Source organism: Strix uralensis, chromosome 5 (genome assembly GCF_047716275.1).
Source record: "Strix uralensis isolate ZFMK-TIS-50842 chromosome 5, bStrUra1, whole genome shotgun sequence".
NCBI lineage: Eukaryota > Metazoa > Chordata > Aves > Strigiformes > Strigidae > Strix > Strix uralensis.
In genome coordinates, this window is record NC_133976.1 from 47,572,139 (window position 1) to 47,860,496 (window position 288,358).

Here is a 288,358-nt window from a genome sequence, read left to right on the forward strand (position 1 = left end):
AAAAATCTTAGTCATAGAATTATTTAACCATTCTGTTTATGCAGTTGAACTAGCTTGTGATCACTCAACTCTTCTTTTAACTGATATTTTACCCTTATGACTTATCTGTTCCCTAAAAAGTTAATATTAAGCTATTTTTGCTTCATTAATTACTTGTAAAAAAAAAGAAAACTATCATATGTCTTGCTCAGGTATAGTTTCTGGTGATAGTAATATTTCCTCTCCAAACTGTCTGTAGTTTCTATCTGTATGACACAGGCTTCAGTAGTATTTATCTTGCCAGTAGCATTATTTCCTTCATATTAGTATCCTGTTCTGAGGGTTTATAGTAGATCTATGCTATTATTACAAAACAAAAATAAAACCTTCCACCACCACCCCAAAAAATCATTTTAAACAAAATGTATTTTATTCATGCTCAATTCTGATTTAATTAAAGCTTTCAGCAGCAGCTTCCAGAATACTACACATCATCTTTAACTTTGCCTTTTTTCCATATCTTATATCAGCATTTCTGTCTTTCATTTTACTTTCAGAGGTCTTTGCATTAATGTAAAGAGACATTAGTTATTTTCTCTTGAGTTCATCCAATTTCCTAGCTGAATTAGGCAATCTTCCTCTGTCTTATATCCTTGACTTCTGCTCTTGTTGCTCTCATCACTGTTCGTATTTTCTTTCTCCTAGAATACTAGTCTTCATTTTCTGTATCTTTTACCACTTCATTTATCAGTTTTTCTCTTCTTCTTTACTAAATGTAAGTAGACGGATTATCTGAGCCTCTCAGAATTAAGAAAAAAAAAGAAAAAACTGAGGGGCCAGCTTTGAACTTGGATACCTGAGCTCACTTGCGTTCTTAGAATCAACTCCATCTGTTGAAAAGAGTCCTTTTCCTGCAAATACCTCCCAGAAGTCAGACATCTCCCTTAAATCTTCTGTTCAACCTCATTATCTAGATCTGGATTTCCAAAAACTGCTGCCTACAGGCTCCACTTTGGAAGGGTTTATAACCCCAAATACCAATTTCAATAATCAAAGCGAATCTTTGCTGTCTCGCTCAGAAGTCCTAAAACATTGGCAGTCAGATTCCTGCTATGAGAACTGCCGGACTAGCAGTACTCTTGTGTTCACTGAATTCCCACTTTTATGAATTTTGCCCATGTCTGTTATTTATTCATGGTTTCCAGTGGAACTCAGGAAGTTGTTTGGCCGGACATGAAGAGCAGTCACTGTTTTTTCTGTGTTTGAGTCCTTTTCAGTCCACAGTCAGTATCTTAAATCTTTATTGTGTCTGAATCTGCTGAATGGGCAGACCTCTTTATTCTTAATTCCTAACCACAAAGACCTGACTCTTTTGATGTTGTAGTGAATATCAGACTCTCTTCCATCTGTTCTATTCCTGTCTAAGGATCATTCTGCCTTGTAGACATTCTCATGTTTCCTATGTATCATCCTTTCTTTGCTTTTCATCTGGTTCCTGATTGTCTCTCCTCTTCTTGAAATTTTACTACTGAGACAAGCTTCCCTCCTCCTATCTATGCCACCCTCTCTTATTTTGGTAGAAATGAGGATACATTGCTGCTACTGATCTGCAAAGCTACTTTGCAGATTCCAGCAAATTCCCAATCCTTCTCACCTTCTAAATGGTGCTATTAAAAAAAAAAAAAAATCTTTTACCCCTTCTGTATTACTATTGGCTTAATCACTTTTCTGTGTATCTTTTGAACAAGCATTTTAACCTTTTTGTCTTTCAGTTTCCGTGTTTCACATATGTTAATCACAGTGGCTGTTGTAGGACCACAACTAATAAAGTACTGATTTAAATTATACTAATTAATCAAAGGTTTTGGCGTAAATAATGTCAAAATCAGTTTATTTATCAAAAAGTTGGTTTTGATCATTTTATTTTAGTATTCCCAATGGCCTACAAGAACAATACTGAAAATAAAGTTTTTAATTAAGACAACACTTTTTCTCTCTAAACTGCTGGAGAGTTAAGTGGACATATAAAGGATCTGGATTTTGTATTTTATCTATTTGTTTTAACTGCTTTGTTAGCAAGAAGTTACTCTCTAAAGACTATTAAACAGTAACAGTGATTAATTTAGAAGTGTTTTTTAGTGGGGAAAACCGTAAAACTACTCAATCACTCATTTTTCTGTGAAGAAAGCCAGTTACCACAGCTATACATACAAGTTAAGGCTGTTTGCATGCAGTTTTAAAAGCCTATTTTATGCTTTAGTACTTTATTCCTTTATGAGATAGTACTTTATTTCTTTAATAAAAAGGTTAACATCATGCTATCACAAGGGAGAACAGAATCGGTAACATATTGGAAAATTATTTTTCATAGTAAGAGATGCATTTGTTTTAACTAATAACGTGAGTACAAGTTATAACATTGGAAAATAGGTTGTGTTTTAAAAAACTGCTGATTTTAGTAGCTATTTTTTTCAGTTTTGTGAATTAGAATTAATAATATCCAGTATTTTTTTCTTAAATTATATATTTCGCTAAGTGTTCATTATAATTTGTGAAATTTAAAACAAATTCTAGTTTGCAATGGTGCCTTTAAGATCTAGTTTGGACTAGAAAAATCAATAATTCCTTCAAACATCAAACACTAGCTCACTTTTGAAAATCAGATGCTTTCTTCAGTTGTTTGGGGTTTTTTTGTTATAGGAAATGCATCATATGCAGGTATATCATGATTACTTCAAAGGAAGGATTTTTCTAACACAGTGTCAGCCATCCCAACATTATTGTTACATTCCTCTGGTGGGATGGGGTAAACTGCCCTGTGGATACCTGTTCTGTCCAGCAGCTGAAAGGAAGACAAAAGTTTAGCTTAATCCAGACACCTAACTTTGAAGCAGCTGAAAAAATTCCATCCCTCACCCATGCACCTTACATAGTTACAGCTTTGAGATCCCAAGTCCTTAAATTAGTCTCACTATGACAAATATTTTGGCATAAGCTTGAGATTCAAACTAACTAGTTGTACACTTTGACTAAATCCATATTATAAGAATTTATGAAGAGGAAGGATTAAAAAAATGGTGAGGTTAGAATGACATCATTTACTATTGACTATGTAAAAATGATGGTTTAAAAATAACAGGCTGTAGAAAAATTGGCTGCGTAGACTACTTTGGATTCTACATAATATTTTGCATTCTATGTATTAATATGAATATTATATAAACACTACTATGATTCATAAAACTTCCTCAAATTACATATTTCTGAATATATATTTACAAATGCTAGAAATCATTAACTAGAGTTTGCTTGAAAATACAATAAACACTATTTTCTGTATACAGAAATTAAAATATGCAATATTTACACTAATATTCTTGTAGGATGAGTTCTTTATAGAGCACTCTGATTTGGTTCCCCTTTGCTGCTAGATAAATTACATATCAAGGACTTTATATTTGGTGACACTTTTCTATGAAATTATACCTAGACTTCGAAGAGTCAGGCTAACAATTCAGTTTAAAGTTTCAAAATTAGAGATATTTGGCTATACAGGGCTTGTGACTCAAAAGCAAACCTTAAAAGCAATTTGCAAAGGTGCTAGTGCAATTTGTAGGTGCTGGTATGCAAGATCAGGGTTTGAAATTTGTGGAGGTCTTGTTGGGTTGGTTCTTTTTCCTAGAGCAGTCGGTTTAGCCTGGATGCTACTATATATCTGAGAGCAGTATGGGGTGTCATACTGTTGAACTGAAATCACTGACCTGTGAGTTTAATTCTCTGTAAATGTGCTTTTCTTATGATATTGCCTGTCTTACATGGTTCAGGGCTATGGGAGCAGGGATTGATCCAGTACTTAGTGAAGTCAATGGCAAGTTTCCATCATAAGTAACAATTAAAGTCTCCCTATCCTTGACAATGTGTAAGTACATGTGAACAAAAGCTTTACTTTTCTGCAGGTATGAACTAGCAAGAAATAACTCCCCAGAGTAAGAGAAGTAGGCAGGAATGTGCACCCCAGCGATGTGTGCCTCGGGGCATACAGTCATGATGCCAGTGAGCACATCAGACTTCCTTTAAGCTAAAATCTCTAAGGAAGTCAGTACACAGAACCAACGTTTCAAGGTGCAGTTACAAGTTGAGAAAGTTTGGCAAACTTGATATCTTTGTTCAGGTGAAGTATATGATTATATGTAGACAGAGAACATCTTTATAAATACGTGTTTTGTTCACAAAAATAGTATGTCCGAAGTAATGAATCTATTGTGAATATGTACAAAGAGACAATTAATGCTGGATTCACATGAAAGCACCAGTTAGAAAACTGGTTTTCCTGGTCTCTTATCTTTAAAATGCAATGGTCTTTCGTGGACATGACAAATGGGGGCCATGACACCCTGCAAAACAAGCCTTGTCTACTTCGTAGTGTTGATGCCGTTGTTTAATCAATAAAAAGGATGGATTCTGTTATAAAAAAAGAAAATATATTACTGATTTCCTAAGGGATCCCAGTGAAAAAGCATGCAAATAATATTCCTTTTACCTGTAAAAGTAAACAGATTACATACAACCAAGCTTTATTCTTTAATTGTGGGAACTTATTCAGACTGGGGGCAGAGAGTTACAGCCATGTTTATCCAATAGAACTGATAAATACTACTAAATTAAACTGAATATTTTTCCAGCTGTTTTACAGAGTATTATGTATTTCCAAAAGATTTTCATAAATTTGTCAAAAGCTGGAAAAAAATGAATAGTGATCACAGCTTCTTGCTAAACAAATAAGCTCACTAATATGCCAGAGGGTATGAGGATGAGGTTTGCTACATACTTCATGATGGCAGCTTGAGTGTTGTGTCATTTTGGCAACCAGATTCATCTATGCATAATGAGTATAGCACTCACTGGAGAATCAGCACAGATGATGGCTATGGAGAAGCAGCAGCACCCAGGGCTCGGTTCAGCATTTAGTGGAAGAGCCAAGAGTGGACTATGCTGAAGAGGTGACGTAGTTGAGCATGTCTGGTTCTTCAAATATACATGTACACATATTCTCACTCTTGTGTAAGTGTAATGTGCCATGTTTCAATTTTTATTCATCAGTAGAAATTATGTGCTCATTTTGGGGATTTTCACACACAATCTTCCAGTCATTGGAATTTCGCTAATTATTTTCATTATCTCTGTTACTTACTTTAAGAAACAAGATTACTGACATTTAATATATAAAAAAAGACAATTGTTGAAAACAAAAATTTAAAACCAAAAATTTAAAAATCTGAGATAATTTGAATCTCTCATTATTTTAGTCTAATTACTTTCTGTACCAGTAGAATATTTGTGTATTTGAGAATTTAACCTTGTATTTAAAAGAGAAAATTATCTGTTGTATAAATTCACTAGGCCAGCTCATTAGTTTATGCAATTTGATTTTGGCTAGAGTTACAGTACATACTTGAGGGCTTGACATTTTCAGTTGAAAACTAAAATAGGGTTAGAGGAGGGAAAGGTGATTTCAGCCATTTTAGATTTGCTTGTTTAGAAAGTTTATGGAAAAAAAAAGAAACCCAGATGTTCTTATTTTCTCTTTACAGTGGTTTAGCAGATTTTATGTTTGGTTTTTTCTTCAGAATTTTCTCTCTTATATCTGAGCTAAAACACTGTAATTATTTCTATGTCATCTCCTTTGATGTGAGAAATAGAAGGTTTATAAATCACCGAATTCCTGTAAACATAATCTATTAAGTCCCTTGGAAAAATTGTGTAAATGAGTTTGGATGCATCACTGTGAAACTGAAACTCAGACAGCTTGTGTTCTAGGAAGAAAAAAGAGAGAGCTTTTACTACCTCATACCAGCCAAAGGATGATAACTATTACATGCAGAATGCCTGATGTGAAATATTTAGCTATATTTTTTGCACAGATTATCAGGTAAAAGGAAAAATAAAAGGAAACTTAATAGATCTGAATTCATAATGTGATAGGCTGGTAAAAAAATCCTGAGAGTACATACAAAAGAAAGGTTATCATTCTGCAAATTCATTTTAAAATGTAATATCCTTGAAAATTATTAACTGTATGTGATGAAATTAAGTCTTTGAATAAATAAATATTGTTGTGAAATGCTTCTGTATAAAGTAAAACGCTTGTGGCTCAAATTCAAGTTCATTGAAAACAAATGAGTAATGTAGCATGTAGTGTTTTAATTTAGCAAACAGACTTTGGTTTGTGATGAGTAAAAGAAAAAGTATGACTACATTTGGGCTACTTAAATGGATAGTGATTATATTACTCATCATCATACCACTTGCTTCTTAACTGCAAGTCTGACAGTGATCAGGTCGGTCATCCTACAAATGATGGACTAACATGAAAACAGCTTCAAAAGTTACCTCTTGTTGTCTGGCAGGTGTTCTTATCAGATTATACTTTAAAAATTGTATATATATTATTACTGGATCTGACATATATTCTCTATACATAAAAATACATACATAAACTGTTCACATGTGTACACCTGTATATATGCGTTTGCATATATATGTGTTTGTGTATACATACGTACACTCACCTATAGATAAATCATATATCACAGAGGGAGAGAGGGAGACACAGATGCATATCCATCTGTCCAGTCCACCAACACTCAACTCTCTAAGTTGCTTGTGTGTGAAGACTAGGACTGACAAGGTGCTGTCGCTAAGCACAATATGGATTTGCTGCAGGAATCACGTGGTGACATTCGATGGTCAGGAGATCAGTCGGGGCTAATAGCGTGATCAATGGAGAGAGTTAGTCCAAGGTTGGCATCGAATTCGTAACTCTGTGTCTTCCTCTGGACGAGCATCTTTCTACCCATAACTAGAGGGATCCTGGAGAGACTGTGACTCCTAAAATGGGCATCAGAAGAAAGTAGTGCCTCACTTATTCTACATGGTAGAAACACTTCCAGTTAGTGTGAGTGCACTCTTGTATGACCTAAAAACAGGTCAAAGTAGAGTGATGGCAAAACAGCGTGAGGAAAATCTACTTAATTGATATATTTGCTTCTTTTATTTGCCTGGCTTAATTGAGCAGCTAATGTCAGTTTCTAGGGCATATATTGGACAACATTATGTCTGTTGTATATAATCAGGAGAATGGTATCCTGCCAGCTTCCCAGTTGTGAGTCAAAAATGTTGTCCTCTGGCTACACAAAACTCAGATTTAAAGTGCTGTCATAACTTGCAAATATGCAGAAATTATTTACTTTCTGCATCTTGTTAGATTAAGTATAAACTTTACCATTTATTGTTTTATTATTCACTTATTTCTTTTCCTGTGGAGTAGAAGAAAGTCTTCCTGAAAGCTACTGGGGGTGAGGATCAGTGCCAAATGAAATCTGAAATAAAGTTGTCTGAAACAAGCAGCAAAGTTGTATATTCCCCTGGCATGTTTTGCCATATAGATTATAATCATTTCCCTTAGGATATAATCCTGTTCTCCTGACAACAGGTTCTGGCTATGATTTTCAAAAGCATGTAAGTTACTTCAAAGTATGATTTTTATCAATTTGAAATGGAGCCATGCCTTTGAATTATGGAGATACTTTAAAATCGCTTTCCTTTCACTTTAGTAAAGTACACTTAGATTCTCTAATATATGAACACAGATTACTTTTTATCTTTGAACCATTTCTGTGTATGAGAAAATATATCCTTTTTTTGATACTGCACATTCCTTGCTGTATTATCTGAGAAACAATTTTTTTGTCTGATATATCATTTTAGAATGATAGCATAGAGACTACTTCCACTCTTATCCCATAAGGAATTTGTGACATCTCAGATAAAACAGTGATGAGAGTAAAATGAAAATATTACTCAACCACTTGTTTAAATGACTGAATTGACCAATAAGCTAAAAGTAGATGCATATATTTTTTATAACGGGCACAGGTTTCTGACCACTTCTGAACTTGGTTTTATTATGAAAATTAATTTCAATGAGAAATTCAGCATTCAGGGTGTGGGGAGCAGGACACATTTTATATGTCAACATAAATATCCTATATTTTCCTAATATGTAATTCAGTCATTTTTTTTTTCTTCTCTCTTATTTGTCAGTAAGTTGACCATTGTGTTATGAAATGGAAAAACCTACTACCACTTCTGTGTGTGCTGAAAAAATGGACCCTGAGGGATTGTCTCATGGCTACAACTCTGTAGGATATAGGAAGGCAGTCCACAACAAGACAGGCAGACCTTAGAATCACGGACACTGGGCAAAAGATGTTGTCTCCCTGATGATTCCACATTTACTCTGCAATGAACCAGTTACTACTTAGATCCCAGTCTTATTCTCTTTTTTGAGTGACAACATTGGAGGAGTAGAAAAGCGCCAACAAATTGGATACATCATCCTTCAGACATAAGATAACTGGAAGGGAGGTCCCGAATTTCATTTTCAGCTGTCAGGTTCAAGATCCTGGACAAGAGCTCTGGCGGGGTACACCCATTCTGCAGTGTCATGATAACAAGTACAAGGTCCCCCTCCTGGTACCAAGGAAGGTAGTCACCTTCCTCACCTAAATCTGCTCACCACAGGCTCACCAAACAGTGATCAGTTTAGGGTGGGAAAATTCATAAGTGTTTTGGTCATAGCCTAGATAATTAAGCAATTCCTGTGTTTCTGTAAAGTTCACATCTTTGGCACCCCAGAGTGATTACCAGACTGACAGCTATTCAGGATCTTCCTTTCCTTTGCCTCCTTTTCCCATAGTCTGGTACTTATAGCCATATCCAGAGCAGCAGTACCAATTAGTAAACCCACTTAAAAGAAAAAGAGGTAACTGGTATCTAAAAAAACCTTTAAACATTAGTCTTTAGTGAAAATCAACTTTCCATTTAACAAACTTTTGAATTCTACAATTCTTTTTATTGCTGTAAATTGTAAGCCAATATATATTTGTGAAAGTTGTAATATAGTCACGTAATGAGCCTAAAACTCAACCACTCATCTCTCAGTTTTTCAGACTGCAAATCACTGGGACAAGGGCACCTATTTGCTTATGCCATGTGGAACACAATGGAACTTCTATAATTCTGCTCCCAACCCATCTAAACATGACACAATGACTTTTAAAACATAACCTAGCTTTAGATTTATGCTCTTGCATTGTAAAATATGGGAAATAAATTTGAATGCTCTCATATTAAAAGTTCGGAAGATTTGGGTCGTGCTAATACAGAGCAAAACCCAAGCTTGAAACCTTGAAAATTACTGTGAAAAATAATTTCTTTCCTGTGCACTCCAGAAAGGAACCGATTCTTGGTTTAGATGATTTCAAACACACAGCTGTAGTTTCCTCATGACAAGGACACCTGCAGTCAAAAGATATGCACTAAAAAATTGGTTTGAGAATTCTAGATACTCAGAAATTTTCACAAAACAATGTTTCTTTAAATATCAATCCACAAGCAGACAAGTGCATTGCACAATCAGGGAAGCTTACACTTCATTAACAGCTACAAATTATTTTGTATCAGGCCTAATTAAGCCTGAAAACAGAATAAAAAATATTAATTGGAAAGTGTTTGTTGGCCAAAAGGCAGTAAAAATTTAAGTCCGATTATGTATATTCTTCCCCTCCAAAACCCACTGATATTCAAACACATGCAGAGGCATAGAAAAACCCCTATGTCATGGCTGTGCATGCAGATAACAACAAGAAGTGAAGATAATTGAATTCATTACCAGACGATCACTGCTATAATGGAGGTGGCAAAATACAATACATTTTCAGATATTTATGAGCATGGAGAGAAAGAGTGTCTTCTAAAGAGAAAGGAGAAGAACCATCAGCAAAATATAAAAGCAATAATGTGGACTCAATACTTACTGAAATTTGTCAGCTAAAACATATATTTCATTAAAGCTATAATTTAATTAAATACTTCACATCAAGTCTAGTAATTTTAAACTTTCATGAAAAATCTCAGAGTGCATCTAAATTAATATTTCATTTAGCTTTGGACTGTTTCTTTCGTTTCTGCTTTAACATCTCATTTGGAATATTTCATTATGTTCAAAGTTCAGGGCAACATCACATGTTGCTCTGCATGTCTTAGCATGGCTGAAAGAGCTTTTTGTCTTCTTTTTTTTTTCCCTCCCAGCTGATTAATTCAGTTTAGCCATTTGCTCCTCCTTTCCATAACTAAAAGTTTGTTTATGTTTGGCTGATGCTGTGCATTTTGGTAGCAAGAGTAAACTGGTTTCTGATACAGCTCCATTAGTGCCAGCAGAAAACCAGATGGATGCTTGTTCCTCCTATCTCATCCTCCTGTTTTTCAGTCTCTTTTCTCTGCTTATTACACAATTTGTTTTTCAAAGACCTATCCTGATATTCAACCTCTTCTCTAACTTGGACTGAAATTTAGTAAAAGTTCAAATCAAAATGCTTACTTACAGTATTTTCTGCTAACTACAGGATACTAAATGTGTGTTGAGAAACAATGCCCAAAATGTTACTAGAATTAAATTTGCAGGTTTAAAGGGGTTAAAGAGAGGGAGAGATCTGGGGTCTAGAAAAAAATACCATGTCATCCTGAAGTTTTAGCACTGGTTTAACAGTACAGAAATTCTGCTTTTTAACTTTCCCTTTTAAGAAACGTGTTAAGACACTAAAGATACTAACCAGCTATACAGTTACTACATACACACAGGGACAGGGTACTACAAAGTTTTCCATTAGTAACAGAATTTCAAGAAATATATTCTTTAGACATCTACTTCAAAGTATTTCAAGAACTGAAGAGCAATCTAAAGGAAATTATGAATATGCTATCCTCCTTGTTATTATTGCTGCTACTTAGCAGAATTCCATTAATTAGTCTTCATTGGAGGGAGAAGGATATAACATGTAAAAATAATGAATAAAGTAAATAAATAAAGTAAAACTTGCAGTAGAGAACTTTTACACGCACAAAACATGCATCCTTGGATTGGAGAAGCAGCACACTTTTCTTCCTCATGACTTTACGCTGATTTGCATATTGCACCATGATTCAGAGCAGCACAATGGTCTGTGTGAACATCAGCATGTCCACAGTTACCCACGGCATGATACCTGCAGGCAATCATACCAAGAATGAGCGGAGCAATTGTGACTCACCTACCTGCAGTGGTGAGTCTGCTGTTGTGGTCTGTTCCTCTCTTTGTGCACGTGTTCATACACACACAGATGCATGCACCCCTTTTATTACTCGGAGAGATTTCCCCACCAAGATGATGATAGTAAATATGAAAAACAAACATCAATAAACAACCTAACATGTGCCACTTCTAGCTCATTTACAACTTGCCAGTACTCACTCTGAGTAGTTTTGCTTAGAAGTGAAGGAAAACAATTGAAGAGAAACCTCAAAGGATAATTAAGAAATAACATAGGTTTTTTTCTTTAGTTTTGTTTGACATATTTTCTTTATAAGTCTTCATTCAACTTTAATTAAGTTTTGCTTTGAGCTCGTGAACCTGGAACAGTGGATTTTTTTTCCTCGTAATATAAACTTTGCCTTGAAGATAAACTAAAGTAAAGAAGTCACAGAGCTATAATCAGCAGATCATAAAATGAAAGGATTATGAGTTTTATACTGGCTAAAAAAATAATTAATTATATTTTTATGAGTTTCATGTACATGTGAAATATCAAATTAATAGGGCCTTATTCCGTTCATATTTGGTGTTAGAGGGTCTTAAGTGAGCAAATGTAACTCATGCTCAGTTTAAGAGCTCTTCAAACTAGCAAGATGTTGCAAGGTGATTAAGGACTAGGCCCAGAAAGCCATAGGTTTGGGGGCTTTAACATATACCTGAATAAGATGAGTAAGATTCCACATCAAATAAAACACCCTTTTACACTGAAATATATTGCCTTCAAATTCATTTATATATCTCTGGCATGGGCACTATTATTTCCAATCTTTCCTTTCAATGTAGGATTACAAAACCTATACTATTGCTTATTATACACTTCTGTGTGAGAGATGCAGTAGAAACAAGTGAAGTAATCAGTCAAAAGTAGAAGCAGTTATGGCTCTGAAAGATCAAAGAGCAGGTAAAATAAGTAACAAGGTACACACTTTCTTGCATATTAAACAGGCAAATCATTCTCATTTATGCTAGATATATGGCTGTCAAGCATTTTAAAGAAAATTTAGATAATCATGAAATGTGTTGTTAAGCGTTTCTACAGAGTTTTATGGTTTTTGAGTCACAGCAATTTTCAGAACATCTTAATTTCACTGTTCCCACAAAGCAAGTGTGAGTTGTCAACAATCACATAGCAATTCAGTCTAGGTATGAGAATTGGAGCCAAAGGTTTTATTGTCCAAAGCATAATCTATTCTACATACCTCTGCTGAAAATGTAAATAAGGGAATATTTCACTGTACATTGTCAGATCAAACTGATTTTATAGTTTCTGTATTCCAGGTATTACAGATGGCTTAGCTATGTAATTTCTAGAACATTTAATGTCCCAGTAGCATCTTATTACTAAAACAAAGAAACATGAATTGATACTGACCATGCCAAAAAATACAAAGCCAAACTACTAAATAGTTACTTGAAGAGGTGCAGAAATGCGTAAGCCAACACTGATTTCAGAGAATAGCCTGACACATTCCAAAGAATCTATTTCTCATTGCCGCAGCTGAGATTTATACCATATACCCTAATAACTACAGTAAGAAAGGCAGAGGGAAATACTAATTTGAGGTCAACTGGTTTTGGAACTGTGTTCTGAAAGTAAAAATTGATAACAGAAAGGAATGAACACAACCCAAATTTATCTTTATAGACAGTATTATCATTTCAGTATCATTTTGATTTAATGTTGAAAAACCTAGGTGTGAGACAGCAATTTTGTCAGAAACAATGATACTAACAACTTCATGCCCTTGCAGTCCGTTGGTCATGAACTTAGGTTCATCCCCTACCACTCATATTTCTCTTTCAGTGCAGTGACTTGCTACAGCTTCCTGTTTAAGAGGAAGGTAATGCCACACTATTTTAAAATAACTTTTTAATTTAGACCAGAGCTTGTGGAACAACACAAGTGGTTGAAAAAAAAATGGCAAGTTCACAGGAACTGAGGAATCCCTCAGTAAAGCAGTGTTTTATCTGATCAGCTAGCTAGAGATTTCAGAATCTTGCTGACAGGTTAAAGAGGCCTATTTTAATATGTGTATATGACTACAGGCTATTTTTTGAACTGTTAAAACTACTTTATAGTTGAATTCATCTGAATATTCAGCTATCACTATTTAATATTTTTTCCTCTGTGAGGTTCAATAATTATGCTGGTGTTATCTCTGTTTAACAGTTAAAGTCATCCTTCTCTTCGTTCACTACTCCCACCTTGTTCAGCTTCCTTATGTGACTGTCAGAACTTGCACTGACCTGAACATTAGAATAAGCCTAGAGGAAGCCACATTTTGAGTCAAGGAAGAGTATTGTTTTGATCAGTACAAGACAATGACACTTTTATTTACTTTTCTTCAGTTTGTATTTTGTTATTTGTGTATTTCCCTTTTTAAAGAAAATTTAGAATCCACAGTTTTCAGATTTTGTTTGAAGATATTTTCCTTCTAATTACAATCTGCAGACACATAAGACTGAGAGAAAAATAATCCACTCTCCCTTGGTATAACTAAAACCCTGGTTAGAACATCTCTTTTTACAAGGTAATTTCCATTACAAATAACAAAAGACAGCAACATCTCTCTCCACATTATGTCAACATGTAAATCCCAAGCAAACATCAGGATGTGATAAATCAGCACTTTTTAATACAGATTTCTTCATTATAGCCTATACCCCTTGACTTTCCTCTTTACTAAATCATGAGACACTATCCACTCTGCTATAAGCTGTTTCACTTGGTGAAGGGACCCTGTGCAGCTGGAAAGCCACCAGCATAGCTCCAAACACCTCCTTGCCCTCCTTCAAGATGCTACTGATCAGGTGCATCTGGCTAGTGGATCACAGGACTGCAAAAACCATTTGTGTTTGGAGCAGGAGAAAGGCTGCACATAAGGAGGGAATAAATTTGTTTGGCTCTGGAGCTTGACCTGAGGTCCGGGCCAGAAAATCTTCTCTTACATGGGAGTAGCTGAATCCTTTATTAGAACCTGACTCTAAGCTCAGCTGTAGCTACAGGAAACATTCCTATTTGAAGGTTTGGGGAATTCTGGTGGGAAACAGACCGATAAGGGTCATCACCCAGGAGGTCTTTTTTCAGGTTGGATTTAGCATCATTCTTTGAAGTGCTGTTGCTAGTATTCCATCAAGTTTTTTCATTCAGGCATATTTACTAATATTTCCCATGATTCACTTGCTATAGTGGCCATTTCTGGAAGATGTGAAGTAAAGAAATGCTAAGCTATTTCTGAGCCACAGGAACATAAAAGAAACCACAAATAATGTAATTATAATGTAATTTTTATTACATGCCATCTTGTAGAAAATTCTGTGAGATTCTATTGAATAGAAATAATGGAAATTTTAAAACTGATGGAGTCTATGGAATAAGTAGCAACACAGCCCTATATTTGAAAATTGCCTGATATACAACAGATTCCTTTTCTTTTTGGCTGCTTTGTAAGTGCAAATGCTACAAGAAAATACATGTACCTAAGAACAGAACTTCATTTCTCTACTGCTCAAAGCAGTTTATGTAAGTAATCTGTAAGTAATCTTACACATACCTAATTTTTCAAAGGCCCCAGAAAAGTTGCCACTTTGTCTATTATTGCAAATCAATTTTCCAGCTAGGTGTTGATTGGCAATGAGGGGAAAAAAAAAGATGAGGAAGAGTGGCAAGTAAAACAACAGAGCTCATGGTGCTCATATGCTTGATAAATAGCAGGGTGTAAGACCCTAGACTTGGATAAAAAGAATTTTCTTTTAAATCATTCACAATATACTGAGAGGAAGTCTGATTTCCTGTAAGAGAGCACTAGGTTTAAAGCGATCTGGTTCTGCTCTTGGCTTACACACTGTCCTACCGTATGGGCTTCAGCAAAATACCCATTTTTCAGAGTCCCTTCCCATAATTTGCAAGCTCTGATTATTTAAAGACCTCAGGAAAAAACAAACAGTTTCTTGTTATTTTATTCACTATATTTCAACCCAAATTTATAGTAGCTAAAATAATCCAGATAATAATAGTAACGCTATATTTAAATTTCTGTTGATCATGTGACTGAAGCATGGAGTATAATACATGTGTACAGAGGAACTGAGCTATGACTGTCTGAGAAACAAAACCTTTATTTAGAGGAAGCTAGAGCAAAAAGAGATATGCGAGAGGTATAATGACTCTGGAAGCTTCTGTGTTGATCTTTTTTTTCATGTTTTCCATTTAGCAGGCATATCAGAACTGCAGGGGCCAGTTTTGTTTCAGTGCTACACTTCCACAGAGGTTTTCCAGGTTGCACAGACATAGCTGGTCTTGGCTTCTCACTAAGAGAAAAAAGAAGTAGATTTGTGCTGCACTTCTTATGCAAGATTGTCCCTCCTGACCTTCCAAAATTAGATTTTAGTTCACAGAAATCCAGTAGGAGTTTACTAGCTACATAATCTTCAATTCTCAGTTCTGGGTCTCCTGATATATAGAATGTCCCTCTGTTTTTAACAGTGATTTGCAAATACTATTCACAGTATCACACAGGCAGCCTGGGGAAGTACTTCTTCAGTCCACTTAGTTTTTCTCTTTCCAATCTACAGGAGAACCATGCCTCGTGCCTGTATCAGACAACTATATCAAGTTCATTCTGAAATTCTGAGAACACCTTGATTTCTTACTTTTTATATGTGAGAAAGAAAAGGCATAAACTAAAACTTGTATTGCTAAAGTTGCATTGTAAGGAAAGAGGAGACAATGGCTATATTTATTTCATGTGTATAATCTATTTACCATCCTTACCACTTAGCTCAGTGTGTTTTTCCAGCTCCTCCCTCTCTGTCTGGCTCTGTTTTCAGCTCATGAGCTCCTGGGTCAAAAGCACTGAATCTTGCAAATTCCAGGCCAATATCCATATTGGCATCTGAGGAAGGCCAAGCTCTATTTCCCCTTCTTCATTCATAGCCATCGCTCCAAAGGGCAAATGACACAATCCATACATTTGCTCAGTAACCCTGCTATCATTTTATTAAAGTGCTTTTCAGTTCTCAGCTTCCTCTCAAACATGCAACAAAGGTGGTGTGTGCGTAAAGTGTGAATGGAAATTCAGAGACACATGGTGATGAAAGGACTGTGGTAAAGCAGTGTGCTCTTCCACAAAACAGCATGAGCACAAACTGTAGGACATTTTATAAAATGGCAGGAGATATTTATCTTGACTACACAGACATAAGATTTTTTTTCCCCCTAGCCATATAAAATTAATATCAATCATAAGAATATGACATCAAACAGTACAAATAGGACTTTCTACAGAGAGATGAAGAAAAATCACTGTCCTTTAAAATGTGTGTTCAAGCAAGGAAAAGATGGGTTATTTTACTAACAGTCTCATGCAGGTTCTTGCCCTTTTAAAATATTTATATTATTACTAATTACTTATGTTCTAAGTCAAGGGGAAAACAATAGTTTCTCTGTTCATTCTTAGACCATTTCACACTGCCAGAGTGCACATGAGCAAGCTTGTATTTCTTCAGCCAAGCAAGTGCAAACCACAGTCCTGATAATATTTAAGGTGCAAAACAGAGTGCAGATTTGACCAGTTCTATGTGTTTTTGAAGGTTCTGGTCTTCTCTGTAGGAAATCTGTCCTACAACATTTGACGTCTTGTTATTTATATATTTCAAATAGTTCTAGTAATTCTTTTATATATTTTCTAGTAGGCTAATAAAGCTTGATTTAGAGGTGCTCAAATTTCTCCACAAGGACCTAAAAACTTTTAAAATCAAAGTTTTATTTGGCTAAAATGGGAATGGGAAATCCATTCTGAAACTAGACATGCATCTTTGAAATAGAGAAAATTGAAATTAGGGAAGAAAGCAAAAGCTACAAGGTTTGTACACCCCTCCCCTTCTGCCAGCTGTGATCTCGAAGGTCGGTCCTTGCTCTCGGTCCCTCAGTGACTTTCTAAGGAACATAACTTCTGCTCTGGTCCCTAGGAAGCACTTTCTGTCAAGTCTGAGGTCTGTCTTGCTGCTCACTGCAGTCTCCTTAGACTCTATGTGAGACTAAGCAGCACTCACTGTTGCCTTTTCCCGTCTGTAGTTCCAGTAGGAAAGATGCAACCTCCCTTCAGACAGCGTGCCTGATCTTATCAAGTACAAGCAAGCCCTCTCAAAACCAAGAAAGGGCAGTGACTACTTTGCCTCAAAGAAGGTCAAGAGTTTCCCTCTACTTCTTTTGGAGGCAGCTGACATGATGTCTGTCCAAACAGGTAGGTTGTGGGCCAGATCCCCATCTATGTGTCTTCCATGTCAGTGCATGCTTGCACCTGACTCACTCGGAGTCAGGCAATGCTTGTTTGTGTTGGTTTGCAAAAGATCATGGAGATATACTCAAAAATAAACACTGGGCATGTCAGCAGACATATCAGAAAGTGAACATGGGGCTAATTTAGAGCTCACTCAAGTTTCACTTGTATACATGCATGCATGTTAGGACAGCCTTTGATCACTACTGATAAATTATTATCTGTATTTACCATTCATTTGTATTTTGTTACCACTTAAAAACAAGTCTGGGTCTCAGTGTGCTAGACACTGCATGAATTTAATTGATGAGAAAGTCTGTGTCCTTAAAAGCTTTTAGTCTGAAGGATAAGACATAAATACTAGATGAAACAATCAAATCAGCTGGATAAACTTGGGGGAAAACATGCTCAAAGTAATAAATCCACAGTTTAATATGTTCTGCATCACAGTCACAATTTTTCCATCTGTTTCTGACTGAAAACAGCCTGAGAGGTACCACTTTCCCTGTTGCCTCTCTGCAGGGCATTAGCTGCCTCTCTGCAGGGCATTAGTAGAATGAGTATGAGTGAATACAACTCTTTAGAGGTTTTGGCCTTCAAATAACTTCCAAAGGAAGATAAATGCAGTAAGCATCAAAGTGATTGTTCACTGTTCTATATTGTCAGTAAAACTGATAGTTCTAGTAACAGGCAAGTCAAAGAAACTAAGTACATCTCAGTCCTTCAATCTTTCTGTGTGTAAACCCGCCAAAGTCAAGAGCTGTACAGTATTGGATTCAGCCATAAGATGTTGCAAATTCAAGTTTCATCTCAGGAAATGAATGTAAATAAACCAAACCAAAGTATAGAGAGAAGAGAGGTTTCACTTTCATTTAACTTTTCAGAGGGAGGAAAAAATCTCCTATTAAAAGGTACTACCCAGCAAAAGTAAATCTAAGTAATTTTGCTTAAAATAGCTAAATACACATTATATTCACAACCCTTTTATCAATCTTTTAATGTACTCCCATAATATTTTCATTGGTGGAAGCCAGTGACTTATGTTCATTGTAATTATGATACACGATAATTGTGTTGTCTTAAAGAATTTTGTCAAAGTTTTCAAAGGATACCAAGCTAATAGGAAAATTATAGGCATCATTTATGTATTCATTCACCCTAGAAAAAAATTGAATTTTAATATGGTCATTTATAAATTGTTATTAACATACATTAAAACATCCTTTAATGTACAGAAAAGTATTGTTTTTTTGTTTTGTTTTTTTTTTCTGGACACGGTTCACTGGTTTAAAGTGTAGACAAAGCATATTATGTCTAATAATTTTCAAGATTCATTTTGCATTAAAATCTGTCCATCTAGCATCATTTTAGTTAATTCATTTTAAGTAAGGATAAAATTTGGTAGTCTAGACAATTTTCTATTTAAGATAAATCTTAAATTTCAGGTTTATATGCCGGTATAAAGGATGGGATGTGGAGACTTTATCTGTGCTTTGTTTAGCTTCACAAGCAATATTTAAAGGGTTAGCTGTATTTATCAAATGGGTTCTTCATTGATTTTTGCTTGTCATGTAGTTTATTGATTTATTTGTTCTACGTAAAACTGCCTGTCAGCTGTTCAATCTGACCAGCTGACTTTTTGAAAAGACAATTAGGGAACAAGCACTTCACCCTGGATTATAGATGTGAGAACTTCTGGCAGAGGCAGTCACACACATCTGGGGCAACTGCTGTTTGCTAGGTGGGCCTGTGTCCATGGTCACTTGCCCTGTGCCCCAGGTTGCTGCAGCTGAGCTTCTTCCCTTCCCTCAACCAGGTCATGTAAAGGTAATTTGAGCTCCTCTGCCTTACACTGTGATCCATAACTTAATAGTTATAGTGTGTTGCACTATATTTAGGTACACTAATTTATCTACATCTCAGAGGTTACTTTTTTGTCCTTCCATAGGTAACAGGAAAAATGTAATCCCCTCTGGTAGTTAATTTAAAAGTGAACATAAATTTCTGGCTGCATTTTGAAGTGTCTTTACTTTTTCTTTTCTTTCTTTTCTTTGATATGATCAATAGTATTCTATTTGCCAGTCAGGCCATCTCCTACTTGGCTGTTAATTTAGAAACTTCCTGAAATAGAATTTTTCACCTTCAGTTTTCTATTTAACACATTCCAAGCATGACTTCTCAGGTAACATGAAAGTTAGTTTCTTTCTCATCACAAGAAAATTTATAGCTATTTTCAAAATTATTTTCAAATTATGGAAATGGGCTGCAGTATTATTTTGACTGGCCTTCTTTATTCCTTTTTGTTGGTTGGTTTAGGGTTTTTTTGCCTTTTTTTTTTTTTTTTTCTGGAAGCCCCAAAACTGATTAAGACTTAAGTTGCTCAGATAAAGTAATTTAAAAAGACTAATTTGAAGTCTTATATTTGGTTAGTATTCTTTAACCTAGAGACTTATTATGCAATGACAATACTGGATACCATAAGCTACACTGACAAGAGACATATGAAGAAATTATGCTCTTCATCTTGTTTATTTTTTCTTCTGAATATAGGCATAGAGAAGACACAAAGATTTGTGATATTACAGAATCACAGAATCACAGAATCATCTAGGTTGGAAAGGACCTTGAAGATCATCTAGTCCAACCATTAATGTAGCATTGGCAGTTTCCAACTACACCAGATCCCTCAGCGCCATGTCAACGCGACTCTTAAACACCTCCAGGGATGGGGACTCCACCACTTCCCTGGGCAGCCCATTCCAACTCCTAACAACCCATTCTGGAAAGAAATGCTTCCTAATACCCAGTCTAAACCTTCCCTGGCACAACTTGAGGCCATTCCCTCTTGTCTTATCACTCATTACTTGGTTAAAGAGGCTCATCCCCAGCTCTCTGCAACCTCCTTTGAGGTAGTTGTAGAGGGTGATGAGGTCTCCCCTCAGCCTCCTCTTCTCCAGACTAAACAACCCCAGTTCCCTCAGCCGCTCCTCATACGACATGTGCTCCAGACCCTTCACCAGCTTCGTTGCCCTTCTTTGGACACGCTCGAGTAATTCAATGTCCTTTTTTGTAGTGAGGGGCCCAAAACTGAACACAGTCATCGAGGTGCGGCCTCACCAGTGCCGAGTACAGGGGCAAGATCACTTCCCTGTCCCTGCTGGCCATGCTATTTCTGATAGAAGCCAGGATGCCATTGGCCTTCTTGGCCACCTGGGCACACTGCTGGCTCATGTTCAGCCGGCTGTCAATCAACACCCCCAGGTCCCTCTCTGACTGGCAGCTCTCCAGCCACTCCTCCCCAAGCCTGTAGCGCTGCTGGGGGTTGTTGTGGTCGAAGTACAGCACCCAGCATTTGGCCTCATTGAAACTCATGCTGCTGGCCTGAGCCCATCGCTCCAGCCTGTCCAGATCTCTCTGCAGAGCCTCCCTACCCTCGAGCAGATCAACACTCCCACCCAACTTGGTGTCATCTGCAAACTTACTGAGGGTGCACTCGATCCCCTCGTCTAGATCATCCATAAAGATGTTAAACAGGAGTGGCCCCAAAACCAAGCCCTGGGGAACACCACTCAAATAATCACAGTCTTCGGGACTAATTTTTTTCAAGATTTTGCTCCTGCTACCAGAAAAACTGGACACAAAGTATAAGGTAAATAAATATCAGAAAATCTGATGTCTGTATTATCACGGTATAACATTATACCTCATAAGTATATTTTTTCAATATTTATACTATATTTCATATTTTAAGCTAGTACTTCCTTTCTTTTTCAGTTGTACTCAAGGGTCACAAGACCATTCTTAGACTCAAAATCTATAGAAATTCGAAGACAAAAACTTTCTGGTTTTCTACTAAAGTACAGCTAAAATAAGAAATGTTTATTAATATTTTATGAGGAAAGACATAATAATAGGTGTAAAAGGAATAGAAGGAAAGAAAAAATAGCAACTATAAAAGTGAGCTAAAACACTAAGAGAAGAAAATAATAGTACAAGAATAAACTTGCCTGAAGTTCTTCTCACTCTTGGCTTACATTTTTGAGGCAGAGACTGATTTTATGTACTGTTCAAAATATAATCATTTATACATCTCAGACAATGCCCTCAACAGAAAACAACATTATCATGTACCATTTCACACATCAAATACTCATTTCTAATTCAATATAGACCTTAAAGTTCTGAAAGGTTCACTAATCTTAAAAGATCATAAGTAGAGGTTCACATTTAAGCATACAAATAAATTCCATTTCCTGTTTTGTTTTACGTATGCTATTACTCTGTCCTTATTTTTTAGTAGATTTCATTGTGTTACTAAATATAATTTATTTTGTTGGTAAAATGTGTAAGTACCCCTATATTAGTTTTCCATATGTATATTTCAATGACAAATAAAGGAAACTGAATTTTAGTGGACAATTCATTGAGGAATGGTCAACATTTGCATTTATACTTCTGCTGTATCTTTTTGTGCTATATGCTGATATGGAACCTGTTTACTGTTATAGTTCAGAAGTCCTTTATGTCTATAAAACACATCGTGTCTTAAAGATAACAAAAGGAGAAAAGGAAGTTATATGGTTTATCCAAACTGTAAGTAAAGGGAATTCTGATGGGTTGTTTTAAATATTTTACCTTTTCTTTCAAGGCAAAGGAATGTGGAATTTTATTTAATATTAAATTGTTTTATAAAACTTTAATAAACTCTTTATTTCTGCTAGTAATCATAATCCTTTTTAAATTATATGGCACCATTGCATATAGTAGATAATGTCCCTTTCACTGCAATGTATACTAAAGCCAATAACAATACCTTATTGTGAAGCAAAGTTAATAGCTGTAACTGGCAGTAATATTTCAGCCTTTTGCCAGCTTATAGCTGATAAAATATTAATTCTTATGTCTGTCACAGTGTATTGCAATTGCTGAGCTACCACACTTACCAGGCATTATCAACTACTAAATATTTAATCAAAAATGATGTAGCAAATCAGTGTATTATGTGTTGTTGTGGGTTTTTTTTTTTAGTCATCACATATCTACATGTCAATACTGCCCTTAGCTAGCAGCATACTTGCTTCTCCTAAAGAAGCCAAGAATTTCCATACTAGGACATGTGCAACCCACAGCACACTGCCCGTTAACCTTAAACCATTGGTATGGGCACATTGCAGGGGTCAGTGAGGTAGAGTCCATTAAGCTGCTCAGGCAGCTGCTTTTGAATTGTCACAAAAGACAATCTAATGTATTATAGAAAACTGAAATTGATGGTTTGCCTTAATATGCCAGGCTGTAAGCTGCTGTGGTTCATTATTTCAGAAGCAGCTGAGCAGCCCCAGCAGCTGGCTGGGAACTGACAAAAGCAGGGAGAGGCAGGTCAAACCCAAAGCCTTTGATGCAGGAGACAAAGATCAGAAGCTGGGAGGATGGCTGGCACTCTTCTGGGGAAGTATATGTTTCCTGGGTGCTGTCACCCTTCATTAGATACCCACTTTTGGCTACTGTTGGAGGCAGGGTACTGAAATAGATGGCCTTTTGGTCCATATGGCTTTTCTTAATCTTCTGTTACCTACTCTTTCAAATATGACTAGTGATCACAGTTCAGGAATGTCCAAAGTATTTTGAAAAGATGAGGAGCACAGTGTAATTACCCATACTGAAAATCCAGGTTTGTTAGCAGCATCAGGCTGACACAACAGAACAACCTGCAGATTCTTAGAAGCTATCCTAGACTGCTTTGCACCCCAGCTTACTGTGTGGTATAGAAATACCTTATTTTGCAGAACACTCTTCCACCTAGTTATAGTTTGTGTGTGATTATTCTGCTTCTTTTTCTTTACTTGTTTGTTTTATTATCATTATTTTAAGAGTGTCTTTGCATTTGAGATTTTGGGATTGTCTTTCCCTGGGACTGAATTCAAATGCAGCTGCAAGGCTTGGGCACTGCAACAGTACATCTATTCCTGCTAGTACTGCAGACATAGGGTTAACATTAAGTTTGATTCTTACAAACTGAAAAATGTAGGAAGTGAGTGTTTCTGTGACCTGAAGACCTTGATGATTTAATTACAGTCCTTCTAATTATTGCTGTCATTCTGACTAGAACATGAGTCACGTGCCTCCCTGATCAGTCACTGTTTCTTTAAGATTTTATATTCAGTCTCTGCTAACTCCATCCTGCTTGTCTGCATGCTGTCATTTCTGCATGCTAACTTATGTGGTGCCAGTGATTTTCACACACTGATTAACTGAATTAGTTATTGAAGGGAGACAACATTTTATCCTGTTATCTTTCACTTTACTCAAGCCTGCAACCTGCCCAAGACAAAGAAAGGCTGCTGTGTTCAGTGAACCACGCAGGTGGTGCACGTGGTGGTCTCTGAAAATATATTTGAGTACAACGGAATCTTTGAAGAATCTTTAACCTCCTTCACAATCACGAAATATCTTTCAGATTAAGGTAGTATATTGCTGGGTTTTTTGAATGATTATTGTGACAGCCTCATTTTGTAAAAGTGACTAGGCTTCTGCAATCCCAGTATTTTTAGTAGTTTATTTTAAAGGATTCTGATTATTAAAAAGTGATGAGCAATTATCCTGTGAAAATCAGGTCCCTTTGAAAATTTAAATCCATCTGTATTATTTTCTTTTAATAGCTTTGCATCTTGAGAAGTCATGGGAAGAATAAGCATTCCCTGGCAAGCACTGTGTGAAGTAACCATCCTTTTGGCAAAGAGAAGCTTAGGCATGCATAACTTATCTACTTCCTATCTGTTACAGGTGCCTTTTTTCCACATTTAGTCCTACAATAATTTTAGAGATCACTATGTTGCAGATAGTTGGCTACTATGTTGCAGATAGCTGGATAGATCCTTTTAAAGGCTCTACTTGCTTATTTTATAATAAACAGTCTGACCCTATAGGGTTTTTTGTAGAGATATACCTCATACATTATTATTGTAAAAGCATGAATTCTGGAACAGCTACCTTTCTTTTCATTTCGCTGATTAATCATTAAGTATTCAGAAGAGGATATGTCCCTTGATAACCTACATATGATGCCAAGTGAATGTGACTTTGCTCTTAACCTGAGCTAACTAAAAAGAAAATTGTCCATGCCTATAGATTTATATCAGTTGGTACTGATATATCTCTCCTCCACAGGAAGCCAACCTTTCAGCCATACTGAATGACTGGTACACATATGGAATACATCACTCACTTTATAATGAAAAATGAAGCTAAGGTATTTTAAAGCCATCCTCTTCTTTTTATAAAATAAAACAAAGCAAAACCCTTTTAGTGAATCAAAAATGGTCCCCACCTGGAGAAAAAATAGCAATGCGCAAATTCAAATTTTGATTTACTACATCTATACTGACATGCTGACATTTTCTGAAGAAATGTTCGAAGCATTTTATTTCTCTTTTCTGTCAGTTCATGATCTATCAGTCCTTTAAAAAGCAAGACCTTTCTTTGTGAAATCCAGAATAATCACATGCATATTAAATATGGCTTCACAATGTTTTCTATTCATGGTCATTCATGATATTAAAAAATTGAAGTGGATGATAAGTTTTCTGTGTTACATAGAAGACATCATTTGAAATTATAAACAGAAAAGGATTTGAGGCCCAGATTCTCACAATGCTCCAACTACTTATTACTACAGGAAATATGGGAAGGAGATGGTGTGTGGTAGTCAGTGTGGTCTTTGACCTCCCTTTCATGCTCTTCTTGTAGTTACTAGATGAAGGTAAATCATATAAAGCATTTCAGTTATGAACTACTTTTATATAATACAGATTTTTTGGGGAAATAAATGTCAGAAAAAATATTTAAATATTTTTTTTGTTCAAGAGCTGTAATGTGTGCACACACATGTAATTAATTCAGTAATCCAGAAAACATTTTCTTCGCATATTTTTCAAGAATTTAGATTATATTTTAAATTTTCAAAATAATCTAATCTTGTGTTTGTATTTTAAACATCCTTAAAAATTGCAGCTGAAATTCAAGCTCTCTTTAATCAGGCTGTCAATACATATGCCATAGGAAGAGACAGTCCCAGGCATAAGCAGCATATATTATAACCAGATAAATGATAAACAAATAACAACTTTTATCCCAGTTTTGCATATGAAAGGCTAGGTTTTACAGAAAATTTAAGTCTTGCCCAAAGTCTCATATAACTTTTCCAGCTTTTCTGCTACAGAAAAGCTTGAAAAGATGATCTGTGTGCACTGGAAGGACCAAAAAAACTGAAACACAGATATTAAAGTACAAAATGGAGGAAGACATACTTTAAAATGACTTGCAATTTCTTGGCTGGGTATTTGTTCATGATTTTCAAACATTTATTCATTTGTTGTTTTTATCATTTTTGTAATGAAAATAATTCTGTATACGGGAGTATAAACAGTCCTGGTTCATAACTGTTTGGATTGATATGCAGAAAAATTACAAATATATACAATGTATATTATGCTTGCATATGTTTTTAACATATTTAACTTAACATTAACATAAATAGTGTTGTATTTAATTTCAAATTTGTGTTTAGTTTTCCCACAAGCACATTTCAAGACATGACTTGTTTCTACCACCTTCCTGTCATAAAAAAATTAACCCTAACAGAGCTTTCAGGAGCATGTTCCTCCATTGTAAAACTAAGCAGCTCTTTTTGTGCATCCTTCTGCTAAAATAATATATGAGCTCAAAATAGAGATGCCTGAAAATGGGTAATGTTGGAGCTTGGTGGCAGCTATGAACCCAAAAAGTAACCACCGCTGATGAGATGCTTCACAGCTGAATTTAGTTGGCTGCAGCATAGACACTGACAGCTTATTTGTTCCTTTGTAACCAAATGAGAGAAATAGTCAACTTTGCAGTGCAAGTTCCTTGACCTCAGGACAAGTCGAACTGTTCCTGAAATGCCCCAGTTTCTCTCCATTGATTACAAGGGGGGTATGGATGACTAGAGGAGATGTATTATGTACATCGGGTGAGATGATTCCCACCCTTGCTGTCTATTCATTTAGGTATTTGTTGATGAGAGCTATTGTAATACACTATTTTTCAGTCACTGCTCAATGAGCAATGGTCACTGCATGGGTCACTTGAAAAAACACCAGCACAAGTGGTGTACATTAGCAGGTGTCTTTAATTCATCCTGATTCCTCAAAGAACACAGGGTTGACTTAGGATTGCTGTACTACAGCTCTACTACAGCACTGGTAATAGCCCACAAGGATCAGTGTATTAACTGGGGACTTCTTCAGACATTTCATCTGGGCACCATCACTCTATGCTACACTGACATGTAAGTGAGGGAAAATTACATATATCAGTTATACTTCAACTCCTATTTCCTTAATTTTGCTTCCAACATCCAAACTTCAACTTCCTGTACAAGATGGCTTTAGGGCACCTTTTATCACCAAAAAAGAACTAAGAAATGTTAGGATTTGCATAAGATTTTTTTGTATGTCTGCCATGCCAAAAAAAAAGCCAAGAATGACAGTCACTGAACCACATATAAACATAAAATATGGAATACTTAAAACAATTATATTGAAAATATTGAGAAAAAAAACCACACACAAAAAGCAGCTGACGATATAAAATTGGTATCTTCAGGGAAAAAAACCCACTGTAATTTCATCTTTAAAAACTTGTACAAGAGTGTTCATTTTCAAGGAATGAAATAAGCTTAATGATCACTGTGCAGAGGCTGAACAGGGACATGATCAGGATCTTTTACTGATTGTTTTAGCTGTCTCAGCACGATCCTTTAGACTTGTAACATCTCCTCTGTCTGTCACAAAAATTACTTCTCTACTCCTCACCCTACACCAGTTCTCACAGACTTTACCAGTATATAAGTTCACAGAAGTGGTTTGCTTGCGGTCTGCGTGTCACACACTTGCTGCAGTTCTTCTGAGACAGAGGTGTTTATGTACCAAGACAACATTTGTTTCTAATTTAAGAGTGCCTTAGCCTGACTAGGACACATGAAATCATAATCCCGAACAGTTTTACCCATAAGATTTTAATTACCTTACACTCTTACATATATGCTAACTATTGTCAATATTCATATGTAGATGCCATTTTAATTTCATTTTGCATAAAATAAAAGTACATATGAGTATTCTGAATGAGAACAGAATAAACATTGTCATCATTCATCCATGAAATGTTTATTCCTTTGTTACGTCGCCATGACTCATGCTGAATAGTGTATTACCCCTCAATGAGTTCTATGGCAGCCCTTTGGCAACTTGCAGAAAGAAGCAGTTTAAAGATACATAAAATGTTTTGAAATATCTGCAGTTTTGATTTTCTTAAACTTTGTACCAAAATGGATGTCATTTAGAAGCTATGAAATGGAGTGGCCTGGCAAGGAATAGGTCAGAATTCGCTCTTAGCTCTGTTAATAGGTCTTCTAGTGTTTCCAGGGCTTTGTTCCTGCATGTATGCATAATTTCAAAAACTGCCAAGCTGTTCTGTTTTCCCTCTCATGTTTAAGGATCACCTGGGTTTTTCTCTACTCAGCAAGTTGGAATTAATTCACGTGCACTTCAGTTTGGTTTGCGTTGAAGAATCGAGAAAATCTAATTAGTTTTTCAAGAGATCCTTTGAATAGAGATTCATGAGACCTCATCCAGATATTTCTTGCAGAAGTTCTTAGAACCACGAGGAATCTTTTCTCATAGGTGGACCAAGATTTGTAATGAATGCTTGACACAGACGAGCCTACTCAGTAAACCTGTCATTACAGAGAAACCAGGCTACACGCATTTTATTCAGTTTTAGTTAGTCTGGAAAAGGTATGCTGGTGACTGTTGGTTTAGTGTTTTGGGGTTTGTTTTAATTTTCCATTGCTGGTTTGTAGTCCTTTCCAATATTGCTGATGGGGCAGTATTTATATTGTGAAGCAGTTCTGAGAGAAAACTATTTTCATATCTACAAGAAAATTGCATATGCAGGCAGAGTTGGCTAAGTTGTACAGCAGAGGTATCTGTTTTGCTTCAAGATAAATATCAACTGTATTTAACTTTGCCATTTTTTTCCTCAGCAGCAATTTTTCAAGGGTTTTTGGTTCTTACTCTTTTGTCTTTTGGTGCAAGAGTATGAACAAAGATAACAGGTTTTTCTAGCCCACTTAGGTATGGAAACTAAAAAGTCCAGAACAGGGCAATGCTGTCCTGGCATGGTGCAGTACTCCACAAAGTCCACTTTCCAGATTAGTGGGGAACAGCAACACGCAGTATGTCATGCTAGAGGCAGGTTGCAACAGGCAGTTCAGTGATTTCAGAATTTGGTTTAACTTAACCTGTTTGAATTCTTCCTCATAATCCTGGACTTGCTGAATTGTTTAATTACTGACTCTACAGTGAGAACTGTTGTTCAGTGCCAGGATTTGTCACTGTAACTGCATTTTTTCTGACTTTGTTACTCTTTCCTTTCAGGAAATGCCCTAAATAGAATGTAATATTCATGTGTCACTCACTTTGTATAGCAAATGTCTACTAAGTGACTTCTACAAAACATTTACACAGATCTGTGGCCTAACATGTGGATTAAAGGTACAAAAGATAATTGGGATTAATTACAATACATTATTGGTGCATGAAGCTACATGTTCAGGAAAATTTGCCTGCCAAAATAATTAAATACTTCTACTGTTATGCATTTCTAATTGAATATAATTTTCACCATCTTAACATGTCTACAGCTCTTGACAAGTTGCAGCTGTATTTGTACTTAGAAAAATATACTACTTTAAAACAAGCTCAGCATTATGGCAGAAATTTTATTCCATTGTTTGATTCCTTGAGGTCATAATGGCAAGAAGTTGAGCTTTTTGCTTTCCTAAATACTCTGAGCACCTTAAAAAAATATCTTAATCTCTCTCATCACGCTTCCTCCTAAAAAAAATTAAATCTACCCAAACACTAAAACAATTAAATGTGGGAGATGATAACGTAATCCTCTCATTGTGAACTTAAAAAAATCTTAATTTTGTTGAGCTTGCTACAAAAAATACCCAACTTTCAAGGACAGAAAACTTCTCTATTACACTGACAATCCATCAGCAATGCCCATTCTATCACACTCGTTCTTTCTTCCTCTGCTCAGAAACATGATACAAATGGCTTGTATTGTCTCAAGGTACGTTTATGACACAAGCTGTGGCAGGAAAGAAAGTTAGTTGTTATAACTTGGGGGGGGGAGGGGATGTCTTTTATAAAAATCTTAGAATAGACCCATAAGCAGTCATGGTTTAAGCAGGTTTTCAATCATACAGCTTATTTCATTTAGGGAACTGTTATAACAATAGCAGAAAAAGCATGGGTTTTTTTGCTGTAGTGTATGCAGATCCTTGCTGTTACAATACGGCTCTCATGTCCATTCCATACATCACTGTATTCTAATGTATTATGCAGGTATAGAATGATAAATTTAAGAATATAACTAGAGTGGTCTCCCAGTTAGGTTGCTTCAGTGAAGCACTATTTCCCTCACAGTTTCAGTGGCTGGCCTACTATTGAGCTAGTAGCCTAAGCATCTCATATACACTAAATGAAATACAAACCCTATGAAGTTCATTGGAGGCACGAGTCTTGCTAAGATGGACACTCCCTTTTTGCCCTGAAGAAACCAGTATTGGTGGTAGGAACTTTTAGCCACTTGGGATCTCATTTGCCAGGAGAGAAGCATGATGGAAGGCATTTGGTAACTGTATCTACCTTGTAGCTCAGCAGTCAAGAAGTTAGACCGCTTTCTTGGGAAGTGAGAGACCTGGCTTATAGACCCCACACAACCTAAAAGTGAGTCAAACTACATCTTCCATCTGGCAGATAATTATTCTAATCAGTAGACCATGAAGTATCTTCAGTATGGATGCTCTGGGGCACTCATCCTGAACTTGATGCACTGCGCAGCTGGGGGGAGTCAAGGGTGATGCTCCCCAACTATGCAACAACAAGAGCAAGTTTCTCAGTACTGAATTGCCATACTATTTCCCAGCTCTTTCAGTCATCATCTGTACAATAAAAAGAAATGGCAAGATACCTCTAATTATTCTCTCTTGTCATTCCATGTCGTTCAGCCACTACTGAATGGCTAGCTAACTAACTGGGGAAATAAAAACCTATCACATACTGAAAATCTCCTGAGAAGCAGAATGAATATCCCACCCACTCTGCACTCAGTTGCAGCATGGGTACACTGCCAGCAGTGCCTCACACAGCTAGTTTCAACCCTAGACAAGCCACACTTAGAGTGGTCCTCTATGCTCTTTTATTCAAGACTAGATTGAAATACCTCAGCTGATGTTGCAGTCATGTAAAACCAGGCCATTCTAGCAGTTTGCAGTAGAAATATAGAGCTTTTTGTTTTAGAGATGGCTTCCCCAAGTTTCGTGGTTCTGTCTGTGGTTTTGATTCAGTAAATACATTAATGTCATTTAGAAGACTTCTATTTTAAGTATTAATAATGTAATTTAATGCCAAAAGTGTGTACATCTTTAAATAATATGATGAACTGAGCATATATTTACAGCATATGCTGTGAATTATGCTACCAAATATGTTTACTCTCTTTTTCTGGGACATCTGCAATTCAAAGGTGCTTATTACTTCTTTCCATCATTTGGGGTCATAAGATGAACTTAAAATGTTTATTTCTTTCCGAGTATTTTGAGCTGAGTATTTCTGTCATTTGTCTCTCCTCATATTTTTTTCTTCATTTGTCTCTCCTCATATTTTTTTCTTCATTTCCTCTGGAATACAATGAGTTAATCATTCTCAGACAGTGTGTCCACAGAAAGATATCATTCTTTAGCAGATTTTTTAAAGTGTTCTCCTAAGGTCATCTTAATAATTATTCATCTGCAGTGTGGACATTCACATGATGTTCAACATTCCTCTGAGAGACCACAATTTAAGCTCTTTCATTTGTTCGTCTGTGCCCTTTTGAAGTATTTATCTTGTACAGTCATACAAAAAGGTTGAACATATGTGATACTTTAGTAATCTCAGGAGAATGAATAACATAAAGTTCGTATTCTGCAGAACTGTATTTGGAAGATACAGAATGGAAACTTTTCAGTCAGTATCTTACTGTTTCATCTATGGCCATGCAACTATTTGTATTTAAATGAAATGTGGAAATGTTTTTATATTCTTGCTAATCTTCATAGATGAACACCATTCTTCTAAGTTCTGCTGATGCACTAATCATGCAGTGACACAGCCGAGGGAGGGGGACCCAACAGCAGGACACAATTGCTCAGCCTCAAGTTGTATTCTGGACAAAGGAGAGACTTCATACCATACATGGGAGATAGCCTGCTTCTGCAACTGGTGAACAGTTGCCATATGAAAAAACATAACAAAGACATACCCTAAACAGTAAAATAAAACTCATGATAAACATATGCAGACAGTCTTTTTTTTTTTTTGTAATCAAAATTCACACCTTCTAGGATATTTTAAACTGCTTCTTTTAAGAAAAGATTTTCAGTTAGTGAAAATGAAATCCAATTGTATCACAAGATTTATTCTTAATACTTAGCTAATATAAACTAATTCTGTCAGGTCACTTTGTACAGCCTGAGCGGCTCAGACATAACCACAAAAAATCCATTTTGGAGACTAATTTATAATCTGGTCTGGTGTGTGCATATGCATCTGTCAAAGGATATTTGTCACCTGATTATCAGGTTTCAGCTACAGACTAAAAGTCAGGTTTTCAGTTCTGTCATGAAAGCTCCAGACATATTTATATGTCAACATTATTTTGCTACAAACTTTGTAAATTAAGAAGTGAAAAAAACCAATGAAGGCATAAATGTTGTTTTCACATTTAAAGAGAAGGTGATCAAAAACCAAGTGATTGCTACTTTGGCAGCAGTAACAGATCCTCTAACTAAACAATCCCATAGCAATTTATGTTGTCTCAAGGTTTTGAAGCAGTGTGGGCAAAATAGAATTTCACCATTTCAGAAATGAGTGAACAGGTTGAGGATGCTTATGCCATGATAAGGAGAGGTAAAGGAAATGTAGATAGGCAGGAACAGGAACAGGCATGGATATACTGCCCTTGGAAGCATGGGAAAGTTGGACTGGATGACTTCACGGAATCCCCCTTCTCAGCTTCAGTGGGTTTCCTCAGAAATTTCCCATCCCACCTCCTCCTTTTGTAGCTGAGAGAACTAGTAAAGTAAAAGTAAAGATGGTTTTATGCCAACTACAGTAAATGTTGTCCATGTGAACAAAAAAAAAAAAAAGTCAAATCCCAAAGGTCATATTAGAAAATAAGTTAGGAAATCTACATTCTGAAGTATTCCCAGGGAAAGAGAATATCTTTTGGTCCTGTCCCACTTCCACTAAACTCAAATGACAAAATTCCCACTGGCTTCATGGGAAACAGAACCAGTGTCTATTTTATGAGACAAGTAAGTGTGTTGTATTGAAATGTCATGATTCATTTTCAAATGTAACTTCAAAAATTAGCGCTGCTATTTCAGGTTTTAAGGCTATATAAACATGCAGAAAGTTGATATTAAGGGATTATTGAAAAGAGTTAGATATGGAGAGTAAGGTAATTTAATGACCATGTAATTTTACTCATATGCCTAGGAGAAAACAAATGCATCAGTGTTGTAATTACTAAAAGACACAGGAAGTATCAGAAACATCTTGTTAGTATAGCCAGCATGCAATAAAATGTTACTCTTTCTTCTTTCAGTAACAGGATTAGTTAATATCAAACAAAGAATGCCTTCAGAGAACTTGGTAGCAATAGTGAAAGGTCATTTGGACATTATGCAATATTGAGAGACCAGTCTCACTGATTTTTATTTTTTTTTTTTTCAGAACCTGGCAAAAAAAATCACCTTCACATATGCAGGCTCTTTATGAAACAATTTTCTGACAAAGTAGCTGCCTTTGCCTAGCCTTAGCCAAGCTACTGACTTTGAATGCCAAAGGTTTCATACAACAAATGAGAACACCAATGCTGAAGCTTATTTTATCTTATACTTCACTACCAAAAACTGTGTTTGAGTAATTACATTTCTAAATATGAGTGTGGTTTAGTTTTCAGAACTTATTTTGAATTTTGGAAAATTCAATTCTTTTTAAAAGCAGACTGAGAGGCCCAAAAACCTGTGTTTATGTCAGCCAAACAAAGAAGAAAATTCTCGAATTCAGAGGAAAGGAAGAGTAGATTATGTACATGTATTCATCTTCTTCTTCTGAAGGCTTTTTTGACCAAGAGAGGAATGTAGGGGGTAAGTACATGTGTATCCCTCCTTGTTTTTTATGGGGAGGGGAGAGGTGGGGAGAGGAGGAGAGGAAATGGCTCTTTTTCTCCCCCTTCTCTTGAAGAAAGCAGTTCTGTCTTCCCTGTCCCTAAAGAAATGCATGCCTTCTAATAAAGTTCACGGATTTATGCAAAAATAGCTCAGCAGACTGATACCTATAGGATGCTGCTAGTTTACGCTGAAAGCAACAATTGAAGGAAATGCCTATTTTTCTACCCAAAAACTCAACTATCAAGTGAATCCACTTGAGTCAACAAGGAATTTTTTCATTGGGGCTGTCAGGAGTTATAGCAAGCAAGCAAAATCTGATGGAATGTTATGTTCTCAAGGGACTTAAAATTTACTCCAAATTTTAAACTCTCAGTGTTCAAATGAGTTATAATTTAGGGAAAATATGTTCTTTCATCCTCTGACTGTAGGATTTTCTTGAGAATCTCTTTGTCTTTCCTGTTAAAACATTCATAGACAAGTCTCATTTTTCTTCTATAAGTAGAAATAGCAAAAGTAATAATGAATAATAATCTGATTGGGGTCTGCCAGCAAGCTGGGACTGCATGAGACTTTCATACAGAGATTAGGAGTTTTGAGCTTTTTCCTTTGATCTCTAGTCTTGCCCTTGGCAGTTGAAACATTGCCAAACGGACCTTGACAACACTTCATGTCCACTCTGTGCTCATATTCTCAGGCTTCTGTGAAACTGTACCATAATTAAATCTGCTTCTATCAACAATCATAAGAGATTTTCTTAGGCTGTGGGGCAAGATGAAACATTTCTGGCTTCTGGTCCTTTTATATAATGACCACAGGTTGAAATTAGAAGCCTCAAGGATTTACCTTTCTCTTGCTTATATAGAATCTTAGATTCACTGTAAAATGAAACAGAACATAGGAGATACAAATCAAAATTAATACAACAGCAACAACTAAAAAGGATATACAGAAATTTAGGGTCAAATCTTAGTTCTGCTAGAGTTACAAGCAAAGCATCTAGATAATTCACAATTGAACTAATTTTGATTAAAATAGTATGAGTGAAAATACAGTTTGTAAATCTCTACCTTTCTAAATTATTTTTTTATTTTATTGCAGATGTTTGAGATAATTTTTCTCGGAATGAACAGCTGAACAAAAGAAAAGATTCAATTAATTCCAATAGGTGACTATAACCTGAGCAATCAATTGCTATTTTCTGCTATAACTTTTGCTCCATGAAGTGACCATCTCAAGTAGTAGGGTATGTCATACATACCCATTTTCATCTTTATCAAAGATCATAGTTTTCTCAGTCCCTTTTTCTCTTTTTTTTTCTTATACACAATTTTCTACAAGCTTCCAAAACCAGAATTTTTTGTTTGAAAGAAACAATAAATATTTGTAGGACTGATAGGGTAGAGTATTAGTTTTAATATAATTATGATTAATGATTTGTCTGGGTTCAGTCTCCCTGAATTAGTGGAAAATTCTTAATTGGCTTTTCCCATGCACTTTTATTAAGGAGATAACACATTCATTTGAAAATCTTCATCACTTCCACATGCTCGTCATGTCCATGCTGCATTACTATAAGTCATTATATCTCTGGCTCTAGCTGAGAGCAGGGCAGAGCTCCAGCTGGGTGGAATGGGATGGCCAGCTCCTCAGTTAGGTGAGTCACTGCCTTTTCCTTGTAGCTCTAATTCATCCATCGGCTCCTATTCACTTCCCATTCCCTGTTCAAGAAGTTGCGTTGCTCAGCTACCTAAAAAATTCAAGAATGTATCAACACTTCACCTCCAGCAATAATATTTCCAGATCTGTAGCACACTTCAGGATTCCAGAATGGAACGAGACCTACTTTTTGGGGGGATGTTTTTGGAGAGGATGGAGGGTAGGGAGGAGGTGTGTGTGCTATAATAAGACAATACTTTCCTCTCCATTTAATAAGCAACAATTTTACAATTAATACACTTGTCTTGCCTATGGGGGACAGGGTTTAAAATTCTGTTCTTTCTGATTCAGATTATATAGTTCCCCAGTTTCTCAGGGTACATACATAATTTATTTTGAGAGGGATACTGATCATAGGATTCTTAGATGTAAGAAATACAGGTTCATGTCCTGTTTGGAATCATTACACCAAGACTTAAACTTGGGCCTCTTATTTCATAGTTAAATGCCTTTACTACAAGGCTATGAGCTGTAGGTTACGAGCATTTAATCAGTATTTCTCAGTCAGATCTAAACAGAACCTAGGCACATCAATGGATGTAGCTAGGGAAGAGGCAAGAGGGAAGTACAGTTAACTACAGTAAACACAAAATACTTGTAACTTGGACAAATTCTTCTTCTATAACTGCTCATAAAATGTGGAACTTCCACAGCATATTCAAATAATTAAATTCCTTAATAAGTCTTTTCTACTGTGGTTTTCCACTGAGCTTGAAAGGATTCTACCTTAAAATGCTAACTGCGTCTTCCAGCTTTTTGCAAACTCAGGGAGCCAAAATTAAAAAAAAAAAAAAAAGCCACCTCCTAATATTTACTGTGCTAACTGGATTTATCTATGACTGCTTACACGCCATCGTGATAGGATCTACAAAAACCCCTACAAGGAAAAGGTAAGTAAATTCCCTAAGCAAAAATCCTAGGGATTTGATTCTGTGAGGGATGTTCAACAGTCTCAGCTCCTATAGTATTTTAGGTTTTTTACCATACATCTTACTCTCCCATGAATTTTACTGCTCATTTCCCTGCAATTGATATTGGCAATATAAGTAAAATGATGTAGAATGAGAAGTGGATATCCTAGTGAAATAAATACAGTTCAGAACCTGCCATCTCTCCTGCCTCACCTGGAGCCTAAGTAATTTCTTAGCTATAAAAGTTGCATTCCAAGGGCTTTGGAAAATATTAAACTCACTTCTTCATCAACAGAGCATCTTGATAAGGAAATGGCATAACTTCTATAAAATCAAACATGAAAGATTTTTTTAAAAAAACTGGACTTCTGATAATGTGAAGTTCATTGTGGGTGGTTAATTATGGACAGTGGATTTTCTTTCTCCATTGTGTTGTTTTTTATTGGAAGCTTACTGAGTGAATTGTAAATATAATAGAGAGAAATGGCTTTCCTGTGGCCCGGCATGCATCAGGAATGATCAAAAAAACACAAATTTAACCCACAGAGTTTCTGTGTTTTGGAGAGAGCAATGATTTTAATCAATGCTTTTTGTCTGTTTGTTTTCCAGATGTGGGGTTACGGCTTAATTCAGAGACTGCAACTATTTAACATTTTCCCATGTTTGTCTTGAAGTGAAAGAAAGTCCTCTTTTACATTTCTTCCCCCTGGATAAGTATGCATATCCTATGGGGTTCAACTAGAGAAAGAATAGAGAATACGTGTTTTTAAAATGTGTGAAATTAGATGACTGTAATATTTCAGTGTGGATAATGAGTCCTCTAGTCTTCCTGCCGTGGTCATACTCATTCTTACCTGTAGCCATGTCAATTCCATACTGACATTTCAACCCAGGCATTTTGAAAAGACAGGGGTTAATAATCTAGAGTATAAGGGGCTATTTTATGATGAGTACTAGGTGTGATAAATTGTAACGAGCAGCTCAGCTGATTTGATAAACACCATTTCTTGAAAAACAGGATTTCACATTCAGGAGATGCTTAATTTTCTTGAAATTAGAGTAGAACTTTAAAAATATTCAGTATTCAGCCCCCTCCAAAAGATTAAATACTTCTGGTTCCTGCATTGTTCTACAGGTTTCCAGCATTCTGGAATCTATGTTTAGTCTCCTAATTGAAACCCAGCCACTAGCATCCCCTACCACCCCCAGACTGGGGTAGACCCAGGGTTTTTTGCCCCAGTAAGGTGAGCCAGATCTTCTGGGACCTCCATGCCAGAAGTCACCTGCTGGGAACTCTTTGAATGGCACTAGATTTGCTGAAAGTTGGTGAACCTGAAGATATTTTGAATAAAACATAGCCAGTACTAACAAATGAAACATGATTTTTTTAGAAAACCTTTAACCAACTCAAACAGTAAAATGTATTTATTTTTTTATCAGGTTGGTTTTTTACATATGTACTTATGCCTTGGTGTGGAAAGTAAGAAGGTAAATCTGAAAAATAAATCTTTTCCAATGATACTCACTGTAATTTTCAGGTAGTGAGAGAAGTTCATTTTAGAACTGGCTCTTGTATTTCTGCCAATGCACAGCATGCTTGACCTGCAATGCCCTTGCTATTCCAGTCCTAAGCCTCCCCTGAGCAAACTCTGACAGTCATGCAAACTTTGGCAATGTGGATCTGTAGCCAGTTAACAGGAAAGTAACATCAATAAATTAATTTCCACATGTGACCTGAAGCGATTCTCCAGATAAGATAGCTTAGAGATGCAACCCAGTGTTCCCCAACCTATAACACCATTGCCTAATAACTGGTGTTCAGCTGGCTGTAATTTTGAAGTGAATACTCCAGAAATATAATTTGCTGATAAAGCCAAATCTGAGATACCTTCACAGCATGAATAAATAGAGTCAAAGTAGGACAATAAATTTTGATTAGCTGGTTACCCCTTCCTTTTAGTGGAAAAAGTCAGGCATGTGCTTGGATGCAGTTGCTACACAAGTTTATTACAGTAACAAAGAAAACATAATTTTATTTTTGACTGGCACTAGTACAGTTCTTGGAAGGTCACACGATCTTAACATCAGCTTAAGCAGTTCAGGGGGAGGCTGTCTAAAACCATGGTATGTCGGAGCTTGCCATGTGATGTAGAGGGACCAGCTCTTGCCCGATGTACTGTTGCCCGTAGCAACAGGGAGGCATGTGATGGCTCTGGTGCTTACAGCCACCCAGCAACAGTGAGAGCTCGGATTTAAATGAGAGGGGTGGAAATATCGATTCAGACAGCTGAAGTTTCCCAGTGCATTGCAGTGATAATGAGGATTGATAATTCTGGTGGAAAAGGGGACAGGTATCAGAAAAAACCTGGTGGGCAGAAATGCCAGTTAAGTGCCAATTTCTAAGATGTATTTTCAATAATTATTTAAACTCCCCCCCAAAAAGAAGCAGGTGCACTTATCTTAGCATTAAAAACACTAGCTTGTTTTTTTTTCATCTTTGTCTATCATAATGTAAGATAAAAGAATGGCCAAAACATTAACAGACAAATTATCATTCAGTAAGAAAAATAAAGAATGAAGTAGAATCTATAAAATTTTAAGAGAAAAAGGTTCATTTTTCAGAGTCCTTTAATACCCAAGAATTGAAATAATGATAAAACAAAGAACAAAGCTGAGAAATAGTGCTCACAGGCTTCAAGTCAATAAATCCAGATATTAAATTTGCATTAGCATCCTATGTACATGCCATACTTCGGCAGCTTGACAGAATGGCATGCTCCTGGCATATCCCAGAAACTCAAAACGATTACTTTCATTTTTCATTCATCTTAATTCCACTAGATATCTAGAAGCATTTGTGTGTATACAGCAAGTTAAAAATCTCCAAGTGGAATATTGTTATATCAGAAAATGCTACACAATATATTTTGATAAGATATCATTTGCAATATAACAACTCAGGGTATTCCCACAAGCTAGAAATTTATTCCATGTTGCATGTTTCAGTATTTCAATTTTTTGCTTATAATTGATTTTTTTGTTGTTATATTTTCGATAATATATTACCTTCAGTGCTGGCTCAAAACACTTTTCTGGTGTTTGAGCAACTCAAAAAGAATTTTGAAATTTTATTTCATAAAAATTCATTTTTATTTTTATTTTTCTATACAGAAAAAAATTAAAATTGCCAGAAGTCTGTAGAGGTTCAAATCCTTTTCCACTCATAATCTTATATTTGCAGCATAAATTTACGTGTTAAGTTATAAGAATAATACGTTGTCTTTTTGCCTTATTCTTCCTGAAAATATATATATTTGACAGAAATACCTAAACCCTACACCTTTGTTGTTATGAGTATATGCTAGTGAGCACGTATTACAATAATTAATTATAGGCTGTGTTCAAGCAGCAACAGCAGAAAAAATCACTCAGATGTCTGATAGATAAGGTGTTTTAAGCAAAATTCTCCAAAGCACTGGTTTGGAGCAATTTTAGGTTTTTACATTAATCTGAGCCATATTTCTAACAGTAATGGCTTATTTGCTATTTTATACTACTTTAGTTATTTTATTTAAAAATATAAATATTTTCTGAAGAAATGCTTTTTTTTTCAGATATTTCTTTTTGCAAAAACATAGTTACATGCCAATCATAGAAACCTATGCTGTCTGACCTTCATTGTACATTCTACAAGCATTCAACAGCCTCATTCAGTCCGCAACAGGATCTTTCCATCAGATGTAGTAGAGGACCTAAGCAGATTTAGGCAGATCTGAGATGCCTAAAACAAAAAAATCCCCTCATACTCCCACTCAATGGTGTCTAAACCTGAAGGCTGTTAAGATCAACTGGTTCCTCCCTGTTTGATTTTAAAGTTCTGTACACTCTTAAAATTTTGTTTCACTGCATGCCCAGGGCTTCCCCAGCCCCAGGAGATGCTTATCTCCTGCCTAAGCCTGATGAAGATCCAGAAATGAAGCATTTCTCTGCCAGGCTCCTCCAGGATCTGACACAGGCTGACAGGACCTCACAAAAATGTTGTGGCTTCTTTCTTTCTAATCGAAGCTGAGGGGGGAGATAGTAGCCACAGAGATTCAAGCATTCAACCAGGAAACAGGAAATCTGGATTGAGTTCTCTCCTTTGCCTGAGGGATTCAAACCCACATCACCTGCCTCCCAGGAGAGTCATGTAAAAACGAAGCTGTAGGTTATTTGAGGGAACAGAAACAAAGCAAGTATGTGAAGGGGTGCTCTTTGCATATTCTGCCTGCATTTTACCTGTGTGGGTTAAAAACAGAAGTCTGATGAGTTTATGGGTTCTTGGGCATCCATCTGAACACGGAGAGCCTGCGTGTCATGTTTAGTTTAAAGTACAGAAACAGCCTTTGGAGAAGGGACCCCGAAAATCCTCTATGCAAGTCCTGGCCATCAGCTTATGGCATCGAGTCCCTCTTGCCTCACGAATTTCAGACCTGATACAGGAGAGGGACAGTGAAATGGGATCTAACCATACATAATCATTGTTCGGTGAATGTGTGGCCTTGCTGTTGTATAATGAAGCTTTATGGCTTTGAACCTCTCTTACTAAGCATAATTTTGAACCCAAGTGGGGCACACTTTCTAACAGAGCTGTAAAAGACAAGTGGTACTCCACCTCTCTTCTTTCTCCCAACCTCTCTCTTTTTTTTTTTTTTTTTTTTTTTTGAGTAAGTCCCAGAGCCATTTAGAAGACAGGGTGGAAGTGTCTGCAGAGTTTGCATGTACTCACCTGGATCTTTTGAAAACAAAGTGTCCTTCTGCAGCCCTTGCTTTTCATTTGCAAACCACTATTCCTCAATATGCTGTGCAGAATGACCCTTTCCCAGTGTTTTCTCCTTTCTGGATCCCATTCTGAAACAGCTAATTCTCCTCTTCCTCTTCCTTGGTAGCCTAAGTGCCTCACTCAAAACTTAGTTTCCACTAGGAAAAGAATGCCTAAAACATAATTAAACATACATATTTTTATGTATTAAACAATTCTTCACTAAATGCAGAGATTCAAGAAATGGAAAGAACCTGGCTAAATGCTCAAAGCGTGTAAAGTCAGTAATTAGAAAAAAACCCAAAATATTATTTTATATCTAAGCTAAATATTTGTGATGTGAAAAGCCTTGCATTGCTTTCTAAATTAGATAACTTCCTCATTAGGTTCACTTTCTTGGTGTCATTATTACTGGAAATCACTTGTAAGAGAAATTTGGATGCTGCACATCCAGCCAGTTACACTCAAATGGCTGCTTAGAGTGAGGTGCTAGTTTGAAATAGAATTATTATAGCTTTTTTCTCCACATCCACTCAATCACAGTAACATTATGCAGTTTAATTCTGTGAATCTTTGTATATCTCATAGCAGGATTACTCTCTTGATTGTTTGTAGATCAGAGATTTCAGAGCAGCAAAGAAGGAGTCTGAAGGAGTGCTTTGATTTAAATATACAATCACTGCTTTTGTTAACGTTTTCCTGCTTCATGTTATCACGTAATTGGGAAGGTCATCAAAGGAGGAAAAAAGCATATGATTGTAATAAGTCTAATAGTTATAAAAGTTCTATATAGTTTAGCACTGGGAGGCTGAAGTAATTTCAGCAGTACAGTACTACAATGGTCAACAAAATGTGCATACATGTATATAGGTATATAAATGAACATACAGGTATATGAACATATAAATACCCGTTCCATACAGAGAAATATAACAAAAGGATGGTGACAAATACACTAGCATTTATATGACAGACAGTTTCCTTTTTTTCCTTCACACATTTCTTGTTTCTGTATCTTCATATCCTTAAATAAAGTCTAAACAGTTAGTTTCATATAGACAACATTCTGGTCAACCCCCAAACTTATATTGAATCTTGACTTTTGGCTTACCTTGTGTAAGTGCCATCTTGTACCTTTGGATAGCTGTTTCTCTGAAAAATAACATTTAAAATGAATGAACAATAACCAAAGGTATTTGAAGAGTCTACTGCTAGGCAGAATGATATCATTAAATCATCTATTGTTTAGCCTATTTTATTGGAAAACCTACAGATGAAATAATTTACAAGGAAAGAACCCGAACATTCCCTGACATGCATTCTGAATTTATTTCTCATAGCTTAGGAATTTTAAACTGTAGGGGATCCTGTCCAAACAATATAACATAATTGTCATTTGTATTTATATAGGCAAAGTGCAAGCTAGTAGATTTGAAGACTATAATCATAATAGTTGCTATTTAGGAGCAACCCACGCCAAATGTTTGGAGGGACTTAAGGACTAGATTTACAGTAAAGTATGGGTTAGTAAAAAAAAATTAGAAAAGGCATGACACGCAGAATCCTGATTTCAGTTCAGTGTTTCTACACCTTCTCTAGCTACACAAGATTAGGTATCATAATTCTTTATTTTGTTCCCAGTTCTGCAAGTTATTCCTAAATGGGAGTAATGTTAGAAATTGCCAAAATGGAAAGAAGTTATTGTTTTCCTTTACTTATTCTGTTAAAATTTCAGTGACTTCTAAAATTCTCTAAGGTTTCTTGGAGATGCAGCAGAGTTTACAGGCTGAGACGAGACAGAGATCTGGACAGGCTGGAGTGATGGGCTAAGGCCAACTGCATGAGTTTCAATAAGGCCAAATGCACTGTGGCCACAACAACCCCCAGCAGCGCTACAGGCTTGGGGAGGAGTGGCTGGAGAGCTGCCAGTCAGAGAGGGACCTGGGGGTGTTGATTGACAGCCGGCTGAACATGAGCCAGCAGTGTGCCCAGGTGGCCAAGAAGGCCAATGGCATCCTGGCTTGTATCAGAAATAGCATGGCCAGCAGGGACAGGGAAGTGATCTTACCCCTGTACTCGGCACTGGTGAGGCTGCACCTCGATGACTGTGTTCAGTTTTGGGCCCCTCACTACAAAAAGGACATTGAATTACTCAAGCGTGTCCAAAGAAGGGCAACGAAGCTGGTGAAGGGTCTGGAGCACATGTCATACAAGGAGCGGCTGAGGGAACTGGGGTTGTTTAGTCTGGAGAAGAGGAGGCTGAGGGGAGACCTCATCGCCCTCTACAACTACCTGAAAGGAGGTTGCAGAGAGCTGGGGATGAGTCTCTTTAACCAAGTAACAAGCGATAGGACAAGAGGTAATGGCCTCAAGTTGCACCAGAGAAGGTTTAGACTAGATATTAGGAAGCATTTCTTTACAGAACGGGTTGTTAGGCGTTGGAATGGGCTGCCCAGGGAGGTGGTGGTGTCCCCATCCCTGGAGGTGTTTAAGAGTCGGGTCGACATAGCGCTTAGGGCTATGGTGTAGTTGGGAACTGTCAATGTTAGGTTAATGGTTGGACTGGATCATCTTTAAGGTCTTTTCCAACCTAGATGATTCTGTGAGTTAAAGCAATTTCAAACACTGGACTTTAGCATTTGACACTCTTTCCCTCTGCCTCCTCCTAGACAAACTGGCAAGATACAGACTGGATGGGTGGTCAGCGAGATAGGTAGGAAATTGGCTCATAGGCTGTACTCAGAGGGTGGTGACCAATGGTTTTTACTCAGGCTGGCAGCTTGTCACATGTGGGGTCCCCCAGGGATCAATAGTAGCCCCCATGCTGTTCAACATCATAAATGTTCTGGACGATGGGATTGAAAGCACCCTCACCAAATTTGCTGATGACACTAACATGGATGGTATCTTATTGATTAAGGAAGTTCAATTTCTTATTGTAAGTGTTCTATAGAGTACTTTTTATGCTGTCTTCTGTCCAGCCACTTCTTTTGATACCATTAGTCCACCATTCCTAAGTAATAAGGATGCTACCCACATTTAGTCTGCATTAACTTTCTGATTTTGATATTATGTGCACTCTGCTCAGCAGTGGTGGAGAAAGGGAGGAACAAAGACAGCAGCCCTGTTGGATTTTTTCACAAGTATTTTCTGATGGCCTTGCACTAGGGCTTAATATTTTAACTGAATTAGAAATTATGCAGCCAGCTTTCTTATGTATTTGTGTATGAAGATTGGATTCTTTGGTGTCTTCTTAGGAGTGAGAGCAGAGTTTGGGGGAACTTTCCTCTGTTCAAGTTGTTTATTTTTAGAAAACTTGGATTTCTTTGAACATAACAGTTTTGAGGCTTATGTCTCCCTTTCATATTTGATATCTACGAATGGATTCAAAAGAAGGGAATGTGCTTCCACAAGTACTTACACATTAAGTATGACTGTATAGAAATTTTTTTCTTGTGGAAGTTGAAATCCCATTCTCTCAGTGCTTGGAGCAACAATAGAAGAAAGAAACACTTTTTTTTTTTTTTTTTTTTGCCACTGTTAAATAGATATTCTATTATAAAGTAGATAATTTTTTAAGAAGTAGTTTATCCCTAAATGTTGCCAGAAGTCAAACTCAAGTCTTCAGAAAGGTATTATGTCTGATTACAAATGTGTACTACACAAGAAGCTGATTTATTTAACTTTAAGGATAACCTGGAGAGTCCACCTAGTGAGAATCACTTCTCACCATATAAGAGCTGCAAATTGTATTTGAAATTAATATCTCTGATTAAAATTGGCACTTCTGAGCCTCCTGTTGACTAAACCCAGTTTGCTTAAGCAGTAACCTTATTTCATCTGAGAATGTCTTCAGCACATGTGCTTTCAGTTCTGTGCGCCACTCTGCTCTATTTTTGCAGGACGAATCTCAAACACTTATCCCAGACATAGCCACCAGGCTATGGAGGTGCTTTGAGTATTTTCCCTGCCATTTTTGCAACTGCTGTGCTGAAATAGTAGGCAGTGTAGTAGCTGAAAATTTCTCCTTTCCTCTCAGTTGGTGTTTCTCATAATTCTTCTGACCACCTTCTGTTCTACTACTGCCTTGTGATCACTGGCCATCTGGACTTCCCAGTGCCAGCCCTACTATTTTATTTGGTGACATCATTCTGATATATTTCTACATTTTCCCAGATGTGTTTTAAGATACAAAAGCAGCCAGGCAGAGAGCTCAGTGCCATACTTCTCAGTCTGTGAATATAAACACATTTCTATCCCAAACCCAGATGAATACTCAAAAAAACCCAAAACAAACAAAACCACTTTTTAATCAGTTTTTTAAGCTGTTTTAAATTTTTTAAAGTTTGTACTACATCTGTCTTCAGCTTCTAAATTGTGATTTTTTTGAATGGAAAAATTCTCATTTTTACTTTTGAAAATGTTGAAATATTACTTTGAGAAGCTCTTTGTATACCTCCAGAAAATAAAACAAGTCAACATTTCTTCCTTTTCTAAGCAGAAGTAATCACTACTCCAAAGTGAAGAATGTAAATTTGGCAGAAAATGTGTTTTTGATTATTCTCTGTTCCAGTTTTTATTTATTTTTAACCTTTAATATGTTTTGTTACACCTTGAGAACTGTAGCTGACCTTATGCCACTGCATCTTCATAATATCCTCTCAGAAATGCTTCTAGAATTGTAATTTTCTGACCTGACACAGCACCAGAATTTTCATTGTGATTCTAAAGCAACATCATCCTTTAATCAATATACTTGAATCGTCCGGAAAAGGAGAGAAATAATACTGCTAAAAGCTTACTAAGTGATTTAGCAGTGTATAACATTATTTATTCTCTAAGAGAACAGAGCCTGGCTACAAAATGGTTCTTCAATAGGACAAAAAGATATAAGCTATACAGAAGCTGCTTCTACTACTTTAGTACAGAGGTGCAAGTAAGTGACTTCATGAAACTCATTTCCATAACCGCTTTCCAAAAACCCAATAGTAGGAAGCTACAGCAAACAGATGATAATTAACTGGCTTAAACAACAGAACTATGCCACGCTCTGGTGGTGTGAACTAGAGATTTATTCAGGTAGCTTCCTCTCAAGAGTGACCTCAGAACATTTGGATTGCTTGGCACACAAACAATAAATAGTAAGTAAGTAGAATAAGTGATGCCTTCTATCCTTCTATGTGTTGCAGCCAGACAACAGTGCAAAGCTGCACGCCAAAAAGCACCTACTCCTTTACAACAGAAGTCATATTTTATTGGGCCAGTGCTCTAATTGCTCTGATATCATGCAAAGGTGGTCATCTCCCCTGGCAACCACTTTTCAAACGAACAAGCATAACATCAAATTAATAATTGTACCACAAACTGCAACTAACTGTTCAGGTTTCCGACAGAAGAAAGCTGGATACTAGTGGCTGTGTACTTAAACATGTATCAGAGGTTATTAGCTGGGAGATAGGTGCCCTTACCCCTACAACAGGATATTTTTGTTCACTGTGTAGTTGTCTAGACACCTAAAGAACTAGCAACTAAACTTAAAGATTTTAAATGCTCAGAGTGATAAATTTTCTTGGAAAGCTATGGACTGTTGCAGTCAAGATCAGGCCCTTTGCCTTATACTGTGTCCTGGGCAGCACGGTAGCACCAAATGCTGGCGTAGAAACAACTACTGAGATTGTTCTCAGTGGCTGCAACAGGGATACACCCATTGCTCTCAGGCAGGCACTGGGAAGGCGCTGGCATGAACTGTATCTCTGACAAAGCACAGTCACCTTCTGCTCCTGGCTGGCTCCCTTAGACCAAGTCCACACTAAAGAATTTGGTGGGCACACGAGAATCTGATGGACAGAGATGAGGGAGAAAAAGCCCCTAGGGAAGGTACAATTATAAGAGCAAATCTGGTCATTTATTGTTTGGTTGTTTTGTTCAAAGGGACAATTTTAAAATACTGGTTCATTACAGAGAGGAAGGCACAGCATACTACTCATGTTGAACTGGTCTACCACATTTAATACTACTGATTTCCAAGGGTGTGAATAGTGCTATGCAAATAGAAAAAAATAGAAAGCACTTCTGATTGTTGCTGAAAAATGGATTTAAGTTGTGTATGAAGCTTCTGTTGTTCTTGAGAAGTAGAGTCTCAAAATTTTATAAATAAAAAATACTACATAAAATGCCTTTCATGCTCACCTGTATCTTTGAGAGAACAGTAAGGAGACAGAAAGGGAAAACATAGTCTGCACTGATTGAGATAGAGCCTTAGAAACATATTGCAAGGCTAAGAAGTATAAATGAACTGTAAAATGATCCTTATTGCTTGAAATTTTGTCACCCCTAAGAAAAAAAAATCCATTGTAATTTCATTACCAACTACCTTATGTTGTAGTGAGATAACTGAATTTTCAAAAATTAAGAAACATGAGCAACTGTCAGACTGTTCTTAATTCAAGAATCACCTTTGACACAGCTCTTCAACAAACAGTCACAGCTGGGTTCTGCTTGGTTTTATGGAATACTGATAGCTATTTTTCTAAAATCAGTTATTTCCAGTCAGTGCCTATTTGGCACTTATCTGTCAAAGGTTAAATCAGTATGGAAGAAATATGTGTTTTTCATAGTACTCGGTTATTCCATAAGTCACAGTATTACTCTACATTAGTAAGAGGTTCAGAGGTTAACTTTACTACCTTGACTTTAGTTCAGAAGATAGAAATAGCTAAAAATAATTTTTCAGATATAAAGTAGTTTCATGTTGTCTCAGTCTTGGAGAGCTTGATACTGGGAGATTCACAGTATACATGGCTGTCAGGAGGACCAAGATTTGTTTTTTTTCCAGAAAGTCACCCAAGGAGAGCAGGAGTGGGGGCCTTACTGTAGGTATGAATTCCCTCACCAAGGTGATGTCTCCAAAAGAGGCACAGCTGGTTACTAACATCCTCTATTTGGTCTCTAGGGTGCAAGGGAAATGTAGACATAAAATGCTGTAAAAGTGAAATGCACAGGTGCTGGACTCTGCTGGTTGGCTGGCCTTCACAGCTGTTTTACCCTGGGATTGTATCTCTAGCATGGCTGAGGCTGGACAGGGAATCACAATACTGATATTTTGTAGCTGACTGGCAAGCTGAGTTCCTGAAGAATATTTATTTAATGATAAATTGACTGTTTATTGGATTTGCACCTTGCACAAATTTTTCTCCTTCTAAGACTATGTACAGTGAAATCTTAAACTATAAACGTGCTTCTTTTGGTACAATGGTGAGCAGAAAAGACTGAAAGAATTACTCTGACCATTTGTGCAAGGAATTGAACCATGAGTCTCCAAAAGGAGTAGTTATGTTTTTATTTATGAAATGGATCTCATTTGAAATATCAACCTTTATTTAGGCAGTTAAAAATATGCAGAGTTCTCAGAATAAACGCCTGGGTTATTACTAGGGGCTTCTTCTAGTGGTGGATGTTGGGAGTTCATCCATTCTGTTTCCATCCACATGGGTATTTGGATTTAACATAGAAGTTGGTTCTTAGGAATAATTTTCCAACAAGCTTCAAATGAAATATCTATGTTTAAAAAGGTCAATCATATTAGAAAATTCCCTGATCACTCTTCTAATTTAGAGAAATAAATTGACTTTTTATTTATATTTTCAAGTTTAGTCTGCATATGAAACATCCTTCATTGCACTAACGATAACCATGAAAGAGAATAATGAGTAAGATATAAGATATACAATTAGCATTTTCCCATGTAAAACGCTGAAGTCCTCAGATTTCATTAAAAATTATGCATGCAAGAAATGTCTGGTTGTTTGTTTACTTGGTCATACAGATTTATGCACTCAATTAAATGGATCTTTAAAAATATGTCATAGCTGTTATGTCCTTTAAAAACATTGGAAATTGAGAGATCTCTGCACAGTAATGATGCTTATCCTCTTTTAAACTGCTTCATAGATTTCATAGTGTCAAAGGACAGCTTTGTCTGGAAGGGACCATAGGAGATTCACAGTGCCTCCCAAAGCAAGGCTAACGTCAGTGTTAGTGCAGGTTGTTCAAGATCTAGTCCAGCTGAGTTCTCAAAATCTCCAAGGCTGAAGATCTCACAACTTCTTGGACAGCATGTTCCAATGTTTGACCAAAGTGACTTTGTTTCGCCATAGACGGCTTTGATTTTCTAACCTATTTTAGTAAATCAGTTTAAGTACCTCTGATCAGTAAACATAATTAAAACACCAATTCAACCTAGTTCTGCAGTGTTTAATGTTAAAGACATAAGTAGTTGTTCTGAATTGTCAAACTTCAAAGACAAAAGTAATTTCACTGGCATTTCAGGACCAGAATCCTATTTTAGTTGGTTTAATTGAAAAATCCTAGGTCTGCACTAGGTGAAAAGGAAAAAGATGTATGGGAAAGTTTGTCTCTTCATACAACACCTGGCATCCCTTAGTTGACTTGTCTCTTCAGGAATACTTTTTTTTTATTTTTAGGCAAATAAGAAGCAGTTCAGGGGGAAAAAAAAAAAAAAAAAGGAGGGGGAAATAATTCTGGGTCCATTATACCTGACTGTTTAATTTTTTCCAGTACAGTGAGAGCCTAGTGGTCTTTTGGGTTATTTAAAGCACATTGGCATAAGGCCAACAGCCAGGAATAAATTTTGGATGTAGATTAGACAGAAGTTTCTGCATCAATTTTCCAAATACTGCAGTAGAAGCAAAGAATATATCTAGTTTTAATATGGACCAAAAGAAGACCTATGGATTCCTTCAATAGCAGTAGATATGCTGACACAGAATGTATCTTTAATATTAGTGTTTGTTTGCTCTTAGAAATATGCTATAGCTGATTCATGAGTGACCGAATAGACATAAGATGGCTAGTCCAGGAAATAAAAGCTCTTTATGTGTATAAATGTGTTATACACATGTGTATGTGTATTTATTACCTTAAGGACGTATAGGTCAAGATTCTATAGAAAAGGTATCCAATGAATAACGCTTTTAATCCTCTTACCTGACCACGAAGAATTTTCTTTGATATAACACATTGTAAAAATCCTTATTTTAATAAAAGACCTCCTAAATATATTTTTCAGCTTTTTAAAATTCTTCTTTAGAATTCTTTAAAAATCTTCTTTTGTTTTCTGTTACCAATGAACAGAAGAGGTATTGAAATTTGTCCTCATTTAAAATATTTTAAATTTATAAACTTCCACTAAACTTAAATATTGGAGAAAGACTATTGTGCCAATACAATGAATGACAACATGAAATCAAATGGTGCAGCTGAGGTGACTAACTAGTGCCTACACAGTTAACGCTTCTTTTATAATGCTTTTGTAGGTAAGGTATATACAGTTGCAGCTTTATTTGTTATCCATGTGAAGAGTCTTACATGTAAGAATGATTTATCCATGTGAATAAGGAGATGAAGTTTTAACAAATTCTGTGAAGATCCTTGTAAAGATCAAGCTAACAGTCACTGTGTGAACCTAAGAAATCAGTAATTTAGAAACCAAAATGTCTGAGCCTGAAATATAGCAAGCTACTTCTACAAGACTCCTCTGCACTCTCAAAACTCACTAAGTACAGCAATGACTAAAGATACTCAGTAGCCTTAAGAATCCAGTTCGAAAAACATATTGTATTCTTGTAATCCAGACACCCACACTTACACCGTGCTTGAATGTTTATATTAGTGATGACACAACTAAATAGTCAAGCCCCCTCATCCTACTCAGCAACTGGTACTAAGTAGATCTGACAGCGTTGATGAACCCAGACATTTTCAAGGGTCATAGTAGTTAAAAATTCAGATAATGTGTTGTAAATTATAATCCTATTAGAGAAATAAGAACAATTCTTGGGAAAAAAAGAAAACCACAACAGAGGACTGGCAAAGAGATTGCTTTGTAGAAAGTGACTATTACTTTTCATGTAGGTCTAAGACTTGAGAAGTCTTAACTGATTCATAATCTGAGCTATAGTGGTTCACAACATAAATGCAAACTATGTAAAGTTTTAAAGGACCTTCTCGGTGAAAGTATTAAGGGGTGAAGTCCTCACACAATGCCCAGGATTAACAAAAATATAATTCTCTACTGAGGGTCAATAGCTAAAATTGACTGTAATTCCATTAATTGCACTGAAAATTAAATACTTCTGTAGAAAAACCACTGCAGATACACAGAACACAATGAGATCTCAGTGTATTGACACAAACATGGGGACACCCTGCTCAGTCCATTTAGTGATTTGTGTATTTGATGAAGATACCTGGCGAGTAATATCCAAGAAACTACTGCTACATTTTATCTCCTTGACCCACTGCTCCACTCCAGTACTCTAGTTCTCCAGAGGCACTTCCTGTCTTGGTGATACTGAGCTAAGAGAAGTCAATGGAAGAGCATATCATGGGACAAAAGATGATGGCTCATGAAGTGCTCTAAAGAAAACACATGAAGAGAGATCGTGATCTATGCCAAGAAAATTCTTGGGACAGCATGAGAAAAATTCAGGCTTGGAGAGTTTTTCATCCACAACATTAGCACAAATTAGTGGTGGCTGGGAAGGTGTAAAAATGATAAAAACTCTTTGGAGCTATAGGAAGGGTGAAGCAGTCTGGGAACGTATGTGAAGGTACTCACCCAGTCCAAAGCAGTACCTAACTCATCAGCCTGCATTACAAATACAACAAAAAAGGTAATGGCCCCACTACCACTTACATTTTGGGAAGCTTTTGTCTGCTGAATCTTTAAGAAGCTACACGTTTCAGATTTTATTCTTTCTTCCTCAGTGAGATAGTGTGGTTTTATAACACAATTCTTTTGTGATGCATGTTATTATCACACAAAATCAAGAAGATATCTATTAGGTCTGATCTTTTGCCTTTTAATTTTAAGCTTCTCTTTAAGACAATAGACTATTTTTTCCATCATTATTACAGCCATTATTACATGAAATTAAGAAGATAATTGTAATATAGATATTGTTTTAGAACAGTCTACTGGGCTTCTCCAAAACCTGAAGTGTTTGTAGAACCATGGTTTTGGATTCATAACAAAAATTCAATCAATCTCTAATTCAGATGCAAATCGTGAGTCTAAACCCTTCCTAAACCAGAATTCTTTTCAAGTTAAGGATGAATTTGATATAATCTTCAGTTTGAGATAAATATTTCCTATTTGCTTTTAATAGAAGGGTTTCAGAAACACCTTGGGCAAAGCCATATTAGTGGCTTGTTGAAGAAGCCTAGCATGAACTTTTTTTGTGAACAGTACTTCTAGCTTTGAATGTTGCTGCTTTTCCCCATTTCTTTTGATTTCTCATATAAGCTGTGCTTTCCATCTTTGTAGTGTTCAATTGCAAATACATAGGATATAGTCCTGGAATTGACTTTTTGGGCCATTGATGTCATAACTACCTTTTTTTTTTTTTTTTCATGGAACAAAATCCTTCATTTTATTTTTCAGCCCTAATGAGTCTTTCCCATGTTATGACCACATGAAGATTAGCCACCATCTCACAAGAAGACATCAACTTCCATTTGCAGGTAAAGGCAGGATGTAAGAGAAATTTGATTCTTCTCCAATCTCATGCACCAGCCACTACAGCTCAGTCAAGAACTAAAAGGGGTTAATAAGCATCACCAAACACATATACTTGGCAATACATTTCCTCCTGAAAGGAGGAAAGAGAGACAAGAATATGAATTATTAAACGTTAATATTATATGAATAATTAAACATTAATATTTCAGAGCCAATAATTATATGTTCTCTGTCATTAAGGGCTAGAGCTAAATATGTAACCTACCATGACATTATGTCTCTTTGGACTAAGGACCATGTCTTCCTGTGTTTTCATAACACAAACTCATAGCACAGTCAGATCCAAAATTCTTCTAGGGATAGCAAGGCACTTGATAATATATGTTGCTGGATATACTTCCAGTCCTTGCAGGAGAACATCTACATTTATATAAGATTTTTCTGTATTTGTGTATGCAAAGAGGTAATTTTGAAAATATACATTTTATTTTATTTTGAACACACTCAAAGAAATCTTGGCCTCATTCAGTAAAAAGATTTTTATGAGAGAAATTAAGATATAATGGGTTAATTTAAAATAAACCTCTAGCAATTCTGATAGTGCTGGTTTAAGAAAGCTTTTATTAGGAAAAGGAAATCTTGCCACTACATTTTTTTTCTAGTAATAGATTAAAGAAGAGTTTTCAAATTAGGATAATGAATAATGCTTTCTCATACTTTTTCCCTGTAAATATGGGGAAGAATACAACACAAAAAGAACATGCAAATTCTACCCCAAATTGAATTCACTGATATAAAATGTAATCCGTTCCATTGTGTTGCTGAAAGTAATTACTCCAGTAATTAGGGTAGCAGAGAATGAGGCATACATCTTCATCTTCTCTGCTCTGTGTTAGAGATGCAGCTGTGATTCTCTGCTCACTGCTCCAGCTGAAGTATATGGGACAGCCTCTGAAGGGGAGCAGGAAGTGTGCTGGTCCCAGATTCCATATCCCACTCTCTGCACAGTCTGCTGCAAGTCCAGGCAGGTGCAGCAGACCATGGGACAGCTGCCAACTCTTCAGTAACTCCAACATGGAGGCAATGATGTCTGACCTGTTTTCTGCTGCTGCAGCCACAGGAGAAAGAGTTCATGGCAGAGGACAGGGGTGAGCATCTGGGAGCTAACTTGTAAGAGCAAACTGTTATGAAAGTCAAGATTTTTCATCTGATCTTGCAGAATTTCTCCAAGAGTGACAAGCATAGCTATTCACTTTTCCCTTTTTCTGAGATAGTAATGTACTGTAGTGGTGACAAAATGCTCCCTTTTCTTGACATTTTAGCTTGGCTGGCAGCCTGTTTCTCCATCTTCTCCACATTGCTGGTTCCCATTGCCTTATTGCAAACTTCATGATATTTGCTATTCTTTAAGTTGATTAGGTGAGAATTTAAGCTTTGCTTTATAACAGTATACTGCTCTAATCCTTCCATACATGGAAAAAAAGCTTAAACATGAAACCTTTGTGTAGTCTGGAGACTCAGAAATCAAAAATCAAAAAGAAATTAAAACTGTTTCTTTCTTTTTCCTTTTGTTTTTTTTTTTTGTTTTAATCCTGTGAGCATCAAGTCAGACAAATGGTATTTTCAGGCCTTACTCATGATTCTCACATGCTTGAAGACAGTAAAATTAACCTCTTTTGCCACCCACCCACTTCCTGACCAGCTGCATCAGCAGAACAAGGGAGACACAGGTATACTACTACTGTTACCTTCAGGACCCAGCATTATATATGTTGCCTTGCAGGGCCACCATGAAGTTGAACTTTTTTTCCTGATCCCAAGTGGGTACAGATTTCCTAAATGGAAAATACCTTTAGAACACTAGCACAGACATGGACAACAATGTAGTAGGAGATTCTGCTTCAAACTATTGAACATTACCGCCTTCTTATCTTTACAGGAACAGCTCCTGCCTCAGAAACTATACAAGTCTATGCTATACTTTCTTAGTGTATAATAGCTCTTCCTCAGACACACTCGACAGATAAAAATCTGGGACAAAGATAAAATTTGATCCTGTAACTCAAAAGTGATACATGAGGTTGAAATACGGAAATCCAATCAATGTCAGGAGGGATTGAACAGTTAAATCATTGCATTTATTCCTGAAAAACAGAGAGAGCTCCTTGAAAAACACTGCATGAAGAGATCTGAATACCTCTGGCTTAGTGTTATTTGTCAGAAAAATAAACTGCATGCATACATATAAGAGCTTACTAATAAGGTCTACATGGTTGTCATTTTATTGCTTACTCCATTGTCAGGCACTGCAGTCCAGGGCAAATAACTTCCTCGTTAATTCTGCTGTATGGTTTTCCTTAGGAGTGGAAGTCATTATAAGCTTTAGATCATCCTCACAGGAAATTTATAGCATGGCAACAGCATCAATTCTGTAAAGAGAACCAGTATCTTGTGAACATTAACTGGCCGGAGAGAAAAAAAATCCAAAAGGTTACCCTTAATAGAAGGATTTAATATCACACATTTGTGAATACAGAAAAAATTAAAAACTTCTAGTGTTAACTAGTTTTTTACTTTAATAACCTTGTACATGTTAAATCTTTTACATATATTTAAAAAAAATTATAAATCAAGGTCTTGGGCATAAAAACATGCTTCATTCTCACACAAACTGGGAGGGATGATGTGATTAAGGCAAAGTATTGGGCATTAAAAGATGTGTGGTGAAAGTTGAAGTATGCAGAAGTCAAATAAAGCTTTACTACCGGTTTTTAGGGCTCAAGTTTTCATGCCAGAATGTATGTTCTCTGCCAGAATCTCATGTTATCATGCATGGGCAGATTGAATATTTTCTTACTCAGAAATCATTCAACTATTTGCTTAACATTAAACGTATGAGAACTCCACTTGGGCTTTCTGAATTTTTCCTTATCTCTGTGATAAGTGTGAAAAAGATTTTGTTGTCAAGCACATGAAGATGACTTGAAGCAAAATTAAAACTGCAGTCTGCATGTGAAAAGCAGTTTGAAGCATTAATTATCACCACAGTGTCTATAAGGAATCTATTTTGCTATCTTACAATACTGATCTTTCACAGAATCACAGAATCATAGAATCATCAAGGTTGGAAAAGACCTTGAAGATCATCTAGTCCAACCATTAACCAACATTGACAGTTCCCAACTACACCATAGCCCTAAGCGCTGTGTCAACGCGACTCTTAAACGCTTCCAGGGATGGGGACACCACCACCTCCCTGGGCAGCCCATTCCAACACCTAACAACCCGTTCTGTAAAGAAATGCTTCCTAATTTCTAGTCTAAACCTTCCCTGGTGCAACTTGAGGCCATTCCCTCTTGTCCTATTGCTTGTTACTTGGTTAAAGAGACTCATCCCCAGCTCTCTGCAACCTCCTTTCAGGTAGTTGTAGAGGGCGATGAGGTCTCCCCTCAGCCTCCTCTTCTCCAGACTAAACAACACCAGTTCCCTCAGCCGTTCCTCATAAGACCTGTGCTCCAGACCCTTCACCAGCTTCATTGTCCTTTTTTGGACATGCTTGAGTAATTCAATGTCCTTTTTGTAGTGAGGGGCCCAAAACTGAACACAGTCATCGAGGTGCGGCCTCACCAGTGCCGAGTACAGGGCTAAGATCACTTCCCTGCCCCTGCTGGCCACGCTATTTCTGATGCAAGCCAGGATACCATTGGCCTTCTTGGCCACCTGGGCACACTGCTGGCTCATGTCCAGCCGGCTGTCAGTCAACACCCCCAGGTCCCTCTCTGACTGGCAGCTCTCCAGCCACTCCTCCCCAAGCCTGTAGCGCTGCTGGGGGTTGTTGTGGCTGAAGTGCAGCACCCGGCATTTGGCCTTATTGAAACTCCTACAGTTGGCCTGAGCCCATCGCTCCAGCCTGTCCAGATCTCTCTGCAGAGCCTCCCTACCCTCGAGCAGATCAACACTCCCACCCAACTTGGTGTCATCTGCAAACTTACTGAGGGTGCACTCGATCCCCTCGTCTAGATCATCAATAAAGATGTTAAACAGGAGTGGCCCCAAAACCGAGCCCTGTGGGACACCACTCATGACCGGCCACCAACTGGATTTAACTCTGTTCACCACAACTCTTTGGGCCCGGCCATCCAGCCAGTTTTTTACCCAGCAAAGCATGTGCCCATCCAAGCCACGAGCAGACAGTTTTGCCAGGAGAATGCTGTGGGAAATGGTGTCAAAGTCCTTACTAAAGTCAAGGTAAACAACATCATTGCTACCTACCTGAAAAATCAAGAGAGGGTAGTAGTTCTTGGGTCTCACTAGAGTGGGGAGCTTTACCGTGAGGTCCTTTACCCAGGCCCCAGGGAGGCAGCAGTCTTCTCTATGAAGCGGGTCCGGTCTGCATATTGGGCCTTCGACACCCCTCAGAATGGAGTCACACACTACAATGACCCTTCTGGGGTTCTTTTTAGAATTGGTTTTAATACCTGATCTAGAGTGACCTGGCCTTGGTGGACCTTGATCTTCTTCCTTGTTTGACTCATTTTCTTCGTCCTTCTCTGCTTCATTCAAAAGTTCCAGGGCCCCATATCTATTGCGAAGGGACACCATGGAGGGTGAGGGAGGTCGGGAGAGGATTTTCCTGCCTCCCTGAGCAGGGACCTGTTTCCAGCCTCCCCCATCACTTAGGTAGAGACACCATGGTAGAGACACCATGGTTGAAGCTAGTTTTTATAATATGTGTTATTATCAAGCTTATCTGACATGAGTGAAGAATGAGTCAGCCCAGATCCAGACACATGGGCAGGTTCTCTGCCCATTGTCAGAATACATTTCAGAGCCCCTCACAGTTAAGTCTAGAAAACACCATGTGGGAAAGTGAAATGGCAGAAGGCTGAGTGGCTAAATTTTCACCTCATTTAATACTGCCTGAATGAACTTTCTTCCTTTTGGGAGACAGAGCTCCTGTACCCTTTCTTAAAGGTACTTCCCTCTGTCCTTCTTTCAAAGATGAAATAGAGGTTGTTCCTTCCTTCTAAAACCCAGCTGTAGATGGTGATAATTCAGTGGTTAGAGCACTTACACTCACTTGCCTGAGGGCTGTCTTATACCCTACCAATCCTTCAGTTGCATCTAGGGCCCTGCCCACTACTCATTAAATTTCCAAGAGAGTGTGTGAGAGGGCATACTGCACCTCTGCCTTTGGAATAGCAATTCTCTGAAAGAAAATAATGCCAGATTCAATGGAGCACAAACAGGCAACGAGTGAAAGTTCGACTGTCTCATCCTGTGACTGGGACACTCTCTCAAGAATGAGCTAGTTCTTAAATGGGCTGTTAAACCTACTTATTTATTTCTACCTACTGCTGCGTCTTATTCTAGAAGTGCGTACCACCTCTGTGTACTCAGTTGCATAGGAAACTTCTGCTGCTCTTCTCCTCCTCTCTCTCATAGTAAGGAAATACAAAAGTAGCCATTGAAATTGTTCAGACTTCTTCAGCTGAAAATGAGATTGATTATCCTTTTTAGCCTTCCCTTCCCCTATTTGAACTCTGTCGCTCTTGGCCTGCATGTCTCTACCTCTGAGTTCAGTCTGGGATTATTCTTTTCCTTCCCTTTTGGATGCCACTCTGTCATGGTAAGAGCAGAGGCAAAGCGGAGAAAGGACAAAGTTGCTTATTTGGCACAAAAGAAACCCATGACCCCACTACATTTCTCTGCCCCATTCTGCAGAGCTCCACTCCCTGATCCTGTCTCCACCATATCCAGTTTGCAAGCACCCACAAGTCCTCCATATGCTGGGTGAGCATGCAGCTGCACCCACAAATTTGCTTGACTGGAGCCCCACATGATCAGTGAGACCTGAGGAGACTGGCTGGGTTGAGCCCCTCAATGGACAAGACCTAGCTGAATTCTGATCAGGCTTAGAGACAAGAAACAATCTGAGCTTTTGTTGTGGATATGGATGCACCTCATAAACAAAAGAAAGCAAGAAAAATCTAGTGATTTTTCAGACCCATGGCTTTGGTTTTCTATAGTGTCTGCTTGCTTCTTTTTTCTGGTTTTAACTTTAGTTAAAGATAGATTTTTTTATTTGTTTAAAGTTTGGATTATCATGTTATTTGTTAACATAAGGGCATTCAGCTGATTCTGTAAGTCTGGTTACCGCTTGATCGATTCAAAAAACAAGACTTTTCCTGTACTTACAAGTGTTTTGATTGTCAAATATTAAATGATATACTGAAACATTGTGAAACAATGTGTGTCATGACACATCTGTGTGTAGGCATATTTAACTGGTTTGGGGTTTGTATTTTTTACAAATAAATTACATTTCCTAGATCTTTGAAACAGTTTGAATGATAATTAAGCCTCCTCAAGCTACTACAAGTACAGATATAAAGAGGCTCACACAACACCATTTATAAAAGGACAGAAAATACACTAAGAATACAAGATATATGCTGTCATTCATTCTAGTGAACAATATGAATAAAATCAGCTACTAAAGCCATGAGCTCCCTCCCTGACATTCCAAAATCAATCTGATATTTGTTTTGAACTCCTAAGTCAATTGGAAATAAATTTGTGGAGTAATTTAGAAAAGTAGTTTAGGGAGGACAAGTTGATGGTAGATGTTTTCATGACTTTGTTTTTAGTTTTACTTCTCAGGATTTTTCTCCATGAGACTGCATAATTTCTGGATTTTGACTTGTTTCAACTCCATTTAAAATATGTAGCTTTACTGAAATCAAAAGCAGAACTCTCCCCCAACTAAATAAGCGCTGGGATTCCCCCTCTCAGGTATTTATGGCCTTACTTTTTATGTTTCTAGGTAAGCATAATTTTTCAGCTTCAACTGCTAAAAGACAAGGAAGTTTGTTGTTGACTCCTGATGGTGAACAGAGTCCAGCACTGTGGCAGAAGGATCCAGAGAGTAATGTCCATGCATACCTGATTTTAAATGTGTTTTACAAACACCAGGGGGCTTATTAGAACTTCTTGGACTCAGTGGGAGAAATGCATCTTATTATTCTACATTTCAGGGATCCTGAGGATTTTAAAATTTTCAGTAGATATCCAGAGATAACTGAAACTTGCTAGTTTAATAGCTAAGCAGTTTGTAGGAGAAAAATCTTGTTTACTGTCAAGAGATCTTTCCATCAGTCATTCAAAAATGTCAGGATCCAAGGGCCTCACTGCACTACAGGACGGGTAAGTCATATACTCAGGTTCAACAAAATGTAGCAGAGACCCAATTTCGTGTTAATGCACAGTACAGGTATAGCGCAAATTCATTTCAAAGTAAATTATAGCAAACTTTAAAATTATTAGTGGTGCCTTTAATGGCAAAGAATCCAACAGCACTGTGGCAAGTCTGCCATGTGAATAGAAATCGTGTGGGAATTCTATACCTTGACATTGCTGAGAGTGGAAGACTGTGTCCCTTTTAGGAAAATGACTTGAAGCTAAAACGGAAACGTATAGATGCTTCTCTGTTAAGCATGAAGCCTGGGCTGAATGAGCCCTCATCTATTTTAGTGGAGTTGACCTTCTCATCCTAGGGTTTGAATTTGTTTCTGTAGCTGCTGATGCAAGAAAACTGTTGGGAGCTGCTGTTAGTCAGGTGCCCTTAAGGCTAGTTTATAATTATTGAAGACAATTACGAGATATGTTAAACTATTATGTGATGTTATTTGAACAGGTTAAAACTCATTAGAAACCACATAAAAACTTTTTTCATTAATGCCATGTAACAGTCCAGTACCTCATTTTTGTGTCATAGGCAAATTTTTCTGCTTTTACAAACACACCCTCTCATGTACAGTAATGGCCTACAATCATGGCCAAGTGGATTAACTATAAATTAAAAATCATTAGATTAAGGTTATAATTCCTTTCACTGCCATTAAGTGTAGGTTAGGAAACAACCTCTTAGTAGGGATGGCCTGAATCTCTTTTGCTTCTTCAATCCCTGTTCAAACCTGCTTGCTCTTGCTGCCATGTTGCTTGCTGTGCTCTGCCAGCTGCACAGACTCTTGCATTATGTATACCCATGACCTGAGTCTCTGCATGTGATCTTACAGACATCATTTACACTCTCTACAACAGTTCATAGTCGTTAAGGAATGCAGGGAAACTTTTGTATTATGTGTATTTACAATTTGTCTGCAAGGTTGGTCTTCATAGATGACTACTGAGTGTTTATTTGGGCTGACCTTCCACCACAACTCAGTAAACTATCCTGTTGAGTTAGTTACTGACTGATGACTTTTCTCACATTTAGAAGTTCTGTTTCATATAGGTTTCACAGAAGTTTTCTTCCATTTTGTATGAAGTAAAACTTTTGGGATTAAATATATTTATTTATTCTATGAAACAGCATGCTTAAGTGCATTTAAATGTCAAAAGACAAAAATAAAGTTTTTAGGTGTAAAAATTACAAATCAATGTCTCCATTTCTTAAGTACTGGAATTAAAAAAAAAAAATAAAAAAACCCAGTCATGCCATGAATTACAGTAAAGAATTTGAAACTACAGAGCTAGGAAATAGAATACTAACACACCTTTGATTTGGGCAATATTTGTCCACTTGGCACACTCAAGTAAGGGAGGCAAAAAGTATGTAAGTTTATAATACTCTATTAGCTATACAAGTCTTTGACCTGAGATTATAGCAATAAGCAGGTTCTAACAGTAAAATTTCAACAGGATTACAGTTCCTATGTCTCTTAGTTACATCTTGAGTGCTTGCTTTACCTTCACCTTGGATCAGATATGTAGGAAGCAAAAAAGAAGTATTGGTGATTTCTTCCTCCAAAGTGGCAGAGCTGAGCTGCAGGTTTCCATTTCCTTCATGAAACAGAAGGACAACAGGACAAAAACTGAAAAGTAACTGTTGGTATGAGGGTCCTTCTGAGATCACATATTTCTCTGGCTGTGGAGAAAAAAATCTGTTTAAGAACTCAGAAAAAAAGTCCAGCAAACTTTAAAGCTTTTCTGATTTGAACCAAGCCTGGAATGGAATCATCCTAACAGGGTGAGTCAATATATAAAAGAAAGTATTTCTCAGTTAGTCAGTGTTCACACTTCCAGAGGAGTTCTCATGACTCAGGAGTTGTCTAGAAAAATGCTGTAAAACTAATTAGTTATGATGTTCTTAAAAATTTGTATTTTGGACAGCTTAGCTGACCCAGTTCTCCAGCCTTTGAGGTGAACGTGTCAAGAACATTCATAATTTCTACTAAACATAAGGTTAGAAGTCCGACTTAAATATGAAAAGGCAAATATTCAGATTTAACCTTGAAAGTCCTCTCTCTTGTCATTATTGGATGTCAGAATTCATAAGAAGACCAAGTGATTATGTATCATTTGATATCTTGCAGAGTAACTCTTTTTTTGAATCACAGACTGTAAAAATGTGTCTCATTGTGTCGGGCTTTCCTCCTGGTCACTGTTTGAGGGCTAAATACAATAAGAAGCCAATCTGGATTTTACCCACCATGAGTAAGTAAGTTTAACATTCAGATGATCACAACCAGAATCCACTGTCAGCATGGGGATATTGAAATCAATAATCTCTTTATTGCAAAATTTCTTTAAAGTCATTTTTGCATAACAAAACAAAAGCAAACAGCTAAAGAAACTAGAGATTCCAACCAGAAAACATAAAATAATCTCAAAATTTACTCCACTGTACTATCATCTGACCGTACATACTTTAGAAGAATTTTATTTTCTGTACTTTCATAAACTCCTTGCTTTTCTCTGCCAGATACTAATGAAAATGTCTACAGACATTTCCCCTAACAATACAGTATTAAAATGCATTTGGTAAAAATACCTTGGTAATATAAACAGAAATGTTATCAAAATTTGTGTCTTTTTAGACTGGATTTACTATTGATGGTATAAGCTTTGTGCAGAGCTATGGATGAAGCTGTCTGGCCCTTGTCTGGATTTAACTGGCTTCAACAAAAGAGCTGGGGTCGACCCCTGGGGTTTTGGAGTCGGGGAGGATCAGAAGACTGCTATACTCTAACCAAAAAGGAGATACTGGCAGCATATGAAGGGGTCCGAGCTGCTTCAGAGGTGATTGGGACTGAAGCACAGCTCCTCCTGACACCCCGACTGCCAGTGCTGGGCTGGATGTTCAAAGGGAGTGTCCCCTCTACACACCATGCAGCTTATGCAACGTGGAGTAAATGGGTTTCATTAATCACACAACAGGATTGAATAGGGAGTCCCAGCCATCCAGGAATACTGGAAGTGATTACAAATTGGCCAGAAGGCAAAGATTTTGGAATGGCACCAGAGGAAGAGGTAACACATGCTCAGGAGTCCCCACCATATAATAAACTACTGGCTAATGAGAAACGATATGCCCTGTTTACCGACGGGTCCTGTCGCATTGTGGGAAAACATCGAAGGTGGAAGGCAGCTGTGTGGAGCCCCACACGATGGGCTGCTGAAGCTGCTGAAGGAGAAGGTGAATCGAGACAGTTTGCAGAGGTGAAAGCCATCCAACTGGCCTTGAATATCGCTAAGCGAGAAAAGTGGCCGGTGCTCTACCTTTATACTGACTCATGGATGGTGTCAAACGTGCTGTGGGGGTGGTTACAGCAGTGGAAATGGAGCAACTGGCAATGCAGAGGCAAACCCATCTGGGCTGCTGAACTATGGCAAGATATTGCTGCTCAGGTAGAGAATCTGGTTGTGAAAGTACACCATGTAGACGCTCATGTACCCAAGAGCTGGGCCACTGAAGAACATCAGAACAACTAACAGGCGGATCAATCAAGATTAAGGTGGATCAAGTAGATCTGGACTGGCAACATAAGGGTGAACAATTTATGGCTCGCTGGGCCCATGACTCGTCAGGCCATCAGGGAAGAGAAGCAACATATAGATGGGCTTGTGACCAAGGGGTGGACTTAACCATGGATGTTATAGCACAGGTAATCCATGAATGTGAGACATGTGCTGTGATCAAGCAAGCCAAACAGTTAAAGCCCATTTGGTATGGAGGACGATGGTCAAAATATAAATATGGGGAGGCCTGGAAGATTGATTATATCACGCTCCCACAAACTCGGCATGGCAAACCCTATGTGCTTACGATGGTGGAAGCAGCCACTGGTTGGTTGGAAACTTATGCTGTGTCCCATGCCACTGCCTGGAACACCATTTTAGGCCTTGAGAAGAAAGTCTTATGGCGGCATGGCACACCAGAAAGAATTGAGTCAGATAATGGGACACATTTCCGAAACAACCTCATAGACTCTGGGGCCAAAGAACATGGTATTGAGTGGATATATCACATCCCCTACCATGCACCAACCTCTGGGAAAATTGAGCGATACAATGGGTTACTGAAAACTACACTGAGAGCAATGGGTGGTGGAACTTTCAAACACTGGGACATGCATTTAGCAAAATCCACCTGGTTAGTCAATACCAGAGGATCTGCCAAGCAAGCTGGCCCTGCTCAGTCAAACCTCCTACATAGCGTGGATGGGGATAAAGCCCCCATAGTGCACATTAGGAATATGTTGGGGAAGACCGTTTGGGTTACTCCTGCATAGGGTAAAGGTAAACCCATGCGTGGGATTACTTTTGCCCAAGGACCTGGGTGCACTTGATGGGTAATGCAGAAGGATGGAGAAGTTCGATGTGTGCCTCAGGGAGATTTGGTTTTAGGTGAGAATAGCCAATGAACCGGACTGTCAAATAACCCTGTCATTGCAATTGGTGCCTTGCAACACTCCCATGCCACATCCAAAGCCTCCTGCTCCACCGACTGAGACAACTCCACCTCATTCCTCCAGCCTTATAGACTGTCATGACAGACGGAACCCGAAGTTATGGACTAAATGAACTCAGCAGATTGTGGAGGGATGGCCCATAGGTTGAGGGAATGATATCTGTGAGACCTGGGAAAAAGGGGGTGGTGATTCCTTAAGACGTATTTGGAAACATGAGCATTATGTCAATGGTATGGAATAAGGGGTGGAGACTGTCCTGGTTTCAACCAGGATGGAGTTAACTTTTATTGGAGTATTTCATACCATGTGATGTCATGCCCAGGGATATAGGGGGCCGGGGTCTCTCGGGCGGGCGTGAGATTTTCGGGTCCGGCTCGGGTGTGTGTTGCTGTGGGGGCGATCACCGTGCTTGGTAAGCCACTGCTGCATTTCACCCGTTTCTTTTTGGACTCACTATTGTTACTGTTGTTTTCTTGTTATATTTAGTAAATTCTTCCTTTTTTTAATTCAACCTACAAATTCTCTTCTTTTTTTGTCCCTCCCCTATTTCACCAAAGAGGGGGGGAGGGGGGGAGGTGAACGGCCACGTGGCATCTGGCTGCTGGCTGAGTTCAAACCTCAATAGAGCTGAACACCTTTCTCACTGATAGAGAGCAGAAGTACTGATTGTCGCTAATAGGAGCAGACATAGCCTGCTGATGGCTGAGATTTTAAGCAGCTTCACTTGAATTTTATAAATGAGTTTATTGTGATCTTAGCATGTGAATTTTGACTTTTACCATTGGAGAACCTGACTCAAGTAACCTTACTAGTAACAATGGAACTATTATTTAGTACAGTAGAGCTCAGTGATTCCCAAGAAAGATCACTAAACAAATACACAGAGTTAAAAAGCAAGCCCTATATCCAAAAGGCATAAAATTTAAAACAAATCAGTCAGTCAGACAAATGAAGACAAGAAGGTAATGTTCCTATTCCATTTAATCCAGAGGGGGATTTAGAACAATAAGAGATGAAGAGATTTGCCTACAATGACCCAATATGTCAATGGCAGAGAAGAAAAATGAATCAAGAATTTGTCTCTATTGTCCTAAGTACAGCACTTCAAAGCTGATTTCAACAGCTGATTTACCCCATCTATACATAACCCATCCAGTATATTACATGATATGTTTTATAGAAAATACAGTCTAAAGGAGTTCTCATTCTATTTTGACACATGAACAAACATCTATTGTTATGGAGGCAGCAAAGGGAATACATACCTTCAGTTCTTCAGACATTCCTCTCTTCTCCAAAAAAGCTGGAGAAAGTATTTTGATTCAGGCTCTGTTCTTGCTCACACTGTTATTCATCTTGAGGGACACCACTAAACATGGTGGAGGCAAGGCTCATGTGAATTCATGTGAGGTAAGAAAGAACCTGGTCTTTTTCTTCCTGAAGAATTCTTCTTTGGTTTTTACAGCTATATAGGACACATTGAAATGTTTGCAATGCAAAGAAGCCAATTACAGCATCTTTTGAAAGAGAGAGATATATATATTCATGATGCACTTAAAGTAGTTATGTCTTTGAGGGGGAGGAAATTGAAAAGGCTATAAATAAATATGGAGACATATTCCCATGGCCTTTTTCCCCTTTGTGTTTGCAGAGCTGTGCCAACATTCTAAATGTGTTTGCTCTTAGATTTTTCATTTGTATTTATTATTTCTGCAAAACATAATATGTCTGTGTAGGAAAAAAATAATCACCACCTGGAGGTTTTGAGCTAGTGCATAGAAGCAAAATCACTAAGAAATCTATGATCTTTAGCAGTGATATGATGCAGCACTTTGGAAAGCATACCAGTGACTTTGCTATTTGCTTTTAAAATAATATCAGGCTACCTCTGTTACTTTTAGTTTAGTTTCTCTAAAATGTAACTACTTTCTAGCATATCGATCAGACCTTTAGCTACTGTAAATTCCCACAGATGATTGAATTTACTGGGATTATGTTGAGGATTTGAAAATTATTAGTGCACACAGCTATCTGTCAGAAGTAATGAAAAAGAATACTTTCCGTTCTAGCAAAGGAATATATTATTAGCATTTCAATCTATTTACATACAGTCATAACCCAGTGTAATGACTGTGGAGATCAGGTCATGCAGAGCTATAGGGCAGCAGATTTAGGAAGTGTGCTAACAGTCTACCTCTTCAGTTGCATTTCTTAGGAAAATAAGACCTGATTGTATAGCCATGCTGTAACGCATGTGTGCCTGTGTGAGTGCACATGGGTACAAGTATGCATGCAGGGATATGCAGAGATATCCTTGCCTAAGTGTCCATCTGTCATTCCTTCCCCATTTCTTTTGCAACTGCTGCCACTCTCAACCAGATTTGCCAGAGAAAGGTTTGAAAGGTTTGAAAATCTTAAGGTTCCTACTATAGTAATGAAAACATATGACTGAGGATAGGAGAAAGCCTCTTAGAAGAAAGGCTGCTACATAAACATACCCTTGATTAGTAGCATAAGCCATTATACAGAAAATAAATGGTCAGAATGCCTAAGCACAAGAAAAGCTCCAACTAGGGCTTGTTTAGGAGTAGCAAAATGCATTCAAGATTGAGGTGAGGGACATTTAAATTGTACTTGTTGCCTTTACTTTCTGTGGTGAATGTAAGGATGTTACCAAAAGTTTTTATTCCATTCCTTTGAGCTGCTCAATGAATGGTATGTATCTGTGTATGAACTAGCAAAGGAAGCAAAATGGTTTCACAGAAACATTAAAAGTGTATCTAATCCACCTAAGCATCATTACTTATGGAGTTACTTATAAATAAGTGGTGATGATGGATGTGATATGAGAACAGGTACCAGCTCAGGAATACTGGAGGTAAAGGTAATGAAGGTTGTAGCAGTCAAGTTCATCAAATAATTCGGTACTGAATCCTGGTTCAGATTCAAGAGCCATTGGGAAGTGCTTCATTTACATTCTGCAACAGTATTTTGTTTCCTGAAACTATAGCTATTAAATGAAACAGTGCTTTGCCAATCTGTGCAAGAACCACAATCAGTTTCAACGTAGCCATTCAAAAATATGGTGGTTGCATCCATAGTCAAAGTAGACTGATGTTGTTCAAGATCATGAACTCACTAACAATTCATGGTGTTTACAAATAAACTAGTATCTAAGAATCATGTGCTGTACTAGACCTTAGTACTTTAGGCTGACATATTAAAATAGGACAGATGATAGCCAGATAGTAAACCTGTGGCTTCCCTAGCACTGGGAAAGTGTGGCACTACAGGCAGAGATCTAGGTAGGACTAAATCTCAAGAAACAGTAAACCACCTGCATTTATTTCATACAGTGGAGAGGATAGGGGTTGCACCACCCAGCCATTTCGGACATCATTATATTCTTTATCCTACATTCAACAAAAGGGGAGAGGTGGGAATTGTCTCATGTTCCCTGTACTTCCCATAGACATCATAAATGTCTAACATTAGCTGTCTGTTCCTCTAAAGCTGTCATGCCCTACGCTGAAAGGCCCTTTAAGATCCACCTGCACTTCATGATCTCTGGGCACACTGGAATGGAATTGACTTTGGGTGAAATGATACATTCTGTATAATAATCCCAATATAGTGTTTACAGACAAAGGGGCATGTATTACCATTGATTTCTCTCACAGCTTTAATTTTCATTTGCTGGATTTGAACTTACAGTTCATAGACAATAGGTGCCCTCTTGAGTGTTGCAATAATGAATTGGGTTGTGCCTGCAAAACATTCAGATGCAGTTGGGAACCTAAACAGTAATATGAGTTTAAACCAGCTGTAGCTAGACTAACACCCTAAGACAAGTATTGCCATCTCCAACCAAGCCAAGTGCCCACAAAATACAAGATCTGATCAATTTTTACAAGCTTTTTAAAAAATTCAGTCTGTGGCTCCCCTCCCCCCAGGTTTTTTTATAAGCCTGTATGTTTTATTGTAAGCTTTTCTTTTCAGCCAGGAGGACTACACATGAACATTTAATGCAAGCCACTGCTCTCACATGAGAATCTAGAACTTTAAAAAATACATCAAGTATTATCTCACATTTAACAAACCCTAAGAATTAGCACACTCTAAGACTATTAAAAGCCTTAATTAAAGCCAAAGTATAAAATGTGTTTACATAAAAGACAACATTTACTGTAAGCTAAATTTGTAGTTATTTTCCAATAGTTCAAGATTTTGAAACTGCCAATGCATGAGAACACTGATTTTTATTTGCATACAAGAGTATTTTAAAAGATCATTTAAGAAGCCCCAAATTCCAGTAATTTGCAGGGGAAAAAAAATCATGTCTTTTCAGGGTATTGAAATGCTTTATCCAGTTGATCTGGAATTAAACATTGATCTTTTTGCTTTGGAAACACTTTATTTAAGTTAATATTAAACAAATTTGACTTACTTAAAAATAGTTCAGACTGGGAAAAATTGAAATATAAACATGTATTATTTGCAAGGGAAAATACATGATGGGAATCTAGCTGACAAGCTTTGTTTTACAAAATGTGAAATATATGGATCATTCTAATCACCTTATTGTCATAAGGCATAAATTCCGTAAGTTTTGTGATCAAAGCATTGTGCAGGACTGCCTGCATGTGCATTTAGCATAATTGAGCTTAGGAATATTCTTTAAAGAAAGAAAGATCACCTTTAATTTTGAAATATCATTAGATCACTGTGATCATATGTTAGTGTCACTATATCTGTTAAAGCAAAAAGGATATTATTTACTGTATTCTTTTTGGAATTCTAAATATTTTTATAAGAATGGAGAACAGGAGCTTGGCTAGTGATTATTCAAACAGCTAGCAACTCTGACTCATTCTAAAAAAAAAAACTGTTCACACTTTACTCTTTTTTTTTACATTTTCACTCTAGGTGTTCCTTTTTTTGTTTGTTGGTGAATGTTTGTTGATAGTGTCTTAACTGCTAGCATCCTTCTATTAAAAAGTGGTTATTTATTTTTTCATTATTTTTCATTACAAAGAGGTTTCCATCCCAGACAAATTAGCTTTTTGTTCTGTCCTGTTCTTTTGACTTTGGATCCTCAAATTCTTGGAGGTCATACCTGAAATTATCCCATCTGTTCTAGGCCAAACTAACATTTAAAATATCTGAACCTGTTCCCCATGACTTCTATACTGGAGTAGCTTTATCTACAGTGTTACAGGAGCTTCCTATTCAGAACATACACATGACATTCAGAGAAGAACTGACATGGATTAAATTAGCTTTGGATAAGTACCAAACACAAATTACAAATGTCCTGTGGGAACTGCAGATACTGTTCCCTCAGGAGCTGATCAGTATGGTGATACAAGAGCAAATCAAATAACTAAATTCTTATTTCTTTCAGAATATGAAAACAAAATAACCAGGTGGCATCCACACCACTGTTTTTCTAGGACTGCCTAGCCATATAGGCAGGCATATAGTTCATTTGTGCCTCCCTACCTTGCCCAAAAATATTCTGGGAGTTTCAGTCACTATGCACTTTTAAAGTGCCTGCTTCATTTGTACATGGCATAGCTTATATCTGTAGCTCTATAAAAATTCAAGTCTAAACTGAGCAGTGTAGGATTTATTCAGAGCCACCAGAACTCTCCTTAAGCCCCCTGGAGAATTCCCCAAACGTTAGTCACAGTGAACAGCATGACTATTTGTTTGATGTAATATTGACAGTGATGCCATCCCCTTATATTGTCTCATGTTATAATAATTGGAGAACCAGTTACAGAGATGGGAAGCATGAGTTTTCAGCCTCAATCTCCTCAAAGGGTTGAACTCACCTTGAAATTTCAAGTCATGAGACATTGTGAGTGAAAGCACTCAGTGTACTTTTACTGAAGCTTAACCATTGTGCATCCAGGCACATAACATGGTGGGACAGATACTAAGAAAGCAAGAGGGAGCCTTATTTTAACACCAAGATTAGAACACTCTATGTACAGAGAGGCAGAACAAAAATTCCAACCCCTGAAATGTATATGTATTTTACACTGGACACATATGGGCCAAAAAACCCCAACAAACCAAAAGAAACCAAATACCAAAATCAAAACAAACAAAACCCAAGAAAAACAATAAAAAAATCCTAAACACATAACTTTTTTTTGTAGGATTATTTTTTAGACCAGTCAGGGCCTTGGAACAGTTCCCCACAAAGCTGCATGGGTACCAGTGCCAGTGCCCAGCCAGGGATGGGAGCAAGGCTAAGAACATGAAGACAGTGGGACCATCTCTTTAGCAGCAGAGTGCTTTTAAGCCACTTGAAAGCATCTGTAACCACAGTCCCTCCTCTCTGTACTGATTTGTATAGGGAGTTTATGCAGTTATGATTTCCCCTGCACACTCAAACCACTAATCCTTTTAGGTACATCTCTTAATTTTGGTGATACAACTTCTAAATTAGCTGAACTGGATCCACTTATTACCTTATGGAGCTTTAACACAGCTACCATGAGTTGCTTCCCATGCCATTCCTTTGAAGCACGCTGTCTCTGAACATCATTTCTCTTACAGTGCCGTGCCACATGGCTATCACCTTCAGACTTATTCAATATGTTTTAAAGTGTGGACTATGTATAAGGTGTGTGTGTTATGGCATTCTGTTAATCTTATATTTATTTTTCTACGTCCTGTATTATTCTTAAGCTCCCTATGTCCTCTAGTGTCTACCTATGAGAATTGCACAAACTAGAAACTACTTCTTTCCATTTTCTTATCTCAAAACATTTAAAAAACCCCCAAGTTCCATCCTACAGATTTTCTCCCCTATTCTTTCTTATTCCTTTTTTCCTAAATATTATATTAATAGTGATATTTTTATAGTTATTCTTGTTACACACCAGCAGCATGTATGGCAGTATTGCAAATTTTATATATAATCTTCTTGCACACACACACATATCTATTATCTAATCTACAGATGTGTGCTTGCTGGAGATCTTAGCAGTCTGTATGTACATTTTATTGTGAATGTTGATAACAGATCTTGGTAGGTGTTCTGTAGTATTTTCTTACATTCTGAAGCACATTCTCCTCCCACTTGGGCATGCCAAATTGTCACAGGACAATAGGAGCTGCTTCTGTTCATCCTCAAATAATATTTGGGTACAGACCACAGTACATTTTTACAGAATTTGGATTTTAGCCTACTGTGGAAAGCCAGTATGTGAGCACATAATTGACAATCATTTTATAATACAGATACATTAGGAACAAATTCAGATTCCACATGTGACTTTATTTGGGACCTTCTGAACTCCTGACTATATACTATTAAAGTGGGATCCAATTAATCTAGTGTTAACCATTTGAAGTTGTAGAAACGATAAACTAGTGCAACTAGGCTCCCACTCAAACCAGAAAAATAAAGGTACTTCTAGAGGATATGATTCTATAATACCTACCTAGGAAAAGTGGGATGAAATACTCTACAGGAGTACCTTACTCTCCACATGTGCTAGAATACTTGTCCAGATTTTACATGGCTGCATTTACCCAGATAATCCCATCCTTAATATCCTTTTAAAACAGGGGGAATGCATAAGTAATTATTTTAAGTATAACAAACCAGTGAAACATGAAAAGGTGTTTATTAGATTTGGATAAAATTTACTGCACTAGACTAATAAAGAACCATCCCACATGGACTGAGTAGAAGTATTTGTGTATCTGCAGAAGCTACTTCACACTGACTGAAGTATTCTGTATTTGTGAAAATGTAGCTCTTGGAGGGAAAGTGGCACTCCCCTGCAAACTTGATATCTCAGGAGGAATGCAGAAAGCTTTGCCTTTGCAGGGCTGATGAGCCAGTTGATAGTTTATGGGCAAGGATCAGAGGACAAACCAATGTAGATGATGTCATAGTAGGTCTCTACCAGAGACTGCCGAATCAAGAAGGCAAAGCCCACAGTCTTCTTTAGGGAGGAGGAAGAAGTCTCATGATTGCCAGCCCCTGCACTCAGGGAAACAACCTGACATCTGCTAGAATGGTAATATGGCTTGGCGCAAGCAACCCAGATTTCTGGAGTGTGTTGAGAATACTGGGTCGATGTGGTGATCAACAATCCAGCTAGAGAAGATGATCTGCTGGTTCTGTTTCTCACAAACAAGGAGGAACTGGTTGGAAATGCAAAGATCAAGGCTCTCATCTGCAATTACCATGAGACTGGGGACTTTAAAATCCTAAAATAAGTGAGCAAGTGATTGCTCAGGTATCTGCTTGGCAGAATCATATGTGAGATCACCATGGAGAGCAAAGGGGCCCCAAAGAGCTGGCTGATTTTCTAGGATGACCTCCTCAGAGTACAAGAACTATCCATGCTGATATGCAGGAAGTTGAGCAAGCGTGGCAGAAGGTTAGTATGGTGTCATGCCCATAGGGAAACTGAGCACCACGCAGCCATTCACTCACCCCTTCCCCTGCAGCACTGGGAAGGAAAAAATTAATCAATTTTAGATTCACTCAGAAATGGAGTTAAGGACAGGGAAAGGTAGCTCATCCATTATGGTCACAGGCAAAAGACAGGTTCGTTAGGGGAAGAAAAAACCCTATCACTTTAATTCAAAATACTAACAACAACGACACTTAACAGACACAATGGGACAGTGAGAAGTTACCATATCTTAACAACACGTCCCCCCCACATCTCCCTTCTTTTGGGCTCAGATTTGCTCCTGATATCTCTACCTCCCCCCCACAGCAGCACAGGGGCAGGGGATAGGGGGGGTGCAGTCAGTCCACCACTTCTTCCTGCAAAGAAGGGAAGCACTCTTCTGCATTCTTGCCCGTGCTCCATGTGGTATCCCTCTCATAGGACACAGTCCTCCACAAACTTTCTCCATCAGGAGTCCTCCCCGCAGGATGCAGCTCTTCTCAAGATGCTCTGGCATCCATGTGTTGCAGTCCTTCCAGTGTCGAACTATAACAGTGGGGGGTGCTTCTTCCCACAGAGTCCTGGGGGTCTTCCACCCAGGATGGCAGGCAAATCTCGGCTCCTCTGGTGACCTCCATGGGTCGCAGAGGAGGCGGCCCTGCTGTCTCACCACAGGATACAGGGGGACTCTCTGCTCTGGCACACCTCCCCTGCTTCCTCCTCCTTCCTTACACTGACCTCGGTGTTCACATAGGTGTCCTTTTCATAATGCCTCCTCACAAGTCTCAACCCTCTCCCAGGTTCCCCTTCTTAAATACATTCTTGCAGAGGCATGGCCACCATTGCTCTGCCTTGGCCAGAGGTGGGTCCAACTTGGAGCTTCTGAGAATCTTCTCATAGGGCGCCACTGCTGTAGCCCCCTCCCCCACTAACAAAAACCCCACCACACAAACCCAGCACATATGGATAACTGTCAATTGGTCTCAAACACAAAAGGGAAGTATACAGAAGGTGGAAATGGCAATGGGCTACCCAGGAGGAAAAAAGAGACACTGCTCAAGCATGCAGGGATGGATGCAGGAAAGCCAGTGCCCAGCTGGAGATGAAACTATTGAGGGATGTGAACGGTGGCGAGAAAAGCTTCTGTAAGTAGATGGGCAGCAAAAGTAAGTCTAAGAAAAATGTGGACCCATTGCTCAATGGGGTGGGGGATTTAGTGATAAAAGACATGGAAAGTCTGAGGTACTCTGTATTTACAGGCAATATTTGTCCTCAAGCATCAGGTCCTTGAGCCTAGTAAGAGGGTCTTGAAGGACGGAAGAACAACCCATTGTACAGGAAGCTAGAGTGTTTCAACAAGTTGGACATTCACAAGTTCATGGATCCATATGGGCCTGGCTGATATCACTGAGCAGCTACCTTCTATCATCTTCAAAAGGTTATGGTGCTTGGGTGAGATTCCTGATAGCTGCAGAGAAACAAACATCACACCCATCATCAAAAAAGATAGGAAGGAGGGTATGGGGAACTACAGGGTCATCAGCCTCACCTTATACTCTTGGAATATTATGGGACAAATCCTCCTGGAAACCCTCTCCAAGAACATGAAGAACTCCAGTCACTGGGAACATCCATCTTGGCTTTGCCAAGGGCAAATCATGTCTGACCATGCTTCTATGATGAGATGATTGGCTTAGTAGGAGTTGAAAGAGTAATGACCGCCAAGTACCTTAACAAGGCCTTTGGCATGGTCTCCCATATCTTTATAGCCAAAATGATGATACATGGAGAGAGTAAGAGGACTATTAGGAGGAGAATTGGCTCAAAGGACTGTGATCAGCAGTATAAAGCCAAGATGGTGGCTGGTCAATTATGTCACCCCTCAAGGATCAAGACTGAGGGCAATTCTGTTAATGATCTGAATGATGGGAATAACTGCACCTTCACCAGTTCTGCAGATAGGAAGAACAGCCAATTATCTGGAGGGCAGAGCTGCTATTCAGAGGGATCTTGACAAGCTGGAGAAATGGGCTGACAGGGAACTCATGACATTCAGTAAAGACATCTGGGATGAAATAACCCCATGCAGCAGTACAGGTTGCATGGGGGTTAACTGGGGAGAAAGCACATTTGCAGAAAGTACCTGGGGCTTCTGCTAGAAAATAAATTGAATATGAGTCAGCAGTGTACCCTCACAGCAGAGGCAGCCAACTGCATCCTGAACTGTATTAGCAGGTGTGCAGTCAGCTGGCTGAGGGAAATGATTCTTATTCTCTTGTGAGAGAGTACTGTATCCAGTCCTGGGGTCCCCAGTACTAGAAAGACATTGGCATACCAGAGCAGTTCCAGCAGAGGAACCTCAAAATAGTTAGTGGTCCAGAGCACATGACATATGAGGAGAGGCTGAGAGGACTGGGTTTGCTCCGCTTGGAAGAGAGAAGCCTAAGGGGAGATCTTAATGCTGGCTTCAACTATGTAATGGGAAGGAGTGGAAAAGTAGGAGCCAACTCTTCTCAGAGGTGCACGGTAGTAGTCCAAGAGGCAAAGGACACAAGCTGTGACATGGGAAGTTCCAGTCAGATGTAAAGAAAAAGATTCTCACTGGAGATACTCAACAGTCACCTGGACATGGCCTTAACAGCCTGATCTAAGTGGACCTGCTTTGAGCAGGGGACTGGACTATGTAGTCCCCAGATGTCCATTTGAACCTATATTATTGTATGGTTATACGATTCCGTATTTGTTGAATATCAGATGCATGGAAAAAAGTGAAAAATAGTTGTTATATCCTGCTCTGTATTACAGAATTATTCAATGAAATGGATCTACTGTCTAATGAAAAAGTAGCTTCTGTTATCTTACCAGACTGTTGGGATTTTTAAACTTACTGTTTGTTACGGTGAAGTTAGGTTATCTTTGTATTTTAGAATGATATTTATGAACTAAAATTCAGATTCTTGATCTTAAGTTTCTGAAGTACTCTGTAAATTGCAAAATTAAGATTACTGAAAAAAACCTATTTATTTATTTATTTATTATTATTTAATATCCTTCTCAGGTTGTGTTCTCAGACTGAATTACATCAATAACAAGACTAAAAGCTCTTAAACCATCACAGATGTCAAGGTAACAGGTATCTGCCATTCTTAATGCAGATAAACCTTTGGGTGAGATGAGAGACTTCATCACTGTGTTCCTCAGATTTTTGCTGGTGGCAGAATAAAATATACAAGTTTGGAATTGAGATTCTGTTCCAAGCATGCCACTCTCCTCTGCTTTGACTTGTTTCTTTTATCTGAAGTTCTCTAAATAAGAAATTTAGCTGGCAAGCACTTGAAATAGAAAATTTTTAGACTAAATAAAAAGAAGTTAACAAATTTATAAGCATCAGAAAATGGATTACTGAAATGGGAAGTTTTAGGCAACAAATAATTAACAGTGCTACCACCTACACTTGTAATACCATGCTTTCCTCAATTTTCCTCAAGATATTCCAGGTCACTTCACTGCTCAGAGGATAAAGAATATTTTAGGGTTTCAATCTTACTCCACTAAACCACTGAAACCATTTGATTAAATGAACGGTAAGAGCCATTCATCAAGAACTAAGATGTGTACTATAACACTTCTTGGAACAGAGCTGGTAAGAGTCCAATATTTATAAGACTCAGTGAAATTTTTGGAGATTCAATTGTACAACAGACAAGGACAAAACCGAGGAGGACTGGAAGAAAAGGTAAAGGCCTAAAGAAATATCAGCAATGTTTATTAGATGTTTTTTCTCAACTGAACCTGATAAAGGGTTTCTTCTGTTTCAAAGTCCAGCATACTACACAGTACTATTTACAACACTCTGAACAACTTGTTCTGAAGACTCAGGAAAGTAGTATTCAGTTTATCAGGAAGCTACTAACCAGACAGTAAATGGCATAGTACTTCAGACATATAACAAACATAATTTTGTAGCATACTACCATATCCATAGCCATGAACAATAAACAAACATATTAAAGCCCAAATGTTAATATCCTAGTGATTAGAGTATGATCCAAATTTTAGTGGAAGTAATTTCATTGACTGTCACAGGCACAGATCAGATAATTCTTGCACCACAGCAATGCTCAGAAGAGTTCATGATTCATTTGGCCAAATATTATTCTTTCTGATGCTTCTAAATAGCTGACCAGTTAGTGTGATCAAAAATATCTGAGAAAGGAAAAAGAGTTAAAAACAAAAAAAAAGTATTGATACTCACTTATGACTGAGTCAATCTGTCTGCTAACCTGGCCCCTATGAATGACAATGAAGAAGGATATAAAGGAGAATGATCAGGACGTGTGCCTGAAGGCACAAGCTGAATTCTCTGCTCTGGCACAGGCTTGCTGTATGACCTCCAGCAAGTCACTTGGGCCCACATCCACAGAAGTATCTTGAAATCTACTTCAAGTGGCACATAATTCAGTTAACTGTTAAGTGTTTCAGAGCCCTATGAATCCAAATACAGTTGGAGTCAATGATCTTAAAGATATTTTCTAACCTAAATGATTCTATGATTCTTGGTCTTAACCTCTTGAATGGGGATAACAGTTCTCTCCCATCTGACAAGAAGGTGTCAATGATAGTACATTGAAGATCATGAGACACTTATGTACTGTGCTAGAGAGGATTAGGTGAGTATGAATAAGAAACATTTTCATTACTGAACTGGCCCACTGCATAGCTGGAATGTTTTTACTACATAACTCTGTGGGAAGCTACTACATATCGAAGAGGTAAAATAGGTCATACTTTTAATTATCTGAATAAAAATGGACTAATCTTATTTTCAATCTCACAATTTTACATATTATCGAAAATCCTTCTGCCTGTTTGAATGATAACTTCAGGGTATCTGTGGAGTCAACAATCAATTCTTGTTGCCATTATTCAAGTGATTTTGATATTGAAAGCTTTATTCCTTTTTACACAATAAAATTTTCACATAAATATGTGGGTGGAGGGGTTTCATGATTTTGTATTGTTTGATTTAGCATATTCATGGACTAGGTTCTGGGCAAATAGAGGACAAAAGAGGTCTTTTGCTCCACAGATTTAACTTGCAATGCTGTTTGCTTTCACAAGTCAGGTCAAACATTTCATTCAACAAACTTTGGACACCAACATCTATGATGGTACTTGAATATATGGGAGTTCGTTGGTAAACAGTGCTTGATCTTACTTCTAATTAAAATTGATGGAAAGCTTTACAAAATTTCAGAGCATGTCAAAGCCAAATGGCACTGAATTGATTTTTATCCCAGCAGAGTATCAATATTTTGTGGCTTTTTGCTTAAAAGTATTCTTACCTGTGTAATTAGCAGGCTGATAGTAATTGCAGTTAAGATCAAAACACTGTTTTCAAACCATGCATTGAAATATTCTTCACATCCCTAAGCAAGTACAGATGAACAATTTCAAGAAAAATCACTGCAACTTTTGAATTCATACTGCATCTTTATAAGAACATACTTTCTGCATGTTATGATGGGTTCTGATATTTACTTGCCAGAAAGCAAATACATTATTAATATGCACAGAATCACAGAATCATCTAGGTTGGAAAGGACTTTGTAGATCATCTAGTCCAACCATTAACCTAACATTGACAGTTCCCAACTACACCATATCCCTAAGCGCTATGTTGACCCGACTCTTAAACACCTCCAGGGATGGGGACGCCACCACCTCCCTGGGCAGCCCATTCCAACGCCTAACAACCCGTTCTGTAAAGAAATACTTCCTAATATCCAGTCTAAACCTTCCCTGGTGCAACTTGAGGCCATTACCTCTTGTCCTATCACTTATTACTTGGTTAAAGAGACTCATCCCCAGCTCTCTGCAACCTCCTTTCAGGTAGTTGTAGAGGGCGATGAGGTCTCCCCTCAGCCTCCTCTTCTCCAGACTAAACAACCCCAGTTCCCTCAGCCGCTCCTCATAAGACCTGTGCTCCAGACCCTTCACCAGCTTCGTTGCCCTTCTCTGGACACGCTCGAGTAATTCAATGTCCTTTTTGTAGTGAGGGGCCCAAAACTGAACACAGTCATCGAGGTGCGGCCTCACCAGTGCCGAGTACAGGGGTAAGATCACTTCCCTGTCCCTGCTGGCCATGCTATTTCTGATACAAGCCAGGATACCATTGGCCTTCTTGGCCACCTGGGCACACTGCTGGCTCATGTTCAGCCAGCTGTCAATCAACACGCCCAGGTCCCTCTCTGACTGGCAGCTCTCCAGCCACTCCTCCCCAAGCCTGTAGCGCTGCTGGGGGTTGTTGTGGCTGAAGTGCAGCACCCGGCATTTGGCCTTATGAAACTCCTACAGTTGGCCTTAGCCCATCGCTCCAGCCTGTCCACATCTTTCTGCAGACCCTCCCTACCCTTGAGCAGATCGACACTCCCACCCAACTTGGTGTCATCTGCAAACTTACTGAGGGTGCACTCAATTCCCTCGTCTAGATCATCAATAAAGATGTTAAACAGGAGTGGCCCCAAAAGCGAGCCCTGAGGGACACCACTCATAACCGGCCACCAATCAGATTTAACTCCGTTCACCACCACTCTTTGGGCCCGGCCATCCAGCCAGTTTTTTACCCAGCAAAGCGTGTGCCCATCCAAGCCTCGAGCAGCCAGTTTTGCCAGGAGAATGCTGTGGGAAACAGTGTCAAAGGCCTTACTGAAGTCAAGGTAGACAACATCCACAGCCTTTCCCTCATCCAATAAGCAGGTCGCCCTGTCGTAGAAGGAGATCAGGTTTGTCAAGCAGGACCTGCCTTTCATAAACCCATGCTGACTGGGCCTGATCATCTGGTTGTCCCACATGTGTTGTGTGATGGTACTCAGGATGAGCTGCTCCATCAGCTTCCCGGGCACCGAAGTCAAGCTGACAGGCCTGTAATTTCCCAGATCATCCTTCCAACCCTTCTTATAGATGGGCGTCACATTGCCTAATTTCCAATCTGTCGGGACCTCCCCGGTCAGCCAGGACTGCTGGTAAATGATGGAAAGCAGCTTGGTGAGCACCCCAGCCAGCTCCTTCAGTACCCTCGGGTATATCCAGTCCCATAGACTTGTGTATGTCTATGTGATGCAGTAGGTCACTGACTATCTCCTCCTGGATTGTGGGGAGGTCGTTCTCCCAGTCTCTGTCTTCTGGCTGAGGAGGCTGGATTCCCTCAGTACAACTAGTCTTGTTATTAAAGACTGAGGCAAAGAAGGCATTAAGCACCTCAGCCTTCTCCTCATCACTTGTTACCATGATTCCTCCTGTGCGTAGCAGGGGATGGAGACTCTCCCTGGTCTTTCTTTTGCTACTGACATACTTATAGAAATATTTCTTGTTGTCCTTGATTGCTGAAGCCAGGGTAAATTCCAGCTGGGCTTTAGACCTCCTGATTTCTGCCCTGCATAGCCTCACAGCCTCTTTGTAATCACTGTGAGTGGCCAGCCCCTTCTTCCAAAAGCTGTAAACTCTCCTTTTCTCCCTGAGTTGCAGCCAAAGCTCCCTGTTTAGCCAGGGTGGTCTTCTCTGTCGTCGGCTTCTCTTACAGCACCTGGGGACAGCCTGCTCCTGTGCCATTAAGACTTCCTTCTTAAAGAGAGCCCAGCCTTCCTGGACCCCTATACCCTTCAGGATCGTCTCCCAAGGGATCCTTTCAAGCAGGTGCTTAAACAAGACAAAGTCAGCCCTTTGGAAGTCCAGGATGTCAGTTCTGCTTCCCCCACTCCTGGCCTCTCTAAGAATAGAGAACTCTATTATTTCATGATCGCTGTGCCCTAGTCGTCCTCCAACCACCACATTATCCACCAGTCCTTCTCTGTTCACAAAGAGGAGATCCAGCAGGGCACCTTCTCTGGTTAGTTCTCTCACCAGCTGTGTCAGGAAGTTATCTGCCACACATTCCAGGAATCTCCAGGACTGGTCCCACTCTGCTGTGTTGTATTTCCAGCAGATGTCTGGGAAGTTAAAGTCTCCCACAAGGACAAGGGCAAGCGATCGTGAGATTTCTCCTAAATGCCTTCAGTACTGTGAAGAGTTAGCTACAACATTTTTAAAATTATCTGAACTAAACAGATTGTTCTTAAGTAAATCTGATATTTTTGTATGGAAATGTTCCAGAGCTTGTGACTTAATCAAAAGGGAATTCACTTTTGTGTGAGTATAACTGAGAGATTACCTTACAAGTAAATGCTTGAAAGAATATTTTCAAGTTTTCACTGATTCTCATGCATTATGCCTTCTGAAATGGATGTGTATATTTTCCAGATTACTGTCTATGCTTATTATATTGTTTTTAAAAATAAATTATAAATTATTACATAGCTTAAAATAGCTATAAATACAATAAAACATATTCAAAAATGCTTTCTGTAATTTGAAGTGATCTTTTAATACTGACAAGGGTTTGTAGAAACAGGGAACAATTTCAAACTGATGAGCAAAGGAAGACAATAGCAGATGTCATTCAACAACATCCTTTCAATTATTTACTGTCCTGCATTGTCAAGAAACAACCTTTGCCTATTGAATTTTTGTTCTCATTGGACAGTTCTATTAACACTGAAGAAGACAATGTTCCAAAGAAGAGAATAATATGTATCGCTTTGCTCCAGCTCAAGTGATGATATCTGATGGTCCTATGCAAACAGGGCCCTTGATATTAAGGTATGTAAATGCTAACATGAACTGGTCTCAAGACGTATTTCAATGCCTTGCTCATTCCTCTTATCTGTGAAGTCTTGGAGATGCGCTGGAAACAGATAATACAAATAAATGCTGACATTCTGTAAGTAATGGAGAGTAATTACAAGGGGAAAATGTACTGTATACTTTTTATATATTGTCACTTTCCATTGTCACCACTGATTTGCACAGCATGGATTTCTGAATGCCAAGATTCTTACTACTTCTTAAACTGCTAGCAAACGTCCCTGTGATATTGATCAGGCACAACTCCTGTTTTCTTGAAGTATTCTTAATTTAGAACTGCCTACATGACTGACACCTAACTAGTAAAAACTAAGGGTTCAGAGAGACCAAAGACAAAACAATGACTATTATTACTACTTTGGCATTTGTTTTGTACATTTTTTTCCATTTTGTTCATTTAGCAGCAAAAGATACATTTTTCAAGGCAAGTTTTTTTACTTCTTACCAAACTGTATGTTGAACCCCTTGGGACATCACAAAACCATTTCTCCAGACTGGATTTTGTGCATGAACATGGGATCTGAGTACTGCTTTCCTTGTTTTTATTCCTTTTCCACTGTGTGACATTGTATCTTCCACAGCATTCCATCTAGAATAAAAATCCTGTAACTTGGTAACTCTAACACCTATAAAGACTAACACACAGAGGAATTTTCACCCCAACAAGTGCTAGCTATCAGTTGATTAAATCAGCTAGACAGTTTCCCTCTGTATTCAGTAGAGAGAGGTTTCTGCAGGAGATGATTCACCCTTGTGTGTGTATCATTTCCCATGATATGCACTGGATAGTACAGACTTAACAGCAATATGATCCTAAAATATACTTTTGAAAGGAACTTTCTTTTAGAGTCTAAATTATTCTAGAACATATGTAAATAGAAAAAAAAAATTACAAACCCAGACTAAAATAAAACATTTGACTATCATCACCCTTAATATTCCAAAGTAATTTCAGTGTAGAAATTGTGTGTAAGCAGTAAGCTATATTAAGGATGTGCTCAGTGTGAAGTACAACAAAAAGAAGAAAGAAAACTATACATTATTGGAAACAACATAATTAAGGTTGTTTCATAACAATGCAGTAAATGGGGACAGATTTTATAAAACATATTTTAATAAATAAAAATAAAACCACAGAGACTCTGTTTTAGTCTGATCTAGATACTTAAATAAGATACTTGAATAAGGACCAGATTTTTGAAAACTTGTAGTTATTCCTTTGTCACTTCTAATGTCATATTTGCAAAAATTCTCTGCTCTTAGCAAAAGATCTTTAGAAAGTCTCCCTATTCCAACTTGTGTTTTAGCAGCAATTGACCTCTTGTGTACACATAGCTCAAACTTGAAGCACAAAGCAGACACTGTGTCCTTTTCAAATGGATTATCAGCTAGCTCTTCCCAATAACCTGTTTCAATACCAGTAACACAAAACCTAACCAAACCATCAAACAGCTTAGAGAATGGAATTCTTTTCATGTAGGAAATTTCAGCAGTTTTTCATTCTGAATCAGGATGAAATTCCAGAAATGTTTGAATAGTTCTGTGGGATGAAAAGTCTGCCATATTTTAGCTCAGAAATACTAAATAAAAGCATCTCATTTTTGTGTTTTGAAGAGTCAATCCAAGATATACTGCTTCTAAATTTTGAAAAATTAGATAACTTAGGTAAAACTGGCCTTTCTCTGTAAAAACATTCAACAGTTCTGTAAGTTCAGTTAAAGAAATCACCAGCTTTGAGCAGTACATTAAATATTACCAAGAATATATAAGCATATAGTTCTTCTCTAATACTATTCATGATTTTAGGCTTTTTATTTTTCGCATGGCAGATGCCAATGATATTGTAAAGAGCTGGAAGGATGTAACACAAGACTTTGGGATGGCAGTATTTCATTCAAAAGTGTGATTACAGTTCACCTTGACAGATTTGATATTTTATGTGGCTTAGATACCAATAGCAAAATATCCACAGGGCTCTGAGATCTGCCACAATCTGAACATGCCCACTGGGGTAGGTGGTGGGTAGGTAGCCTTGCCGAAATCTCTGCTCCCAAAACAGTTCAATAAAACTGAGCTCAAGTATACCAGCACATAGTCTAGCCACACCATTGACAAAATAATTGATCCCATACAAATGCTTTAAAGGACTTTTCTGAAAAAGGAAACAAATTACATGCTGCCAGGCCACAAAATTTATTATTAATAATAATTAAGTGTGCTAAAAGTATTGTTTTGCAAGCTTATTTGAGGCTTTAAACGCTATTTCTGAGAAAGTCTCAGTGCAATACCTATTCAAATGCTCTCACAGTAGGAGCTCTGCTTTGACCTCACAGCATCCCTCCTTGTCCATGGTTCAGGTCAGTCTAGAGACTTAAGCAGACCAAGTGTTTTATGACATCCAGAACTGCCGAAGATATTAGGAAACCCACTGTTTTTTTCAGCTGCAGTAAGCTTCAGTGTCCAGACCTGTCTGCTCCTACATACACTGACAAGGCCTCCAAAAGCCTAATCTCATCCATAAAAATCCATATAACAGCAAGGAATCTGCCCACCCACATCAGATATTAGCAGCGGATCTTGAAAAATTAATCCCTTACTAAAGGAGCTGGTTTCTTTAAGTTCTGATTGGTATACACATTTTTGGTTGATGCAGTATATTTGTGGTGGTGATATTTTGTGGGTTTTTTTCCTTACATTGTGCTGCACAGCACTCAGAATGTTCCACGCGGGTTCCTGCTCAGCCAGACTCTCATTCCTGTATTCAGAAATAACTTCATCAATTCTGTTGTTCCACCGATTGTGGACCTGTTCAGAAATATTTATAGCATTTGATACATGCATGTTGGTAAGAGTGTGGATGGATAGTACAATCCTTGATTTTTTATTGATATTCAGGTTTCTTCAAGGGTTACTTGCAAGCAGCAGCATTCTAATCAATGTGCCAAATATGATCTAAGAGATATCATAGCCATTGCGCTAATGGAAAGCTGAAAGCCAAAGGGGAAGATAAATGAAGAGAGTCAAATCACATACATAGCACAGGCAGACACAAGGTGATGAGTCCAAATGAAGCCAGAAGAGCCAGGGAACATAGTTTAGATGCACCTGATCTGTCCTGAAATACTAAATCCTACCTCTCATACTTATTTTTAATAAGCAAAGCACTATACAATAATAAGCACAAAACCAAAATTGATTCTACACCTAATGTGATACAAACTTGTGTGAGCACCATACAATCTGGCCAGGATGTGTATTGCTTTGGGCTAGTGGAGTTAGCAGCTCATGTTGGCCCTAGATTAGGCATCTTTGCAGAGACTCTGAAAATATGCCTTCAACAGTAATTGAAGTCGACAAGCTGATCACAAGAGTGTGATTATAGAGAGTGTAGCAGGGAATACATGCAGAGGAGAACTCTTAGGCCACTGAAAGGTTTCATTACAAAACAAGAAAAAAATGACGCTTCTCCAACTCATTCCCCTCACTAGGCTGCATCCTAAAAACAAAATTCAAAAGCTTGCACAGTGAATGGTGATGTTACCATCATTTATTATACTTCAGCAACAATTAATTAAGGTTGAGATGAAGTGCAATTACAGTTGATATAAAATAAATTTAATTGCAATCTTTCAACAAATTTTCCTAGCACAAATAGCTGACTCCAAAATGCATCATTCCTGACAGTTCAAATCTTTCAATACTTAAAACCATCATATAAAACAGGGAGGACTCAATCACCATAAATTAACATTTAATGAAAAATCTTCATGGTACAGATTCACTTTGATGGAGTACAACTAATTTATTTGTGCTGTACCCTGCCTGAATAGCAGCAGGATCTGGAGAACTGTATGAACCTTATGAGACCAGTGTCCTGGGAAGTTTTCTCAAACCATAGATTCTGGAAATATGGAATAGGGAAGCAGCCAGACCAGTATGGATTCAGACAGATTACCTTCCATATAATACTGTGAGGAGTGCTCAAGCTATTGGAGTTGCTATATGTAGACAAATAAATGACTGAAAAAAGCTTCAAAGCACTACAGTTACTAATGACAACTATGTTGGTATTTATTGTTGCTTCCTGTTGTTAAAAGCAAAGATACATATTCCTTATATTAGATCTCTACTTGGACCTAAAATACAGGCTCAAACAATAAAATTAGTAATTCATTAGTATACTTTTCATGCCATGATAGCAATGACTCCTACTATCAATTGCAAAGCAGACTACTGTTACCACCTGCTAGCAGACACAGGTTAGTATCTAATGCTTTCTCCTACCTCTGCTGATGTCCAGGAAAGAGGGACTTCCTGGGTCATCCCTCAAAAAGGAACAAAGCTGTCCCTTACACTGCTGATTCCACATTCCTAAATAGGAAGAGTATGTTTTGTTGCAGAGGAGAAACTGGAAATATGTTTCCACGCACTCCCCTTTACAACTACTGAACCATGTTGAATTCCTGGACTTAAGTTTTCCACATCTTCTGCTGTGCCTGGTCAACATGTGAAATACTCAAGTTCAAACAAATGGTGATATAGCATGCAGTGAGAACTGACTATTAGATTTTTTTTTAATTAATTGCAAGAAACTATTTTGAAATTATCAGCAGTCTCACATAATTTATTTACATACCTCTTCTTTCTTCACAAATATCAGCACCAATATAGTACCATCTAGGTAACAAACACCAGGATTTGAAAATCCTTATACCAAAAAAACCCAGCAAATTAGGTATAAACATAATATTGAACAAGTGAGCAATGAAATGAAAAATTCCACAAGCTCATGTATAATCCTTCATGATTATTATTTAGAGTCATTCCAACAAAAGTAAGAAATAGTTTTTCCTGGAAACACTCAGAAAGTGACATCATAGTCTAAGAGGCAGGCTTTGGGCAAAGTACAACTCACTGTTTTGGGCTTAAAGACAGAGCCATAACTTTCTTGGAAGTGAAGAAGAAAAGGTGTTGTTAAATAGCTGTGCTCCACTGCAGAAAACTCTTATTTCATTATTTCCTGTTTGAATTATCATGGTACCTAAGTCTCACACCTAGTCAAGGACTCCTTTGAGCTGTAAAATGCACAAGTGAAAGAAAAAGATAGTTGATTTTGCTCATTTTCAGTGAGACCAAATTTTCATTCACGGTATCTAGATATTGTGATACTAGATACTTCCATGGAAGTCGGAAATAAGACACTTCTTTCTCTTTCATCATCTGGTAAATTGTGAGGCAAACACTACATACCTAGGGCAGTAGCAGGAAGGAAGAAGGAACAAGATTCATGGTTATAGCACCTGGGCTCCTCTCACAGCTGTGCCAACTGACATTTCTAATGCTTAACAAATGAATCAGTAGAACAGTTCAGTGCTTCAGCCTTCACATAGTCTAAAACAGATTGCTCAAAAAGGGTGACAATAAACAAAAGACAAAGGAAAAAATGTAATCAAGGTGCTCATAAGAACGTATAGTTACAGTGTAATTTTTCAGAAATCAAAGTGTTCTTCTCTTAAAAAGCAGGAATTGTATATAAATATGGAGTATTCAGGTAGGTCTACATAGGTAACAGCTTTTTAATCATACTCTCCATTACAATATTGTAGTCATACTGTAGCTACTTGTGCCTTCAACCTGCAATATTTTCTGGCAGGCTTTTCTTTATTTCTTCAGCACATACTAAGCATGTGAACACATACTGAGAGACAGTCATTCTGCATAATTTCAATACTAAATTAATTTTAAAACCTCGAAGTTAATAAATACAGTGGCTAAATGCTGCATCAAACTGTAAGTGTTTTGTCATTGAAAACATTCATGAGTGATATGGAAGGAGCTTCAGTTTTGTTCAGAGTTCATTTGAGCCAGAACTTTATCTAAAAATATCAGCAGATTTGTTAAGCACTGTGTGTGGAAATCACAACATCAAGGCAGGATCACAGTTTTCATGTGCACAAAACTCCCTTTCATTTTATGAGAAAGTTGGAGTCTGATTTACACTTACTGTAACTAGTAGACATTTGATTTCCGTAACACTTCCAAGGAATCCAACAACTGATGTAAAAGTAATAACAGATCCAATTCCAAGTAATATACAAGAAATATATGCCACTAGCTGTTTCTTGCTTGAAGAAACTGTAACACAGCACATAGTCACTTCTCTTTTTTGAAACGTCCACTTACAAAACTTATTCCAGAAAAACAATTAAATCTTTGCAATGCCATTATTGAAAGGATGGAAATAGTGGAATGATAAAAGGGTATTATTATTACTTATGCTATTTACAGTCACAGAAGGAAAAAGAAGTATTTTCATAAATTCAGATAATGAGATGTAAACAGAACATACTCAGTTGAACAATGTGAACCATTCACAGTGAAATCAGAGAACAATTACAAGTGTACAGATTTTTTCTGTTTGCCAAAAATTAGTAGCACGTGGACAAATCCTGCATGGACGCAGATATAGTTCTCATTAAATCCAGACTCAGATTCAATGCTATCCTCCCTCTTTGTGACTGGTCACTTTCCCCTTTTCACTTTAACCATCTTTGCATAGATATGGAAAGTAGCAAGGGTTTTCATTACTTCCATCTTAAATACTTCATCTCAGAATTATGGTATTGGATAACATAGCCAAGGCAGAGAGCTCTTTAAGAGCACAGCTGTTGTTATGTGACCCAAAACTTAATTCTCTGTGAATCATTTTGATAGACACTCTGGGAAAAAGGAATATCTATATGGAGAGGCCCAAGCTCCAACTTGTGTTCATTCCACCCAAATTATCCTGAAGGATCTATAATCTAGTCAAATGCAGACCAAATGCAGTCTGGTGAATTATATAAAGAAAAGATCAGTAGAGCTGATTTATATTTCAGTGATTCATCTATAAACTGTACAGCAAGAGAAATAAATAAATTGCATAAATTATAATCATATATAAGTTTTAGATATACTGATATATATTTTCCCCTATTTTGATAATCATACTGTCTAATGATGGAAAATATACACAATAGAAAAAATAACCTATAAATTTCAATCCAATACTGCCACCTTGTGAAAAAGAAATTCTATGACTGTTTCTGATTTATCCTGCAAACATTTGAAACAAAAGAAAAATTCTATTTATCGTCACGTAACACACTGAATAAACTGTTTCTGTCAAATAAAAGGCACAGACCAAATGTCAAAAGCATAAGACCCAGGGCCTAGAAAAAAAGGACGATTACTGCTATAATTCAAGACATTTTTAAAAAATTAATTTGAAGCTGCTAAATAAGAAAAAAGAAAACGGAATTTTTACCAAGAAAATTCCATTGAAGACATGTAAGTAGTATTTTTGTATTATAATTTTATCTCTTGTTTTCATTCTTCTGTTTTCAGTTTTGTATCACAGCTGAAAATATAATCATAGATTCAGTTCAACATGAAACAAATATAACTAAGCCTATAATTACAATGGGATTTATTTTCTTCAGATAATGTTTTCTAAATTTAAACAGTCACCTGATACATTGAACAAAAAAATAGTAGCAACAGTGAAAGCATCAAGATGGTGTCTGGTCTCAATTACCTCTAATGTTATATTGTACAAATGTATTTTTTTTAGCTTTTTTTTCTTAAGTACTAAAGACATTTGGGGGCAGCATGTATGTAGGAAGATTTATATTGCAGAGATGGAAAGATTTACCTAGCCTGGCATGCACTTATCCTTATATTCTTCAGTACAATTAGTTTACTAATTATTAAGGATACCAGCTGAAATGAAGAGGGAGAACCATAGTAAAGATATAAGCCCTCCTTTGTGGGCTCCTGTGTCTACACAACCAAATTTTGTCGTCCTCCTCCTCCTGTGTCTACACAACTTGATTCAATTTTTGTTGAAAACAGCAGATACAGCCTAAAGATTTCAGTGCAATCCAGCACACAGTTCTAACAAAGCCACGAGAGCTGTCAAACAGTGCTACCAACTGCCTTGTACTAAACTTCAGAGTACACTTTACACTTTTGAAGTGAATCTCCCAGTCACCCTCACTTACTTTTTTCCTCCATTTTTTGTTGCGGATTGTAACAGGATGTGAAAAGTTGAATTCCTTTCAAATGAAATGAAATCAAGAAATGCACTTCATCTGTCATCAATGGCAAGGGGGTGCTTGGTCAATGGAAGGGCAAGCAAAGATCCTGCCCATAGCAATTGCCCCTGAAATACATGTAAAGTGTGCTTTAGAACCTGAGTAACAACAGCATCGCCCTTACAAATGCTTGCAAATGTCAACAGGACTGCAGTGAAGTCACATGGGCATCCACATTTTAAGTATAGTTTAGCATATTTCAGCAGAAAAGACCCATAGGACTGTAAACTCTCTGATGCAGGGCTGCTTTTTTTATATATCATTCTTATTATTATCATTATGGGATACTGCATCTTCTGGGCCTATCAAGATTTTTGCACAGAAACACATTTCTCCCCACCTCGTGTTCCCTTTCACCTGTCTTGCCTCTTCTGTAAACATACTCTGGCATTTTGGTCTGCCTGGCTTTGTGGTAGAAGCTGGAAAGAGTTGAAGAGCAGCAGTGTTAGAAGATGGTTTCTGTAACAGCAGCCGACTGCAGTTGTCCTACACTTCTCATGTGTAAAGCAGGCGGGCACACAAACATGCACAGATGCATGAACATTACCAGCATAGGCATACTCTTTGGAAAGTATTTTCTAATGCAAAGGGATTTGTTTGAAAGGAATTGTTCTTGTCTTCTGTCAGAATTACTACGGATTGATTACAATATGAAGTTATGTCTTCTGCTATTTGTAAAACAGTAAAAAAATGACAAAGACGAAGCTTCTGTGGTCAAAAAAAATCTTGCGTTAACAATTATTTTCCATACAAAACATATGTTACATATGTATCAAATTTGTTGATTAGAAGAAAAGATTCAGCAAGCACAAGCTTTGCCTGCCCTGTCAAGATCATCATTGCCTGGATTATAAAACTTCTGTTGCTGAATCACAGAATGAAGAAAGCTACAAGCTTCTCAAACTAGCTCTGCACTGGATTTGGATCAATAATGCACCATGTAAACTTATGGTAAACTGTATTAGACAACTGGTTTCGCACTTTCCCTGAAGAAGATCCACTACTTTTAAGAGTAATTAAACTTCATCAGAATTTTCAAAACCAGAATGTATTAAAACATTGGTGTGATGCATTGTTCAAGTAAAAATCCCTGAACAGTTACATATTTCACTTGAAAACTGGCATCTGCAATAGTTCTGTTGTAATAACCACGCAGTTTCAGTGTTTTATTTTGAGTCATTTTAATAATAATAATAATAATATTTCAGTTTATCTTATCTGAAAAATAGAAGCATTATATTGTTACTTCACAAGCAAATCCTTACCATCTCTGAGTATTTCCATCCTACCTTAAAGAGCAGTCTCATAATTACGTTTCTTCCTGAAGTCCAGCTTAACCACATCCTTACAACAGAGAAGCTTTCTTCTGTTGATCAGCCCTGACTTCCTGGTTACAGGCAACAGGCCCACAGAAACGTTTTTTTTTATTTTGACATGGTGTTTGTGGTCTTAAATCACCATGATCACAGCGTAACTCGCATTACAAAACAAGTGCACATTCAGCTCAGTGCTTGAAGACTTGACCACATTGAAAAGTTCACTGGATACATGATTCTGTAAAGTATGACACATGGCAGGCTGGATTTCAAATGGATGAGTTTCCATTGTTTGACGATTTAAATGTCTTATTCATCCATAACACTGGTGAGAATATGGTAAATGGTTGCCCTTGAATCCACTATTTTGTGGTTAACATCCATAAGCCTTTCAGAAAGGTACTCAGTTTATTTTAGAGAAGATAGATGGAAAAAAACCCTACTATCCTTGGCAGATCCTTCCCATTGCTCACAAAGTGCTCATTTTCTAGGTAAAATCTGTCTTTGCCTTTCAGCTCTTATTTTTCTGCTATACCTGTCTTTGCACCTTGGTATTCCTAATCAGACTTCAGGGACAGACGCATTCCCTATAAATACAGCTACATATTAAAATGATATTGTCTGCACACTCCCTGCCCCATATCGCTTTTGCTAGACTGAATTGTGTGGAGTCTTTAATTCTCTGACTGGACATTTTCTCCAGCTCTCAAATAATTTGAATGTGCCTTTCTCAGATCTTTTTTTTAACTATTATTCTTTGTTCCCTGCCCTCAGCACAGGCGACAGGGTATGCCTAGCTGGCGGTCCCCCTGCACCCCTCAGGCCTGCCCAGGCTAACCAGCTGGCAGCAGGCTGCCATGGCCCCCAAACGCCCGCGGACCGCCGGCCTTTCCAAGCCACAACGGGGCCCCAGGGTGTGAACGCAGAAGGGGTGTCTGTCGGGTTTTCATTCTTCATGCCTCGAGTTCTCCTGGCAAACAGGGAGCAAAACCATGGTATTTCAGTTCACCTTTACCACACCTTGTCTTTGGTCTGCTTTTATTCTTTCTTTTTTTTTCCTATTAACTGCTTATTCCAATTTATTCTGAATACTAAATTCCAGTCCATTACTTAAAATAAAATTTTAAAAACACAGAAAAAAGGTCTGCGAGGTGTTTCGTCCCACGCCTTCGGAGGGGCGCCACCACCCGCCCTACCGTCATGAACCACCCGCTGCTGGCGAAGTTTGGATCCTCCCGCTTGCCTTCCGAGCCGCTGTTACCCGTTGCCGTGGTGACGCTCCTGGTTTAGCAGCGCGCTGGCGGGGCTCTCGTTGTCCCCGCGCAGGGCCTGACCGGGGGCGGCTGGGGGCTGCAGAATTTCAGAGCGGAGGGGCGGTCAGTCTCCGGAGGCGGCCAGGAAGGCGGGGGCTTCGGTAGGACCTGGGCTGAACGACAAGTGAGTAGCTACACGGAGTAGAGGGCGGAGAGCTCGGGGTGCCTTGAGGGGCGGACTACAACTCCCAGCATGCAAAGGGGCGGCTCCGCGGCCTTTCCGGGAAACGGCGGTGGGCGGGTGACCCCCCGCCGCGGGGCCGTCTGGGAGATGTAGTTTCTCTCAACGAGGAACTGGTTCGCGGCCTCACGGCTGAGGTGCTGCCCGTTGCCTCTGATGGAGCGGGTCTGGGATGCCTCCCCTGTCCCCTAATTGGGGCTAGGGATGAGCAGAGGCGGGCAGGTTACGGGGGGGTGGGGACGGCGAGGAGCCCCTTCCCCTCTTGCCTGAATCCATCTACAAGTCTTGTACTTCTGTGGTTTAGGCCATTTCTCACTACTTTATTGTTACAACTTCATCAAGTGCTTTCTGGACTCTTAGTCTTATTTTGTAATTGTTCATATGTATTTATTGTTTGAAGCTTTTGCTTTGTTTCTTTGCAGCTATAAGGGCTGGAAAAAAGGTTGTAGCACTGATACTGTCCACAAGGAGTAGAGAGCAGGAAGAGGTTTTTAATATTCAAATTTGGTAATATTTGTAAAATTTAGAGGGGTAGACTAACGGGAGATTCTCTTATCACTAACATTTTTCTTATTTTTTGCTTCTTGGTGTGGAGTGAGGTGTTCAGAACAAACTTCTGCTGTTCCTTTTCCTGTTTTAAGCCAACAGTTCAATAAATACATCTGAAAAAACTTACTGTAAATGAGCACTTACGGAAAATGAGAGTATTTTCTCTGTTGTGCTTTGAAAGCAGATATGACGCTATGGAAAGTAGACTGTCAGAAGATACTGAAGGAATTGAAAAAGAAATAGAAATTGAATTAAGCAGAATCAGTGTTTCGTCCTTTGAAGCAGATGATCCTGACACAAAGGTATCAGATGAAGCTTTGAGTGACAGTGAGACAGTAAGTATTAAAAGGGCTAAAAGTGCTTCTATTTCAGCTTGAAAGTAGTATGGGCATTGGAAAGCCTATCTGCTGAATGAACTTTTTCATGACATACCTAACCTCAGGATTTTTTCTGAACAGTAGTCTCGGTAGTATTGCTTCATGAAAAATGTAACCTCCAGTGGTGACAAGACAATAAAAGAGGTGGATATCAGCATTCAGCTTAAGTGAGAAAATCAGACTCATAGATAATGATTTGTTTTAGAATCCTCTGAAGCTGGAAGATTTTATTAAAGCCAATGAGGTAGATTAAATCTGGATGAATAAGCCAATGATTCTTCATCTATATTTAAATCTTACAAGAGACTGTCTTACATTTGAAGACTTCCTGATATTAATTTCATACGAATTGGTTCTTCAAGTCCTCTTTTTTGAATTACTTCTTATTTTGGGGAAAGGTTTTCCTCTGAAATCCAATCAGTGATTTGGATTCGTTGCAGTTATTTTAATCTTTCAGACTCCTAGCAAAAGGATTGGTCTATAGGATATTAGGGTTGATGATATTGGTCATTTGTGACCATAAATCATACGTTTGATATGACATAGAGATAGGCAAAGGCATCAGTGATAATTGCATGACAGTGATAATATGCATCCTGGCTTGTATCGGATGTAGTGTGGCCAGAACTAGGGAAGGGAAGTGATCGTTGCCCTGTACTTGGCACTGGTGGTGAGGCTGCACCTTGAATACAGTCTTCAGTTTTGGGCTCCACACTACAAGAAAGACATTGAGGTGATGGAGCGTGTCCAGAGAAGGGCAATGAAACTGGTGACAGGTCTAGAGAGCAAGTCTTATGAGGAGCAGCTGAGTTTAGCCTGGAGAAAAGGAGGCTCAGGGAGACCTCATTGCTCGTCACAACTATCTGAAAGGAGTTTGTAGCGAGGTAAGTGTCAGTCTCTTTTCCCAAGTAACAAGTGATAGGACAAGAGGAAATAGCCTCAAATTGCACCAGGGGAGGTTTAGATTAGATATTAGGAAAAATTTCTTAACTGCAAGGGCTGTCAGGCATTGGAACAGGCTGGTCAGGGAAGTGGTTGAGTCATCATCCCTGGAGGTATTTAAAAGATGTGTAGATGTGGCACTTAGGGACATCATTTAGCGGTGAACTTGACAGTGTTACATTAACAGTTGGACTTGATCTTAAAAGTCTTTTCCAACCTGAATGATTCTATGATCCTATGATTTATGCACTCACATGCTGAATGCCAGCAATGTTTACTGGTATTTACACATCTGAGAGAAGGCAGTCCATTTTCCCAGATCCTTACAGTCTTTTGAATAGAAAGTATCTATGTAGTAAAGAAAGTTGAAGAGTCTGATTTACATGCATACTTTAAACATTAGTAAATTTAAAATTAAATTATTTTTTAAAGGGTCTGAACATTTTTAAGAAAAAGACCCTGTACATTATAGGTATTTTGTTAATTTCTGTCTTAACCTTTTCCTTAATTTCTTGGTCCAACACAACTGCAAAAAAAATATTAATTAAAACATGTTTCTGAAGATAGTGAACTATAAGTTACTAAAATGTGTTCTAATCAAAATTTAATTAGAAAGTAATTAAAAATTAGAATTATTAATTGGCCAGTGAGTGAGAAGACGATGGGAAGATGTAGGAATTGGGAAAAATTTTGGTAGCAATTGCTACTAATTCTCCATCAGTGCTTTATAGATGAAGCCAAAATGAGTCTTTATTCTTCCATGTCAAGTATTTACCTCTGGTCGTGGCTGTGAGATGAAAATGTAGAATTTATGTCAAACATCATGTTTTTCTAGATTTCAGATGACTTGCCAGAATCAGTTCTCTCCTATTTAAACTTTATAAAGAGCAGAAATCAAGATGCTGAAAAGCTTATACTGCAAGACTTAGAAGATGAAGAAACTACAAGTAAGCAGTGATCACAGTTAAAATATTTATGCACCTCGTATTGCCAGTGGAAGACTAACAATCATCAGTAAAACAATGCAAACTTTTAAGTAGAGCAAGCAGTGAAACCTATTGCATCAGCTTCTGAATGCATGCTGAAAAGCTCTGGGAATAAAACTGTGCAGTTCTGTCTTCTAGGATTAACATCTGAGTATGAATTGAATTTTTCTAAAAATTCATCTGATGCTAAACCATAGATCAAGGCAAGTTGCAGGATCATTGTCTAAGACAAGACCTGGGCCAGACTCTTCAAGAGAATCTATAATGAAGTCACTAGGAGCTCATACAGACAAACAATCAGCAGTAAAGCAATTCAGATACAATTGAATCCCATAGGATATGTTTAAAGTCTGTCTTTAGTGATATCCAAGCTAGCATTAAATGAAATGACCTTGTAATTAGAAACAATATTGCTGTGTCAGCTGTGTGACTGAAGCCAAGCTCATAGTTTATGTGCCAGAGAGCTGGCATTGTCTGTTCCGTTCTAGTTTTTCACATAATCTTGGGTTTCCCACTCATTTACTGTAACGGTCTTTGTAAACAAAAGTTCAATATTGTCTATACATTTTGATATTTGAGGAAGGTTTCTTTTTATTCTTTTTGTTTTGTAATGGACATTTACTCTTTTTCATTATTTTTGTAGTTCTTTTTTTTGTTAGTTTTTGACCTATCTGATACAATTTCTACTGGACTATTCTACACAGAAAAAGTTCTGCTGTGTTCTATGCTATGGAATTCTCTTTCATATTTTTTATCACTGGATTCTTATGATATCAATTTGTGTGTTCCAGTTACCCATATTTGCTGCTTTTAATGTAGGTAAATGACTCTCATATATATTTCATTAAAATTGTGAGCAGAGGATAAGAGTCTTAAAGGGAATAAATTATTTTAGTTTAAAGAAATTTAGTAGCTAAGCAGTATAGAGCAGAACTGAGTACTGGTAATGGATTTTCTCTCTCTGTACTAAATTATATATTTATTTCTTCTTTAGGTAACACTTATGGGGTAGTTTCTTGCCACGCTTCAGATTACTTGGCAAAATTGGCTTCTGAATATAATGAAGATCCAGAACAATTAAAAAAAAAGGTATTCTCTATTTAAACAATATTTATAGTGAACAAAATTCTATTAAGTGTTCTATATAATATACATGTGCTTTGTTGACCTCCTAAGGAGACCTGTAGATGTGTTCAGTTTTGTTTCTGTCAGACTATAAGGTTTTAAGATGAGTTTGTATATGCCATTCTTTAGAACTGGGACATCAGCTGTAATACACCATGTCTATAAGATTTAAAATTTGGAATAAATTCTCTGTATCAGTAGCTGAGATGCTGAGCACAAAAATCAACAAAATTAAAAAAACCTGAATAATCCTTTATTGTTAATTATTTGCAGAATATTATCTCAATAGTATGATAACACTTTTAAACATCTCTAATCTTACTCTTTTTATGATGATTGGGAGGATGTGCTACTATTAATCTTGCTCCTAATATATTCCATGATTTTGTAGAAAATGTAACATAATCATGTCTGTAACTTTCAAAGATGAATCAGGAGTTATGAGCCTGGGTTCTTCTATATTTTCAAAGGAATTGATTGAATAACTTGCTGAAGTTCTTAGAAAGACATAAACCTGTATTTAATTTAATCACTTTTAATTTGTCACCTGGATTTTATTAGTGAGCACTTTTGCAAACATGATTTTTTGTTCTCAGCCCAATTACTTTATGTGACTTCAGCTGCATCACAAATAATATATGGCCCAAGAATGTGATGAATGGATGATAAATGAGCAGGAATAGATCACTTCTTGCCTATAAAGAACAATGAAAGAAATGTAACAGTCTTTGTGCCCATAGCATTATTTTCAAATAGACTTCTTAAAAATTTACTCTGTAACTAGTTCTTCCCCTATGTGCATAACAGTATTAATGCATAAATATAGTGCTTAATTCCACAGAAAGTAAAACAAATCCCAAATGGAAAACATTAATTTTTCCAAGTCAAATATATTAAAGTAAATATATTTAAAAAAACATAGAAATATTATATATTTTGGGAAATACTCCAATATTTATTACTCTAGAAAACAGTATTTTGACTGATACATTTGCATTATTCAAAGTCTAAGGATTCCAGTCACTGGTAAGTTTCATATTATTGTGCTTGTCACATGATGAAAAGCTTATCCTTGTTCTGGAAGATTTTTGTAATGTTCTGCTTTTAGACTCTGTTTCTTGTTTCTTAATGACAATATTAAACTATATTAGGTACTATTTGAAATTGAAAATGAAGACTTGCAGATTGCTACAACACCTAGTTGTAATAGTCGGTCCACCAGTGATGAAATAGGCACTGATGACCATTTTGTTACAGGTAAGCAAATGCATTAGTTTGGTTGAATTGATCTTTAGCATCATATCACTATTTCCTGCTTTTCTGTCTTCATGAGTATCATAAAGTTCTGTATAAAGAATTACAGTAAGCAGTAAATTTTGATACTTCATTAACTGGACATGAGCAAATGCTCATTTCAGGATCACAAAATTATCCTAGTCTTTAATGTCCTGGTAGAAATTTGTGTCAAAAAATACTTTCCAGAAATGATTTAATTATGAATACAAATGGAAGCCAGATTAGAGACATTAAGCAGCTTGTGCTTTGGCCACAACTTGGCTGGGAACATTTCCCTTCGCCATGGCCTTTGCATGTTTTGGGGTGGAGTGCATCAGTTATAAAACCCCTGCTGACAGCCACATAAGACATTCATTCTGAAGCCAAAATGTAATCCTGAAATATACATTGGTAGAATTAGCATGACTGTAGCAGAGTCAGTAAGCATGCATCATGATAAGATATCTCTGATAATAAAGACTTGTGTTGTAGTTCTGATTTTCTTGGGGATATATATTGCTAGCTGTATCAGCACAGAATCCTTTTCTTGTCAATACTTTAAGACTGTTTACTGTCCCCCAATACTTAATGAGAAATTAAATAAAAGGTTTGCTTGGTTGATTACAAATTCATAGCTGAAGTTGAAATGAGCGTAAGCCTTACTCATCATGAAGTAGAAGAAAAATGTAGACAAAAATTTGAACAGTGGGAGAAGAGACAAAGGAAGCTTGAAGATGAGAAGAGGAAAAAGTGGAAAGCTGAAAGGGAATCACAGGAAAAACAGAATAAAGAGGATCACGCAAGAAGGGTTCAGCATCTGGAGGAATTTGAGGCTGAAAGAATAAAGTTAGAGCTTCTTCATAAGGTAAATAACAATATTGAAGCCAATCTGTTCCCATCTAGACTATCCGAATTCAAAATTTAATGTGAGAGTACTTTCCCAAACTGAATGATCGTCCTAACCTCTGTCTACTTGTGATTCCAAAGTGAGATGTAAGACATATTTAAGTACGAACCATTGGGTTTTATGTGTTTACTGCTTTGATCAACAGTAAATGAATTTGCCATGTGTGGTGGTTTAGTCCCTGCCAGGGTCTGAGACCACACGGCTGCTGCCCCTCCCCCACAAAGGGAGTGAAATACAAAGCCCCAGGGCTGAGATAAGGAGAGGTTTAATACAACAGTGCAACAGCAACACAGCAAACAACAACAATAACAATAACAGTGATAACAATGATCAGAGCAAGGTATATACCGATACACCAGTGAGAGGAACGACTGCATACCCCGCACATTCTATCGATTCTCCCATGCTTGGGTGCCAGGAGGTGACGTCAGCATGGTATTGAATAACCTGGCTAGAGCTCCCCCCCCCACTGCTGGGGAAACTTAACCCTATCCTAGCTAAACCAGGACACCATGGTAAATGTTAAATTATTCTTTAGGTTTTGTCCTTACTAAGTTATTATATTATGACACCAGCCAAAGTACCAGAAATGTGAGTTGTGCTAAACTACTCACAAATGAAAATGGTAACTGTGCCTTAATAGAAAATACTTACTTACTTTGGACCTCTCACCTCAATTTCACATTTAGATGAAAAGTCGTAGGTGATGTAATCTGAACCAAAATCATTCAGTTCAGAACTGCTGGTGCTGTGCTTCATCTAGGTAAAAGTTACAATATTCCTATTCTCGTCTGTATCTGGGAAACTGAGTCAGGCTTCATCTACTGAGTTCTGCCACAACAGAACATGACTCCATGTGTTAACTTGTTGCATTCTCAGAGTATCTAGTTATGTTTTGCTATAACATGTGGTGCATACTGAAGGATAAAATTTGATAGCTCTCTACAAAAGAGCATAAGAACATGAAGTGCAACCCTCAGACATACATGCGGGGCCAGAATGTTTTATTATTTAGCCTAGATATTTGTGTTTTGAGACATGCATTAACACTGCACTTTCAGTGAACTAATTTGTAGCTTTCTGAAGAGGTGGGTATCTTGGTCTCAGCAAGGTAATTCAAGTCACTAAAATTAAGGAAGGGCTTTGTAAGTGAAAAAGACCTTTGATCTCTGAAGACCAGTTAAATGTCTAATATAGCTCCCTTTTCAACAGGCCACAAACTGATTATGCTTCCTCTGCTCTTTGATGTCACAAATAATTTTTGGACCTAGAATGGCTTGCTTTCTCTATAGACAAGGTGGGGCATGTCCCCATTTAGGCACTTTGGTAGTGCTGTTCCTAGAGCGCTCTTTTTAGAGGTGAGAGATGGAGACTAACTTCCCCCATTATAGAAGGATCTAGATGTCTAGTCTCCTATTGTCTGAACAGCATGCTTCTGAACATACATGAAAAACAGTGCTTAGGCACCTGGGAGATGTTTTGCTCTGAGTTGGAAGTGCTAGTTTGTTTTATACTGGTTCCTCCATATCCTGCTGTATATTTGATTTGGCTGGTACTGATTTATCTTGGTTCCACCAGAAGTTATGTGATTCTGGGTCTGCCTCTGGTTTTCAGGTACTTACTGTCTGCTAATTTTTAGTCAGATGTAACTCCAGATCATTCGGATTTTTTTTTTCTGATTGAGAATATGTTGGACAAGGAGGGAAATGCTGATTATTTGCAAATAGTGAGAAAATAGACTCGAACTTTTATTTTCCATTGAGAAGCAATTTCAGTGAAAAAAAAATTTCTTTACCTTTACTGAACAAAATTCCTGTTTGAAAAATTTTAAGATTATCAATAACATAGACGTGCAATTAAAGGGGACTGTTCATGCCACTTTCAGAGTGTTTGTTTCTGTTATGTTTCTATTACCTACCTGGACTTTGAATGGTTGTTTCATAAACATAGTTTTCATCTTCAGTAGTAGTAAAGAATTTGGAGAGGAAGGTGGTAGTTGTTTGGGTCAGTACCAAGATGCTGACCCTCTGAAGGTATGCATCTTTCATTACATGACCAAATCCACATTACCGATGCAAGCATCTGGTTGTTTATTTTGATCCTTGCACAGCTGAGTTTCTCATTTTAATTCAGTCATTTGCAAAAGTGGACCGTTGGAAAGTTGAGAAGATGGGGGAGATACTAGAGAGAGGGTGTTTTGTGATGTTCCAGGTTTTGTATAATATTCATTTATGTTAATTTGCTGTGCAGAAACACCAAGCTGCAATAGAAGATGAGTTACAGAAAGAAAGGAAAGCTTGGAGAGACAAAATGATGCAACATGAGGTAAGGTTGTACAATGACCTTTTGTCAAAAGACTGTGAGGTTACTATCATATATTTTGAGAATGAATGTTATTCTGGAACAGTTAATACACCAGATTCTGTTTATTAATGATAAATATGTGCTGACACCTGTCCTATTTTCAAAGTGGTTGAAGTCTATCCTAATTGTTTTGGCCTAGGGATTGATCATGAAGCTAGAGTTGCAAATGAAAGAGGAGAAAAAGGCCTTGGAAGAGCAGAAAGCAAAAGAAAGACAACACCTGGCAGAACAACAGCATACAGCAGCTGTCAAAATCCAAGCTAGATTTAGATCATTTTTGGTCCATAAAAAATATGCTTCTATCTTAAAAGAATGGAAAGATGAAATAAAAAAGAAGCAGAAAATACTAAAAGAAATAGAGAAAGAAATGAAAAAAAAAGAGGAAAAAATGAAGACGCAAATGGAAGAAAATAGGCAAAAGAAAGAAGAAGGAAAAAAGAGACAAGAAGTTGAAAGACAGGAACATTTGGAACAGGTGAGGAGGTATGAGGAATATGAGAAAAAGAAAGCAAGCCTGAGACTTGAGAGAGAAAAACAGCTACAAATAAGAAGAGAAGAACAGAGAAAACTAGGAGAAATAAAAGCAAAAGCTGTGATGACTGAAAGTGGAGAAAACAACGAAGAAAACATGAAAAAGGATAAGCAGATAGAAAATACGAAAGTAATACGAGAACAGAAGAAGAAACTAAGTAAGCAAGTAGAGGAACAAAAAGAAAATGAGACTGAAATGATGGATGAAACAAATAATTGGATGATTCCAGCAGAAAGAAATTTGACACCAACACCAAATATGCTAGGCTCTGAGAAAGAAAACTCTTCTCAAGTAAATAATGAGAACATATACATGAATTCAATAAGACATGTAGAAGAAAATTACTCACAAACTAGAGATCTTAATAAAGCTCCAAATAGCCATACTTCAGAGGATAAATCTGTTAATTTTGGAGCCACTGACACAGTAGAAAATAAGGCAAACAATATATGCAGCAGTCCACCAAATGTCCAGCCAAATGCTAGTAATAGAGAAGTCAAAGATCAATTTTCTCAGTCTGAAACAATGAACAAAACTGTGTTTCTAACAGAAGATGCTAATGAGGAAGTCAGAGACACCTGGGAAAGAATTCAAGATATAGCTGAGTGTTCCAGTAGACTAATTCTTCCTGATGATATTGAAAAGAAGAGAATAAACTGGATGAACACATGTAAGTCTTGGTCTAAAATATGTGAAGAAAACCAAAGAAAGCAAGCAACTACAAAAAAACGACCAAAGAAGAGTTCAGTTAGCAAGATGCCTCCATTAAGTACACAAAAGATAATTCATAGTGGCCCCTGGAGTACTCTGCAGCAGGTAACTATACAGAAGATTTAGAATGAAATGGGAAGCCATACCATCACTTTTTCTTTTTTTTTTTTTTAATTTGCTATGTCAGCAGAATGCTGTTTTGGAAGAGGAGGAGATTATCATTGAGCGGAATATAGATCTCAGTGAAAGTTCCTCTGGACAAGTGGAGAATAAGAGCAATGAGAATGACTTTTCAATTTCTGTGAGCATTGTGGAGCAGACTGGTGTGGTATTAGTCTTCAGATGATTGATAGTATCTTAAGCCTGTAAAAGGCAGGAGCTCCTACTTTCTGCTAAATTAACATGGTTTTGCCTTTGTCTGACGGTCCACATTTCAGCTCCTGCTCGTGTAGCCCCTTCAGAGTAGTCTCTTCCAGAAGCAAGACATTGCTGATCAGCTTCTAGATGGTGTTTTGTCATAAAGAACATCTCTTAGTTCCCAGCACTTAATTTTCTTACCACTTACTAACCTATCGCTGTATGCTTTCTTTGTGCTCTCATCTTGTTATACACTCTCAGATGACATACTAGACTACATACGCTTTTAGTCTGAACTATTTTCATCTGTTTTTGCACACTCGCTCATTATTTATGATAGTGTGATGGGAAACAATTCACACTATTAGTTGCTTTCCTTAGTGTTAATCTTCCTTCCATTCAAATTCAATGTCATTAGCAAAGCATTGGTTTTATTTTAAGGTGGATGTTAAAATCAAACATAGTTTTCATAATAACTTTTCCCATTTAACAGATCAAAGCCATCATTGCCATCCTTTTCTATATGAAAGGATTAACATTAGTTGCTTGCATTTTCTAAAGGGTTAGTAGAATGTAGTTTTCGACTCTTTTTCATTTTAAAGAAAATAACTGTAATGTGACTTTGTACAACGAATGTTCAATATACAAGCAATTAATTTTATATATCAATAAATGCATGTAGGTCACAACACTCACACTTGAAGATTTGACAGCTTGTAGCCTCTCAACGTTATCTGAGTGTTCAAATCTTCAAGTTTTGACTCTGAGGCGCTGTGGACTAGTTGCACTGGAAGGACTAAGTAACTGCAAAGACCTAAAGTATATCAATGTGGAGGTACGAAGCATATTTGATTCTTTATCATAACTCAGGGAGAACTGCCAGTTTTGCTGCTTCCGTGGTTATGCTGAATATCTAACTTTTATGTAACTGAATATATAAGTTTTAGTGCCTTAAGAGCATAGGAACATTAATAAAATACTCTCAAATGTGAGCAAAGTTGCATTGCATACAACAGTTTGCATTAGTACTAAAGCAACATCCTGCAAATGAATCAAGCTATACCAAGAAAAGTCCATGATAGTATCAGTCTAGGATTAGCGTTAGTATGGCACAGTGATTGACCCTTGTTACTTCAGTCTCTCTGATTCATGAGTGGGCAGATGCTGGTCACCATAGCAGGTGCTCAGCTTAATCAGGAGTAGGTAGAAGAAGAGTCCCTTGCAGTACACACCTTGAATATTAGTTTAAATTACTCGCGTATATGCTAAAGAACAATATAGTGAATTACACTAGAGGCATAATGTCTAGGTAGTTGGTACTGCACGGTGTCTTACATGGCCTTGTAAACTGAATGACTAAATAAAACATTTTGCTTTGTGATTCATCTTAGTTCCAGAACCTGGCAATTTACATGAAACAACTCTTCACATTTTTTATTTCATGTGTTTTAACACCACCAATTCACAAGAAAGTTAGTATGCCTTTATTATTCATAGAAATCTTGAATGTTTCTGCTTGCCCAGTAACTGGTGTTCTTTCCAAAGTATGGGGCTTTTGTTGGTTTTGTTTTTTTAAAATAAAATCAGAGAAGAGACCTGATAATAATTGTAGGTAAAGGAGTGTTGTCTGTCCAATAATTAGAGCTTTGCAATAGGGCAGGTTGAAATACCTGTGTCCTTTTCTCAGTTTTCTTATCTATTTGGAACATGATTTCTGGGATTTGATAATTTTGGGTACCTCAAAATACAAGAGCAAAGTATTAGTATAACGGTATAATACATATCTAAGCTGCCAGTCTTACTAAGATTGGTATTTATATGTGCATTTTTTAATATAAAATATTGTCTCTTACAGAACAGTTTTGGGTTTATGTTTTTTTTTGTGTTTTGTTTTGTTTTAAATGTTATGCTTTAAATAATATACAGGATTGCCTCACTTGGATATGTCAGTATAATTTAGTTGAGGAGAAGACTGTTAGATATACTTCTAAATATGCTTTATTAATAATTTAATAATTATATATATTGTTAATACTTTCGCTGTGCCAGGTAATGTGGTAGTTGTCTTCCATTCAACCTTAATGAAGAAACAGCCTCTTTTGTGGCAGTTGAAACAGTCCAAGATCGTTTCATAGGTATTTCTCACATAGCTAAAGCAGCTGCCTCTTTTTGCCTTGGACATTCATTCCTACTTGATATTGCCCCTCACTTTTGTTGATACAAAAGCTAATATTTAAATTGTATCAGTTCTCTGCTTTAACTTACTGGTGCAACTGAAGGGACTGTCCAAGGGCAGGAATCAGTGTTACAGCTTCCAAAGGAAACCTGTACATATCTCTGCCTGCAGCTGAAAGTACCACCTAAATCTAGTCAGTGTGTTAATTCTAGAATAGGAATTACACTCTTTGGTTTAATCGGTTTGTTACAAAGGCAGGGAATTTAAGTTTTGTTTGTTTGTTTGAGCATCTGCGGGTGAAAACCAGAAGAAAACAATCGAGGGCAGTAAATAGTGAAATAAAAGTCTGAGGAAGCATTATTAAAATGCCCTCGGGAGGGGAATGGTAAAAGAGCAAGATCTGTTGGGGTAAGAACAGTAGCTGAGAACAGTGTTAATGTTTGTGACCAAAATACCTCTAAATGCAGATTTTCACTGTTAGTAAATGGGATTCCAGCAAAGTCATAGCTATCTTCATTAGTGTCTAGTAAATGTGATGGTTTCTATGCAGTTTTTAGATGAGTCTCATAGGATTTGGGAAGCTAGGAAAACATATATGGAAAAGACCACTATGTCCTTAACTTCTCCTTACACTTTTTGTTTCAACTTCTGGGCATTTTCAGAGCCAGAATGAAGTTCGAGATATATTTTTGTTCTGTCCCAGCAGGACACAAAAGGCAGTTTCTATGACTCAACAATTTATTTTCCTAATGGAAAAAATAGAGATGTGCTTACTCCTAGCTAGAAGTTTAGGATAAAAATAAGCAATGATGACAGTCTACCTTATCTTTACACTTAATTCTGCTACTTTACTTCTGATGCTATTTAATATTCTTATTTTCCTTTATTGCAGGAAAACAACATTCAGATAATTGACTGTGAAAACCTAGAAAATCTCTGTATTCTGATTCTGAATAAGAACCATCTTTCATCAGTTTGTGGCTTAGATGGCTGCATAAATCTCCAAAATCTTGAACTTTCCTACAACAGAATCACTCGAATTGGTAAGAAATTAGTGAAAAATGATTCCAATTTGTGTAACAATATTTGTGCTGTTTATATTCAGCATTATACTTCCCTTGGATTCAGGGCCAGCTAGCTGCTAAGCCCAAGGACAATGAGGAAACAGAACAGACCTGCATTTTACAGTATACTCAACTTCACATTTATTTGTAGTATGGCTTGGCTACTGCCATGTATTCCATCTACCAGGTCATACAACTATTGTCAGTCAAAGAGAACCAAAAATCTTTCTAGAAGAGCCCCTAATATTACCTGCACTGGTTCAGTTGGAATATGTGAGTAGCCTGAGTTCAGTTTATCTACAGAAACAGTTAATGTAAAGCCTAGCCTTGCAACTGCAGAGAATTCCAGTGTGTGCCTGACTGACACAGTAAGTAGTTATATAGAAATCATATTATCTGTCTGAGTCTGTGAACTATGCTAACACTGGACCACGGCCTTTCTTTCTACTAAAATGCTTCTCATTCTGGCTCCAAACTATTGTTCTATATTTCCCTCCCACTCTGGCTCATTGTCCCAAAGCTGGAAAAAATGGTAAGTCTAAGGTAGAATCGTGCAGATCATTTAAAGCACAGCAGGTGTGCCAACCCTGATTATAGTTACAAAGGCAGTTTGTTATATTTGTTAGGTCCAACAGTTGGCAGGCAACAGATGTACCTTTAGCATGCAGTCAACCAGTTAAAATTTACATGCACCTAGACCACTCAACAGATGCATGAATACGTGAAATCTTTCTTACAGGAGATAGATGTTTTCTGTTGGGTGTTTTCTATTGGCCAGCCAGGAATTTTTCATGTAGTGAATAAATGTTTGCCTCTCTGCTTCTACTGCCACTCGAACTGTAAAGTGCCTAAGGGGTAGATACTGTGTCTCAGCTTCTGGCAAGCCAAAAATATTGCATTGTGAGCCTTGTGTTATGTAGATTTGGTATAGATGTAATCAGGATCCAGAGCCTTTTCTACTGACAAAAGGTCAGGAAAGTGTAGTGCAGTGAAAATAACCAAAGGCTTTGCTGTATGTAAGTGGACAAGCCTTTTTTTTTTGTTTTTAGAATGATGTACGGAAAGAAGACCATTAGTGGTCCCTCAAAAGCAACATTAATAGTTGAGAAAAGGTCATAGTAAATTGCCAGATCATTACTTGAAAGGGACCTCTCAAGGCTTGAAAGTAGCAAATTTCCCTCAAGAAGGCATCACAGCAGATAGAACAGAACTAGATCTAACAGCCTCCCTATACTCTAAGGACTTGGGTCTTGGTGCATGACATACTGTGAAATTCGTAAAGGCCACCAAAATATGGGTGACTATAGAACTTCAGTATTATAGTCTTAACTGAGATGAATCTTCAGAGATTTGTCCATTGAAATAAAATCTTATGGTCAAGGAAAAAAATTGCATATGATGCACTAATTAATTTTGTATAAATTGAAACATGAAACCTGAAAAGGTGACTTTCTTAGTCTGTGCTAAATCTAAAGATGTTACTTGGAAAGACTGCAGAGCTGGAAATGGAAAAGAGATAAGGAGATTTGGATTTTGATTTTATTTGCCTTGATTTAGGCTTTCTTTAAAGTTTGTGAACATACTGTATTTTCCTGCTGGACAGCAGAAAAATAATATAAAACAATTATTTAGCTGATAGATGAAACACATTCACATAAGGCATTTATATAAAGAAATGGTTTCCACTGTTAAAAAAAAAAGGGAGACTGAAACAGTAAACATGGATAATGCAATTCCGTGATAAATAACAAGGGCATAGCAAACAGGAAATGGGAAAGCTTAAAAAAACATCTATAAATTTAGAGGGTTTAATGCTGGGTTTAGAGGGTTTAAATATTTTTAATATTTTTTGCTAATATGTGAAAATTTGGAATGTTAGTATTTATGAACAGGTTCTGTTCTGTCTCTATACCTGAGAATAAAGGTGCTGGAATATCAACGTTTACTGTAAAAGCATATCAGTACCCTAATGAGAAACAATAAAATAAACTTGCTAAAGACACTTCATCTTTATCCTTGTGGCTGATAATGCTGGATGAGCTTCTTATTCAGATTTATCTCATTTGTTAAAAATGTCTGCAAGATTACTGTAAGAATGACATTAATATTAGTGGATGATGTCTAGGAATGTGTCATCTGTGTGGAATGTAGTATCTTTGTACAGGCCAAGTGGAGTAAAATCCTCTTGCACTTTCTGTTTTGTGGAGTGTGCTGCTATGTTTACTGAGTCTCTAATGAATTTGAGTGGATAAATAAATGTTCACAAAAATCAGTTTGGAATCTGTCTTTCTCTGCTCCAGAATTGCTTTGAGGGTGTCTAGTTAAAACAGATACATAATACAGGATTTATTTAATACAATAACCTATTGGTTGTAAGTAGTTGCATAGAATACACAAAAATGGATTTATGGCTTTTAAGAAGTTAATGTATCCCTCCCATCTGTAAATCTTGCAGGATGTCCCTTAGCAATTTTGGAAGCTGCACTACTGTGCAACATTCTCTATTCATTCAGTTTACCAAAGGCTATAGGCTTTTTCCTAAGAAGTACAGTTTATTTATGTTTGCAATACTTTTGTTTTAATAACTTATTTTAGGAAACTTCACGCATACTATGAGGTTTTTTTTCTCCTCTCATTGAAATATAGCATCAGTAGGGAAAAATTAGAGTTGCCAGAAAACCCTTAAAAATAACAGTAGAAGTATGAAAAATATATCTCAGTTATGCTTTTCCACTTAAGAATGTGTGAACACAAATAAAGTAATTGTGTCAGTAATACACTGAAGTTCAGTACATATGTTTGTCTTTGGAAGATGAATGCTTTACTTAAAAATTTTCTTATAGAAAAAGTAGCGTTTTGACTTGAGTCATAGAATACGCCTTTGTAGGGTGTCCATACTGCCATAGTATGTTGGCTAAGATCCTGGCAGTGCTAAGAATAGCAGTGCACAACCGTGGATAGTCCTAAGTGCTTCTTTGGACCTACTCTTTTTAAGAAAACACATAGAGGGGTTTTTTTATCAGATACCTTTCAGTTTGGGGGTTTTTTGGTATGTGTTTTTTTCATCTTCATATTCACTGTCAACTTTTACTCCTCTTATCGTTCATCTTTGTCACACACAGAAGTTACTTCAGAACTGCATTGATAGCTAAGGGTACAGTCCCTAGCTAACAGACTCCAGCTGCACTTTGCAAAATGCTAAGAGCTACTTATATAAAGCTCCTCCACAAATCTTGCTGAAACCGTATGTTTTTCAACAGAATGCATTTTCCCATATACTGCTATAGCTGTTGTTGGTTGCATCATATGTAAAACAGACAATATCTTCTGGAAATGTGCAGACTTTCATGCTTATTTTTAATTTTGCATGTGTGTAGAAGAAACGTTAAAATACCATCATTCATTACTCTTGTGTATGTTTCTGTTGGACTGCATTTGACAGTTCCAGAATAGATTGTAATCCCATTGTATGTAGCCTTGACATGTCTGTTCCAAATGACATTTGGTCTAATTAAACAACACAGATGAGGAGAAGGAGATGTAAAAAAGGTGCTTTGTGCAGCATGCAGAATAGGAAATTTCCAGATCCTGTAATAACTCCTTGCCTTTTCTTACTGTGCGTGTAGTCTCTCCTCACTGTCCCACTCCGGACTAACACAGTGCTTTTGAAGTTTCCAGTACTGCTGATAGCTTAAAAGTGGAGATTTAAGGACTGCTCTTGTGAGGAAGTCCTGGAGCTGTTAATTTTAACACTATCTGAAACGAAATTGTTTTGAGACCACTAGATGGTGCTGGTTCCTTTTTTATTTTATCTAATGATAAAATACAGACCAGGATCTTGCAGTCAGGATAGTATGTCATAGGCATGTTTGAAATTCTTTCAGAATAATTAAACGTTTGTATATTTATTTCATAAAGCACAGTTTTGAAGTTACAATATGGGACATCTGTTTTGGGTTTAGGATGATATCTCTAATATCAGGTGGTTGTGTTATTTCCACTAGGTGCTTTCCATTTTTAAATTACTATGATTTGAAGGCCTATATTTGATTGGGTTTTTTAAAATGTACTGCTACTTTGGGCATTTATTTTTTTACTTCTGTTTTCTCCTTACCATTAATTTTCCTTTTTAAATTCCTCTTCTGTATTCTTAATAATCTATGGTGCAAACAGGTCTCTGGTCTCATAATCCAGTTTATTCTCAGAGGACAATCACAAAGACATTCACCTCTGTAAAGCTCGCCTAACTTACTTTTGGGAGCTTGGGAAGTTTTGGGTGAAATAAAGATGAGACAAAGTATTACCTCAAATAGTCCTGTAAAGAATACACTAAAGAAAAGAAAATTCAGAAATTCCTTATTTTATATGTTTTGTAAAGGGTGTCCCTTCAAAGGATTTTTACTACAGAGATACAGAAAAACTGCTTGGACCTGTAGCAAGTCAGATGCATCAGTGCCATAGGAGAACATCTGGCATGTGTAAGACCATGGAAAGACAGTGTGATTTTTGCCATCATAAGAGGATGATTTGGGAAAAATTCTGTGAAAGAAACAGATGCTGACAGGAACCTCTTCCTTTGCATTTTTTTGGGGGTAGAGATAGCACACATTCTTGCTCTTTACACTAGCTGGCAGGAGTAAGTTTGGTGAGAGTATAATGGCTATAGAAATATAGCTTTATACTTAGAGGCACTACATTATAAATTTCTTAATTAAAAATATTTTATGACATAATTCTTTAAACAAGATGCACTTAAATAATAGAGGTGGTGCTGGCCTAAGTTTTAACACAATTTGTTCTCACCTTGCTGATAACTTAAACCCCCCCCAATTTTAAAAATGAAATAATGTAAATTAACTTTTAAACATAAATAGTGTTTCCATTCTGATGGGTGATTTTAAGAGGGCTGTTAACATTTCACAGAGCCCATAGGTTCTGAGTAGCAGTTAAAAAGTACTTAAAGCATAGTGAGTATAGTTTATCACTAAAAGGATGTTCTATTTCAACAAAAGTGTTAAAGGGGTTATGAACTGTTATCACTTGGTTAAGAGGATGAGAAATTTGTGAACTGTACATTTGATAGGGTCAAAATACAGTAATTATTTTAAAACCTTATACAGGACTAATATTAATTCTTACTATAGATAATATAAATATATTGAAAGTTCAGAGTTTTCTTAGTACTTGAAAACCAACAGGTTTTTATTTCATTATGGCTTAATTCAGCTAAAATCTTTCATTTTCAGGTGGTCTGGAGTCATTGAAAAGTCTTCAGCAATTAATTATGGACCATAATCAGTTAATCAGCACAAAAGGTCTTTGGGAGGCACCTACTCTCATTCACCTAGACTGCTCTTTTAATCATCTCACACAAGTTGAAGGCATTGAGAATTGTGGTCTACTTCAGATTCTGAAGTTGCAAGGCAATAACCTCCAGGAGGTAAAAACTTTTAATTCAGTGACTGTTGTGCATACATCTTTGTTAACAGTCATATTTTTCAGAATGCTGATCATGTGCTCTTTGTTTGCTGTGGGATGTTTCATGCTCTTAGGTAGGCTTTTTTTCCCTCTATAAGGGGGAGATTTTTCAAAGATATAAATGGCTAGCAGTTATTTTCTTGCTCTGAGGTACTTGAAAAATTGGCCCCTAAGTAATTATATTTCCCTCCTTTGTTTATAACATCTAGCCTTCAGTTTGTATTATATGATGTTGATTCTTTGTTTAAAATGTAACAAAATATTATTATCATCACGTATAAGTAATAGTTCAGCCTGTTTTGATGTATGCTGATCCTCCAGAAGTTGAAGTTTGTGCTGCAGCATTTAAAATAGGAAAGTATAGTTTGCTAACTGTACACTTAGTCATATTTACTGACAATGATTCTCTTATGAATCTGAGAGAGAAAAACCATTGTCAATAAGCAGCAAATAACTACATGAATAAAATAGTAAGACTGGGTTTTGGGCTCTTGACAATTTTTTTTTTTAATTTATGTTGACTATTCAGACTAGGTAGAAGACTTTAAAAAATACTTACTACCTGATATGTAGAAATTTTGTGTGACAACTGATACATACGTAATAAGGAACTGATACATATATCTAAAACGTGCGTTTTGCTTGTATTTAGTAATGATTTATGAAAAGCATCTGGTAAGCATTCCACTGTTGTTTCTCTAATTTATACTAATTTTAAATAACCATCTCTTTTCTATTAGTTTCCAAGACTGGAAAATCATGTTCTCCTAAGAGAACTATATTTGGATGACAATAGCATTTCTGCTGTGAGAATGCTTCCTTTGTATTGGTTGCCCCTATTGCAGATTCTTTTGCTGTGTCAAAATAGGTAAGCAAGAAACATTCTCCTACTTACAAAACTGATGCAGAGGAATTTACTAACATAACACTTATCTGAGAAGTATCATTCTCAGTATGGTGAAAATATCACTATCTTTTCCAGATATTCTTTGAAAATATGTGGGTGACAAGAAACGACATTGGCTACCTTTAGCTAAGAAAATTTGAAACAGTATTAAATATGAAAAGTAATTTTTTCTATTAGATGTTATATGTAAATAATTTTTGATCATTGTGGCATTATTAAAACCATGGTGTTTCTTTTTTTTCCTTTCTTTAGCAATTGTTTCTAGAGTATGTCTGTCAAACTTCATATTTCACAGATAGCTTATTCAAAACAGACTTTGAAGGCTATGTTAAGTGCAACTACTGGAGCTAAAAAGGAGAAATGAGAACGTTGTTTTTTATTTTACATACATATGTTAATGCTCTCCAAAGCAAGCATATTTGCTTTAAATTTTCAGTCTTACGGTTCAGTTTGAAAGGTATAAAATGAAAAAGAAGGATCAAGAGAAGCAGCATAAAACTAGATCACGCACTCAAGTACTCTGTAATTATTTTTCTTTTAATTTTCTAAGATAATCTGTACAACTGTAGACTTAGAATGACCAGATATTCAGGAATCAAAATTTTTATTTCCCCACTCCCACCCCCTTTTCTTCAATTTAAATTCTGCTAAAAAAATAAGGAACAATTATTATAATTTACAATGTGTTGGTAGTAAAACTAATTTTAAATTAATATAAATTAATTATTTTTCTATACTATGACCATTTTGCTCTGAACAAGATTAATCTCAGCTAGTCAAATAGAATATACTCTGTTACACACAATATACAGAATATACACTCTGAACTAACCACTTGACTCTCCTGTTAGTGGAGATGCTTTTAGAGTGTGATTCATCTGCCATTTTTAGCTGTTTGCTTGAGACTAATCATACCCTACAAGTGCCTGTTCATCTTCATTGACTATTAACAGAGTCAAAATGACCAGCTCATATGTAGGTGTCTGCATTTGAACAGATGAATCCCATCCTATGTGACATTTAGTTCAGCAGTCAACTGTAACTGAGCCTGTTGGAGAAAAGATCTGTAAGACTGAGTCCTGTTATTATAACCAATGTCCTTCATGCAAAATTAATATTATTTGAGTATATACAACCTATATTTTTATATAACTTTTCAGATTATTTTTATAGCATCTCTAATGAAGTAGTATGCATGTAAACTCTTGGATGTAAGTATAACAACTAGCTATATTTACAGAATCTAATCTTCAAGTTGCTGGGCTTTTAAACTTTTTTTAGTTCTTTTATTAATTCTTCTGGAGTTTGGAGAAAGTGCTTCCTGCCTGTGATTAACCAGAGAATTATTTGTTGAGTGTTAGACTCTGAATCACATGTATTGATTTAATTCATGTTCGCTTTTTGCCCCTTTTTTTTACCTTGTCCTGTTCAGCTTTTTGTGGAACACAGTAAAGTGGCTCTATCTTCTTTTAGTTTCCTCCTCTTCTTCTGGTTTGTTTTTTGTTAACATTAAGGTGTAGCTATGCTGTGTGTAATAAAAAAGTCTGCAAAACTGTTTAAAAGTCTCATGTGCCTGTTAGGAAGAGAACAAACTTAGGAGCACGGTCTCAGACATAGCTTGAATGCAGCCTCTGGATCTAGATTGTGCTTGTCTGGCCATGTAGATGTATCTTATGTCACTTGCCTATGCCATGATCTTACAGTTTTTAAATGTCCATTATAGTCCTTATTCTGGTTTTCTAGTGGCCAAGCTGAAATGCAGTATTTGGTCCACTGAGTTTCTTCTGCTGAACTGGGAGAAAGCACATATTTTTTGCATCAGCAAACTGGATGTGCTGAAAATAAGCACACATCTCCTCCCCAAACAATTCCATTTCTTTCCTTGATGTATCTATAGCTTATCTGAAATCTTTGTGACAAACAGGACAAGATAGCCTTAAATGCATATTAAAAGCCTCAAAATTCTTGGCATTTCAGTAGCCTGCTCTGTTACACTCACATTATGTACACTTATAAGCAGCTCCATATGTGTGTGCCATAGCATAAGTAACTCGATGTTCTATAGAAACAGTGAATGTAATGGAGTAAGCTGTTGAAAGAAAAGCTGTTTCTTTACTTTTATCCTACAGCTAGTGCAATTTTGTGAATTTTTTTCAAGTGTGCACTGAGTGCCATTTCCTTTTTACTGATTGCAGGAAGCCAATATAATGGTAATGCTGTGACTCTGTATTCTTTCTAAAAGTGAAGCGCTGTGAAAAGAAAATTCTTACACCAATTTACAGAATTTTTTTATTCCTGAGGTGCTTTGTCTGTATCATAAACAGGAAATTGCCAAAGATAAAACTCAAAAAATTGTTTTAAACCTACAATCTAGCAACAAAGAATTATAACAGGTAGTGATTAACTCCTTCAAATATAAAAATGTCAGCTATTTCACCACTACTGCTTTTATTAAGTGTTATATTGTGGCTTTCACATACAAAGCATATACTTGGTCAATGTGCAGTTCACCAAAGCCAGTGATGAATATCCTCTTGACTTGGTTACTGCTGAATTGGGACTATGAAGATCTGTGCTCTATTTTATAGCAGCTGGAGAACACAACTGTTAAGTTAGTTTAAAAAAGGCACATTTTCTCTTTTCTTCTCTTGTGGATAAAGATTTAGGTGTAGGAGAGAAAAACCTTGCCCCTGGGACTGAAATTAATACATATTTAATATGTGTTAAGAGTTCATGTGGTATTTATATTTACATGTAGTCCCACTTAATTATGTAGCTTACTTGTCAATGTCTTTTTCGTTTAAAAGTTTTACAGTGAGACACTAAATCAGTCTGCTATTCAGGTAGCCATTACTGTTTTTTTTTCCCCCCAACTTCAGAACAGACAAATCTATCCCTCTTAAATTTTCTGTTTTAATATGGCATTAATATGGCAAACTTATTTTTCTGCTATCTCTTGTTTTTCATTAAGATAACATGTGTTAGATAAAAATTTAATATCTAAAAAAATGCAGTCATCTGCAAAAATTCCTTTTTTGGGGGAAACTGGTTTGGCCAGAATCAAATTATTTGTGAACATCTTGCTCCCATGTTTTTGCAACTAGATGCATACTCTTCCTAAAAGGCTTGTAATAGAAATGCTAAAAAGTCAGTTCAATTCTTTCTTGGTAAATATTGTTCTCCCTACTTAAATATATATGGTATCTGTGTGTTTAACCGAATTTCTCAGATGTAAGAGTTGAACTCGTTGTTGCAAGCCATCGTGTTTTGAGAATTTGAGCACTTTTCCAGAGTTGTCATAATAAATCTAAATGTCATTGAATGTTGAAATGTCAGTCATGAAAAAGATATACTTATTTATAGTAGTTTCCCCCATCCCATCCTTATCAGTCTAGATTTTTTTGATCACTTTCAATAATTCTTTGCTGATGATAAGTTTATCTCTAAGTGTGTGGCACCATGAGCAATACTGTTGAAGTACTGTCTGCTAGAGTATTCAAGAAACAAGTGGCTGACAGATTTCCTACGTTATATTTGATTACTACTTATAAATATGGTGAATATTGCAAACTAAAATAATTTTATTTTTAAAGAATGGAAAAGAAATATGGGCTTTCTTTAAAGATATATATATATATATATATTTTTAATTATTTTGCCCTCCTTCCTGCTAACCTCTCAAAAATTTTTCTGAGGAAAAGCAGATGCATGGCAGGATTTGGACCATCCTGACCAGTGACTGCTGTTTGTGTTTGGAAAAGCAATCTTTATTTTCTCTGATGCATACTTGCAACTATTCTAGTCTCTTAAATCTTGTTTCTGTGGCTATCTCTGTCCTGTCCTGCTACATCCTTAAATGGGAGCAGAAAGAGGAAGCTCTAGCTTGCTTTGTTGTGAATATCTTTTACTTTTGTGTCTTCTTTGTAATTTATATCTCTCTCATGCCCAGGGCTAATGTGACAAGGTCAAGTAGTATTAAGTTTTCAGTAATGTCCTTTGTCTTTCTGGTTTGAATTTTCTTAGGAAAAAATTTAACAAAGAATGTCAGTAAAAGGAAAGCTATAGAATGACTGGGAAGCATTTTAATCTCATAATGCCAACAGCAGGCAGGGATAGTCCAGTAGGCAATTTCTAATTCACCACAGCATATACTGATAAAGAACCAGAGAACTCACTCAGTATAAATAAAACAATACTGAATTATCTTTTGTCCCTTGTGCAAAGTACATTTATTTTCCTGGATATTTCTGAATATGTGAATCTATAACCTGGATCGTGGATTTTCAGTCTTTGCAGCCATACTGTTAGCCACTAATATCTGTGGTGATATTTGCTACAAATATTAAATATATTTGTTTACTGTTGACTGGTCATGAGACATGCTGACATTTATAGTACTATGTACAGATCTACATATAAGGCTTAATGCTTTTTAGAGTTAATACTTCCTCATATTTATTTGATTGCATGGAAGACTGGCAGGGAGGTAATAGAACTAATTAGAACTAGAACCAGGACAACTTTACAATATGGTTTGAGAAAGATATGGAAGTATAGCAACACATACTGAATTGGCTTTATATCTGTTTCTCTGAATAAAATGTTATGTTGTCATATAGAAATACTTGCCAACTGAACGTGGAAATTATTTTTTTTCTGTTTTGCATATGGTCAAATTTTCAGTAAGATTAAAGAGATTACAACCAACATTTGGTCCAGAATTTGTGTACCAAGGTTAAATCCAGCTCTGTCTTTCATTTGTAATGCCTGTGATGGAAACACAACATTTCAGCAACAAATAACCATTTTTGGCTCTGACCAGTTGTAAGTTTGTGGAGTGAGTGGGTTTTGGTTTTTTGCATGGTCATGTTTCTGACCATAAGAATTCAGATTTATAGCTTTCAAAGGCACTATAATCCTCAGAAAATACTGCTTTCCATGAAAATTAGCAGTCACAAAGTGAGAACACACATTGCCATTGGTGTTACCATTTTCTCATTATGCTTAGGCCTTGTCCTTACAGACATGAAAGAAGTTTCCTAAACGTGTATTTTTTTAAAAAAAAATGTAGTTGATGTAGTATGTGTTTATACATAAACATACTAATCTTAATTGAAGACTGGGGGTTTTTTTGCATCTTGATTTTATTTTTTCCTCCCTCTTTCATATTTAAAATAAAACTAAATAAACTTTTTAATCTGAAAAGTAATATTTGAAAATAGCCTGGCAGCTGACCAAACCGTTCAACATTCATTCTTAGTTGCACTAATGAAAGTTTGTAAGTAAAGAAACTTGAATAACACTGGACGGTAATGTTTTAATAGTAGTGATAATACATGTCTTACAGTCCATAATCCTTTGTACAGATGAATGTCAGCTCAGTTTCCTTACATTTACTCTTCAGTATTACAAATAAGAATTTTGTCATGGCTGCGCTACTGCTTTGCTGCTTTGTTGCACAAGAAAAGCTCTGACATGCAATAAGAGCAATTCCATAACTGTCTGTATAATAGGCACCTATTTGTCACTGTCTTACAGAAGTGGTAAGACAGAGGAAGCACTAAAAATATATTACAGGACAGTGCAGCCTTGACCTGTTAAGAAATACAACTGTGACAATGATTATGTTAGTTTTAGGATCTAGGAAGTAATGTGCTGAGTGCAGAACAGAACCAAACTGACAAGAAGTTTGAGCAATGAGAAATGAAGGAAGAGGAAAGAGGAAAAGTAGATTTTATTTCTTCTTCAGAATCAGGGTCTTCTGTTAGTTTCATTCTAGTTATGGTGCCTCAAGAAAAGCCAACGGAGTTGTGTAAATTTTTCAAGACTTAGATCCTCAGCACTAAATGCAAGAAACAGAATGAAATATTTACCAGATAAAACAAAACAGTGATGAGTAAATATTAAAAACTGAGCTACTGAGAAGACTAAGAAATGCTTTCAAGTTAAAATTTCAGTAATTAGTTCTAGCACCTTGGATAGCTAAATTGAGTATTTTCTTATGAAAATAAGTAAATTGTCATAACTGTAAAAGATACTGATGCCTTTCTCTTATGAACTGCTGGTTTATTTAGTTGAAAAAAACCTCTTCTGTTTTGTTCTTAGATTAACTGAGCTTGTACCTTTAAATTCATTTGTATCTTTGGAAAAGCTGGATATCAAAAATAACTGCTTGTCAGGTGGGTTGTATAAAAAACATAAAACCCCATTCAAACAAGAACTTCTTAATTAAATTATAAACTTATTTGAATTTGATTGTTCCTATTTATTTACAGGTGACATTTATACAGAAAACATATAAATATTTTCCAAGCATGGATGTTATACTGATTATAAGTATACTTTATAGGTAGCAGAATTGCTTGTCGTACTTCATGATTTTGGTACATTTTACTTCCATGTAAGATTTTATGAGAAATAATATGGTTCTGAATTCAAATTTATATTAAATTTTCTTTTCGACTACAATATAGACCTTAAAGGTGTCATTACATGGTTAAGTGGCTGTCATAAACTAAGGGAGTTGTCACTCAGTGGAAATCCTCTTCTCCAAGAAAGTAATTGGAGGTAAGAAAATAAATTAATCTGCTAAATCAAAAAATCAAAATCAGCCAAAAACTAGGTGTATATGCATCTTGCTCATCAATCAAAATCAGCCAGAAAACTTGGTGTATGTATGTTAGTTAAACAGTAGAAATGAGGTATGAACGCTACCACAAATTGGAAGAGAATTATATGGAAATAACAAATAAAATTCAATTCTGTGATCTTTATTTTTTAAGAATTCCAGTTTGTAGTTTTGTTTAAAGAAAAATCTTGACGTTTGACCTAGTACTTGGAACCTTAATAAGAAGCAGTTTGTGCTAAAACTCGACAGCGGTCTCTCTAAGCTGTTTAACTGTTATCCTAAACAAGTATTTTTCTTTGTGACAATTTCTTTAGGCAAATACAGAAATTATAAAGACAATATGGGCCTTCTTTGTGCTGTTTATTTGTAACTGCTTCCTTGCCCACTGATCACAATATCTTCTTTTTCAGCGTGAATTCTGGTTGTTCCTCTTTACTGACAAGTTTACCACCTTTGGTAACTTTAACTTTCTGACTGAGGTTTTGTCTGACCTTTATTACCCTTTTTTACATTTCATTAAAACTTCTGCACAAAGACGTGGCCTTTTTCTCCTCCTCTTTCATCTGCACTGTTTAAAACCTTTATTTTTTTCTCTGATGATTAATGTTCCTACACCGCTTACTTGCCTTTCTCAGAACCATCAGTTTCTGACTATCACATAGCTTCTTAAAGTGTTTCTCTTTCTGCTTTGCTGTCTTTTTTTCTTTTTTTTTATTTTGTTTACTCCTTTCCATCACTTCATCCATTTGCTGCTTAACAGTCTTGCAGGTTCACACTGCACATGGATAGAGAAAGGGTGGTGTCTATAATAAATGTATTAAGGAATCCTTGGCTTACATCTTTTAAGGAAAAAAAATTAGAAGAAAAAGTCAGAATGAATGGTTGATTTTTCCTTAGCTTGGAGCTTGGACTTTTTTCTTGTTCTGAGAATTCCTTATCTTTACACCAAAATTTAATAGCTCTTATGAGATATGAAAGACACAGATATAAAAATAATGCTGTCCTTTGCCCTCCAGTGATGTATAATACTAAAATAATAATCTAAAAAATATTTAAAGGGCTGGTCCTAGAGGTATTATATATGTATACATAAAAACTGGATAGGGTAGAAAGGAAACTTCACATATGAAATGAAATGCAGTCACCAGAATCCCTGAAATGAGTAGCTGTGATAGGACTGTATTTGTAAGCCATATGAATAAAATTGTACACGGATAGGGTTTTGTATTTTGTATTTTAGTAGAAGTGTCCTCATTTCTTGAGAATTCTGTGGTCTGAAACACTGTGCATGGGCCAATGCCATCAAGACTTAAAGCTGTCTGAGAGAATTGCTCAGCAAAAGTACAGTAGTGCTGTTAATTTAATATGAAGTGCTCTTTCATCTTCCTTAGAATTGATACTTTCTAGCCTACAGGCCTTCAAGAGCAGAATAAGTTGGAAATGAAATTTTAGATTTTTAGTTGATGTTCCAGAATACCTGTGTTGAAATGGTACAGTGTCTTTTAGTGAACTCTCACTATAATGCCATTAAATGTAAAAAGAAGCATTTAATCAGTAATAACTGAAATCATTACCAATTCTTTCAGCTAAGGAACTCAAGTATTTACCTAGGAATGTGTTAATATAATAAAATGTCTGAGGAAATGAAATGAGATACAACAGTTGGACTTTCATTTTGGATGTAATTAAAACAGGTGACTGAGATTTTTTATTAGAAAAATATTATTATATTTTTTTAACCTTAGCAATTTTAAAGAATGACCAAAATTGCTCCTTGTCTAACTTCAAGTCAGTTAAAGGTGAGGCTTTACACTTCAATGTTACACAAAAAATGTGTTTAGATAAACTGTGTTCAAATTCACTACAATAGATTGCCTAGTATAACAGCAGCAAAGTTTGGGGTATGTCTGTTTTGGAATATGTGTTATATTAAGAGAAAAAACAAAAACAAAACCACCCTTACATGTATATCTTCCATTAGAAGTTTTTTGTACAAATTTCTAATTAGTATTCCACTCGAAAAAATACTATTTGAAACTTTTAGTTGGAAATGTTTCAGTAGTTTAAAAGCTAATGGTACAAATACATTCTTGGTTGGTTTGTTTGGTTTTTAATGAACAGACTTATTTGCACTCCCGTGATTCCTGCAGGTAATTTTGTGAATAAAATTCAGTGACTGTGACAATATTTTAAATTCCCATTTGCATTGTTTTAATTCCCACTGTTTTACAGAAGTAACTGTTATTTCACTTGTAACCTGGAGGGGAAAAGCTTTCTGAATTCCAATTTAACTATAAGAACTGACACTTTAGATTGCTTGACCCAATAGAGCTTTTATGATTAGACAAGAGATTCATTTGTCTAAAGGATTTAAAGTATGGGATACTATAAAATATGGATTTGCTGAATACAACATTGACCATAACTTCAGGCAATATATTCCAGTGAACTTTACATAACCTCTTGATACCAACAAAGGAATTAGTTGTAAAATTTCCCAATCGGTTTTGTACTTTCATGTCCAGCCAGTGATAACACCAACAAAAGTGAAGTAGTAAGAAATTGCTTTTTAAAAATTAAACCCTGGGATCAGTCTGAGCACTCCTAGGGGAATGTGTTTCAATGCTGTAATGATTAATAGAGCCTCTTAAGTGACAGAATATTCACCAGGAAGTTTTCACTAAATGAAATATTGACTCAGCCCGTCACCAGGAGAAACCCAGCTGGAAAAACTAGTGTTGAGATCCCATAGCTCTAGGACACGATACTTCCAGCATCAATGAACTTTGATATGGTACTTTTTTGATGTATCGCTATTCAATATCAGCTTTGGTGATTTCTCTCTATGTGTTCAGGGACTCTCTATCTAAACCCATTGTTTTATTCCAAATGTATTTCAGACGTGTTATTCTTACATTAATGGGCAGTAGAGAAGAAAGATTTTATATTTGTAAAAAATGAATATTCTGTTCTATTGAGCTACATTTTGGAATATTCTAACTCATTCATAGCAACTTTCTCTGATTTTAAACTTAGTGTATATTGTCTGAGCTGAGTAATAGTCCTTTACCTTCACAGTGAATAGTCGGTGAGTTCTAAAATTTTGAAAAGAGTATTTTTTTTCATAGTAAGTGGACTTACAGCTGCAATAAGTATTCTTTCAAAAGTTCTTAAGTGTTACTTAAAACTAACAATGAAAATACTGAGTGTTGATGTATTGATTTAAATAATTTTGCAGTTTTGCAACTTTCAACTAATTTGGTCTGGTATAAGAAATACGTGAAACAAGACTGCAGTACTAGATTATATTTCACAATAGCCTAGAAGAGAGAGCATTGATGATACTGTTTTTTTAAGTTGGTAGATAAGTTTGTCATACATATTTTTTCTTGCATCAGTGGCTCAACTGTCCTTTTCATAGCAAGGCAATGTCATCTCTACTGTCATCTCTTTCACTGACCAAATTCAATATTTCAAAAGTAATTTTTTTTTCCTGTCAGTCATACTGAATATCATATTGCTTTATGTGGTATATAGAAATGATAAAGGGAGTAAGACTGACAATGTTTAGTATTCTGTGCAGTTTTGAATCTAAACCTTTCAGTGGATCAACAAAATCAGTGCTGTATCTTAATCCAAATCTTAGTTTGCTGTGTTGCCTACTAATGAAATGCATTACAGGTGTCTATGTACAAGTGTGTCAGATTTTCCTGTTGTTGTTTAAGTAGGTAAAATGCTGGCTGTAGTGGATTGAGAATGTTGGCATTGACCTCCCTGGGGTCAGTATTTCAGTAGTGGTCATTATAACAACAAAGTATTAAGAAATCTTGCTAAGTTCTGTTGTTTATCAAGAATAAAGTTTTCATTAATATATTAACATATGAATTAAAGACAAATATATACAAGTATGTAGAGAACTATCATCATGTTCTGTCTTGTTATATGATTGTACCAATAAAATGGGAGTTTTAGCATTAGGATTTTTTTGTAAAACTAATTATGACTTTTTCTTTTCTAAGGGCTTCTTTGTCTAAGGTCCTTCCTAGTTTACAGTTTCTTGATGGTGAAATCTTAAACTGTCGTACTTTGCCTGCAACTGAAAGAATCAAAGGATCAGAATTAAGAACTTTTCTGGAACTTTGTCAAGTTCAAATTGAAGAAAATGATCTACTGAAAAAAAGGGCTGCTGAACTGGTGTATGTATTTATATTTATGTGAATATAAATTACATTCAGAAATATGTTTTCATGTATTCTTAGTGTAGTTCTTGGTGTCTTATGAATTTTACTTAGCTTTTTGCCTAGAAATGTATTATGTAAAACCAGAGATTAGAATCATTGACTTGAGTGCAAAGAGTATTTTAGATATTCAGATATTCAAATAAGTGGGCCTTGACATTTTTTTTTATTTAAGTTTGAGAAAACAGGTGGTTCAAAACCTTCAGTTAGTAGTAGTTCAATGAATTCATACACACAACATAGTAAAGTGATACGGAAAATGGTATAATCATATTAACATGATTTCCAGCTTTAGCTTAATCAAACCTAGTTTGGCTGTTGGTGCAATATGCTCTACTTTTTCCCTGCATTTGTTTTCCATGTCTGTATTATTCACATTCAAAATGACTGCAAAAGATTTGAACTTTTTCTTTTAAAGTAGTGGATGAGATGGCTCTGTTTACAGGTCTTTGGTTTTGTCATACTTACTACCTTTATCATTATTACCATGGTTAATTCTCCAGTGACTTCAGATTAGACATTGCAAGCAGTAATTTATCATTCATACCTGCTATCTTTGCTTTGCTTTGCAATATCTAAATAGCTCAAACCTCTCATGTTTTTACACTTGGTAATATTGCATGTTTTTTTCTTTTTTAGTTCCCTTTCATTTCCTAGCAGTTTCACAATATCATTGTAGCCCTTTTAATATCCAACTTGTCTACTGATGTTTGGAAAGATCATTTCCTTGATCCTTCCAGGTACTGAACATTATCCCAGAGCAGGTGAAGCATGTGACGTTTGACAATTTAGTCTGAACTTCTCCATGTGTACGTTGTTGGTTCAGGAAAAGTACCATGGGTTTTTTTCAGAATTTAGCTGTTTTGCATTTACACGTAAGCCTGTATATGCATGGTGTCTTGTTACTACCTAACAGGTTATTACATTGATGTATTATTGGCTGTTACTAAGCTGCAATAAAATCTTCATAGCTCACAAAACAGATTTATTTGAAAAGAGGTTTCTGTTAAGAATTAGATTGAAAGTAGTTTGGGAGAAATTATACAGTGCAGTTTTTTATGACAGATGTAATGTCTAAGTGTCTCCTAGAACCCGTATATTTCTCCCTTAAGCCCTCAAGATATGTCTTCTCCACTTCTGTGATTTTTGGCTTCTGGTTTGCAGGTGAGAAGCTGATACTTCCTAATCTATTTACCATTTTGAAATAGTGTTCTTTCCTTTCTTTTTCTTAAAAGGAAAAAAAAGGAGGCACACAAAAAAGTACTCCTCCTCCTTTATGGTGGAGAAAGTTTTCTTATGTCTGAGATTTAGGACCTGTTTCGTCAGTAGCCTTTACAGAAAAAAATGCCAATCTGTAATTAGGATATGACTTGCAAGAGAGCTGTAGTATAATCTCAGAACCTAACTTTCACATACATTTCTGCAAGATGGTAAAAAATGGGAGGGAAAGATGATATTCACAAAATTTAATGGTTTATTTAACCATGGTCTGCATGAATGGACAGCTAGACAGGTAAGAAATTTGTTGGGTAGTCAGGCTCAGACCATCCATTAACTATTAGTAGTTAATGGCTCATGCTTCTTTCTGGAGGCTGACTTGTCATTTTAACATCTTTATCAAGGACCTGGAACACTTACCATGCTTGCAGATGACAATTCAGAGGAAATTGTTTACATGCCTGAGGGCAGGGCTACTATTCAGAAGGGCCTAGGCAAGCTGGGGAGGCAGACCAACAGGAGTCTTGTGAATTCAACAAGGAAAAATGCAAAGTTCTTTACCTTGGAAGGAGTGACCCCTTGCAACAATACAGGCTGGGACTGGCTGGTTGAGAAATGTCTCTGCTGAAAAGGACCTTTGGATCTGGGTAGGTAAGAAACTGAATGCGAACCAGCAGTGTGCCCTGGTATCAAAGAAAGTTAAGAACATCCTGGGCTGTATGTACAGGAACACAGCCATTTGGTTGAGAGGAGTTATTATTTCCCTCTCTTCAGCCCTTATTAGCTCACATCTAGAATACTGTGCCCCATATTTTGAGTCACCACTAAATAAAAGATATTGATAAACTGGAACAAGTTTGATGCATGTCCCCTAAGATGGTCAGGGTGTTCAAGCAGATGCTCAAGAAGACAGAGCCAGGCTGTTTGCAGTGGTGCATGACAGGAGGATGAGCAACAAGGACCTAAGCTGAAACAAGAGAGGTTCAGACTGGTGGGAGGGATTGATTCCACCCAGTAACTATCTACTCACCAGCTGCTTGCTCACTACTCTCCCCACAAGCAGGACGGGAGAGAGAACCAGAAGATCAGAAGCAAGAAAAACCTATGGACTGAGATAAAGAAATAAAGACAGTTTTTCAGGAGGGGAGAGGAGAGGGAGAGGAGAGGGAGAGGAGAGGGGAGGGGAGGGGAGGAGAGGGGAGGGGAAGGGGAGGAGAGGAGAGGAGAAAAAGCAACCAGGTGATGCAAAACAATCACTCATCACCTCCCACCAGCAGCCTGATGCCCAACCATTCTCTGAGCAGTGGCTACCTTGGAAAGACTCCCCCCAAAATTTTATTTCTGAGCATGGTGTTATATGGTGTAGAATATAGTTTTGGTGAGTTCAGGTTAGCTGTCTTGGCTGTGTCCCTTCCCAGCGTCCTGTCCTACTTGCTGACTGGGACAGAGAAGATCTTGAGTCTGTCCAAGCACTGTTCATCAAAACATTAGTGTTTTATCAATACAGTTTCAGTCACAAATCTAAAACACAACACCTTATGGGCAGCTATAATGAGAATTGACTTCATCCTAGCCAAACCCAGTACAACTGGACATAAGGAAAAACCTTTTCACTGTTAAGACAGTGATGAATTGCAACAGGTTGCCCAGAGAAGTTGTGTAGTCTCTGTTTTTGGTGGTTTACAAGACCTGACTGGATAAAGCTCTGAGTGATCTGGTCTAATCTCAGAGCTAACCCATCTTTGAAGTAGAAGGTTGGACTAGAGAACTCCTGAGATTCCTTCAGTTGAGAATTTTTCTATGATTCTGTGTTTGAGAAAAGCAATAGTGGTAAGAAGGAATTATGTAAACATCTCTTCTTTCCTGAATGTGTGGTTTAGACGGGGACGGGAGGGTTGTGGGTTTTTCTAAAGTTTTGAGAATTCATTTGCAATCTTTTAAATCGGTAACTTTGACATGGTTGAAGAATCTTGTATCAAATTTAGTCTTAAAATTAATTTATTCTGTATTAAAGCCCTCTATGTTTTGTCTAAAAGTACAATTTATGGGTGATTGGAAAACCGTTGAAAACTGTAGTTCATAAAAGGAGCTCTAAACTTGTTTGTATATAAGCCTTAACAGCATAGCTATTATATGTACATACTGCAATACTTTGACTGAATTAATGTGACATTGCTAAAGAACAGGCCAACAATAGAGCAAACTTCTGTCTGTTTCACATCTTGCTAAGTTATGAGCCCCTGTAGGTGCGACCTCAAGTATGTAAGCTGCCAAAAGTAATCACTGCTTACTTCCCTAATCCATGTTTCATACATCACTGCTGCCCAATTAAATTGTCTGTGCTGTTTCTGCCTGCAATTTCACTGTTCTTGCCATACTTAAGAATGAAACATATTTTAAATTTAAATTTCTCTGTTCTAATAAATGCTTTCTGTCACATAATCTTTAGATGTCTTGTAGTCAGTAATCATATAAAAAAATACTATGACAGCTTGGCTGCAGTAATTTGCTTTCAGTCATCAGATATGCAGATGTCTGGCTAGTGGAACCTGGACTTTATAAATACTGTATGTATAATACAGTGAAAATGACAGGAATTTCATAAATGGTATTGCAGGAGAGAATATGTCAACAGTGACCTCTTTCATGTGTTTGTAAGGGACTTTTGTAACCTGCAGCTGAACATCAGTAATGATGCTTATAGAAGTCTCCCTGAAGACAAATTAGTTTTTAGCACACTTGACAAACAAAAGCTCAGTTAAAATTGGAGTGTACTATTTGAATATTCTATGTATCAGAATTATAAAAATCATAGAAGAGCCGCAAAGGGAAAAACATGACATTAAGGAAAATTTTAACTAGCACACATAGGGATGGAATATTATTTATGATTTAGCTGCAAGGGCCAGGAGAAAACTGCCATTGCTGATTAGAACCAACTTGTTTGTCCACTGACCCTTTTGCCTCTGAGAGGTTTGTTCTGCTGACTTTTCTATTTTTACTGTCTCATTCTGACAAAATGATGCTCTTTGAATAATCTGACAGTCATTGCAGATGCAATTGCAGTAGGAAATTCTATACAAAATGTGTCAGCTCTGTAAAGAAGCTTCCACTGCCACCTTAAACTTTCAGAGTAGCAACATTTTGGCTGATTTAAACTCCACTGAAAGGACTTTAAGAGTGAATAGCTTGTCCTTTTCCGTATCTGTTAAGTCAGCCTGTGCATGAGTCCTTACACTTCCCAGGTGGTGTCAGTGGGGATTTGCTCCTCCCCACCTCTACTCTTCCCTCCCCAAACATTGCATATGAAACTGAGCAGGGTTTGGTCTAATTTTACCAAGAAGACAATGATGGATACTCTTGGTGGATTGATTTTAGGACTGAAGTTGTAGCAGTCAGTAAATGCCTGACTTGAATTTCCAAATAGATTAAAATCTGATTCTAATGCTTTCATCTTTCCTCGAAGTCCCTGGAAAATCCTAGCACAAGTTAAGAGGATTCTTTTTGGTAGGAAGGCTACAGGTAGCTTTCTGCTCTTAGCATTTGTTTGTGAACCATTTGTACATTGCTATGAAAGACCCATTTCTTCCTTTTCTGGCTTATTATCCCTTTCTCCCACTGCAAAAGCAGTACATCATTTGTGGCTATACTAAAATTTACATATGGCATAAATTACTTTCACTTGTTAAGATCAAAATAAAGCTGTGGGTCACCATTAAACATGAGGGAATGTGCTGGTCAAAGCTGGAAACCATAAAAATTTTGCTGTAGCAAGACTGCCATATTCATCTACATTTCATTACATATTAAGCAGCCAGGCAGCATGGGCACTAGTGCTTCCATCAGGATGATCCCATTTCTTGTTTTGTCTAGATGTCAGTTTATGCTTAAAACCTTGGTTGTGTCTGAACCAAGAAGCAATTCCAGAAGAGTTAGTGTGTTCAGACCCCTTGACCTATAATGCCAAAAAAATCTGAAAGGCAAACAACCAATTTACATTAACTGAAAAGGAAATATTGTGGTATCAGAAGTCTTAATACTGTCGTATTTCTTACTTTGTCTTCTCTCTTTCCTCATATGTGTTTTTTTCCATTAAACAAGTAAATCAGTCCTGCATATTTTCCATTATAGCAGCTTCCTTTCTGTGGTTTGAATAAGCTGTCTTCAGAAGCACGGTCCTTCTGAGACACTGCGAAAGCTGAAGTGCATTGATAGGATAGCTCTACCCCAAGCCTGTTGAATAATTCTTTTTTTCTCCAGAGAGGTCTGAAATCCCTGTTCACCTAAAGGAACCACCAAGCTGATTGCCACCTAACACTCTGGCCCCATCTTAATATCTTTTGTCTGGGCTTTGGAGCTTCACCTTTGCAGGAGAACCCCCAATATAGTTTCCAAGCCACTTCATTGCTCGTAATTCTCTGAGATGTCACTACAGCTTCCTTTGTCATTTCTTGAAACTCAGGCTGATCTGACTGCCTAAAAGGAAAGCCACTTTTACACAGAGGGCAGCCTAAAAATCCTACAAAATCAGAGTATAGCTGTAGATTGCCAGGGAATGTGACAGCTGGGAGATAGGATGCATGCCCACAGTGACAAGAGTGTATTTTGCAACCACTGCTTGGAAAATCTGCCCAAAAGCAGCTTATGTGAAAAAAGTAATACATGATCCCTGGTGACCACACAGTTACTCCCTGCCTGAATTTTCAATTGCCTTCAACCTCCCCTCCCATTTCTGCTTGCCACATTCATAGCCACTGGAAGGGTGAAACAGCTGCTTGAGATGCCCCTGCAGCTGTCAAAGAAGAGGATGCACAAGTATCCTACTCTGGTCACTGTTACGGTGTTTCATTTTTGTTTTTTGAGAATGAACAAGTATACTTAGGATATACTTCTCATACAGAAGTTTATTATGCCTAATATATAAAACATTCTGGGGTTTTCTGCAATATTTTAATCCTCAAGCAAACAAAAAACCAAACAAAACTAAAACAAACCAAAAGAAAACAAAAGCTGGGAATGAATTCTGGGGCGTTTTTACTTTTTTTTTTTTGTCTTCCCACCATAGTATGTTTTGTAGAACTTTGGTAATGATCTTGTACTAAATTTATCTTCTTAAATACTTTAACTAATTTAAAGTATTTAACTGAAGTATTTAATTAATGCTTTAAGTATTTCATGTTGAAGAAATTACTATTCTTACTGTGTAGTAGGAGACAGCTAGAATTTGTTAGATCCTTAAGCAAATATATGCATTGATTTAAATATTTTTAGAAAATGTCATATTTGTGGAATTAACAGGAGTAGGAGTAATGTTGTGTAATGGTCAATCAAATGTACAGCTAATGTACAGTGAGTCGTGTAATTAGCCTGCGTGGATTTGGCTTCCAAGTTAGCCATTCGTATTTTGTCCAATAGCACTGAAGTTGCACTAGCAGAGGAAGAGTTGGAATCTTTTTTACTCTTGTAAGATCTGATTCTGTATGTTCTTAAAAATCTAAAAAGTTCTTAGATGAACTTCGCTAGAGGAAATAGTTATATAGGTAAAGAGTATTTTCACAATAAAAGCTTATAAAAGCTTCAGCTTTCAAGAATGATGAAGGAAAATTCTGTTATTCAAACTATACTCTTAGGACCTGATTTTTTCCAGACTGTCAAGAGAATTGTACTTATTGCTACTTTTTCTCTTGGATTGCTGACCTAGCATTGACTTTGTGCTCCTCTGAAAATAGCGCCGGATTACAGATCTCTGCATCTATCTACGCTATGAAAGGAAAATGTTTTAGTGATTCCAAAAGTACCTGATACCTAATATGATGAACAGTGTCCAAATAGACAGCCTTCTCAATCTGTAACAATTCATTCATATTTGCTCTTACTCATCCTCGTCATTTAGATGGTGTAACACAAAGAACTAATGAAAGCCAGGCTTTGTAGATTAATGTTGCTTCAGTCTAGCACCTTCCCTTATACTGATACAAATATCTGTACTTAAAAGTTTCTGTCTTCCTAAATTCTCTCTAGGCATTGTGGTTTGTTGGTTTGAATCTAAGTTTGGGTTTTGTTGCTGTAGTTCTAATCTGAATTTTAAAACCACTGTTATTTTTATATTAGCTTTCATAGTTTCCAGATAAAATTGGATTATTAAGGCTATTACTGGATTTATAAGAAAATTGCCTGAAATCCTCTAAAATTTTTGGCTTCATATGCCTCTAACTGCACAGAAAACTGATAGTGAAGTGCATGCCCTAGTGCCTATTTCAAACGGACTGAAACATTTAAAAAAAAAAAAAAAAAGGTCAGAGTAAAATAAGCAATCTATTATATGTAAGTATATTTTAAATACTGCCAAAAAAAGAAAAATGAAATTAAGATTTATAAATACTGAAACTGGTTTTCAGTCAGAGTAATTACTATTCACCATACGAATATGGAAACATGTAAGGATACTTGAAAATACAAGGTAGTTTAGGAAATAGTAGAGGGAATATATTTTTTAAAGAGCATTCTTACAGTCTGAAATGTAAAAACATTTTGTCTTTTTTCAGAATTGCCTCTTCTATTGATTCTGCACAGGGACAATGCTGGTATTTTAATCAGTTGATGAAACTTAGTATTAAACACCGATATGCACATGAGTATGGTGAACTAAACATTACTGACAGAGATGGACCAGAAGCACTGAAAAATCATTCAAAGCAAACATCCACTGGCTGCCTACAGGAAAATAACCTCTTTATCATGGGTGCGACAGAAAATAAACAGGTCTTGTTGGATCCTTCCAAAAGATGGATTACTACTGGCCATATTCAGGCCACATTCATTAACTCCTCCATACCTGTGCACCAAAAGGAAAATAAAGAGTATCAGAGAGTGAAGCAGAAGAGCACTGAATCTTGTATTAATTACAGTGGGGAGAACAAAGGCAACAATAACATGTCAGCCCAACTCACACTGCAACAATCAGTGATAGCAGCAAGTAATATGAGAAGAGATCTTCAATACATTGAGAATGATACAGAAAGGTAAGAGAGATGTCAGATTGCTTTCAAATAGATTATATGGATAGGCAATAGGAGTGGGGATTTCTTGTTCAAAACAGCAGCACAGAACTGGTAGTAAGAAAACAATATTTTTAAGCTTATTAGACAATGAAGAGTTATTTTAAGGTGATGCACGCTAGACTTTCATATTAACAGCCATCCTTTGTGGTATTCTGTCGGCTGATATTTTTAGAATATAGTTATGTATGTACCTAAAATAATTTTTAAATGCTATATAGTAAGGGAATTTGAAAACTTTTCCGTGGTCTCCTACCTTTTTCTTCTTTTTTTGCAATATATTTATGACATGAATTCAATGACACATACAATGTTAGGAATGAAAATGCTGGATGGTTTGCAGGAATTTTGGGGTAGTTTAAATTGCAAACTAGTGTAAGGCTTTTATGCTATACTATTCATCAGTCATTCAAGGTTCATCTGTGTAGAATTTATAGTCAGTATCATTTAGAAGGCAAGAGGGAAAAGTTGCTTAAATCTACCATCCTACTCCCTTGACCTTAGGCCAGTCTCCTGCTGTTGTGATGACTGAAAAGCTAACAGCCTGCCCTGCCCTTGGTACTCCTCCAGCATGCCTCAACCTGCTTCTTAAAAGTAGAAGCAGGGGTGAAGGGCCAGTTCAACATGTTCTGTGCCCCCAGATATTCTCCGACATGAAACAGACTGGTTTATTAACTCTTTGTAATGCATTTGCTGCTGGTTTGTATGGTTCTGGATGTACAGTCAGGGAAAACAGAAACTGAAATTTTTGTCCTAAAGATACAAAAATTCAGTTATAATTTCATAAGAATTCAGTTTCAAAAATACATCTCTTGAGAACACTATGAAGAGCAAGCATGGAAGATGTACTTCTTCATGCTGTTTAGACTTAGGTAAATGAGTAGTAGTGCTTAGTGGGTACTTAAGACACTAATAATTTGTCATAAAATTTATCATTCAGGAGGACCATAGAATTCATCATTGCCTCTCAGGAAGTTGAAAGTAAGAGTACAGTAGTCTATTATGGAAGATGAACGTTTCAGAAAAATATTTTTTAAATAGTTCATTTAGAATTTTTAGTTAATCTTTTAAATGTATTCGTAAGTCTGTTGTGTAAGGTCTCTTCCATGCAGAATACAAACCATTAGAGGGTTTTTTTCTTTGTTTGTTTTGTTGTCGTTGTTTTTTTTTTTTTTTTTTTTTAACTCAGCTACTGCCTTTTATAGATTAAAAGCTTATAAATAAACCATGTTTTGGGTCGGTAAACTTAAACACATTTTAGGAAAAGTATAATTCTGGCTTAACCTCCAAAGTGATTTTTTTTCTGAAAAATACTCCTCTATTTTAATAGATGCACTGCACAGGGAAACAAAATATGTAAATATTGGGGGAAATTTAGATGTCTTTTCTTGAACCCACTGCCCAACTGAAATGATAATTTTGTGGAGAAAAGGATTCCAAGATCGTAAAGTCATAATGCAGACCTGTCATTAAACTTCACAGAATCACAGAATCATCTAGGTTGGAAAAGACCTTGAAGATCATCCAGTCCAACCATTAACCTAACATTGACAGTTCTCAACTACACCATATCCCTAAATGCTATGTCAACACGACTCTTAGACACCTCCAGGGATGGGGACTCCACCACCTCTCTGGGCAGCCCATTCCAATGCCTAACAACCCGTTCTGTAAAGAAATGCTTCCTAAAATCCAGTCTAAACCTTCCCTGGTGCAACTTGAGGCCATTCCCTCTTGTCCTATCGCTTGTTACTTGGTTAAAGAGACTCATCCCCAGCTGTCTGCAACCTCCTTTGAGGTAGTTGTAGAGGGCGATGAGGTCTCCCCTCAGCCTCCTCTTCTCTAGACTAAACAACCCCAGTTCCCTCAGCCGCTCCTTGTACGACATGTGCTCCAGACCCTTCACCAGCTTCGTTGTCTTTTTTTGGACATGCTCGAGTAATTCAATGTCCTTTTTGTAGTGAGGGGCCCAAAACTGAACACAGTCATCGAGGTGCGGCCTCACCAGTGCCGAGTACAGGGGTAAGATCACTTCCCTGTCCCTGCTGGCCACGCTATTTCTGATACAAGCCAGGATGCCATTGGCCTTCTTGACCACCTGGGCACACTGCTGGCTCATGTTCAGCCGGCTGTCAATCAACACGCCCAGGTCCCTCTCTGACTGGCAGCTCTCCAGCCACTCCTCCCCAAGCCTGTAGCGCTGCTGGGGGTTGTTGTGGTCGAAGTGCAGCAGCCGGCATTTGGCCTTATTGAAACTCCTACAGTTGGCCTGAGCCCATCGCTCCAGCCTGTCCATATCTCTCTGCAGACCCTCCCTACCCTCGAGCAGATCAACACTCCCACCCAACTTGGTGTCATCTGCAAACTTACTGAGGGTGCACTCGATCCCCTCGTCTAGATCATCAATAAAGATGTTAAACAGGAGTGGCCCCAAAACCGAGCCCTGGGGGACACCACTCGTGACCGGCCGCCAACTGGATTTAACTCCATTCACCACAACTCTTTGGGCCCAGCCATCCAGCCAGTTTTTTACCCAGCAAAGCGTGTGCCCATCCAAGCTGCGAGCAGCCAGTTTTGCCAGGAGAATGCTGTGGGAAACGGTGTCAAAGGCCTTACTGAAGTCAAGGTAGACAACATCCACAGCCTTTCCCTCATCCAATAAGCAGGTCGCCCTGTCGTAGAAGGAGATCAGGTTTGTCAAGCAGGACCTGCCTTTCATAAACCCATGCTGACTGGGCCTGATCATCTGGTTGTCCCGCATGTGTTGTGTGATGGTACTCAGGATGAGCTGCTCCATCAGTTTCCCGGGCAACTTTCTCTCCATCAGTATAAATTAATTGAACATATATTTAGAAAGCTCAATCACTGAATAAATCTAAATAGTCTAATCAGTGCTTGTTAAACAATAAGCAAATTAGAAAATGTACATATATAACCAGTGGTCAGTAGAGTTAAATTGAAGGGTAAATGTAGGCAAAAGATGAAATTGCACTTTCTCAGTTTTTCCTGTCTGCTCCATTGGAGATATTTGTCTCATGCAGTTTTCAGCATTCTTCAGTGTTTTGGGTTTTTTTTTATACAGACAGTGCAGATAAGTGGACCCCTCCAATAGTTTATTCAGCCATTGTTAAACTACTTCTGCTCCTAATCCTTCCTTTGAGAAGACTCTTCTACTCCAGTGAATATACAGGGAACAGAGCCCAGCAGAGATTAGTCCTCTTAGATAATTGAATTTCTAAAGTTATGTGATGTGAATATCTTCCAGTGTTTCTGAACATATATGTCACATCTGGATTGTAATTTCTTAACAGTTTAATGGCAGAACCTTCCAATGCATAGTGCTATATTTTATGGTTATAGTTTGGCAGCTCTGATAATCCAGTTGTACTGGTGAGGCTATGGCATTCATAGAGGTACTTTTTTCTCTATGAGGCCACATATGACAACACCAGTGATCCAGTCCCTTTGGCGGCAGTACAATGCCAGAAGGAAAACTGGCTGCACCAAAAGAGAGAATCATCAGTTTATAGAAGCTTTGAGACAGAAGCATGAAGCTGCCACAGTAATCCAGGTTTGTTTATGGTATTCTCTTTACTTATTTTGCAAATTTAGTAAGAAAAAAATCTTACTAGTTTTGTGTACTTGTCATCTTCTCTCTATTTTTGCTTATGATTTTATTAATAGTTTCATAATTAAACATTTTGTTTTATTTAATCAACATAACCTTGATGTTTTTAAAAGAGAGACTTATTTACAAAAAGTTTTATAGAAACATAAAAATATTTTCCCTTTTTTCACCAAGAATTTCCCAGAATTAGTTTTGCTTGATTTAATTCCAGTATTATGTTTAAGACATATTATGCCCGTGTTCTTACTGAGGTATGTCTATGCTATTAAGCTGACAGACACTGCATAACTGGTACATCATGTCTGATATCTATACAACTAACTACTCTTCCCATCTCTTCTATCCTACCTATTCATCTCTTTCCTTCTCCCCCCATCTCCCCAAAACAGGGTTGCCTCATCCATACTGTCATTGGGAACAGACCATGGCCTAGGCTGTCCTATGGTAGATACTGAGCTAACAATTAAACAGAATGGATTATGTGCAAGAATTTAAGTCCATGCCTTGACTCTGTTTAGTTTGGTAATCAGATACAGTATTTACCTGCCAGGTTACCAGGGTTCATGGGTTTTTCTACATTTTTAAGCAAATGAACCCTGTACTGATTTTAGATTTCAAGTTAACTTTAAAACATTCAATACTGTAAGTCTTCTATAAAAATGTCAACAGTGACAAAGTGATTTAGGAGCCTAAGTTCCATTTTCGGACTGAAAATCCAAGTAATTCGATAGTATCTATTCAACAAATGGGCAGTAGCAAAATGTTTAGTAAATGAGCATACTAAAAAAAAGGACAAGTACAGAATCATATTACAGCAGTAAGTTACCTGGGAAGTTGAGCTAAAATTTGTTTATGGAATATAGTGTATAGCTGGTATATTAACAATTGATCTCTATAAACTTACTTAATACATTTTTGACCTTATATATTTGACCTCTACTATATAATAAAGTGATGAGTTTCACAAATTAAAAGGTATTTCCTTTCATTTGTTTCAGACCTGATAATTTTCAAAGTTAGTACAAAAATAGAGTCTTTCCCTATTTATCTCCGGTGCATTTTATGGAGTTTTAGATCTCTCTTATATCCATCCTTTATATTCAGTCTTTTGTAAATAAAAGTTTAGTCCATTTAGTCTCTTTTCATATTACTCTGTACTTCTTTTTATGTTTTTGTCCCTCTCTGAACCTTTACGTCATTCTATTATAAAATTTTATAAAGAAGTGACTAGAACTGAATTCCATAGGCAGATATATCACAGGTTGGTACAGTAAGACAGTTTTCATATTGTTTCTTAAGAACTACTAAAATATCATTTTTCTTTTTGATCATGACTGAACACTGACCTGATGCTTTCATAGATCTGTGTTAACAGCTGCCTTACAGTTTATCCTTCTGCATATACCGTTACAATTGCTTTTCTCCTTTGCATTTGTAAAAACTAATTGTATTTGTTAAATGAAATATCTTTGTCATTTGGTCACTCAGTAATATCAGGATATTTTATCTGGATGGTTATCAAGATCTGTAGGAAAATAACAACAATGAAATTGTAAGAAAGCAGTTCTAATACATTTAATCATTTTTATAATAACCAGGAAGTATGTGTGTAAAACCATTAACTTTTTCAATAATTTATGCAGTTAAACAATAATTTCCTAAAAATTTAAAAGCTAAACATTAAGCCAGAATATGAGATTTACTCTTCCTGTTTTAGTGCCTTCATTGCAAAGCCATTAAATGTGGACATCAATACATTTTTCAGAACAGTGGAAATTTTTTTGCATGGTGTTTTAAATGCTTAGGGCATCTTGAACTCTAATGATGTCAAATACTGATTAGGGGGAAAATTGCTGTCCTGAATTTAGTTTTCTTAATTTCATCTATGTAATTTTGAAATGTTTTCCTGGATCTGATTCTATGGCTTGGCATGTGTTCCTAACACCCTTCCTCTTTTTTTAGCACTTAATTCCTAATGTGCTCCTTTTTCTTAGATATGATTATGCCTACTGGTAATATTTTTTTTTTTAAATAAAGATCTTAGACAGTTAAGAAAGAGTAACTGACCTAGGTCGATTGCATGAGATGTCTCCAAGAATTGCTACTTGTAAACTATAAGACATTTAGTACAAGTGTATTTTTATTCTCAGTAATTTGAAAGTTGACACTCAACTTTGTCTTAAATAGCCTTTCCTTTCAGTTTATAATAGTCCCTGAAGGAATTGTCAAATAATTAATTAGTTGACCCAGGTTTGTAGTTGAGGGAGTTGCAGGATTCCTTTCTGCTTACTTGTGGAGAGCCTCTTGAGTACTCTAAGCTTTAGACATATGCTGGCATTTAATTTGTCTTGTAGTTTTAAATGTCACATAAAGTTCAAAAAACAGATCATTGAGCTATTAAACCAAGGCCCAAGATGTTTTATCTTCCTAATGGGATAACATAGAGAATCTGGATTTGGGTTTGATCTATGGCTTTGTATAACATGCTTTAAATTTTTTGTTTAGGCATTTTGGAAGGGTTTTCTTTTGCGAAAGAAACTGGCCAGTGCTATTGCAGCTGTTAAAAGTGATGAAGTGGAGGATGACTATGAAGTAATAAATGTGGATGATTTCACGTTTTCTGAAGTAAGCACAGTCATTAGCATAAAAACTTAATGTAAAAAATAATATTATTCTTCTTAAGCAATCGTGAGGGGGTTGGAAATAAAAGAAATTTAAAGGACTACCAGGACTAGAATTAACATGTTGGATGTCCAGAAATAAAGAAGCATTTGGTATATATAGCTCATTTAAATGTATTTGTCATGGATTAATTGCTTCCTGCTCTTTGAGATGCTCTGGTAGTTATTGTGCTATTAATGTCACACCCACCATAGAACCCCACGTATTTCTACAGTTAAAGGACAATTGAATGAGAATAAGGAAACAGCTACTTTTGTTCTAAAATCTTTAGCTTTTTAGTATTTTACTAACAGATTATAATGTCAACAGTATTTGAGTGTCCATGTTGTTCATTTTCATGATAAAATGATAATAATATAGCTGAAAATATAGAAAATATAGCTGAGATTCAGTGTTGCAGAATTCCAATAAAAAACCAAAAAAAACCAGAGGTGAAGCAGTCTTATTAGCTCTTCTTTTGTCTTATAGGTAAAGTGCTAAACAGATCACTAGTCTGAATACAGTAATAAATTATTAAGAGAAGTATAGTTAAATCAGAAAAAAACATAGTTAGATGATCTGTGATACACAAAATACAGAAGTTATTGCTAGTAATTTTTACAAGTTGTATAGAGTTAATAATGTCCTTTCAGTTTCAGAGGATTGAAATTGTCTCAGAAGTTTCCAGTCTAAATAAAAGCAGGATCTAAAGGAATTTGAGGAATAACATTACATTCAAAATGTGAATTTAGCAATAATTAAGTAAAAAATAAAAATATCTACGGGATCAATCTTGTCATTCAGTTAGCAAGGAAAAGAATCTTTAATCCAATTTTATCTTTTATAGCTTCAAAAGACACAGTCTATGTGGGAAGTTCTAGACTCAGTATGCATAGTAAGGCAGCTGTTGATGACTTACCTATATATTTGTCTGGAGCACTGCTTTCTCTCATTATTCACATTGGTTGGCTTTTTTTTTTTTTTTTTTAATGGTTTCAGGTGAAGCAAAAAAACCGTGATAGCAATGTGACCATTTGAGACCTAAGATGACTAGAGGTTTTCTAGAGGTTTTTTTTCATGAACCCTTGTCCCTGAATGTGCTTATTCAGCTGCTGCATCTTTGCAAGAGCCATTTGTCAATATTCCACTGTAACTTTGCAAAGGAGATTGAAGCAATAGCCCTGCTGCTGACAGGATTAGATCCTATTTATGATCACATGTTTGTAGGGCTCATAGAGAGTCATGAAACCAAATATGTTGTTAGTTGGAGCAGTGCAGTTTACAGTTGATCAGTCTTCAGTCATCTGAGTATCAGCCTTCTTTTGCCACCCTGTTCCCCTTAGAAAATAGTTGGGCTTTGTATGAAATTATTACCAATCATTTGATGACTTGGAGTAATTTTATTTTTTTCTTCTCCCTTTCAGCAGCTATTTTAAGATACATTTTCATAATTACTGTCTTGTTGTATGAGCATGCAAAATGTTTGAGGCAAGAGTCCCAGGAATCATTTGGTAGACAGGAAATGTGTGTGTGTAAACATAGAGATCTGGCTTAAATTTTAGGATTTTTTTTCATTTTAATTTGAAATATATATACAAAAAAGAACAGTCTCATTAGTTGATGTTCTCTGATCCCTGGCTTCTTTCTAAAATAATAAAAAGCAGAAAGTTGAAGGATTTACTTCTTCACACAGGAAGGAAGTATCTGTTCGTATATTAAAGAAGGGAAATATCCTGTTTTGAATTATTCAACCAGTAGGGCAGAGTCTTATATAATGTAATTCAATTGAGCCATTCTCGTTTCACTCTGTTTGGCCCAAATAATCCTGTGGGTTTGTTTTTTTTTTTAATTGGTAAACTGAAAACTACATGGGCAGTTTTGTTCCGTCTGTCTGTCAGCAAGGCAATCGCATTTGGGCAGTTGCTCCTGAGGCCAAGGAGAAAAGGAAGGAGTGGGGAAGGCAGGAAAAAAAGGCCAGCTCATTTCAGAAAGCCTTGCACAGTATCACCCTCTGGTGTTGCTACACATTTCTTCCTTTTTTTTTTTTTTTATTTTCAAATTGTTATGGAGTTTATTAGGAAAGAAATAAAACATGGGTTTAGGGAGGAATTCTCAGAGAAAGTGTTTAGGTTCAGATCATGACAGGAGAACCATGAGATGACATTTTAATTTGCACAACAGGCTCAAAGGCTGAACTGGAGACTGATATCAAATAAGTTACTCAAGCCCTTAGCTTCTTGTGATGAAAAATACAGGAACATCTGTTTTCTACAGAACAGTGTATGTGATAAATTTACAATGTATATGCCCATGATGGATATACTTTGTTCAGTGAGTGAGCATTTCAGTGTTCAAGATTAATGGCTGTAACTAGATTTATACCATTCAATATTTTTCATACTTTTACCTTCTTTTTTTTTCTTTTTTTTTCTTTTTTTCAAGCATATTTTTTTTCTGTACTGAAGAGTTTTACTGTGAGAAATGCATGGCTTAACTATAATGGGCCTACACTCTGCTCTGCCTAGCCCAGACTAGCCATCCTCAGTCCTAGGTTGCCTGGTTCCATGTGTCTTTAGCTGTTTCGTTCTCTGCAGTCAGATGATACCAAATCACATGACTTTCTACTTCTGCAGAGGCAAGCGGCAAAAGCTTGGACCAGTGTATACTTCCTATTCCCTCCTTTCTGGCCTCAGTGTTTTATAGCAAAGTGCTGAAGCAGAGCCAAATGATGACACATATCAGTGGCTATCTGTTTGGCCTTAAACAAGTGTGTAGAGAGGAGTACATATTGCTGGGCTAAGAGATCCCATATGCTAGGGTGTGAAGGAAGAGAAAAATATCTGGACACCATTTTGTACTGCAGATTTCACTGTTGGTTAGGGTGAGTGAAATGAGAGAGAAGGGCAGAAGAACCTTTCCTTGTTGCAAACCAGTACAAATGTACTGTCTTGTCCAAAAGTTTTTGAAATAGTCCGCTATATTGTGGTGTAGTCATTGTTTGGGGTTTTTTTATACCACTATTATGTAGATTTCAGTCATAATGATTTTATTCGGTATTATCTGGCATCCTACAAAATCACTAGTGGGCAAGCACCTATTTAAACCATTTGCTAATATCAATGCAATAAGTCATTAAGCACCAGTCTTCATTAAATTACTGTTTAATATCTTCATTATAAACTCGGTGTACCCAGTGCTCTGTGGAAGGTGAGGCTGCAAAACAGCATGGGAAAATCTCTAGTCTTTGCCAAAGATCTGCTTACTTCATTTATGCACATTGAGCAGTGGTATATTTTTAGTACAAGTTTGGCACCGCATCACGTGAAAATCGGATTGCATGTGATTGAACTGGTGGAAGGGCCTTTATCTTGCTCACAATCGCATGAATAGTAATCATATCACCTGAACAGTTACTGATATCTTCTCGTATTCATATCAGCTCCTGTACTTTGCCAAAGACTTCCAGAGGCAATTGATGGCAGTAGTGTTTTGTGTCAGTTGTATTGTGCAATGTTAAACAGGCTATCCCAGATGAGATGAAAGATCTGGCCAACACATGTCTCAGAAAGTATGAGCCTGGTATTTAGTGATATTTTCATGTCTTTCATGTGGACTTTGGAGAATTCCAGCCTATATGCTCCAGAAGGCTGATCTTAAGACAATCTTTCATCAGCAGTCCATCCATGTAGCAAATGATCTACAAGGCAGAGCTCTTTTTACCTCTGGTGGACAAAATCTGACAACACATTTGCTTGACACAACTCTTACTTTCTATACTATGTAACCATCAGCATTGTTGTTTTCCTGATGAGAATATGATGTGAGCCAAATGCAAAGTGGCTGAACTTTCCAGTGTGTCAGAAACCAATTGAATATGATCAGTTTTAAGACAATTCTTTACTCAAAACAGTGGATATTGAATAAATGATTGGTTTCCTACACTGAGTCAGCATATGGACATATGCCTTGTTCTTATCAAAATAAGTACTAATATTGATGGTTACATGGCACAGAAAGTAGGTATTGTGTTTTTCAAAACTTCATTTTTTTGAATTTAGTTTAAATCAGGGCTATCTAGTCATACTTTTTGAACAAGAAAGTAACCTTGTGAGTTGCAACCAAGCTAAAAAGAAATCCATCACTGCTTCCTTCATCAAAGGGAATAAATTTGTTGCCCTGAGACAAAGTGGTGTTGTTGTGGTTTAAACCTGGCCAGCAGCCAAACACCACACAGCGACTCGCTTACCCTCCCCCACCCAGGGGATGCGGAGGAAAATTGGAGGGCTAGAGGAAAGACTTGTAGGTTGAGATAAAAGCAGTTTAATAATTGAAATAGAATAAAACAATAACAATAATAGAAAGTACAAACGGGTAATGCACAACGCGACTGCTCACTGCACACTGACTGATACCCAGCCCGTTCCGGGCTAGCAATCCCAAAATACCAAGGTTCTGCAATCACAATCCTGGAAGCGAGAAAGAACCCCCTCCTTCCCAGCTGACCCTCCCTCATATACTGAGTGTGACATTACATGATATGGAATATTTCATCGGTCAATTTGGGTCCAGTGCTCTGGCTTTGCTCCCTCCCAGCTTCTTGTACACCTGCACATGGGCTGACATGGGTAGCTGGAAAGTCCTTGATCTCTTAGCAACAACTGAAAACATCAGTGTAGTATCAACATTCTTCTCATACCAAATCCCTTACTGAATCCAAAACACAGTACTATTCTAGCTACTAAGAAGAAAAATTAACTCTATCCCAGCCAAATCCAGGACAGTTGTTCTGCTTCCAAGCTTGATTATGTAGAATTTTAAAATCCCAGTCTTTTTGACAGCATTTGAAATTACTGACAAGGAGTTTCCTTCATATTTTTTGCATATCCACACTCAAACACATAGCCATTCCTATTTTTTTGCTTACCTTCTGTGGCAACTAGGTAGCAGTTTTGTTTTTCTTGTTTTGTTTTGTTTTGCTTTGCTTTTGTTTTGTTTTATTTTGTTTTCGGGAGGGAGGGGAGAAGTATAAAAACTACTTCGTATGTGCTAACTCTTGAAAAGCAAACAACAATTAGAGCAACAACTTCTTTACATCTCCCATCTTTAATATCCTTATCAAATATCCAAACCGGACACATAAAATGTGTTTTGTTTTCTTTTCAGATAATCCTTCATGATATGGTTTGTCTCAGGCTGTGAGCTTGTGATTTTGGGCTTGTGACAGTGATTGCTCTTTTCTGGCTAGTGCCAGGAAATAAGTGTAGCCTATGATTAGAAGGTCCCCATAACATTTGTTGTATCTTGACACTCTTATGCATGTCTAGCTCTTGTAATTGCTTTAAATGTCAGATCAGAATCCAGCCTTTCTGTATTGTATACTGCAAAGAATGTGATCCTTTTTTCATCAAATTTCTTATAAAGTTACAGTGTTGTAAAAAAACAAAAAAGCATATGATGAAAATTTCATTAGATCCATCCTCTTCTTTTAAAAAGGAGGGGAAAAACTCTCTCGTAAGCAACATATTGGAAGATCAATCTTTTCAATGAGTGTGTATCAACAATCTCTTGATATGATCCTGCTTCTTCAGCTGCTATGTTAGTGAATCACATGCCATTCTCAGTCTGTGGCATCATCAGATGCATAAAGCCTTTTTTCTACCTCTTTCAGCAATGACATATCTAAAATGCTGAAATCTTTTTTTCTAGCTATCTGATAGATATCCTGGCCTGAGAAGTAGGTTGTTGCAGTCAGTATCAGATAAAATAAATGCAAACACAGCTATTGGGAGTTGTGGCCATTGCTAACACTCCAGCTTCGCAGCTTGTGCAGAATGTGCTCTGATTGCTTTCTGGCCTTCCACCATGAGATCTCCGTTCTTGATGCCACCAGAAATGCTTTTAATTTTCTAACAGAAACTGTCTTCATGGCTTGTCTCTATCTAATTCTTGGTTAAATAGCCAGTTTCAAACAAATACCTTCCAAAAGAAAGCCCACTAATGCTGCATGACACTAAAGATATCATTTGGAACATGTATTTAGCCAAATGGTGTAGTATTTTTCTAAAATTATATTTAGCTTGTATGACATATCAAAATATAGTGATGTCATTAATTACAGTTCCTAGTCTTATTTCTCTAAAGTCAAGCATCAGAATTGAATAAACAGGCCAAGCAGTGGAAAAATGTATAAAAGTGAAAAAAGTCTTAGTTCTCTGGTGTTTTAGACTCATTACTGTAGCCTCAAAGGAAAATTATTCTAAGCCAAATGCAGCATTGTAAATGGAAATAATAACAAAGCCATCAATTCTGCTCAGTGAGTTCATTTACATCTGGAGTCTCTTGAAAGCTGAGCTAAGGATCCCAAATCATTGAATCTAACTTCCCTAATTTTCCCTATAAGTTTTGTATAATGTTAAAGCTGACAATTTAGTGTAGGTATAGATTGTGTTTAAAGGATCTAGTTAAATGTCTGGTATTTAGCATGTCCACATACATTGATTTCCATTGAAAAAGATTTTTTAGTAATGCCTATTTGCAAATTTCAGGAGCTCTCCTAACTGACTGTCTCTGCTCTGTGAGAAGAGGCCATTGATGCAGCCAATAATGCAATTGAGTTAAATAGCAGTACTTTTGGAGGAACCAAAGAGGAGAGTGAGATGTCAGCTTTCTTTCTCCTCCACTTAAATCCATACATGTCTTGTTGCCTGGAGCTTGAAGGCCTTTTAGTTTAGAACATAACAGATGTTATCCAGCCACAGCACAGCTTAACTCACCTGAACATATACAGGTTCCAGGGACCAGATGGAATGCATCCAAGGGGAATGAACAAGCTGTCTGATACCATTTTGAGGTCGCTCTATCATTTTTGAAAGGTTGTGACAACTGGGGGAGGTTGCTGGTGACCAGAAAGGGGCAGACATCACACCCAACTTCAAGAAAGGCAAGAAGAAATATCTAGGGAACTAGAGGCCAATCAAACTTATCTCAGTTCCTGGGAAGGTTGTGGAGGAAATCCTTTCAGAAGCCATTTCTAAACCCATGAAAGAAGGTGATTGGGAGCAGCCAAGGTTTACCAAGGGCTGATCAACTTCACTGCTTTCTGTCACAAGGTAACTGGCACTATGAATAAGGGGAGGGCAGTGCATATTGCAAGCCTTTATTTTAGCGAGGCCATTGACAGTCTCACACAGTCTTAATCTCAAAATTTGCTCAGGTATGGGCTGGACAAGCAGACCATAAGGTGAGTTACAAATTGACTGGACTGCCAGGTTCAAATAGTTGTGTTCTGTGGTGCAAAATCCAACTCGTGGACAGTAGTTAATGGAGCCCATCATGAATAGTAGGGGGTCCAAAATAGTTAATATTTTAATTAACAACCTGTATGATCGAACAGAGTGCAATCTCAGCAAGTATGCAGGTGATACCAAATTGGGGGCAGTGGTTGGTAAGCTGGAGGACCAGGGTGTTCTTTAAAGCAGCCTGCGCAGGCTAGGTAAACAGTCTGACCAGAGCATCATGATGTTCAACACGAGCAAGTGCAAAGTCCAATATATGGGCTAGAGTCACCCCATGCAACACTGTTGGCTAGGGGCTGACTGTCTAGGAAACAGCACCACAGAAAAGGATCTAGGGCCCTAATGGACTTTCTTCACCATGCAATTCTTGAGTTTCTAATACTGGAAACAGAGAAGGGAAAAAAAACCCATAACTTACCCTATAACACAATCTTAATTTAGCTAAAAACTAACTTTATATTTAGTTTGTCCTTGAATTGAGTGGGCTAAGGAATCCTAAATGCTAAATACTGATAAAACTGTCTCCTGGTACTCACTCTAGTCAATTTTTCTGTATGAAAAATACTTTAAAATTTTATTGTGATACGGAAATAGCAGTATCTATTGATCTGAGTTTACAACAGGAAAATATCCCAAAGAATCAACTCCTGAAGGTCTTGAATTTCCTCAGGGAGTAGCAGTGCAGGTCCCAAAAGATTTGAGGTGCTGAGACTACAGTTGTGAATCAACAGATTTCAACTTCTGGATTCATTTGTGCATAATTAATTTCAAATAGAAGAGTTAGTGACATATAAGGAGGACAGTATAAGTGAAGCTGAGAAATGATTAAGACCTATCTTTAGAATTAAACATTTTTAGTGTAATTAGAGATTCGTTATCATCAGTTTCAAAAAATATATACTTAAAACTTAGCCCTTCTTTGCTCTTTATCTTGCAATACCTTTTCATTCTTATTTCTGAAATAGGGACTTTTAAACAAAAAGGAAAAGTTGTCTTGAAACTGAATCAAATTTCTCATGTGACATGAACTTTGAAACATGTTAAAGGTTAGATGACTATAAACTTGTGACTAGTCTATTTTTTATTACTCTGTGCTTCTGCCTGACTTCCCTTCCTTTGACAAAACTGCAAGCTGAAGTACTGCTTTCTTTTCTAATTTGTTTTTAGTATTTATTCCCCAAACTTGATAGAACATTTTGGGTTTTCTTCCTTTGAAATTGTGTATTCTTTGAATGTACAGTATTTAGAGGGTGGGGGTGAAGGATCCCTTCGCTGTTTTGTTTGTTGCATTTTTTAATTGCCCCTTGAAAGTTTTGTTTGTTTTCACAGAGGTAGAACTTGGAAAAAGGCCTATAGGGACATACCAGCTAAAGTTTGTGTAGTGTGGCAGAGTCAGAGAGGGGAAGATTCTTGTCATTTTAGTGGGGGAAGACTGCATCTGGGGTCTTAGAGACATTTTGAGGGGTTGCCTGAAGTTGCCAGGTGCCTGATGTTTATTGACGTGGTGGGGGTATAGATCTGAAAAGATTTTTGAAGCATACATTTCTGACGCCTACTTGAACCATGTCTAACCTCTGAAGCTGAGGTTACCGTTGACCCATCTGTATTTTTTATTCCTGTATTCAGAAAAAGATGTAGGACCCAGAGCTTCGTTTGAACACTGTCAGGCTTAAGACAAAAATGCAGTTCTATAAAATTTTGGGTCACATAGGTCATGAATGACTGACCTGAACTACAATAAGTTTCAGACTTTTTGAGAGTTAATTATATATGTATACATTCAACCTTTTTTGTGAATGAAAACTTTTAGGGTCCCTGAAATTTTCATTATTAATTTACTTTTGTATATTCCAAAATAAATTATTTCCATAATTTTAGTCATATGTATTTAAAGAAATCACATAGGTACTATATTAAATATAAATACATATGTATTAGAATTTAAGAGAACGGTTAGTTTTCTGACCTGATTAAACAGTTCGGAAAAATGACATTTGGAGAAGACATTCCCCAATAAAATTTTCTTGAATGTTTTTCTTAACAGAATATGGTGATTTTTCCAGTAATTGTCAATATATCCTTCTTATAAATGGACAACTGCACAACTTTGCTTGTCCTCTAATTTTCCTACAGGAAGGTACTCTACTCATTAACCAGCTTTTGTAAGTCTATAACATTTCTTGGCATCAATTAATTATTGTGAGATTTCTCTGCAATCCAGATACTTGCTACTTTTTTTGCTTGAAACATTGTTTGGCTTTAGCAGTTGTAAGAATGCAGCCATGCCCAGCTTTCTTTCCTAATTCTCTTGTCTTATATAAAGACAGGGTTAAAAGAGAAGCATTGCCAAAAGTTAAAATAATCTTTATTAGGGTGTTAACCTATTTATATTCACCACATAAAATATGTGAAAAAGCATGAAAGACAAATGCAGAGAAAAAGACTATTTTTCCTACTGCTTGCAGTTCAGACACCTTTTTTCTGTAAAATGTTTATCCACTAAACTGTCTAATTAAAAAGAACGCTGCATACAGTTTTTTATAACATTGTTCAAATCAACACATTTACATATAGTTTTAAAATGGCAGAACTTAGACTGAAATTTTGTGATATTGGAAATGGAATAATAATGCAACTTTCAGTTAAGGATGTTCATATTTGATACTATATTAGGTTTGAAAGTTTTTTAAAAAGTCTGCGTCTGAATTGATATTCAACTTCCTAACACTGAGCTAAGCTTTATGCATGAACTCAGAAAAGCTATCCCATAGAGTAATCTGATTCCTAACAAGACTGGATGAAAGAAAAGGCTAAATACACAAAAATATTCAGATCTTTAATTTCAAAGGAAGTTTTCAATCACTGTCTATCAGTAATATATAAATGAGCATAGAAAAGTGATCTAGTCCTCTGTATCAGCTGTAAGGGCTAAAAATTTCTGATTTCTTAAGAAGTTTGTCAAAACTTACTTATGCTTTTAGAGAAGAAATTACTAGAAAAGAATACTTAGGCCTTGGCAGAAATTAAGATTAGTTTAAAAAGAAATGAAAGATGTTGTCCTGGAGTAGCATGATATTTGAATGAAATACCCCACAGAGTGAAATATGTTTGCCAGGAACCAAGAGAGAAAGTTACATCTTTCTGCCAGATGAAAGACAGTACAGTAGGGCTGGCTGTGGTATGCCCTTTTCTATTGTGAGTATCCACAAGGCTAACCTTCATCACCTTTCTGCCTGACCACTCCCCCTCCCAGTCTGAGCAACTATTTAATCTACAGGATGTCTAACACTAGGAACAGTAGTTCTTCATGTGGCATATATTGCCCAAAAAGAAATTTTGTCAGCTTATGTGAAATAGTCATACAATGCTGTTGAACATTCTGCCTGGGATTAAAGTACTGTCTTTCATTTGTCTTTTTCTTTTAACTTTTTGTTTTATTTTCTTGGAGTGAACTAGACTTTACCTGCACTATTCATATATACTCACTAAAAACTAGGAAAGTCTAAATCAAGGACATCTCCACTCTGAAGAACTTTATTTAAATTTGTATGCTATAGAGGGTTTATTTATTTACTCTTATTACATATTATTCTTATTAAAAACAAATTTGAATGTAGAGAGGGCAGATACTTTGTAAAATCTGGTTGAAAAAGGACCATTCTGACTGAAAATGATACTAATGGCCTTCCTCACTGAGGGGAAGAGAAGTCCAGAAAAACAAGTGAGACAAAATCAGGCAGGTGAATCTTTTTTTAAAAGCAAAGAATTCCACACACTGTTTCTGTGAAATTGTAATGTGTAATTTTTTTTTTTTTTAAAGATGCTTTTTTCCCCTCCCATTCCTCCTATTCCATTGTAGTGCTCAAGAGTCAGTCATGACTCTGAGTTCAGAGTGAGTTTTGGATATTAATTTTCTTCTGTTTGTTTATATTCTTCTGGGTAATTTTCCTATTTTTATCTTAAGATACCATATAAACAAAAGCACTACATATATATCAATAAAATAATTCTTCTGTCTGAACCTTTGCTGTCCTGCAAACAGTGAATGAGTCAATGAAAGAAGAAAGGAAGGTGGTATAAAGTATTAGTTCTCCTTAATTTTCAAAAACACTTTAATGGTTTTGTCAGGTGATGATTCATCTTGTGATTCTGAAGTCCACCACTTCAGCAGTTATATGCTCTGAGTGATGTAAATGAGTTGCATTCCATGTGGATTGACATAGAGGTGACCTTGCAAACACACTGACTAGATGGTTATATTTGTCATAAGAAGTTAGATTACTGTTTTAAGTTGTGGAATCTTTTCCTAGATGTTAGCAGAAAGTCCTTAAACCACCAATTTCCAAGGTCTGAAGGAATATACAAAGGAAGGATTGTCCTCAACAAATCCAGCTTCTTTCATTCTTTCCATAAGTGTCTGCTACTGAACTCTTCTGGAAGCAGAGTACTGATGTAGATAGATATTTGGTCTGTCACAGAACAGAGTTGTTATGTATCAAATGCTGGCCTTTCTTTTCAGCCTGTATTATTGATGCCTTCTTGCATCCTCTGCTTATAACCATAGTACAGTTTTAGGGATTGGTTTGGTTTTTATTATACTCTTGCGATCCTCCTTGATCTAAGAGAGATGAAAGGCAATATGTGACAGCATTATTCACAATTCGGACAGTTACTTGTAGAAATGCTTCAACGCTGACTGTAGATTTGACACTGTGTCCTGTGAGCTATTTTTTGTTCATGGTTTAAATATGACTCAGAACAACCCAAATTACGTGTATAGTAATTACAGAATATTAAGTAGTTCGAATGTAATCCAGAGCATATAAAATATACCTAGAATTAGATTGTATAAATAACACTTACACTAAAACTCTGCTTTTCAGTAGTCATACAGTCCCCATTGAAGTTAGTAGCGCCATTCTCACTGACTTTGGTGGTTGTAGGATTGGATTCTGCTTCTGAGACCACAGAATTTTAATGTTTGATGGTAAATAGTAATTACATTTTGCAAAGGAATGGGTAGAATAAATATTTGAAAAATGAATAACGAAATGAAAAAGATTATATATAATATGCTATAAAAGAAATCCCTAAGCCTCCAGAGTTCATTGATGAGCTACAAAATCAAAGGGAAGAAAAAATCCTGTAGGATTAGACTCTCAAAGGATTAAAAATGCATTGTGAATCAGGATAAAAAGTTCTTGATCCTAATGGATAAATGGAAATAGCTAATACTATGGAAGTTTTATTATTAAAATTCAGAAAGAAAATCCCAAACCCAAATGTATTCACACCTTCTTCTTGTTGAAGAATGATATCAGGGATAATTTTATTGTGTTTAATAGTGAATTTGGTGGTCTGTATTCTTTCTGGTCTTGGAAGTATCTTGTTTGTCCTGAGCAGGAGCTAAATGAAAACTAAGATAAAGTATAGGGGAAAAAAAAAACAAGAAACCTTTGAAAAATTTGTCAAGTTTTAAAAAATGTGTTTCAAACAATAAATTATAGTGAATTTATTTCTGTAAAGTTTTAATAAAAAATTAGAAAAGTCTATGTTTTGTGTGCTTGTGAAAACTGAAACTTTTTAAAAGTAGTCAATACAGTCTTTGATTTGAAACAAACACTGGAAGTAAAAGTGTGGAGGATATAGAAGCGTAAAAGATATCTTCAGATGAACTAATGTGTGTTAGATCAACTGTATGTGATTTACACATATGTCTAAAACTATGTTATATACCACATCATTTATGAAATCAATTCCTTAATTTGGCTTTAGAAATACACATAAATAGAGTATGCCTATAACTGTTTATGTAGACCATACAATCAAACATTATCATTGTATTTGCTTTATAATTCATCTCAGATATTGTGGTTTGGTTTTTTTTTTCCTCTTAGTGGAAAATGTCGGTAGAAATGGATCTATTTTTTTGCCTTAGGTATTGGTAAATGTCATAAACTTTGCATTAGTTATAGTATTTATGGGAAATATATGGACAGAAGTTTCTTGAACTTGGTGCTGTCAGAATGTCTAGGGATAAACATAGTGGAAAAGCATATATTTGAAAATCAATTATGTGTTTATTTTTGTTGGCTAAGGCAAATGACAGTGTGGTATATTTTTATAATATGCTACACATTCCTAGGAGTGCCAAATATGCTTAATGATAAATCAGCTATCTTTTTTTTTGTCTTGCATATTTGTACCTTTAAATCATGCTTTTATTTTTTCATTGATATTTCTTTTCAACACTTAGAATACTGAAAGACATTTTATAGGCTATGAAAGAAATAAAACCACTGTGGAGAATATTAAATTAATAAATGGCAAAAACTGGACTAAGAAAATATTTGTGAGAAAAGTTTCAACCTAAATATTAAGAGCAAAGAACTTTAATTGGGTTATGATACAACTATAAAGCAAAAGGATTCAATTAGTGTACTGCTTAAGTGATTCTTGTTCCAAAAATTTAACTACAGCTTTGGAATGTTAGTTTTTATGTTTCACAATTTTATTGATTTCTGTCACAAAAAATTTCATCAGAAAGGTAAAAATTCAAATAGCTAGGATGCAAACTTGCCCTGAAATCTGACAGTAGATCTTGGATTGTATTCACTACTCATATAAGACATTTAAGTATCCAGGTAATTGATGGACACATCATTGTACACACCAATTAAGTTGATTAACATTTAAATTGTACAAGAAGTGGAACTCTACCTCTCTTGCAGCTGCATTGATTCTTTTGCCAATAGAGGAGGAAAAAAATACTTCAGAAATTTGCCATTTTCATATACCTTTATATACCAGCAAGTTGAAGACACATCTTTTGTGGACATTGAGTTTACCTGTGACTGGACTGCATGGTCACACTTAGAAAAGTAAAAAATTCTCATCTGAAAAGGTAGAGATACAATTGCATAGTGCAACTGAAAAGCAAATTCAAGGAGGACAAGGAGGAATAATATCTAATTTCACTGTAAGTTTTTGGTCAGATTTTCTCCCTTTTTCATCATTATTCATTTTAACCATTCTGCCCATAGACCCCAAGCAACTGAAAAACTTGAATATTTCATAGCTTTGTCTCTAGTGAGATACAAACTTGTCAGTCTTCTGTGTCCGAATTGTACCAATTTCACATCTTTAAATGATCACCTTTGGGATTTGATTTACTACAATCTGCTTCTGGAATAGATTTTAACTGTGACTTTTTTTAATTTTAATGAAAATTGTTTGAATCAACCACTCAGTCATTATCAGCATAAGAGTAATCACTGAGAAGAGATAGGTTAGTGGGTTGTAGTAAATGTAACAGTTAAAAATCTGATACATTTTGTTTCTTGCATGACTTTACAGTTTATTAACATATATTTCTTAACATAAACAGCCACCTGAGAGAGGAGGTGTGGTAAAAAGGATAATGTTGTATATTTATCATGAAATGAAATGGTAAGAAGGAAAGAGTGGTGAAGAGACATTATCTGTTAATAATGAGGGCATAGAATTTATCCAGATTTATTAAATAAAAGAATGAAAACCAAAATATACTGTAATCAAAGAATAGGGAATTCCAGAAATAATGAATCAAAGATGTAAGAATGCATCCCTTTTAGACATGAAAATAGTCAAAATTTAGTGAAAAATTATTTTCAAAATCTAGGCCAGAATGAAAGAAAAAGAAGAATACTGGTTCACAGTTACGTTATAAATAAAAAGAGTGGGTTTATAGTCACCAAGTTATGCAACCAGTACCTGAAATAATCTTTCTAAAATAGCTGGAATATGATCCTTTTGTCTCTCAGAATTTCAAAGGGCTTGGAAGACCTTCTTTTTCAACAATCTAAGGCTGTGCAAAGTCCTGTTTATACAAACTACACAGTAATGTATCCAAAATTAGGATAATTTCTCAGGGTCAGAAATCAGTGCAATCTAAAATATTCTATGAATAGAAAAAAGGTAGTCTGGTTTTATAAATTAGACATTTTCAAAAGAATGAAGCCTTTTTGCTGCTGAAGTAAGAACAGCCTGGGTGACTGAGCCCTGTATAAGTGAAGTCAAATTCTTCAGAGGTATTTACTTACTGTGTGGAGTAATTTACTTCTCTCACTTATCAGAATATATTGAAAGAACATGTCCAAAAACTCAAGGACATATAAGAAACAATAAGTCATATACAGGTTGAGTTTGAATCAAAAGCTAAATTTTATTTTTATGAAAGAAAATTGAATTCTGTCTTGAAGTGCTAGAGACACCAGTTAACACCTAATTCTGTCACACTTCATTCCAAGCTATCATTTTAGTTTGCAAATTATTCCATTACATTAAAATTGATTAATTGAAGGAATAAGTGCATATAGCATTCACTTTTTTAACCCCAGATTTCAAAGAAAACTATTCACCAATTCAGTTCAACTCAACAAAAGCAAGTTTGACAGCATCAGGCACCTACCTTTGGATATAAAATACTCAATTAGTCAAAAGCAGCAGACAAAGCTGTTCATGTTCTTTAGGCCCTTAAATACTTTAGGTCTGTATTTTTTCACAGTTTGGCAGTCTTTTTAAGTAAGGGTTTACTAACAATGTTGGGATAAAATTACAAGAATTTGAGAAATGATAAGCATTTATTTAAAACACAAAACAAAACCAAAAACCCTCCAAAAACCCACAACCCACAAATACTGTTAATCTGATTTGTTTAAAATAAAACAGTACAATACAGGATCTCCAAAGGTGTTTTAAGTGTGATTGCTCTGCAGGTGGCAGTTCTGATATATGACTTGAAAACACTTGAAACAGTATGTAAGACAATTTAAAAGAGACTTTGCAAAAGTTATCAAAACTAAACTGATTTTATCAGTGCACTATTTGACTTCACTCATTCATGCAGGCTGCCTTAGAGAAGGAATGACTAACTCTAGATTCCACCCGTTTCCCTTCAAAAACACTCCTGCTCTCAAACCAAAGGTAACATGTCACAGAAACTTCTTATTCTTCAGTCTTTATTCCTTCCTTAAGGATATGCTATTCTGGGGTGATTAATATGACAATCTATTGACTTGAAAAACACAATTACTTTTAGAAGTCTCAGACTTCCTCCTCATCTCCAGATGCAATTTTTCTTTTAGATTTTTCTTTCATTTGCTTAGTTTTTTCTTTATTTTGGATTTATTTCAACACTTCACAGTAGCAGAAAAAAAAAGATGATGTGCCTCATCTGTACATTTGGCAATGGATTAAAAATTGCTAGCTAACACACTAAAAATACTAAGATCTGCATTATATGACAGCAGCTGAATGTTTTCAGAACAGCTAAAGGTCATTGAACTGAAATATCTGCTAGTTATTTAATAAACTTTGAAGTTTTAGCTTTTTGTTTTGTTAGGGTTTACTCTTCTTGTTACAAGTGTAGTATTACTAATGTTTTGTTTCCTACAATTAAAAGAATGGAGTCATACATGTATAATTCATTATATTTGGGGACATTATGTATAACTAAACTCACCTTTTTGCCCTGTTTGGTTAGTTGAAGGTAAGGTCTGTAATGGGCATATGACCATTAAGAATCCTTTCTGTTATAATAATAGACTCTGCAAACCCTGGTGCAGGTTTACCTCAAACTCAAACGTTGCAGGAATCATCAACTGCATTTTTTTTCATTCCCTTACTTAGTATTCTAGGCCTTCAAATTCCAGTGAACATTCAAATAGTTTGCCATTGTCACCACAAGAAGTTTGGCAGTGTGTTAACAGACCACATTCATACTCAGCAGAAAATATCCGCTTTCATAGCAGGTAAGTTAAATAATATAGTTTTTCATTATATTTAATTCATTTGGATTTGACAAAAATCAAAAGGAGAAGAACTTGAGGCTGTATTCTGATGCTTTTGCTACTTTTGGTTAATATGATATTATTGGAATTAAAATGTATTTACTTGTTAAAACCAAATATATTAAATTCAGTTGTCATTTTTCATTGACTACAAGAATTAAGAATATAAAGATATATGTGTGTATTTTTGTGTATCTAGCTTTGACTATAAATCATAAAACATGTTTTTTCACATATATCATGATATAGATGTTGAAATAGAGATTTGTAAGACTAGATAAAGATTAAAAGGGATTTCTTACACAGCTGCATTCTTTTGGAGAGAAAGGATTGAAATATGCTTCAAGTAATTGAAATGTAAACATTTCAAATTGATGGCAGACTTTTATTACTCGCCAAGATAAAGCCTTCCTGGAGTATTAAAATAGATTTTTTTGTATTATGTCCAAGCTTTAAAAGTGCCTTCAAAAGGCACAAACAACTTTCAGAATGACAAAGGCTGCAAAATAGTCACCCAGAACCCTTCCTTATTTACCTGCCTTTCCCTAACACTCTTATACTTTGTTTTCAGGTCAGGGAAGGGAAGAAGTCAACTTCCTGACTGGAAGGAAAAAAAGAAATTTTCATTCATGTCTGAAAAAGAAGATAAAATTTTGGAAGAATGGTATGTGAAGCTATTTTGTTTACATAGTGACTTCCAAGTATGGGCACAGTATAGTTGGCTGTTGTTGCTTGCTTTTCTTAAGTTCCACCTTTCTAGAATCTCTGTTTTTTACCAAAGTAAAAATTATTGTAATTACTTTTACAATTGTCTGGGAGACCAGATTAAGAAGTTGCAATAATATAATGTTAAGATAAGCATAGCAGCTATCTGTGTAATCAGAAAGTTTCATACCATGCATAAGAAGTACTATACACTTGTATTCTTTTTGAAAAGTACATTATACAATATTATGCAGCTGGTGTAACATAATACATGTGAAACGTTTAGTAAGTTATTCTCTTCCCCTAGGGGTTTTAAGGATATTTCTACTGCACAGCTAATACTGAAGAGGGCCCATAAAATGAAGCCTAAAAAATACAGTAATAAAAATTTAGGTAAGTCAACAGTTTAAAAATGGTTATATTGATGTAATTTTTCTATTCTTAAATCTTAAAATAGCATCTCTCTTTTAAAAAGTTTGCTTGCACATCATTAAACATTAATTTGAATAAAGATGGAGTGTGATTCAGTAAAAACAACTCAGTTTAAATCAATTTGTTCCAGTGATAAAATATTCAGAATTTAAAGAACTTTAAATCTAACGGATTTTGAAGTTGAATATTTAACAGCTATGCTAAATAGAAATTTTGTTTCTTTTTGTTCAGGTATCTCTTTTTCTAGATGTGGAATTTATATTTCTGCATTTTGTGATTCCTGTATCTTCCTCTTGGGGGAATCTCAGGTTAAAATTATTGTCTTATGCAAGAACTATTTAAGAAAATGACTGTTTGATACAAATGACATTAAATTATGTTTTTTATATTAAATATTCACTGTGGAAATAGATGCTCATTCAACTTCTCTGTAATTGTCTTCTGGTTCTTCTTGGATACTTCTTATGTCAGTGAACTTTTCTTAGAATCATTAGCTGTTAGTATGATATGCTAACACAAATGTTAATGGAATATGTTAATAAAAATATTAATAAAATACTGATAGTATAAGAAACATTTTAATAAGAGCCTGGTTGACAATAGGACCTAACTCTAAATGGTCTGTGGAAAGTGTACCTTTATTTACATTTAATTTTTTTTTTAATTCTATCACAAGGTAAAGTTAATTTTATTTTATATAACTTTGCAAATCTCTTCTGTATGAGCCATTGAAAATATTGAAAGATATTTTGCTCTTGGAAAAGAAACTATTCAGCCTACAGATAAAGATAAGAGAAGTGTTTCTGTATAATTTTTTTTACTTTAAATATCATGCTTAAGACTAAAGATGACAAAAAAAACTGTAGTTAAAAAAAAAGGGAGGGGGGAGAAAGAGATATAATCAGCAAACCATGCTTTATTGTTACAGAAAAGAGAAAAAATGGATAAGACGTTAAAGTTATATTTAAATCTTGATAGCTTCCCATGATCTACCATGTTACCTAAAAAAAAAAAAAAAAAAAAAGGTAAATATCTGGTGTGCAGCTGAGTTTTTTACATATGTTCCATTTGGTGGCCTCTGTATCATTTTGTGATGAATAGAGCTTATTAAGTCATATCATCTTTTCTCCATATGCTTTCTGGTTTATGTTAGTAGTAATTAATCCAGTCGTAAATGTCTAATTGAGCATATCAGATTTGCTATCCTATTGTTGTTGTAGTTCTAATGGATTTTTTGGATATGTTTATATTAACTTTGTTCAGATTATTCAGTATGGTATATGTGTGTTGAGCTTTTTAATGTATCACTTGGAATATTCTTGTATATTACTAGTTTTAAAAAATTTTAAAAAACTTTTGCACAATGTTTTTATACGTTCAAATTTTCTCTTCTTGACACTACCTCATATAGAAATGTTCTGTATTTGACTATTACATCAAGCACAAAAATAACCTGTATATATAATTTTCCTGTATAGAGTTCTCTGACAGTCATTAAAATCACAGTCTTTTGTTTCAGATAAACAGAAAGCGTAATTCCCAGAACCAAGAAATGTGACTGAAAATATTGCACAATCGGTCCCTTTCCAGTACAAAGATTATCAAGCCAACCATTCTTTCTCATACAGCACACTGTCAAAGTCAGTCCTTCCTTGGTCAGTAAGGACCAAATAAACATTATCAATTAAAACAAGTATTTTTATCTCAAACTGATGCTAAAACTCAGCTGTTGCACTAAAAAATTACCCTGATGGAGTATTCCCCATGTGAGAAGAATCTCCACATATATAAATATGATTTACGTCAGCTACCTCCTCTGAAGTGGTGAGAGCAAGTTGGGGTCTTGTTGAGGGTCTAGTTGAACAGAGGGACTTTACAGCATTTAAATTATAGATATACCTTATCCTGAGGCTAGCCAGCTCCAGATCAGGAAACTGTAACCAGATCCATTAGGTTGCCAGTATCTTTCTTGCATCTCTGTGTGGTACAGTTCATGCTAGAATACTTACAGCAATTCCAGTATAACTAGAGAGAGAGATAGAGTTCACAATCTTAGGCTATTGCTGTGAGTTTAACCCTGCTGAAGCAGGAATTCCATAAGAGACTTTATTCCTTCTGATATCTGAATGAGTAGACATCAACATTGTCTTTTAATTTTTCCATAGAAATTAGCTTCCTATCACCTTCATCTCTAAAATGAGCTTCTTCCATCTTGTACTTACTGAAGCTGCATATGAAATGTTGTAGGATTTATTTTTAGTATTATTATTTCTGTTCTTTCTTTTGAATTTCTAGGTCCTCAGTGCTATAGTTGCAACTGTTTCCTTTTTAGCTTTCTGATTTAAAATAGTTGAAGATATACTAACTACAGTAAAATAATTTATTGTGATAAAGATTCCTACCCATGAGAAAATAAGTAACCAGCATCCACTTAAAAGTGTGAAATATAAGGTGTAAAAAAGCAATTTTCCATGTTATACCCATTTACTACTACACATCTGACTTAAGAGCAAAACTTTCAGTTCTGACAAAAAGCAAAGCAACAACAGCATCTAAATGTTCTAGATACAAATTAATTATAACATATTAGCAAATAAACTGATGGCTTTTATGCTAAGATTTCAGCATCATCCCAAACATCTTTTATGTGCTATTGATCATTCCGTGGCAGTGATCTTAGTTGCAAATAATGGTAAGGTACTGATGAATTTTGTAGGAACAAATGGCCTGTCAGAGTATGCAGTCTGCTTCTATATGCTATCAAAATCCTTTGCCTTAGGCCTGAGATTCACAAACACAAAGTATTAAATCAGCTTCCATTCAGTTTTACAATTGCTCTTTAATATAGTCAAGATGTCTGCTGGATTGGAACTTGGATTGGACATTGTTGAACATCTTCGATTCTTAACATGCTCAGCTGTGGGAATTTATTCCTTTTCATTTTCCATCTAAAGCATTTGTCTTCTAGTGCAACAGTGATACAATTCATTTGGTTGATTATAGATGTTGACATCTGAGCTAGTCATCTGCATTCTTTTATGGAAAGAAATAGCTACCTTAAATGCTATTAATTGCCTCCTAAAACATAATTCAAAACCCGGCAACTTGAATCTCACTGTAAAAGCACTTAGAGTTCTCTGTTGCCTAGACACAAAACCTAGAGTGACTGGCTGAAGTACAAAGTTAAACTATAGATATCTAGAAGTAACTGAGAAGTATCTTACCTCATATGTCTGGCCACATACCTTCTCAGTAGTGAAAGAAATATGGAAAATACTAGCAAGTGCACTGAATCCTGTGGTTTGTGTTACAAGGAAAAGCTTAAAGTAGCATAACCTTATAATAGGGAGTGATTCAGGCAATGCTTATATTGCAGTAGACCAGCCCCACCAACTAATGGCCTTAAGGCCTGTTATGCCCTAATCCACTACAGTTATGTATGCTTGTTTATGTAGTTAAATAAAGTTGTGGCCTGTATTTTAACGATACCAAATGTAGTCTGTGTCTGCTTCAACTATTTTTACTCTACAGTAAGATAATACAAAAAGTGTGGGCAGGAAACTAGAAATTTTGCAGCCAAATAAAACTGGCATAATGTCAGAAATATTCCCATTTATCATGGGTGCACAAAATTCTATAGAAATTCTAATTAACAATCTAAATACAGCAGATGTTAATGCACCTCACACTGCTTAAAAATAAAGCGTTGTGACTCATAACAATCCTAGTTTCCTGAAGATGTGTTGGCACAGCAGTACAGAATTTCTTGCTTAACTTTGAACTTCCTTGATTCTGTGGATTTTGTATTAGCCTCTGAAAGTTAACTTCTTTTTCTTTTAAGATGGCTGTAAGCCTTGTCTTGCTTTCAGCTTGTCTCTCCTACAATTCTTGTTTAACCATTTCCTCTCTCTTGTCAGTGACTGACAGCAGGAGATGGTAATTCTCTCTGTCACATAAGTAGGAAAAAAAGAGGTAAAAACCAGCTGTTTTTTAAAGTGGGCCTTGACTTCTAGAACCAGAGCACAATGATAAAGATATTTCATAGAGGTCAGCAAACATTTTTTAGTTCCAGTGTAGAATTTAAGATGGCAATGCAATAGTAATTAAAAAAACCCCAACAAACAGAAAAACAAAAACCCCGACCCACACCCTCAAAACCCACAACCCCTGAACAGATGATCTGACTATATAACATTGATTTGTTGAATTAACAACAGTTGGAATAAAAATCTGGGGGTACTATTATTCCTCATTACACTTTATATAAATGACCATTGATTTATATTTTCTTAGTAGCAGAAAGAAAGTTATTTTTGTTGTTGCGTATTCCATGTAGCAGTATCATCTGGGAACTCCAGACATGGATGAGTTGGAGTTCTAATTGCTGTTCAATTTTATGGAACAAAATGTGGTCTTTCTTCCATAATTAATTTACAAATTGAATTATCTTATAGATAAGCATCTGTCACTATGTGCTACTTTCATTTATCAACTGTTTAAAGTTGGTACAAATATGTTTATGTTTTTTCTAATTACAGATATTGCACAACAAAATTGAGTGAAAAACATTTAATTTTTTCAGTTTCATATATTATCAAGAAGTTGTTTAGCAAATGTGGTGCCAGATCAAGCAGTGACTATTCCTCCCATATTGTTTCTATAACTTTTCTTGTGTTCATCCAACTTATCTTCTATATTTGGAGTCAGCCAAGCAATGTGCATTAAATTACCTCCCTGGTTCCTAGATTGCCAGCACAGATCATCGTCTAATAAGCCACATTTAAATGAGTATGCCATAATCCAGGAAGGTATTTGTATGATTTTGAACTATTGGACTCTTTCGCAGTTCTCTGTGTGAAATCTAAAACATTTGATTGCTTGTCATCAAAGCGTAGATGCGGTTCATTTCCCTAGCTCACTCAGAGACTGAAAAGCGCTAGTATTATGAAGTAATCTATGTAATATTGCCTACATTTGGGACTAGATAAAGAAAAGGACTCATTTTTAATAACAAAAGAGCTGTAGGCAATGGTTGAGGTGATCCAGGTAGGTACAAATTCAAGTAGTCTGGCACTATGTTAAATCCCTGTAGATTATTTAAGTTATTTTGCAAAGACTCAAAGATAAATCTTCTGATAGAAATCTCTTAGAAGAACAATTTCTATCATTTCCCTCTCTTCCCAGTTCATGGACCTTGTTTACTGCTGCTATCCTTGTGCACAAATAAATGAAAAATCTGTGTTGGCACTGATAACTTCATGTGACTTCATCCAAAAGTCCTTGGTGTAGTTTAAATTTGGACTGGTTGGAGTTTTCATAGAATTGGGTGGGAGGCTGAATTAAGGAAAGATGACATTTTTAAAACATTTTGGAAAAATTTTAATAGACCCACATGGGAAAAAAGTGTGTTATATCAGGAATTATTTTAAGTTAATCAAAAATAGTTTGGGAATACTCAATCGCATTTTGTCTTAAGAGGTTTTAATCAATTTTGTCACTTTGTCTAAGAACACTGGGTTTTTAACATAAAGCTAAAATTTAAAAGTCTTTGTATCAACACCGTATGCTGGATGTTGGAAAAATTGCAAGTATAAAAAAATTTATTCTGTACATTTTTATCTATGTGTAGTACTCATATGGTAATGTATCTTACAACTATAGAAAACACAATAATAATTCATGCTTTATTTAAAATATTTTTTGTAACTTCTATTACTTAAAATTTCAGACAGAACTTTTAAAATATAATTTACTATTTCAGGGTATTTTTATCACAAATCTTACTGTGACCTACTGCCCCAAACATTAGCTACCCTGAAGAACACTAGGCTGCTATGAATTTATTTTTGAGTTGGGAGGGATGCCAAAATAGGCCTACTTTATCCTATGCAAAGTGAAAATATCTATGAACTTGGTAATCCAGTTTGTGAACAAAGTGATCCCATTTTCAGAATCATTCTAATGTTCTACCTTTAAAACTAATGTAGCTAATCATTATTTATTGTGCTTCTTGGGTCTTTTCATTGAAATGACTTTAAATCTGACATCTTCTGGGTTAATCTGGAAGCTATAATCATCATACATCACAATGAGAAAGGTTCTTCTAGACAATTTGAGATAACAAAGTGTAAGGTATCGCTAATTCTACCTTGGGAAGAAGACACGGCCTAAATTACTTCCATCTGTATTTTCCACAATTCCTTCGTTTGCCAAGATTGCTGCTTTGTAAGAGATTAGCACCATTAAGAACATTGTCAGCCAAATGCTGCTGCAGTATGGCTGACCAAGAATACCATAACATTTTGATGTGTTTTGTCAATGCATTATCTCTTAAAGTATCCACATCTCATTAGAGATCTTCTCTGGACGTATAAGGCAAAGATACAGTATGTCTGCATCATCATGCTTGTGTCAAGAGAGCATTCTCTGGAAAAAAGTGGAGCTCTTAGGATCCCTTTATGTTCCATTAGTTTGTAACAGAAGCATCTACTGCAAATATAGAGGTCTAGTCAAAACCAACTTTATAAATTGCTGTTAAACTTCAAAAGAAATTGCCCACTCACTTAACAGGGCATTCTGATCCTTTATTTCCATAAATAAGAAAATCAAAATTAAAAAAGCTACTTACTTTGCTGCAGTATTGTAGATGCTCTTGTAAAATCTCTCAGTGCCAACAAGGTCATGTAACAAGCTCACAATGAAGCCTCAGACATAAATAGTCATGTAAATTTATTCTGTCTGAATGCTTTTTGAGTCTTTCCATCTCCTCTGTTTTCCTGCTCTGTCTGTTCTGGCAGTGTCTCACATATTCATTTTTGCCACACTTCCATTCTTTGTGAAAATTTAGATCCTTTCCTCACCATATCTACTTTCTTGCTAAGTTCTATTGCTGTTTTCCCTCTTTATTTTTATTAATTTCTACACTTTTCTAACAGTTTGTAGTCACCTTTGTAGACAAATCTCTTCTGCCTCATTGTTTCTCATATATTCCTGAGCATGTATTTGTCTGCTTGTGCTATTGTCTTCTTTTAACCATGCGAAGCATATTTCTTCAATTTTTCCTTTGGCTTTCTGTTACTCATGTTATCATGCTCAGTGTCATACCTACAAAATGCTATATTCTTTTGCTCATCATTATGTATCTGCTTTTGTTTCTACATTCTTCTCAGTCCTTTTTTTTTTTTTTTTTTTTTTTTAATAACTGGCTGGTTTATTCTGCACTGTGCATAGAATTTTCACATTCTTTCTAACTCACAGTTTCTCTTAAACTCCTACTTTCCTCCTATGTCAAGCAAGCAATTCTTCCTTCACATAAGAAATCATGCATGAAAATCACCTTTCCTGACTTGTGTGGTTTTACATTAGTTTAGCTTTTGTTAATTAAACTTTATATTTTTTTTTTCCAGTCTAGGAACATGTGTTATCTAGATTATATACAATTCTGTGCTCATCTTTGCTTCTTTGCAAAGTTTTCAAAATAACTTATGAAACTAATTAAAATTTCACACTGTGGTGTGTAGAGGAGTCTATAGACTTTGGGGTATTTTTTATTTCAATAAAGATGGGACATGGAAGAAGGTTAGCTTATTATCTGCATGTTTAACCTTAAATAATAAATTGCCTCCTGTTAACATTTTTTAGGTGTAAATGACTTGATTTAGACTGCTGAATAATTCTGAACCTGAGCTTTCAGAAACAGTACTTGGCATATATTCTGTTAATATTTCTACTTTATTTTCAAGCTCTAAAACCATATTTTTTAATACTTTCTGCAAATACATGCTTTAGAATTTATTTTTAATTTGGAGATGAGCTAGCTAAAAGATCAACATTGTTAAAGTCCTGCAAAATACTGACTTTGATTCTCAATTGCACATATATTTGTGTTGCTTTATGTTAGAGAGTGTAATGCTTTGTGAATATAAAACCTACTTTTAAAGGTATTTTCATTTATTAAGTGGCTAAAAGGTGAAAAACTGCTTGAAGGAATGAATGAGCCAGGTCTGACCTTTGATTTTAACTTGTTCTTGTCATCTAGACCCAGCTGTGCGCCTGGCGTTGTTCAAAAACCATGAAAATAAACATCTCCACGTGAAACCACCAAGGAAGACACAGCCTATAAATGCTGGTTACTTTGAAGGTATGAACAAGTATTTCACTTTCTCTCTATGCATATAAGCATATAGATCTTGTAATGTCTTTTAAGCAAGCCTGCTTGAAATGTAAAACAATATGCACAAATAGAAGGCAGCAGGAGTTTAAGGTCCTTATCTGTTCCTGGGTATCTCAAGTTACAGCAGTGAAACGTTTCCATTTCAGTTCATTGGTGAGGGTAGGGGGTGCTCCTAGAGATTAATTCATAATGAACTGGTGCCTAATTTATTTATTTATTATTATTATTATTAAATCTCCATCGTAAAAGTAGTCATCATAAAAAAATCAAAACATGTCACCGAGGTATAAAATACAAAGCACTAGAATAAAATTTTGTGAATGATATGTCACTTCAAATTCTTTATCTCATTGTCACCTTGTCTTAAGCTAGCCATTAATTCCTGACAGTTGTTAACATGTTTTTAGGAACCTACATTCATAAATATTCCCTAAAAACCCACCACTTGACAGAAAACAAGAAAATCTTCAGCACATAAATATAAAACTGGCTTTCCAAAAACATTTAAATACTGATGTAGCACTTTTACTGTTGAAATTCATGTTAAAACTCCCCTTGGTTTCAGCACAATTAGAATAAGGCCAAGTCTATTTAAAATACCCTTGTTGTAAAAAGCTGAGCATTTCCAGAAGCATTGTTTTTAGACTGTTTTGATTCCTTTTGCAACTCAATAGTGCGTTCATAAAGTTGTCACCTCTGTCTTTTTCTCTTTTTCAAAGACATATCCATATGCTATCTGATTTATTCCCAATCCCACAAAGTAAAATTTAAAGTAATAATACTACATTAACAGTCTCTGAATGAGGATAGAAATTAAAACCTGAGACAGGTGTGCAATCAATCTGAGTATTCCTGAACTGCAATTCAGTCAATTAACCTAGCTATATGAAAGTCCAGATTTGCCTCACATTCATGAGCCCATGCTCAAATTTGATTGGAAACAATTCTTTGTGAATTCTAAAGAGGAAAAATGTTTGCACTATTATTTGGCTTGGATCCAAGAATGAATTTAACTAGAATATAGAGAGTCTGTATATACTGTGCCTGATTCAGTATTCCCAGTGTCTTGTATCTGTTCCTGTGGCATATACTTATATGCCAGAATGCATCGTATGCTGAAGAAATAGGACATGCAGACTGCCTGCAAAACACCGGATGCCCAAAGCCTACATGCACTAGTGTGAATGTTCAAAACCACGTCAAAGAGATAATGTTGATCCCAGGCTCAGTACCCTGAAGTCAGTTTAGGTTTAGCCTAGCTTTCCTGACACCAGTTTATCTGCTCCTGACTAGGGGACATTTCCTTCATTTTGGAAAGCAAATGTATGCTTTCTAAATATTGCTGAAATTACTTTTTGAATACATGGAGTGAAGGCAGTGTAACAGGTTAGTTATCAAAAGGCAAGCACTGTAATGGCACTCTTGTTTATCGTTCATATCAAGGACCACTGTACTCCTTTGGCCAACTAATAAACAGATTTTTTTTCAGCAATCTTTTACTGGGTGCTTACATGCAATCTGCTGAGCCTTCAAAACAAGCAATACTCTTCTGCTTGAACAGAATATAAAACTGTCCTCTACCTGAGGCATGGCTACTTCAGATGGTACGGCCAGAAAGCACTAGTTTGTGAATTAGAACCCAGAGTGCAGCACAGAGCATTTATTTATGTATATGTGAGATACCATTAGACAGAACTAAGAGTTTCTAAATTTAGAATTTGGTAACACTTGTCATGTTATCTACTGCAAGCAAAGCACCTGTATGATAATTTCACAGAGTTGTTATCAGACATTTCTTCTTCACTCACAGAAAAGCGTGTTTCCCATTTCCCTTCTCTCACCTTTTGACCATTTCTCCCTCTTTTGCCTGGAATAGATTTCTTTGGGTCTGCTCTGCGGTGGGAGTTCTTTCTGTAACAAGAAGGTGGAATGTTTTCACTCTGTATCCATAAATCTTGTGGACACATATTTTAGGTCAAGAGAGAACACAGACCCGTCCATTGCATGGTAGAAAAAAACTTCTTCTATTCAAGCCCTTTTACAGACTGGTAGTCAGTGCTCTGGTAGAAAATTTGAACTCTAATCCATCTCCTTCATAAACCACTAAATCTGGGGGGAAAAAAAAAAAAAAAAAAACCACATTGTAAATATTCCTGCTTTATTTCTTTAAACTGGGAAATGGGTGGAAAAAACATAGCATCAACAGCAAGTACACATGTGTTATGTGTTAAATAACAGAATCACTACTTTGGAAAGCGGATGCCCTCGGAAGTGAAACAATTAGAACAGTTTTCGATTTTCAAACTGGAACACATCATGGTAGTAAATATTTAAGAATTAATCTAGTTAAAATGTGCAATTAATGTCTTTCGTCTTCATTGTGTCTTTTAGTTTGTGTTTAAAAATACAAATAAGTCAAAAAGGAATAAAAACAGTGAAAGGAAATGAGCTTAACATCTGATGCTTATGTGTTTCTGAGAAAAAGGTTATATTCTGTCATAATTTGCCTTCTCATCTAAGCTACTGCATCGTACTGACAGTGTTGTATCATGCAGCATCTGTAAAGGAATATCTAGACATAAGTGACAACATAGTGTTGATGCAATATTCAACTATTTTCCCATTACAAAAGTTGTGATGAGCTAATATGCAAAATGTTGATATCCAGTTTGAAAACTTGTGCATAACTTTAATCCCATGGGACAATTCACATATGTCTAACTTCACATACACATTGTAGGAAGATACATTTTCAAAATTTGAGTGACATCATAAGTTTTTATTAAATTTAAGAACAGTCATCATGCTTTACTCACTGATGCTATAAAAATCCCCACAGGGGACCTTTATTTCACATTTGTATCACAACAGCACATGGAAATTAGTCAGAGACAAACCTCTTTGTATTACACGCCTCATCAACAGCATGAGGAGATATTATTCCGACAGACAAGAACTTACCATTTAAAAACAGAAGCAACATGTGAAGGCACGAACCATGGGAATGTAATTAAATGTGTGATAGTGTGTATGTGTGTATGTAACAATACATATGCATACAATGCATGTGTGTTCACACACAAATATATATGCATATACCGTGAGTATAAGTTGGTATGTGAATGCAATAAGCATAATAATAATATAATATTTATAATATAAAAAATAATATTTTTGAATCATAATTATGTATTGTGACATTAACGTTAGTAGGTTGTAAAGTAAGCCACAGAATATGCAAGTGTAAATATGCGTTTACTGCTTCTCTTATAGCCTGATAAAAAACTTGAAGACAGGTGAAAGCCTGACTTGATGTAGCTTCACTTCTGATGATATCCTGGACGTTTCCTGGGATTACACAGTGTATATTACACTGCGTTTTTTGGTGTGATAGAGTTACACTTCCAGCACAGTTATTGAGTTTCAGTTAGTGCTAGTTAGTTGACAAATAAAATATGCATGTTTACTCTTTTAATGAACATTCTTGGAGATTTTTGTATGTTTTGTAGATGGTGACATTTCAAACATCTCAAAATTTTGGAAACATAAGGAACACCAATCATTTTCATCATTTCATATTTTGCAGCAAAGCGTATTTTTAGAAAGCTTTATGACTGCTTCTCCTCTTGTTGTCTGGAGGCTATTTCAGTTACTGATTTAACATAAAATATTCTTGACTATTTTAGATAAAGTAGATCAGGAATTGAAGGAAGAATCTATCCTTGACTCCTTTTTTCTTGGAAAGTTCCAATTAGTCCTGGCTGAATGTGTAACAGAGTATCTCTGCCAGCTGTGGATCTGTAATTACAGGGTCTGTAACTTAATTTACAAAGAGGAAGGATACCTACTTTTCCAACCAACAGTGTGAGTGCTTTGTTCTGGTACAGCAGCTCAAAACTAAAGGAGCCGTGAGGCCTAACACATTGTTTTGCTACAAGCTTTAGGAACAATTTATATCTTTTGGGATCCTCTTTAATCTATCTACCTCAACAATTTTGGTGTGTTATCCAAATAATTTCTGTTCAGTGAAATGGGAATCTGGATTCCAGTCTGTAGAGCAAGTTGGAAGACTGCAGTAGATCAGATGAGAGGCCAATCAAACTATCCAAGTATTATTTGGGTGTGATTCACTTAGTTTCTCAGAATTTCATAGACTATGCTGTAATTAATTATATAGCTTAGGTGATTTATTGGCACATACATTTATTTTTAGTCATATCCATATCCATCAGTGACACATCTATACCATACACTTCAAAGAAGTGGAAACAATACAACTTGACTTCAGTCAGGAATGTACACGACGACCGATGCCAGGAAGTTTAACTATATTAAAAATGCATTGGACTATGTTGTCAAGATATGTTTAGTGTGGTTTGAGAACCTGTAGTTCTAATTGGCAGTACTGTATTTCCTGTCATTTTATGCTTGTTGGTGACTAAAGAAAACATAATAGGTATAATGTTAAGACAGATTTCAACAATACAAATTTGATAATGAATAGATTATGCTTTCTCAGGTGGCTTTTAATTATGGAAATATTTATTCATTTTTCTTTAAATTGTCAGTAGAAATAACATTTATTTTTCATATGGGAACAAGAATGAGGTAAAATGATCTTGTGATTATGTCATATGATTGGAAGATAAATATCAAGGATCCGTTTAAAGTCGTCTGTTTTCCAGCTTTCTGATAGTTCACAATTATGAAACTCCTTGTAGTCTCAAGTGAAAAATGTTGCAACACATAGATTATTATTACTAGTGCTAATTAAAAAACTTGAGACTTCGGGAAGTGGTAATTTAAGGTTACCTTTGAATTAATTATGTGAGGTCATTAAAATGTTGTTACATAATGATCAACATAGTTTCTTAGATTTTCTGTATTACAAAATATTAATACATTGAAGAAAAAGTGTATGGGGTAACTAAATAGAATTTATATTGATTCAAATCACTAATGCTTTTAAATATCTGCATGAGAGTGAAGAGGAGGTACTGAGAGTGGAATGCTAATATTCATCTTTTTCTGTACTTTAAATATTTTATTGTTTGCTATTTAAAGACATTTAAAAAGGCATTGAACTGTCGCTAATTATCTGTGTTAGCTGCTTTTGTCTTTTAGAAATTAGCTATTTTCAGTGGAAAAATATACTAGACATCAATTTCCAGGAAGCACATTGTTTGTAAACATCCATTTCTGAATTAAGTCATCTTTTATTGAGTTGTGGTCTGAAAAAGATTAATAACCACATTCTAAATCTGGCCTTGCTGCAATTCGACTAGCTGAATTGCCATGTTTACAGTAAAATGCAATTATTACATATCTCCCAGGCTTTAAATTTACATGCCACATTAGGGATGCAGTTTCTAAACCATATAGCACTGACAAAAATGACAGAATAACGCATTTCCAGAGAATGTAAGTTCTGTCCCAAGATGTGATGAAAATGCATTACAGAAACTTGTAATGTGGAAGGACATCTATCTTTTAAAATCAGAACTCTATGGCTTTGTTTCTTATTATTTAGTTTGAGCTCACACAACAGAACACTTGCATTGAAATATTTTCTCATTTTAAGGAATTAATGGCTCTCCACCAGTCCTTTAACATGTAAAATGAGTAGGTTACTTGTGTCCAGTACATCCAAAAAGAGCCAGGATAAAATAAACATAAGGAGTTGGATATCTTGGAAAAAATCTGTCATGGGTTTGGGTTAATCATCTCCAGAAGAAATTCAACTTGATGCCTGAAATGTAAGACTTCTTGGAGAAAGCAGTAAAGCCTGAGGCAGTGTTGATCTGAAGGAGTGCTCTCCATGGGTCAGAGCTGCTCTGCTGGCAGAGTGCAAACCCAGTTCACAACAGCGGTACGCTGAAAAGTTGTAAAAGACTGCAGGGGCCTTACAGTGCACGCACTCAAGCTTCAGTTACATAGTTCTAGTGGCCCAGTTTCTTATTATAAAGTAAAACTAAAAAATAAAATCTGTGCCTAATTTTCTAGCCTCCTGTCCATCAATGATACTGTAGGATTTTTTCAGTATTCATGGGATGAAACAATCCTAATATTATAGTATATATTTAAAAATAAGTATGTGAAACATAATTTATGTGCATTTATGCAGCGCACTTTAGTGTCTGAATATTTATAAATTATCTAGACATATGACATTTTAGTAATAATCTTACTTTCCACCTTCAATTAATTTTTTTTTTAAAAAGGATTTTCTATTTGCCTGAAGTTCCCAAACAGGAAGTATTTGACGTAGGTACATACCAATTTAATATTATGAATCCTCACTGTGGTTCCAGTTTTTAGGGTTCCTGTATTCACATGTTAAAGGTTTCTGACTTCATATTTCACCTGCCTGTGTATTATCTCTTTGTTCATATCTCCACTGTTTTGCAGGCTGTTTTTTGTAGATCTGTGGTGGTATAAGGACTTTATTGGTGCACCAGACTTAACTGTGGTCTCTGAGCTAGAGAGAGTGTTTGTTTGTTCCAATAAACTTCCAAAACTTGGATTTTATTAAATGTGTAGGCTATCACCTGTGCTTTCATAACATATTGGTTTACCACTGTTTAGCCTAAAAGGAAGTGCACATAAGGAAAAAAAAAAAAGTCTTACTGCTTTTTGCTAATAACTACACAATGATGACTTCAATGGGAAGGAGATTTCACCCAAAATGTCATCAGAGGTTGAAAACCAGTTTTTCTCATTGATGAATAAGGTAGCACAAAAGTTAAGATAGTTTTATTTGCATCTTCTGAGATTCTACCTCTCTTTTTTCTCCTTTTCTTGACATTTTATGTCCAAAAGCTAGGTAGTGTAGCATCTGCATCTCAGTCAATGTATACATACACAAGCTGACTTCACGTTCACAGCTTTTGATACTACATAAGGCAATCATTTTAGATGAATAGACCCCTGAGTACCAAAGCATTTCAAATCCTTTTTCATTTGACCATTCAATGACCTGATAACTATTTCCTGTCCCTAAGTAAGGTTGTGACCCAGGTCTTAGAGTGCAAAAGACAGATAATTTTAGCAACAAGTTAAATCCAAATGGATTTGGTTGGAGGGGGTAAGGGAGAATAGGTTTGGCTAAATTCCTCTAAAATAAAGTGTTACAGCACTTGGATTTAGTACTTCTACTTTTAAGTAACTGTTGAATTTGTTGCCTGGAGAATGTAGTCAATATTGGGGTGGTTTGTTTATTTGGTTTGCTTTGATTGAACAATGCCCAATACTATTTTTACGTTTCAAAAAAACAGTTGAAGAGGTCATTAAAAATGTATTTTCAGATATATTCCAAGCATTTTCCAAAGTGACTATTTCAAGAATTAAAATCATATTGGTATGCAAATGGTATTTTAACATAGGCCACAGAATATGTCTGATCTATGTCCATAAAAGTATCATGAATATTGCATTGCACAAATGTTCATCTTGCAAAAGAATTTCCATTTGTTATGGAGCTATGAACAAGGAATATAATGTATTGTTAGAAATATAGGTGGAAATCTTGTTTCAGTTGGGCAACATGATACATTTTAAATCACAATTAATGTTTCCTGTAGCTGTATATTTTAATAGCAATGCCTCTGCATATTTTAAGTACCTTTAGAGGTGAATTAAAGGATGGACTTCACCCCAAAGCTTTTCATTGATTTGAAAATGTAATTGATTAAAGTTTCTTATAAAATAATTCTTTTTTTCCTATTCTGTAATGGGAGCCATGGTGTTATGGAGAATTAATACTATTAATGAGGTCAGAGATCTACAGCTTTCCAAAAAGGCCATTTTCATGTGTTTAGCATTGGACACATATTTAAGTGTCTGTCTTTTTTATAAGTAATAAAGTTGTGGATCAGATGCATAATATATTTTGGTAATGTGCAATACTTTTCAAGCAAAACATTGACACAAGACTCTTAAAATTGAAATCTAGTTATTAAAAAATTTCTGCTATTCAATACTAACTCTTATACCAAAGTCCTACCTATACCTTTACAAGTTTCATGTAATCTGTAAAACAGTGTGTATGGTAGACCTAGACAATTTTACAAGGCATTTCAAGTAACTCAAATATTTTAATAAGAATGTACAATCATTTAGTGATATCTGTGTAACTTCTGTGCTGTGTTATTCCTGTAATGTACATCTTCCAACTTCATAACTTTACAGTTCAATTCTTACCATGTCCAATACAGAAACATTTTAGCAGTTGTTTGAAATTCATAGGTTTGTGCTGTTTTGATGTATGCACTGCAGATATTTTATCTGTCTTATGTGTATAAAAAAAGTAGGAATACTGAACTTTCCAGTTATTTCTATATATCTGTTTTTTCTCATATTCTTAAGAAAGGCTGCATGCAGAGATAATATTTTGAATAGAATTTTATTTACATGACAGTATAGAATAGTTCTTCCTATGCAGGTTTATTGTCAGGTTAACTAATCCAACGTGGTTATAATTTCATAAATTGCTACATCTGTAGCATCTTGTAGGTAACCCAGTCCAGGTAACAAGATAAAGAAATACAAGTAGCCAGACCAAAGAACAACTTTATTTCACTTTAACAATCATTGTTAAACAAGCAGATTATTAATAACTTTATTTTTTAATGTTTTAATGTTTCTAAATGCAGATTGAGCATCAGGATTACTAGGAAATTGACTGTGGAAAGTCATTTCCCTAAAGCTCTTGCATGCTTACTGTTTTCTAAGCAAGCTTAGTAATTCTCAGTTTATGAGAGACCAGAGATATCTTTTGTCAAAGATAGAATTTAACTTATAAAAAGAAGGGATTTAAACACTACTGTGTATTTCAAAGTTAAATTTACTGGGAATTTGCTTTAGTAGCTGATGTGTGTTTTGTAATTGAGAAATTAGTAGCACATAGCTTCCTTTCTTTTTACATACACTACTAAGGCAGAAAGTTCTGATTTAACCTACCAATGACCTGACTTTGTTTGTTCAGATGACAGTTCTAAAAGTGTGCAGAGAATATTCCCTTTTAATACAGTTATTTGCCGCAAGCCGTGACCTCACTGCCTGTCAGGGAGCAGGTCTGAATTGGCCCTTTCTCTGATATCGTGACATTGCTTCTGTTGCCTCGATTGTGACCTCTGATTGCATGATACCCCTGAGAGTTCAATTTAATAAGCGTGACTCCTGACTCTTAGCCAGGTCTGCCTTCTTAGGTTTTGTCAGACTCTCCTTGTAGTCTGGTCTACATATGCTAAAACACTGCATAGGCTGTCATCATACCATGTGAGTTGTGTGCATTGTATTCAAAATTCTCTTTCACACATCTCTCATTTATTGCAAATGGAAATATTTATAAAAGCTTAATTGGAATAAATTTTAAAAGTTGCTTCTTCCACAGTTATGGCTGCCCAGGATGTTTGGTTTTTATACCTTTGTACAAACAGTTATTATTATTTCACTATGTTACTAAGCATGTGGGTTATCCATGCATCGTACTAATTCCTTACTTTGAAATTTATTTCCCCTATGAGAGTGTTATATATTTCTATGACTTCCCATCAACGATATGTTTGTTCATTGTAGAAATAGTAGGGGCAAATCCCCTTTTTTCATTGCATAATTAATACAGTTGCACAAGAAGACAGTACTGATGAGCACCCAGAGCGCTGTGAGATGTAGTTATTCACAACTAGTCAGGTGAAACCTGAAGAATCTGTTTGGAATCCAGGAGAAGGTGAGTAGAATTAAGACTTTTAAAATATCATCGAAAATTAGGTATCTTGGTCTTAGTGACTATTTTGCTACATCATTGCATTTTTTTTCTCCTGTTTTCCTCCTCTTCTAGCCAGAATTCTGAAGGAGAGTCTGTTCAGAGACCTGTCTGCCTTGAGGATGACATTTGTCCAGTTTTAGTATCCCCTGATGCATTCACTGAACCAGAATATGGAGAAGTTCAAAGATTTGAGAGTTTCAAGCACCGTGGTACAAATTACAGACAAGTTTCTGTATTTACTTACATACATATTTTTGTATTCTCATTGCAGATACATACACCTTTTTTATAGCCTCTGATCAGTACCTCTAACATACTGCTTCTAATCAATGTGATTAACATTTCAGAAAAACAGAAAAATCTTGCTGAACAAAATAATGCTTTGTGCTCAGTTTTGTAGTTAAATTTAAAAGATTTATGTAAATATTACCATTTAATATTTCTCTATTTCAGCTGTTTTAAAGAATCCTGTATGCCTTTTCACTCATATTACTTTGTGTTAAAATTGTTATATCTTGTATGAAAAGGAAATTATATTAGAAACTTTCTTATAAAACAAGTTCTCCGATATAAGGCAAAAAGTGGGTATTTTCTTGTTACATTCAAACGTGGCAATGAAATGCTGTTCATTCTTCATGACAGTGACTGTTACAGTGGAAGTAAAATCCTGGGTTGGCCAGTTAAATCATATTTAACTCACATTAAAAAAAAATCATAATTAATCATGTACATATTTAATACATATACAAATTCCCATGTAAGTTAATATAATTTTAGTAGCCTAATCTATTCTATAAGGTTATATAGTATAATAATATAATCGTCTGTTCCCTTCTTCTGGAGTAAACAGCATAACATTGACTACTGAAGTTCCTTAATCTCAAGTGGAAGTTTGCTTACCTAATTAGAATCTATGGGGTTTCACTCCTTTTTGGATCAAACCTTAATGCTCTGTAAGTTCCTCTGCTATTTTCAGGAGCTTAGATAATTGGCTGCAAACAAGCAAAGTTAGGAATGGACAACTGTTTTACCTGTTGTTAGGCAACAGGTAAAACAAATCATACATTTAAGTTAATTAGTTATGGCTGTCTTGAAAGCAATTGCAAACATAAACAGAATGCACAAAACAAATTCATCTATTCAGAATCATCATGGTAGTTACCTTATTCCCTCTTTTTCAAATGAATTTTATATATATGTACATCGAAATATATATGTCAATGAGTTGGAGAGTTTCGTATCAAGTTTAGCTTAAAATTTTAGTAAAAAATAAACTGATGTAAACACACCTGCTGTAAGAAAATATTTACAATCAAGCTTAAAGAAGATTCTGTTCAGTAATAGAACTGGGTTTTTTGTTTTATTCATTTTCTCATTAAAAAAATAAATAAAGGTCTAAACAAAATTCTGTAAAATAGTAGTCAGGGCTAATTTATTCCTTTTTCAACTCTGATTTCTTCATTCAGTGAGGTAAATCATTCAAAACTTCGCTGCATGGATAGAAAAAAACTGTGTCATTATAACTATAACTGATCCAAAATCAATATAATTAAGTCAGTTCAATTCCCCTGGGGCTGAATACTCTTGAATATGTGTTGGTTTCTCTAAAATTATATACTGTGTTTCAGATATTGCATTTTTCTTGTGTTTAGAAGCTGAAAATTTCAGTCCAGTTAATCAAGAAATCTAGAAAAATACTAAGCTCTTTGAGCCATATGAATTAAAAATTAACCCAGGGGAACTTGTAGGCAAATTGTGGTTTTGTTTTGCTTTTTCACCTGTCCTTCTTTACAAATGGAATTCCCCTTTTTTTTAATGCATCCATAAGAGACTGGAATTTCATATTGTTTATTTTCCTGCATGGTGTATCAACCAATTAAGTATAACTTAATGAGAAGAATTAGTACTTTTATGTCTATATTTATTTATAGTCCTAAGTTTAGTATTTATGGTTATTTTTAAGCTGGATATAAATATGTAAGAATTGTACACGCTTGGGGATTAACTCACTTTAGATGTAGAGTCTTAAGAAAAAGAACCATGTCTATCTGAGATTTTTTTCCATTTAATTCAATGAGCATTAAATCAAGCCTTGTTTATACAATGTTTGGCATAATGACAGGCCTGATCTTCAGTGCAACCTCTGGGTTTTACTATAAAGTAAATTAAACAGCAGCCTTGCACTTAGTCTGTGTAGACTTTATGTGTATATTTGACAATGTAGAGTAGTTCTGCTGTTATGCATTACTGCACTGACAAAGCTGTGAATTCTTGTCACAGTACCTTTGTCAAATACCAACAGGTATTTCAAGTCAACATCAGAAAGTAAGCCAGAAATAGTTTCACCCACACAAAACAAAACACTTTGAAAATTATATGTCTACATAATAGGTAGAATAGATAGCCAATTCATAGGTATTCATAACTAAACTAAATATTGACATTAATACAATAATTTCATTATTTCACTTTCAGTGTTCCTCTTCATTGGTGAGTACCAATCACATATGTTACTCATGTACATCACATATGTTGATGAACGTGTTCTTAAAAAGTTCATATATTATTCAGATAACTATCTAGAAAGAATGTTTATTCTCAGGAATAAACATAATAAAGACTTTTTTTAATGTACATTCCCAAGCTGTGATATAAAATTGCATATTTTAAATTACTTGTTCATAAAAATTATGAGATTTTATTAATGTGGTGTAAGTCAGCTTTACTGACTAACTTCATGCTGCTCCTGAGTAATGCCTTTTTCTTTTCTTTTTTTTTTTTAATACTTGGCATTATATATTGTCTTGTCACATAGAAGCCTCAAATTTTTATTTTGAACAAATCTTCTGTTGGGTTTGGATTTTTTGTCCCTTTCTTGTGCTTTTAAGTCCTTCAGTACAAAAGAAAAGTATCTTAATTGTTGTCACACTCAATAAAATTTACTGTGTTTTGTATTTTTTGCCCTCTTGATAGGGGACAACATAGTAGTTAGACCTCCTGTGCTCTTACAAAATGTTCCTTTGTATTTATTTTCTTGAGAATTCCTTTGGAAGATCTGATGTCTTAAATAATTTTACTTGGTTTATTGAATTTAAAGAAAGGTATTCCTCTGACTTGGACTCCATAGAAAGTGATAATTTTTTCTTGCTTGGGAGTACTGTTTCATTACCGAGCAACTAAACACTTCTGTTCAAGTTCTTGGTTGTTTCTGTCAGTTAATCTTAAGAACTGGGGATGTATAGAAATAAAATCTATCAGAAGATTCTGTAAAAAAATTTTTGATGTTATGCATCTCTTAATTTTCTCCTGAGTAATATAAAATCCATTCCTCTTTTCAGTAGGGAACATCCATCATTAGGGGGTTTATTAATTGCCAAAGATTATGAGAAAAACTAGAGGTAGAGTCTGTACTAGGCAGATTTAGGGGATGATACAGAAATGATGTGAGAGTATAGATGGTAAGGATAAACAAAATAGGCTCAATCTACTTCCATCTTTTTTATTCCTTACATTTACTAATGGATAGCTATGTATGGAAACACTGAACATACCATTTCAAAATATTTTTTTATTCTTCCTTGATTTCTTTGGTTCTTCAAGGGCCTTGACTATCCAAAGATCTCTGGGTAACTCTTGGCTATACTTCAAATTTACTTCTTAGCAGCATTGTTGATGAAATTTGCCTGCGCTGAGTGGCTCAAGCAGGTAGTATGTAGACTACAGAACACCCTGTTCGTAGAAGACTACACAAAAGAATAATGTGAAAGTCCAGCATAGTGCTGTAAGGTTTTTTATGTCCTTTTTTGAACTTCTAAAAGCCTGAATGGATCTTGAAGTGTGCTGATTGCAGGGAGGAGTAGTTTACATCATGAACTCATCTCTTTGTGTGCATGTGTGTAGAATATAATCCCTGTAGTTTCTCCATTTTTGTAGAGTTGAGGTTTGGTTTTGGCATTTTATTTTGTTTTTAAGAAAGAACCAACTCAGTTTTTCAAACATGAAGCTATTTCATGTTATTTCCCAACCTATACATAAAACAAGTCTGCACTTAGGTGGCTAGACTGAGAAATGTTAGTCTGTTCTTTTTAGTTGTAATGCAACTTCTATCTATTTAAGTTTGGGGAACCTGAGGAAGCTATGTGTGTCTGTGTCTGTGTGTGTGTAGGTAAATGCTGAGATACTCATATTTTCTTTATATATACTATTTATCCTGTCTGTTGTCACTTGTTTTACATTTTTTCCTGAGTAAAATACAATTTTCACTTTCACCACAGCTTTAATCCAATACAAAAATTTCTCCCAATCCTATAGTAATGCTGTTTATTATACTATTACCACAATATAAGAGTCCAGCATACTGGGGCTGAAGAGTTTGATGCTCGGATGCCTTCAATAGTTGCCTTAGTACAAACAAAAATATCCAGAGCAGCTGATACATTTCAACTGAGTCAGTGACTGTATAGTATTTAATCAAAAATGTAATAAATGCAAAATCATAGACTCAGTCACTGGAACTTGATATTTGCATTTCCAAATTTGGAAGGTTTCAGATAAATTAGAATCTTAAGATTTCCAAATGTTTGTGCAGTTTATTCTCCTGCTTTTTCTTCTGCTTTTCTATCGTGAAAAATTCACATGGGCTTTGTCATTCACTGAGGTTAAAATAAATAACCATAACTATATGTTTAATTCCAGTGTCAAATGACTGCTGTAGCATTCTGAAGAAATATGCCTATTTTGCTGAATATTTCCTTGATATGAATGTGTTTGAATAGTAGTCTACATAACTCTGAATGTAATGGTTGAAATGGTACAAAATTAACCAGTTTAATCAAATGGCAGAATGTTGTTTTGTGTTCTGGCTTGTTTTTTAAAAGAAAAAATTCTTTATTTGGCAGACAAGGGAATCTCATACAATTTATTAGAGGGTGTGAACAGGTGTTAAAGCAGAGTGCTACTGTTCCTTTGTTTTTACTATTTTTACTTCCCATCTTTATGACTTATTTTTAATTGACCCAACCAACCTATTCTTACATTATTATTGTTATTAGCCCTCCACTATCAATCCATATATCTTTCCCCAAATAGATCTTCAAGTTCTTATCCCAAGGTTCACTGCCTGAATCATATCAGAACAGTCATAAATTTTAGCAAAAAAACCCCAAACATCAGTTGCCTGTGTAGCAGCTTCCTGTACACACCTCAGGTGAAATACTTCTTTAGGTTTATAAATCAACTCAGAAAGGTATTACATGTCTTAGGAAATATCATTATATGAAACTGACATTGTTATGAAGGAAGTTATAGAAGGTATATGAAAAATTGTGTTTGACATAAATGAATGAGTACAGAAAGTGGTGACAGCCCATAAAGTTGTGAAAGTTGGATAAATTGGAACAGTGTTTAATGCTGTCTTGAAGTCAGTGCCAGGAAAGTGAAGCTTATGAAGCAATTGAAAAGGAAATGTACCATGTTCATAGGAAGAGAAAAAGACATAAGCAATTTAGTATGGAGTGGTAGCTTGCAATATATTTGTGTGGTCAGAGCTTTGCAGTGAAAGAGATTAAATAATCAGGAGATGCTGGGAGAACTTCATCAACGTTATTATGAATGGAGAGAAATAAATGAAGTGTCTTAAAAGATTAAGTAAGACTTGGATTTGTCTCAAGGTGGGGAAAGGAACAAATTGAGCATAAACAATAAGCTAGGGATAAATACTAATTACTACTGATAAATAGTAGTCGTGGTATATTCTGCAGAGGCAGGAACAAGTAGCAAAATAGAAAATAATGTGTGGGAAGGCCCAAGAACGAAATCCTGTTTTCCTTGAATTCAGAAACTGAAATTTGTACAGTTCAGTGGTTTAGGAATCTCAATGAAAGGGTTCAGCTTTTGCATAATCTAATAAAACATCAAAGAGATAACACAGAAAGCACAGTCTGAAATGTGGTAACCACTGAAGCAGAATGAACTAAGTAGGTGAAGCTTTATTACTGGTGTTAATCACACAGAAATAGAGCACAATTTAAAAGACAGCAAAAAAACAGAAATGAAAGCAGGGAGAAAAAAGACAGCCAAAATAAAGGCTATAGACTTAACTGAGAGTGTGGTGAATACCTGGATTTGGTGAAGGATGAATGGTGTGAGGGTGAGGTCAAGAACAGCCATGCAGTAAGAAGAAGATTACAATAGCAGATGAAGAGATTAGAAAAGAGAAGGAAGTTTGCAGATGCAATAGTAATATAGTAGGCCTTATTTATAACCTGAAGAAAATCTGAAATACCTGTTAAAAAGAGAAAAAAGGCACAAGTTTTAGAAAAAAACTCTGAATTTTTTTTTTCCTTTCCCTATTTGCTTTTATAATTTTTGAAAGATGGGCTTTTGTGGGTTGATTAGGACTCCCATGTTCAAAACTCATGATGTAACTGATAAAGCATTTTTTAGCAATTTTGTAGGTCATAACCTGATGTGGTGTTCTTGTGAAAAAATTCTATTTCATATTTTGTTCAGCAGTGAACTCAGCCATTGCTATAAATATTTTTATTTCATTCATTCTGGTCCTAGAGATGGAAGTTGATTTAGTCAAAAGTTACTTAGGTGAAAAAGTAACATCTAAAATTAGCTAATCCATACAGCATAGCTATGTCACAAATAAGTTTCTGTGTTTTTAAGGCAGAAATGTATGTGTTTCACTGTCTGAAAATTCCAGACTTGAGTTGTAGCTAAACAAACATTATCTGGAGATACTATAATTTTAGGTGAAAAGAACTCTGTATCAGTTACTGCCATATGATACTACCAACTGTTTGGAAGTGTTATATATATTGCTAATAGAAATGCATTCACTGAATACCTGTAAGCATGCTGAAGACCACTCTAAATACCATTCTTCTTCCAAAACCAGTATTTTGGACATGTAGTGATTTTTATGTAATGCTTAGGTGTATTTAGGGACTTCTGACAAAGTAGACTTCTGACAAACGTGTCAAGCTTTTTGTGGAAGAGAAGAAATTCCTCTCATTTCTCTTACATTCTCCTATAAGTTTCTGGGTGGTTGTGGGGGTGGATGTGTGTGGGGGACTGGTTTTTTTATTGTTATTTTCCTGTCTGTTTCCAAATTCTTTGGTTTCTTGTCTTGATAGCAATGCTATTGTTATTACTCATGTTCTTGCTTTCTGTTCTGCATGTATTATACAGATTGTGAAGGAAATAATACCATTTTGTTTGTTGACTAATAATGTATGAAGAAAATGGATAAAAAGTTGGATTTTAGGGTTGGGATTTCAAGATTACTTATTAATGTGTATTATAACTTTATAGAAGACATAGGAGAAATTATAAAAGTCCTTGCAGAGTATATATTATTTTAATTTTCATTCAGAATAATATTTTTATAGAGTTTGTACACTCATCCACAGACTCACACGTACACAGCCTCATAATATATATTGCTGACCAGTAATGTATACCAGAATACTAACAGATAAGAAAAAATTCAATGTATTAATAGCATAGACAGTAATTTTATACCCAAGCTCAGCTACTTAATTCCAATATTAAGAATACCATTTCCAGAATACATATTGAGAAAATTAACTCTGGTCACAGATTTTTTATGTTAAGGGAGGAAAACTTAGAATGCTGAAGAAATTCCAAGCCCTTCTTTCACATTGTAGGTCTTAGTTTTCTTAGTCTCTTTATTTGTATTGTTCTCTGTATGCAGCAAGTTTTGAAGTAAATTAAATCACCCTCTAAACACAAAATTTAACTATAAAAAGTTGGATACAGTGCAGACTTCTCCACACATTTCTCTGTTTCAAGAAACATATGACATATTCAAGTTAGACCTTTTATCTTCCCATCATCAACAAATAGATTTAAAAAATAAATCACTGTGTTGAATCAGGTTCTCATGATCGTCTTGCATATAAATTGACAAAGAGTTGAGTAGCTAACTGGGATTTACAACAATCAGGATCAGTGTTTCTTGGGCATAGAATCTGAAAACCAAAATGCAGAATCTGAAAGACCACCCTGAGTGTAGATGGTGTGTAACCATCTTCCTTCTTTTTGTGTACTGGCTTGCTGTTAAGAACATTTGCCCTAGGACTGGGAAACAGAGGTATGAGGTACTCCTTAGGCAGTGGGAAACAGGTTTCAGGTACTCCTTAGCCCGGTGAGATTTGAATCTCCAGCTTCCACATGCCAAGCTATTCACTTTGGGTATGTTTCAATCCTCTTTTTAAAGCTGACTGCTACAGCTGAGGGCACAAGTTGCATCAGTTTTGAAGAAAAACATATGAGAAGAAAACTGACTCTATCTAGAATTTACGGCAAAGTAGTTCACAGATTCTTATCCCTTCTCCTTTAACGCACTTAATGTATTATCCAGAAATAGGCTAATTTAAAGTACATAAGTAGCATCCATATTCTCAACTGAACAAGGGTAGTGTTGTCTCAGTGCATGCCCAGCAAACAAATTTGACAGACGGAGGATGACATTTTTGTGGATCCCAAAGTTCAGATTCTTATGGGTTTGCATGTTGATTTGGAGACCTAGAAAAGTATTTGTTGTTTTCTTGTAATGCTCAGTTCCAAGGACATTTCAGGTGCCCAGGCTCTTCTGAATAAGTTCTCTCTACTTAGATGCCCAAATACTGTAGGAAAATGACAGTAGGTGCCCCTGAAAGCTGCAGTGTATCTGGCCTAAGTACACAGTATATGTGTGGATGATTAACTGGCAACACCTAAAAATCATTACTGTATTAATGCCAAATGTAAGACTATGCCAATCTTAAATTATTAACGTGTGTGTCATGTAAAAAAAAGGTCAAAAAGATTGAAAGCTTAGAAGTGATAATCTAATGAGGGTACGATACTTCAAATACCTCTGAGATTAATTTGGTTTTTGATGGAGTTGTGCCTTCTTTGATGTATTCCTTTTTTCTTTGATATTCTAAGAGTAGTCTGAGTTTAACAATTAAAGATTATAGGTCTGATCTATTTCAAAGATGCAGAATGCTTACAGCTCTTTGGAACTTCTATGGAATTTGTGAGTGTTAGTACTTCTACAAAATCAGGTCCAGGTTTCTAAAAAACCCAGAGCCCTAATTTAAGAAACCTATCAAGCAAATGCATGTTAATGATACTGGTACACCAGATCCTCAAACACATGATGTTCATAAGTGGAATAGAAAAGTGATAATGCTGTGTTTTAATTCGTAACATAGTATTTTTCATAAGAATTAAAAAGAGGGATGTTACTGTTAAAAAGTAAGAATATGGGTATGTTCCAAATAAGAAAATGGAATACAGTTTTCTGCAGCATTATTAAACAAATTATTGAACAGTGTCTGCCCATTATGGGCAGACATTATTGAGAAAATAAGCCTCTATTAATACTAATATGGAACAAGAATACTCTGTTTAATAATATATATAATTTTAAGAAAAAAAACCCTGTTGTGTGAACTTTTGGTCACTTTCTTGTTTCAATAATGTTTCAATAATTAACATGCAAAAATAATAATTATAAAATAAAATTTTATTTATTAAACCAGTTGTGTTTCAAACATAATTTAGTCAAACCTTCAAACTGCAACTAAGGCAAATTATTAACAACCATTTTGGAAAAGTAACTTGCCGAGTTAAAAGTATTCATTTTTCTGTAAGTTTTACCATAGCTTATTGTATGTGCATCTTTTTTTGACCATCACTGACACACAGACTTAGACATGAACTTCTATTATTGATTTTAAATCCCTACATTGTTTTACCCTTTAATGGAGGAAAAGGTAACAAACATTTTAGTAAATACATAAATAATACTGATCCTTTTAATAGGAAGAAGTAATTCTCCTGAGATAGATGGTAATACTGGACAAACTTTTCTGCAAACAGAGATAAAAAAACTAAAGATAACTTCTTGGGGAATTATTCCTCATTGGAGAACATATGCAGAAGGCTCAGTCTTTAGGACTGCTCTTACAGAGTCATGCAGAATGTTTCTTACTCTTGTTGTAAATCAGCATCTTCATCTGAAGAGCTATAAGGGTATCAGTGTAGTTGCAGACTTGGAACCTATAAATTTTCAAAAGGTAAAGGTCAGAAAACTGTATTCCTGAACCAGAAAAGGAAGGGGAATATCATAACCTTGAAAAAGAAGAAAAGGCTCCCACTTTAATCAAGGAAGGTGATGAACTCTGTAATTAGGACTCTTTATATTTTAATATTTGGCACTGATTGAGCAGTTCACTGCTTGACCTTTTTTAATCAGCCCTCACAACCTCCTTTGGGTAGATACAGTGACTGTCCATCCAAGTTTTTCACATTCTGTTTCCCTAAGGAGGTAAATGAGAGTTCTTTAAATCAACTGAGGATAACTTCTGTCTAATTTCTAGTTTGTGAGTCAATAGCAAGACATATATGGCATTCTGGACCAGGACCTTGCCTAATTTTAATATTCCAATTATGGGTTTGACAATGCAACACGTTCAGCCTAAGGAATCAATTTGGTTTGAATAGAGATTCTCTATACCAAGATAAATGGAGAGCACAACCAAAAGACATTTGTATTTCAGACTATGAAATAAAAAGCTGTGGTACTTTAACAATATTCCCTTAGAGCTTAAAAATGAAAGCAATGAGCTCACTGCAAACCAGGTAAAATGCAAGTGAGGAACTACATTTTTCAGCTTATGCAAAGTAAATTATAATTTTTACAGAAGGTTATGTTTAAAAAATACTAGCTCTTAAAAGGTGAGTTGGTGAATAGCCTGTAACTTCAGTTTATGTTGTCAAAACATGAATGAAAACTAAGGCTTAAAATAAGGAGTATGAGGAAACCATTCACCTCAAAGGCAGTTCTGACATCTCCCCCTGCCTCCCTTTACAGTTATTGATAGTTTTATCATTCATAGTGGGCAAATGGACTTGATACAAAGTGAGGTGACCTATGTTCTTTGCTAGTTCAAGTGCAAAAGACAGGTATGCTCCTATAGTTTACTAAGCAACTTCTAGTAGCTGCTGAATTCAGCTATCACCAAGAGAAAGAAAAAAAAGGAATAATCAGCAAGTGGGAGGATAACTCAGTGCCATCTGAAATGACATTAAAGAGAAAAACAAAAACTTTTATAAAAAAAATGTTTTCTGATGTCTCATAAAAGACCTGAGCCGAAGGTGCCAAAAAGACATAACCTGTAAAGTTGATGTATAAGAGCAGAAAATAGAAAGTTATTCTAATCCATGAATGTCCCCATGCAACAATGATGTTTCCTCTGCAGGCACTTCCAATTCTGGCATCCTCTTCCATGTGTTTCAAAACATATTTGGTATTCAGCAGAATGATCTGATAAACTAAAGGATCTCCAGAATTGTACAGCTTTTTTCCATAATGTTGCTATTCTGTTCTCTATCTTTAGGTGTCTTCTGTGATCCAAAAATAGGTAGTAATTGATGAAAAATAATATCATGTATGCAATTACTTTGAAATCCAGTATCAGAAATTGCCATTAAAATGTCTTAAAAAATCATATCAGTAAAAGACAGATCAGAGGAATAAGATTGCCATGTGTCCATTCTTGCATATAGCAGGTTGTTTTTAACCTTACAGATAGGTAAATAGAACTGTAAATATAAATGAATGTGTATTTTTAATGACAGAGATAGCGCAATAAGCAACATTCACAGATGCTGTGACAAGCAATTTATGTATATTTCTATATATTTTTCAGAAGAAAGGAGAATCTTATTTCCCAATAAAAATAAATTTTTTCAGAAGTTTTAATCCTAAAAGAGAAAATAAACCAGAAAATTCAAAATTATTTTAAAAGTATTTCTTAAATATATCTGAAGAAATTCACTTAGTTTGACTCTGCAAAAAAGTAAAGTAATTGCCTTTTTTCTTTTGTAAAAGGCAATAAGCTCAAAGTTTATCTGAGGAATCTTAAAAAAAATATATATTTTAAAATAATAATGAAAGACAGGAGTATCTTTTTTCCTCCCCAGGTAAAAAAGAAGAATTTTCTCAGCTGGATACTGCTTTAGATGAGAAATTACAAAGGAGAAAAGACTTTACATACCAATGGCTTCATACACAGCTTTTGGATTATGAAGCAGCCAGTTCCAAAAATATGAAGTGGTGAGGTCATTGCCTTTAAATTAGATTTTTTTTTTCTATTTTACATTTATCTTGTAAAGTGAAACTTAGGTTAATAATTCTAAAACAAACATGACTTTGTAGCTAGCAGACAGTACACCGTATTTCCGGGTCCCAAACATGGTACTCCTAAGAATTGGTTTAGTAGTCATTGTACAGATAGATACTTCTTCCACAGTGATAATGAAATTGTATCGACATAGCTTTATACTAGCAATGCAGTGTTTTTTATATTCTAAAGAGTGTAGAAAAAAGTGCTTTAAAGTAATATATTTTATAACTTTTTTGATATATATTTTGGTTTTATGTAATTAAATCAACTGTAACATTACCTATATTGTTAGATTTGATTAAGGAAGTAAAAACCCGACTTTTTAACTAGATAGTATGTATTTTTATTTTGTCTTCAAAGCATAAACACAACTTTTACACTTTCATAGTATACTTTAGCAAAGTGTTGTAGAAGTCCTCCTTCTATATTTACTTTTGGTTATTAAACAGGTAAAATATCAGTACAATTAAAGAAAAGGTTAATCTCATTCCCTAAGCTAACATGAAGACATAATAAGTATATTTTGGTCATGAATTCTATATAAACCATTGATATCTTAGTGAAGTCATTATTAGACACAATGCCAAGCACCTCTAATAAAACCAAACAAGGTGTCAGTAGGCTAGCAATGGATTTAGTGTAAGCATTTTAAATTTATTTTTATGAAAAATGTATTTAATTTGTAATGAAATTGACTGCATATTGTTATATTTTGTATGGAAAAATATCCAACAGTTCTAAATTGCATAAATGACTGTAGGAAGTATATGCAGCACATATTCCTTGGAACATATTTATGTCAGTCACGTTCCATAATAGTGAAACACTCCAAGTGTTTTTTTAAGATATCTGCCATGACTTAATTTGAATGAAAACACTGGAACAGAACATGTAATGATGTTTGAAAGTAAGACATGGAAATTTATAAAAGAATTTTTTAAAATGTTATTATGTTACCTCTTCAGGTGTGTGCTATGCACTAGTATTTGTACTGACATTTTTAAAGATTATGATACTATTTTTGAATGTGGCAAAAGTCCCACTGTTCTCCATTGGAATATCACTGGTAGACTGTTTAGAACAGCTGATATATTTATGTAACTGAAAACAATTTTATTCCTACATAAATAATGTGACAACCGATTTGGCTATAATTTATGTCAGTATAAGCAAAAATTCATGCGTGATTGCATTTATTAACATTTATATTTTAAAATTAATATTATTGGAATAAACCATTGATATTTATTTTAGTAATAAGTACAAAAATTAATATTATTTACTCTGATACTTTAACATTATCAATTAATATTAATTACTCTGATACATCTTAACCACTGAATTATTTTAAATAGTATCTTTTCTACTTAAGCAGGAGTGTTTCCAGGAAAATATTCTATGCAGGTATTTTAGTCTCAGTACAGTGGGATTTATTGAAATTTCTATTCTATATTTTTCCCAGCTGTCATTTTTTGCCTGAGTTAGATCCTGCGATACGTGACAGTAGACGAGTACAACTTGTGGTAAGAATTTGTTTCCTTGTGGGATTTTGCAGAATTCAGCTACGCCTTGATGGTGTTTCCAAATGCATACTTGGTGTAAAAGCAACCAGGAGATTTTTTTGATTGAATATAATTCTTTAATGTTTTCTCTATTTGGCAATCAAGTTGCCCATTGATGGAGATCAGAAGGAAATGTTTGAGCACAAGAAACCATGTGTGTACATAGGGTTCTGGTTTCATAATCTGATACTCGTTTTGTTTTTAAGACATAGAATGCTACTGTGTGTTCTTTAAAGCTTCTAAATCAACCTTTAAAAAAGTGTTTTAAAAAAATTAAATATGGTTCAGCACCAATTACATTATTGACTGAAAATATGTATTCTTGTCAATCAGACAAGTTTAAGTGTTCTTGAATTCTCTAAGTCACATACCTAAATAATTCTAAATTGCCCACAGTGTCATTTATTAAAAGACAGTAAATTGGACTTGTATATTAACATGGTGACATTATTAAAAACAGTGTATAAAATCAGACTTATTCCTACAATTTATTTTCTATATTTTTTACATCATAAAATGCCCTCTACTCTTTTCATGATTCATTCTTTTCTTTGATGCATTTCAAAGAAAAATGTTATTTTCTGAAATGGGTGGTTCTGTAGGTTGGCAGGAGGGGGAATGCAAGCAGTTTAACAGTCTGAAGATTTACAGAATTAAAAGACTCAGTGTCAGAGGTACCCAAAAGTTCTTCTGATAGTGAGCAGTGTTATGATGCCTACAGGCCAATTTATATTGTGTATATATATGTCTGTGTATATATGTATACACACATACACTTTACATTTTATTGCCAAATTATCAATATTCTTGTTCATATAATTATGTGGGGTTTAAAAAAATGGAGCAAAAACTTACAAACTATACAGAATTAGTGTTTTATATATTCATACACATAATATAAAATGTTGCATGAAAAGTATTTCCCAGTTAGATGATGTGTCATATGCCTCATTCTGTACTCTAAGCAATCTCGGCCTTTTCTAACCTCTGTCTTCCTTAGCTTCTCCACCTATGGAATATGCATGTTTTGGAAACACTTCCATAAACTCCTTTAAAATTCACTGTTGAAAAAATGCTTTTAAGACTTAGATGTTACTATTACTATTTTCTTTAAGTCAGATTTTGTCAAAGATTTTTCTCTGGTGTGGGGTGTGTCCAATTCTTAGGTTCCTGTTGAAGTTTACTGACTGAAATAATGAACCCATTGTGATGAGTTTTGCTTGCAGCAGCACTAATACTTATTTGTTAGGTAAAGTCTAAAACAGTAATTGCTCTAATTTGAGCAAATCATAATCTAATAATGTTATCTAAATTACACATTATGTAATTATAGGTAAACATATGTATACATAGGTAGATCATATCTTATTTACAGTGAGCGGTTCTGTCCACAAAATACTGCTGCAATCCCACAACAGTATTATGTGGTGTGCCCACATAACTGGCAATGTTATGGGATTGTCACAGTCTGTGCCACATAATTACATAGCTGTTCTACATGAATGAAATACAGAGAAAAATGCAATAAAAGGTCAAAAAATAGAAAAATAAATATACACAATGAAGTAATGATGTGGTTTGTACACATAGATGGCTGGAGAATTATGGATTTAAAATTTGTATGGGTTCTCTTAAAGGTTGAAATGTGAACGTACTCCTAATGCTTTTGCACAGTATCTCAGTTAAAAGCTATGAAATCTTTACAAAAATTAACACTTAGCTGCAATCATTATCAATAGGTAGGAAAAGTTATGGTAAACAAGAAAATATACATTAACCAAAAAAAAAAAAAAAGAGATAATTAGAAAAGGAAAGCATTCCTGGACATTTCCAGTAGCTTATTCATATGTCATATGCTCAATCATAAAGTTTCCTGCTGTGTGATAAGGATCCATAATTTGTCGGTGTTCCATAAACCTGCATTCTGAAAGCACTAGATTAATATAAAATGGTATTTCAATGGTTCCATATTAACAATGAAGTCTTAGCCCTTCCCATTGGGGAATAAACCCTATGTAGTAACTTGCAGTAAATCTAAGACCTTATTGTGTTAATCTTGATCATTTTGATGATTTTACTAACTACTACATAAGTGCCTAGAAAGGCATGCTGACTTATTTTAAACTGGGCACTTGAAATTAATATGATTTTGCTGAATGACAGGTAGGATAGGCTTCCTGATTCATCTTTGTATGTAGTTTAGGTTACCTGCATGGTTAACCACTTCATTATTAATCAGTATCTCCAAATGATTACAATATAACTTCAATTTAAACGACTTTTTACCTCAGAAGGTTACAGAATATCTTGATAATTTAGCATAGGAATGCACAAATATTCAGATGCAGAGCTGTATTCAAGTCAAAGACTCCTGATTGAAATTAATTTCCAATTAATTGGAAAAATAAAGGTTCATAGTAATAAAACTAACAGCAAAAAGTCTGAAGAGTTAAATATGGTGATCACTACAGATGGATGTCCAATACTACACTGAAAAAGTATACCAGTATCTTAAATTTCTTCCAAATTTTTGGATCTAAGGTATAAATGTAAAAGGGAAAGTTTTAATTAGCTTCAGAGGACTTTCAATCAGGTTCTTTACAAACCTGAAATTAAGTTTGCTCCAGTGATTAATATAACCTTAAATATTACTCTGACTGTGATTGGGTGAAAACACTTATCTTTATTTGAAAGAAAATAAAAAATATTTTACATCAGAGAGCCAGAGAGCCCTATTCAAGTCTACAATATAACACTGAATATTGTTGTCTACAAGATGATGAAGCCTCAGATTCTATGATGACAGGGATTGGATAATAATTTCATGGAAAGGTTAGTTTAAAATACTGTGGCCTCCTGGGTCTTTGAGAATTGGGACATTAGAAATCTTCTGCTGTGTGTTGAAACAAGTTAGTTGAAAATAAGAATGATCAATTTCATTAGTTTGAATCCCTCTGAGCATCACAAGGGTTGCATTATTTCTACTAAGGAAAGACTCAAAGCTTCTATTTAAAGATTTTGAACATACGGAGCTCTCACAAGCTTAAAGCAGCTGTAAATACTAAGGTCAAAAATATAAAGAGTTGGCAGGATAAAACTGTTACTCTTCTCAAAGTTTCTTGACCCAGCTATGGAAGAGAAAATAAAATATTGATGTTAACAACAATAACACAGCCTGCTACCTGTGCAAACCAAAATTTAAAATCATGCTTATTAAACATATAAAAGGCAAGCATCGGAAAACAAGGGATAAACTTTCTGTGCTGACACAAAGAGTACGCAGTCACTAAGGAAGAGTGTAAAATCTCTATATCTTTGGAGTTGTTGGTTTGAAAATGCATGAACTTTTTAATGAATTTTACATTAAACAGCGACTGGGTAAAGACAAAGAAATGAAACAGGTCTCCATTTCATCGGAGTTCACTAAGTTAGACTGGACTACAAAGCCTGTCTGCACTGGTGCAATGCTGCTCTTGGTACAGTGAGCTGGTTGAAACAGGAAGTCTGGAGATTGTCTCCTCCAGAATAGCCTACAACTTTATAGTAATGGCATTTTCCTGAGAAAAAAGGAGCTGCAGGCTTCAACCCCCCGAGGAAGGAGTTGAAACCCAGTCTCTCAGTTCCTGACTGAGCAGTCTAGCTACTACAATATTATGCAAACGTTTGGTGACATTACCACTAGCACAGTCTTTCCTTTTTTGTTTTTTGTTTATTTTTATAAAAAATGGACTCTACCTTGCTTCTGAAAGGATTCGGTCTTTTTCAGCCCAGATAGAGGAAGGACTTAATCTGCCTTCTGGACTCCGCTTATGATTCCGGAGACTAGAAGTGTCCTTATGTTCATTCCAGCTGACTGACTCTACACTGGGGATTTTGTAGATCGCTCTTCCGCAGTGTCTGATTCTTCCCTGTCATTGTTACTGGCCCCCAGTATGTAGTCAACAGTGTTATTACATGTCTGCTTTTGGTGTTGCTTTTCATTTCAAGGGAAAACAGTTGTTGTTGAGTAAATGTGAAGTCATTTCTGCAAAACTAACAATCTGCCATTTACAGCATGTGGTATCTTTCAGGTCAGTATTTTTAACCTTTGCCCTACATGTTCCCAAAACAAGGACCCATTGCTAAAATGAAATATTATTTTCATTGCTATTTTGCCATATTTATGTGCAGGTAACATGCCTCATGCCAAAATGTACTACCACTGGATGTTAAAGTTTATAATTAATAGAATACTCTTATGTAAAGTATAATTAAAATGCTGTCTGATGGTTATGGTTAATTAACAAAAAAATAAAAGATTAAATTACTTACTAGGCCCTTGACTGATTGAACTGATACATGTCCTGGATAAAACATAAATATTGCAGAAAATAATCCAATATGACATCTCTGACATTCAACTATAACTTAAATTATAGACTGGTCAGTAAATGATCTTAAGCTGTTTAAGGTTTCATCAGCCATCTGCAAGATTGATTTTCTTCAAAATTACTGTACTAAAATGTTTTCTTTTGTTGTTGCACTGACTTAGATCACAAACCGCAATTTTAAGATCGGCTCTTATTTACAAAAATGCTTTGACATAGAGCATTTGTACAGCCTAGGCAACAATAAAGGATTGTGGTATCATTTTGAAGAAGGTTGTTTGACAGACCGTGTTTGTTTATTTGGGGTAATGTGAGCTGCATTCAGAAAATGTTATATTTTGTTTCATGATTGTGTACATTCTCTCCCACTGCTTCCAGGCAAGCCCTGTAAGCAGAGAAGACACGGATTTAGACCTTGTTTCCATGGCCAGTGGAAGTGCTTTGACTGAGAACAGAGAAAAAAATAAGCAGCAACACAGACATTCAGCAAGATCTTCAAGTAAGTTATGGTTACTTTCAATATCAGTTTTAAAGATGACTTTAAAATGCTAGGTGGAACTGAGCATGCTTGGAATCCCTAATAACACATGTTACTTATCCTTCTGTTTCTTTCTTACCTAAAACCTTTTCATGTTTTCTACAGTTCTGTTTAAAAACTGCATCATTAATATCAATAGACTTTCCTCTCGTGATTTTAACGGGAAGTTCCCTGTGACGTGTGCTAGGTCTTCTGAACTTACTATAGCTCAGTGGCAGAGGATGCTTTTAAAGCCTTGTATTTGTACCATGTTAATACAAATTAAAAAAAGAATCTATATATAGAAAAATGAAAAAATAAAACTTGAAGGTCATAAAATGGTAGCACTTTATGTTTCACATTTTATTTTGTGTAATGTAACTGAGGAAAATGTTAATATATTTCTAATAATATGACATACTATATTTTGTCATCTGTGTAGAGTGTCTTTTCCAAACAAATAAAACTCCAAACCCCAAAAATGTACATTACAGAAAATATAAGCAGTAATAAATAACATTGGCAAAATTATTGAAATTCCTAAAACTGTTTAAGTAGTGAAGTTTCTTGAAATGTCTTATGTCAAAATAGAAATCAGGTTATTTCATAAATTATATGTAGTTGCTGGATTTGCTTTTTGATTATGTTTTCATATATGCTGACTTTTCACTTTGAATGAAAAACAAAAATCAAGGAAAACATGTAAAAATACTTGATATCTCTATTTTTCTGATATATTTTGTAAAGGCTTTGGAATAAAGATTTATTTACATTATATTAGTCCACCCCAGGCAAAAAATAACAGTGAGTACAATTTATCCATGCTTATTCACTTAATTTACATTCCTAAAATTAGATTAGATAAAACTTATCATTCTAGTCTAAGTTAATTGCATCCATGGAGAAAGAAGATGATTCTTTCTCTCTGTCTGCCATCTTAGAAAAGAATGAATTGTGTCCTGTTTCTCTCCATTGGCTAGTGATGAAGCCCCACCATTTAAATTAGATGAGATTCCTAACTGTTAAGATCCTGAATTTAGATGAGACAAGACTAAGCTACTGATATCAATAGCAACATTATCATTATGTTCATATATTCAGAATAGAAGGTATCCATATCTTGAATAATTGAGGTAAAGAGTGCACACTACATTCATATTACTGTATAACTGCTGTCTAGATTGAGATTGTAACCTACGCTATACCTCCATCCAGAAAAATAAATAAGTTCTTTTGATGAAGATAGGTATGTAGAACTTGTCTATGTTAGGAGCTTGGGAACAGTAATCAAAAAAAGTGTCATTGCATTACACCTTCAAAAAGAAGAGACTAGGAAAGGAGCAGAAAAGATCAACTGGCAGAGTCATGTGTGTGAGAGACAGAAGACAGTTTACAGCATCTGGTAATATATATGTATTTTTATAAAACACACATCTAACTGCAACACAATTATATATTCATTCTGCTTTCAGTAGTCCAGGAACTAAGGAAAAAAAGGCTCATGTCTTATGTCTTTCTATATACATTTCTGCATGTGCATCTATATAAAATTTTTCATCATGTATTTGAGAAATTAAACAATGATGATACGTTAAATTGTAATACATATTATGTATAAAACCAGACATTACTATTATCTTTGTACAATTTATATGCAGTATCTAAACACATTTATTATATTAGTTCTGGTTGCCAAAGACTGTTGCTTTTCAATAATCAAAAATAAATTATTAACCCTGTGGTATCCTTAATCTGAAAACATTAGAAATTTGCCTTTATTTATAATGTATTCATTATAAAGTACTTTCCTGTTATATTGTCTCTCTGGGTTTTGCTTTCTGAAATATTTAATGAAGAAGCCTGGAAACTATTTTAGTTATTTAGTAGGTGTATTCCTTTTGAGTTAGCCTGCACTTGTATTACAGAAGAGCTTAGAAAAGACGCTGTGACCTTAGAGGTGCTGCCATTTGAATAAATTGTTAAATTGAGTTCTTATACCATTTTTTTTTTTTCAGGAGAATTCAACCTCAATGGTTTGACAGCTTTAATTAGTAAAATGTTACTAAGTTCACTTTGCAACCTCCATAATCCTGGTTGTTCCTCAGAATTCTTTTTAATTATAGGTAGGAAGTCATCATAAACTGCCATAAAACTGAGAGAGGTGTTAGTATATATCAGAGATATTAGTTGGGGATATCATATGTTTTTACATATAATTTGTGATTCAGTAATTATATCAATAAATTGTTGAGATCCTATGAGCTGAGAAGTGATGTCTAAAAATTCAGGATAAAAGAATTTTAGGTATATTTACTCAAAAACCTCAAATATAAATGATACTGGAATAAAATGTTTTTTATATACTACAGGGAGATGACTGTAAATTAATGATCATGGTTTTTTAAAGACAAAACATACAATGCTTCAAAGTTATTATCCTTTAGTTCAGAGGGGTTTTTAAAAAGAGTAAGTCAAGAATTTCAGAAATATTATGGGGAACTGCCCAACTTTGATGTACTTTTTGTAGACCTTATTTTCCAAAGATAGGTTCTCAGAATTCCTGGTTAAAGAATTTTAAGGTTTTTATCACCCAAAATTACTGGTTTTTTCTGAAAAAGTTTTATGGGGTAGATTAATCCTAAATTAACTTCATTCTGTTCCTTGACAAAACAATATGAATTAAGGAATGAAAGAAACGCTGTAGTCATATCTCAGTTTAAGGAAACCATTTTTGTACTTAAAGTATTTGATGTGGTTCCATGTTATATGTGCAAAGGGAAAATTGACTGCATTAAATTCACCCAGTATTTAAAAAAAAAAAAAAAATAAATGTATAACCTAAAGAAAGAGTAGCAGTTGTTCAGTTAGAATAATTAGTTACCTATCTAATTTAAGACCTTGTCTCTATTGATTGTCAGTACATTATGTTCTCAAACATACTACTTTATATTCCTTCCAGAAATCATAGTTATTTCTTTATGCTCCCTGGTAACTAATTTTCTTTTCTATTTCTTGAGGTCATTTTTTTTTGGTGGGTGGGTTTTTTTGTCATTCTTTTCTAACCACTGCTGAGATCTTAATCTCTGTGATACGTACTGCAAATAAATTGCAAAAGTAGGTGAGTTAGAATGACCTTTTGCTGACAGTATTTTCTACCTTTCAGTTTAACATAAACTTACCTCGCTTTTGTAAAAAAAAAGGACAGAAAAAAAAGTTCTTTTTCCCTGGTGTATAATTTCTCTGCAATACACATACATGAGCCATGATGGTTAGTGGCTTACAGTCAGAGTTATGCAAGATTCAAGTATTGGTCCTACACTTACTGGTATTTGTATTAACTCCATAAATATTGGTGCGAGTGGCTGGTTATATGCTTTGTTTTAATACTTTTCTGAACAACGATAGTGTAGTCAGCACTAAGTTGCAAGATGGGCATATTCTGCAAGAATTAGAAGTAATTATTTTTTTTATACCTAGCTAGACCAGATGATTTTTTTTATGCTAATGTCCAGTTTGTGAGTGGGCTGTGACAATCATCAACTCTATTCTATCATCCTAATCTGGTTCTGGCCAGTCAATGTTGGACCTTTAGATGAGTATCCTACGTATTTACGTTGTTTACCTGTCATCACAATTTTGTGGTTTTCTTTTCTCGGCAAATATTAAACTTTATTTTCATTGTAAATCTTGTCTTGTGAACTGCAATCTTTTGAAAGGGATTTCCAGAAGTACCAGAATTTGAAAGTAGAATACAATGGGAGCTATGCCTCCAATCATTATTTAAAAGACTGCCCAGAATTCTTAATTCTTCTCTTCCCTGAATTCTAGTCTTTCAGGGAGCCTCTGAAAAAGTAGTAAAACACTACTTTCCAGGAAAAGAATTTTAAAAATTGGACCCTGAATCTTAATCACCCCTAGCTCAAAAAACAGCCCATAAATACTATCTCCACTACAAAACATTTATCAATTTCATTTATCAGATAAATTCAAACTTTTCCATTATGTTAGCAGTGAAATTAAATTAATGAAGTTTAATAATGCCTTTCTTACAGTGGAAAGACTTCAAACTCAAAGAAAAAAAAAAAAAACCAAACACAGTAACTTTTATTTCAGTTTCCTTTTTACATCTTTCTCTCAATTGTATTTTTTCCTCTTGACAGAACTCCCACCTTTTTTTCTGCCTTCCTTTCTTTGGTAATGAGAGTCCTTAGAAAGTCTTCAACTTTGTTTTAAGCATTGTATGGTGCAGCTTCAGTTCTTTAAAAATTTTATTCTTTCCTGCTCCTTTCTCCTTAGTATTAGTATTGTCTATATATTCTAGTTCCATAACTGCTGTCTTTCATTTAGGATTTGTAAACTCCCTGTGTGCAGTAAACATCTAATTTTTAAGCTCTTTCTTCATGCCTTTACTCATAGTTTACTGAGGGGTTTCTGGTGGTCTTTTTTTCTTTGCTTCTTTCTTTTTTTCTTGGGTTTTTTTGTTTTGTTTTGTTTTTCTGAGGCAGTCTGAATTAGAAGTTTATAGAAACTGAATTAGAAGTTTATAGAAACTGAGTAAGAAACATCTTAGATGCATGGGATCAAATATGGAGGTACTTAGGTACTTAAATACTAGTCCTTTCAATTTCTCAGCATTTACCTGCTTAGCAGACTTCCTAGAAGATAATGGTAAAATTTATAATTTTTCCTTAGAATTATCTAGAAATTCTGTAAATTTATATAGGATATTTACAGTACAAATTACTTATCATCAGCAAAATTCTGAACCCAATTTACCTTAGAAATCACAACTGCTGTCACAATTTTAAGAATAAAGCTATCTTTTCATATAACCACATCTGGTTATATGACCCCATGAATGTTATTGGACAAGCATTTTGTCCAGTAAAAGATAGTGAAATGATTCCATACTATAATATTTTTGTGCTCAGAAAATAAAGGCATATAATGGATGAAAAAGAGTTCTATACTTCTGAAGTAATTAAAATTTATCAGGCTTTGATACGTAGTAGAAAAGCAGAAATATTGTTTTGAACATCCTTTCAACATAATATTTTTTTCTACACAGATACCTCTGTAAATCTTACCAGAATACAAAATATGCCTCAGAAAAAGAGCTGTCAATACACCATACGTTAATACATAGAATATATTTACATGGTCAGAGGAAAACAGTTAGAAACTAATTAAACCTGTTATAGGCTGAAAGAGTGCAAAATAGCCTCGGTCTGGAAACCCTGAGACATGTTAGAATAGAATGGTAAAAAGCCATGCAGAAAGATGGGGTAATTTAGCAGTGGCACAACTCTATATGAATTTGAAAACCTTTAATGACTTCCAAACAAGAACTTGTTCATATCCTGCGAACTTATGGGGCAGGTAGATAAAGTTCATAATCTTAATAGTGTCACCTCCAAAGTTTTCATCTGACATTGATGCTTTCTTTTAAATAATCAGTGCGAAAAAGAACTGTATTAGAAATCAATAAATCAGTACAACACTCTTCATTATATTTTAAACGTTCCTCGGTATGCTGAACTTTACTTGATGTCCTATATATGAAAATACACAGCACAATGGAACTTGTTCATGTGCAGACTTAGATACTAAAACCTACTTTTCTGCATATGGTACTAGTAGTATATATTTTATGTACATGAGAGAAAGTATTAAACTCTAGATTCAAGAGTTTTGGCTTTTTCCAGTTCTGTCACTAGCCTGTTGATATTAGGAATGTAATTTTGAATTTATATACATCAGTTTTCCTATCTGCAGAAATAATAGCCATGATATATACCATCCTTGTATAATGTTTATGTATCTGCTGAAGAAGGGATGATAGCATCATTGTATTTAACTGTTAAGAAAAGAAAAGAGGTCTCCTCCTCATTTTTGAACTGGATAAACTCTTTGGCATCTGCCATGTCAACAAAGGAGTAATGTTACAGTTGGATATACACAGGTACAGCCTTGCAAATGACAAACTAGTCACAGTATGGTGACAAAATCAAGGGATATGTCAAATGGTGGAATGACTAATTCACAAAATATAGATAATTGGTGACAATGTAGGTCTAACTCTCATTCTTCTGGAGTTTCTTAAATTCACTAACTTTTTTTTCTTAACTGGAGAGATTTTATATTAAGTAACAATAGAAGTGCAGTAGTCCAAGAAACATTATTAAAAATTCAACAATCCATTTATAATGATGAAACTAGGAAAAATCAGGTATGTACCATGAATTCCTTTCCACTATAGATATAAATCCTGTGTTTAGAAGTGAAGTAAATCAGCATAGGTGTCACCATTTATGTGTACAGAGAGCTATTTATCGTAATATTATCTGCTTGAAAAGGAGGCTTCTCTCAAAAATTAACATAAAATCATGAAGGTAAAAGTGAATTTCTGAGATGAAATACTGGCTTAATCAAGCCAGCAAGACAGATTCCAGTATGATACATGCATCTAATACACAATGCAAAAATCTTCAATTTTTTACTGTTTTTTTTCTATTCATAGATATAACATCTAAGTATTTCCCTGTTCTTTCAGTATGCAATCTTAATAACTTCTTTTTTTTTTTTTTTTTTAAGTGTAAGGAAACACACATGTAGGCTTGGCTTATGAGTGTAATTCCACTGACTTCCATGCCCAAGTGTTTTAAAAATTTGACTAGTGGTGATCGTGATTAAGAACAAGAAAATCTGGACCAGGAAAGTATTTATGTATAATTTTTCATAGTGAGAATACTCATGCATGCAAATTTGACATATTCTGCAGGATCAAAACTTTTTTCTATTTATTAAACACAGCTGAAAGATACTGCTTTCCTAACCATTTGAAATTATTATGGAGATATATATATATTTTTCCTATGTATTAGTTAACCATCAAAAAGTACATATCTAATCTTTTTGAACAGACTACAGAATGATAATTTACAAGATACTGCTTAATTCACTGAAGTTACATATTTAAAAAATTACCTAAATGCAGATTTTAAAAGGCACTTAGAACTTGCTTTCATAAAATTTAGCAGGCTAGGGAGAAAAATGATACATTATCTCATGTAATTTTATCATCTGTGTTTTGAATTATGAAAATAATTCAACTATGTATAACATATACAGAGGCATCTCCTAAATTTTAAGTGCTTAATTTTACAGCCTGATATGTTTTTAACAGGTTTTGCGGGTTCAGGGGAGTGTGGGGTGTGTTCGTTTTTTTAAAGAGAAACTAGGTTAAAAGAAAGAAAATCCATTCTGAGATATTGACTTACATGCAATTTAGATACCCACTTAAAACCTTGGAACCATTAGAAACACCACAAGGATTTCTGTTGTATGATATGAGTAAATAATGACAATTCTAGTTTTCCTTTGCTGTGGGATATTTGTCAGGTAGCTTCAAAAATGTTTATCAGGTCATTGCACAGAAAGATCCAGTAATGAATGTTGGGCTACTACAGAGTTGTTGGGCTACTACAGAGCTGTTGCACTGCATGGCCAAGATTTGTCTGTAAACATTTTCTCCAAGACAATCTTTCCTTGTTTTTTCCTTCTAATTTGTTTCTTCTTCATTGCTGACTTTTCCACATTTGTGTTCCATAATCCTTTCTTTTACTATGAGCAATTCTTTCTTCTGCACCTCCAACTTATTTCAGCATAAGCTTCCTCTCCCATTCAGTCTTAGGCTTCTTTTCCACAGTCGCCATCAAGTCTTGTGTTTTTTTCTACAGATCCTTGTCTGATTACCTTTTTCCTCTCTCTATTCCCTTTTGTATCCAGATATTCCTTGCCAGTATTCCTCAGATTCATCATCTCCTAGTTTAAATCTCCTTCAAATGTGTCCTGGTTTAGTCTACTATTTAGGCAGATCTTGAGTCCAGACTCTTAATGTACTTATTGTCTGTATCCTTTCTTATCACCACCTATATTTTCGCTTCTTTTAATTCAGTTCTGAGAGTTAGGGCCTATCTAGTGCCCCTTAATCTTTTTTATTCTTACTCATTTACCCTTTGTGAATACACAACTTTCTTCTTCCCCACATTTTCTCTCTGCTTTCAGTGTCAGTCTATTTCTGAAGTCATTCTAGCATCTTTTGCCAGCTATATCAGGGTATTGTTTGCCAAGTTAGCCTTAGTTTCTGTCACCTTAACTCCAAGTCAGTCTCATTTCTGTCTCAGGTTTTAATTCTAGCCCTCTGCCTCTTCTCCCAGTCTCCTTATAGGAGCTTTGGTTCTTATCCTCTCCATGGTTCTTGTAGCCAGGCTCGATCTGCCACAGAGAGCATGAAACAAGCAGGCTCTTAAGTTCCCTGACCTAGCATGATCTTCAACACTATTTTTAGGAATAGTCTTGCTTAGTTCCATGTAACATTGTGGTAAAGTGCGTTTCCATGATGACTGATATTTTAGGGAATATAGCCCAAAAAATCAAGAACAACATCTCTGATCATGTAAAAACTTCAGTTTGTATATACTTGGTCCAAATTTGGACAGATCCTAAAAGCAAGGCTCTGTTACTTGGCGGACTTCAAGTCCCCTCTGCGAAAGGCAACATAAATATTTCACATATTTTCTTAGAAGTGACCGACCTTTCAGAAAACTTTGGCCAAAGGCAGATACTCAGTATGTAAAATTTCATCCTAAATGGTCAAAATCAGGGAAATAGATAAGGAGCTGAAAAACAAAATAAATATTGGACTTTAATAACCAATGGTGCTAAAAGTCCTGTTTCTAGTTAGGAGAATGTTATATTTTACAGGAACATATTTGGAGCATTATATTTATTGTGTTGTTTATTTTAAGTGTGTAGAATGGCAATTAATAAACGTTTATAACTTATTCTTGTAAATGCTCATCTGAATTCTTTCATGTGTCTGAGTCACATTTTAGAGTTCAGATTCAAGTATGTAGTTGTCAGCATGATCTGGTTAGAAAAGCATTAGTGTTTGATAAATTAAGACATTAAAGTTCATTGTTTCTATAAAATGTTAAGGTTAGTCTCCAGTCCTACCAAGTTGAAGTCAAGGAGATTTAGAGACAAAATTAATCATTTGCATACCAAAAAAAAAAAAAAAAAAAAAAGTTTCATCTTCAGATCTCCATGTGGAAAGGAGGTATATCTTTACATATTATGTAGAATTTTGTATAAGATGCTCCTGAGGCTTCTCAGTGCTGTTCAAATATGTGTGACACAAAAATTTAATGTAAAATTGCAATACAATAAATATATTTTTCGTTTGTTGTAAACAATGCAACTAAAAAAAAATTTTGATCCAACTTCAGTATAACCATTATCGAAAAGTAGCTTTTCTGAGATGTAGCATTTACTTTTTTCACAGACCTGCTGAACCTACCTTCTTTTCAGAGTTTAAATTGATGTAAACGCTTCGCTGCTAAGGATTTGTTCTGGTCACTTTCATTAAAATGTTGAAGTTTTTTCTCCATGCCTTCTTATGCTGTATTTGCTCTTAAGTAATACAATATGGTAAGGACTTTGAAATAAATTATATCTCCAGACACACAACGTTAGGTGGATCGATAAATGCCCTATGACGTCTACTATACATCATAAAAATTCTATCATAACCTGTTTAACAAAGCTTTTCTTCTTGGACACCAAGAATTTCATTCAAAGCATTTTACATATTGCATTACTTATCAAAACAGAGGATATGTAAACCTTGACATTTGTTAAAAGACCCAGGCTTTAACCAAAAAAGACCAGAACAAATCAATAGCAGAAAACAGATTAAACAACAGAAAAGTGGCTGCTTAGAAATAGAAGCATGTGAACTCAACCCAAGACAAGCTTTCAGCACATAATAAAAAAAAAATGGTTATTTGGTATATACAGGCACCTGAAAATCTCTCAGACTATACTGGACTGGAGCTTCATATAGTCAAATATTACTTTGGGATAGGAGAAATTAAATTGCTTTCCTTGGCTAAGATTTTCTCCCCATATGAGTAGGTATTAGAATAACTGTATATCATGTTAAATTATACTTAATATACTGGCCAGGTTCTATTTAATTCTAGTACCAGTAATGGTAATAATACTAATTTGTCATCATCATAATCATCATTGTTGTTATTATTATCATTTAAAATATCAGTATTTTCTAGAGTAAAGGCAATGTAATACTTCTAATTTATATTTAGTAAATATATCTTGAAACACTGAATCTTTCTGTTGTTGCCTTTGTATAAGGCCCTCTACAAATACACTCGTGGAACATAACATGAAAAGAAAGTATTATGATCATTATTCATAAATCACAAATACATATGTGCATACCTATGTGGGTATGTATGCATATTAATGAAATATATGACTTACAGATCTCTTTATATTTATAGCAAAATATGACATTTAATGTCACCTTTTATTTTACCAGTCAAAAATTTCTGATAATAGTAATTTTATTCACTCATATATGCTAATACATGAACCATTCATTTGCAAGACACGTTGCAGTTTAGGGAAAAATGGAGGTATTGCAAATGCAAGCTTGCCGTAAAAACTGTTCACATCATTAGTAACTCTGTAAGAGAAAAATATAAGCTCTCGCTCAAAAAAATACTGAGGTGTAAAGTAAGACTTTCAAATAAATTACACCCTGATGAACAGTTAAAGGATCATATGGAGATTTTTAATGTTTTAATAATACCTGAATATCTGACCTTGAAGCACTTCAGGTGTATGCTTGGTAGAACTTTTTAAAAAATGCAAAATATTTTCATTTGCTATCAAACATTGGGTTTTAGTAAATCTTTGTTTTATTTTTCTGTACATTGAACTAAGTATTCTCCCCACTTTTTATTATTTTCTCCTCTTTTCTTAAAATAAAAAAATCTCATAAATCAGTAAAATTGCACAACTTCCCCTAAGCAGGTATAAATGTATTTATGTCCAAGGAAAAGAAGTAAAGCCCAATAAATATAAGTAAAGGCAACAAATATAAGTGAAAAAAATACAATAAGGTTTCAGTTACCTATTCATTTTAATAAGTTTTGTTTGGGTTTTGGGTTTTTTGTTGGTTTGTTTTTTGGGTTTTTTTTAGAAAAATAAGACTATATTTTTAAGGAACATTTCTAGGTTCAGTCTCTTAATTCAAAGTGGCATTGTCGTCCCTTACCAGACTCTCCCATCTTCCCTCATCCCCTCAATCTAGACAAAATTCTAACCATTTGCTAATGCAGCTGTCTTTATTGAATATTTCCGAAGGAAAAAAATGCCTGTTTGAATAATGTAGAATCAGAAAACCTGTTGTAAACACAGGTATTGACAACAAAATAATTGAGTTTTAGTTTTAATTTATGTGTAACATTTTTACTTCTTGAAAAACTCTTCCTAGATGCTTACTTTATATTTAAGTAGAAGGCTGGTCTTACTTCACCAAGAGAGTGTTCATACCTAGATTTTCACTGAAATAACAAAAGACAGAAATTTATGCATAGTAATTTGTGGACACATGTATGATAAATCAAGTTCTATATTTACATCATATTCCATTCCTATATTTTCATTTTTCTTTCTGTTTGTTCTTGCATTAAACTCTAGGAGAAAGAACTGCAATAAAAACCTTTCTCATATTTGACTAATACCTTCATTGTAAATGAAGTGTTTCTTTGCTTGATGACACAATTTTTCAATCATAATTAACATTTAAGCCACTAGCAGTCTGTAAGTATAATGTCTGAGAATTAGGTATAATATGAATAGGAGTAAGCAAACTTCACTATACTTATATGTTGGTCTGACTCACAGAATCACAGAATTGTCTAGGTTGGAAAAGACCTTGAAGATCATCCAGTCCAACCATCAACCCAACATTAACAGTTCCCAACTACACCATATCCCTAAGCGCTGTGTCGACCCAACTCTTAAACACCTCCAGGGATGGGGACTCCACCACTGCCCCGGGCAGCCCATTCCAATGCCTAACAACCCGTTCTGGAAAGAAATGCTTCCTAATATCTAGTCTAAACCTTCCCTGGTGCATCTTGAGGCCATTACCTCTTGTCCTATCGCTTGTGACTTAGTTAAAGAGACTCATCCCCAGTTCTCTGTAACCTCCTTTCAGGTAGTTGTAGAGGGCGATGAGGTCTCCCCTCAGCCTCCTCTTCTCCAGACTAAACAACCCCAGTTCCCTCAGCCATTCCTCGTACGACATGTGCTCCAGACCCTTCACCAGCTTCATTGCCCTTCTCTGGACACACTCGAGTAATTCAATGTCTTTTTGTAGTGAGGGGCCCAAAACTGAACACAGTCATCGAGGTGTGGCCTCACCAGTGCCGAGTACAGGGGTAAGATCACTTCCCTGTCCCTGCTGGCCACGCTATTTCTGATGCAAGCCAGGATGCCATTGGCCTTCTTGGCCACCTGGGCACACTGCTGGCTCATGTTCAGCCGGCTGTCAGTTAACACGCCCAGGTCCCTCTCTGACTGGCAGCTCTCCAGCCACTCCTCCCCAAGCCTCTAGCACTGCTGGACTCATACCTGTGTCTGAGAATTCTTCAGGGAATAAACTGTTGGATCTCCGTGCCAGTTCTGTCTTTCATCACTCCAGTTAGACCGATAAGTGGAACAGCAATGTTGATAATAATACCCATCTCTTAGTAATATTTGGTAGATATCAAAAGAGCTTTATCAGAAGACCAAGCATAATTATGCCCATTTCAAAGACAGGAAGATGGGACATACAAAGGGAGTGATTTACAGTGATTTACAACAAACCTGTCTTGTAGACATTTCATTCTATATTTGTTGATCATTCCCTACAGTGATTTTATTTTATTTGGCTGAAAGTGCTGAGAACTGTGTAAAGGATGGAAAGAAAGAATACAGATTAGTCTATGCTTTAATTGTTTGTCTAGGTCACTACTGTACAGTAAAGTTTAATGCAGAGCCTAGGAAATCTTACCAACATTTCAGGCTAGATAAAGAAAAACAGAGCCATGACTGTCAGACTTTGGAATAGCCTCTGATTTGTTAAACCTACATTCAAGGGAGCAGAGAGTATACACCTTTAGAGTATTTGGGATTTTATGAAAATACCTTCAGGCTGAGGAAGTTGTCCTGCTCTATTACTGAGGGTCTACAAATCCTGAGCTATGATTCTCACACACATCTAAAACATTTTGTCAAACATCTTATATGCACTCAAGTTTAATAAGTTATTACATTTTACTCATAAAATATTTGACTATGCTACCATCTAAACAATACATAAATCAGGTACAGTTAAAAATTAAAAAAAAAAAATAATTGCGAACTTTTGACTCTGAAGTTTAGACAAGCACAGTTCATACTATGACACATACAGCTGTTATTCTGCCAAAATAAAAGTATATATTAGTAATTTATGAAGACCTTTCACAAGTTTCTTGTAGCAAATTACAGCCCGTCTTTGGGGATTTTTTTTTTATGGAATAATAATATACATTTCCTAGTAATGGAAGGGCAATTTATCCCTTCTAATGAATTACATATAGTTATAAGTGGAAAGCCAGAAAACCTACATTTACAGATTTCAAAGTACATCATGAAAATAATATTTAGCAGTACAGAGAGGTTCATAAACACATGAGGTTGTTAGTCCAGAAATAATCCAGATTATGAAATTAGGATGTGGTTGACTTCCTTTTTTGCTACATTGACTCTATCACTTTTAAACTAATTTTCAAATTTATTATTGATGGTTTTGTTCTGGCATTTGTATTTATTCTGGTTTAAAAATAACATAAGGAAAAAATACTTATTTAGTCAAAATATAAAAATAAATAACTGGTATGTCTACTTTACCTTTCCCATTGATACAGCCTTGAAGATGAGTGCATAGGAAAGTCAGTCTCAAGCATAAATTGACCTCAAACTTCTTTTCCAGTCTAAACATGCAATAGCTATTTCCCTTTTTTCTTTTTTAAAAAAGAACATATTCCAGTCTTAATGCTTTTTCTTGTTTAAAAATGTTTGAAACTTCAGAAAACATCTCTTTAAATTAAAGAACGGATGCAATTTTAAAAATATTATTATGTTAGATTTATTTTGAAATTTCACTAATTAACCACTTAATTCGCTAATTTGAGGGTTTCAGCCTTCAATGAATACGTTATGATTCGCAGTCAAAAGAATTAACGGAAAGTTTACTGCTTGATTAAATAACTTTATTTTTGCTCTTTAACGAAAGCCTTTCTTCAGTAGAGATATCTGCTACCATTTGAGGTGTTAAATAAAAGGATCCAAAGTCAAGGAAACTGGGAATCCTGTAAAAGCAAGACATTAGTATTTTAAACCTTTATCAGGTTGACCTAGAGTAAGTTATATATTTTAAGAAAAAAACCTCAGTTGACTACATCTGTAGAGCCATACGAAAATGAATGGAGATCATACTAAAAATACTTGAAAGCTCTTGATTGCAAAAAGAGAGAATTATCTAGTAAATTACATTTGCAATAAATTAAAACTTCATAACAAAGGGAACTGTAGGCTGTGAAAAGCTCCCGATATTTAGATCTAGCAGACTACAGAAAAACACCCATAAGAAAACAAAGATATTCTTAATGTTTGAAATTTATAGCTATGCTGTATATATTAGTAAATACTTATATTCAGTCATATGATTTAAGCTTTGTTTTAATTTTTTGGCACTATTTATTGAGATAAATTTAACATTGCTATTAAAAAGTACTAAAAAGTTAAAATATCAAAATACTTATTAAAAATATGTAGTTAGTAATCTTTTCCTTTGATAGGTGGCACAAAGATGTTTGTAAAATTTTTATTTGATAAGCTAAAATAGCATGCTAATTTTATATATTTATATATATAAAACCTGCTGTACAGTGAACATCATATCATTCTCTTGCAAAGTTTGAATTGTCTTCCACAGATGCCTTCTTCCTTACAGATGTCTACAAAAGATATTTCCATCTGTAAAGTGTTGGCTTGTGCAAAATAAATATCATACCTCTAGTCAGGTCTACTGGTTATTTTATTTAAATAATTGTCTTAAGTATTTTGTAGAAACTGTTGTCTAAATTACTCAAGTGTCTGTATGCATGACAATGAAAGTGACTATTTTACGTATTTCTATGTGTGCTTAAACTTGCTATGGCACCATTCAGCATCAAAGTTTAAGTATTCATGGGCTTTGAAAAAAATAAATCTCTTTCATTTGGTCTAATATAGTAAAACAATAACTTGTTAATTAGATAATATCTTCTGAACTAGTTCTGCATCCACTTTAAGGAAGAATGACATTACTAGTTTCTGTATCAAAAGCATTGCATATCTCTATATTTGTTTAAAATATGTTCAAAATAGATAGTGGCACTTTTAAAAATATGATAATTTTGTGTAGTAATTTTACTGTCTATTATCAAAATAGAGACTGGTTTTAAAAATAGGAGTTTGGTTTTAAAGAAGTATTGCCTTTGTGAAAATACTGTATTACTTTTTAAATGGTGAGAAATACATAATTGTAAAAGTTGTGTGCTATCAAATTAGACATATTAATGTATATTATTACCTTAAAAAAATATGATGCAGTGAAATTTAGGGATTTTTGTAGGTTTGATTTTTAATTTCATGTTGTCTGTTTATTGTTTAGAAAAGAATATATCTGCTCCAGAAAAGTCATGTTTGGGTCCGTCTGTTAAAGAACGGATATCGTTTCGAGACCATCCAGTGCAGCTCAGCGGAGGATGGGGAGCAGGCAAAAAAAGGCAAAAGCTTAAAAATATTAGCTGAATATTGGAGAAAATTTAACTAGTTGATTTAATCAAATATGGAGAGCATATGGAGAGCTGTTTCTTTTTAAACCTGTGAATATCAGTTCTTGGATTCTTGTTTATTACCAATATAAACAGTTTCAGTTAACTACATTTGACTTATTTTATTATACATGGTTACAGTGGTTTGGGGTTTTTTTTGTCAAAGTATTTTATACCTGTCAGTATGTTATCATAGTTTGTGTTTTCAATTGCTTATATGTTCATGTGGTGTAGAATGCAGAACTGATTAACTCTACAAAGATTGTTATACGGTGAACAAGTTTAGGCTTGCTTATAAGAACTGGTTGAGATGTGCAAATGTAATAATGGTTCACACTCGTATGATGTATGTCACATATCAAAACACTGAATTCTCATTTTCTAACAAATAAAATACGTGCTTGCAAACTGCTGTGAGCTATAGCAGCCAGCAATGCCATTCTTAGAGAAGCCTGTTTAAAATATTTTACTGAAGCAGCAAAAATTTGCAGCAACCTACAAATGGTGGGGATGCACTTGTCTTTTCTTAGTCATATGAGAAGTCCTCTACAGCTTTCATCCTAAATTATGGTCATAATGTGATAAAGCAACCTGTTACAATTTTATACTTTCAAAGACTTCGAACGTTTTCCTAGAGGGTTAAAGAAAAAAATAAATTTATTAAGTTCTCAGTTTGTTCTGAAGTAATGTAACATTACATCTACACAACACTGTTAACCCAACTTCATTTGTTCATGTAGCCAGATTCCTTCAGACCCATGTGTAAAAGTTTTGTGGTGCAAAGAGATCTAGAGAAAGAGAAAAAATACTATTTCTACTATTTATGGTTATCTAACTCATTACTTCTAGTGAATGCTTCTAGTGAATCTGAACATACAGCACAGAAAAAGTTCCTTGATTTCAAAGTGTAACACTATTTTTATGTTTTCCACTTTGAGGGTAGAAGTTGCTAACTGGATCTAGAGAAGTCTGTCTTTGGTATTTCCTCATCTGTTTTTGTCTAATATTGTGAAGCCTCAACCCCCTACAGAGAGGGGGGTGGGGAGGCTAATGGACCCTTAAACTTCAGTCAGTAAGGAACATAAATTCTTATGTTGTGGCTGTTTTTAAAATATACTTAAATTACATATGACATTATTTTTTGTGGCACTTTTTATGCTAACATACACATATGGCTATGGATTGAAAGCGGTTATCTCCATTTTTGTGAGTACTTGCATTCATTTTCAGATTAAACGATGGCTGATCTCATGGAAAGCCTCCAGTAAATAACCTTGCTCATTTGAATCAGTGTGTTGTTTTTATTACAGTCTTACATTTCAAAAGTCAGGGCAGCCTGCTTCAAAAAAGATTTCTTTACCTTTCTGAGGAATGATGATCAGTGAAGGTTGTTTGGCCTGACTGTAGAAATGCTGTGGTTGTCAGCAGGCAATAGAATATCATTAGATGCTTGAGAGGTTAGTTTCCCAATGTATGTAGTAAGTGTTAAACTAAATCTTGAGATCTGCTATATAAAGACTTTCAAATGTCACTCCCAAAGACTGGAGCTTCTGTGATTTCAATTGTATCATCAAGGATATAAGTTTTGTAGGAAAAACTTTGTTAGTTCAAAATGTCTGCCGCTATATGTGGCAGTGTGGTCAGTAAATAGATACACCGCTGTTGCGGGTGTTAACTGGAGATCAAAATGCAGTTTAACGCTTCTTGCAGATTATTCCCTCTATTTGTCTGGTATCCATAATATCCTGCACATCACCACAGCTGTAAATAAGAGATCTTTGTATTTCAGATTTCTTAAATCTTTCTATATCTATATTATCTATGTCTATCTACCTGTAGATCTAAAAAAGATCTGCTGTAGAAAAGTCGTCATACCTGATCTCTTTTGCTTTCCAAGTGTTTCTGAATAAGAAATACCCCCAAGCCTAAATAAAATGTTTTGGAAACATTTTTAAAGGCATTTTATTTTGCAGAAAGAAAATCATAGCTTTTTAACATACAATTTACTAAATTACAACTTTGACAATATTCACTGACATGCCTTTTCAGGTTCATAATAGGCTTAGTCTTCTATTCTATAAGTTGATGTTGTCATGCATAAGTTGTGTACCCAACAGAAATTAAGTTATAAAATGTGCCAAAATATTTTGCTGTTTTCATTACATAACATAGCGATGTGTAATAGGATGATGTCTTATTATTGTATTGAGTGCATTTTTTTAAGAAATGCAGTGTTGAATGTACAGTGTGTCTGGTCAAATATGGATAAACATGCAAGGTGCGACTTCTGTTCAAGCAAGCAGAATGGTCTTTATTGCTTTCAGGAATAAAGTGAAGCAACCCTAAATCTGGGCAAATGCCTGCTGTTCATAGTCATATCTTACAGTATATAAAGTAACAGTATGTAAGGTAACACAAATGCTGCATATGGTGACATATTTATGTTGACGAATTTTTCAAGCCCTATTCTGCACAACAGAAAAATGTTTCATGCTTTCCTTGTGTCTTCCTTGAGCTTTCTTTTCCTTCTCTCTTTTTTCTTTTTCATTTTCTTTTTTTAATTATTTTTATTTTTCCTTCTTTTCTTTCTTCCCTCCACCCCTACTCCCCGATACAGCAATTCTCATTTAGGACAAGAACATATTCTTAAAAATAAGTATCTCTGGCAATCTGTTGTGGTGTCAGAGTGGCTGTGAGTCACAGTGACAGCCCAGCAAAACCTGCACCACAAACCCCTGAAACTTCATGTTTCTAGATGCGCTACTGCCTTTGTGGTGCTCCAGACCTCTTCACGGCTCACTAACATCATCTCCTCGGCACTTTTTGCTGTTTCCTGTAGATCCTTTAACATGAAGGAGGAAGGATTTCATGTGAATAAGCTCTTTAAAAAATCTTCCTTGGACATATGAAGTTCAAGTCTCGGTACCGTAGAAAAGCATTAATTTGAAATTAAGAATGAAACATCCAAGGTGCATTTATGCATTGATCCTTTGATGGGCATCATTCACCAAATCTAATTGTAAATGAGCTCTTCCGAAAGGATCCTTGGAGTGTCTTTTCCTGTGCAGCTCACCCGAAGGTCTGCACAGTAGTTCTTTTCAAACCCTCCATCGTTTGAATGGTGGCATTAGGAACACCATTACCTGCTGCAACAGAAAAAATGCTCCCCAAAATGCATATGCTGAATGAGAACAAGGTGTTAATGGTACTCAGGTAACCCACACCTGAATAACAAAACACTGTGAGGAAATGTTTCTCACTGAATTATGGGCAGATTTTCCTACTTACATGTTAAGATGCTTTTAAACAGTAACCACTCTGACTCAAAAGATTGTTGCTCAGATAGATTTCTTGTTCTAACAGATCTGTAAATATCAGGAAGCCAATGTATCTATAGCATAGACATTGTTTTGGTGCAGGCTGAGTTGGTGTCACATTTTAACTTAGTAAATTATTATACTTAATTATTAATAATTGTGTTGTTCAAACATGCATTCATTAAACACTGTATGTAGTGTTTACATTTTTCAAAACCATGCCATAAGTGGCGTTCAATCTGGCCTCAGACAGAGGGGTGCAAAACTGCCACTTGGTCTCCCACTACAACTGTTGCATGCACTCTAAAGAATATATTGGATTAATATCCTTTTGATTTTAGTGTCATATCATCATGATAATGGCAATGCATATTTATGGAGGTACAGTCTTTCCTTGATACACACTGAAATTACTCCTATTAGCATTAATGGAAGCCAGGGTAATATTCTGGGACACTGCGCTATCTTAATATGGTTTTCTTTAATGAGAAAAACACATGTGAGAAGTAGCTATTACTGCATGGCCCCCAAAAGGCAGGAATGGAACTCAACGATATTATAAAAGATCGAGTAGCCTGATATTACATCTGAGATCCAAGCTGTTTGTACTTAGCTGTACTAGCTGGGGAAAAAAAAAAAAAAAAAAAAAAAAAAAGGCAGGAAACTGTTGCTTTGTTTATTTCTTTTTACAGTCATAAGTGAAAAACAAATTAACTAATTTTATTGTTATAGGAGTTGCGAAAAGCATAGGAGCTTTGACTAGTAGCCTGTGGAAAGCAGACAAATCACAGTCATTTCTGATTGTGTAAGGTCTTAGAACATAGAAGTCTTGGCCCACAGTGAACTGCTGCAGCACTTGTTAGAGCCTGTGTGATATATATATACACATATATAAAAGTGGGATGCCAACTGGTCATGGGTGTATCTGGGGTTAAGTATGAATGGGACATCCCTTTCTTCTCATACAGAGGCAGAAAATGTGCCTAGAGTACGGAAAGCGACATTAGGTATGGCCTGCAATTAACAATATAGATCAGTCTAAAGCAACTGTTGGGTCTTGTGAAGAACTGATTCCCTGGTTTTCAGAGTAGGTGGTGGACAGAAACGTGCTGACCACATGTCCCTGGATCCATCCTCAAGGCACTTTCTGGGTGCCAGGTTGTGCTGAGGGTTTGTTAACATTAAAATTCCTACTGGTGAGATGTTCATGAAGTTCCATGATGGCAAATGGACAGGGACTAGGTTTTCAAAGAGATTTTTAGTAGAAATATTGTGTAAATGCCCCAGACTGGCCATCCTTACGAGGACTGGAAGTTTAAATGAATGACATTATGAACTACACTGTTATTTGCAGAGCAGTTGGACAAATGGATTGTTCTTCATGAGCACAGATGGACTTCCTCCATCATTTTGGTGGCATAGATGCTGACACAACAGGTTAGCACATACTTAGCTGCCAAGGACTACATTTGTTCCTCTTCTGGTCTTCACTTGAATGATTAATAGATTTGTTTGGAGTTAGCAAACTTTTCTTAGTTTCTTAGTTGATTGATTGCTATTTCACAGAATCACAGAATCATCTGGATTGGAAAAGACCTTGAAGATCATCTAGTCCAACCATCAACCCAACATTGACAGTTCCCAACTACACCATATCCCTAAGCGCTATGTCAACCCGACTCTTAAACACCTCCAGGGATGGGGATTCCACCACTTCCCTGGGCAGCCCATTCCAACTCCTAACAACCCATTCTGGAAAGAAATACTTCGTAATATCTAGTCTAAACCTTCCCTGGTGCAACTTGAGGCCATTCCCTCTTGTCCTATCACTTGTGACTTAGTTAAAGAGACTCATCCCCAGCTCTCTGCAACCTCCTTTGAGGTAGTTGTAGAGGGCGATGAGGTCTCCCCTCAGCCTCCTCTTCTCCAGACTAAACAACCCCAGTTCCCTCAGCCATTCCTCGTACGACATGTGCTCCAGACCCTTCACCAGCTTCGTTGCCCTTCTCTGGACACGCTCGAGTAATTCAATGTCCTTTTTGTAGTGAGGGGCCCAAAACTGAACACAGTCATCGAGGTGCGGCCTTACCAGTGCCAAGTACAGGGGTAAGATCACTTCCCTGTCCCTGCTGGCCACGCTATTTCTGATGCAAGCCAGGATAGCATTGGCCTTCTTGGCCACCTGGGCACACTGCTGGCTCCTGTTCAGCCGGCTGTCAATCAACACGCCCAGGTCCCTCTCTGACTGGCAGCTCTCCAGCCACTCCTCCCCAAGCCTGTAGCGCTGCTGGGGCTTGTTGTGGTCGAAGTGCAGAACCTGGCATTTGGCCTTATTGAAACTCCTACAGTTGGCCTGAGCCCATCGCTCCAGCCTGTCCAGATCTCTCTGCAGAGCCTCCCTACCCTTCAGCCGATCATATTTATATAGCGGGTTTTTTGTGGGGTTTTTTTTTTTTTTTGGTTTCTAGTTTGGGGGTTTTTTTGCATCAAGCACTAAAGAAACCCAAATGCCCAGGTAGATGTAAAATTACTTCTGGCTGAAATGCAGTTAAGATATCTTTACCAATAAGCAGATAAGAGGATTTTATATTGGTAACAAGCAATGCTGATTTCACAAAGTTAAGATGTGATAAGAAAATATTTGTTAATAGCTGAGGGTCGGGTTTTCTTTATTCCTAGCGCATTCATTTGTTGAATTACTCTTAGACAAAGAAACCAGAGGTTAGCATTTTTTTTTTCACGAGGCATTACTTCAAGCCTGAACGCAAATAAGCGCCACCAATTAGCTGAGCTTCCTCCACCGTGCGCGACAGATACCCTGAGGTACAAGACAGCTTTTTAGGAGAGATCGCTATAGCTAATTAGTTAAAATCCTAATAAAGGATAAATGCCTCTCTCTCAAGTCACCTTAATTTTCTGTGCTTGTGAGCCATGCTCTGAAAAGGAGAACGTAAAAGAAAAAAAATAAAATAGGCTCTATTTTCATGCTACGTTCCGGTCATTAGATGAGAGGTGTCCCTTCAGAATTGCATGTTTTCTGCCACCATCACCATGTGTAGGAGGTGCGAGAGGTTATTCATTGCGAGAACACAAGGCAGCCGTAAACTTGACTCTAATTTGCCTAATACGTTGCCATTCGCGCGATTTATACAGTTCTCCAGCAATTTTCATTTAAACGACAACTTCCCTAACGTGAGAGCAGAAGGCGTGCCGCGGGGTGAAAAGCACGGCGGGGCGAGCGACGGGAGAAGAAGAGGAGAATACATCGACCACGCAGTCTCCATAAGTGGTAGTTTCTCGTGCCTTTTTCTCTTTCGTCTCAGTTTATTCGTAATTTGCGGCTTCTGTGAAAACTACGGCGGGGAGGGCGAGGGCGCTTCGGCCGCTGCCGTCGGGGCGGCCCGGGGGGTGGCCGCGCTGCGCCAGGGCAACCTGTGCTGGTGATAGCCTCCCATACATTCGTTTCCCATGTTACGAGCAACGGCTTCGTTCTTCATTGAGGGTTCAGCCCCATTGATTTCTGTGCGACTTTTGTCTGGGGAAAAAAAAAAAAAAAAAAAAGCCGGTAGCAAAGAGCTGCGATTTATGCGGCCCCTTCACGCTGGTGCCGTTTTCATTCGCTTTTAATTGCAGGTGGTGTCTCGGGAGGTTGTTGCGCTCATGTAATGTATGGCCGTGTGAAGGGTTGAGCTCAGAGCCTAGACCGGGGCGGTGCGGGAAGGGCTCGTCCCGGGTCTGGAGGGATGCGCTGGCTGCGGTGTCAAGTGGTCCAGGGGGCGACCTGCCTTCTCTTCGCGGGTACCTCCTGCCCTGCGAGCAGGCGGCGAGGTAAGGCTTCACACTTACAGCACCTCCGCTTTACCTGATCACTTAATAACATCCCCCCCTCCCCTGCCCCAGCACAAATGCAAACACAAATAAGAGACTTTTCTGCTGGGTCGTGTCCCCTCCCCACCGCCCAGCGCTGTCTGATGCCCTCTAGAAACAGGCACCACACAAACGGGCCAGGGAAAAGCGCTTTCGCGGTGACATATGCCAGGTACTGGTTTTGTCAGGAAAAGTTAAATATTCTGAGGCGATTTGTAATACAGTGGATTAATTTTGATTGCCGGGGGTAGAAACAAAAAGAAGACTGTCTCTAACCATAGGCTGGGGGCTGACTTTATTTGCCAATATCAATATTTGTGTGGAAAGCTTAAAATATGTTGTTTTTCCAAGAGCTGAAGTTTTAAAAGGGGAGAAGGAGGAGGCCCGTGGATGAAATATTAGCAACATATCGGTTAACCACTAAGTCCTTTTTTGTATTCATCTAGCCGTTTCTGGTAAGAAGGGCAGAGAGTAAAGACTCAGGGATAGATGCTCCTTAATGCACCTAGCGTTTGAAAAGATAGAGGCAGCTCTCAGCAAAGGACAAAATAAGGCTGAGACTGTGCAGAGCCGGGTGCTGAAAGACCGGAACAAAATTGCTCTTGGCTTTCAGCATCGCTGAATTGCACGTTTTTAATCGGATCCAGCATACATGGTATTAAAAAAAAAAAAAAAAAAAGAAAAAAGAAAAAAGAAAAAAAAAAAAAAAAAAGGGCAACGGTTCTTTCAAAGGAGCTAGCCCTGAAAACCAGCAGTCCCTGTCAAAGCAGCTCAATGCATCCGTTTGTTAGCGCCTCCAACTTGAACAGGGATCTATTTCTTAGCCCCTGTCCCTTCTGTCTCACACCTTCCTTTAGCTTCGTGCTTAGAAACCAGGATGTGGACCCATATTTCATGCCTTAGAAGAAATCAATTCATCTGAGATGACAAGTGAGTCCCCCCCGCACTCTCCAGGCCCCTCGATACATTCAGAGCCTCGGGGTCGCTCCGGTAACACAGCCCGTATATTTTCGGAATTGTCCCAAAATTAATCAAACTGCCATCAGGGAAGACCGCGTGGCTTGCAGAGGAGGGCTTTTCTTTCGGTTTGCTCGTTTGCAGAGGTGTTCTAATGCTCAGGGCTCTGCAGTCAGCTCTCAGTCGGCTCGCGATCAGAGAGCGAGAAGGGATCGTTGGTTCAAAAAACCCAACCAAACAAAAAAAAACCCCAAAACAACAACAACAAAAAAAACCCACACAAAAACCCGCAGCTCAAACAGCTTTATTTAGTTAGGCTTTCTACACTTAAAACTCTTAATCAGCTGCTTTGCGGGAGCGCCCACTCCTTGGACATAAATTCCCGGGGAGGGGGGAAGAGGCAAATGTTCACCTGTAATATACTGCAAAACCTACTAGAGAGTTTTTTCACGTTTGGATTTTTCTCCTAAGACGCCTGTTTCTTTGATATGAAGAATGGTGTTTGTATTTTGCCTTGCGTGTATCTCTCTAATTTACTGGGAAGGGCGGCGGAGCGGGCGGGGGGAGGATCTGTATTTCAAAGAGCAGATCCAGCTGCTGGAGCACTAGCCCAGCTCGGCTAATTCGGCCGGCAGGTTTGTCCCCCCGCAAAGGCGGGCGGGACAGACGCCTCCCCCGGGAGCCGCGCCATCTCCGGTTGAAGGCAGGGGAAGGCTGTGCCCGTCTTTCCTATGATCCCGAGTGGAAAGCCGGATCCGTCTCTTATTCGAAGTGAGGAGCGAAAAAAAAATCGCATCCGAGAAGCATCTTTCAGAGCAGATCTCTTCTTCCTGATAGTGTCAAACTGCACAGGGCTCTGAGTCCCACGGCCCAACTTTCAAATCCTTTCGAAACTTGATAAAGGGCTACAATAGCAGCCCGATAAAGCATAGATTATAATTCTTGTAGGATTTGTTTTTATAGCACATATGTAAGTAGGATTCATTATAATTTGAACTAGATCAAGATAAGACATTAATGCTTTTATAGAGCATCTCTGCTGCGATTTCCTATGGGGCTAAGATTAAATCCACACACTAAATATTATCTCATTCCATTTTGTGTTGAAAGAAACGTTAGACGGTTTAAGAAGAGTCATTACGTGTTGCAAGAGGAAAATTGTTGAGGTTCGACCAGCTCTGACAGCAATCCCGCTTTCCTAACGGGCGGAGAGGGACGGGGCAACCCTCCCATTCACCACTTTCTTGTCTTCCCCCTGAAAATGCCTTTGAGGCACATGAAATCTCCATTTTATCTGTGCAGGTGTCATACAGGAAACCTCCCAAACAGCTGAGGTACTGTCAAAGCGCCAAACTGTAGGAACCGTGAAATGATTGCTGTCGTTACGTTTTGGCTGGTTTGTGGACAAAATCTGGGAGCGTCTGAACCTCGAGTCTGGCTGGGAAAGGCTCCAGGCTCGGGCCCAGCGTAATGAGAAACGACACATCACTTTCCCTGTGCGAGATGAGCGGGGCTCAACGGTCTCGTCCTCTGCCCACGCAGAATTAGCATTAAATTACCGAGTGGAAGTGTAGTCGACTTGCTTCTACACTTTCACTTATCTGTGAAAATACAGATCCCAGGTTTTTGTTAAAAAGTCACTCCAAACAATGTCAATGAAACACTTCCCCTCCGAGCGGAAAATCTGAAGACTACCCACCTACATCAGAACTGATTTTTGTTTGCTTTCTTAGATGAACAAAACCTGCTCTTTAGGAAGAAAGTTCGTTAAACGGGGTTTGGATCGGGACCTTTTTGCAGCCTGAGTGCGGAGATTCGAAGAACAATCGTTACTTTTAGGCATTAGGCTAGTGATGCTTAACATAGATAAAAAAAAAAAAAAAAAAAAAAAAAAAAAAAAGTAACAGCCCCCAAAACTCAACTTCTTTCAGTGTTCATTGAGATGCATTGCACATTTTTTTGCTGGCAGTAAGAATACTTCACATGATTCTTCTCACAAACAGGATGTCTGGAAAATTATAACTCAGCCAAGCTAGATTTTGAATCTGTAATTTTCAATTCGCCACATTCCGCTGGGAGGGAGATGTGGAGCGAGTGGCGGAGTCTCTTTTTACACCTTCTTTCGCCTCCGCGGGTCAGGTCGGTCGTTTCCCAGGACCGGGCGGCAGAGACAGAGGCGTTCGCCTCTCGGAGGGTCTCTCCGTAGCCTCACTCCTGAGCCGACCTAATGCAATAAAATATCTGGGTCTGAACGTGAAATGAACAGCTAGGTAAAGCCTCAGTAAAGAAAACAGAAGGCTTGTGGAAATACTGAGCCATTGGAGCACCTGTTTTTCGAGACAGCCAATTCTCTTCGTATTTCACGGACCCTTCTTTCCCCTCGTGGCTGTTGGGGTACTGGATCCCATTCAAGGAAGAAATGCATCGCTCCCCTTCTTCCACTACTGCCAGCCCTCAGCCGCCCCTCAGCGCGGGGGCTGCTCCCCCGCGGGAACACTCAGCTCTCATCTTCATAGCTTCCCCTTCCATTTTCCCGGATAACTGGAGTGTGTGTATGCGGAAGGAAGCGAATAAGACCCCCAAAATTCGTTTAGCCCAGTCCCAGGTAGCGCTGATATCTTCCCATTCAGTCCCTAAATAAATTTCGTGTTGTAACTTTTCTGGAGGGAAGAGAAGTGTTGGTTTAAGACAGATTTAAAAATAAAAATATCTTCTCAGTGTCCTGGCATCCATAGTTAAAAACCGATATTAGAAATGGGGGGGAGGGACGCGATTCCTGGGCATTTGGAAGGGACATCCTCGCCCGTGTTGGTGCCGTTCTCACTCGGTTTAAACAAACTCAAGAATGTGAGGAGAGCCGTTGAGGAGATCCCTCGAACATGCAGTAGCAGTTTCGGCTGGAAACTGCCATCCAGCGCAGCAGCGGCGGCAGCAGCTGGGGACCCAGGAGCGGCCACCCTGCCCAGAGCGGGCTGTCCCGCACCCTGCGGGGCCGGCGCCGGGCGCGCACACGCCTCCCCGCTCCGTTCACTTTTCGGCAGCGAGTCGCTTGTAGTTTACGTGGGATCCTCGTTCCTACGCTTGGATCTGTAACTTCTGATCACAGGAAGGGGAGGAATGCGAGGGCGGCGGGGGGAAAGGCAACCCGCCTGCCCCCCGGGTTGCCCCCCCCCGGGTTGCCCCCCCCCGGGTTGCCCCGCGGATCCCGAAGCGGGGCAGCCTCCCGCGGTGTGAGCGCCCGGCTTCCCTCAGGGGACAGGTTTCCCCCGAGGAGCTGCGATGCACTGCCGGGGCGAGCTCCTTCACACCACCTCTGGCCACGAAACGTCTCTCCATCACACATAACACCCTTTCACAGAAGGTTTAGGAGATACTCCATCTCTGGAAACACAGCGGCACATCTGCACGCAGCTCTTAATAACCGGGGCTGCCTGGCGGAGGGAATCAGTCCCTGAAGAAAGATGCTTTTCAAAGCTGTCTCACCTCAGCACAGGATTTTTATTTTTTTTTCTCCTTGCCGCCTTCTCCCCCGGGATCTGTCCAACCCCTTTTAAATGGTTTTAGCCCGCTGAAGTCAGCTTTCTCTTTTCAAGCTTTTAAGGAGAACGAATGCCATACGTGGCGCCAATTCTCCCCTAGGTTCCATATCTCCTTCCCTTTGAAGTCAGCTGGGTTGCACAGAGGTAAATGAGAGCAGAATTTGGCCCCTAGAGCTAACAGTGATGTGGAACCACTCTGATTTTTATGTATTTATTTATTTATTTTCCGGGGGAGGAGAGACAGATTTTAAGATCCAGTTATAATGCGTGTCGCTCTCTATCTTTAGCACTCAGATACGGTACGCGCACATATAAATCACGGCGTCGGGGAGCGATTTACGAAGGGGCGAGAAGCGAGTGGAGTCACCCCCGGGGTGACGGTGCTGCGGGAGGGGGTCCTTTCTTTCCTCAGCGGAGCGGGAGGGAAGAGCACAGAGGACGCGGCCGCCTGTCCCCAGCCCGGTCCCCAGCCGAGGCCGGCTCTTCCACCGCCCCGCGGGTTACCCGCAGCCGCCGGGGTGGCCGGGTCCGTCCGGGAGGGAGGGGAGGGAAGCAGGGGGGGAGCCCGGTGCTGCCGGAGTGCGCGGCCTCCCGAGGCCGCCCGGCGCGGAGCGAGCCCCGCCACCGCCCAGGCGGATCTTCGCCGCCAGCGGGACACGCGTGTCCCCGCGGGCGGGCACCCGCACTTCAGACAGCCTCCCTAGAAAAAGCCCTGATGCTGCTGGGAGCTCGTGTTTTGTTTGGGGTTTTCTGTTGTTTGGTTTGGTTTTTTTATTTATTTATTTTATTTTTTTAATTTTTTTTTAATGGGCTTATGAGATGCTCCTTGTCCTCGGCTCCCCCGGAGTTTAATATCTGCTTTTAAAGAGGGACATTTATTGGGATAAAAGTGGATTGCACGCTGCAACAACGTTGCATGTGTCTTTCATTTAAAAGACACCGAGAGGTCCTTTTTTTTTCTTCTCCTCTTTTTTTCCCTCCCCCAAGGCATTTAGTGCTTTTAAGGCGCAGTTCTAAACAAGCTGCCGAAACGCCGGCACACGGAGATGCGGGCGGCGGGGGTGGGGGGGCAGGGGCAGGATCTATTTCCCCGAGTCTGGAGCAAGCGTTGCGCCAAAAGGTGCAAAGGAGGAAACGTGCCGCTTCTTCAAGAAAAATCCAGGGACGGGAACTGTCCTTGGAGCGGCTCCCGGGGCCGGGTCCTGCGCCTCGCCCCTGCGAGGCAGCGGCCTGACCCCCGCCACACCTGGCCACGCACCGGGGGCACCGCTCGCCCTCCGCGCCCCTTCCCCTTCCCCTTCCCCTTCCCCTTCCCCTTCCCCTTCCCCTTCCCCTTCCCCTTCCCCTTCCCCTTCCCCTTCCCCTTCCCCTTCCCTTCTTTCCTCCTGGGAGTTTACAGGAACCGCTTCTACCTCTCCCTCCCCACGGGCGGGCAAAGCAGCTCCCCCGTCCCACGAAACACCCCAAGCTCCGCAGCGCCGCCTCTGCACTGCCCCGCGGCGGGGCCGAGCAGCCCCGGGGGGTGCGGCGGGGCGACAGGGGCAGCCTGCCCGGGCTCCGCGCCTCCCGCAGCCGCAGGCCGGTGGCAAAGGCAGGTAAACGGGCTGGGAAACGGGACAGAGATGCGAGGTGGCAGCCCGGCCCTGCGGGACAGCAGGGAAGGAAGGGCAGGTTGTGCGTGTGCGTGCCCGACTGTAGTTGAAACATCCCTCACTCAGCCACCCCTTTCTCCCGGAAAATGTCAAACTAGAGACCAGCTGAAGAAGGAGGGGAGCTGCTCGCCGGGAAAGACTGGACCTGAACTGGCCTTCTCACCTTTGGCTGGGTTCACAGGAAAGGTCTCTAAGACACTTAGCAGTCCCGGCTGGCCCTTACTGCACCTCTACTTCAACCGCTCATTAAAGCTCCCCTTATTCTCCCCCAGCATGGGGGAAGGGCCCACTGATAGCCTTAATAGAACAGACAAGCTCGGGCCCACGATGCTGAAATACTGATCTGAAGTGGTGGCAGACTTGGTCTTACTTTACTCCAACGAGTACTCCTTTTACCGAGAAGCAGGAAGCAGCTCTTTTCCATAATTTGGGCCTTTTCTAAATAGTTCCCTCTCTCTCTTTTGCCTGTGTTTTAAATCCTGTCTATGCGCAAAAGGACCAAGGAATTCAACACTTCAAAGCTCACACTTTGGGTGAAAACCACCCGCTTTTTCAATATCCATAGGAATGTGTACATATATGGCTCTTTTTCTTTTTATTACCCAAGACTCTGTTTTAATACTTTCATTTAGAAACTGTATTTTTTTTCAAGTCGGTAGTGATAATATTTCAGGAGATTTAAAATAAAGCACCCGTTTCAAGAGCTTTGCGCACACACACACACACACACACGCACAGAGGCAGACTGGATCTCTTTGATAGCAGTCAAATTCTCTTTCAGGCCAGTTTCTGATGTGAGAGATTTCTAGTTTTAGAAGTTCCTCTATTTTCCATTTCCTCTACACAAAAAAAAAAACCAAAAAACCCTGCCTATAATATTTCTTTCTCTCTTTAACTTTAGGACCAAACTTCTGAGTGTTTAATAAAGAAGGAACACCAGTTCTTAATTTTACAGCTTCAGAGAACAGGACTGCAGCTACTGAGGTATCAGTCAGATTTATTAAAGAAGATCCTTTACTTGAGGGTATGTGCCCCTGAAATTACCTTGCTCTAAACCCCTCGGGGAGCTGGGGGGAGAGGGAGGGAAGTCAGGGTTTATTCTCTTTCCAGGATCCCTTGAGAAATGCGAATAGGTTGCAGAGGGCAAATGTCCTTTTCATGTGTCCTCCCTCTCCCCCTGTCTCCCCTCACCCTCCTCACACGCCTATGTGTGTCTGTCTGAAACGCATCTCTCTGTTGAAAATGGGCCTGGAACTCCCTCCTGTGTTGGGATTAGGTCTTGGGGGACCTGGGGTGGAGTTACACTGCTTGCCTATTTTCATATTCATTAGAAATGGGAGGTTGCATAAGGAGCCCTGCTGAGCTTCAAGATATAAGAGCAACTTCGGGTTCCCCCTTTCAAGACAAGACAAATCAAAGGCTCAGAGGCAAAACAGCTCCCTGAGCTCTGAACGTCTTTCCCCCCCTCCTTGCTTCCCTCCCATCCACTCACCCACTCTCCCTCCCTCCACTGCTCACAGTCCAGCATCTGTCTAGGGAAGAGGCTCTCAAGCAACCTTAGATGATTATGGATTTTCTGAGCGAGAAGTTTGCCCTGAAGAGCCAGCCGAGCAAGAACAGTGACTTTTACATGGGAGCAGGAGGCACTTTGGAGCACGTTATGGAAACTTTGGACAATGAGTCCTTTTATAGCAAAACGTCAGGCAGCAAATGCGTGCAGGCCTTCAACCCTCTGCAAAGGGCTGAGCATCATGTGAGGTTGGAGAGGACATCACCCTGCCAGGACAACAACGGTGAGTCGCCATCCCAGGGCTATTCTCGCTCCTGTGCTTCGCCCTCCCTGGAAAGGTAGAGGGGAGCCAGGGCTGCTTCTGTCCGGGGACACCGAAGGCAGCTGAGCATCCTTTGGGTGGTGGCATGAGAGGGGTTGTCAGGTAGTTATAATGATAATGATAATAATAATAGAGTAACAACAGCAACAACCACCACAACAACGATAATACCGGGAAAAGATGAGCGCTTACTTCGAAGCGCCCTTACCCTTCTAGCGCTGCCCCTCCGGCTGCCGCCCTCCCCGCCGACCCCGGGCCGGCTCCCCCGCCTCGCCCCCGCCGCCGCCGCCGCCACGGGAGCGCCGGGGCGCGGGGAGCGCAGCACCGAGCACGCAGGCACGGCCCGCCCGACCCGGGGACCAGCAGGCCGGCGGGGGGGGGGGGGGGGGGGGGGAAACGGGCGGGGAAGGGCCGCGGCGGGGCGGCCGCGGCGGAGCGGCGGCGGCCGGCGGGGCCCGGCGGGTGCGGGAGGGCTCGGCCTCCCCCCGGCCCCGTCGCCGGCCGCCCCCCGTGGCGCCGAGGCCTGGGGCCGGCGTGCGGCGTCCCCCCGTCCGCGGCGGGCAGCTGCGATTCCGGGCGGCGAACCGCCCGGGAGAGACAGCGCCGGAGCCGGGGCCGGGGCCCGCGGCGCGGCGGGCACGGCCGGCTCTCGGCCGGCGAGGTGCCGCGCAGGGTGGGAACGGGAGGGCGCTTGGTCACGCTCGGTGCTTTCAGACAACGCTCTGCGAGGACAGCGGTGGGTGGTTTTGCTGCGTTACTGAAGAATGCGTAACAGTGATTCTTCATGCGGACCGAAAACGACCCAAATAATTCAAGCATCAGTGTTAGATATTATGTTTTTTCCTAGCTGATCCGCAAGGAGAATGCGGAATGTTTTATCTTTGAAACGTTAAAAGTTTTCCCCATTATTCCAACATGATGTAAATCACGTATAGAAAAAATAATTTTAAAAGTATTTTCCTAGCAGAATCGGGAAATCTGGTTAAGATCAGCTGCAGTAATGAGACTAACACTATCTTACATTTTCTGAATTCGTGTAGGCATTGAAGTATTTTTCCGAGAACATCTTTTTCGTTGTGAAACAGTTTGTAAGAAATAATGACAGATTTCTGCCAGGGCAACTTAAAAAAAAAAAAAAAAAAAAAAACCAAAAACCCTCCACAAAATTGATTTATACATCGCAGTTTTTCTTAATTAGCTCATTTAATGTGTGCCTTGGGGGCTTTGGGGCATTTCCTATCTATGTATGTGTTGACGGTAAGTATCTAAAAATTGTGTTTGGTTAAAATCAACTCGGACTGAAAGAAAAGAAATTACTGAGAATGTGAGAAAATCCCCAAATAAGGTTCTTATGTTACATGCCATCTTTGTAGATTTTAACTTCAATAGAATTTTAAACCTTTTTCGCCTGTTTCTGAGGGGGGGTGGGGGTGGGGGGAAGCCTTTTCGAATACTGTAACATATTGCATGACTTTTTCAGTGATGTGAGATATATAAAAATAGGAAAAATACGAGATATTTTCATTTCTTATTAACAAGCTACAGAGAAATATTTCTTATCTCTACCACTCAGATTTTACCTAAAGACAAATAGTTTCTGCAATCCTTATACAAAGTGTATGAAACGATCTCTTTTAATAAGTTACATTTTGCAGAAACTCTCTGTATTTTGTAACCATAACAAACTTAATTAGAAACAATTCCACTTTTCAAATCCAAGAGAAGGTATATGGAATCTATTGAGTTTGTAAACTGAATTTAATTTTCGGTTTCATTTGCTTCTTGATTTGTCAGTTTACAGCTATTTAGTTTACTTCACAGTTATTTCGTATTTTCATAGAAATAGATTTTTTACATCTGCTTCCAAGTTTAAAGGCACATTTGTCAATAGCTTTATGCCACTTATCTTATACGAAAATCTGTTTTGGTCTAAGATTCCTTATCTGTGCAACTCTAGTCGAAGCTGATTTCATGGATTATTAGCTACTGTAGTAGCAGAGTAAAAATACTCAAGTACTCTCATACAGTCTCCTTACACTGAAAGATTTTAGACGATATTTTCAGATATAATTCTCAGTCAAAATTCAAAGTGATTTAGTACTTTTACTGTCTGTGATGAATATTACAGATTCCACGATCTTGTATAGAAATATGCAGCCACATAGAATCTGGTTCCTTGTGAAACTGTTTTGTGTGAACTCTTGAATCGAAAGCCCCCTCCTTTAACCCGTTATTTCCCTCCCCCACCTTGTGTACAGTGAACTATGGGATTACTAAAGTGGAAGGACAGCCTCTTCACGCAGAGCTGAGCAGGCCCATGGACAATTGCAACAATCTCAGGATGTCTCCAGTGAAAGGGATGCAGGAGAAGGGGGAACTGGATGAACTCGGTGATAAGTGTGACAGTAATGTCTCCAGCAGTAAGAAGAGGAGGCACAGAACAACTTTCACCAGTTTGCAGCTGGAGGAATTGGAGAAAGTATTTCAGAAAACTCACTACCCTGATGTCTATGTAAGGGAACAGCTAGCTCTGAGAACAGAGCTCACTGAGGCCAGAGTCCAGGTAGGAACCAAACTTCTGCGTTTCCATGACAAGTTGTGCATTGTAGGAACTGGTAAATGACGCTCTTGGGGATTGTACAAAAGCCCATAAAGCTAAAGTAAATAGCTCGTTTTGCTTTATTTCTTTATGGATATGAGCTGTTATGCTGCAGTACTAAAGTAACTTGTTATTTTTTTAAATAGCTTGTGTTGTTATTCTAGAAACTTGTTTAAAAGATGAGAAAACAGCATCAATAGTAAAGTAGTCTTGATCTCTGGTAGTCCTGTTTTACTCTCAGAACTCCAGGCAGCAAATACAGAAAGTGTTACATGTAAAGATCCCATTAAAAAGATGTGTTGCATGTAGTTCAGAGTGATGACAATGCAGAACTCGGGTGCAGAGGATTTTGTGAGTTACAGCATGAAAAGTACAATCTAAAAAGTAATCAAATTCCTTGTTTCCATCCAAAGAGTATACAGTGAAACTGCATATACATGAATGCGTATAAATATATATGTGTGTGTGTGTGTGTCTGTGTAGAGCAAGGATGCAATCCTTTAACCTTTGTTGTATGGAATGAGTTTAAAAATCACAAAATTAGGAAGTAGATTTGTTGGTTTTTAAACTTGCATAACTGATTCATTCAGTATATACTCATATAGTAATCTTAACAGTATTTATGGCTTTAGATGTGTAACGGTGAGAAAAGAAGCTAAATATCCAGGAAATGCAGCCCTTCCCCCACTTAGAGATCTTCCCTTAGAAAAGACTGTGAGCTGCATTTTGTGAGTTTATCCTGTTTTTAGAGATCTTCTCCACTCTGGTGATACTCATAATTTCAATTTAGGGAATAACAGTCCTGTTGATTCTTGCAGACTGGGATTAATTTTATTAATTTAGTGACTTGAATATGATAACAACTTCACAACTTGTAATTAAACACATACTCACACATGCATATAAAGAAATAGACGTCAGTGCACATGCATACGACTGAAATTAAACCAGGATCACTTTCAGAAATGAACTCAGCTAATTAATTTTATAAAGAAGTGTTCTCCTCATGTCTATTCAACCCGACAGCATATTCACTGCTGTCATTGGAAAATAGAGTCCAAACTCGTGTGTCAGTTACATGGACATGATATCAGTGATGCTGATGGAATTTAGTTCAGTGGCTTTTAACTCTTCAGGCTCTGTGCAATCCCTCTCCGCCTGAATTTGGTACAGTTTTCCAAATATGACTTCCATTCATTAGGATTTAGTCTTGACTTAAAAAGAAGATTGCATAATGTTAAAACACTGTTCTTACAATTGCATAATTCTGGAATAATCATAACTATTTCAAGAATAAATTAATAGTCAGAACAGGGAGGGGACAATTGGGCTAAAATGTGTCAACCAAATTTTTATCACATTATTTTCTGTTTTAGAAGCTTCGTATGGCAAGAGTATTAAAAATAAGAGCGTAAATGTAAAAATACATATGTCTGCACCAGACTTTCACAGAATATATATCGTTATTTTATTTAGACACATTGTCCCCTTTCTTAAAAGATAACTGATCTTTGCATTTTGCATATGTTAAATATGAAAGGAAATGGTGATCATTTTTATCCAGAGTAGCAACAGTATTCCATCACAAGATTAAGCAATTTAAAAGGCCTTACATCATTAGAGGCAAGCATCTGGCAATTCAAGGATAACAAGCAGCAGATTTTTACATTGCTTTGTGGAGGCAAATGGTTACTTTATCTCTGCCAAGAGTCAGTTTCTAGTAAAGTGATGTAAACAGAAACATTTTGGGGGATTGTCAAAGGAAAAAAATGTGTACTTTTTTTCTCATTTAGTTACTATATATTCAAGCAAATTGTTTGATTTAGTTTAGCAGAGTGATCAGCTGGATACCTTACCCATTTCCCTTCACCGCCATTTCATCAACATCCAATTTAATATTTGTCCTGCATACATGCAGAGAGAGCCAACCTGAACCTAATTTATCTAAGTTGTTCTCTTTCCTGCTGCAAGTCAGTGAAGTAATTGGCACCCATTTTAAGGAGATTGTCAAGGTCTTTTTTCAATGAAAGGGCTTCATACTAAATTCCCTTAGCGTGTTCTTGATGCCTCCTGTGGAGACAGGACAATTTTTTTTCCTCAAACAATATATACTCAGCAGTTACGTGCACAGGCCTTGCTTTGATTGCTAAGTACATTTTAAAAGATTGCACATACAAAATTTGCAACAAATCCTTGGGAATTAAAATGAGTAAAATTATGCCCTGGTTGCTTAAGCAGCATCAAAAGACAGCTGAGTTCTCCAAAGATCAAGGCAAAAACTTAATTATGAAACAAGCAGTGTTATTTTAAATATCCCACCATCAGAGATCAGAAAATCTCCCTCAAAATGGGATTCACAGGCAGTGTCTATACAAAAAAAAAAAAAAAAATCTGTTAATGTATGTATCTATCCAAATGGATTCACGATCTATTTGGCAGGAAGACTAACTAATGACATTGTTCCCATTAAAAAGTAATGGTTCTGTTAGTAACATGACTTCTTTAAAAAGAGTCAGAATGAGTTTGCTCATAACTGAACAATAAAGACTTGGTTGGATAGTATTACTTTTGTAAAGGAACAGTTACTTTTCTTAGCAATCCCTTTAATTCATCTGGGTAAATCTTAGCTGTTTGAAAGAAAAAAAACTTTTTGAAGACTACAGGACAATAACAGATATCAGTCAGCAAGAAATGTGCATATAATATGTTTTGAGATAACAGTTGACACTCAGAATATTACAGAACAGTCCAAAGGTTATTTAAGCATAAAGAAAATAGCTTTTAGTTGACAAAAAGGCATTTTTTCAGGTCTAAATTGTTTCATAGTCTAAATGTAAAGCACCATTCTTTAGTTTTCCATTATCAGAAACAGATATCACCTAACACAAATGTGAAAAAAAGTCATAATATTTTAAAACACTCTGTGATCTCATGATTTTTTATCATCTTCTTGCCCTGTTAGCCTTCCTTATAGAAACTTTTTCTGCAGTGCAGACTACTGTCCTGGTGCCAGCTTTTCCTGCCTTTTCATTACTACACTTGATAAAGGTTATGTGTACCTCTAGGAGGCAGATCCTGTGGGTATGTGAAATTAAGAGAAAGTTTCTTTACAATTTGATTTGCTGCTACTTGGTGATTTTCCTCTACGGAACAGAAATGTGTCAAAATTAGCACTGCCTACAGACTGATGTTTCCTCTGCCTTTTTTTTTTTTTTTTTTTTTTTTTTTTTGAGACACTAGAAAGGAAATAATGCATACTTTTAAAACAGCCAGAAATAATAAGTGGGTTTGACACTGAGAAGACTGAAACTGCAAGAAATTCATCCTCAGGCAGAGAACTTCCCTTTCTTAGATAAACAGAAATTTTCAAAGCTACTGTCCAAAATCTCTTGGCTTTTCCTAAAACTCTGCACAGTATGTAATTGAGTTTACCTTGATGATTGTTTCCTCATACACTATAGGTTTGGTTCCAGAATCGAAGAGCAAAATGGAGGAAAAGAGAACGCTATGGCCAGATCCAGCAAGCTAAGAGCCATTTTGCAGCCACCTATGATATATCTGTTCTTCCAAGGACTGACAGCTACCCTCAGGTATGGTAAAGACCAAGTAGTACTTTGATTCTGCATTTACCTTCTCTTCCATCCTTAGCCACACATGTGCACAGAAGATGCATGACGACTTTCTTGTGTTTAGCTTTTTGTGTTCTTTAGACATGTCAACAGGACCTGCCACTGTGAACAACAGTTCCGACATCTAATATGAATAATTAACTCTTAAAATACAAGTATTTCTTAAACAACAATCTTAGGAGCTGCAGAGTTTTGCATAAGTTATATACTGAGAATGCCTGGCAACATGGTTGTGCAGCTAAGTCTTTTCTGCACATAAAATTATGTGGTGATTTGCATCACTTTTAGGTCCATACACAAATTCTGGATGAAGTCTAGACCCATTGAGATTGACAAGAATGATGTAATTCTGACTGCAGTAAAGTCAGGATTTCTCTTCTGGGATACTTATATTTACAGGCACAACTATCTTAACAACTCTGCTCTTGTATGCTTTGGTAAGATGAGGCATAAACTATGTGATCTCTTAGACAGCTTCCTTCTGATGTATTAAACATGCACCATTTCTTTATGGACCTCAATAGACCATTGAATACATCAAGTCTTCTACTAGCATGAAACCATATTATGGTCATGTAAAATCAGAATTGAATGTATATGACTGGGAGAGGGAGGCAGAGAGACAAGAAAGTGCTCTCAGACCGTATTAGTTAGTTTAATTTATTTTTTTCTTTTTCAGTGCTCTGTTAGTATATAGTAAGGTATACTGTGTAATAAGATCATAATCTTCTGTCTCTGTTCTCCAGTCCTTTGGTTTACTGCCTTGCCTCACTCTCTGCTATTGTTTTTCTGCTTGCTTGTTTTAGTACATTGAATAGTTTTATTCTGAAGCCATTGTTTTTCATGTCTCTAGCTTCCCATTGCTTTTACCACATAATTTAAAAAAAAAAAAAAGCACCATACAAAGCAAAAATATTGTATGGGTCTCTGTGGTAGAGTCCTTCCACCGTTGGTGTCCTGGTGCTCTTCTAGTTCATTAGGCGAGTGTATCTCTGGGAGCCTTAAGAATATACTCATATTCTATGTGGGCTTGCTTTGGTCACACTCTACACAGACTGAATGTGACTAGCTTTGAACCAGACGCCTTGGGCTCATGTGTCATCTACCCAGCTTGAAGTGCTTTACCTCTGAGGAGGTTGCATGTTACTAGATTTGGTGCTTGGGCCAGAGCTGCTTTGTGTTCTGGCAACTCAGAACATGGACACAACCATTTCAGATCTGGTGGCACTTATAAGTCTGCCTATTTTAATTTTATAATGTAATAGTGCACTAGCCCAAATTACATCAGAAAACACTGCATGATACACTCTGTGTTTAAGTAGGAGGACACAATACTTGTTTGAGATCAAGCTGGGTGGAAGTATGCAAAAAGACCGTAAAGGCTCCTAGGCAGAGTCACAAAGACATAGATGCATGGTCACTCACAGATCTCACTTAAGGTGTTCAAGTATCTTCTGAAGGCCTTTCTGACATCTATAGCATCACAACAGATGATACAAGGAATAATACTTAAGCTTTGGGCTTTCTATATCTGACTAAGTTCTCTAGATTAAATTTTGTGTCCCCAAGCTCGTATTTTATTTTTAGTAGGACTGCATCTACAAATTTTCCCAACTGACAGAACTTCCATTAGTCAAAGAGAATGGAATAATGCAAGTCATTGATAGGCACTTAAGATTGTTGTCCTAAAATTAAAGTTCTTAAAAAAGAAACACTTGAATTATATGAGAATAACATCCATAACAATCTAAACACAGTGAAATATCTATTCTATACTTTCAGGTTGTTAAAAACATGAGTGAATTCACTCCATTTCTCTTTATGAATTTGTTAAAAAACATCTTTCTAAGGCTGATGATAAAACTAAGTTTCAGTCTGGCAAAACTTTCTATGATTAATTTATAAGTTCTTAAAAACAAGAGATTGAAATGGAAATGTCAGTACCATAATCTTAAATAAAGCAACTCTAAAATGTGTAGAAATATAAAATGTATACTCATTCATAAACATAAATATGTAGTACTCACCTACAACCACAGACTAACACAGTGCAGGTAAACAGACAGGCACAAACATGTAATTGAGTCTGGTCACCTCCATGAGAAAATTGCGTTGTAGTGTACTGTACTCCATGAATAGGAACAAAGAGCTAAATGAAGGTGTGAGTCCACTTTATATTGGCTATTTCAGTTGTGTGTTTGCATGCATAGTTTGGCTACATAATAAAAACAAGGTATCTTACTCCACAGTGAAGAAAGTGAGTACTTTGCTGTATGCTGGAATATGTATAGGTATCCAGGCAATTATCACAGAACAGTCAATGTACGTTCACGTTCTTGCTAAGCTGGTGGTAATTCTTCATAGTTTCAAGGTCTTAAATCCTTACCTTCAGTAAAACCATGTCTATATCATATACATAACATTTCCAGTAAGAATGCTTGAGACACTGAAAATCTATATTAAAAAACAATGACTACTAACATCACTACATTCAAATCTTTTGAACTAGGTGTCCATTTATAAATGCCCCACTTATGGAAAATAAAGTACATGACTTGCTATAAACTCATTAATTTATCCCACAGTTCAGGCAGAACGAGATATTTAAAATTGTTATCTGCATGTTTGGTTTTAGTGTTATAGATTTTCAGTGTAGTTAATGCAAGAAAATAAATCAAGTATCCTTTTTTTTTCCTTTTCCTTTTTTACCCTCCTTTTTTTTTTTTTTTTTTTTTTTTCCATGTGTACAAGCACTCTTACTGTGACACTGACATCAGTAAATATTAGACAAGCTTTGCCATACTATTGGGTAACTAGTTTTTCTTGGGGACTGTGGAACACAGATCACTAGAGCTTATTTATGAAGCCTTTATTAACATGGAGGAAAACAGACTCTCTGATGCTGGCAAAAAACATAAGATGAATGTTGAAAAATGATGAAATCAAACTGAGATATGTACTGCTGTGTGGCAGAAGGAACAGGAAGAAATGTGAATTTCTGGTGTGAATTATATGAATTTGCAGTCTGAAGATTTCTGTTTTGAACCCCACCATGGATATGTTCACAAAACAGACATCCCACTTACATTCCAGCAGAAACTTCAGTCTCTTTTGCAGTCAACAGAGGGTGTGGAGACCTCTGCTTAGTCTCTTCACCAATTATCTTCATCAAGTACAAATTAAGAACATGATGTTGCTATGCATTGTGTGACTATATAAACCTGGAAGGTTTTCCTGGGAGGAAATGATCTTTTCTACTTATTTCACATAGAAGGTTGGCTCTGAATCAGAGAATGGTTGAGGTTGGAAGAGATCTCTGGAGGTGGTCTGGTCCAACCCGCATTTCTATAATACAGTCTAATTTTGTTATTAAATTACGCATCTTTATTTTCAAAATAATAATAAACAATTTTGGTTTGTTTTGCTTTTTTCTTAGATCATAATTCTTCGCTTTTCTAATTCAGTCTAACCTTAATTATTTTTCCAGTATGTTGGCTTCAGGTGTTCCTTGTTGTACAAAATAATTACTCAGCTGGCTGCCAAGAAGTTCAGTATCTCCTAAACTGTCCAAATTCTGCACACATACATCTTTCTTTAATTGTACTGGCAAGATCTGGATCGCAGAGGACAGATAGTACAATATTCCAGGACAATCATCTGTTATTCACATGTTTTTTCTAGCCTTTAACATTAAAAATACCACAGTGTTGTTGTTTTCCCTCAGATGAAATATTTAACTTTTGAGAAAATTATGCTGAAAATCAGATTTTTCTAGGAAAATATTATATACAGTGTTTTTAATTCATTTTAGTAAAAGGTTGCAGTTTCACTAGTTTCACTATTTAAGCTTCAAGTTTTTAATTCATTTTAGTAAAAGGTTGCAGGTTCACTAGTTTCACTATTTAAGCTTCAAGTTTCTCTTACAGATGCAACACATTGTGGTCTAAGTCATCTTACGTGCACTCAGAAAACAATTCACTGGTTAAAACTCTTATCCCAGATACTTTGAGCCTCATTAACTAGCTGTATTCTGCTGATGGTACAAAAGCTAAGAGGTAGCATAACATCAGTGGGGAAATGAGTGCAGATTCACTTTATGGAGATGTTTACTTCAATTCATCGGAGTAAATGTTAGTAAACAAGTCGTACTTGATTTGGTCACCAAAATACAGTGTCTAGCATTGTTAAAGATGTCTTGAGATATCTGAGACATGGTTACAGTGCTGATGAACAGGACTTACAAGAAGGATGCACCCTTCAGGGGAGACAGCTGGTGGTCAGATAAATATTAGACATTTGTGTTTAGGAAACTTAACCAAAAGGACTTTTATGACAGAGATGGGTTCCCCCAAAAAATCTGTTCAAATAAGTTTTCCTAAAATATAAAGTATAAAATAGGTAAGATGATCTCTAGAAATGTATTTTTTTCCCTGCTGCCTGGTTCAGCTGCAGACATGTATAGTTATCTTAGATGGATATATATATTATGTGTTGGGAGAGGAAAAATGAAAAGGTTGCTTAGCCTTGGTCTTCTCTTACCTTATTGGTCTTTCCTAGACTACTTTTGCTGTCCTATGCCGAGTGAGAATGCTAATGCTACAAAGGGTACTTGACCTTGTCAGATTTAATGTTTAAGTGTGAGAAGTAGCAAAGGACCAAAAAGCCTGGGACAAAATTTCATTTTTATCTCCTCCTTATTTACACACAAGAGTGAAATTTGATCAAAAGCCTACACAAGTATCATACAAACCTCCAGATTTCTCTGTATGAGTTAAATTTATAAAGATGTTATCAGTGCATCAGTATATAAATAAACATTAAACTGTATCCTTGAAAAGTAGATATAAGAGGCAACATTTTTTCCCTACGTAAACTCTTTCCATACTTTGCATCTTTTCTTCTTGCTTGTTCTTTGGGTCTAGTTCATTTGTTGTCATTGTTCTAAGTTCTTCTGAAAGGATTTATCCTGTTACACCGTTATAGTTTCCCTCTTACTATCGCATGTGAAATGTATTGTTTGCTTCTCTTATTTACTTGAAAATGCAGGCAAGAGTTGGATAGGATTGAATTTAATTTTTTTTTTTTTTTGGAAAAAGCCCAGCCTAATGAAGGTGGGAATCCCACGGAGACAAAAGCATGTTAAAGGTGTGGGAACTGGAGTGATACAGAAGGTGTATAAAGAAGGAAGAATGTTGAAATCTCAAAAATAGAAGGAAGAGGCTGAAGTTTACATTACATCCACCAGACTGATAAATCAAATTAAATATGTTGAACAGTATGGCATCACATGATTTGTTTTGGCAATCAAAGAGTGTAGAAGTGGTATCTGTATACATGTGTTATGTACTAAGTCCTTGGATCATCATTACACTTCTGCTCTAGCCTTAGTACATATGGATAATTCTCATTAGCAATAATCTAAGTTACATGCTCCAATTAAATCTTTCATATGGCATATATTAGACACCACATGTTATATGACTTCAAAATTCTTTTAACTGTAGTAGACATATAAATGACAGTTAATCACAATAGTTCATTAAGGCTATGGGTACACTGATTAAGTAGGAGTAGATGTGGTAGACATATCTGAGCTAGCTTCAAAGAAGTTTTATCATATATTCAAGCTGTCTAGCTGTGACGGCATGGAGCTCAGGCTAGGCCACCACCTGGATGGTATGTTAGTTGCTGCATATGTGCTGACTTGTACTGCTGTGGCTGATCTTCCAACAAGAGTAACACTTTTAATATTTTGGGTGGTGCCTGTTCACAAATAGTTTGTGCACTGTGCTTTTATTTTTTCCTGGTTCTAAATCATCACTGTATGTGGTCATCCTCACAGTCTCAACATTTGGTTTGTTGCTTTCTTATTTTTTTTTTTTTTTTTGTGAAACGTATTTCTTTAAGTGTGTGAGTAACTTTAGCTGGGGCTTAATTATAAGGCAAATCCATTTTTTCTGAGATGGAACCTCCATTTAGTAGTATTTTCAAAGTATGAAATTTTGTCTTTAACTGTATCATAGATGTGAAATACAATTAATTCTTATTGTAACTGGCCCTGAGATTGCAGTAGGAAGTAGTTACAGTTTATCTACAGAACATCCTGTACAAGAATGAAAGCTTGATGACTTTTCAAATCCTGCATTAATTTACACCTTAGCAAACTTGTTAAACATAGAATCAAAGGAACAGATTTTTATTTTGGTCACCAAATGTAAGGCCTAAATGTGGACTGAATGAGTCTATCACATGTTTTAGAGCTGCAGCATTAAGTCTCTCACTACCAAGGCCAACTTGCATTTTATGGACATATCTGAAAATGGTGTGCTGCAGCCTCTCTCATATGTAAGTGAACTCAATACAGTACAGAAGATCTTCACATGTTCATTAGGTCCAACAGCTCCTATAAAATGATCACAAATTACATCAAGAAGTATTCTGTCTAGAGATAAAGAAAAAAATACAATGAGAGTGGTAAAGTCTTGGAACAAGTTCCTCATAGAAGCTATTGAATCTCTGTACCTGGAGCTACTTAAAACGTGGCTGGATAGGGCTTGAGTAACCTGATATAAATTCAAAGTTAGATGTGAGCAAGGGTTTGAAACAATAATCCCAGAGGTCCTTTTCAGTTTAAATTATTCTGAGTATCTATGAATCTGCAAACTCGAGAAGTACAGGCAAATCTCTGCCCATACTTTGCATGTTCTTAAGAGGCCCCCAGAAAAAAAAACAACATACTGTGGCAAGTGACAGACCAAATTATTTGTGCTGATGGACTAGGAACAGCCGACAGATCATGAGTTGTAAACTATCATTTCATCTGTCTAAAGTAACTCCCTATGCAAGCACAGGTTTCATGTTTTCTGGCAGCATAAGGCTTGTTGCTTCACACAAAGAGAGGAGTGACAAAGATTTAGCAAATTGGTCTCTTTGACACTCATGTTTTCTATAATTAAGTAAATTCTTAACTGTTCAGTTAGTGCCACTGTTGTCTCCCTTGCAAAGCCCAAGAACATCCTGAAAACAGAGTCAATGTGCAGTTTCTAATTACTTGAGTAATTATAATAACATATAACATATATTATGTAATACAATAACAACAGCAACAATAATATTACTTCATATTTAGAGATCTTAAAAGAGATTAATATTTTGTTTCCCATGGGAAGCACTAAAAAACATGTCCACTCAAATAGAAGCTGTGTGCGCTTATATGTGTGTCTGTTGGAAACAGACTCCAGTCTGGATAAGCAGGTGACTCAACTAGCATGAGTCAGGACATTTGTTGATGGGAGAACTAAAGATGGGTAAGTGATAGCAGAACTCTTAGAAAATTTGGAGATTTGAGTTTACGTAATTTCTTCAGGTGCTGTGTAAGAAGGTTGAGTCTTTAGGAGCTTGAAATTTTGACAGAAATAAAGCAATGACACCAAGTGGGATGACCAATTAACTCAGCTAATTTTCTTCCTCAGTGTTAAACAGAAGGTCATAGGCTTAGGAAATGATATCATAACCATGTTATCAACCATAACTCTCCAGTTATGTTCTTGTCACAGCTATGAAATCCTACTTTTTTCTTCTATCAGGAAGGCTGTGTGCGTGTGTGTGTATAAAATATACAGTAGGTAAATATATTGAAGGGCTCTGGTAATTTCATGGTAACCACAAGAGCAAAGCTCAAGTTGTTTGTGATGTTAACAGAAACCAGAGATGTGCTGTATGTATAGCCTCATTCACAGTCACTGAATTGCCTTTTATATAGTTCATGGATCACACAAGAGTTTAAGAGGAAAAATATTTTCTTTAAATTCATGTACATAATGTCCCTTTTCCTTCCAACATACCAGAATAAGGTCTGATAATTCTGACTTATTGTAAAACATTACTGTATTTATTTTTAATACAGAAATACCTTCTGCACCTAAATTTCACTACAAGATATTCATGTTGTAAATCCTTGCTAAGAAATGAAAATCTGTTATCAAAAGTGAAGTCGCTCAACCAACAAAAATTAATAGAAAATTGATACGGTTGAAACATTCTTTTGAAAGCATAACTGTCTCATGAGAGAAGATGTAAAACTTTTCTAGCATTTTGTGGCATTTCTGAAGTTAAGTTTACTAATTTGGATTCCTTCCTCTAAGGAAGAAACCTAGGGCACCCCTTTGAAAGTTTTAGGAATGACTAGCTTGTGAACATATTTCTTTAACAAGACATTGGTATGTTTTAGGATTTGCAGATGAATTCTGTTCTCATTTACACCTGTGCAATCTCACTGAAGTTAAATTGAAAGAGACTTGTCTAGGATAAAAATATCAGGAAAATTGGTGGTACTAAACTTAGTTTACTGCAAACCGAACTGCCAGAAATATGGAAGGAAAAAGTGATTTTGTGATACCTCCAGACCACATAGGTTATTGGGCACTTTCAGGCTGAAGCTCTGAACCTTTTGAAGTCTTCCCATCATGAGTGTATTAAAGGCAAACTCATGCATGTTCCTATTTAAACAGATTTTTTGGGAAACTTCTTCCCATAATTATATCCATGCAGCCTGGACAACTGCAGTATTTGGCATAGTGTTTGGCATAGTGTTTCTTAGAAAGAAATCTTAGTAAGTCATATGAATGAGACTTTGTTGTGTGTGAGTTAGCTTTAGAGATGATGAGTTCCTTCAGAATTAGCTCCTGTATTAGATGCTGCATAGATGAACTAGTCTCTCCCTGGGCAAATTCATCCTCTTGTGAAAGTTCTGAGACTAACCATTTGGCCTGGAAATACCATCAAAAAGAATGGGGTTCTGTGTACATGTGTTTATACATATCTTTTTTCTGGATTCTTTTATAGCTGTATCAGCTCTCTGTTTCAATTCAGTAAAGAGTAGTATCAGCAAAACAAACTGAAATGGAACAGTGTGGAAATAGAAATGGGTGACTTCTTTTGTAGGAAGAAAGGGAAAGAAAACCCCAGCAGTTGTTTAGTCTGTCACTGCTGCTGCAAGAAACATAAATGTAACCATGAAATACAATAGAGTACAATTAAAAGTTTCTAGTGTTCCTGAGCAGCAACAACAAAAAGACAACAACTTTTGTATGGATGACTCAGTTCCTGATTTTCCCAGTTCACGATTAAGACAGAATGTGTGCAGCTTGGGCTTTTAATTAAAGTGGAGATATTTTCTAGATCTTATAGTCTTTCCGCTTCTTTACTACTCCCTTTACTGTAATCACATGCTATGTAGTTCCAAACTCATTAAGTCTGAGAAGGCAGTGAGCCTTATAAGTCTTAGTGGACGACTTCCCAGTTGCCATACATTTAACTACCACTCTTTCCAGCTCTTTCAGGGTCCCTTGTTTCCTTCTTGTCATATTCTGTAAATCTGTACTAGGACTTGAGAAACCTTCCAGGCAATAGGACACTCAGTAATCCCTGAATCCTGAGTCATAAGAGATGTACTCCTCTTTTTGGGAATGGTCTGTGTGGTTGAATGCAACAAACTTTCTTAAACAAGACAAGGGTTTACATTGGTCCAGGTAAGATATCCCCAGATAAACCACCTGTTCTCTGAATATCCAGAAAAAGTTTTTCTGATTATAAGTCAAAACTGTCTCAGGTGGTTTAATTAAGGAGCAATAAGGCATCTGAGGATCATGTCAAGTTGCAGAGGGTCTCCCATGGGAAGATGTTTGAGAGTCTTCTAAAAACTGCTAAAGGAAGGAGGGAAGGATAGGAACTGGAAAGTTCTGAAACTCTCACTAGAGTCTCTTTCCTCCTGTATATCTCAGGAGACCCACAACAAGGAGGAAAAATCCTCGATATCCTTCCCCAGGCACCTTATTCACTCCATTACCTCTCAGCAGACCACCTAAGATATGCAGGAACAGATGCCTGAGGTGTGCCCAAATAGCTGTGTGTATGTGTGTGTGTGGAAAGGCAAGCTGCATTCATGTGAGTGTATGTATGTATGCATGTCTGTGTAAACAAGGAGTTGGTCAGACCTAGAGTTTGGGGAGACATGTTGCTACCATGACTTTTCCCCGTCTTCTGCAGGAAACCGAAATGGAGCATTTACTGTTTTTTTCTTGCTGCTGGAATTAACAAGGAGTCCAAATTAGTTTGTCAGCTCCTGATGACCCCTGCTAATACAACTCTTCAAAATATTAACTTTTAAAATAAGAGTCTATCTCATCCCTGCTATCTGCACTAGATCTCAGCTAGATGAGTTCAGTGAACCATAATTTATCTCTTCAGCTTGTTGGTGGTTTGGTGGGTATGTGTTGTTGCAAAGTAATAGGACAATGGGATAAAAACAACTCAGCATTAGAAACATGTTTTCATTTTCTGTGTGTGTATGTATGTCTGTCATAATTCATTACTTCCCCTGACCTCTACTTTGGCAGAAAAAAATTACTCAGCTAGAGAGATAACCTACATATCTTAAAGCCAAAATTCCTTTGTCTATGGATTTGGAACACAAAGGCAAAATGAAGTTTGAAGTGGGAATTCACTTTAGAGTGCTAACCAAAGAGTAACTGCAATTACTCCAATGTATAGCAGAGAACAAAGACATGTGGGCTCAATCCCAGTGCATCAGAGCAATGATATACTGAATAGACAACAGATTTTTAGGATGAAGATAAGTTTAGCAAAGTTAATAAAAAAAAAAAAAAAAAAAAAGGAGGGCTACAAGTGTCTTGTATCATGATATTTATATTTTTTTTTAAAAAAAAATCAGCATTCAGGAAAGAGATATAAGTAAAAGTGGAGAAGAAATATAAAGCTGTATATTGTATAATGGTGAGTGCAAGTGAGAAATGACCAAGGAAGTCAGAGTTCGTCAGAAATTATATCCATATAGTACTGATAGAGATATAGAGAGTTTAAAAAGACAGAACAGCTGCTGAGTGTGAAGTTTGATTAAAACAAAGTGAATAGAGAAGGAATGAAAGAATGCAGTCTGAGATAATGACAGGATCTGACTTGTGCTAGGCCTTGAAAATATTTCTGTCTGTTCATCTAGAAACAAATAAGTGAAAAATACCTATCCAGAAATAGCATCTATACATAGATGATAGGAGAAGGCCTGAGACTCAGGATGAGGCTTTAAGTGACTGCCAAGTATAGAGACATTACACATCAAAGCTTGAATACGTGGTTACTCCAGATCTTCAGCAGACATTGCTGGTAACCACAAAGTTTGTCTCCTAGTCTGTCATGCAACGTTTTCCAGGGATGCACAGTGCATCCAGTTAAGGCTGAGAGCTGAAATAGAAATGGCCTCAAGTATAATTTCATATAAAAGCATCATGAAAAGAATTTTTATCTTAAAACCATCTTTGAAACAACTTCAGGAAAAAACTCTTGGATGTATTATCCATGCCTGTATTTTATGGATTCATTTATTTTGAAGTAATTATGCAAGACTTCTCAATATTTAATTTCGTGAATATTTGTTGGGCTTTGTCACTTGAGAAATCCTGGTTTGTTTTGTTTACCCTTTTATTCTGTTCCCTACTATTACACTAGGAAAGAATTCTGATGAGAAGAAGCTTTTATGGTGAAAACAGCTATGATATTGACACTGACACCTTTTCTTTGACTGGCTGGACTGACAGCATCCTGAGGTTCAGTGGTAAACAGGACAGAGCCACAGAGCAAATGGATGACAGAGCAAGGAATATGATTCAGCAGCCCTTGCTTATAAGTGGATGATCCAGTATTTTGACCCATGTAATGTCTTCATGGTATTTTCTAATATGATTGCAGAGAACTACTTAAGCACTTGTTGCTTGTTTTAGAGGAGAATTAATAATGGATGCGTTAAGTAAAGCAAACCAAACATAGCAGAAAACAAAAGATGAACTATCTAAATTTAATCTTATTCATTTTATATGTTCCAGATTCAGAACAATCTGTGGGCAGGGAATGCGGCTAGCGGTTCTGTGGTTACCTCCTGCATGCTGCCACGAGATACGTCGTCCTGTATGACACCTTATTCCCACTCACCCCGGACAGATTCTGGCTACACGGGCTTTTCAAACCACCAGAATCAGTTCAGCCACATGCCCCTCAATAATTTTTTCACTGACTCTTTACTTTCTGGGGCAACCAATGGACATGCTTTTGAAACCAAGCCGGAGTTTGAAAGGAGGTCCTCCAGCATTGCAGTTCTACGGATGAAAGCCAAAGAGCATGCTGCCAATATTTCCTGGGCCATGTAATATAGCAGTACCCTTTCTTCATTTCCTTTTGTTTTGGTTTGGTTTTTTTCATAGCAAACTGAAAACATTTTTATTTCCCATATTTAAAGGACACAACAATAAGCTGCTGTGTGTGGAATGCTAGAGATCACAATATACACAATGTCTGCTTAAACAAATGCAATATAATATTTAACAATAAACCAAGAATAAACCAAATAGATTTACCATGCATCAAGCTCAACAAGCCCTCTTTGTTTTGGTTTTTATATAGAAATATCTTTTGTTGTACCAGTTGATGAAATACGATTATAGAACCTGCAAAAAAGAATAAAACTATTCAGCAAATATGTCTACTCCATTGGTTTTTAGGAGTCTTGTATACAAAATTAATGCTTTACAAATGAATACTTCATAAGGGAACAACTCTGTAAAGGAAAATAAATTTATTACACTAAAACCATGAAGTAAATCTCTAAGCGCACCATGCAGAGAAGGAAATATATGATCGTTCATATGGTAGGTGGAATCTGTAGACCTAACTCTCTCAGCACTGTGCTGCTGCTCTGAGCCAGTTTTGCTGTTTTGCTAAATGCATGTGAGCTCGTTGGAGTTATATCAATGCAAAACTAATGTAATGAGAATAAAAGGTACTCCTTTATTTTATGGGCCTGAGTGTATTCCTATTAAAGATAATGAGGTTTTTTTGCCAAACATATCATTAAAAGCAGGAACAGAGTGTTTAGTAGAGTTTTCAAAGACACTCACAGATTATGTAAGTCAACTAGTGATTAAATGAAATCTTTAAGTTTGCAGATGTATCTTGAAACTTAGGCAACTAGAAGAGAGCATGGAATAGTACTGTGACACTTTCAACAGAATCCAGATTTAGAAAAAAAAACACAACAGCAAAGTCTTGCTTCCAAACCAGTCAGTCTTACTGTTTTTTGTTATGCTATGGTCAAATTGAAAATAAAAAAGTCCAACAAGGCTTGCCAGTTTCAGTCTGTAACTGATCTCAAGATGTTATAACAGTACATTTAATTTAGTTTTAGTTACAGTTTGTTGATACTTTGCTTATTTGTTTTTTTGGGGTTTTTTTTTGACTGGTTTGCTCCCTTTAAAGTTGATAGGAAAAATCTTTTCGACTGCAGTGGCAGCAGGATTTGGCTCTCAGCTCCCAGCCTATCACAAAGGAATTAAAATGTCAGCAGACTTTCTGACATTTCTGGTGGAAAAAAAATAGAGAAGAAAAATACTTTACATCTGGAGAATTGCTATCTGCTTTGATTTACTTCTCCTCCCTTTCCCCTGTCACATTCCAAGCTCCTTCAGATGAGTGAAATGTCAGCCTCTTTGAAAGCAACAGTCAGTCTCTCAGGTTCATAAAGGCAAAGTAAATTAATTGAAATAAAGAAGGACTTGCATGGCTGTGATTAGAACAGGATACAACTCTCTGGGCACTCCCTGCTCCTTCTTGCTTTTCTCTCTGACCATTAGTTAGGAACAGAGGGCGGATGGGGGAAGAAGGGAAGATCAGGGAAGCACATTTCATCACAGCAACTGCTGAACTACCAGTACTCACAAAAACAATCTCACAGAAACCCCCAAATTGTCTCTGCTCCCACTCAGGAGGCTAAACTTGGAAACAAAAATAGGAGATAGGTCCATTCTGTAATCTTTCTGTGGAATAAACAAACTTAACTTTGAAATCATGAGGATCAGTTGAAAATGGGAATTTTACAGCAGTTTATTACACAGCTGATTGAAAGCAAGGTTGTCCTATTTGCTACTAGTAATAAAGTTTAACACATATGTATACTCCAATTTGTAGTTTACTAATTTTATTCTCCTTTTAAAAATTAACTTCAGCTTTGGCCTGAGGAATTAAGAGAGTATTCTGGCTAGAATTTATCTTTTCCTTTTTTTATGCCTTGTTTAAACAGCAGTAAAAGGAGCCTTATGATTTAAAGCAAAACCCCGATTTTATTAGTACAGGTAAAGATACTAGTTTTATATAGACACTTGTGCCACATGCAAAAGGATGAAAGTGGTGGAAATACAAGGGATTTTTAGCAGGTCAAACTGTTTCCAGCTCTAAAATGTGGGATGTTTTTTGTTGTTGTTGTTTTCTTTTTTCAGTTTCCACATAATCATTTTTTAAGGTATAACATTTAGAACATGTCAAAGTTATTTCCAGATAATTTTTATTAGAGCACCATTAGTGGATAAAGAAGCAAAAGTTTAGCTGGCAGACTGCAAGCCATTTTTATTGTTGCCTTTCTTTCAGTTTACTTATTTATTTTGATAGCAGAATTTGCTGTTATTGTCTTGTGAAATCCAGAAAAAAAGTTCATTTTTACAAGGCTTTTTATGTCAAGTAAAATTAAACAATTCCTAGGAATTTATTGCAGTGACAGAATAATTGAGGAGAATAAACATCCTTTTCAAAACATTACAACATTTTTAGATGCTTGAAGCCTACAAAATCAAAGGGGAAAATAATATGTCATTTTCCTGCTGATTTTAATAAAGTGAAAGAGATATAATTCTAATTAGTTGTTCATCCTCAATTTTAGCAATGGAAATTATTTCTTACATGTTGCTAGCGTAATTTTATGCATTAGACAAACAGGTATTCAACCCTTCATTAAACCTGAGGTGTGATAAGTTGCAGGCCTGCATTAAACTTGTCATGCTCTTGCATCAGCCTCGTCTCAAAGAATGAATGATAGTCTGTTGGTTGCAGCATTTCATTTAGCTAATGAAAAAGTATCTTCGTGTTAGATGTCAAGTACTACAACAGGGTCACATTCTGCCACTTTTATTTAGTAGTGCTTTACTCCATGAGTAGATGCATTGATGTGAGTGAGACTACTCACATATGCCAAATTGTGAATCACTTGTAAATGTTTATTCACAATGGCCCCATTCATGCAAAGAGCTGCTCAGCACAACATGAGTAATCGGTTCATAATCAGGCCCAGCTTAAGGTACTATTCAGCTCTGGTAAGGATTGCAGAATCTGGCCCACGATGGCTTAAGGCCAAACTCAGATTTTTTAAGCAAGATGAGTAGCTCCTTATTCCACAAATAGTGCAACTAGAGCCAACAGGGCTATTTGTAGGGTTCTCTTTTTATAAGAAAATTCTAGAAAAGAGGCATTTCAGTACATACAAACAATCTAAGTTTCTATTCAAGGTAAATGATTTTATTTTCCACTAGACTAAACTCCCACAGTTGACAGGACTTGTGTTCTTGTGCTTTGATTTTATCCACTTAATGATTCTTAGCATGAGCAACTAATATTTTTGCTGCTTCTTCAACATGTGGCAAATGCACTAAAAACAAAAGGAGGTGATTCACATAACCTTCCTGCCAAGGACTTTAACTAATGTTTGAGATATGTGATTATCATGTAATGCTAAGAACTAAATTTATAGAACTTCTGGGCAAAGAATCCCTATGCTGCTAAAAGAGAAAGTGAAATATTGTTGTAATTATTGCTGTGAAGAATTTGTGATGACATAACACTGTTTTTTTCTCCTATGACTGATTCATCAACAATTTGAAAATATTACCCCTGTATTTGAACAATTTTTTGACCAGAGATTTGTATAGACTCACATGAGTGATAGACAACATTGCATTTAGCAGCTAATGACTCAGTCTCCTTAATGTAAAGATGGTCAGAAAAGTTTGACACAACTGATTTCTACCTACAGTTTAACCAGCAGTGTTATGTACTACAAGAACATATCAATGAAGGCATCTTTTGTTGCTGAGAATAAGCTGAAATGAACTACGTTTCTCATTTCACTTCTTTACTGTCATAATATTTTATACTGTCAAGTGTTAAAAATCCAGTTCAATATGTTAAAAGCATTTAATTTTGACTATGAATATTATAGTAAGGCCCTGAAGTACACAACAAATATGACCAATACTGTGCATTTAATACTGAGATACTTTAGCACAGTAGAATTATTTTGTTTGCAAAAAATAAAATATTACAGTGTTTTCAAAATGACATGATGAATTAATATTTTATTGATTAAATTAGATTAATTATTAATCAGAGATAATCAGGCTGATCAGAGTTGGAACTCATTTAAAACACTTATACTGCTAAAAGTCAAAATGTTTCCATGCGAAGTTCTGTCTGTGTCAAGCACTGATTTTTTCTCCCAGCACTTTCACACCCAATTAAGAAGTGACCCACTCATCTCTAGACTTTTTCAGGTTTGGCTGGCATCAGAATGATAGTAAGACATTGTGAGTTACCCAAATTTAGGTACTCATTTATTTTATATCACTTTGAGTAGCCTGAAGAAGATGAAGTATATCTCTAGTTTAACTATTTAACAATTTAACAATTGTTAAATTTAATTGAACAATTTTGTATTGCCAGTGCAACATAAAGCAGTTGTGGTACACTGGTGAATCATCATATGAAATATTGGTGGTATAAGCAAACTTATTAAGTAAACATCTAGAATGCAAACTTGTGGTAGTTGAAAGAACATATTTTAGATTTAAATTGTGTAAAATAAGCAGCATGCTGGGCAAACACTGAATGTGAGTTGTGGGTATGACAGAAGGAGTGTGCAGTGAGTATGAGGGTACGGTGGCTGGGAATGGCAGAATAATCTTCTGTGAGGAGAGTCAGGGCGCAGCGCTGGAGTAAGGAGGAAACATAAACCCAAGGCATCCCTTCCTTCCCTCTCTTGCCTAAATTCCCCCACCTAAATCTCACCAGGACCTGTGAACATAAGAACCACCTCTCTTATTTCTATTTGCAAGAACAGTATGGGTTTAAGGAGTCTTGAAGGGCAGAGCTGGTAGGTATATGACTGTCACTGACAATAAAAACCTATTGGGAAATTAAAGAGTAATTTTGGGCAGAAGCATCCAGTCTCTACATTCTCTAATCATGAATTTCAGGTTTTCTTTCCCTACATTTTAAGTAGCATGAGGGCAGAGCATTAAATCATAGTGACCGCTGAATCAGTGAGTCTACCAAATTCTTGAAGCATGGACATTCTTCTTTGCACCACAAACTTCCTAAATCTGATACAGCTGTGGCATGCAAATAAAGGAACATATCAAAACAGTCTCACATAAGATATATTTGAGATATTGACCTGTTTCTGTCAGTCATTTTTGCTCTATTTAAATAATATAAAGATTACATAGTTCCTAATCAAATCTGTTTAAATTCAGTCCACACATGAGATGGCATTGATTTTTCAATACATTAAAAAAAAACCCTCACAAACAAATGAGTCTTCAAAATCCATTACCTTCTCAAAGAGTAAGGGCTGTTGAGAGGCCTCATACTCAACAGGTCAAAACTTCATCTTAGCTCATGCTGCCCACCTTCACAACGATTATTCCCATAGGAATAAGCAGTAGACTAGACTAATAAATCCATCAATGTGTAGGCAATAATATTAATCAAAATCAATAATGTTAGTATGAAAAAGATCATTTGGAAGACTATAGGTTATACAATCAGGACAAAAATAATATTTTCTGACTGGCTTCTACAGTGGAACTTGATTGCTCACAAGATGCTGTTTATCTGAGTACTTCTCCATGCTCCAGTTCTAACTACAACAACCCTCCATAACCTAACAGCTGGCCACTTCATCTCTCAGAAGCTGAGGCAGTGATGGTCTTTGCATCTTTTAATTATTAGAAATAATCGAAATAGGCCTGATCCTCCCTGCCTTGTATTTCTGTGAGAATATCCATATGTGCATACCAATCACAGTTTAGTATAGTCCCACTAGCATTACAGCTGGGCCAAGTCTTCTGCTATAATCCAGTAGTTGCAAAAGATTAGATTTGCACCCAAAATTGCTCTGTGAATGAGCAATTTATTAATACGGAGAGGGATGACTAAGAAGGTTAAAACCCTTTTTTGGTTAAAAACCAATACTCTTTTTTTTTGTTTTTTGTTAAATCCAGTCTGATTATGATTAACAAACTGCTTGTATGTGGATAAAGAAGAATACAGTTAAAGGCTTTTTTAAACAATGTCCTCAAAGATGGACAGAAGTATCTGAATCTGTATAAGACTGTATTTACTCAGGTGTATTTACTCAAATGATTTTGTTTTAATCATTAAAAATGGAAACCAGCTGAGATCTTTAACTCTGAAAATGACAATACAAAACATGTTCGTTGCATTTTTCATTCACAATGATATTAAAGGAACAACTCAGCTTTTAGAGTGCTAGGAATGATTTTCTCATTAGTTTTTATAAACATTTTATAAAGTTTATATATATAATTTTATAATGAAATTCATATTTACATATGGAAATATCTGTCAGATGTCACTTGAACACATAGAGTAAATAAAATACTGAATGATTTTGGGAGTTTTTTAAAAAAAGGTTTGGAATAGAGATCTGAGTTAGTGAGTATTATTTAGCAAATGCTTAAGCAATATATACAATGAGAAAAGAGGAAAATACACCCATAGGCTGGGTGTTTATTGAACAGTTAGAGCCAGAAAACTCGGTGCTGGTGGAGGGATGAAATTTCCTTAACTCTACTCAAAAATCTCCCTATGATCAAATCCTAATTGAAGTTAGTGACTTCACTTGGGAGCAGAATATGATCCCTAATAAATACATAATAGATTTAGTATTCTAAATCAAAATGTCTTGGAACAACATTATTTAGTTTATATGAATGGTTTTTGTTAGGTAGTTCATTCTGCTATTTTTAAAACACTGAACTTTATTAAATCAGTGTTTTACATCTAATTTAGTACAGTAGTTTCCATATTTGTGTCTGTTTTTTTTTTTTTTTTTTAAGGATCAGAGAGACTAGGATGAACTGAGTAATGCTTTTTACTTTTAGGAAGACCTGTTCTAAGGAGGAGTGTTAGTTTTAGTTTGAAAACAGTTCTGCACATACACTAAATTGCTAGTGAAGAGGCAGAGCATTAACCCTTATATAAACTAATTGGGCTAATTCTCTTTTGGAATTTAGGCAAATAATGTAACTGAGATAAACAACGAGTCATTATATGTCCACATTTATCTACACTTCCTATTTATACTGCTAAATTCTTAAAACAACACTGACCCATAAATTTGCCTTTTCTTTCTCATTCTTTTGGCAGTGTTTCCTACATGCTGCACTTTTAAGAGTGCAGTTTGGTCTCCTCTCAAATAAATAAGAGCCATGGAAGGAAAAAACTGCAGCTACAAAGTAGTTCTAACCCATTAAATGCAGATGGCCCACAGGGGGTTTAATCATAAGAGAGAGAACACACATCATGCTGAAATATAGAGCTGTTTTCTATCACTTGTTACCATTTGAATGTCTGTCCCAGGAAAGTGAATTCAATATATCTTCCTGGCCATCAGTTGCCCTCTGAATACTCCTTCTCTCTCTGATGTAGCTAGATTTCCCTTTAGAACATACAGAGATGAATGAGCTCTTACCACACGTAGAAGTGAAAGAAAACATTTCTTTCTGCACCAGAACAGATGAGATTCATCATTAAGAGAATGGATTTGACCTTGTCAAGTGGACCAAAGCAATTTATAAACAAACTCCTACAGGGGAGGCTACTTTTGGCCAAGTACTATATTAGCAGTGTTTTACTTATGCCCGCTGCTACCTTACAATAACTTCACAAACAGGCTGACTTCCTGAAATATAGGGTGCTGAGAGATATCGCAGATGTACCTAGAAACACTGGGATAGCATAGGGTTACTTCCCTCCCTAGAGGCTGTATAGAAACATGTCCACCTACCTTGCTATCTCATTCTTGGCAAAAGTTGCTGATCGCTACCTAAACTAAAACTCAATTTGATTTTTAGCTTATGTATCAAAGAACATATTTATACTTCAATTGCCATTATTATTTTGTTGTTTGTGTAAGCAACACCCATATGGAAGATAGTGTCCAATATTAAATTGATGGCATCTACCTATCAGAACACTAGCAGGATAACAAAAGCAGTTCAGTGTGTGTCTATTTTATTCCCAGTGTTGGAAAAAGAATATGAAGAGTCAATGGTTTGCTACAAAGTTGTGGAGAACAGCCAATACTCCCATTTCTACTGATAACTTTTCTTCCTTTAATAAGATACTTAAATTGCAGGTAGGAGCTTTAACTCTCCTCCTCCCAAGCCTGTGCCACATATGCTTTTTAAGTGGGAGCAGTGTTTTAATGGTTATAAAACCGCAATGGCCTGTATCATTTTGTCCTGTCCAATAATCATAAGAAAGGCAGAAAAATAAGAATATTCAGTGGCTCAAAGACAACCCTATTGTGTGGGAGGAGAAGACTATGTGCCAACCCAAGGGGATGGCTGCATGGTAAATTGGAGGAAAGACTCACTAGATGTATAAGCTACATATCACCGATAAGAAAGCTTTTACTGTGACTTCCAGGACATACCTCCCCATCTGTATCAACATTAGTTGTGCCAGCAGAGCTGATAGTGTTATAATCTCCTCTCTGTCTCTAAAAAGGGAATCATGGAACATTTGTAGATGGGAACTGACCAAAATATTCACTGTTCTGTTAGACTCAATTTTCCTATGGCATCTATCCAAACAAAAGAGGTGAAGTTACTACTTACCTCAAAGTCTACAATAATAAGACTGTGTATAGTGATAATATTTTATTGCACCTTTTGTTGATACTGCTTTAGAAATCATAATTAGGGTTGATGATTGTGAGAAGGAGATCTTTCTTCTAATACTTAGAAGCTTTAATAGACTATATGTGGAGTCCTTTGAGCCATTAAAATTCCCAAAGCTTTCTGTAAGCATGGAGCCTCCATCATTTACGAGTCTTATGTGAATAGCCAAGAGCTTGATACATATTTTAGCTCAGGAGAAATCTATGCTGTCCAAGTCTTGCCTGCTTCATCATAGAAGCTCTTTAATGTTCAAAAAATAAGACAGCAGTCTCAACTATGTTTCATTGCCAGGAGATAACAATACTGACCCTCTTGAGGTCAGAACAATGAAAAGAATTTTCCAAGTCCTTAGAAGGCATTATATTGCATATATTCATAGCTGCTTAACAGATTTATGCCTTATTCTTCAGTAGGTCAAGTTCTCAAGGTCTTATGCTATTAGGCTGAGAAAAGAGGAAAGACCACTTGCCTGCTTCTTATAGCTATTTTTCATTATTCATTCACCTCTCTCTCAGTGTGTGCTAGGTGTTTCTGAGTCAAATATGGAGATGTAGGACCTGTTTCCAATGCTAATTTCCCTAGTTTTATAATCACATCTCCACTGTGATTTGCAGAGGTATAAGGAATAACAGAGTCAGGACCTTGGGCCCTGGACCCAGTATACTTACAATGAAAATATACAAGTTACAGAAAAAAGGAAAAGATTGCAGCAAAGAACAAGTGATTGAGTACTAATGTGTAACTTATTTATCTTGAGTCACATTTTTTATAAGTATGCATCTGTTTACACTCTTTAAGAAGAAGATCAAAGTTCACAGAGAATTTTTATTACCCTGGGAAGAAATTTATCTTTTTTTTAAAGAAAAAAACATGGTTTATTATCTGCCTTAAATGAAACAAAAACAAATCTGTCCCTCTCTCTACTTTTACACCAGGCAGGAAGCATCCAAGATGGGTGATACTTAGTGAAAAGTATTCTGCTATGTCTCAAAATTTCCGTAAAGGCACTAATTAATCCTGAAATCAACCCTCACAGTTTTGCTCTGCCTGAAAACTCATTAGGATGTTTGTAGAGATGATATTTTGCTGTGTTAAACTTGGTCCTGTGGGGGTAATTATTTTTTTGTTGTCCTTCAGCTTTATTGATTCTGCTGGAAACCATAGCCTGGGATAAAAAGTGCTATTTTTGATTTATTTTTTGTGTCAATATTCAGCTGAGGGACCTTGCGAAGTTGTCAAAGGCAAGAATTCTATAAATTGCAATAGCTTGCTACAGAAGACATTTTATTTATTTTAACTTCTGCACCTCCATTCCTCTTTGAGATCCAATATGCATATATAAACTGTTGCTGCTACTTTCCAGTTTGAGTTTAGAGCTCTTTGTTTTCATATGAAATAGTTCTGTTACATTTCTCTAGTTTGTCAAAGCAAAATCAAGTTTGTTGTAACTCTTCACACGTCTCTGCTTTTCTTTTGTTAACATGCAAGCTGGCTGTCACCTATTGTCTCTGCTTCACCAATGTTTGCAAAGTTGTTGTATGGCAACATATACACTCTTTTTATATAGCCCTGATAAAGTATTAGAGTCTTCCCATGCAATGGTTTGGGTGACCCAAAAATGAGCTTTCAAATTGTCTTCCTTCTTTTTGTAGGAAGTTATGGATTTGTAGTAAAATGATACAGTGTCATTCATTTTCCTGAATGTTCAGCTTGTGACACCTCAAACAGAAACTGTCCATAATTTTATGCAGAATGATTCGTACAAACAACTATGTAAAATGATTCTTGTAGGTCACCAGGTTTATGACTTCCTCTCAGTTTCCTCACTTTTAGTCCTCATTATGAACAAAGCTTCCATATTTGCTTCCCAGTGAATATCTTTGATCTATTCAGGTACCTTCTTTATCATATAGACTCCATTTTCGTTCTCAGCTGCATCCTTCTCTTTATTAGTTTAGTACCTTTTTCTGCTTGCAGCCTTAATATATTTTCCATGTACTGACCAACATATTTTTCCACATAAGTGTGTGCATTGTTTGCTCTTGCTGGTGCTGTTTTATATGTGATTCATACTCAAAGACTTCCATCCCATGTTTACTACAGAACTGCTGTCAGCCTCTAGCTTTTACTAGCACCGTATCTGGTTGCAAATATATTGGTAGTGGGAAAATCATGGTAGAAGCAAATTAACCACAAGCTGTATATTTTTCCTTGTGAATTCTGGAAGAGTGAGAAGCAATAGGCATCTGCCTGAATCTGGTTAGTTCTTTATCAGCTGACCTGCGAAGTTCAGGGGTCATGAGGAAACAATACTTGATTCCTTCATCACTGCAGAAGCATCTCATGAAGAGATCTTTTATATGCATCTTTCTCTTTGACTGACCAACACATGAAAAAGTTCATATACTGAATATGGAGAGATTAGTAGAAACGGAAAAACTATATGAACTATATGCTGCCAGGTGACTTTTTTTTTTTTTTTTTTTAATGTGTTATTCATATAGAACACATTGATTTTGCATATGTCACAGAACACAACAGATTTCCTGTTAGTTTTAATAGCCATGATATATCATTTTCCTTTTTTTGGGAATTTTAAGTAGAGATCCCAAACATCACAATTGTCCTGCCTTATCCTACAGATACCTAAAGCTGTATTGTCCTCCCACCTTTCTAAATAAATAATACAAATAAGGTTTTTCAAGGTAGAATTAGAAACCATCCTCTTTATACTTCACCTATTTTTGTTCCTTCTTTCCTAAGAATTTGCCCATGAGTTTTACTTTGCCTGGATCATAAGAGATGAGAAGTGGCTTTCCATCTCCTGGCAAAAGACTTTAACATCTGAATCAGAGGAACCTCTCTTTAAGGCTGAAAGCATCATTAGGAGACATGACAGAGCTATTATTCAGCTCAAGGCCATCAAAGGGAATTCTGCTACATGAAGTATTTCAAGATAGGATTCCAGTTTTTGCTCCCATGAATACTTAATGGAAGAATCTGGCAAATATTGCTGGAACAGGATGGAAACCTTTTCAGATAAGAGGCTACCTATTAGATCATAAAAGTAATTCTCACTCGTATTTGTTCTCTTTTTTCCCTTGCATGGTGATTTCTTAAGCTTCTGATTTCAACAGAAGGTAATAGAAGGACACCTCTCCCTTAAATACTCGATGGCTTGTTGCAAGGATAGTGTTTGGGCAAAAATTATTATAGTTTTTCAAGTAGAAAAAGGAGCAGAGACTGATCTTGTAAAAAGCGGAGCCCAGTGATAATCCCACCTGTGTGAGGTTTTCACATGCTCTGAAAATGCAAATCCACCTTTTGCAAAGAAGTTTGCAAATCCTGAAAGTTTTAGCTGTGTGATATGCTTTGTGTTGCTGAAACCTATGGAGAAGGTGTTCTTTAATGACATGCCCAGAACAGAGTTCTCCACACCTGGAATATTTTAAAATTGAAGACACAGGTACCCCTTGGGTTAGGCTTCATTTTAGATGGTGTGTTAAAGTTGTAACCTTTAGGTTTATGCACAGAAAATGGCAGATAAATGCCTAAATCTTCCAGAGTTCCTATAAGGTTCTATCATAAATCCTTGACTCTGCTCCCAAATTCTTCTCTCTTTTGTCTCTTTTAAGTGATGTCTCTTTTAAGGTTCATGATTTACAAAGCAGATATGACCCTACATGTCTCAAAAATTCTATGTCTTCCATATGTATATTACATAGGTTTTAATATTTATTACCATATTTTTAAAACAGTATTACCATGATTAAGGATATCAAGGCTGTATTTTTATATTTCAATATGCAAAGACAGCATAACGCAGTATGTTGTTGATATATTCCAAATATACAGGCAAGTATTTTAACTGTCATAAAATGTTTATGTTTGAATTTCTCTACGTATATTTTAAACAGTATGTCAAATTCTCTGCAGAAAATTTTGTGAAAGATATTAAAATGCTGAAATTGAAACAATGTGGTTTTTTCAAGATAAGTGATATTTACAGTAAAGTTTTGATCAGTCAAAACCACACAAATCTGCAACATTTACAAGTCTTAAAGTGGGATTTATATCCAATTTCAGAAACTAATCTTCATCTCTGAGTTTGTCTTCCATAAAAATATGGTTTTTATTTTTCAGATTTTGAAGAGGCTACAGATAAATGGTGTAAGTAATTAGAAGAGCTGGGTGGAAGCAGTGACTGATCCGTAGTTGGCTCTTGTTTAGATGAGAACACTTTGTGTGTATTATTAACATAGGCAAAATTTTAATGTCATAGTGCTGATTCTCAAACTCTAGGACCAGCTATGGGATTTCACCCCCTTCCCTTGTTGACAACTGTGTTGTGTGTAGACATCATGATGTTTTCAGACATGAACCCATTTCAGGACACAGCTGAGCCCATCAAGAGAAGCTGGTGGTGCCTCTGAGAAAACATTTAAGGAAATGTGAAATTGCTGGATAGAAAGAGGAGGAGGTAACAAAAAGAGTGAGGAATAGTGGAGGGAACACCAAGATCCAAGGAAAAGAAGGAGGAGGAGGAGGGGGGGGGGGTTTGGAGGTGCTCCAGGCACCAGAGCAGTCTGTGCAGGACCCATGACAGAGCAGTTATTTCCTGAAGGAACTAAAGCTCAGGGGAAGAGTCCATGCTGGAGCAGGGTAGAAGTGTGATAGGGAAGGAGTGACAGAGAGGAACTATTAAGTACTGACCATCACATTCCCATTCCCCCTGTGCCAATGTTGGGGTGGCTAGCAGAGTTGGGAGTGAAAGAGCAATGCTGAGCCTGAGAGAGGAATGAGGAAAGTCGTTTTGATGTTTGTCTTTCTTTCTCTCTACCCTAATCTATTTTAACTGGGAAAAAAAAAAATAATCCCCAAGTTGAGGCAGTTTTGCCTATCACAGTAATTGGTAAGCAATCTCACTGTCTCTATCTTGACCTGTAAGCTATTTTCTCCCCTTCTCTTGCTGGGGTGACTGAGCAGCTGGGTGGGAGTTTGACCCTTTGTCAGTGCTAACCGACCACAACCATCAAATTAGTTCTGGGTCCTAACAGATTTGGTCTGGCTAAGACATGTTGTTCAGTCATCAGTCTGAAGATTTCAGGTGATTAAAAATCTGCTACTGACCATGACAAATTTCTTTCACTTGTCAGTCCTTCCCATTGTGAAACATTTTTACATTGTTTCTCAAAAAGTTCACCAGTCCTAGTTTGCAAATATGTGCACCGATTTTATATGGGACTTTACTCTTCCATGGACAATTTGATGACCACATCTAATACCCATTTATGGTGAATTGGATGGAAAAGAGGTTTTACAAACCTGAGTCAGAGTCTGTAGAAAAGGTTTTTCTTATTTTGAATTTAATGCCACATCTTGGAAAGATCATCTCTTTTACCTTTGCAGTATGCTGGAAATCACTGACAACAGATATGAGCATTTACATTGCAAAGTACTCATACAGTGAGAAATTAAACTGCCTTAGAAATTTACAGGGGCGAGGCATATAAGAATACTGCAGAATCAGGTCTTTGATGAGTAGGCTGTACCACTTTAAATATCCCATTAGCCATAAATAGAAGTATAATATTACCTCAGGAGCAGTGGAATAAAAAAATATCCAAATAAATATAAGGAGCAAAAAATGCACTGTAAAAACATAGCAATCACGCAAGAGGGAGTACTAAGAACTATTCCTTTCGTGGATGCTATTTTGTACCCTATTTCTACCTCCTAAACATTTTCTGTATATCCTAACTGCTTGTGTGTGGGAATACATGTAAAGGATATTTTCCTGATGAATTCCCAAGTGCAAAGGGTAGAAGGTGAGTAATGTGGTGCTTTCCAACTCCTGTGATGCCTAGTCCATGAAGATGTACCAATCCACTGTTGCTAACTTCTTCTGAAGGCAACAAGTGTCACAAGATAAGAAAGCGACAATATTCTATAGTGATATAAAAGAATATTTTTATCAGGAAGCTTCCATATTAACAGAAACTGATAGTCTTCTCAGATACTAAAGGAAAATCCTAACCAATGTTTTTCACCTAATTGGCTGTAGAGGAAGCCTAGGAAAGCTGGCCTTGCCTATCTGAAGTTAGTTTTTGTGAACACCTCATGAAAGTAATGGTTTTGTTAAAGCATTCCTTCTGGCTTACTAGGCAGAAGGTACATATGCCTTTCTAGTTTTAAGACATGGGAATGAAAGGTGATTGCAAGAATGACTACTGGTGTAAATTATAGCCTTCCTAGGTTTGCAGTGGCTTACTGCAGCCCATCTCAAAATGATTATGGGCAGTAAGGAAGAATATAAGGTGAATTCTATGCTGTCCCTGTCTAAGTGTCCTGGTCGTTGCCCAGGTTGGGACTCATTTCTCTGAGTCTCTGCCAGGAGTCAGAGCAAGTCTGGTTCTGCTCACTCCACACGAATCTGCTTCCTCTGGATCTTTCTTTTGTAGTGCTACTCCTTCTATTTTGTGGAGCCACACATGAAGATTGAGATGAGAAGCAAGGAAGGAAATAAGGAGACTATATTTTTAAAAAATGACAGTCACAGGTCTGCACATATATAACATATCTCACAAAAGTTATGAGAGTTAGGTGGTTAAAGCTCCTAAAAGTCTTTATGTTCTCCTGTGGTGAGAATGTTGTCTTTCTGCTATCCTAAAGGGGAAGGGAAACCCCTCTGGAGAGGTCATCTGTGATGTTCATTATCTCTGAAATGCAACTATTTTATAAATCAGGTTCAAACAATGTGGAGTACACAAATGTATGCAAACCTCTGAGGGCAAGTATGTGGAAAGGTTCCTCCCTCTTCCTACTTCCTTCTCCCTCCCCACAAGCAAGGCTTGCAGATGTTTTCTTCTGCTCTTTATTCTTTTGTTCCTGTTTGGCTGTGACCCTTACTCCCAACTGATTTTTTTTTGACAAACTTTGTTTTTTCCTGAGCCTTTGATCCTGTGCTTTGACTCTTGCAATAATGAACATGACACTATTATTTTGCTAGATTCATTTTATGATTCCTTACCTCTCAGAGTTCCCATGAACAGTAATATACACTTTTTTTTGTCAATGTCTTGCAGTAAAAGAGGGAGTCTCATAAAAACTAGCACTTTGCCTAAGGAAATATAACCTTACATATGTAGATTAAATATTTAGGATTATACATTATAACTATACATTTGATTATCCAGTCTGTCTTTGTTTATATTTCTTCAGTTTCCCAGATAGAGGAAACTAGTTAAACATTAAAAAAAGATTCTAAAAGAACCAAGTTTAGAAGACACACAGCACACAAGTGGATAAGGCTCTAGCATTGGGCCAGGAAGAACAGTTCCTTTTTCTCAGAAAGAAATGCTGCCTTATACCAAAACTGTATATACTCTTAGTTATTCTATTTTTTTTTTTATTGATTTCTGTGCCCAGACATCTCAGTTGAATCACGAAAAGTGGGAGAAAGAGGATCTCTGTCTGTTTCAAGGAAAATAAATCTGCCTACCCAGAAAACATTCTAGTTGTTGTAGTTGAATATCAGTCGCATAGTATATGACATATGCTGTGAGAATACCATAAACTATGAATCTAGACCAACCAGTCTAGACCTTACTAGCAAACTAGTAAGGTTTTCCTCCATGAAACTGTGATTCAGATGTATATATTGAGTAGCATACATGTATAACAATAATCATAGAAAGTACAGCTTGAGAGAAACTGCAAGCGTGATTTTTCACACACCTCCTTTCAACCGCTCCAGTGATTTACTAGAATCTCAAAGTTGGTGGCTCGCCTTTGAAGTAAGGTGATTCTCTAGTCAACACAAAGCTGATCAAGGAGGCTGTCTCTCCTTTGTAACAACAGTGGAGGAAGTTATTTAAGGTTACTACTGTCAGCTGCACACAGATCTTCAGACTATTTTAATTTATGTCATAGGCAGGCAGGACCCAAGCTGTGCTCAGATGATCAGAAGCGGCAGTAATAACTTGGAAACAATATTTTTTCTTAAGTTTATGTGCTAAGTACAACTCAGCTGGAACAGAGGGAATCAAATACAATTTTTGTAATTTGGTTGGGTGAAATGAGCAGTATATGTGAAGAGACATAAGGGGGATGATAGTGGCTTGAACAGTAAATCATTGACCAAAGATTTCTTTTGCTACTTTTTTCTTAAATAAGTATTTTATTTAAAAGCAAAAATCTAATTAATAACTATTATGTGGGGTCAGAAGAAATAAGGAAGAAACCTGAATAGGAGAAAAAAGTTCAATAAAGAAAGGTAAGTAGAAAGGAGAGAAGGGAACCAGAGTCTTCTGCTTCTTTCCATCTTTGCAAAATATCTTCTCACTGAACAAACCCTCAAATGTGAAAGAGCACCAAAAAAACCCACAAACCAAAACAACACTCCCTAGGATCAAATCCATATGAACAAAAATACCTTTGGCAGAGAGTAAATCAAAATTGCCCAAGACAGTTCACTCCAAGACTAGCTGTCTACAAAGTTGCCTGGAATCAAAGGAAATGCTGGTGAGATCTCAACTTTCAGAGTTCACATTGGTTGTATCTAGCTGAGCCCCAAATAATTCCGTGACTCTGTCTCTGACCCATTACCATGGCAAGTGACATGCCCAGCTAGCAGTGCTGGGAAAGACATCCAGTGCTTCATTCTCTAGTGATTATCTTCATGTAATTTCATATTTGTGTTTCCCAGATATATGCAACAGAAAATAGAGTAGTGCTTGTTGCAGAGCTGTTAGCAGAAAACATTGATTTACTGACAATATAAATAAAACCCCCTGCTCGTAAATTGGCTGAAAGCTGGCAATCATGGGTAGGTTAAAGGAAGTTTTTTGCTGGGTAATAAATTCAAGAGTCATGTATACTTAAATCATGATGTTGAACCATTTCCATACTAAGGACAAACACACACTTTTCTGTTACATTTTAAATCCTAGAGTAGCCAAGGTTTGGATCTAGTTCAGAACTTCCCCAAAGTTTAGAAATATTCTGAAACTTTATACAGAAACTGGCATAAAGCAAGTGGGGAAAAAAGCAATTAAAACTTAATATTTGTAAGTAAACTTCACAAAAATGCAGGCATGTTCTGGTGTGGTCTTACTTTTTTTTTTTAAAGAAGAAATTTTCTAAGTACTTACATAAGCTAGTGCCAGATAGTAAGCAGTCCACAGATTTATTATTTTATTGCACCCTAAAAACAATTCAAAAAAGTCTTAAATACAAGAATATGGAATAGAGTATCCTTGAAGGTTTCAGTGTTCCTTAATGGAGATACACATAGAGAACAGAGAAGGTTAAATCTTGACTTAGATGAAATCAGAGAAAAAGATCTCCCAAATCTTAACATATTTATTCTTGTTCTGGGTCACTTCTACTATCTTAATATGCTTACATTGTTTTCCACAGGTCAAATGGAAAAGGTCTTGCATTTCTCCTCTACTTAGGATGATTTGCTCTCAAGCCCTGAAATTCATTGTGGTGTTATTGGTTGCAGATTTATAGTTCAATCATCTTGGTAGTAGCCTCTTCTTTTACGGGTGGGCTTTCTTTGAACATTATGAAATATGTGCTACTTCTTTCCTTTTTGGTTGGAACCTTTTTTTAAATCCCACTAGCTTTTCCTTAAGATCTACAGAACATGGATTGCATTTCACCACTTCGATGATGCACAAACTATGTACCATGCCCAGATGATAGTCCATTGAAACAGTTTTTCAAGCTATGACCACATATTTATTGCTCAGCAGTGAAACAACTAACTATCATTATTCGAAGCGCTGGAGTTCAGACCTAACAGCTCTTGTGGAGCCATGGTAGTCTTGCTTCTCCACAGTTCTCTTCTCAAGATCTACAGTTGATGAGATAATAAATCAAGATTTTGAACTCTTGGTATTGGATCAAAAGATCCATGGTCACACAATGTAAAATATTTCTCTGATATAAATTTAGTTTATTTCTTTAAATTTAATTGGTAAATTATTTTTTTTTCTACATTTTTTCCTTACAGGTACCTGTTAAGGTTACTTTGTAGTGTATGGTTCACACCACCAATGTAAATCTTAGCAGCTTTGTTTGTATGTACGCAGGCTTTTCCTCTCAAAACACTACCCCATATTTATTCTGAGGTAAGATCACAACAGGATAAATGACACATCTTAAAGCCACATTGTATTTTTTTTTGTAACTTATTTATATGACTGTATAATAAATATTGTCATTCTTTATAATTAGTCTTATCTAGATAGAAGATTTTGTTCAGACACTTCCTGTGTGACAGGAGGCATATTTATTAGTATCCTGGAATTAAGCTGGAGCCTTTACAGTTAGATTTAGAAGCCCAGGCTTCTTAGCTTGAGCTATAACAGACTCAAGTCGTTTGGTAGAGATGCACAAAACTAGATAATCTTGTAGCATTTGTTCATCTCTAATTTACACTTATATGCTATGAGTGCTGATTTTTTTTTAAAAAAAATATAATCTTCTATTTCAAACGGTGATCCATGATTTTCCTTTTTGGAGAAAACACTTGAGACCCAATATATAAGTTTAAAATTTCAAGATGTATTGACAAGCTAACTTCTAAATGGAGTGCTTATGAAATCATTCAACAAAACACATCCAGTCCTGAACTAAACTGGAAATCCCATCCCTAGAAAAACAATCTGGAACTTGCACTTCCTTGACTTGAGTCTGGTGCACCCATTAAGCTTCCCTCTAGTTCTTAGATAATAAAGTGACTTAAGACTGATTTATATATATTTTTTTAAAAATTATGTTATCATTGGTAATTATATCAAATTAATCTTGAAAAATAATATTTTTCAATTCTATATTCTTAGAACTGATCAGACTGTTTAGTTACTGTTTAATTTTTTCTCAGTACTGATGCAAATTTAGGTTAGAAAGGGAGAAGAGGAAACACAGGCAAAATTCTGCCTTATTCTTGGTATGAGGTGTGCACGTATGAGATACAGTGTTCAGTTTGGGCTGCTACCAGGCTCATTTTCATATCCAATAACTTCAGTGAACAGAATTTCACTCTATCTTCTCCCACTGATAATAAAAATTTGGTACCACCCATACGCGCACACTTAAAACTTCACAAAGGTGAAGGGATGCTTTTGAAAATTGCCATTTCAGATATAAATTAAAACTGTAGCTCTCGATCAGTATAAAGCAGGAGTTGATAAAAGTAAAACAATCATAAACATCACTCTGGACAGCCTTGGTTGACCCTGTCAAGCAGCAGCTCTAGCTTGAGTTGTCTAAGGGAGTGAATCATGTCTGAAAGTGATAATATATTTTTATTAGGAAATATCTGAATCTAGTATTTAACCAGAGAGATGGTCTTGTATATAAAAGAAAAATAGGTTATATATTGCCAGAAACTGTTTAATTAGGAATAGTTAAGAATGATAAGTTGGAGTGAAGGAAAATTTCTTGTACCAAGGATGACACTTGAAACAGAGCCCCTATAAGACTTGTGGTGAGTACAAAGTGGTGTTTTTCCAGCATGAGTCTCCAGTTTCACTACAACATATGTAAAAGTTAGTATTTTTGCTTTGACATAATCTTGAATGTGGAAGAAACCACCACATTCACTCCAGGAACGTGCTGCTGGTGACACACTGATGCTCCAGGTCCAGCTAAGGCACTTCATGAAAGGCAAAAGGCTGTTCCACTCAGGCTGTATTTTGAATTCTTGCTGTATCTGAGCAGCGAGTGATGGATGAGCTGTGTGCAAGAAATGGCGTAAACACCTCTTAAAAAACCACAGCTGCACTTACATCAGAGTCCTAAAAAGCAAACCAAGGGGGGAGAAATGAAAAACTGAAGAAAAAAGAAAAATGAGTCCTTTTATATTTACAGAGGAAACACTTAACTTTAAAGCACATATAGAATACTAAGGTAAAGCACAATTTAGTTGGGAGTCCTCCATTTCTGCAATATTTCTGAAGGATCTCAATGCCTCTTTCTCATTGTGACCTTACTCCTGTTGTGAATTCATTTCTTATTTGGATTTTCATGGAATGGTGAAGTTGAGGTCAGAATTGTTTTCTTCTTGGCCCCACGTGGAAGAGGAGAGTTCTTGTTTTAAAGGTTTTACACTCAAAGAGTTCAATCTTGCAACTTCTAATGCACAAGCAAAGATATACAACTGTTGATGACAGTATCACAATCTCAAATACCATGTTTATTTAACTGACACCCATAAAATATCATTGCTTTGAGCACATTTGTAATTGCAGCTATCACTAATTCACACATTCTATTTCACTAGCTGAACATAAAAATGTTTTTAACAGAAGACAGTTAGCAACTGGAACAATTTACTTAGGGATGTGATAGATTCTGAATGCACTCCTAAAAGAATCATATAGAGGTTACAGGTTTAGGACAAGCTAGTAGATGAGTTTCTGTCGACTGTATTTTTGCAATCATGGTAATCAGCACAGGTGATACCTGACTTTAAGATACACACACTTGCTTATTAAAAGAAGATATGAAAGAAGAGGTATTTCCAAAGTTTAATTTATTAGCAATGTTGTATGCATTTCTAAATATTCAGAAGCATAACTTTCAAAGCTATCAGACAAAATACAAAACATTTTCGCTAATGATCCTTGTCTCTGAGTTGGTGTCAGGGATGAAACACATTTTTTTAATATATATTTCTAATTGCCCAAGATACCTGGCCAGTCAAACAGAAAAATAATAACCCAGAAATCCCCACACAATTTGCCTCACTGTGTTCTTAGTGTTTTGGCCCTTGGTAAAGATTGGAACATAGTAAGATTCTGTGGAAAATCTCACACCCTTCTGCTTCTGGGCTGAACTGGGCTTGTGACAGCAGGACTGACTTGTGTTGGCTTCCTCTGAGTTGTGGCTGCCTGCTTTAGACTAATGAAATCCACAATACTCCTCAGTTATTTTCCATTAAACAATACAACAGCTGTGTCCCCTTCCCACTGATTATCATCATAATCCCATGCGTAGCTCCAAAAAAATAGGAAAAAAGTATGATATCTCTGAGGAGAATGATTGAAGGACGGGTGCAACATGAGTTTTTTTCAGTATGTTCATATTTATGAGTTCTGATTGTTTCTTGTGCATAGTTGATCCATCTATGCCTCACAAATGGAGAGAACAATAAAGATAATTAAGATCACACTTCTTCTCTTTTTATCACTTTGACTTGGGTGATTTTTTATACTAGTATTTATACAGGTACACCTAAAAAAAAATGGGTGGCCTCAATACTGATACAATCAATCCCCTAAATATGCCATATTTGTGATGTTTCTTTTTAGTAAAAAAATGCCTGAAATTGTCTTATTTTACAGACTACATACAGCTATTCAATGAGTTTCTTCTGTGGAACATTTTGTTTACTTAATTTAAACTCATTGTGTTTTAATCTACTTGTTTCTGTATCAAGAATTTAGGTACACCCACCCACACCCAAACATACATATACTACACAAAGACAGAAGCTTTCATTTTATGTGCAGAAACATCAATCTTGCTAGTTGTGGAAGGGAAGAGAAGTCTCCCAGGAGCTCATTGCAAATGCAATGTCAAATTTACAATAAACAGAATAATTGCACTGTTTACAGGACTTATTTATTACTATCCTTGTGATTGCTGCAATTGTAAACAAATATGCTCCTTGCCACAAATTTATTTTTTTTTCCAGAAAGAAGGACAGATTTGCTTCCTTCCCCTTCAATTACAATAATGGGCAATATATGTTTGTATTTAGGTTTCTTTAGCCAATGTAAGCCAGACAGCCAGGCAGCTGTTGATCTTAAAGGATTATCACAAAACAAGTTCACTTAGCTTTAGATTGTAATTTATCATTTGAGACAAAATCCTGATTGTGTTTTTAAGATACATTGCATTTTAAAAATGGCAACTCCAAAGTATATACAATATATGAAAAATGATGTACTCTTCCATGAGAAACAGCACTATTCCATGGTGATCATGTCTGAACACTTAATTAGGCTATTGAGATAAACTCATGCCCAGATCAGCCATACAGTAATTGAATACATAAGACCAAAACGTGCTGAGAAGAAAACAGATTTTCTCCTGGAACTTCTGGTTGCCAAATTGGTTTTGCACCACCTCTTTCCCCAGAAATTGGAGATAAGATTAAGGCTATATAACGCTTGAAGGACCTCCCCAGGACCTTTGTTGGCTTTTGGATAGCAGCAACATAATTTTATTTTTATTTTTATTTATTTTTTTATTTTTCAGAGTCTGATTCAAATCTGAATTAACTGTATATAAATGTACGATTAATGTAAATAGCTGTACAGTCTACTTAATGAACTGGTATACTACATTCATTTTGTGGTCAGTTCTTTAGGTAGTAGTTTCTCAAGTGGAATTTATTGTTGCTTCATCCTACAGCATCAGCAGATCCTACAGTACTACTGGAAAATCCTCTCAGTTCAGGACAGTCCCTTAGTGCAGGAAGAAAAAGAGAGAGAAAGACAGCTGCAACCTGCTCACCTCTGTCCTTCTGGTTTAATAGAGTGACAGCAAAGAAATGTTCCTATCTTGTGTCAGGCCCAACTACAGTTTTGTCTTCCTAATACCTTTAGTAATGAATGTAATCTAAAGCAGTATAAGGATTTTCAAATACAGAACAGGAGCAAAAGATCAGTTCAGATCAGTTCATTGGAAACACACTGAGGCATCATGCATGACAGTGGTTCATCCAAGTCCAAGAAAAGAAAAAAAATTGAATATGGAAGGTTCTAGTATAGTTTCTAGATGCGGACAGAAGCATCTTCTTTCAGTTTTTGTAAAGACTAGAGAACTTAATAGTGTCTAGCTCCAGAGGAAATTCTTTACTTAAAACTCAGAAATATTTTCAGGTATTTAGTTTCCTGTTAAGAAAAGAACAGGGTAGGAAGAATTGAAAAACGTCATTTGATTTCAGCAAATATTTTAATGGAAAAAAGCCAAATAAATCTCAAGTAAATTTAAGAAGATTCTAAATTTCAGTATTTTGATAACAAGAACGGTACAGTTTAATAAAGAAAGCACACCCACTTTAACTAAACTCTTAGGAAGTTCAAACCTCTTCAAAAGATTTGTTTGTCATTAGTTCTTAGGTTGAGCTGAAAATATTTTTTTGCTGTATTTTCACTCTATCAGTCAATAAGAAACTAAATGCTTGCTGGAATCTATTCTGACATGATTTAAAATGTTTTTAAAAGGTACATTTTTTGTCATAAAGTACAAATGGGTGAACAAAAGGGAGAAACAACTCAAAAAGGGTAGCTAGATTTTTAAAACTTTACATTGAAATATACCAATCATTTTGCTTTTACTAATTGGTCTCTCCTGTACAGAAAACATGAGCAATGTTCTTATTCTACCACTTCTACATATCCATCAATCCATGTTTCTCAAGCATTTATAAGTATCTGTCATCACTTTCCTCTGAAAAACCTTTACAAATAAACCATTCGGTTTTTCACTATTTGATAATGGCTAAATCCTGTGGTATTATACTAGTATACAACACAGGATATCATTAGCAGAGGAAAGGAGTCAGCAATAAAATCAACTGGAGATTAAGCTCATTCACAAAACTTCAGTCCCTGTTGAGCATAGTGTTAAACATGCTTGACTGCTTCATTCAATAGTACAATCATTGATGGGGTCCCAAAACCCTAGTTAAGTTTTTATAAGGCTTTTCACTACAGAACATCACTAGAGAACATAATTGTTATTTCCACATACCCACATGCAATTTTCAGGGATTACTTTAAGTGTGAATTCTCAGGTATTTCTTCCAGCTGTCTCTTGTCAACTCATAATCCCATATATTGAGCTCTGTCCCTGCAGGGTAGGCACTTGATCCTAAGGTCAAAAGTCCTTTAGCTCTTGACTAATGCACCTCATTAGAAGAGGAAAACAGAATGTCTCCAGCAATTCAAATGTCATGAGAAGTAACAGAACTATATATTTTTAATCATGTTAAACAGGTTTTATTTTAGACACAATAAAAAAAAAAGAGCTGAAGGCTTCCCATTTAAATACTCGAAGCACCAAGTGTCTAGTTCATTGTGCATCCAAGCATGATGCAGGAGTGTGCAACTAAATTGGGAGGAAATAAAATAATTAATAGTTTAATCACATGCAGCATCATTTTTTATTGTGGTAGGGGGCTAGTCATAAATTAACAACTGTCATTACTCAAGTATTTGGACTAAAATTAACATATTCAGTCAAATGCTGTTTTTCTTAGTCCTTTATTTTACTGTTAGGTAATGGTTTTATTCTGTGCTGAAAAAATAATCACCTTATAAAACAACAGTTTTTGATTCAACAATGAAACTGGAACTTAGGTACAACTGAATCCCTAAGCAAATGTAAGCTACTACATTTTGTACAAAAGTTTTTTATGAGTTCACTGTAGTCACAAACAAACTGCTTTTGCTTTAGAAATTCAACCTAGATATTTGCATTTGGACAAGACTGTATTTTGAATGCTTTTTTATTTTAAACTGACACCAGCAATTCTAGCTATTTGTCATCATTACATTCTAAAGGAGCTTTGCAAAGTAATTATGTAAGCTAACTTGTTTGCTGAATTTGTACTGCAGTTATTCAATTATTGAGCCTCATTTATTGCAGTAAGTCAACTTACACACTGGCATCCAAACAGCTTAAAAGAAGAAATGTCACTTTGGTTGTACAACAATTGTATTTTAAATGAAGCAAAACATTTTGTGTGTTCTTTGGATGGAGATCTAGAAGATGAAATCTTGATGTCACCAAAGCCAAAAGACTCTCCTATTGATTTCAAAGTTTTCTGAAATGTCCCTAAAATTTTTTCCATCATGTTTCTGCATGATGAATATTCTGGGATTGTATGTAGGATTTTCTGGCATTTCCAGACATTTTCTGGAATACAGGTAAGCTTTAAACATGTGATTTTAATCATTAGAGAAAACAACAACTCAAGGATAGATGTAGAGTCACAATCTTTGCTTTTATATCATGACTAAAAGTGTTTTTCTGGTACTATTTTGATGTCAGAAAAATCTTTTCACTTTTTCTATGTGTAGTTACTTCTAGTGTCAGTATGAAACATAAATGTGAGACGAGGCATTTTCTTTTATTGCATTAACTCATAAATCTGGAAAACATTGGACAATTCAGACACACAATTCTTTCTTTTGAGATTTTCACAGTTATAACAACAGTAATTCTATGCCTTATTTAATGTCTCTCATTATGAATAAAATGTGAGTTCTCACTGGTTTAGACACGTATTAGTAGTTCTATTATCACTTTATAGCAAGTAAGTCTTGAAGATTTGTTCACAACATGTGATGTACATATTATTTTAACTTCTTTTAAGTTAAAAGATTACATAAATTGAAGTTTTATTCCTATGGAGAAAGGAGAATTACACAGTGAATTATCTTTTTTTTTTCTTTTTTTTTTTTTTTCTGTTTATTAACAAGAAAAATATATGTCAACTTTCTTAAACAAAATGGGTGCTGTCTAATCAGGTGTTCACCCTACCCACATCTCTTTCAGCCAGCACTCCTATTGCAAAAAGATGATTGTTAAGGTCCCTTTTCAAGCCAAAAGCCAGTTGTTTAAGATGTGAAATATTTTTTCTCAGTTGTTATTTTAGAGCATATAGCTATGATTTTCTACCTGAGTTCACAACCCAGCTCATAAACAGTGTGTGCACTGACTCTTCTGCTAAACACTTGGCTGACACAGTTCACTTCTCTTGAGAAGTCTTTCACTTGTGTCTTTCTCCCAGCAACTTCTCTAAATGAAAAACAGTGAAATTTAACAGCTCAGGGAGACTAAATAATCCTGTAACAATAACACAGTTTAATTTGGGCTGTAGTAGTGAGAGCAGCGTTACTGGACAACTTCATGTTTGTCTCACCAGTACATATGATTTCGAAGTGTCATTTACTACAGCTGTAAACTCTAGCTTTCTGGTTTATAAAAGTTGTATTAAACCCATCCTGCTCATTGAAGAAAAACAGTTACATCTGAGGTAGCTCTCACTATTGAATTGTTTTGTACATTTATTTTCCTGCTGGCTGTTGTTAGCTGCTATGATTCTCAATAAATGAGCAAAACAGCTTTGCTGGCCTTCAACCCTCTCTTTAATCTGTTTACTGTCTTTACTCTCCTAGCCTTGTCTTTAGTTTTACAAACCAATCCACACACAAAAAGCTCAAAATTGCCAGAAGAGCAACCTTTTTAAAAGTGTTTTGCTGATGATTATTGGTTACAGCTAGAGATGTAAAGTACAATGCATTTGGAGAGATTTACTCACGTAAACAGGCCTATTCACAAATAGTCCACACAAGTACTTGCTTCTTCAGGATTTAGTAATGTTATATCTCTTGTGGTGCCTGAAGATAACAGTAATTTTTACCCTTCAGTTCACTGGGCTTGCCACCAAATTCATGCTGCTTATGATCCTGTTCCATAACCAGCACACTGTTGAAAAGTTGACATCTAACCACATAGCAAAAAGGTGAAGGGCCGCTTGAGGACTGACAGTGCTTTTCTGTCTCCTGTAGTGCTGGGAGGTTAACTCTGTTTATGATGAGTAATTGTTTCCCTTGTCTGTTTAATCAAGAAACACCAAACATTTTCCATAGCAATGATATTCTGCTCCATTCAAGTTGCTCACACAGGAGGAAGAAAGTATCTTTCTATGAAGGCTACAGATGCAGAAGCAGAGCAGACTTTGACAGAAAAGTAGATTGGAAACATACTTGGGTTAACAGAATACTTTCTCTTCTTCAAAGATGTTGAAAGGCACACATCTCTACTTCATTTCCATTACTGTAGTGAGAAAAGGTTTACAGAGACAATAGTTAAGAAGCTATAATCTCAATATTAATGCAAAAGCTATGTATTTCATATTGCTACTGTTTTGCATCTGCAGGCTTCCTCTTATGTGTCCTGTCTTATGAACAGTATGTATGCTTTTGATTTAGGAACCAATAACATTTTAAACTAATGTTAAAAGGAGAAAAAAAGAAAAGAGAAAAAGAAGTGGGAAAATGATTAAATTACATAGAACATATTTTTCTTTTAAAATGCAGTAAAAGATTCAACAGTTCAAATTGCTCAGGGGTGATCACATTTCTTTCAGAAGGTGTTCTGTATCTTGGGGGCAGTGTACGTATCAAATACTGCTGATAGTTCAGCAGATGCTCTTTTTATTGAAAGTCACAGAAAAGAGTTGCAATAAAACCTGCATTAACAGCCAGAGCTCAAACTGAGGCTGCCTCGTGATTTATGCACTCTCCTTTGGTTTTGATCTTTTAATGAATGTGACTTGCCACGATATATACTCGTCTGGGATTTTCTCCCCCACCACTCACATTACTACATTCACTGTCAATCTGATCATGCAATTTCATATGATTCAAGAAAAAGAAAATCAGCTACTAGCAGTCTACTATGCATGATTTTGTGCATTTTTATGACTAGGGTTCTGATTCAAAATGCAGTCAAGCAAGTGAGAGGACTCTAGTTGTTTTTAATGGGCTTTGGATCAGGCTATGAATACCATGCTTTTTTAGGATATATCATTTTAGGTTATTCCTTGTGCATCTAATTGTTCTTTTTAAGTGCCCTTCATCTTTACATATATCTAGTCAAAACAAATAAAATGAATCCACAGTTTCTCTATTGTTCAGAATGGACAAGAGTGATTTTTTTCTTAATTTTAATGAATAAAATCCTTTAGGAATGACCTTTGTCAAGAGACTGCAACATATTGAGAGTTCTTCAAGTACTGTCCATAGCTCTTATTTACATTTGAGACTCTGTACAAGTTCTTACATTATACTTCCCTCATGAAAATAACTTGGGGTTAGAATCATTTTTCAAATGTTATTAATAGATAAAAAGTAATCCAAGGATAAATGCTTCCAGACTGCAGCTACTGTGTGTATCTAGGCTAGACATACATATCTCAGTGTTTTGTTTTTTTAGTCTGACTAATTGTCTTTGTCTTTAATGACTTTCCTTTAAATGTCTGCTTTATGTTTCACAAATACTTAATCATTGCTTTTCTTCATCTATTTATTGATAGAGTTTAAATGCATACATATGAACCAAAGTGACATTACCTGAGGAAATGCTGGGCAGAAATCTGATTTTTTTCCCATAATTCAAATAAAATCTTTTCTCCTAGCTGAAGCTAACAAAAGCAATCACGTCTTTGGACCCTTGCTGTAAATACAGGAAGAAAAGGCTGTGGAAATGGGAATTGTTACAGTATGCATAAAATATACTTAAAAGGGGATCACAGGAGAAAACATCCCCTCTCAGGACCCCATCCTGGCCTTTATGAATTGTACCAAGAAGACTAGTAAGCCAACTCATGCAAGTAAACATTACACACGTGTTAAAGACTAGGAGAATGGTGCCTCATAGATGGAAGCTCTTACACTCTAATGAAACACCTTTGTGTATGATGTTATGTCAATGGAACAGCATGTGGCTTTGGTACATATAAAAGCAATTATGGAAGTAATATTAGAGCCTGACTTGCCTTTTTCCATTGGTTTCAGGGTTTCAGGCTCCCTAATAGCTCTAACCCAAGTCAGAATGATAGCACTTTCTTTCTTGTCATCATTTCACAATAAAACTTTCCATTCTTTTAATGGCCCAGAAGCCCTTCAGATGTGCCATTGGTATTTATATTAGAAACATTTCCATTAGCTAAGATTTTACAATTTGCCTCTGATTTTTTTTTTTTTTTTTTTTTTAAAGAAACTAGATAGTCTGGGACATTTTAAATAATAGCAATTTGGTTTCTGGTTATTCATTGACTTTTCCCAGATGATGTGTCTTGAAACTATGGTATAGCACATGTCCGGATTTCAGAGAAACGTAAAAATGTACTGTCAGATGATGTAGCTACGAAGAGTATGTTATAGTGCTAGTTTGACTGTATTGGCCATTGATAACCTCCATCTACCTTGCCTCTGACATGGTAGCTGGACAAGGGAGAGATAGGGCAGTCTCTGAAAACAGGAGTCATTATGAGAAGCAACAGCAGTCCAGCAGCGATCAGGTATTTTGTTGAAAAGTTCAAGAGATTATCTTCTTTTTCTTCTTTTACCTGCTTTAATGTCCATTATCACAGCAAACATAGTATTTCCTTAGTGAGTTATAGAGGATGACTCAGTCTTTCTACCCTTCATCAGTGCAGTGTTGTGGTTAAGATTCTTGGATCCCATTTGGTCAGCCAAATATCTCTTTCTTCTCCCAGTTTTGTAGCTCAGTACTTCAACCCTGGTCAGCTCTGGCACAGTTACACTGCTTCAACACTTTGTACCTATCCTCCTGATATATCTTTAGGATGAGTTCTCCTAAAGTAATAAAAGCTTCCTCCCTTCCTTTTCCTTGTAAATAGCTTTGAAAATGTCAAGCCTGTTAATATGAAAATAGTCCGATTTTTGTACTATATATTATGTTATTCATTATATTATACTGTATGTGGGCTCTATGCTCACATATGCACATATGTATATAGTCACTTAAGAAGGATTAGTATAATTTGTCTATGCATACACAGGAAGTATTAATTTTAAAAATATTTTGTGACCTAGATGATATATAGATCTTTGCACATGGCAGACCTCACTGCCTAGGAAAATGTAAGCTTCTCTTGCACAAATACTTATGAAAATACACTTAACCTCTAGTGCTCTAATAGAGGTGGAAACACCATCCAAACCCATCATTTTATTGAAAATTTCCATATTGGCAGTTCCCATCATGCTTTCTGGCTATTGACTAGATGAAGTGGGAATTTGAAACAGCAGAATAACTGTCTCAGTACTTCGGAGTTTAGCATAAAAATCTGGGGTAGAGGGAAGGGGCAGATGTTGAAAGAAAAGTTAAATGTGGTATACATGCCAACTACTGACCACTCATTCATATCATGCTGTGTTTTTAAGTGGTTCTCCCTTTTGGTTAGACAATAAAACCACCCCACGTGTAAAAGGAGTATAACCTTCTATTTCATGGAGAAAAGTCCTCTATGAATAATAAATTTTATCTTGTCCCAGACTTAATTTTAGATTCATCCTTCCTTCTTCAAATGATATTGAACTTAAATATAATTGCTGGTGGCCTATGACACTCATACTGAGCTGAATACAATTCCAGTTCTTCTATTTTACTTTCATAGCTTCCTTAGCTCATCCTATGAACAGAGTGTGAAGCTTTAGGGTAGAGGCTTCTATTTATTCAGATGTATTTTATTTAGTTTCTTATCCTTCTGGTTTGAAAGTTATCACTGGCACAGCAGATGGATGTTTTCTGGAAAATGACTGTAAGCCATAATTACAGCCTTACAATATCCCTAGCTGTGGCAAATACTAGACAAGCTACTGTGACATAGCAATTATGATGCCACTTTCTTTATCAGAGGCATGACAATTCATATGCTAATATGTAGCCCTGATCACAGCCAAGGTCCCTGGTATAGGCTCTTCCAGGGGTCTGGCGTTGCCCAGGTAGTCCCCAAAAGCTAAATATAAGAGATTAAAGAATGCAGACCAAATGGTGCTTCTTGTGCCCATATAGAAACTGCAGCAATTTCCTTGCCTTTGTCAATCATCTCTGCCACTTTTATCTGTGGTCTCACAAAGACCTCAATAAAGTCTTAATGGTGTGAGTATTGTATAGCAGCTTTTACTGGCTGACTGTGCTGCATTTCTTTCTTAGTAAGAACTCTGCTTGAGGACTGCCTACCCATGAACATTAACTATTTGTGATCACATAACACCCTCCCCCAAAATGTGTGTCTAAAATTAAACTACAGATGGTGTTCACAAAGGTTAACCTTAGCCTGGGGTGCCAAATCCCCTTAGAATCCCTCCACAGTCAATGGAAAAAGGAAATGTCTCCTTTAATGCAGTGTTCCTCAATCTGTGCTCTGGGAACCAGTAGTGATCTGGAAGACATCTGATGGTAGTTCATGAAAACGTTGGAAACATTTAACCTTCCCCTGCAGAAAACACCTCCAAACTATATACAGAAATTCCTATGTATGCACACAAGCAAACAATCAATTTGGGAGATTTAAAAAGTAATAAACAAACCTTGAAAGGGCATTTGGCTGTAAATGAAAACCATTATGACAACACTTCATAACACAGTACTTTGCTTTTTTGGGTTGGGTTTTTTTTTAAGGTTTGCTAGACTTTCAGTTAGAAAAAGAAAATAACTAAAGCTTAATTTTGAGTCTTTCTCTCCCAGGTGACTACACAAAGGTGTTAAGGGGACACACTTACCTTGGATAAGAGTTGGTTGTAAAAGCCCTTACATCCTGACATATCAAAATATGAAAACTGATGTCCATGGGATGGTACATCCATCATGGTAGACTCCATGGTCATTTCTTGAGCACTCATCCATTGGATAGTTAGCATTATATCATATATTTCCAAAGGATGGTTTGAAGAAGGTATTTAAAAAAACTCCACAAATTCATCTTAAATTGAGTGACTGGAGTCTTTACTTTTTGACATAAACCTGGTGATGTTAGTTTTCAATGTAAAGAATTAAAATCAGAGACATTATTGAAATTAAATAGACTTATGCCATGGCACATAAAAATATTACAAATTGCAGCTAGTAAAGTTATAATCTAATAAATTAACTTTTTCATTTGTTATTTTATCTGACTAAATATTTTGCTAATTACAATTGCTTTATGGATATTTGTATTAAGTAAAATTCATTCCCATGTGGAAGGCACCATAAGGATTTCTGCCTAACAGATGGGCTTCTCATGCTTTTAATTCCTTTTGGAAACCTTAGCTTTGTTTTGTATGAAACAAAGAAGAAGAAACGGTTGTGAAGGTCTTTTTGTGCAATCCTTTTCTATTGTGAACTGCAGCAGGGAACAAATCTGATGCTGTATGCAGTGAAGTGGTCAGGTTAAAAAAACCCCAACTCTTTCAATCCATCCTTTTGGGTGTTCAGCATCATATTTTCTAATTTTAGAGTTACATATATTTACTGGGTTTTGCTCATTTGGACTCTAGATCTGCTGATGGTTAATTATAATAATCTGTACTGTGATCATAAATCACATCTTAGTTAAAAGTTTGCTTCCAAAAGATCTGTGGCTGGCTTCTGATCCCATCCAAAAGTTGCTCCTTGGGACATTTGTTTCTCTTCATTTGAACTATGCCAATTCATCTCATAAAGTGTATTTCTTACATGTCTCGAAATCTCTGATCATAAACATTCTAAATATTCATTGTTCCAGGAAAAAAACAGTACACAAAACACCCTATGAACAAAATAGTATCTAACAGGAGGCTTGACTTCTCCAAACTTCTAGATTTTCTTAAAGATGGGTAAAGTACTTAAATAATAGACTAAACATCAATTCTAAGGAACAGAGAACTGGTGACATAATAAGCTGCTAAAATTTTTGCATGCTAGTTTTAAGGAATTGAGATGTCTGAACAGAACTTTAGGTAACAATTTAATATAAAGTGTGGCATATAAATCTCATCCCAGGATGCCTGATATTCCAGACCATTCACATTTTGGAGTACTCTGTTTTCTAGACAGCAAGTCCAGAAAGATAATTTCAGGGGAAATAAGGAGTAAATGAGGGCATTATATATATATATATATATAAAAAAATATATTATATTATATGTCTATATATATACACAATAAATTGTAAATGCTTTTTCACTGTCTAAATGTAACTGCAGAAAACTAGATACAAAATATAGATTTGTAAAGTCCCATTGTATTCTGGAGGTGTTTAAATGTCTTATTTCTGATGAGGTTTCTGATCAAAAAGTCCCTCACATTCTTCTATTTAATCAAAGCTAAATAATCTTGGAGGTGGTGAGAAGGTAGCCCTTTCAGTAAAGTGTATGGAAAGCAAAAGGCTGAATTTTCAAAAAATTGACCAAAACTCAAAAATTTCTTAATATGATTTTTTAATGTGATTACCTCCATTTCTGAACTGAATATGAAAACACAATTTTAATAAACTTGTATTTAAGTCATGACAGAAAAATAAAATATAGACTCATCTAGTTTCTTTGTATAATTTACCACAAATTTACATTTTTTAAAAAAAATAATCAGATGGTTATAAGTAGATATATATATAACAGAAATTCATATAGAACAAAGTGAATATGAATTTGAATGTGAATATTTGATTATATTTTTTTGGACCTTCCCAAAAGCTGGCAGGAGAATGAAAAAGCCATCTGACAAATGACATTTTGAGATTGTTCTGACTAAGAACAAACTCTCTGCACTTCTATATACTCCACAAACAAAATAGCTAGGAGTGAGTAAGTTTTGTTTTTATTCAGTCAAAAATTTTTATTTGCATTTGTCTTATATGTTCCATCATGTCATGGAAAATTTCAACATGAAGATCACTCAAACAGAAAAAAAATATTTCTGAAATAACAGTGTAAAATATTTTGACAAAACTTTAAAAATATTTCTTTCTTGATTTTGATATGCATTTTCTACAAAATTAACACAATTCTGTGAAGCGTTTTCATCCCAAAGATGCATTTTTTAATGTAAAAAGATCTAGATTTTTAAAAATCCATTCTTAACTTACAGCTTTTCAGTTATAGTATTTTTGTCAAAGATCTTACAATTTATAATTACAGAGTAATCTTTATCCTGACCAAAAATTTCCTCCTAAATAAGAATTTGCTTCCAAACACACTGAACACAAATGTTGGGTAAATGAGTCAGTATGGAAAAAAGGATTATTAAGAGAGAAATGAGCTGAAGAGACATTGTAGATTCACATACATAACACAGTGCAGTGCTGTGTAGAAATACATTATTTAATTCTCAATGAGAAGCAGGAAGATGAAAAAATATTTATTTGAAAAATTCCCAACTGGTTCTAAAATGAAGTCAGTTTACTTATCATAATGCTATTATAATATCTCCTTCTAAATGAAGACTAATAGCAACATGTTGCATTTGTCCCTAAATATAAAGATTTCCATTTAATAAGCCTACTGTGAATTATATCCTCAATGCAACACTTTTCCCCATCTCTTTCAAAATATCTATCTTTATTGGCTTTTAGTTGTAATCCAGAGTAATGTCTCTCTTGCAGACTGTGTGCATTTTTCACAAACATGTCAATACACACTCCTTGAGGAGGACATTGTTTACTTTGGATAAACCTGACATATGAAGGATAAAACCATTCTTTGTGAACACTTATGAAGGACAAGAGTGAGTGTGCTACTTATGAAATGTTTCGTTATACAGTATGTGGTCTCCATTATATAAATAATACCCCATCATCTACTTCTCTGTGGGAATATTGAGTAAATAATTAAAGGGGAAAAAAAAAAGAGTAGGAAGAAATAAGTATAAACATCTTGAAAGATGATTCATAAGTTGAGTTATGTTAATTGTATTTCCTACTGAAACATCAAAGTTGAGTTATGTTAATTGTATTTCCTACTGAAACTATCAAAGTACATTTGGTAGCATGAAATATATGCACCTTTCCAAGATTTTATATTTTGGTTCTCTTTATGGTGCTGATAATTATACATAATAAATTTATGGAAAATATCTCCAAAAGCTTTGTTTAGTGTTTATTTTCATAGAGCAAGACACCACTTATAATCTCTTTTTTTAAAGGCTAGTTCTTTGCTATTATGGAAGTCTGGTGAGAGCCACTTCTGAGTCCACAGTCAGAGTATATAAGTGCTTATCGCAGTCACATAACTTTTCTATTTGCTGCCTTTATGAAGCTTGTCAGCCACAAGAGAGAGAGAAAAAGACCCAAACTGCTAAAAAACCACAAGAGTGTAAAAGCAGTGATGAAAATGACTGCATTTGGCTACCTTGTTTGAGAATTATTATAAGCCAAAATAATTGGATTTTGTTTATATTCCAGTAATGTCTGGACGACCTGGTCAGAGAGATTCAGGATAATATTTTTGAAAGTGAGTAAGTAATGCAGCAGCTACAGTCATAAAAGAATAAACTCAACTATTTCACATTTTAGGTCCGTAAGTCCAAATTTCAGGTACCTGAAGTCTAGCTCAGATGTTTTGTTGCCCTGGTAGATATTGGTTGCCTATATTTCTGCTGCTGGATGTTTGCAGAACTTCCCCAGCCTTGCCAACACTGAGGTGATAATGCACACATAGGTACACCAGGAGTCATGATATGGACTTTCTACCACCTACCACTTACCACCGTCTTGGTGGGCCTGTCCTAGAAGACAGTTCTTATCAAATAAGACGAGCACTCCTATCAAATCTGGACTGACTAGAACCAAGACTGAGAAAGCAACGTCCTTGTGCACCCTCCTTTAAGAGCTGTAAAATACCCCTGCATCTTCCTGAAATAGTGAAAATACGCAAAAGGCAGGAAACTTGACTATTATGCATAAATCAGCCATTATCTTATTATCTTTATCTGAGGATAATTTGAATGACAGAAGTTTATGAAAAATCAGCAACAGGATGGAATGGCACACTTTTTTTGCACCTCTTCCCTGTGCTGCTTCCATGTTCATAGAACGAACCTGGTTTGCATTTGCTGTGGGTGGCTGGAAAGAGTGACTGAAATATTCTGAGGTTTTGACCATTGTTTTTGTTCTACCTGAAGACATCTCAAAAAAGAATTTCCAAGACAAAGAAGGGGGGAGAATGCCAGTAAACATCCACATAAACTGTAGCACATCCATTAAGGTTCATGGTCTAACACTGTAGTTCAAAGCAAGTTCTTGAATGCCTGCTGTGTGGCATGGAGTTTTCCAGAAACCCACTGTTGATGAATATTTAATGAGAGCAAAATAGTTTCAATGGGCATACTTTAAAGACTGAGAAACTCACTTGCTCAGCCCAGGTGAAGTAATATATTAGGGAAGAGGGAAAGGCTTCACATCAAAGTCATCACTCAGCCTGTGTTTTTCTCTAGAATATTAAAACTCAAAAAATGTACAAACCTGGCTCTTCAGGAAAATTTCTCTAACCTTTAGGAGTACTGGCTATTCTGAGATCTCATGCATGTTCTCTGGCTTCCATCTAAATTTACAAATAACATTGCTGAGATTATATTATAATTATATTATATTATATTATAAGCTATCATTTCTCTAAGAAAAACTCTTAGCTGGCTGAACTGTGCAATTCCTAGTTACTCAGAACTTCTGTTGGCAAGAGTATTGCTTTAAAGATGGAGGAATTTGTTTTAATAGAAATTGGCCAAGGTAGTTATTTTCTCAGTGAATAACATAAGATGTGTATTATCAACACTGATTTTAGACACACATATATGCAATATTCTATCTTCTAATAGCTGAAAATGATGGGTTTCAAAATAATTGTGCATGCTATACTGTATTTTAATTTTCACCATGTTTCAGGATATATTTGATTGTTTCCCCCACTGATAATGTTTAAAAGGTGATTTGTTTGTTAAATTGAATCAGTCTGAGTAGAGCACTTTAAAATCAGGCCACAAGTAACAGATTGTTTTGTTTAAATTTAGTGTAGATTTTACTTGCTTGATTTTCTCTTGTTTTATGCATCCCATATCACCAATAGGATACATGACAGATGCCACATACTATACATATTCAGACTGGCTGCTGTGGAGAGATTACCAGAGCAGCTCTGGCATAAAAACTCTCTTAGTATTTGCTGACTGTAGTACTGTAGCCACAAACCACTGGCAATGAGAAAGAAATTAGGAGTTGGATAGCAACACAAAATTGTTAAATCTTGCTGTAGGACCTTGATCGATTCTCTTGAGTTCAACTGAAACCTTAGATATTTTTCACCAAATTTTCTCCTTTTTTTCCACAGATTTTCACCTAATTATGGTTTATTTTGATTACACTGCATTCTGTTATCAAAACAAGATATATTATAAAAACACTGTGATTTTTTTGAACTATTTTCTTTACTTGGAACTACTTTCCTTATGTATTTCACTTGGGTAAAATCCTTTTTTCTAGGTGCAAGTTTGAAACTGCATGGTGATTCCTGTGCCTGCCACAAGAGGTCTCTTCCTGTGTGATAAACCTGAAGACTGAGAGCCAAACACACTCACTTTTCCCAAGTGCTCATCAGGCTCATGTTCATGTTCCAATGCCAGTGAAACTTCAGACATACTTGAGAATAAGTCTGCAATTGCAGATTGCAACAGTGATCAGAATCTGATTTGTAGTTTCAGAGTTAAGAAAGATCTGAACACAGAAAATAGGGATTATATTCCAGTGCTGAACTTTAGATATACTCCAATTGCATCTCCGAATTCTCCTTTTCTTTTCTGTGTGTTACATCAATTTCCTTGTTTCTTCACAAACTGATGAGTGTGATGAGCATGTGCTGTGGTCCCAGACCCAGTGCTCCCATGTTAGGGTTTCACACTTTTGATGGAAACTTATGTTAAAGAGCTATTAATTTGATTTACTGCATTTTGAGACACCAGAAATAAACTTCATGTCTCCTTTGAGACACTTTTCATTTGCTCCTTCCTTTAATTTAAAATTTTCAGTGTTTGTTTTTGGCATGTGAAAAATGTGAGACTTGTGAACAGCATAGTCTTCTGGCATGCTCTACAATAGTGACCAAGTTTTTAATGAGTAAAATGCATCTGTTTCTTTCTCTAGTCTTTGGACCTTACATCATAGTTTTATCCATCAACTACAAAAACAAAAGGGAAGAAATAGATAAGACAGAAATGAAAATGTGTGGAAGACCAGCAGATAGCTGACAGGACCTAAGCAGAAGATTCTATCACAACTCTAGATATGTTGTTTTGAATGATAAGAGTGCTTCAGTTGTTAGTATGGACAGTGAACTTCCTAGATAGATAATGAAGTCACTTAGGCCTTATAAAAGTTTTGCTGTATCTGTATTGGTAAAAAACATTTTTATTCAGTTTGAGTAAACTACTAGTAGTGTGAGTACTATAGATTGGAACAGCAGCTCTTACTTAGCATCCAGTAGCATGTAGATGGTCAGGTTTTATTTAAATTAAAAAAAAAATCACAATCTCTTTTAATTTTTCTTAATGAAGTGGTACTTGCTATCAGTAATGCAATAGAAAGGAAAAAATACCCTGTGTCAAGCATATCCATGTTTCCTTTCTTTTTTTCCCATGCTAGGCACAAGCAATATCTAATGGCTGCCAAAATCATCACAGAAAATTAATGTGCCAAGTACGGTGGATCAGCAAAAGTTTTAGATGGAGAGAAGCCAAAATATGTTTTTAAGAAAAATACTAGGGATGCAGGTTTGGGGTGAAATCATAAAGAACCATCCTCTGGCAGGCTAGGAGTCAATCTTATTTAAATTCCTCCTGCTTTTAATGTCAATACTTGGCAAAGTTACCCTAGTCAGATAAAGGCACCATGATTTCAAACCACTGTAAACTATTTATGTTACTTGATAACATGCCTCATTTGACTCCCCTTTCCACACCCACTCTGGAGGGAATCACACATAACTTTATGGAGAGAGATGTTGGACTATTTTGGCAGTCCTTCAAAACGGAAATAAAGTTTGAACAAAAAATACATGTAAGGAAACGATTTGGTTATGCCCTCTGATTCCAGAATTACTGTATATTGTTTTATTTTTTTTGGTTTCTATTGCCTCTGGGAAAGTATTTTCCATCCATGAAAAACTAATTTCTGGTGTTGTTCATGCACATAATCCTGGTGTTTTCCCACAGAATTTAAAGCTTAGTGCATATTTTACCTCAGGTTCTTCAGCTCCTCAAAGAACCAAGATGGGAATTCTGTAGCCAGTTATATCCCTGATAGTAAGTGTATCTTGCACAAAGGGCAGGCTGTGAAGTGTGTGCTTCCTGAATAAGGAATGTAAGTGGCTTGGAACAGAAAAGGTCAGGCCTAGAGTTAGATAATGCACTTTTTTCTGAATTATGACCAAGACAATTTCATCAGTGCTTTCTACACAACAGCAGAACAAACTTGAGTGTTTTTTTATTAATTTTGAAACAAGTGATATTATTCACCAAGTTAAAAATATTACTTGGCTATATGTTAATAACAGCTTTGCAAAAGCTTTTCTTTGCCATAGCACAATTGTTAAATTATACAAGAGGCTGGAAGACTGCTTACAGATTTGCCCAGTCTCTAAATTTACCAACAAGAGAATGAAAACAAAAGTACATTCATGCAACAGTGCAATATACTGATGAATAGTATATACCTGGGACCCTGCCAGACTGTTCCTAAAGAAGTATGTACCACATATGTGGTCAAGAAATAAATTATATTTATCATCCATCTTTGCTTGCCTCATTCATCCATCTCTGCCTGGACTACCTTAAACATTCCAAGTACAGAGCTGCGTCAAAGTCTCTGTCCAAAGCAAAAAGAAAAGAAGTAATAGTAAGAAAACTATCAATTGCCCCTCCCCCTCAGCTGGTACAACATTCATCTTTCCCTGCAAAATACTGACACTTGTTGGTGGTCAGTTTTGAGATGGGCAGCAGCAAAGCATAATCTTCATGGATTAAAGATTTCTAAAAATGTTACATGAAATAGGATAAAAAACTACAGACCAACAATAGTCCTGGAAATCTGAAGATCGTTGATCCTTAGTTTCTTGTCCTTATTTACTTTTTAACAGCAAGTTCAGTTTGTTGTCAGATACTTTTTATGTTGAAAAAAATCTGCCCTCCCTTGCCTTCTATTTCCTTGTTCGCTTCCTTCCATAATGATGTAGAAGTGGTACAGGATTCATAAATACGTCCCAATTTCTACTATCAGACTAAATTTCTGTGATCTAAAACTTCTGGAGAGTAAGAAAGACTTCAGCTGAGGTCCTACATGAAGAGCAAAAGATTTTAATCATTATGTGGATTATGTTAAAAGATGCATTAATAGAATCATCCTGTCTGAATTTTGAAAAGAGCCAAAATAAAGAACCTAACTAGAATGGGAGGAATGTAAAAATCCAGCAGGTCATTTCTCCATGATCACATCCTCCCATGTCTGTGAAACTGGGAGAAATACAAAAGACAGCAGCTTATGGTAGAAACTGAAGAACAGGAAGATTTTAATACGATTGTTAAGAAGAGTAGCTGAAGATTTCAATTCTTTGCTAAACTTGTAATGACTGACATTTTAGAAGAGTGCAGGTTTTGTGTAAAAACTTGTTTTGGAGATGATAAATTAAATATTGAGTGGTCATAACACAAAGAGTAACCTTTACAGAAGGCATTCCCCTGCCAACTCCTTGTCTCTCCCACCTTTTCCTTCACTCTTTATTTTGCTTCCAGTGTCTTGCTGACATGGTAGCCTCTTTGACATGCTTTCTGTTTGTCCTTGCAGGGAAGGAGTGACCTGGGATGGGGGGTGCAAGTGCCTTGTGCCATTTTTGTGCTCTCATGTAGTCTGACACACACATGGAGTCCACCATGAGATCTACCAGCACTGAGGCCAGTGCTCTGATTCTTCAAGATAAAAAGTTAAAACAAGAGTTTTGGACCTTGTTGAAGAAGGGGAAACAGTTTATTTCCAAAACTAGGATTAAATACTACAGTAGTCGAATCATTAAATTTTAAGAACAATTAAATGACTAATCACTACAGCTAAAATCCCAGACAATGGCAGACTTCAGCATTTTTTGATAAAGACAAACCTAGACTTAAACTCAAAACTGGAGCTCAAAAAAGACTTCATAATGTTTGTGATCACAGAATTAAAATATGCAAATCCCTTTGGAAATTGAGAGCAATTCAAGTTTCTAGAAAGTTGAATCAGTAGAGTCTTGTGTGTTAAAGGACTCTGAGGAACAGTGTTTCAGTAATCTGAGTGTTATGCCATTTCTTGAGTGTTAGGTGCAGAATTATTTGTTAAGGCATTTTGCACAGGCAAGTGGGGTAGGGACTCACTCAACAAAGAACAGTGATGCTTAGCATTGGGTGTCCAATCGCACAACTTCAGATAAGGTTTTTGTGTGATTCAAACCAAAAAATAAAGGGTGAATAGCTTAAAAAAGCATCAGTAGTTCATAACCACCCCTTAAAACAGTTCTGTATATAGCAGTGAGAATGCTTTTATGGATAATCTGAAAATTTGAATTAGTTATTTGAGTAATTACTTTGCCCAGTTTTCAAATGCAAATCACCTATTCAAGTCTATGGGAATTTTGCCTCAGTAAAGCTTGAGAAGACAGAGCCCACGATGTTGCTATTAGCACAAAATATCCTTTGGATTTTTTACAAGCTGAAACTAGGATTTATAAAAAATGGACTCCACGTGTTATTATTTGTGATACTGAAGGCACAGCAGTGGGGTAAAGGAGATGTTTCTAATAAAGCTCCATCTCCAGCCTGCTACAAGGCTGGAGGATATTCAGGCTGTATCCCACTGGGAGCTTCCATGTGGACCTAGAACCCCTCTGGGGAGACTTCTACCTTTGCCTGAAGCTAATTAGGATTCATGTTTTCTTAGTGAATTAAGGGCAGTGATAGCTACTCACCCTCTAATTGCAGTTAAGCCTAATGGGCAGCCCAGGATGGATAGTTACCCAAAGTATCTACCCAGCAAATATTTTGACATTTTCTTCCATTTCACATTTACCACTGAGCACTCAGCAGGTGCTCCCATTTTAGAAAGGAAATGCTAATGCCTCCAGTCCTTCTCTTATTCTCGTTAGTATGCATCTAATTGATGGCTCACCTCTGGGAAAACAAAGACAGAAAATTCAGGTTAATGGTCCTGAAGACTGGGAGACATGGCTAAGTGTATTAACCCAGACAAGCCCAAAACACTGACACCTACAATAATATGAGGAGAAATTACAAGATTCCTCAGGAATACCATCATACATCAGAAGTAGTCTCCAAATGGTATGAGAATAAAATAAGAATAACATTTGGTATGACTTTTCTCATGTTCAAAGAGTATTTACTTGTAAAATAAAAATAAATGCATTTTGTGGGAGAAGTCTGAGTAAAGAGCTAACTGTTAAGGCCAGAGGATTGAGGCAAAGATAAATGGTTCTTGTTACTCTAGCTGCCTCCACTGAAGAGTAATACTTCTTCAACACTGAGTTGAGGGGGGTGTATTCTCAACACAGACAGAAATTCATCTTATCTAACTGTAGGTGCCCACATTTCAGGCTCTGGGGTAGATCTGGACTAGTTATGCATGTCTCTTACCATCTGAAGAATGAAAAAGATTTTCACAGCATGATTTATCAGATTATTTCAAGTACCTCCCCTAGGACGAAATGTTCCACACCTTGGATGTGGTTGTTCCTCTCCATTGGTTATCTAAGTCTGGACAACTCTTTCAGTTGTGGTCTCTCACTTGTTATTTATTTCTCATTTATTATCAGGTTTCCTTATGAAATCTGGTACGTAAATAATGCTATGAGGGTATAGAGAGAACTGATATTCAAAACACAGCTGTAGAGCTAAATATTAATCTGTGGAAACATGCTTCAATGTAGTTACTGTGGCCATTTGTGTTTACACCAGCTAAGAAATGGTGTCAGGATGATGTATAGCACAACTCAGAGCCTCAAAGATTTGTGGTCCCCATGAGAAATGTACATGTTAATACTTCTGTAAAGTACAAGGCTATTATTCAGAAATCTTCTCTTTTGCATTTAGTAGTTTATTCCCTTGCAACGGATTTCAGAAGTTACTAATCCATTATACTCTAGAACCTAGAACCAGCTGGGAAGTAAAAAGCATGAAATCATATTTATTAGCTATGCTGAATTGCTTCTTTATAAAATAAATTTACAGTTTTTTCCAAAGACAGATGTTCAACATTGCATTACTGAATGGTTCAGCTCCCAGAAAGGATTTACTGATTTATGTGGTTCAAGGTTAAAGAAATCATCAAGTAGTAATCAAACATCTATAGAAAAAAAGGTAATGGACTATGACTGACCTTTGTGCCATATGCTAAAAGACCAACTCTGCCACATTTTTATTCAGTAAACCTACACAGAAGTTGTTTAGAATCATGTTTTTTTGTATGTGAAAAAGGAAAGTGCAGGTAAGCTGAAAAGAAGTTAAACTTCTCTGAAACTTCACAAACATTTTCTTGGCTTCCTCTCTCTCAGTTAAGTCAGGTATTATCCCTAATGAACAGACTATTGACTTTTTGTGTTAATTCTAGGCAAGATTATGTCATATTGAAATACACTGGTAATAAACTGAATCTCAGTTACTTTCAGTGATTGGGAAATGGATAATGCAAAAATGAAAATAGTCATTTAACTTCGGGTAGTAATGAGATTCTGCAATCTATTCCCTCTGTCTCTTCCACAAGCCTTCAATAAAAAAGCTAATGATATTGTAGATGAAAACCCTGTTGCTCCACACTCACAAACTCTCTCCCGTATTTTCAGTGCTTTGCCTAGAGAGGCATTAGACCCTTCCAGGTGAGGTGTGGGGGTATTTTGGTTTTTGTTTGCTTGTTTTGTTTTTCATTGTACAGATGCTGTTGTCTAAACTCATTCAGGTGAAAAAGAGCTCACACTCATGACATAACGATATCCTTATTTGGACCTTCTGTAATGTAACTTTATGAAAAGTTTTTCACAAGTAATAATTAAGTCACTTCTGTATAATTTTTCCCCCGGTTTTTACAAGCAGTATTTGACAATAGAGTAAAGCAAAAGAGGTGGTTGCAGATCTCTGATTTTGACTTTCCTTAGCCTTGATTGAAAGTATGGTTCAGTGTACACTTTAAACTGGCATAACACAACTGCTAGTGAAAGGAGCATTCCCATCTTCTATCCACACCCTCATTTGCTTCCCTTATTGCCTTGGTTTCTTGTAGTGTCACAAGCCCTCATGTAGCTGAGCAATAAATCAGACTGGGGAATGGATCTAGTTTGTAAGAAGAAGAAAGGTAGTGTCAACACAGACCAGTTTCCCAGTTCAGCTGACCACAAATAAATGTTTTTGTTATTTGATGGGACAGGGAGCAGGAGGATGGGGGTAGCTTGTGTGGGCCACTTCTTTTAGTTGTAAGGACTGTTTAAAAAGGGAACTAAAGAGAGCTAGTCAGAGGTGTCCGAAAGCTTTATTAATATTAATTAAGTGCAAAAAATTAATTCAGAATGTCCATCTTTAATCTTAATGAGAAAAGGAATATATGTCAGTGCTTCCCAGTAAAGAAAGTCATACCATTTCCTAGTCACGTGAAATAAATAAGAAAAGTTTCTGAAGCTCTTATTCTCTTGGCTCTGATCTCTACTACAACTAATTTATTTGATCTCACTGTCCTTCACTATTTCAAGTCTTTCCCTTTTGAATAATTCTTTTGAAGTCTTTATTTAATTGAATATATTTTGTATGTGTCATCATTATTATGAAGTGATTAGATCCTTATATAGATCCCTATACTGCTTTTTGCATTAAAAAGCTGCCCTTCATTATTTTCAGCATACGATTTTTCAGATTTTGTTCTGTAAGAAACAATATTTGAGCCCAAAATAAGTGAAAAGTTTGTGTACAGTGAAATGAAGAAAAGTTACAATTTAAAGATAACCAAGAAAAAAAAATCCTGCCATGCTTACTTCTTTATTTATATTTTTGATTATACTGAATAAATATTCATAGGTTGGGTTGAATTCTGGAAAAATTATCTAATAAAGAGACCCAGGAAACCTTTTTGTAATCTATCAAACCTTTTGTAATCAAGTCTAAGACACTTAAAGACATCCCAATAGAATTTCAAAAGAGGAAAACACCAATTAAGGACAGTCCATGAATAATCAAAATTGTTTCTTGCAGTACAGTTGGATAGCAATATAGAAAGCTGGTTTACATTAATTTTTCCAATGAGAATGTATATCAGTCTTTGGGATTGTTTATGCAACACCTCACACACAATTATACACACAAATGCAAAACACCATCATGTTTACATACATACTGTGGTGTGTTACTCAACCCACAGGGATGTAATTGTGATGACAAGTAAATAGTGATGAATGATTCTCAGTCTTGATGTGGCAGCTCACATGATTTCTTATGAACTGATATTTGACCTTAAAATAATGTTGAGCACTTTGGTACCAAGGCAAAAATATCACAAAACCCACTCATGCATAATGGGTAAAAATATGAGATGTAAAGAAGCGGCCTCCCAAGTGCTGAATTAACCAAAAAATGAAGCAGAAGGAAAATGGTACTTTGGCTAAAACAGAAAGAGAGATTTTTCCGTTGTTTTTTGACAAAATTAACAAAGAACAAAATAAAACCACCCCAAACCTTGAAACCCCCGCCTCCCTGAAAAAATGCCCAGTCAATTTTCAAATGAAAAATGATATTTTGTATTAGAAAAAAATTACAATATGACTTAAGAACATTGTGGAATTCCAGAAATAAACATTTGAAACAAAGTGACATTTCACCACTTTCAAGTATTTCCCATGCTTGTTTTAGCCACCCCAATTAAGCAGTTTCTCAATACATCCATGAGCTCCCCAGAATCTCAGCTTTTAGAAACAGATTTTTTTTTCATTGAAAATGAAAAAGTCTGCTGTTGAATCTGGATCACATCTAAAGATCTCATCATTGTGAATTTGATGTTGTA

At 36.3% G+C, this 288,358-nt stretch overlaps 3 protein-coding genes across 3 annotated transcripts; 2 read left to right on the forward strand and 1 right to left on the reverse strand.

Annotated features, from left to right (window-relative positions):
* Nucleotides 1-77,064: 77,064 nt before the first annotated feature.
* TSPAN19 (tetraspanin 19) lies at nucleotides 77,065-89,047 on the reverse strand. The gene is given in 9 exon segments (XM_074869399.1): nucleotides 77,065-77,139; nucleotides 78,279-78,362; nucleotides 82,121-82,264; nucleotides 84,370-84,480; nucleotides 86,312-86,347; nucleotides 86,350-86,382; nucleotides 87,674-87,810; nucleotides 88,814-88,886; nucleotides 88,982-89,047. Coding segments are annotated over 9 exon segments (759 nt in total).
* A 3,382-nt stretch (nucleotides 89,048-92,429) lies between these two features.
* LRRIQ1 (leucine rich repeats and IQ motif containing 1) lies at nucleotides 92,430-208,419 on the forward strand. Its single transcript, XM_074869400.1, is given in 27 exon segments — nucleotides 92,430-92,563; nucleotides 93,354-93,504; nucleotides 95,324-95,435; nucleotides 96,469-96,563; nucleotides 97,751-97,856; nucleotides 98,510-98,739; nucleotides 101,032-101,106; nucleotides 101,285-102,493; nucleotides 103,428-103,580; nucleotides 105,814-105,964; nucleotides 111,232-111,425; nucleotides 112,204-112,331; nucleotides 118,476-118,549; nucleotides 118,844-118,937; nucleotides 123,018-123,194; nucleotides 131,000-131,476; nucleotides 134,945-135,083; nucleotides 137,646-137,765; nucleotides 153,984-154,091; nucleotides 154,766-154,887; nucleotides 155,498-155,590; nucleotides 155,939-156,024; nucleotides 164,102-164,203; nucleotides 186,009-186,141; nucleotides 187,674-187,734; nucleotides 192,519-192,639; nucleotides 208,280-208,419. Coding segments are annotated over 26 exon segments (4,641 nt in total). The 5' UTR covers nucleotides 92,430-92,563; nucleotides 93,354-93,363.
* Nucleotides 208,420-223,335: 14,916 nt separating this feature from the next.
* Nucleotides 223,336-243,022, forward strand: ALX1 (ALX homeobox 1). The gene is made up of 4 exons (XM_074869401.1): nucleotides 223,336-223,567; nucleotides 225,865-226,169; nucleotides 229,667-229,795; nucleotides 241,732-243,022. Exons 1-4 carry the CDS (start codon nucleotides 223,336-223,338, stop codon nucleotides 242,050-242,052), a joined length of 987 nt encoding a protein of 328 aa, XP_074725502.1. The 3' UTR covers nucleotides 242,053-243,022.
* The last annotated feature ends 45,336 nt before the right edge of the window (nucleotides 243,023-288,358 follow it).

Excerpts from the sequence above, each read along its gene's own strand:
- ALX1 (XM_074869401.1), top strand. The coding sequence starts at position 223,336 with ATGATTATGGATTTTCTGAGCGAGAAGTTTGCCCTGAAGAGCCAGCCG. Across the intron at positions 226,170-229,666 it reads TCACTGAGGCCAGAGTCCAG|GTTTGGTTCCAGAATCGAAG; the intron begins GTAGGAACCAAA and ends CATACACTATAG. Across the intron at positions 229,796-241,731 it reads GGACTGACAGCTACCCTCAG|ATTCAGAACAATCTGTGGGC; the intron begins GTATGGTAAAGA and ends TATATGTTCCAG.